This window comes from Gorilla gorilla, chromosome 20 (genome assembly GCF_029281585.2).
Source record: "Gorilla gorilla gorilla isolate KB3781 chromosome 20, NHGRI_mGorGor1-v2.1_pri, whole genome shotgun sequence".
Taxonomy (NCBI): domain Eukaryota; kingdom Metazoa; phylum Chordata; class Mammalia; order Primates; family Hominidae; genus Gorilla; species Gorilla gorilla.
The window spans coordinates 56,597,461-56,876,065 of record NC_073244.2 but is presented as its reverse complement, the minus strand read 5'-3'; the positions used below and the strand labels follow the sequence as shown (position 1 = coordinate 56,876,065).

Here is a 278,605-nt window from a genome sequence, read left to right as displayed (position 1 = left end):
GCTTTCCTTTTGGTGTAGGAAAAGGATTTGTTCTTCAGAAAGAGCCTTAGGCTGTGATGGTGCCTTAGAGGGTACAGAGCAGGTCAGGGGTAAGGGGAGTCCCAGACTGTGTGGAACCTCGTTTGATTCTTAGGTCCTGCCAGGGTTCCATGTGTTTTGGCATTTCCGAGGATGAAGTAGTTATCTTCAACCTATATGCTAAAGATTTTTCAGGCTTATTGTTTTAAAATATTAGTTTTGGGCCGGGCGCGGTGGCTCACGCCTGTAATCCCAGCACTTTGGGAGGCCGAGGCGGGTGGATCACCTGAGATCAGGAGTTCGAGACCAGCTTGATCAACATGGAGAAACCCTGTCTCTACTAAAAAGACAAAATTAGCCGAGTGTGATGGCACATGTCTGTAATCCCAGCTACTTGGGAGGCTGAGACAGGAGAATCGCTTGAACCTGGGAGGCGGAGGTTGTGGTGAGCCAAGATCGTGCCATTGCACTCCAGCCTGGGCAACAGAGCAAGACTCCGTCTCAAAAAATAAAATAAAATAAAATATTAGTTTTGGCTGGCTGGGCGCAGTGGCTCAGCCTGTAATCCCAGCACTTTGGGAGGCTGAGGTGGGAGGATTGCTTGAGACCAGGAGTTTGAGACCAGCCTGGGCAACATAGCAAGACCTCATCTCGACTAAGAAGACAAAAATTAGCCGGGCATGGTGGTGCACACCTGTGGCCGCAGCTGCTCGGGAGGCTGAGGGGGGAAAGAATCACTTGAGCCTGGGAGGTCAAGGATATAGTGAGCCGTGATTGGGCCACTGCATTCCAGCCTGAGTAGCAGAGGGACTTGTCTCCAAAAACATGTATGTATAACTTGTAGTTGTAAGAATGTAACAATTTTACTACTCTCTTTTTTTTTTGAGAGGGAGTCTGGCTCCGTGGCCCAGGGTGGAGTACAGTGGCATGATCTCAGCTCACTGCAACCTCTGCCTCCTGGGTTCAAGGGATTCTCCTTCCTCAGCCTCCTGAGTAGCTGGGATTCCAGGTGTGCACCACCACACCTGGCTCATTTTTGTATTTTTATTTTTACTTATTTTTTTGAGATGGTGTCTCACTGTCGCCCAGGCTGGAGTGCTATGGCGCGATCTCTGCTCACTGCAACCTCCGCCTCCCGGATGCAAGCGATTCTCCTGCCTCAGCCTCCCGAGTAACTGGGATTACAGGCATGTGCCACCACGCCTGGCTAATGTATTTTTAGTGGAGACAGGGTTTCACCATGTTGGCCAGGCTGGTCTTGAACTCCTGACCTCGTGATCTTGTGATCTCCCCACCTCAGCCTCACAAAGTGCTGGGATTACAGGCATGAGCCACCACGCCCAGCCCAATTTTACTACTCTTGTATCCCTGCATTAAGTTCCCACGCGTCTTAACTAATAATGCAGCAGACTGAGGTTCAAGTTGTCCAAAACCCCAGCCAGCTGGGAGGTGTGGAGACCTGGGTTTGAAGAGTGGTTGGGTTTCCACCCTGTCTGGGTGCTAAGACGCCCCACACCCCCAGGTGACACCCCTGCGCTTTGGGAAGGACGTCGATGGGAAATGCCACAGCCTCACAGCCTCCTATGTGCGGGCGCAGTACCAGCATGACACCAGCCTGCCCCACTGCCGCTTCTATGAGGTTCCTGGAGGGCAGGGCTGAGGGAGGGAGGCAGGACAGGTAGCCTGGGGCAGGCAGCCTCCCTGACCCCTGGCACTCTTGTCCCAGGAATTTGACGCCCATGGGCGTGAGGTGCCCCTCCCCGCTGGCATCTACAACCTGGATGACCTGAAGGCCCTGGGGCGGCGCCAGGGCTGGTGTCCATACTTCCTTGCTCGATACTCAGTGAGGAGGCTGGTGGGGTGGGCAGAGGGGCGAGTGTGAGGGTGTGGGCTGCCCGCCCGTCTCCTGTCTGCCCATGTCTGTCTGTTGCTTGCTGTGAGTCTGCCTGTCTGCATCTCCCTGTTGGTGGGTGCCCGTATCTGTTGGTCTGTCTCTATCCATCTGCTCATACTTCTGCCTGGCCTGTGTCTGCCTCTGCAGGTCTGTGTGGGAGTGATGGGCCAGTGTGGCCAGGAGTAGGGGTAGGGGTTGGGGTGGCAGGGCCCTGGTAACCCTGCTCCCCGGCCCCCCAGATCCTGCATGCCAATGTGGTGGTTTATAGCTACCACTACCTCCTGGACCCCAAGATTGCAGACCTGGTGTCCAAGGAACTGGCCCGCAAGGCCGTCGTGGTCTTCGACGAGGCCCACAACATTGGTGAGGGGGGCGCCAGGGGCCAAAGGGACGCCAGCCCCTCTGAGTGAGGCCCCTGCAGGCCTGCCTGAGCCGGCTCTCTCCCCCTTCTCCAGACAACGTCTGCATCGACTCCATGAGCGTCAACCTCACCCGCCGGACCCTTGACCGGTGCCAGGGCAACCTGGAGACCCTGCAGAAGACGGTGCTCAGGTGGGGCCGGGGACGTCTGGCGGTGGTGCCCGCCCTGCCCCTGGGACCCTGGCCCCTGTCTGACTTGTCCCCAGGGTTGCCAGCCCCCTCCCAGCCCCAGCTCATCTCCCCGCAGGATCAAAGAGACAGACGAGCAGCGCCTGCGGGACGAGTACCGGCGTCTGGTGGAGGGGCTGCGGGAGGCCAGCGCCGCCCGGGAGACGGACGCCCACCTGGCCAACCCCGTGCTGCCCGACGAAGTGCTGCAGGGTGAGCCCCGACCCCCCGCTGCCCCCCAGTCCCTTTCCCGCCTCCCCGTGGCCGCTGATAGCGTCTCCTCGCAGAGGCAGTGCCTGGCTCCATCCGCACGGCCGAGCATTTCCTGGGCTTCCTGAGGCGGCTGCTGGAGTACGTGAAGTGGCGGCTGCGTGTGCAGCATGTGGTGCAGGAGAGCCCGCCCGCCTTCCTGAGCGGCCTGGCCCAGCGCGTGTGCATCCAGCGCAAGCCCCTCAGGTGCGGCCCCAGACAGCGCGCGGGGTGGGGGCCCGGCAGGTCCTGGTTATGCAGAGCCGCGTCCTCCACGCCGGTAGCCCCGCGTCACCATTTCAACGTCAGGAGTGAGTGAGCTGGGCGAGGCACGTGGGACCTTGTCTGGTGTAACCTGGCAGGTCCGGGAGCAAGGTTGGAGCTGATCCTGGGTCCATGCGTCGGGCAGGGGCCTGGCAGGCAACACCTGGCTGGATTGGAGAATCTACCCCACCCAAGAGAGAGTGGGAGCACCATTTACAGAGGGGCGGGCTGGGGGAGGAGCCAAGGAGGGTGGGAGGTGAGAGCTGGGAGCTAAGCCAGGCCACAGCGGCAGGGAGGGAGTGTGTTGAGAACCAACTGGTGGGGGCCTGGACAGGGGCTTCTGCTGGGAGCAGAAACCAGTACCAGGGCCTCGCAGGCTGGGAGCTGGAGGAGGAGGCCCCGGCCCATGTCTCTTCCCACCGATGCCTCTAATCTTCCAAACCTGAGGGCAGGGGCGTCCCCATGGAGTAGTCTGGGCGCATTTTGGGGGAGTCAGTCTCTTGAGGCACAGGGCAGGCAGAGAATGACCAAGGGATACGAGGGGGCTTTTCCTTTGGGTAAGTCATGGGTCTTCTTTGAACTGCAGTTTCCTCCTTTGTAAAATGGCCAAGGAGTCGGGTCTTTACTTCACAGGGTTCTTTGGTGGGTTAATGAGAGAGCAGCGAAGCCAATCACCTACCCTGCCCTGAGCACTAAGGAGGAGCTAAGCCCTTTATGTTCCTTACCTCAGTTGCACCCCCAGTACAGCATCCCCACCCTGCAAATGAGGACACTGGGACTCCCAGAGGGGAAGCCTTTGCCCAGAGCCACACAACACTGTGCCCGGTAGTTGGGGCTTGAAGCCAGGCCTGTGGGCTCCAAAGGCCCTGGCTGCCCTGCCTCTGTGGGTGAGGCCACCTTCCATGTGGGTTTGCCCATCTTCCCCAGGATTGGAGACTTGTGAGGGCAAAGAGGGGATCTCAGTCACTCAACACACATTCCCCAAGTGCCTGCTTCATGCTGGGGACACAGCCGTAGAGGCTCCATGGCCCAGTGGAGGGGACAGACTCATCCCCAGCTAGCGACCAGCCGGGGTAGGCGCCTGGGGTTAGAGGAGACAGGCTGGGAGGGCTGACGTGTGGGAGGCAGGTTTGCAAGTGTGACTGCCCGCCTGGCTTCAAAGCCAGCTGCTCCGTGACCCTGCCTCGGCCCTGCCTGTGTGCGGTTGTGGCCGAGTGGCCCTGCACATGCGTGAGTGTGTGGACGCAGTATCCATGGGACTCTGTGGGATGTGGGTGTTGACTGCATTCCTCTGTGAGCCCATGGGGTTCCGACACCGTGTGTGTCCCCATAGGTGCATGAGAGGCAGTGGGAGAGGCTCTGGGTGTGAATGCGTGACCATGTGGCCATGCAGGATTAATGGCATGACTGGGGGTTTCTGGGTGTGATTGTGCATCTCTTGTTTTGATCAGAACCCACTTAGGGCCAGGTGCAGTGGCTCACACCTGTCATCCCAGCACTTTGGGAGGCTGAGGCAGGTGGATCACGAGGTCAGAAGTTCAAGACCAGCCTGGCCAACATAGTGAAAGTCCGTCTCTACTAAAAGTACAAAAATTAGCTGAGTGTGGTGGCAGACACCTGTAATCCCAGCTACTTGGGAGGCTGAGGCAGGAGAATCATTTGAACCCAGGAGGCGGAGTCGAGATGGTACCGGTGCTCTCCAGCCTGGATGACAGGGCAAGACTCCGTCTGAACAAAGAAAAAAAAAGAAAAAGAAAAAAAAGAACCCACTTAGGAGGTCGTGCTAGCAGGTGTGACAAGTGACCACATGACTCTGGAGTGTCTGATTATTGCTCTGTCTGTGCCATTATGTGGCAGTGGCTATTTGTGACATGCAGGTGTACAGCGTGGGGGTGCAAGTTTCTAAAACAGGCCCGGTGCCCGCCCTCACTGAGTGCTCATTGTCTGGGGAGACAGGCACGTGACCGTCGTGATGGCGGAGGCAGGGCTGCTGGTCCTGCTCATGCTTCCTTCTGCCCCCCTGACCCCGTCTCTCCTCCCCACCAGATTCTGTGCTGAACGCCTCCGGTCCCTGCTGCATACTCTGGAGATCACCGACCTTGCTGACTTCTCCCCGCTTACCCTCCTTGCTAACTTTGCCACCCTTGTCAGCACCTATGCCAAAGGTAAGCTCACCTTTTTCTGTCCCTGCTGGGCCTCCTAGCAGCTGGAATCAGGGTCCCAGCAGGGTCTAGAGGGTTGTTGGCAGGAACTTGGACACACAGGGCTTTGTGGGGCTTGGCTTGGAAGTGTGGGCCCTATGTTGAAGGCAGTGGGGAGCCATACATAGTTCTTGAGTAAGCCTTGTGCTCAGATTTATATTTTCACAGACTTCCTCGGACTGCAGAGTGGAGAAGGATGGCATGGGCAGTGGTAAGGGAGGAGGCCAGAGAAATTCTATGGGGTCAGCTCACACTAGAGGGCACGGTAATGAGTTGATCTTTGTGCTCCTGAGGGCACTGGGGAGCCATGGCAGGTTCTAGCAAGCAAGGTGCCAGGTCAGATTTGTGCTTTTTTTTTTTTTTTGAGACGGAGTCTTGCTCTGTTGCCAGGCTGGAGTGCAGTGGTGTGATGTTGGCTCACTGCAGCCTCTGCCTCCTGGGTTCAAGCAATTCTCCTGCCTCAGTCTCCCGAGTATCTGGGACTACAGGCGCATGCCACTATACCCAGCTAATTTTTGTATTTTTAGTAGAGGTGGGGTTTCACCATGTTGGCCAGGATGGTCTCGATCTCCTGACCTCATGATCCACCGGCCTCGGCCTCCCAAAGTGCTGGGATTACAGGCGTGAGCCACTGCGCCCGGCCCAGAGTTGTGCTTTGGAAAGATTTCTTCTGGGTGCTGGACGCAGTGGTTCGTGCCTGTAATCCCAGCACTTTGGGACGGTGAGGCAGGCAGATGACCTGAGGTCAGGAGTTCGAGACCGGCCTGGTGAACATGGCGAAACCCCATCTTTACTAAAAATACAAAAATTAGCCGGGGCCAGACATGGTGGCTCACGCCCATAATCCCAGCAGTTTGGGGGGCTGAGGTGGGCAGATCACTTGAGGTCAGGAGTTTGAGACCAGCCTGACCAACATGGTGAAACCCTGTCTCTACTAAAAATACAACAATTTGCCAGGCATGGTGGCGGGCTCCTGTAATCCCAGCTACTTGAGAGGCTGAGGCAGGAGAATTGCTTGAGCCCAGGAGGCAGAGGTTACAGTGAGCCAAGATTGTGGCACTGCACTCCAGCCTGGGCAACAGAGCAAGACTTCGTCTCAAAAAAAAAAAAAAAAAAAAAAAAATAGGCCGGGCGTGGTGGTTTATGCCTGTAATCCCAGTACTTTGGGAGGCCGAGGCGGGCGGATCTCGAGGTCAGGAGATCAAGACCATCCTGGCTAACATGGTGAAACCCCGTCTCTACTAAAAATACAAAAAAAGTTAGCTGGGCGTGGTGGCGGGCGCCTGTAGTCCCAGCTACTCAGGAGGCTGAGGCAGGAGAATGGCGTGAACCCAGGAGGCAGAGCTTGCAGTGAGCCGAGATCGTGCGCACTCCTGCCTGGGCGACAGAGCGAAGACTCCGTCTCAAAAAAAAAAAAAAAAAAAAACAGGCCTGGCATAGTGGCTTATGTCTGTAATCCCAGCACTTTGGGAGGCTGAGGTGGGTGGATCACCTGAGGTCAGGAGTTCGAGACCAGCCTGACCAATATGGTGAAACCCCGTCTCTACTAAAAATACAAAAATTAGCTGGATGTGGTGGCGCGCACCTATAGTTCCAACTACTCAGGAGCCTGAGACAGGAGAATTGCTTGAACCCGGGAGGCAGAGGTTGCAGTGAGCCGAGATCACACCAGCTGCACTCCAGCCTAGGTGAAAACGAGAGTCTGTCTCAAAAAAAAAAAAGAGTTCTTCTGGTAGGGACTAGAGGCAGGAGACTGGGTGGCAGGCAGGGACCTGAGCAGGAGGGGAGGGGCCTTGGCCAGGATGTGGCCATGGGGAGAGAGAAAGGTATGGTTTGGAGAGATGTGTGGGAGGTAGAGAGGCTGGAATGTGGGGAGCGTGGTGCCTGGGTTTTGGGACCAGGGACAAGAGGAGTAGAGGCTGATGTTCAGATTTTCAGGTTACAAGAGAGGGACATCATTCTGGAGGCTTTATGGGCTTGTGTTCCCTCCCCATCCTCAGCGTGAAACTGACCAGGGGCTCAGTCTGCCTCCTGGGGGTTTCTCCTGTACCCAGGAAACCAGATCGGGCCTTATGTCCTGTGGCAGGGCCTGACAGGAGGATGGAGATCTGGGCCCTTGCCCTGGGGCTGGATAGCGAGGCCGGCTGGCTGCTGCTTTTGCCTCTGTCTCTCTGTCCTGCCCCATCTTCCATCCCTACCTTTGTCATTCTCTACCCACTATTTCCCATCTGCCAACACCTCATGTTCTTTCACCTGGATCATCCTTCCTCATCTTCCTCATCCCCCAACCACCTCCCCCTCATCCTTAGGTTCTCAGCTTAGTAGAGATGTCTTGTCCTCCAGGAAGCCCTCCCTGACCCCTAGGCTGAGTCAGGCCCCTCCTCTGGGCACCTCTGTCCCAGCACTGCCCACTCTCAGTCATCACTGTCTGAGGACAAGTCTGTCTCCTACTGGACTGCGAACCCATGCGAGCAGGGGCAAGGCTGGCTTGGTCACCACTGTGTCCCCAGCACAGAGGACTTGATTTTTTTTTCACTGTGTGAAACTGAATATGTAAATTCATTCATTCATTTATTTCTTCAACAAACAGGCCAGGCTCAGCACTGTGGAAGCAGCAGGAACCAAAAAAGATCTCATCCCTAACCCCCCAGAACTTATATTCCAGATGGGAAAACCAGTAGCAAAGATGCAGCCAAATAAACAAGGAAATAATTCCAGAAAGTGACAGTTAACATGAAAAAAAATACATTGTTGTGTTGGAATATGTCTGCGTAGAAAAGGTGGCTGGGGAGGGCCTCTCGGAGGGGCTGACTTTTGAGCAGTCTCAGATGACCAAATGGAGCCGCCTTGGGAGGTTTTCCAGGCCACATGGGACCAGCAAGTATAAAGGCCCTGGGGGGACTGAGCCTGCTGATTTTTGAAGGTCAGGCACCAGGCCACTGGAGGCATGTGGGGGCCATGGGAGGCTTCTTGGGGCGGGGAGGTGACATGGCTGGACTCAGGGACTCAGGTTTCCCTAGGGTCCCTCTGGCTGCCGTGAAGCGAGCAGGGGATGCTGGGTCCAGGCAGGAGGTGATGGTGGCTGGCCCCGCATGGGGTCGGAGGCAGTGGGCGAATTGCAGGTAGGTTTTGGAGGCAGAGCTGCCTGGCTTTGCTGATGGCTTAGGTAGAAAGGTCGTGGGAGGCCAGGCACAGTGGCTCATACTTGTAATCCTGGCACTTTGGGAGCCTGAGGCAGGTGGACCACTGGAGGTCCCCCATTTCTACTAAAAATACAGAAATTAGCTGGGTGTGTTGTAGGGGGGTGTCCCTATAATCCCAGCTACTCAAGAGGCTGAGGCAGGAGAATCAATCACTTGAACCCAGGAGGCAGAGCTTGCAGTGAGCCGAGATCATGCCACTGCACTCTAGCCTGGGCGACAGCGTGAGGCTCCATCTCAAAAAACAAAAACAAGAAAAGGTCATGGGAGAAAGCTTGAGGGTCTGGCTCCTGGCTTTAGCGTGGGTGCTGGGCGGCCCATGCGGTGCTGGGAGAGTGAGCAGTGGGCGGGGCTGTGGCGCTCTCTACTTGGGATCCTTCGTGAAAGTTTGCACAGGTGTGGGCCCGAAGTGGACAGGTTGGGGTGTATTTTGGACTCAGATGCCTGGTTTGGGGCTTAAGCAGCTCATGTTTGGTCGCATTCACTCCCAGGCAGTACGGGGTGGAGATTGGGGTGAAGCGAGGGAGCAGGAGAGGGAATGACTGAGTGGGTGCAGCTGTGGCTGTAGTGGGGTAATCTCACCCCTCCTTGCCTGCCCTCTGCAGGCTTCACCATCATCATCGAGCCCTTTGACGACAGAACCCCGACCATTGCCAACCCCATCCTGCACTTCAGGTGGGACCCTGCCCTGTGAGGGTGTGAATGCTCTGTGGGTCGGGGGCCCAGCCCCCTAGGCCCTCACTGCCCTCATCTTTCTCCAGCTGCATGGACGCCTCGCTGGCCATCAAACCCGTATTCGAGCGTTTCCAGTCTGTCATCATCACATCTGGGGTGAGGACCCTTCCCCTGTCCCCTCCTAGTCCCTGACCTCCCTCCATGGGCCTCCTGGTCCCTGCCCAGTCCTGCTGAGATCCCTCCCACTGTCCCCCCACAGACACTGTCCCCGCTGGACATCTACCCCAAGATCCTGGACTTCCACCCCGTCACCATGGCAACCTTCACCATGACGCTGGCACGGGTCTGCCTCTGCCCTATGGTGAGTGGGAGAGGCTAGGGCTGGGGCCGGGAGGGGAGATGGGGCAAAGGGCTGCCCTCCTTCCTTGGCTTCCCCCACTGCTCAGGCAGGAGAGCTTTACAGCGAAGAGGCTGGGTTCGGGATTCAGACAGACTTAGGCTTGATTCTGCTTCTCTGTGGGCTCGACTCTCAAGCCTCAGTTTTCTCATCTGTGAAATGGGAATGTATCCTCCCCGATCTCCCAGGGTGGTTGAGAGGATTGAGAGAGAGAGAACTGGGGTAAACCACTTAGGTCGCCCAGGGCCTGACACAGGTAGGCGCTTAGTCAGCATCTTAGCATCTTGCCGAGTATGTGGTCTGGCTGTGACCCAGGTAAGTGAGCCTTTCTCTCCATCTCCGTCTCTGTAACACGTGCATGTCAACATGAGCGCTCAGTCCCTTATCTGAAGTCCCCAGGCTGGATGTGGTTTTTTGTTTTTGTTTTTGTTTTGCGATGGAGTCTTGCTCTGTTGCCCAGGCTGGAGTGCAGTGGCGCGGATCTCAGCTCACTGCAACCTCCGCCTCCTGGATTCAGGTGATTCTCATGCTTCAGCCTCCTGAGTAGCTGGTACAGGCATGTGCCACGATGCCCAGCTAATTTTTGTAATTTTAGTAGAGACGGGGTTTCACCATGTTGGCCAGGCTGGTCTGAAACTCCTGACCTCAAGTGATCCGCCCGCCTGGTCCTCCCAAAGTGCTGGGATTACAGGTGTGAGCCACTGCGCGCAGCCATTTGTTTTGGAATTCAGAATTTTCCAGCCTTTAGAGACAAGGCATATGCTGTGTGGTGTGTGATGCCCACAGTGGGGTCTGGGCGACTCCCCTGAGTCAAACTCCCATTTCGGCAGTAAAAGATTGGGAAGCATCACACTAAGGAGTAAGTCAGGCCTCTGGAGAGACTCGGGGCAGGGCAGGTTTTGCTACTTAATGAGTTTGTGCCAAACTTGAAAAAGAAATGTGTTCAGAGCTTTTGGCTTTTGGAGTTGCCTGTCAGAGGTTGTGGACCGGTAATGACCCCCACTGCATGGTGGTTGTGTGAGGTTGCCGGCTGGTGGGATGCCCACCGGCATGGCGAGGGGTGTTCTTTGGGATCCGGCTGGCCCAGGGCCTGGGGCTGGCTAGAGTGTAGCTGCTGGTGGAGAGTGTGGACAGACTTGGGTCCGGTTCCATCTTTGCCACCTGTTTGCTGTGTGACCTTGGGCAGGCAACTCACCTTCTCTGAGCCCAGGTCATTTGTGCAATGCAGATAACAGGGTTGCTGAGGGTTCATTCAATGACATTGTGTTTATAAAAAGTTTAGAGCAGACTGGGTGTGGTGGCTCATGCTTGTAATCCCAGCACTCTGGGAGGCCAAGGCGGGATGGTCGCTTGAGGCCAGGTGTTCAAGATCAGCCTGGGCAACATGGTGACACCCTGTCTCTCTTTAAAAAAAAAAAAGCTTAGAACAGCACCAGCAGGTGGTCAGCACTCACGCTGGAGCAGTTGCTGCTGCCTCGCTTATCGTGACCTCTGTTGCTCTCTTCAGATCATCGGCCGTGGCAATGACCAGGTGGCCATCAGCTCCAAATTTGAGACCCGGGAGGATATTGGTATGCTGCCAGTGGGGCTGGTTTCTGTGGGTTCCAAGAGGGGAGGTGTATCAGTCAGATGGGCTGAGTCATGCTGCTGTAACAAATATCCCTGGCCTTAGTTGCTCAGCCCAGAGCTTCCTTCTTGCCCGTGGTACACGTCCACTGTGAGCTGGTAGGGGCCTGCCCTGTGTCTCCTCACCTGGGAACCTCCACCGCTGGGTGTGTCAGAGGCAGCATGATGTGACAGGTGGGATCACAGTGGTCACAGTGAATTGTGCACTAGTTCCTAAGGGTGCTCCCCTGGAAGTGACACATGGCCTTTTTTTGAGACAGAGTCTTGCTCTGTTGCCTAGGCTGGAGTGCAGTGGCATGATCTCGGCTCACTGCAGTCTCTGCCTTGCGGGTTCAAGTGATTCTCGTGCCTCAGCCTCCCGAGTAGCTGGGATTACAGGCCTTTGCCACCATGCTGGGCTAATTTTTGTATTTTTAGTAGAGATGGGGTTTCGCCATGTTGGCCAGGCTAATCTCAAACTCCTGACTTCAGATGATCCACCCGCCTTGGCCTCCCAAAGTGCTGGGATTACAGGCGTGAGCCACAGCACCCGGCCCCTTCTGCACTCATTTCATTGGCCATGGCAAATCACATAGCCAGGTGTGACTTCAGGAAGTGGCAGGGAGGGTCCTCAAACACACCCGGGAGGAGGAGGAGGGGGATATGTGTGAAAAGCCTGACAGCCAGCCTCAGTGGGGTTTCCAGAAACTCCTAGTTCTAAGAGAAGGAAGGAGGACCTGGGCCAGGAGAGGGCCCAACCTCTGACCCCTCGCAGCTGTGATCCGGAACTATGGGAACCTCCTGCTGGAGATGTCCGCTGTGGTCCCTGATGGCATCGTGGCCTTCTTCACCAGCTACCAGTACATGGAGAGCACCGTGGCCTCCTGGTATGAGCAGGTACGCCTGGCCACCCCCTCCCTGCACCTGCTCTCCTCAGCCCCTGGCACTGCACCGCTATGTCAGCTTCATTCCTCTTATACTCTGATGGTGACAGGTTTCCTGTGTGACAGGAGAGTGCGTGTGGCATGTAGGAATGGGGTGTAAGCAGCACACACCCCCATGCCCCGCCCCCAGTACATCAGGCTGAGAACGCAGATATAAGCCCCAATGTGGGCCCCTCCCTCAGAGGAATACCCTGTGGCAGAGTCACCCCCACGTTCTAGGTTCCTTGCTTCTCTGCTGCTGTTTGGGGTTATCCATCCCTGTTATCCTCCAGCACAGATGGCCTGGTGGGGAGGCCCAGGTAGCAGGCGTGGCTCTAGCTGGGTTAGAGGAATTCTAGAGAATTAACGCTGGACCGAGACTCGGGGCGAGCCTCTCAAGGGTCTGCAGGAGCCCCTTCAGGGAAGCAGGTAGAGGAGGTCGTGGGGCATTCTGGAAACAGGGCTCACCACAGCCAGGCCCTGGGTGACCAGCAGGACATGGGTGGGAGGGGAGGCCACTCTGCACTTTGTGCCTCTGAGCACACCATGGCCGGGCTCTCAGGAGTGGGTGAAAGCACCTTGGGGTGAGGTGAGTGAACTTGGCTAATCCAGGTATTGGAAAGGCATGCATGGGAGGCGGGAACGTCATCCTCACAGCCAGGACATTGGCCTTGTGCCTCAATAGGCGGCTTCCACGTGGCGGGAAAGGTGACCCAGTCCCCACAGCCCAGGTGCCTTTTGTGTCCTACTTAAGACACCTTTGCCTACCGCAAGGTCATAAAGAGAGGCTCCTTTGTTTCCTTCTAGGAGCTTGTGGTGTTAGCTTTCACATCCAGGTCTATGAGGTACCTCAAATTCATCTTTGTATGTGGTGTGAAGTAGGGGGTCAAGGTTCATTTTTTGGTTCCATTTGGAAATCCACTTGCTCCAGTAAAAGCTCTCCCCCCTGAACTGCACAGGTGGCTATGTGTTTCTGGACCCTCCATTCTGTCCCACTGGTCTGTCCTTGCATTGGCTCCACACTGTCTCTATTGTAGTGTCACATGGGAAGTCTCAGGGCAGCCTGATTGGCTCTGCCTGCCTCACAGTCAGCCCCTTCACCAATCGCTGGCAGGGGTTGGGGTGCCCTGATTGGCCACCCGCTTGGGCCACATGCCTGCCCCACTTATCCAGCAATGATTGGTTCCCCACCCAGATCACTGTTTCCCCAAAGAACTGAGGTTGGACAATTCCACCCTCCCTCACATCTCAGATGAGCCAGCTGAGGCCCAGAGAAATGGTGATGTGGGAGTCCCCAGAAGAGTTGGATGTAACCAGGATGGCTGTGCCCTGACCCCACCCTCTGCCACCCCCACCCTGACCTCCCTGGGTCCTTCCCCAGGGGATCCTTGAGAACATCCAGAGGAACAAGCTGCTCTTTATTGAGACCCAGGATGGTGCCGAAACCAGTGTCGCCCTGGAGAAGTACCAGGAGGTGGGTGTGCGAGGCCAGCATGGAGAGGGTGGGGGAGGTGGCTCCGAGGAGTGACCTAGCTTGCGTCTCGGCCTCCCCACCTCAGGCCTGCGAGAACGGCCGCGGGGCCATCCTGCTGTCAGTGGCCCGGGGCAAAGTGTCCGAGGGAATCGACTTTGGTGAGTGGACTGGGCTCTTCCTCCCCATGTGTCTTCCCAGAGCTCTCTAGAACACCTGCCCGCTCTGCTGTCTGCTCCCACGGGGAAGCACCCACCCACAGCCTAGGTGCACAGAGGGGCCCTCCCCTCTGTCCCTAGGCACCCAGCGGGAACACACCCTCTCCCCCCCACTCAGACACAGCATCCTGGGTCGCGTGAGGCTGTGCCTGTCCCACCAGCCACACTTGTAACCCCCCTCGCCCCCTCTCCTCTGCCCACCAGTGCACCACTATGGGCGGGCCGTCATCATGTTTGGCGTCCCCTACGTCTACACACAGAGCCGCATTCTCAAGGTGAGTAGCTCTGTCTCCCAGGGAGTCCCACAGTGTTAGGACCAAGGGAGGGGTGGCTCCCCCACCTCCCCAGCTTCTCATCCTCCGTATCTGCAGGCGCGGCTGGAATACCTGCGGGACCAGTTCCAGATTCGTGAGAATGACTTTCTTACCTTTGATGCCATGCGCCACGCGGCCCAGTGTGTGGGTCGGGCCATCAGGGGCAAGACGGACTACGGCCTCATGGTCTTTGCCGACAAGGTACAGCTTCAGGGGTGCCCCTGTGCTCCCGTCCCAGGCTCCAAGAACCAGGCTGTTTGTTTCCCGTTCATTTCCCGGGTGGGTCGCAGGGTGGAGAGCGGCCCAGGCTCCCCGAAACTCGGGTCCTGACCTTCTGTCCGTGGCCTGCGCTTCTGCCCATAGCGGTTTGCCCGTGGGGACAAGCGGGGGAAGCTGCCCCGCTGGATCCAGGAGCACCTCACAGATGCCAACCTCAACCTGACTGTGGACGAGGGTGTCCAGGTGGCCAAGTACTTCCTGCGGCAGATGGCACAGCCCTTCCACCGGGTGAGGCCTGCGTCCCCCTCCCGGCACCCTCCCAGGCTGAGCTCCTCCTCCAGAAAGTCCCCGTGGATTCTCCCCACCCTCAGCCTGCCTGTCCTCCTGCCCTCAGCAAAGAGAAGTTTATCGTGCATCTACGTGCCAGGCTCTGGGGGGTAGGGGGAGATTCGAGGGGCCACAAATGCCAGCAGGTGGCCCAGGCAAGGCAGGGTGAGAGCAGTTGGGGTGAGGAGGCATTGGGCGTTTTCAGGAGAGACAGTGCTGGCCTGGAGAAAGCCGGTCCTTTTCCTACTCCCTGGCTGGCTCCTCCCTCAGCCCCATCTTATGTTGACAGGGATGGCCCACTCTGGATTATACAGACATCTCCAAATTCAAACATCCTGTCCCTACTGGCCATGCGGTGGGGGTGGTTGGGGAAGTGCAGCAGCTGCCTGGGCCCCTGCCCAACAGTGCCCCCCTCTCCTCTGTTCTCTGCAGGAGGATCAGCTGGGCCTGTCCCTGCTCAGCCTGGAGCAGCTAGAATCAGAGGAGACGCTGCAGAGAATAGAGCAGATTGCTCAGCAGCTCTGAGTGGGGCGGGTGGGGCCCATAAACGGTTCCTGGTGACTCCTGAGTCTTGCCTGGCCCTGGTTCCCAGCGGCGGTGGTGCTAGGTCTTATGAAGTCAGGTGACATTTCTCACTGTCACGTCCACAGCCTTTAATCGCAGGAGAAGGCAGCTATCCACCAGGTACCCAGAGGCAAGGGGGGGCCAGGAGATGATAGACCCCCCTCTCACCCCACCAGCCCATGCCTCCTGCACTGTTCCCAAGAAGCTGCGGCCAGCGCAGTTCACGTTAGTGGGGGCTCAGGTCCTGGGTGCTGGCGCTGAGGGTCCGAGGGGCCTTGTCCAGGTGCCAGCTGGGAAACTGGAGACAGGCACAGGGGATGGTTGGAGGGGAGGGGCAAGTGTTACGTCCACCCTCCAGCTCCAGGTCCAGCCTAGCAGCCAACTATCCACCCCCCTCGCCTCTACCCCAAGTAAAACCCATCTTTGCTCCTGTCCTGGGTCTCTTCTGACACCAACCCACCACCTGCTGACTCCAACAATGGCCCGACCGCCCTGCCTTTGCCTCATCTCTGCACCTACCCACACGGCCCCCTCTATTTTTGACCCAGATGTCCCCCTCACCTGAGTCCCAGGAGCCCTTGGAGCATCCATGTTCAGTGTGTTGAGTGACATGGCTCTCTTCATTCTGCAAAGAGGGCAGCAGGGAGGAAATGAGTGAATCCAGGAGTGGCCCCCCCTCCCCGAGGGACCTTTCCAGCACAGGGTTTGATCTGTGTGTATCACAGGGGAGATGGGAGCCATGGAAGGTTCTTGAGCAGGACGGGGGAGGTGGGGTGGGCTGTGGATTCTGCTGATGTCAGGGCTCTTTGCCGACCTGATCAACACTAACACTCACCCGGCTGCTCCTGCCGCCGCCTCGCCTCGGAGCCGGGAGACCAGCTTCTCACTTCCTCGCCTGATAGACTCACGGATCTTAGAGAGTGAGCTGCTGCGGCGAAGGGCCTGGGGAGGGGCCAGGGATGCTGCTCAGTCCCCCAGGCCCATGCAGTCCCCACGCCCACCCCAGGAGCCGAAGCACAGCCCATCCTCACCTGTTCTGCGTCACCAGCTGTGCCTGTGTTGGGGGCACCTGGGGGAAAGATGGGGGACACTGAGATGGGGACATAGAGAAGCCACCAGGAGGGAAGACAGGGGCTAGGGGCTCACCGAGAGGGGCGGGTAGATCCTCTTTGTGGAGGATTTCTTTGTACAGCTCTTCCGCTTGTTGATACTTGTTCTGTTTCAGGTAAGCTGAGGCCTGCGGAGAAGGGAGTGTCTGGGGTGATCTTGGCTCTAGTCTGGGAACTTTTCAGACCCCAGTTCCCAACACTGCATCCAGTCCCGCTTTTTTTTTTTTTTTTTTTTTTTTGTAGAGACAGGGTCTTGGTATGTTGCCCAGGCTGGTCTTGAACTCCTAGCCTCAAGTGATCCTCCTGCCTTGGCCTCCCAAAGTGTTGGGGTTACAAGCGTGAGCCACCACGTCTGGCCCCACTTTCTAATGTGCTGACCTGGCCGTATCCTTCCCCTGCCTAAACCCTTGCCCTGGGGCAGAGTGGGTTTGGAGCTCGGCCTTACTTCCTGCCCTGGGAATGGAGGACAGGCAGCCTCCTGTTTCTGAGCCTGTCTGCTGTACTTTGGGCTGGTGGCATGGCCTCTGTGCCTCAGTCTTCCCACACGCAAAGTGGAGCGACAGCTCCCACCTCCTAGGGACGCTATAAGAACTAGCAATGTGGGGACCGGGCTAAGAGGGGAGCCGGCCACAGTGAGCTCAATAAATGTCTGCTGCTGCCATCTGTGCCTGCCAGCTTCCCCTTCACTGGCTGTCCTCTGGCTGCCGTGGACTTACGCGTTTCCTGATTCCGTGTTCCGTGCTGAGCCAGCTCCTGTATCTGACACTTGCTCCAAGGGCCCGGCCTGGGGGGACCCCCCCCACCCTCACGTTGCTCACCCTGTATCCTACCAATGGGTGCCTCCCCAGGGCAGGACCCTCCACTCTTGGCCCACTCTGAGCCCCAGGGGCCTCACCAGGTTGTTCTTGGTCTTGGCCACGTTGGGGTCATGGGGCCCGCCCAGTGCCTCATAGATGCTCAGGGCCCGGGCATAGTGCCGCTCCACGTCCTCAAACTTGCCCTGGTTCTGGCACAGCAGGGCCAGGTTGTTGAGCTGCTTGGCCACATCTGGGTGGTCAGCACCCAGGACCTGGGGGCCAGGGGTCACAAGTCAGAGGGATCATACAGGATTGGTGGGACACGTGACATCACTGCTGTATGGTGGTCATGAGTTGGGGATTACAGGGTCAAAGCAGAGAGTGACCTGTAGAGGTTGGGGGCTGGGGACACAAGTTATACCATCTAACGGGATTACCAAGGTCAGAGGTCATGGTGGTCCAGAAACATGGGGCACAGGGTGAGATGGGTAGGTCAGGGTTGGGCTTGTGCTGGTGGCCATGAGGGGTTGGAAAGGCTATGGGGGGACCCAGTTGGAGGGTGATGTGTGAGGTAAGGCGAGAGGTCAGTCAGGGTCAAGACCAAACTGAGATCTCAGAAGGTCAAGGGTGATGGGTTGGGTGATCTAGGCTCCAACTGGGGTCTCCCAATACCAAACGCAAGGGGCCCGAGGGTCAGGGTCACGATGTAAGTGCTCAGGATCCATGGGGAGGGCTACATGGGACAAGGGGTTCCTCGGGGTTGGGTGAGGGGGATGGGACCTTCTCTCGGATCTCCAAAGCGCGCTGGCACAGGGGCTCTGCCTCCCGGTAACGCCCACGCTTCCCATAGAGGACGGCCAAGTTGTTGAGCGTAGCGGCCACCTGCGGGGTTGGGGGAGGCACAGGTCAGGGATGGGCAGGTATGGCCCCGCTTTGACCCCACTTCATCTCCCTGGGGCCCCACTCACCGCGGGGTGCTCAGGGCCCAGCGTCTGCTCCCGGATCTGCAGGGCATCATGGAGAAGGTCTGTGGCTTCTTTGTACTTGTTCTGGTCCCTGTGGGGGGCCCCAGGAATGGAGGGGGTTAGCCAAGGGTTGGGGCAGCTGCAGCCACAGGGGCTGGGCCAATCGTGACAGGCCCAGGGAACCTGGCTGAACCAAGCATGGGTGGCACCCTTTGGGGGCCTTTTATGGGCCCCTCCATACTTCCCAATTCTCTAACACTGGGCCCTGTACCCCCAGACCTCTGCCAAGCTTCTAGCCACCCCAGGTCTCCTGCCTGCTCTGTTGGGGTCCCTGGGGTCCGTGCTCTCTGACTCCTCTCTGCCTGGCTCAGTGGCCCCCCCAGATCCCTGTCCCACTCCCTCTTTGCCGTTCTCACAGCAGGAGCCTTCCCTTCCTTTCCCATTCTTGCTGTCCCCTCCCCTGACCTCCCTAGGTGCTCCATGGTGGCAGAGGGGGCACCAGGATCCTTCCACTTGCACCCAATGGGTCCCTGCCGTTCCTGCCCCCAGCCATGGCTGGCCGCAGTGCTCACCGGTACACCAGCGCCAGGATGTTGAGCATGGTGGCCACGTCAGGGTGGCAGTGGCCCGAGCTGCGCTCCAGGTCCTCCAAGGCCTGGCGGCACAGAGGCACCGCCACCTCATAGCGGCCCTGCCCCGCGTACTGGATCACGAGGTTATGCAGGGTCCGAAGGCGGGCAGGGATCTCATAGCCACCCTGCTGAGCCGCTGCTGCTCCTGCAGCCTCAGGACCTAGGTGGGGCGGGGTGGGCTCTGGGTCACTGCAAGCCTCCTAAGCCTCCTGCCCCTCCAGCCTCGCACGAGGGGACACGTGCCTCAGAACTGCTGGACTGCCTAACTGGCCCCTGGGACTATGGGCCCCCGGGACTATGGGCCCCCACACTAACTTCTGAGATAGGAGTCACTAGCATCTAACCAGCTGGTGGGATGCATCCTGGCCTCGGGACAGGAACACGGCAGCCTACCTGCCCTGTGGGATGTGAATACGGGGCCTGCCAGGCTCATGGCGGCTACCCTGTCTTTGTGGCTCCCAGCCTCACCTGCACTGTCACATTCAGGGTCCTCCTCACCCTGCCCTCACCTCCCCATCCCCTGCTCAGAGACTTTGGGGTCCTGCAGCTCAGAGCCCCCTCCCCACCCTGGCCTGCCATCCTCTGTGGCATGTACTCCCAACACCCACCTTTCTTCTCCTCCTCCTCGCTGGGGAACAGGGAGGCCAGGCTGTCTCGGCGAGGCGGGGACTCAGACTGCTGCAGAGACAGGAAAGTGGGGGGCCGGGGTGGTGGGGGCTTGTTTCAGAGACTGGGGCCCTGGATCTATCTCAGGTTTTTTTTTGTTTTTTGTTTTTTGTTTTTTTTTTGAGACGGAGTTTCGCTCGTTGCACAGGCTGGAGTGCAATGGTGCGATCTTGGCTCACAGCAACCTCCACCTCCTGGGTTCAAGCCATTCTCCTGCCTCAGCTTCCGGAGTAGCTGGGATTACAGGCATGTGCCGCCACACCCGGCTAATTTTGTATTTTTAGTAGAGACGGGGTTTCTCCATGTTGGTCATGCTGGTCTCGAAATCCGGACCTCAGGTGATCTGCTTGCCTTGGCCTCCCAAAGTGTTGGGATTACAGGCGTGAGCCACCGCACCCAGCCTATCTAAAGGTTTGAGGGAGGTGGTGGTCACGAGCGTCAGAGGCCCCCTGGGGGTCTGGCGAGGCTCGGGGGCTTCGTGGAGTAGCTAGTGGGGGCGTCTGTGGAAGTTCTGGTGGGTCTGGGGGCTCTGTGGAGGGTTGGGGGACTGTGGCATTCTAAGGAGGGTCTTGGGGACTGCGGGATTCTAAGGAGGGTCTGGGGGACTGTGGGGCTCTATGAAGGGCCCAGCACCCCCCGCCTCGCCCTGCCCGTGGCACCTGGCTCTCCGCCGGTGGGTCGTACTGTCGCAGCTGCCCCAGGAACTCCAGGTGGCGCTTCTCCTCCTCCAGCTGGGCCACGGACTCCTCGCTGGCCCGAAGCCGCTGCTGCGTCTCCTCCAGTTCCTCCCGCAGCCACACGTTCTCCTGGGCCAGCCGCCGGGCCTGCGAGCGCAGCCGCTGCTTCTCTGCCTCCAGTGCACCCACATGTGCCGACAGGGCCAGCAGCACCTGCCCGGGGTGGGGGTCCCAAGTCGAGGTTGGTTCCTACCCTGCCAGACAGCCCCTGACCCAGCCCAGGCCTCGAATCAGGCCATAGCACCCCACTACTACGCACGACACCCCCAGATTCTGCAGAGACTCTGCCAACATGGCCCCAGTGCCCTCAGAGGCTCCCAGGGGCCCCTCTGATTTCACCCCCAAACTTGCCCTAGGACCCACAGTTTACTGAAGAATGCCATCTGGTTCAGGGGTCCCTGTCACACACAAGGACCCCCTAAAGCTGCCAAGGGACTCCATCTCTGACCTGGAGCCTCCCCTTCCCAGGCCTGGTTCCCCTAGGCCTCCCCCTGCTCCGGATGTGCCTCTCTGCCATACTTTTTTCTGTTTTTTGGGACAGTCTCTCTCTGTCGCCCAGACTGGAGTGGAATGGCACGATCTCCACTCACTGCAACCTCCGCCTCCCAGGTTCAAGCGATTCTCATGCCTCAGCCTCCTAAGTAGCCGGGATTACAGGAGCCCTCATGCCCAGCTACTTTTTGTATTTTTAGTAGAGATGGGGTTTTCCCATGTTGGCCAGGCTGGTCTTGAACTCCTGACCTCAAGTGATCCGCCCACCTCGGCCTCCCAAAGTGTGCCCCTCTGCAATAGTGAACCCCTCTCCCAGTCCCCTACATACCTGTCCCCCTCATACCTAGCCCTCCCTCCGCCCTCAGCTGACCTTCCCCCAGCTCCCCACCTGGCCCCCTCATACCTGGGCCTCGCCCAGCCCCAGCTCGATGGCCTCCAGCGAGTGGCTCACCACCTGCTGCTTTTCCTCCAGCATCTCCAAGCTGGCTGCCGGGCCCTGTCCCGCCAGGGCCTCCGCCAGGTGCCCAGCCAGGCCATGGTGCTCTGCCCGCAGCGCCTCCAGCCCCTGGACCACTTGCCGCGTCTGCCGCACCAGCTCCTCAGGGCTCAGGCGCTCTGGGCCCAGCCCTGCACTTCCAGGAGCCGCTACCTGCACAGACATTGCTGCTCCTGGGGAGCAATAGTGAGGGGTTTGGGGAATCACTGCCCGGGCCAGTCAGTTGGCCCCCAGCCTCTATTCCCATAATGGCCATCAGGACCCCTAACTTCTCCCCATCCTGGCTCTTCCCTGCTCCACGCATCCTGGCCAGCCCTCTGCCTCCACACCCTCTCCATCCCAGTCTCCACACCCATCCCAGCCAGCTCTCATCTGGAACAGTCTTGTCTACCTTCGTCTGTCCTCCCAACCCAGGGTTCTGCCCTGAGGACAGTTCCCAAATCCTATGTGTAATTAACCAAGAGAAAGCAAACAGCTAGCCTGGGGTCCCCCATCTGCCCTCAGCTCACCTGGCCAGCCTTCCCCACCCCAAGGCCCTTGGATCCCCTGGCCCAGAGCTCCCGGTTGGCCGTGTGACCTGGGACCAGAGGCACCCTCCTCTGCCGGCAGAGTGAGGCGGGGCGTGTGGAGGCGGCAGCCTCTGCGTGAGCTCATTCTTAGGGTGTTTTTGTTGGGAACCAGTCAGACCACTGGGGGTGGGTGGGTGGGGTGGGAGGAGAGGGCCGAAGGGCCAGGGCCCCCGGAAGCCCAGGAGGCCTCTAGGTTGGGGGGAATGAGGATGGGGCCATGTGTTGGCTCCCAGGCAGCAGATGGACCCTGGGGGAACAGGGGCTCCGCCCTCCTCCATCGGACAAGCTTAGCCAGCCCAGGGCCTGTCGGGACACACGTGTGATAGGTGTGGTCCAGGGATGTCACACTGGCCATGTGACAGCTGAGAGTCTGAAGCCCAGCTCACAGTGGGTGGGGGCCCCCCTCTATGGGACTTCATGTGGTTGTATGTAGGTGACAAGGTCACAGAAACTTAGCTGGTGGTGCCTCTGGGGTCCTCATAGACACACAAACACACTCCTCAGAAACACCTCACACACCCGCACCCTCCCTTCTTAAAGACACAATGCAACATACACATTTTCCTCTCCGAAATACAATTTGACACACACACGCACTCTCCCTTCTCTCCAGTACAACATGGGGCCAGGTGTAGTGGCTCACGCCTGTAATGCCAGCACTTTGGGAGGCCGAGGTGGGCAAATCACTTGAGGCCAAGAGTTCAAGACCAGCCTGGCCAACAGGGTGAAACCCTGTCTCTACTAAAAAAAAAAAAAAAAAAAAAAAATTAGCAGAGCGTGGTGGCGCATGCCTGTAGTCCTAGCTACTTGGGAGGCTGAGGCAGGAGAATTGCTTGAACCCGGGAGGCGGAGGTTGCAGTGAGCCAAGGTCGCACCACTGCAATCCAGCCTAGGCAACAGAGTGAGACTTCATTAAAAAAAAAAAAAAAAACCACGGTACACACACACACTCTCCCAGAAATACAGCTACACACACACATACACACACACTCCCTCATTAGAAACACAATGTAGGCCGGGTGCGGTGGCTCACACCTGTACTCCCAGCACTTTGGGATTTTGGCTGAGGCAGGAGGATCACTTGAGCCCAGGAGTTCAAGACCAGCCTGGGAAACATAGTGAGACCCCATCCCTACAAAAATAAAAATAAAAAAATTAGCCGGGTGTGGTGATGGTGTACCTGGAGGCTGAGGTAGAAGGATTGCTTGAACCCAGGAGGTTGAAGCTGCAGTGAGCCATGATAGTGCCACTGCACTCAGCCTGGGTGAAAGAGTAAGACCCAGTCAAAAAAGAAAGAAGGACAGCATAATATAATTCTCCTCTTAGAACACGCACTCACTTTCTCCTATTAAATATACAACTCAGTAAAAACATTTATATTTTCCTTTTAGAAATACAACCTAAGACAACACACTGACTCAGGCACACACATATACTATTCTTTCAAAAACAATCTGTATACACTCCCAACACAGGTATATTCTCTTAGAAATAAAAACCAAGCCTGGGCGTGGTGGCTCACGCCTGTAATCCCAGCACTTTGGGAGGCCGAGGTGGGTGGATCAGTTGAGGTCAGGAGTTTGAGACTAGCCTGGCCAACATGGTGAAATCCCGGCTCTACTAAAAATACAAGATTAGCCAGGCATGGTGGTATGCGCCTGTAGTCCCCAGCTACTCATGAGGCTGAGGCATGAGAATTGCTTGAACCTGAGAGGCGGAGGTTGCAGTGAGCCAAGATCACACCACCGCACTCCAGCCTGGGTGACAAGAGCAAAACTCCGTGTCAAAACGTGATAATATTATTTAAAAAAAAGAAAGAAAAGCCAACCCACGCAGAAACTAACTCTGTCTCTCCCACTCCCCAAATCACTCACATTCAGACCATCTCCTTGCACTTAAGCGTGACACTCGCTGTCCCCCGAACTCACACGGCTCCCAAGCAGCCAACTCCCCACGATGTGCCCAACGCACCTCCAGATGCACACACTCCCAAGATTCACTGTGGATCCCTCGCCAGTTTCCCTACTTCCTCTCCCTCCCACTCCAGGCCTGGCCAGCAGGGACTCCCACACCTACATGCCATGCACACACAAGTACTCAGATTCAGCTCCACTGTCGGAACAGAGAGCTGTGAATACGCGTGGAGGGATGCCATGTTCTCGCACACTTCACTCAAGCCACTGCATCCACCATAAGCAGCCCAGCGGTTTTTGCACGTGTTGTACACGCACGATCACATACAGTAAGGGTCCTGTACGTTTTGTGCACCACAGACTTGATCATCATTGATCTCTCCCTCTCTCTAGATATATGTATGTGTATATATGTGATGTATATATCAACCTTTTAAAAATTTAATTTTATTTTTTTGAGACTGAGTCTCGCTCTGTTGCCCAGACTGGAGTGCAATGGCATGATCTTGGCTCACTGCAATCTCCACCTCCCCAGGTTCAAGCGATTCTCCTCCCTCACCCTCCCAAGTAGCTGGAATTACAGGTGCCCGCCACCACACCTGGCTAATTTTTGTATTTTTAGTAGAGATGGGGTTTCACCATGTTGGCCGGGCTGGTCTCAAACTCCTGACCTCAAATGATCCACCCGCTCCCCCCTTGGCCTCCCAAAGTGCTGGGATTACAGGCGTGAGCTACCGTGCCCAGCCAACCTTTTTTTAATTTTTAAAAAACTAAACTATGCCCAGCTAATTTTTGTTTTTTGTAGAGACGGGGTATCACCATATTGCCCAGGCTAGTCTAGGATTCCTGGGTTCAAGCAATCCCCGCCGCCTCAGCCTCCCAAAGTGTTGAGATTACAGGTATGAGCCACTGCACCCGGCCAATCTGTGTGCTTGTGTATATCACACCATACCTAGTCTCACACCTCACACACAAACATCATAAATGGTTGAACTCACAACCACACAGGTTCAAGAGTCATCCTGACAACCACAACCATTCTTCACACAATTTTGCCGATGTAAAACCTCCCTCTATGACCTCAGACACAGCCTTACACACACCACTCCACAGCCAGATTGACAACCACAGCAACAAACACGGCTCAACCATAGCCATCCAGCACTCGGGCTGTGTCCCAGACACACAGCAGCTCCCACACTCACACAGAACCCCGGGTGCACAACCGCACAGCTGATAATCATAGGCACAGTCCCACACACTGATCCCTGACGCGGACCCCCTTTTCCATCCTGTCACCCGCTTGGAGGAGCATCCCACTTAAATGTCCATGTCTCCACTCCCATCTCCCACAAACTCTCCATTGCACACCACTGCCAGCCACGGTATCAATGCAGATCACACACCCTCTAGTTCCTCTCTACACACACACACACACACACACACGCACACGGCTTCACACACCTCCACACCTCACTCATCCAACCCCGAGGTTCCACGCGCACCGTCCCATGAAACAGCTCCACTTCTGGACACAGTTCCGCCCAGCCCCATGCACCATCACAGTGACACACAATCAAGTCAATCATAGTCACCTATCACTGATCCAGTGCCACACTGTCCACCACACGCGCACACACACACACACACCAACAGGCAGAAAGACAACCACAGCCGCACAACCTCTTGGTCAACAATCACACCTAATCCTACAACCAGTTCCACTCCCTGCCATGAAGACAGCCACACACACAGCCACACACATGCACATCAGGCCAAGCAGAAAGTTGACTACAGTCGCACTAGCTCTTGGTCATAAAGTGCTACCAGCAATCCAATTCTACACACACACCATTCCAGTCAGAGGTCGCCCACGTTTTCACATTGCTAAAAGTGTCACATCATACACACAGTCCCATCATAGGGTTACACGGAGGACAGTCGCTTTCACCCTCATACCCACAGCCTGACACACTCTCTTACACACACGCAAAGCCTCACACACACACACAGGCAGGCAGGAGACTCCCATCGTGGCCCAGCCCCGCAAGCCGCACCAACTTACCCTGGCCTGCCCAGCCCCGCGCACCAGGCTCCCCCTCCCAGGCCCCGCCCCGTCCTCGCTGTTTACCTGCGCTGGGGTGGGGGGCATGCGACCCCAGCCAGGCCTCCAGATCCCGGAGAGCCCCAGGACGGGGCAGGGGGCATCCGGGAGCCCCAAGGCCCTTCCCCGTCTCAGGGCGAGCGGGCCCAGGGTTGCCCCAGGCCCCATCCTCACCCTTTGCCCCCGCCCCCCATCATCGCGGCTCTCCGAGAGTCCCGCGCCCCACTCCCGGCACCCACCTGACCGCGGGCGGCTCCGGCCCCGATTCGCCCCACTGCGATCGGTCGCGTCCCGCAGGCCAGGCACGCCCCGCCGCTCCCGCTGCGCCGGGCGTCTGGGACCTCGGGAGGCTCCTCCGAGGGGCGGGGCGGCCGGTAGCCACGCCCCCGCAGGTGAGCCGGCCACGCCCACCGTCCGTGGGAAGTTCAGCCTCGGGGCTCCAGCCCCGCGGGAATGGCAGAACTTCGCACGCGGAGCTGGTAACCTCCAGGACACCTCGAATCAGGGTGATTGTAGCGCAGGGGCCTTGGCCAAGCTAAAACCTTGGAAACTTTAGATCCCAGACCGGTGGCTTTCTTGCAGTGCCTGCCCCAGAGCCTTTTCCTTGGTTGTGTGGCCTGCTTCGATCTCTCTTCCCACAGATCTCATCGTCTTTAGGTCTCTTCTCAAAGGCCACCACCTCCGGCAGGCCTTCCCTGATTGCCCCCTTCTAAATGGCACCCTTCCACCAAAACATTACATACTCCTCTTGATTTTGTTCACAAAACTTTCCAGGGCCTAAAATTATTTTATTTATTTATTTATTGAGAGGGAGTCTCGCTCTGTCACCCAGGCTGGAGTGCAGTAGCGTGATCTCGGCTCACTGCAACCTCCACCTCCCAAGTTCAAGCGATTCTCCCATCTCAGTCTCCCGAGTAGCTGCAACTACAGGTGTCTGCCACCACGCCCGGCTACTTTTTATATTTCTAGTAGAGACGGGGTTTCGCCAGGTCGGCCAGGCTGGCCTCAAACTCCTGACCTCAAGTGATCCTCCCGCCTCGGCCTCCCAAAGTTCTGGGATTACAGGAGTGAGCCACCGCCCCCGGCCCCTAAAGTTATTTTATATAACATATATCACATCATTATGTTATGTTATATAATATATATTATGTTATTGGCAAGGGAATGTGATATCTAAGAATTGGGCTCAGGGTTCAAATTTGATTCCGGCACTTACTTGCTGTGCAGGCCTTGGGCAAGTAACTTAACCTCTCTGTGCCTCAGTTTCCCTAGTCAATAAAATAGAAATAGTCTAAGGCTTTGAGAATTGAATGTTAACTAATACAGGGACAGTACATTTTTTTTTTTTTTTTTTTTTTGAGACACAGTCTCGCTCTGTTACCCAGGCTGGAGTACAATGGCGCTATCTTATCTTGGCTCACTGCAACTCCTGGGTTCAAGTCATTCTCCTGTCTCAGCCTCCCAAGTAGCTGGGATTACAGGCGCCCGCCACCATGCCCAGCTAATTTTTCCATTTTTAGTAGAGACGGGGTTTCGCCATGTTAGCCAGGCTGATCTCGAACTCCTGACCTTAGGTGTTCTGCCCACCTCGGCCTCCCAAAGTGCTGGGATTACAGGCGTGAGCCACCGCGCCTGGCCAGGACAGTACTTTTATCAGGGCCTCGCACATAGAAAGTACTTAGTAAATACTCGCTACTGACTGTATATTATGGGTTCCTTTTTCTCCTCTACTATGTCAGCTCTGAGGGCAGGACTGTATATTGTCAGCACTGTTATCTTCAGCAAGAGCCTGATGCAAAGTTGGTGCTCAATAAATTGTGACTGAATGAAGGAATCAAGTCCTAGAATAGTAAGCTGGCCAAAGCTGGGAGGACACGATTCTAATATAACTTGAAGACGGCGCAGTGGCTCACACCTGTAATCCCAGCACTTTGGGAGGCCGAGGGGGCTGGATCACTTGAGGTCAGGAGTTCGAGACCAGCCTGGCCAACATGGTGAAACCCTATCTCTACTAAAAATACAAAATTAACCGGGTGTGGTAGCGCACGCCTGTAATCCCAGCTACTTGGGAGGCTGAGGCAGGCGAATCGCTTGAACCCCAGAGGCAGAGGTTGCAGTGAGCCGAGATCACACCATTACACTCCTGCCTGGGCAACAAGAGCGAAACTCCATCTCAAAAATAAATAAATGCATACTACATACATGGCTCAATGCGCGCTGTACCCCGGTCACTGCACTATGAAATGCTTCCAGCAGAGGGCGCTGCTGGTCCGTGGACCAAACCCCAGACTTGGCACAGCTCCGCACTCCCTCCGAATTGCAGTCAACGTGCCCTCTACTTCCCTGTTGTCTGAGCCCCAGTGCTCATGCTTCCTCCTCCAGGAAGCCCTTTCTTATTTCCCAGGTTTCCAGCCTCTTGGGCTCCCACATCCAGCCCTGCCAACTCTGGGTCATCAGTGTGGGGAGACAGGTCAGTCCCATATTAGACTATGAGCCCCAAGAAGGGAGGAGGGGGCCAGGGGCCATGTCAGTCTCCACTGTGTCCCCAGTGCCACCTAGCACAGGCCCAACGTAGAGAAGGCATTTGGGAGAATAGGTGCTGATTGAATCATGGAAATAAAAATTCAAACTCATATCCTAACTACTCTAGCATTTTTTTTTTGTAAGACAGTTTTGCTCTGTTGCCCAGGCTGGAGTGCAGTGGCACGATCTTGGCTCACTGTGTAACCTCCGCTTCCCAGGTTCAAGCGATTCTCCCGCCCCAGCCTCACAAGCAGCTGGGATTACAGGCACCCGCCATCATGCCTGGCTAATTTTTATATTTTTGTAGAAATGGGATTTCCCATGTTGGCCAGGCTGGTCTTGAACTCTTGACCTCAGGTGATCAACCCGCTTTGGCCTCCCAGAGTGCTGGGATTATAGGCATCAGCCACCATGCCCGGCCTACTCCAGCTTTTTTAAAAGACAGGTGTCACTCTGTCACCCAGGCTGGAGTGCAGTGGCAGCCATAGCTCACTGCAGCCTTGATTTCCCGGGTTTAAGCAATGCTCCCTCCTCAGCCTCCCAAGTCCCAGGTAGCTGGGACTACAAATGCACCACCATACCCAGCTACTTTTTGTTGTTTTTTGTAAAGATGGGGGTCTCCCTATGTTGCCCAGGCTGGTCTTGAACTCCTGACCTCAAGCGATCCTCCTGCCTTGGCCTCCCAAAGTCCTGGGATTACAGGCATGAGCCACTGCGCCAAGCTCCAGCTATTTCTTTCTTTCTTTTTTTAATTAAGACAGCGTCTCACTGGCAGTGGTGGCTCATGCCTATAATCCCAGTACTTTGGGAGGCCAAGGAGGGCGGATCACCTGAGATCAGGAGGGCGAGACCAGCCTGACCAATATGATGAAACCCTGTCTCTACTAAAATTACAAAAATTAGCCGGGCTTGGTGGCATGCGCCTGTAATTCCACCTTGTCAGGAGGCTAAGACAGGAGAATCACTTGAACCAGGGAGGCGGAGGTTGCAGTGAGCCAAGATCGCGTCATTGCACTCCAGCCTGGGCAACAAGAGCAAAACTCTGTCCCCCCCGCCAAAAAAAAAAAAAAAAAGACTGTCTCTGTTGCCCAGGCTGGAGTGCAATGGCGTGATCTCGGCTCACTGAAACCTCCATCTCCCAGGTTCAAGTGATTCTCCTGCCTCAGCCTCCCGAGTAGCTGGGATTACAGGTGTGCACCATCACGCCCAGCTAATTTTTATATTTTTAGTATAGACAGGGTTTCGCCATGTTGGCCAGGCTGGTCTCTAACTCCTGACCTCAGGTGATCTACCCACCTCGGCCTTCCAAAGTGCTAGCTCCAGCTATTTCAACAGCACAGGATCGAGGGGCAGCAGAGCCTTCCCCCTGCCCCCCATTTTTTTAGCCTCAGGACGCTGGACATTGGATCTGGATCTGCCACACGCTTACCACAGGCAGTGCAGGGACTGGAGCCAGGCAGCAGGGACAAATCTCAGCTGGGTCATTTGCTAGCTGTGTGACCCTCTGAGCCAAGAAGTAACCTCTCTGGACCTCAGATTCCTAGTCTGTCAAACGAGACTCACAGGGTACCCTACTTTAAGGCTGTGGTGAGGATTAGTGTATAATCCCCCAGAAAAGGCTTAGAACAGGGTAGCACCCGGTAAATACTATGTGTGTTGGGGGAGGGCAGGGGATGGAGCCGGGCAGGGAGCCAGGCAGATCTAGGTTTAAATCCTGGCCCTGCCATTTCTGTTCCATGTAAACCGGGGGAACAATGATCTCTGGCTGAGCCTCTGTCTCCTCATCTGTAAAATGGGGATGATCACACTCATCACACAGCATTGAGGTGAGACTTAAATGAGATAAAGATTGAAAGAAGAAGAAAGTGTTAACTAAGGAAAACCTTTCTTGCTTTTGTTGCTGCTGTTGTTTTTGTTTTTTTGAGACGGAGTCATGCTCTTTCTCCCCCGCTGGAGTGCAGTGGCACAATCTCGGCTCACTGCGACTTCCGCCTCCCAGGTTCATACAATTCTCCTGCCTCAGCCTCCAGAGTAGCCGGGACTATAGGCGCGTGCCGCCATGCCCAGCTAATTTTTGTATTTTTAGTAGAGACGGGGTTTCACCGTGTTAGCCAGAATGGTCTTGATCTCCTGACCTCGTGATCTGCCTGCCTCGGCCTCCCAAAGTGCTGGGATTACAGGCGTGAGCCACCACACCTGGCCAGGAAAACCTTCCTTTAGGCCAGCCCTGTTCCAAGTACTTTTGCACAACGCCAACAATGGCTGATGTTTGAGTTCTTACCCCAGACTGGCCCTGTGCCAACTCCTATATACAAATTGTTAATCTTCACACCAGCTGCGATGATTCGCTCCATTCCACAGGTGAAAAAGAAGAGGCACACAGAGGCTGAGTAACTTGTCTTAGGTCACACAGCCAAGGAGCAGCAGAGCCCCAGAATCTTTGTAGCTGATCCCCCAAGGTAGGCACTATTACCAGCCCCACCTAAAAATGAGGAAACTGGCCGGATATGGTGACTCATACCTGTAATCCCAGGGCTTCAGGAGGCCGAGGCAGGAGGATTGCTGGAGCCTAGGAGTTTGAGACCAACTTGGGGAACATAGGGTGAACCTGTCTCTACAAAAAAATATATATATATATTTATTTATTTATTTTGAGATAGAGTCTTACTCTGTCGCCCAGGCTGGAGTGCAGTGGCGTGATCTTGGCTCACTGTAACCTCCATGTTCTGGGCTAAAGCAATTCTCCCACCTCAGCCACCTGAGTAGCTAGGATTACAGGAACCACACCTGGCTAATTTTTTTTGTATTTTTAGTAGACATGGGGTTTCACCATGTTGGCCAGGCTGGTCTCAAACTCCTGACCTCAAGTGATCTGCCCACCTCAGCCCCCCAAACTGCTGGGATTATGGGCATGAGCCACCGGGCCCAGCCTGTTTATTTTTTTGAGATGGAGTCTTGCTCTGTCGCCCAGGCTGGAATGCAGTGGCACGATATCAGCTCACTGCAACCTCCGCCTCCCGGGTTTAAGCAATTCTCCTGCCGCAGCCTCCTGAGTAGCTGGGACTACAGACATGCGCCACCACCCCTGGCTAATTTTTGTGTATTTTTAGTATAGACAGGGTTTCACCATGTTGGTTAGGCTGGTCTCCAACTCCTGACCTTAAATGATCTGCCTGCCTTGGCCTCCCAAAGTGCTGGAATTACAGGCGTCACCCACCTGCCAAAAAAATATTTTAAAAAAAATTAGCCATGTGTGATGTGTCACACGTGGTCTCAGCAACTCAGGAGGCTGAAGCAGGGGGATTGCTTAAGCCCAGGAGTCTGAGCCTGCAGTGAGCTATTATCATACCACTGCACTCCAGCCTGGGTGACAGAGTGACAGCCTGTCTCAAAAAATAAATAAAAAAGGAAACTGAGGCTCAGAGAGGAGAAATTGCTTGCATATCCAACAAATACTCCACCCTATCCCTTAAGGCCTTAGTTTGCCACATCAGGAAAATGGGTACATAGGGTGGGAGCTTTTCTATTTTCACCTTCTGGCCATTAGTTTTTAATTTAAAAAATAATGGCCAGGAGTGGTGGCTCACGCCTGTCATCCCAGCACTTTGGGAGGCCAAGGCAGGTGGATCACTTGAGGTCAGGAGTTTGAGACCAGCCCGGCCAACATGGTGAAACCCCGTCTCTACTAAAAATGCACACAAAGGCCAGGCACGGTGGCTCATGCCTGTGATCCCAGCACTTTGGGAGGCCGAGGAGGGCGGATCGAGAGGTCAGGAGATTGAGACCACGGTGAAACCTCGTCTCTACTAAAAATACAAAAAATTAGCTGGGTGCAGTGGCAGGCGCCTGTAGCCCCAGCTACTCGGGAGGCTGAGGCAGGAAAATGGCATGAACCCGGAAGGCGGAGATTGCAGTGAGCCGAGATCGCGCCACTGCACTCCAGCCTGGGGGACAGAGCAAGACTCCGTCTCAAAAACAAAAAAAGGCACACAAAAAATTAGCCGGGCATGGTGGCACGTGCTAGTAGTCCCAGCTACTCGGGAGGCTGAGGCAGGAGAATAGCTTGAACCCGGGAGGCAGAGGTTCCAGTGAGCCAAGATCACACCACTGCCCTCCAGCCTGGTCGAAAGAGTGAGACTCCATCTCAAAAAAAAAAAAGAATGCAGTCAGAAAAAACGTTCATAGACATAGAGAATAAAAGACTACAGAGTGAAAGTAAGCGTTCTCTCTCCCTGATCCCCGGACACCCTTCGCGCAAGCAAACCTGATGACTGTTTCCAATATACTTCCAGAGATATTCCATAAATATGATCGTGTGTGGATGTACGAGTGTGTGGACCCATTTAAGAAAAGCACACCTGATATAATCCTTACCTGTGGAGGACGACAAAATGATGGGCCTTGAACTTTGGGTGTGGCCATGTGACTTGCTTTGGCCAATAGCAGAGGGGCACAAGTGACAGTCATGTCAGTTCTGAGCTTAGGTCTCAAGAGACCTTGAACATTTCTTTTTGCATCTCAGCATCGCCATGAGACGGGCTTCCCCTGAGAGCTTCCTCTCCCTTCAGCCTGCACTCCACAAGGTTCCCATATGAAGCAGAACTTCCCATCTGAGCCCGGCCTGGATTGGCCAACTCTCAGCCAACCCCACATCCATTTTAGAGCTATTGACCAGGCATGGTGGCTCACACCTGTAATCCCAGCACTTTGAGAGGCCAAGGCAGGAGGATTGCTTGAGACCAGGAGTTTGAGACCAGCCTGGGCAATATAGCAAGATCCCCATCTCCACAAAAAAAAAAAAAAGTTAAAATGAGCCAAGTGTGGTGGTGCACACCTGTAGTTCCAGCTGCTCGGGAGACTGAGGTGGGAGCCCCAGAGGTCAAGGTTGCAGGTCAAGGTGAGCTATGATGGCACCACTGTATTCCAGCTTGGGTGAAAAAGAGTGGGGCAAGAGGTGAGAACCTGTCTCCAAAATAAAAATGTACCAAAATAAAATGTAAAAAACCATGAACCAAAAATAAAATGTAAACAAATAAAAATAAAAATAAAATGGCCAGGCGCAGTGGCTCATGCCTGTAATCCTGGCACTTTGGGAGACCGAGGTGGGTGGATCACCTGAGGTCAGGAGTTTGAGACCAGCCTGGCCAATATGGTGAAACCCCGTCTTTACTAAAAATACAAAAATTAGCTGGGTGTGGTGGCAGATGCCTGTAATCCCAGCTACTCAGGAGGCTGAGGCTGGAGAATCACTTGAACCGGGGAGGCGGAGGTTGCAGTGAGCCGAGATCACGCCATTGCACTCCTGCCTGGGCAACAAGGGCGAAACTCCCTCTCAAAAAAAAACAAAAAAACAAAACAACAACTAGCTTTTTTTTTTCTGATTGCAGCGCCACGTGGTGAGGGTCTCTAGTTCACGCTCACAGCCATGCGGTCCGAGGGCCAGCTGCAATCTGTGCAGGTCTTCGGTGGCAAGAAAACAGCCACAGCTGTGGTGGACTGCAAATGCGGCGATGGCCTCATCAAGGTGAATGGGCGGCTCCTGGAGATGATCAAGCTGCGCACACTACAATACAAGCTGCTGGAGCCAGTTCTCTTTCTCGGTCTCGGCAAGGAGCGATTTGCTGGTGTGGACATCCATGTCCATGTGAAGGGTAGTGGTCACGAGGCCTAGATTTATGCTGTCAGTCCATCTCCAGAGCCCTGGTGGCCTATTACCAGAAATATGTGGATGAGTCTTCCAAGAAGGAGATCAAAGACATCCTCACCCAGTATGACCAGACCCTGCTGGTAGCTGATCCCCGTCGCTCTGAGTCCAAAAAGTTTGGAGGCCCTGGTGCCCGTGCTTGTTACCAGAAATCCTACCAATAAGCCCATCATGACGATCAAAATTCACCTGTGTAATAAAGTTTTTGAGAGATTTTAAAATTTCAAGAAAAAAAATTAGCTGGGTGTGGTGGTACACACCTGTAACCCAGCTACTCCGGAGGCTGAGGCAGGAGAAACGCTTGAACCTGGGAGGTGGAAATTGCAGTGCGCCAAGACCGCACCACTGCACTCCAGCCTGGGCCTCAGAGTGAGTCAAAAAAAGAAAACAAAAAAAGTTATTAGGCCGGGCGCGGTGGCTCACGCCTGTAATCCCAGCACTTTGGGAAGCCGAGGCGGGCGGATCACGAGGTCAGGGGATGGAGACCATCCTGGTTAATGCAGTGAAACCTCGTCTCTACTAAAAATACAAAAAATTAGCCGGGCGTGGTGGCGGGCGCCTGTAGTCCCAGCTACTCGGGAGGTTGAGGCAGGAGAATGGCGTGAACCCGCGAGGCGGAGCTTGCAGTGAGCCGAGATTGCGCCACTGCACTCCAGCCTGGGCGACAGAGCGAGACTCCGTCTCAGAAACAAACAAACAAACAAAAAGTTATTGCATTTTGGGGTAGTCTGTTTCAATAAAAAGAAAAAGGAAAAAAAGAACGAAGCCACAGAAGACAAAGCAGAGATTTATCCAAGACAATTCACAGAGTGGGAGCGGGCTGGAGCACCTCCCCAATTAGGGTTGTCTTTTTTTTTTGAGACGTAGTCTCGCTCTGTTGACCAGGCTGGAGTGCAATGACATGATCTCAGCTCACTGCAACCTCTACCTCCCGCGTTCAAGCGATTCTCCTACCTCAGCCTCCTGAGTAGCTGGGACTCCTAGCACGAGCCACCACGGATGCGCCACCACACCCGGCTAATTATTGTACTTTTAGTAGAGACGGGATTTCACCATGTTGGCCAGGCTGGTCTGAAACTCCTGATCTTGAATGATTTGGCCGCCTTGGCCTCCCAAAGTGCTGGGATTACAGGCAAGCCATCGCGCCAGGTCTGCCAGTTAGGGTTTTTATTAAGCTAAAAAGGACCCGGCAACACCCCTAGGTGCCCTTCAGAGGCCTCCAATTGGTTACACTCTATGAAGGATTGGCTCATGACCAATCAGAGCCCAAGTGGAGACCTGGCTCGCAGTCAATCAGAGGCTGGAGTGGCTTATTATCATGGGAGGGAGAATATAGCCTGTATGCACCTGTGGCTCTCCTGCCTCTATGAACTGACTGCACCTGCTATTCTGTTGCTTATGCAAACTGGCTGTACCTGATGAACCCCCAGTTACCCTAATTCCCTATTCTCCTGCCACACCAGCGCTTTGGGAGGCTAAGCCTGGAGCCCTGGAATTGGAGGCTGCAGGCTCACTTGAGGCTGGGAGTTCAAGACCAGCCTGGGCAACATAGCAAGACCCACCCCATCTGTACAAAAAGAAAAAAAGGAATCCAAAGAGAAAAAAAGTTGAGCAAAAGAAATTAGACAAATGGGCCGGGCGCGGTCACTCCTGCCTATAATCCCAGCACTTTTCAGGCTGAGGTGGGCAGATCACAAGGTCAGCAGTTCAAGACCAGCCTGACCAACATGGTGAAACCCCCGTCTCTACTAAAAATACAAAAATTAGCCAGGCGTGGTGGCACGTGTCTGTAATCCCAGCTACTCAGGCGGCTGAGGCAGGAGAATCGCTTGAACCCAGGAGGCAGAGGGTGGCCCGGCCTTCTTCTTTTCTTTCTTTGAGATGGAATTTCACTGTTGTTGCCCAGACTGGAGTACAGTGGCACTATATCGGCTCACTGCAACCTCTATCTCCTAGGTTCAAGAGATTCTCCTGCCTCAGCCTCCCAAGTAGCTGGGATTACTGGCATGCATCACCACGCCTGGCTAATTTTTTGTATTTTTAGTAGAGACAGGGTTTCACCGTGTTGGTCAAGCTGGTCTCGAACTCCTGACCTCAAGTGATCCACCCACCTAGGCCTCCCACTCCGCTCAGCGAGAACATTTTCTTGGAGGAGAGAGAGACATTCACTGGGAGGAGACATGAGAGAGTTTCTTTGGGAGCTGGTAGTAGTCTCTATTTAGATCCTGGTGATGCTTATTCACATGTACACGAATATAAAAGCTCATTGATTTTAAGATTAGGGCACTTCACCGAATAGAAATTATGCCTCAATAGGCCGGGCACGGTGGCTCACACCTGTAATCCCAGCACTTTGGGAGGCCTGGGTGGGTGGATCACGAGGTCAGGAGTTTGAGACCAGCCTGGCCAACATGGTGAAACCCCGTTTCTACTAAAGATACAAAAAATGAGCCAGGTGTGGTGGCACGCACCTGTAGTCCCAGCTACTCTGAAGGCTGAAGCAGGAGAATCGCTTGAACCTGGGAGGCAGAGGTTGCAGTGAGCTGAGATCGCGCCATTGCACTCTAGCCTGGGTGACAGGGTGAGACTCCGTCTCAAAAAAAAAAAAGGAGGGAGGGAGGGAGGGAGGAAGGAAGGAAGGAAGGAAGGAAAGAAAATAAATTATACCTCAATAAAAAGAGTAAATTTGGCTGGGCACAGTGGCTCACACCTGTAATCCCAGTACTTTGGGAGGCCGAGGCAGGAGGATCAAGAAGTCAGGAGTTTGAGACCAGTCTGGCCAACGTGGTGAAACCCCGTCTCTACTAATAATACAAAAATTAGCCAGGCATGGTGGCACATGCCTGTAATTCCAGCTACTCGGGAGGCTGAGGCAGGAGAATCGCTTGAACCTGGGAGGCAGAGGTTGCAGTGAGCCGAGATCCGCCATTGCACTCCAACCTGGGCAACAAGAGCGAAACTCGATCTCAAAAAAAAAAAAAAAAAAAGAGTAAATTTGAGAAAATAAAATATGAATAAGTGTGAACATCCATACACTCCAAATATAACAGTTCCAATAATTTTGAGAAAATAAAATATGAATAAGTGTGAACATCCATACACTCCAAATATAACAGTTCCAATAAAAATACATTTGAAACGATAATAGAATATAAAAACAGGCCAGGTATGGGCCGGGCGCGGTGGCTCACGCCTGTAATCCAAGCACTTTGCGAGGCAGATGCAGGTGGATCACGAGGTCAGGAGATCGAGACCATCCAGGCTAACACAGTGAAACCCTGTCTCTACTAAAAACACACAAAAAATTTAGCTGGGTGTGGTGGCAGGCACCTGCAGTCCCAGCTACTCGGGAGGCTGAGGCGGGAGAATGGCATGAACCCGGGAGGCAGAGCTTGCAGTGAGCCGAGATCGCGCCACTGCACTCCAGCCTGGGCAACAGAGCGAGACTCCGTCTCAAAAAAACAAAAACAAACAAAAACAAAAAACACGCCAGGTATGGTGGCTTACACCTGCAATCCCAGCACTTTGTGAGGCTGAGGCAGGAGGATTGCTTGAGGTCAGGAGTTCAAGACCAGGCTGGGCAACATAGCAAGACTGTGTCTTTACAAAAGATACAAAAATTAGCTGGGCATGGTGGCACGCATCTGTGATCCCAGCTACTGAGGAGGCTGAGGTGGGAGGATCGCTGAGCTCAGGAGATGGAGGCTGCAATGAGCCAAGATCATACCACTGCATTCCAGCCTGGGAGACAGTGAGATCCTGTCTCTAAACAAGCAAACAACATCAAGAAAAAAACAAAACAAAACAAAAAACAACCTGGGATAAAGCTAAAGCAGCACCTAGAGGGAAATGTATAGCTAATTTGATAAAATTGATTGATCTGGGGCTGGGTGCAGTGGCTCATGCCTGTAATCCCAGCACTTTGGGAGGCTGAGACGGGCGGATCACTTGAGGTCAGGAGTTGAAGACTAGCCTGGCCAACATGGTGAAACCCCATCTCTATTAAAAATACAAAAATTAGGCCAGGCGCAGTGGCTCCCGCCTGTAATCCTAGCACTTTGGGAGGCCAAGGAGGGCGGATCATTTGAGGTCAGGAGTTGGAAACCAGCCTGGCCAACATGGTGAAACCCTGTCTCTACTAAAAATACAAAAATTAGCCAAGCCTGGTGGTTGGCAGCTGGAATCCCAGCCACTCAGGAGGCTGAGGCAGGATAACGGCTTGAACCCGGAAAGCAGAGGTTGCAGTGAGCCGAGATCGAATCAGTGCACTCCAGCCTGGGTGACAGAGCGAGACTCCATCTCAAAGAAAAAAAAAAAAAGATTGATTGATTTGGAGAGACTGGGGCAGGACAAGTTGGGAGCCATGAAAGATGTTATTTTATTCACCACCCACTACCCTATGGACCAGACCCTGGTCAGCTGATTATGGGGCTGCAGGCTGGCCTGGCTCTCCAGGAAGAGAAAGGAGGAATGGGCAGGGTCTCAGCTCCCCAGCCCTGGGTCTGGCCTTGATTTACAACTTGTCTTCTACGAATCAAATGGCATCGTAAATGGCCCGGTTTGGGAAAGGGATTTGAGGAGTGCATGGGGGAGGGCATTACAGGGTGGTGGGACATGGGGGTGGAGTGCTGCCCTCCCAGAGTCTCTCCTGGAGGTGGCAGCCTCTTCCTGAGGGTAGGGACAGAGACAGATGAGATGCTTAAGAGTAAGACAGGGTTTGAGGGCAGGGCTGCCTTGGGAATGGAGGGAGAAGAGTGTAGACTGTAATTCCAGTTATACTGGCTGTGACCTTAGGTAACTCCCTTGCCCTTTCTCGGCCCCAGCGTTCGTCCTCTGTGAAAAGGGGGTTCGACATGAAGAAGTGGGGATCAGGAAGAGATTAGGAAGACAAGCTCCAGGACTGACAGCCTAGTCCAGTCTTGTTCTGCTACTTCCCTGCTGTGTGACTTTCGATAAGTGTTGCAACCTCTCTGGGCCAGCCTTACTTTCCTGATTTGTAAAAACGGCAGTACCTTCTAGACTCCCAGAAGAAAAGTAAATTAAAAAAAAATTGGCAGTACTCACTTCATAGGACTGTTGGAAAATTAAACTAGCGAATACCCATTAAAGTGCTTGGACCCTGAAGTCAGATGGCTGGGGTGATGGGAGATGGGTTGGGGAAGTGGGTACACTAGAGCCTGATGACCTAGAAAGAGGCTGACAATACAGTCTGACGTCGGGGAGAAGCCTGGAAGTTATTTCCACCAAAGCCTGAATCCATTCTTGGCAGCCTTGTACCTATTTGATTCCCAGTTCTGCCCCCTTCCAGCTGTGTGACTTTGGGCAAGTCACTTAACCTCTCTGAGCCTTATTGTTGGGGACGTTAAATAAGTCAACATATGTAAAGCACTTAGCACAGTACTTGACATATAGGTGTATTCAATAAAAGTTAACTGTCAGGGCCTGGAGTGGTGGTGCGCGCCTGTAGTCCCAGCTACTCGGGAGGCTGAAGCGGGAGGATTGCTTGAGGCTTGGAATTGGAGGCTGCAGTGCACTCTGATTGTGCCTGTGAATAACTACTGTACTCCAGCCTGAGCAACATAGCGAGACCCCATCAAGAAGCCATGTCTAAACAAACAAACAAACAAAAGCTTCTTTGTGGACTGGCTGTTTAATGTCCATGATAACCTCCTTCTAGCACATTCTCCTGTCAATGAAGAGGCTGGAAAGCTAAAGACTAGATTTTCCAGAGGGAAAGTAGGAAAGTAGTTCTGGGGCCCGAGCAGTGTTCCTTCAGCCCTTCCAACGATTTTGTCAGTGCCTAATACATGATAGTACAGTCCTTTTTTTTCTTTTTTTGAGATGGAGTCTCGCTCTGTCGCCCAGGCTGAAGTGCAGTGGTGCGATCTCGGCTTACTGCAACTCCGCCTCCCGGGTTCACACCATTCTCCTGCCTCAGGCCCCGGAGTAGCTGGGACGACATGCGCCTGCCACCACGCACGGCTAATTTTTTTTTTTTTTTTTTTTTGTATATTTTTGTAGTAGAGACAGGGTTTCACCGTGTTAGCCAGGATAGTCTCGATCTCCTGACCTCGTGATCCGCCCGCCTCGGCCTCTCAAAGTGCTGGGATTACAGGCGTGAGCCACCGCGCCCAGCCAATAGCAGAGTCCTTTCTATTTAAGCTGGGTAGTGGTTACTCTCGCCTACATCTGCCAGATACAGTTACTATTATTTATTTAGTCAACAAATACTCATTTACCTTGAGGGCACTGGGGAGCCATGGCAAGCTCTGAGGAGGGGAGGTCAGCAGGTAGGGTTTGGGTGGGAGTGGCAAAGACTGGGACACGAGTTCAGGGAGGAAGTTGGGTCAGGAGGGACAGTGGAGGGGGTCTTGAGCTAGAGTGGGCAGTGGAGGGGCAGAGGTCGGATTGACAGTCGGGGCTCTGGGGGGTGGGATGAAGATACGTGATGAGGGTTGTAAAGCTCCCCAAGGCCAATTGTTTCTTTAAGACTCAAAGCAGAGGGAGCTCACGGCACAAGGTCCTGCTGGAGCGTTTGATTGGCTCAGCCCAGGTCACTGGCCTGGACCATTGCTGCAAGGGATTCTGGGAAATTGAGTTTCTGGCATCTTTGGCTTCTCCAAAGGAGGAGGGCTTACAGTGGGGAATCCCCGAACATAGAAAAGGCTTCTGGCACTGTGTGGCTAAAAAGAATGTGCAATGGGCCCGGCAGGGTGCCTTACGCCTGTAATCCCAGCACTTTGGGAGGCCGAGGCGGGTGGATCACCTGAGGTAGGAGTTTGAGACTAGCCTGGCCAACATGGCGAAACCCCTTCTCTACTAAAAATATAAAAGTTAGCAGAGCGTGGTGGCCCATGCCTGTAGTCCCAGCTACTCGGGAGGCTGAGGCAGGAGAATTGCTTGAACCTGGGAGGCAGAGGTTGCAGTGAGCTGACATCGCACCATTGCACTCCTGCCTGGGTGATAGAGCAAGACTCCGTCTCAAAAAAAAAAAAAAAAAACAATCAAACCCTCCCACAAGGTGTGGCTGGGCCGTGCCACCCAAAATGTGTGTGGCATGGATCCAGCCTCTTCCCTGCTTATGACCCTCAGTGCCTCCTGTCAATCTCACAGTGGGATGATGATGATGATTTTTTCCATTTAATATTTTAAAAAATTATTCTAAAAATTTTTTGTAGGTATTTAGTAGGTGTGTATATTTATGGGGTATATGAAACGTTTTGTTCTTTTTTTTTTTTTTTTTTTTTTGAGATGGAGTTTCACTCTTTTTGCCCAGGCTAGAGTGCAATGGTGCGATTTCGGCCCGCAGCAACCTCTGCCTCCCGAGTTCAAGTGATTCTCCTGCCTCAGCCTACCGAGTAGCTGGGATTACAGGCATGTGCCACCACCCCGGCTAATTTTGTATTTTTAGTAGAGACGGGGTTTCTCCACGTTGATCAGGCTGGTTTTGAACTCCCGACCTCAGTTGATCTGCCCACCTCGGCCTCCCAAAGTGCTGGGATTACAGGCGTGAGCCACTGCACCCGGCCATGAAATGTTTTGATACAGGCATGCAACTTGTAATAATCACATCGTGGAGAATGGGGTATCCATCTTCTCAAGCATTTATCCTTTACATTACAAACAATCCAATTATACTCCTTTAGTTATTTTAATTAATTTTTGTGTGTGTGAGACAGGGTCTCACTCTCTTGCCCAGGATGAAGTGCAGCAGTGGCTCGATCACAGCTCACTGCAGCCTCGACTGCCTGGGTTCAAGCAATCCTCCTGCCTCAGCCTCCTGAGTAGCTGGGACCACAGGTGCACTCCACTACGTCCAGATAATTTTTGTAGTTTTTTTTATTTTTTGTGGAGACGGGGTGGGTTTAGCTATGTTGCCGAGGCTGGTCTCTAACTCCTGGGCTCAAGGAATCCTTCTTCCTTGGCCTCCCAAAGTGCTGGGATTACAGGTGTGAGCCACTGCACCTGGCCTATTACCCTTCTCAGGCTCTGGAGTCCATCCTTCTGCTCTGTCTCCCTGAGTTAAATTGTTTTTTTTTGTTTTTTTTTTTTTTTTAGACACAGTCTCGCTCTGTCACCAAGGCTGGAGTGCAGCAGTGCAATCACAGCTCACTGCAGCCTCACCTCCCCAGGCTCAAGTGATCCTCCCATCTCGGCCTCCTGAGTAGCTGAGACTATAGGTGTGTCCCACCATGTCCGACTAATTTTTGTATTTTTAGTAGAGACAGGATTTCACCGTGTTGGCCAGGGTGGTCTCGAACTCTTGAGCTCAAGCAATCCTCCTGCCTCAGCCTCCTTGTTTTGATTTTTAGATCCCACAAATAACTTGTGATGCTTGTCTTTCTATACCTGGTTCATTTAATATTTTCTTTTTCTTTTCTTTTCTTTTTTTTTTTTTTTTGAGACTGAGTCTTGCTCTGTCACTCAGGCTGGAGGGCAATGGTGCCATCTCAGCTCACTGCAACCTCCACCTCCTAGGTTCAAGCAATTCTTATGCCTCAGCCTCCTGACTAGCTGGGATTACAGGCGTGTGTCACCATGCCAGGCTAATTTTTGTACTTTTAGTAGAGATGGAGTTTCACCATGTTGGCCAGGCTGGTCTTGAACTCCTGGCCTCAAGTGATCCACCCGCCTCCGCCTCTGCCTCCCAAAGTGCTGGGATTACGGGCCTGAGCCACTGTGCCCGGCCCATCTAACATTTTCACTGTCAATCACAATGGGATTAAAACTCCTCCCACAGCCCCTAGGGCACCATGGGTCTGCTCCTGTCTCCCCTCCAACCTCATCTTCTTCCTCCCACTCTCTCCTTGGCCCCATCTGCTCCAGCCCCCTGGCCTCCTTCCTGTCTGTCCTCAGATGTGCCCAGCCATTCTCACCTCAGCGCCTTTGCACCTGCTGTTCCCCCCAGAGCCGCACATGGCTGGCTCCCTGTTCTCCTTCAGGTCTCTGCTCAGATGTCATCTTCCCAAAGAGGCCTGCCTCGACCTCCCCTGCTGCTGTGCCGTCCCCTCATCTGTGACCCTCTTGCACTATCACCTCCAGGACGGCGGGGGTTTTGTGTTTCGTTGTAGCCTCAGGAAGTGCCTGATAGATCCCTGTTTCGAGACCAGTTCCATTTGGTTTTCTGGGCCTCAGTTTCCGTAACCGTGAAGGAGACCCTCGGCAATCTGAGCTTGCTGGGAAAGGGCTGGGCCCCATGTAAATATTTCTAAAGCACCCCTCTCCCCTCCCCCCTCAGATCAGGAGTCTGAGGGAGAGGCACAGAGGCTCCCTTTCTCTAAGCCAGTCCTCACCTGCCTAAGAAGATGTGAAGGAGACCCAGGAGACCCTGGGATAGGGAGGAACCCAGAGGGAAGGGACATTCTTTTCTTCATCGCAATCCTGGGAGCTCCCTGGAGGAGGAGACCCGATCAGCCTGCAATCCTGGCGCGTCCCAGGAGGAGAAAGCGGCTTCCTCTATACTGTACTCTCCTCCACAGAACCCCCTTCTCAGCCCTGGAAGTCCTTGCTCACAGCCGAGGCGCCGAGAGCGCTTGCTCTGCCCAGATCTGCACGAGTCTGGCGCCCGCGCTCTGAACGGCGTCGCTGCCCAGCCCCCTTCCCCGGGAGGTGGGAGCGGCCACCCAGGGCCCCGTGGCTGCCCTTGTAAGGAGGCGAGGCCCGAGGACACCCGAGACGCCCGGTTATAATTAACCAGGACACGTGGCGAACCCCCCTCCAACACCTGCCCCCGAACCCCCCCATACCCAGCGCCTCGGGTCTCGGCCTTTGCGGCAGAGGAGACAGCAAAGCGCTGTCTAAAAATAACTCCTTTCCGGCGACCGAGACCCTCCCTGTCCCCCGCACAGCAGAAATCTCCCAGTGGCACCGAGGGGGCGAGGGTTAAGTGGGGGGGAGGGTGACCACCGCCTCCCACCCTTGTCCTGAGTTTGAATCTCTCCAACTCAGCCAGCCTCAGTTTCCCCTCCACTCAGTCCCTAGGAGGAAGGGGCGCCCAAGCGCGGGTTTCTGGGGTTGACTGCCCTCCATTGCAATTGGTCCTTCTCCCGGCCTCTGCTTCCTCCAGCTCACAGGGTATCTGCTCCTCCTGGAGCCACACCTTGGTTCCCCGAGGTGCCGCTGGGACTCGGGTAGGGATGAGAGCCCAGGGAGCACAGGGGGAGCCGAGGGCCACAGGAAGGGCTGGTGGCTGAAGGAGACTCAGGGGCCAGGGGACAGTGGCTTCTACGTGCTTGGGACGTTCCCAGCCACCGTCCCATGTTCCCGGCGGGGGGCCAGCTGTCCCCACCGCCAGCCCAACTCAGCACTTGGTCAGGGTATCAGCTTGGTCGGGGGGGCGTGAGCCCAGCCCCTGGGGCGGCTCAGCCCATACAAGGCCATGGGGCTGGGCGCAAAGCATGCCTGGGTTCATGGTGGGCATGGTGCCCGAGCAGGGAGGTGAGAGGCTCAGCTGCCCTCCAGAACTCCTCCCTGGGGACAGCCCCTCCCAGCCAATAGCACAGCCTAGGCCCCCCTATATAAGGCCACGGCTGCGGGCCCTTCCTTTGGGTCAGTGTCACCTCCAGGATACAGACAGCCCCCCTTCAGCCCAGCCCAGCCAGGTACTACACGGGGCGGGATCTGGGTGGGGACCAGAGTAGGGGATTTCTGTGGGTGCTAGAGGCTTGGCTTGGGAAAGGGCCTGTGTGGCACCCCTTGCCCCACCAACATCCTCCTATACAAAGGCAGGTCGGTGCGTGGGAAGGTTGACCCTTGTGTGTCTGGGAGGCCCCTCCATCTGTGAGGCTGCCTGAACCCCCCACTGGGACCTGTGATTTCTGCGGCACAAGTCTTGGGTTATGGGGAGGGATCCGAGATGAAAGGGGTCCTGACAGCTGCCAACTGTCACCCCCTGCAAGGGGCTGTTGAGCCAGGCCTGTGTTCATTACAGTTTGTCGCCAACACTGGCGCCACAAGCCGTGGGAGGTGTGTCTGTCGCCTAGCAGAGTCTGCAAGAGCAGGTGTCGCAGGCTTTCTTTGCATTTGCTACTGTGTGGGTCCCTGTGACCTTGTATCTGACTTAGTAGTGGACACATGAGTGTCCTGGGCATGTCCTTGAGTTTGGAAGTGTGACTGTGTGACTCAGTTTACAGTGTGATCTGGGGAGTCTGCGGTGGTGGGGGTGTGTGGCTCTGGGGCTTTCTGCTTATGTCTCTTGTTGGGGGGGGGTCACCCACCTTGCCTCAGTGCCCTCTCCTGGGGTGTCCCTGGCAGGGATTAGGGGGGCATCCTCTGAAGGGAGGGGGTCTGGGCTGCCATCCCAGGATGTCCTTGAGCCCAGAGGCCTGGACCCGTGTCCTCCCAGCCACCCTGGCCCACCTGTCTTGGGCCTGCTGACTTGGTGCAAGCCGAGCCCCGGAATGTGGGGGTGGGGCGGGGCAGCAGCTTGGGGTGGGATGGCAGGCAGTTGCCAGATTCTAAAAATAACCACCCTGGACAGCAGCACCCAAGGTCTTTAGCGGGTCCCTGTTCCTCTTCCCTGGCTTCAGCTCACCGTGGTCCCAATCTCCCTCCCACAATCCCACCTGCTTCCCATCCCCGTCTCCCACCGCTGCTGGAGGCCCCTTCTCCTTTCTGGGTCCCTTCTTCTTTCTGGGTCCAGTGAATAAAATAATAATAACAATAGGACCTGGCGCAGTGGCTCACACGCATAATCCCAGCACCTTGGGAGGCCGATGCTGGAGAATCACTTGAGGCCAGGAGTCCCAGACCAGCCTGGGCAACATAGTGAGACCCCATCTCTGCAAAAAAGTAGTAATAACAAATAACAATAATAGCAGCCACCAGGGTTCCAGGCTCCAACTCCATGCCAGGGCCTGTGCTCAGCCAACCTCATGGCCAAGCTCAGAGGATCCTGGCAATCCTATGGGGCAGGCTCAGTTCACAGGAGACAGAGGTCCAGAGAGGCCTAGTGACTGGCCTGGGGTCACACAGCAGGGAAATGGCATAGGTGGGATTTGAACCTGCCTCTGACGACCCAGAGGCTGAGCTTTTCTTCCCTTCTGAGCCCTGTGGGAGAACTCTCAGCAGGCAGAGGTGGGGGCAGCCACCCAGCCCTCCCCCGACCCAGCCCTTTGTCTTTGGATTGATAATCCAAGAACCTGCTCACATACTCCCAGCAGCACCCTCACCTCCACCTTCTCACCAGCTCCTCGCACGAACCTTTAAAATAACAACAACAGGCCAGGTGCTGTGACTCATGCCTGTAATCTCAGCACTTTGGGAGGCAGAGGTGGGCGGATCACTTGAGGTCAGGAGTTCAAGACCAGCCTGGCCAATATGGCGAAACCCCATCTCTACTAAAAATACCAAAAAAAAAAAAAAAAAAAAAATAGCCAGGTGTGGCACACGCCTGTAGTTGCAGCTACTCAGGAGGCTGAAGCAGGATAATTGCTTGAACCTGGGAAGTGGAGGGTGCAGTGAACTGAGATTACGCCACTGCACTCTAGCCTGGGCGACAGAGCGAGACTCTGTCTCAAACATAATAATAATAATAATAATAATAATAATAGCAGCTAAGTGAAATAATGCTTATTGTGTACCAGGCACTGTTCCGAGAGCTACAGCTGTATTCACACATTTAATCCTTTCAACACTCCCATGCGGCAAGTGCTGTTAGGATCCTCATTTTCTAGATGAGTAAATTGAGGCACAGAGAGGTTAAGCAACTTGCCCCCGGCCACACAGCTGGTTGTAGGTAGCAGAGCTGGGAATCAAACCCTGGGCCGATTCCAGAACCTACACTCTTACCCACACATAATATTTTTCCAGCCTTCGGGTGGGGCCCGTTTTCCACCTGGGGAAATTGAGTTTCCAGCAAGAATGACTAGTCCAGGCTCACCCAACTGGGATATGGCAGAGCCAGGCCCTTGATCTAAGACTCCGGATGCCTTCCTGCTGAGACACAGGGGCTCAGAGAGAGGATTTCTCTTGCTCCAAGTCACACAGCCTGCCTGACCCCAACGCCTTGCCCAGTTCTCTTGCTGCTGTCTGCAAGACGCGAGCTAGGCGGGGCACAGTGGCTCACGCCTGTAATCCCAGCACTTTGGGAGGCCAAGGCGGGTGGATCACTTGAGGCCAGGAGTTCGAGACCAGCCTGCCCAACCAGTAGAGATGGTGAAACCCCATCTCTACTAAAAATACAAAAAAATTAGCCGGGCATGGTGGTGTGCGCCTGTAATCCCAGCTACTCAGGAGGCCGAGACAGGAGAATCGCTTGAACCTGGGAGGTGGAGGCTGCAGTGAGCCGAGGTCTCGCCACTGCACTCCAACCTGGGTAACAGAGTGAGACTCCATCTCAAAAAAAAGAAGAAAAAGCCGGGTGCAGTGGCTCACGCCTGTAATCCCAGCACTTTGGGAGGCCGAGGCGGGCGGACCACAAGGTCAGGAGATCAAGACCAGCCTGGCTAACATGGTGAAACCCCGTCTCTACTAAAAATACAAAAAATGACCCGGCGTGGTGGCGGGCGCCTGTAGTCCCAGCTACTTGGGAGGCTGAGGTGGGAGAATGGTGTGAACCCAGGAGGTGGAGCTTGCAGTTAGCCGAGATCGTGCCACTGCACTCCAGCCTGGGTGACAGAGCGAGACTCCGTCTCAAAAAAAAAAAAAAAAGAAGAAGAAGAAAAAAGATGCCAGCTAATCTTCAATCTTCCCCTCCTGCCCTGCCCATCAGGTCTCCTACACCGCCACCATGCCATTCGGTAACACCCACAACAAGTTCAAGCTGAATTACAAACCTGAGGAGGAGTACCCCGACCTCAGCAAACATAACAACCACATGGCCAAGGTACTGACCCTTGAACTCTACAAGAAACTGCGGGACAAGGAGACTCCATCTGGCTTCACTGTAGACGATGTCATCCAGACAGGAGTGGACAACCCAGGTGAGCCTCCCCAGTGGAGCACTGAAGGGGCTACATGGGGGCTCTGGAGGCTGCCGGCCATGCCCCAATCCCACCTCCCTTGAAGGGGGGGCCTCAGTTTTCTCATCTGTAAAATGGGGCTGTTGTGGGAATCAATGCATTAATATACGTAAAGGCTTGGGACAGTGCGAGGTACCCAGCAAACCACGCAATAAACATGCACGAGAATAATGTGAGATCCCCAAGGAGGTCGGTTCACCTCCTGAACCTCAGTCTCCTCATCTGAAAAATGGGCGCCCATGTTGTGAAAACACAAGTCAATGGCTGTGCAGTGCTTAGAGTGGTGCCTGGCACCAAGTGAGTGCTCAAGCTCTGACAGGGGGGCCAGGTGCAGTGGCTCATGCCTGTAATCCCAGCACTTTGGGAGGCCCAGGTGGGAGGATCACTTGAGGCCAGGAGTTTGAGACCAGCCTGAGCAACATAGCAAGACCCTGTCTCTACAAAAAATACAGAAAAATTAGCCAAGTGTGGTGATGAGGGCTTGTGGTCCAAGCTACTCAAGAGGCTGCGGTGGGAGGATCGCTTGAGCCTGGGAGGTGCAGGTTGCAGTAAGCCGAGATCGCGCCACTGTACTCCAGCCACAGAGTGAGACCCTGTCTCAAAAAAAAAAAAGAATCTGACAGGGGATGTTATTAATGTTATGGTTGTTTCTCAAAGGACATTGCAAGGCAAAGAGAGCTGGGAGTGGAGGGGAGGCTCTAGTGCCCCTCACGTCCAGCTCACTGTGTGATGCCGGGGAGAGGCCCCTCTCTCCTGGCCCCTGTTTTTCCACTGGGAAATAAGAGGGTCTTTCAAGTCTCTTACCCTCCTGACCCTCTGTGGTACGGTGGTAGCCTGAGATCCTAACATTTCAGGCTAAGATGTCATGACTTTGGGTGCTAATGTTTCCGAGGTGCTGATGCTTTTAGCACCATGTACCCTCTGAAGCTCCCCCTTCTCCTTTGACCCTGCCCCCAGCATTCTTTCTTCTCTCCCACCTTGACCCCTCCCAGCCACCTTGACCTCTCCCAGCCTTCCTCCCAGTTCCCACCAGTCCTCAGTCTTCTCTCTTTCTTTTTTTTTTTTTTCCCTTTGGAGACAGAGTCTTGCTCTGTCACCCAGGCTGGAGTGCAGTGGTGTGATCTTGGCTCACTGCAACCTCCACTCCCTTGGTTCAAGCAATTCTCATGCCTCAGCCTCCTGAGTAGCTGGGATTACAGGTGTGTGCCCCACACCCAGCTAATTTTTGTATTTTTAGCAGAGATGGGGTTTCACCCTGTTGGCCAGGCTGGTCTCAAACTCCTGACCTCAAGAGATTCACCCGCCTCACCCTCCCAAAGCGCTGGGATTGCAGGCGTGAGCCACTGCGCCCAACCCTTATTATTCTCAATTCCCACCCAGAGGTATTGAACGTACCCGCCCCCATCCCGACACACACATGTCCACAGCGTCTCCACTGAGCCCATGAGCCCAGGCCCTGTTTGCTGGGGACAAGCAGCTCTGACCTCACCCCCACCCCTCCAGGTCACCCCTTCATCATGACCGTGGGCTGCGTGGCTGGTGATGAGGAGTCCTATGAAGTTTTCAAGGAACTCTTTGACCCCATCATCTCGGATCGCCACGGGGGCTACAAACCCACTGACAAGCACAAGACTGACCTCAACCATGAAAACCTCAAGGTCGGTGTCTGCGCAGGAGGGGAGGGCCGAGGGGTGAGGAGGAGAGAGATCACAGAAGAAATGGGGGAAGACAGAGAAATACAGAGACAGAGAGAGACACAGAGGTGTGGAGAAGCAGAGAGATGGAAAGAGAGAGGGACACTGGGAGGCTGAGGCGAGCGTATCACTTGAGGTCAGGGGTTCAAGACCAGCCTGGCCAACATGGCAAAACTCTGTCTTTAAAAAAAAAAAAAAAAAGGGCTGGGCATGGCGGTGGCTCACGCCTGTAATCCCAGCACTTTGGGAGGCCAAGGCGGGCAGATCACCTTAGACTGAGAGTTTGAGACCAGCCTGACCAACATGGAGAAATCCCGTCTCTACTAAAAATACAGAATTAGCTGGGTGTGGTGGCGCATGCCTGTAATCCCAGCTACGTGGGAGGCTGAGGCAGGAGAATCGCTTGAACCTGGGAGGCAGAGGTTGTGGTGAGCAGAGATCGTGCCATTGCACTCCAGCCTGGGCAACAAGGGCGAAACTCGTCTCAAAAAAAAAAAAATAATAAAATAATAAAATAAATTAGCTGGGCATGGTGGCGCGTGCCTGTAATCCCAGCTACTCAGGAGGTGGAGGCAGGAAAATCTCTTGAACCCAGGAGACAGAGGCTGCAGTGAGCTAAGATCGTGCCACTGCACTCCAGCCTGGGTGACAGAGCAAGATTCTATCTCAGAAAAAAAAAAAAGGAGAGAGGGACAGAGAGACACAGAGACAGCCAAGGAGACACAGACAGCCAAGGAGACAGAGAGACAAAGGAGAGGGAGAGGGAGAAGAAAGGCACAAAAGCATGTAGAAAACGAAGAGGCATAGCCAGGCACAGTGGCTCACGCTTGTAATCCCAACACTTTGGGAGGCTGAGGTGGGCGGATCATAAGGTCAGGAGTTCTAGACCAGCCTGACCAACACGGTGAAACCCAGTCTCTACTAAAAATACAAAAATTAGCTAGGCATGCTAGTGTTCACCTATAATCCTAGCTACTCAGCCTGGGCGACAGAGCAAGACTCTGCCTAAAAAAAAAAAAGGCGGGGGGGAGAGGCAGAGACACAGAGGGAGACAGAAGGGAGCATCGGAGAAGGCAGGAGAGACACGGAGAGAGAGACACACTTAGTTGCAGTCAGACACAGACAAGGAGAGTGGGAGAAAGGGAGACAGAAAGAGAAACAGAAATGGGCAGAAAGGCTGGGTGCAGTGGCTATACCTGTAATCTCAGCACTTATGGAGGCTGAGGTGTGAGGATCACTTGAGGCCAGGAGAGTTCACGACCAGCTTGGGCAACATAGCAAGAACCCGTCTCTGCCAAAAAAAAAAAAAGAAAAAAAAAAAGCCTAAAAATTTAGCTAGGCATGGTGGCTCATGCTTGTAATCCCACCGCGTTGGGAGGCTGAGGCAGGAGGACTGCTTGAGCCCAGGAGTTTGAGACCAGCCTGGGCAACATAGTGACACCCTGTCTCTATTTTTTTTTTTTTTTTTTTTGAGACAGAATCTCACTCTGTCACCCAGGTTGGAGTGCAGTGGCTTGATCTCAGCTCACTGAAACCCCTGATCCCCAGGTTCAAGTGATTCTCGTGCCTCAGCCTCCTGAGTAGCTGGGATTACAGGCGCGCACCACCACGGCCAGCTAATTTTTGTATTTTTAGTAGAAATGGGGTTTCACCATGTTGGCCAAGCTGGTTTCGAACTCCTGACCTCAGGTGATTGGCTCACCTCGGCTTCCCAAAGTGTTGGGATTACAGGTGTGAGCCACCGCACCCAGCCCCTGTCTCTATTTATAAAAAATTTATTTTAAGTTAGCCGAACATGGTGGCACATACCTGTTAGTCCCAGCTACTTGGGAGGCTGAGGCAGGGGAATTGCTTGAGCCCAGGAGTTTGAGGTTGCAGTGAGCTATGATGGCACCACTGCACTCCAGCCTGGGCGACAGAGAGAGACCCTGTCTCGAAAAAAAAAAAAAAAAGGGAAAAGAAATATACGAAGATGGGGAGAGAGAGGTATAAAGAAAAACAGAGATAGGAGAGGGGAGAGAGACAGAGAAGGGAGAGACAGAGCCCAGGTATGGGTGGCGGGGAGAGGCCCCGCACACCCAATCAGTGAGGGCGCAGAGGGCAAAGGAAGCAACAGGGAGACTGAGGGGAGCATCTGGGGGAGACCTGGGCTTGCTGGAGAGGGCGGAGGATCTGCCTGATCCTGATCTCCCACCCGCTCTCCAGGGTGGAGACGACCTGGACCCCAACTACGTGCTCAGCAGCCGCGTCCGCACTGGCCGCAGCATCAAGGGCTACACGTTGCCCCCACACTGCTCCCGTGGCGAGCGCCGGGCGGTGGAGAAGCTCTCTGTGGAAGGTGAGCGCCCCTACCCCGTCCACTGCTGGGGTCACCCAGCCCCGGCTCTGTTCCTCCATGGGCAGGTCCTCGGGTCTCTTTGGGCCCCTGCTTTCCAAAGTAGGGGAAGAGCTTGGTAAATCGTGGGGGCTTGGGGAATGGTGCTGGCTGTCAGCATTACCTGCTGTGTTGGAGATTCAGGGATGCTGTTCAGACTCAACGGCCCCTGAGAAGACCTACGCAGACACCTGGCTGCCCCCAGCGTCCTGCCATCCGTTCATCCAGTACACATTTCCAGGGGTTCTTGCCCTGTGTGGGGAGATAGGGGTCCCTCACTGTTCTCACAGAGTGTTGAGCTGGTGGGGAGACAAGAGGAAATACAGAAACCCACAGATGAACAAGATAATTCAAAAATGCCATGAAGCCAAGACATGGGTGTGGTGGAGAATGACTGAGGGGAGCCGTCTCAGAAAGGAGGAGTTGAGGCCGGGCACAGTGGCTCCCACAGCAGTGTGGGAGGCCTAGGAGGGAGGGTCGCTTGAGCCCAGGAGTTCAAGACCAGACTGGGCAATATAGCAAGACCCCGTCTCTACAAAAAATACAAAAATGAGCCAGGAGTCATCCCAGCTACTCAGGAGACTGAGGTGGGAGGATCACTTGAGCCCGGGAGGTTGAGGCTGCAGTGAATCGTGATTGTGCCACTGTACTCCAGCCAGGCTGACAGAGTGAGAACCTGCCTCAAAAACAAATAAAAAGAGGCCAGGCACAGTGGCTCACACCTGTAATCCCAGCACTTTGGGAGGCCGAGGCAGGTAGATCACCTGAGGTCAGGAGTTCGAGACCAGCCTGGCCAACATGGTGAAACCCCATCTCTACTAAAAATACAAAATTTAGCCAGGTATGGTAGCAGGTGCCTATAATCCCAGCTACTTGGGAGGCTGAGGCAGGAGAATCACCTGAACCCAGGAGGCAGAGGTTGCAGTGAGCTGAGGTCATGCCACTGCACTCCAGCCTGGGCGACAGAGTGAAACTCCGTCTCAAAAAAAAAAAAAAAAAAAAGAAAAGAAAAAAAGAAAGAACTTACTTCAAGACAAGAAGTCAATAATAAATGTTGTAAAATAATAGGAAGTGCTGGTTTTGAGTACTTATTACCTTTGTTTTAAATATAATGTATTTAGGCTGGGCACAGGGTGGCTCACGCCTATAATTCCAGCACTTCGGGAGTCTCAGGTGCAAGGATTGCTTGAGTCCAGGAGTTTGAGACCAGACTGGGCAACATGATGAAACCTCATCTCCAAAAAATACAAAAATGAGCCAGGTGTGGTGGTGTGCACCTGTGGTCCCAGCTACTTGGGAGGCTGAGGTGGGAGGATTGCTTGAGCCTGGAAGGTCAAGGCTGCAGTGAGCTGAGATCACACCACTGTACTCTAGCTTGGGTGACAGAAGGAGACTTGTCTCAAAAATAAATAAATAAAAATAAAAAATTTTAAAAATGATTTATTTAAATATAAAGTTTGCATATTTAATCTTAACTATGTATAATATGGTATGTGATATGCAGCATAGTATATAGTATATTACAGGCATACCTCAGAGATATTGCGGGTTTGGCTCCAGACCACCGCAATGAAGCAATGAGCACAATAAAGTGAGCCATGCAAATTGGTTTCACAGTGCATATAAAAGTTACATTTGGCCAGGCGAGGTGGCTCACACCTGTAATCCCAGCATTTTGGGAAGCTGAGGCAGGTGGATCATTTGAGGTCAGGAGTTTGAGACCAGCCTGGCCAACATGGTAAAACCCCATCTCTACTAAAAATACAAAAATCAGCTGGGTCTGGTGGCACACACCTGTAATCCCAGCTACTTGGGAGACTGAGGCAGGAGAATTGCTTGAACCTGGGAAGCAGAGGTTGCAGTGAGCTGAGATCACGCCACTGCACTCCAGCCTGGGGGACAGAGTGCGACTCCATCTCAAAAAAAAAAGTTATGTTTATCCTATACTGTAGTCTGTTAAGTGCACAATAGCATTATGTCTAGAAAAAAAAAGTACATACCTTAATTTTAAAATCCTGCTAAAAATGTTGTGATCATTTGAGGACTCAGCAAGGTGGAATATTTTTGTTGTGTAGGGCCTTGCCTTGATGTTGATGGGCTGCTGACTGATCAGGGCGGTTGTCGTTCAAGGTTGAGATGGCTGCGGCAATTCCTTCCTTCCTTCCTTTCCTTTCTTTTCTTCCTCCCTTCCTTCCCTTCCTTCCCTCCCTCCCTTCCCTTCCCTTCCCTTTTCTTCTCTGTCCTTCCTTCCTTCCTTCTTTCCTCCCTCCCTTCCTTCCTTCCTTCTTTCCTCCCTCCCTTCCTTCCTTCCTTCTCTTTCTCTCTTTTCAAGACAGGGTCTTGTTCTGTTGCCCAGCTGGAATGCAGTGGTGCAATCATGACTTACCATAACCTCCAACTCCTGGGCTTAAGTGATCCTCCCATGTTGGTCTCCCAAAGTGCTGGCATTACAGGTGTGAGCCACAGTGCCTGGCCAGCAGTAATAGTTTGAAAAGAATCTCTTTTTTGAGATGGAGCCACACTCTTGTCGCCCAGGCTGGAGTGCAGTGGTGCAATCTTGGCTTACTGTCACCTCCACCTCCTGGTTCAAGCAATTCTCGTGTCTCAGCCACCCAAGTAGCTGAGATCACCGGCATGCGCCACCACGCCTGGCTAATTTTTGTATTTTTAGTAGAGTCGGGGTTTCGCCATCTTGACCAGGCTGGTCTCAAACTCCTGATCTCAGGTGATCTGCCTGCCTCAGCCTCCCAAACCACTAGGATTACAGGCGTGAGCCACCACACCTGGCCTATGAAGCTTTTGATTTAAAGTGAAAAATGTTGACTCTTCCTTTCACTTGAACACCTCGAGGCCATTGTAGGGTTATTAACTGAATTGGCCTGATTTCAAAATCATGTGTCTCAGGGAATACGGAGGCTCAAGGAGATGGGGAGAGATGAGGGAATGGCTGGTCAGTGGGGCAGTCGGAGCACACACATTTATCCATTAAGTTCACCCTTTTATATGGGCAAGGTCGGTGGCACCCCCCAAAACTAAAACAGTAACATCAGAGATCACTGATCACATATCGCCATGACAGATATAGTAATAATGAGAAAGTCTGCAGTACTGTGAGAATTACCCACATGTGACACAGAGACACGAAGTGGCACATGCTGTAGGAAAAACGGCTCCAATAGACCTGCTGGACAAAGGGTTGCCACAAACCTCCAATTTGTAAAAAACACAGTATCTGCAAAATGCAATAAAACGAGGTATGTCTGTATATTATATGAATATGTATAAGATATATAAATATTATAGATTTATTATACATATGCACAAACACAAATTCATTATACACATATTTTATATATGAATATACAAATAAACACACAATTTTTTTTTTCTTTTAAGACAGAATCTCACTCTGTCACCCAGGCTGGAGTGCAGTGGCAAAATCTCAGCTCACTGCAACCTCCACCTCTTGGGTTCAAGTGATTCTCGTGCCTCAGCCTCCTGAGTAGCTGGGATTACAGGCGTGTGCCACCATGGCCGACTAATTTTTGTATTTTTAGTGGAGACGGGGTTTCACCATGTTGGCCAGGCTGATCTCAAAATCCTGACCTCAAGTGATCTGCCTGCCTTGGCCTCCGAAAGTGCTGGGATTATAGGCATGAGCCACTGCGCCCGGCCTACAATTTTTTTTTTTTTTTTTAAAGATGGGGGCCTTGGGCTGGGCGCCCAAGTGGAGAAACCCCATCTCTACTAAAAATACAAAATTAGCCAGGCATGGTGGCGCATGCCTGTAATCCCAGGTACTTGAGAGGCTGAGGCAAGAGATTCGCTTGAACCCGGGAGACGGAGGTGGCAGTGAGCCAAGATCGCGCCATTGCGCTCCAGCCTGGGCAACAAGAGCAAAACTCCGTCTCATAAAAAAAAAAAAGATGGGGGTCTTGCTATGTTACCCAGGCTGGACTCGAACTCCTGGGCTTAAGTGATCCTCCTGCCTCAGCCTCCCCAGTATCTGGACTACAGGCTCGTGCCAGTGCACCTGGCTACCATTCTACTTTATAATAACTTTTACTAATGGCCTCTCAAAGTCCTGAGACTTCAGCCATCTGTCTTGCCAGCCATTAGGAGCAGGCACCAGCACACTGTGGCCTGTAGGTGGATTGGATGTGAGGGTCCCTCGGGGGAAGGGGTGGGTCTGTTTTCTAGATTGAGCACATGGGGTGGCCATTCCTGGGGGCCTGGACAGATGGCAGGAACAGATTTTGGGGAGCCGTCACAAGTGTGGGTTTAGACACAGGGTTCAGGTGCCTTTAGGACATCCAGGGGGCCAAGGCCCAGGCCCGTTAGGAGCAGCAGCAGGGGGAACCCTGGGCCTCCACGCCCTGGTTGAAGTGGGACAGGCTGCTGACCACTCCCTCGTGTGTCCCCATAGCTCTCAACAGCCTGACGGGCGAGTTCAAAGGGAAGTACTACCCTCTGAAGAGCATGACGGAGAAGGAGCAGCAGCAGCTCATTGATGACCACTTCCTGTTCGACAAGCCCGTGTCCCCGCTGCTGCTGGCCTCAGGCATGGCCCGCGACTGGCCCGACGCCCGTGGCATCTGGTGAGGCCCCTCCCCGCCCCCTGGCTTCCTCTTCCCCTAGCCTCCTCCAGTCCTGCAACGGCCCTCCTCACTCCTCCACCAAAACCAAGGCCATATACATAATTATGATCTTCTAAATGCCACGGAAAATGATCTTGCCCTCTGCCCCTGCCCAGCCTGTGGTCTGTGTGTCAGATTTTGGGAAATCTGGACCGGAGAAGTGGTAGTTAAAAACTTAGACTTGGCCGGGCACGGTGGCTCACGCCTGTAATCCCTGCACTTTGCGAGGCCAAGGCGGGCGGATCACTTGAGGTCAGGAGTTTGAGACCAGCCTGGCCAACACGGTGTCTACTAAAAATGACAAAAATTTAGCTAGGCGTAGTGGCAGGCGCCTGTAGTCCCAGCTACTTGGGAAGATGATGCAGGAGAATCGCTTGAACCCAGGTGGCGGAGGTTGCAGTGAGCCGAGATCGTGCCACTGCACTCCAGCCTGGGCGACAGAGCCAGACTGTCTCAAAAAAAAAACAAAAAAGAAATAACTTAGACTTGGCCAGGCACAGTGGCTCACACCTGTAATCCCAGCACTTTGGGAGGCTGCAGCAGGAGGGTCGCTTGTGCCCAGGAGTTCTAGACCAGCCTGGGCAACACAGGGAGACCACGTCGCTACAAAAATTAAAAAAAAAAGCCAGGCGCGGTGGCTCACGCCTGTAATCCCAGCACTTTGGGAGGCCAAGGTGGGCGGATCACGAGGTCAGGAGATTGACACCATCCTGGCTAACACGGTGAAACCCCGTCTCTACTAAAACTACAAAAAAGAATAATAATAATAATAATTAGCCCGGCGTCGTGGCAGACGCCTGTAGTCCCAGCTACTTGGGAGGCTGAGGCAGGAGAATGGCCTGAACCCAAGAGGCGGAGCTTGCAGTGAGCTGAGATCGTGCCACTGCACTCCAGCCTGGGCGACAGGAGACTCCGTCTCAAAAAAAAAAAAGCCAGGCGTGATGGCGTATACCTGTGGTCCCAGCTACTCGAGAGGCTGAGGATCAGTTGGGCCCAGAGGATTGAGGTTACTGTGAATCATGACCGAGGTACTGCACTCCAGCTACCCGTCTCGAAAATAAGAACTCAGACTTGAACCATACTCCCTAGGTTCAAATCCCAGCTCTACCATTTACTAGCTTTACTAGCTTTGTGACCTTGGGCAACTTATTTTATTTTTCTCTACCCCAGTTTCCTAGCTATAGGATAGGGATCACAATAATTTGTAGTTTCTGGTGTTCTTGTGAGGATTAAATGAGTTAATTTATGTAAAGTATTAAAAGCAGTGCCTGGGCCGGGCGCGGTGGCTCACGCCTGTAATCCCAGCACTCTGGGAGGCCAAGGCGGGCGGATCACGAGGTCAGGAGATCGAGACCATCCTGGCTAACATGGTGAAACCCCGTCTCTACTAAAAATACAAAAAATTAGCCGGGCTTGGTGGTAGGCGCCTGTAGTCCCACTTACGCGTGAGGCTGAGGCAGGAGAATGGCGTGAACCCGGGAGGCAGAGCTTGCAGTGAGCCGAGATCGCATCACTGCACTCCAGCCTGGGCGACAGAGAGAGACTCCGTCTCAAAAAAAAAAAAAAAAAAAAAAAAAGCAGTGCCTGGTATACACTAAGTGTTCAGTACATCTTGGTTATTCGTCTTATCTTTATTATAAACTATTATTGCTAGGCTTATTTTGACTCTTTGAATCCCTGATTCAGATAGTCAAAGATTTAGAGAACCTAGGTTTCAATCAATGAAGGGAGCCTGGGTGCTAAGTTATACAGATGGGATGATTCTAAGATTTCAAGATTTTAAATATTTTTAGGTTTTAAGATTCCACTCATTTATTTATTTTGAGATGGACTCTCACTCTGAGGCCCAGGCTGGAGTGCAGTGGGTCGATCTCGACTCATTGAAACCTCCATCTCCCGGGTTCAAACGATCCTCTCACCCTCCGCCTCCTTAGTAGCTAGGACTACAGGCATGTGCCACTGTGCCCAGCTAGTTTTCGTATTTTTGGTAGAGACAAGGTTCTGCCATGTTGCTCAGGCTGGTCTCGAACTCTTCACCTTAAGTGATCCGCCCACCTCAGCCTCCCAAAGTGCTAGGATTACAAGCGTCAGCCACCATGCCTGCCCTCAGGTTTTTTTTTTTTTTTTTTTTTTTGAGACAGGGTCTTGCTCTGTTGCCCAGGCTGGAGCGCAGTGGTGGGATCATAGTTCGCTGCAGCCTGGACCTTCCAAGGTCAAGTGATCCTTCCGCCTCAGCCTCCCCAGTGGCTTGGACTACAGGCATGTGTCCCACCATGCCTGCTAATTTTTTAAATTTTGTAGATATGTGGGTCTTGCCATGTTGCCCAGGGTGGTCTTGAACTCCTGGGCTCAAGCAATCCTCCGGCCTCGGCCTCCCAAAGTGCTGGGATTACAGGTGTGAGCCACCACACCCGGCCATTTCCAGATCTTAATATTTTATGTTCTTTTTTTTTTTTTTTTGAGATGGAGTCTTGCTCTGTTGCCCAGGCTGGAGTGCAGTGGCGCGATCTCAACTCACTGCAAGCTCCACCTCCCGGGTTCTCGCCATTCTCTTGCCTCAGCCTCCTGAGTAGCTGGGACTACAGACGCCCGCCACCATGCCCAGCTATTTTTTTTTTTGTATTTTTTAGTAGAGACAGGGTTTCGACGTGTTAGCCAGGATGGTGTCGATCTCCTGACCTTGTGATCCGCCCGCCTCGGCCTCCCAAAGTGCTGGGATTACAGGCGTGAGCCACCGCACGCAGCCTTAATATTTTATGTTCTAAGATCCTGCTTCTGAGATGCTAGGATTGGGAGCTAACACACTACGATGGGAAGATTTTCTGGTCCTGAGACCAGATGTAGGATTTCCAAGTGTTATCAATTCTGATCCCAAGCTTCTGTTTGTCAAACATCCTGAGATCCCAAGGATCTATAATAATACTGTTCAAAGACTTAAGTCCCTAAAAGTCCTTGATCCCAGGATTCAACGTTTTGCAGATCCTGTGACATTAGAGTCTACAGGTTTAAGCTTCTGCGTTTTGAGGAGGCAGATGCCACCCACCTCCCACCCCTCAGGCCCTCTTCCCCCATCGGTGGGCAGATGTTTTGGGGGAGGGCTGGGAATGGGGTTCCCACGGGGCTGACACCTTGGCCTCTTGCTGCGGCACCTTACTCTAGGCACAATGACAACAAGAGCTTCCTGGTGTGGGTGAACGAGGAGGATCACCTCCGGGTCATCTCCATGGAGAAGGGGGGCAACATGAAGGAGGTTTTCCGCCGCTTCTGCGTAGGGCTGCAGAAGGTGGGTGTCTGCCCTTAGCTGCTGACTTCTGACTCCACCTTGAACGCCCCACCTGCTTTCCGAGGCCCCGCCCCTTCCCCTATACTAAGCCCTGCCCCACCCATTTTCCAGTTCCCTGCCCCCCGGACCTGGTTCCACCCCATGCCAAACCCCGCCCCTCAAAACCAGCCCCACCCGCTTTTCAGGGCCCCGCCCCTGGACCCAGCTCCACCCTATGCCCAAGCCCCGCCCTTAAGGATCCGCCTTCAGGCCGGGAGCGGTGGCTCACGCCTGTAATCCCAGCACTTTGGGAGGCTGAGGAGGGTCAGGAGTTCAAGACCAGCCTGGCCAACATGGTGAAACCCCGTCTCTACACTAAAAAAAAAAAAAAAAAAAAAAAAAAAAATTAGCCAGGCGTAGTGGCGCGTGCCTGTAGTCCCAGCTACTCGGCAGGCTGAGGCAGGAGAATCGCTTGAACCTGGGAGGCAGAGGTTGCAGTGAGACAAGATCACGCCATTGCACTCCAGCCTGGGTGACACAGTGAGACTCTGGAAAAAAAAAAAAAAAAAAAAACCCGCCTTCAAAGCGTTCTTAGTCCCCGCCCCTCAAAATCCTGCCTTGGTCACCATTGTCTAGCCAGCACCCTCGGAATCTCCTACCTCCCTGTTCCCCTCAGAATCCCACCTCCACCACGTTCCCACGCCCTGTCCCTCCGGACCCTGTCCATGTTGCGGGTGCATTTGGGGGTGCCTGCCGGCGCTGACCCCTGGTCCTCTCTCTGAACCTCAGATTGAGGAGATCTTTAAGAAAGCTGGCCACCCCTTCATGTGGAACCAGCACCTGGGCTACGTGCTCACCTGCCCATCCAACCTGGGCACTGGGCTGCGTGGAGGCGTGCATGTGAAGCTGGCGCACCTGAGCAAGCACCCCAAGTTCGAGGAGATCCTCACCCGCCTGCGTCTGCAGAAGAGGGGTACAGGTACGGCTCCCACATCCTTTGCTCCACGACGGAGGGGGAGGGCCCTTTGCAGTGATGGAAGGAGAGGTGCGACATCCCTGCGAGTTCTGAGGATCCGGCAAGGGCTGACCCTCTGTGAGCTTGCATTTCTTCCTCTGTAAAATGGGTGTCAATATGCCTATGTGATAGGAGTCAATGTGGGATTTTCATGATCATATAATATGCATTGCGCATGCCCTTGGACCTCCCTCGGGGCCTGTTTCCCCATTTATAAAGCGAGGAGTGGTCAGGATTCGACCCTAGGCCGCCTGGCTCCAGAACCCACTCTCTTACCCACTATACTATGTTTGATAACTGAGTGGCGTGGTACCCCATCTGAAGCCAGAGACTCGTGAGCTCACGAATGAACAGGCATTACCTGTGTGCAGGTAACCTGTTACACAGTAGGCACTCACTACATGCGGCTGTTGCATTTGGCACGGGGGCCACGTCCCAGCCCCTCTGCACCTTCGCTGCCTCTTCACGCCCCTGTCCCTTGCTCCCACAGGTGGCGTGGACACAGCTGCCGTGGGCTCAGTATTTGACGTGTCCAACGCTGATCGGCTGGGCTCGTCCGAAGTAGAACAGGTGCAGCTGGTGGTGGATGGTGTGAAGCTCATGGTGGAAATGGAGAAGAAGTTGGAGAAAGGCCAGTCCATCGACGACATGATCCCCGCCCAGAAGTAGGCGCATGCCCACCCGCCACCGACTGCCAGAACCCAGCCAGTGGGAGGGCCTGGCCCACCAGAGTCCTGCTCCCTCACTCCTTGCCCCACCCCCTGTCCCAGAGTCCCACCTGGGGGCTCTCTCCACCCTTCTCAGAGTTCCAGTTTCAACCAGAGTTCCAACCAATGGGCTCCATCCTCTGGATTCTGGCCAATGAAATATCTCCCTGGCAGGGTCCTCTTCTTTTCCTAGAGCTCCACCCCAACCAGGAGCTCTAGTTAATGGAGAGCTCCCAGCACACTCGGAGCTTGTGCTTTGTCTCCACGCAAAGCGATAAATAAAAGCAATGGTGGCCTTAGCTTTGTGCGATAGTTATTGAGGGAGGACGTGCAATTGGCCACTGTGTGGTCTCAGAGTGGTTTGTCCTGTCTAGGCATGTACTAAACATGTCTTATCCCGGGTCTAAAATGAGGCAAAGTTAGGTCACAGAATCTAGTCCAAAAATTAGAAGGCTCTATGGGGAATCTGAGACCCAGAGAGACACTAAGCCCAGTGTCACTCACCCAAAGCATGGGCCCTTTCCAACTATGGCTTTGAATTAGTCATGCTCAGATCTCAAACACGAGGTCCACGCTGGGGAGGAATGCAGCCAAACGAAATGTCTGAAAGTTGAATTTAGCCCAACGGTCTCCAGTTTTGAGATCTCCCGTGCAGCTCATCACATCTACCTATATTCTGCTTCTCACTGGCCTCCTTCTGTCCAGTCTGACTTCATCCCTCTGTAGCTGCTGCCAGTCCCATACTTTCTCAAGAACCTGCCATGGCTCCCCATTTCTCCTAGAAAGCTTTTCTGTTATTTGCAACTCAAGGCCACACTGAAATGCATACCATTTGCTGGAGGCTCACCTTTCCAGTTCTTTCCCCATTACTCCTCTGATTCTTTCACACCTGACACCCTCCAATTCCCACCTCAATGTCTTTGACCAAGCTGTTTCCCTCTCCAATCTGTGAGTCTGAGCATCCCCATGAAGTCTTCAGGGATAGGCCTTTTGGAGAACTCAGTCCCAGGAAGGAACAGGAAAGAGGCGTGGTAGAGCAATTGGTGGAGGGAGAAGAGTTAATAGAAGTCAAGCAGTATCTGAACATGCATTGGGTGTTGGACACGTCAATCACCTCCACCCAGTCAAACAGGCCAATGTCTACGTTAACAAGGACACAGTCGGTGGGCCCCAAAAGACAAACGTTTTAGGGGAAAAAAAAAAAAAAGTGAGGTGGGAGTAAATGGAAGAACCGACAAAGCCCTCAGGAACCTAAGGTGCTTTTTCAAACCTCAAGAGTCACAGAGATTAAGGGCCCTTGTAGTTCAATCTGCCCTCTGTTTTACAGAGGGGAAATTGAGGCCTAGGGATGTCCCCAAAAGTTCCCAGGGAGATTACTAGAAGGAAGGTTAGGAGAGATTCTAAACATTAAGGTATGCAGAACCTGTGAGATGCTGTGATGTTCTTTACTGTACTGTCCCCAGTTGAAGATCCCAGCTCCACACCCAGAGGCTACATAGACCACACATGCCAGTGGGGACCTTCTGAGCCAGCCAAAGCCACAGTCCAGACACCTGTTACCAGGTCCTGCCCACTTTGCCTCACAGGACTCTCTTAAATCTATCTGTGCTCTCCCCATCTGTCCAGCCCCGACCTCTTTCCTGATCTTCTGACCTGTCAACTTCCCTCCCTTCCACCCTGCACATAGCACAAACCCGCCCATCTCTACCCTGCCTATAACCTTGCCATGGCTCCCCCAGTGCCCTTGGAAGAAAGCCCAGGCCCCTGTCCATCACCTTCAAGGCCCTACTGACGCCCCTAGCCCCATACCTCACAGCAATTCTACACTTACCAAGTCACATGCCATTTGTTGAGGACCTGTCCTCTCTCTTGCTCCCTGGCCCTTGTACGTGCCATTTGCTGTGCCTAAAACGCACTCCTATCCATGTCTAGCTGGCTCCTTCTCCTCCAGGAAGCCCTCCCTGGCTGAGGCAGGCATCACCTCTGGACTCCCCTATACCAGCCCTGCCCAGTCGCTGCCTGAGGACACATCTGCCTCCTCCATTGGACTGTGAGCTCTATTAGGGCAGTGTTGGGGCTGTCTTGATTACCACTGTCTCCCCAGCACAGAGGATGCTCTCAGGAATTGACCAAGCCTCTTACCTGAAGTTCCCTGAACTTCCATGGCTCCCCAGTGCCATGGGGAGAAAGTCCAGCTTATTCATTTTGGCCCCAAAGGTGCTGTGTTGAATAAGCTCCGCCCTTCTGTACTGCACAGACTTCAACCACTATAATCTGTCCAGCTCCCATGCCTTTTCTCCTGCTCATGACACTTGACCTTCCTTTGACGAACCCCTACTAACTGCAGCTCTGAGTCTGGCCACTCTAGAGTCACAGTGATTGGTTTAGAGAAAATCACATGGCCCATTTGGGCCAATGAGAGTCTGCCCTGGGACTTTTGCTGGGAAACTGACAATGAGGGTCTTTCTGCTGCAGAAAGCTGGAGGGATAGAAACTTCTAACTGCTGAAGTCATCTGTGCCATCAGGAAAGGAGCACTTACTTGATAAAAATTACTAGAATTCAACTTACACTGAAAAAATAGATGCAATGGCCTGATGCCTGGATCAAACCTACCTGAAGCCAGGTGCCCCTGGACTATTAAGTAACATAAACCAACAAATACCTTTTTGCTTAAGCAGCGTAGATGGATTATTAGTCCTAATACAGCATTTCTCTTGCTGATTCTCCATCCATGCCCAACACAGCAGCCACACTGAAATTACCCAGTTCTCTGAAGATATACCACATACTCCCACTTCTGGGCTTTTGCCCAGGGCAAACTCAATGCCTAACTAACTCTTACTCATCCTTCAACACCCCATTCCAGCATTAATTCCTCTAGAGCATCTTCCCCAATGACCCCACCCTGCCCACTTTCTCTTCTGGGCTCCCCAAGACAATGGTTTGTCCAGTGTCTGTGTCAGAATCCCTGTCTCCCACAGACAGAGCTTCATGTCTCTGTGTCCAGCACTGGGCCTGGCATGGAGTAGGCATGGGTCAATGATTGTTTATTGAATAAATTTACTACTGGAGCAAGAAGTGGCTTAGAGTCCAGTGTAACATGGTGGCTGGGAGTGTGAGTGGATGAATGGGGGGCCCGATATAGGAACTGGGGCCTCGGGGATGAGGCCGAGTTCCATCCTGCCTTCTTCCACGACCATCCTTACCTTCCCACCCCCACCGCTCCCATTCTGCAGATGAGAAAACCGAGGCTCCGAAAGGAAAAACCACTGCCTGGATTCCCACGCCTCTTCTTTAACTCATTTGCAGGTGAGGGCAGGGAAGGAAAATTCTAGGGTCAGCATTGGGGAGGGGGGACTCTCCTAAATTTATTGGGCAACAGGCTGCAGGTGAGGGGGCTGACAGGAGGAGGGTCGGGGTGTAATAACTTAAAAACCGTAGGTGACAGCGGCAGCTCCTCAAGAGACCTTTGCAGAGGGGAGGGTGTGGGGTATTTACAAGGATTTGTACAAAGTGCCCCGCGCCAGCCTGGGGCAGGAAGGGGGGGTTTGAGTGTGAGGGGAGGGGAGGGGAAGGAATCTGCCTCTCTGACCCCCACTCCCAGTCCCCCAGATTCTCCAGTCTTTAGGCTCAGCAGCTCTCCCTAACCCCTGCCCAAGGCCTAATTTTGAGCTGTTGGGAGGAATGGAAGATTTCCTCAGTTTCCCTCCCTGCCCCTGCCCTGTCCCCAAAGTCTCCTCAGGTGCCCTCTTGGTAGGGCGAGGGAGGACAGGACTGGCTGGAGGCTCCAGGAAGGTGCCAGCTCCCCCCGCTGAGCCCCCTCATCCTTCTTCTGTGCTGAGCGGCCCCAGAGAACAGCAGAGGGGACAATCTTTGCCCCCAAATATAATTCAGGGAAACTGAGGTGATGATAAAGGGAGAATCCCCTCCCTGGCCCCTTCCCCTCCTGTAGAAGTGAAGGGGACAAGGGAGAGGAAGAGTAAGGGCCCTGGGACCGTGGTGGCTCAGAGCTCGAGGTCGTTGGAGATGCGGGTGACGAGGGTGCGGAAGGCCAGGGCGGTGCCCGCCACACGGCGGAAGAGAACTCCCCGCAAGCCTGGCCGGGGCAGCTGGCAGACCTCCACTTCGAAGTGGGACAGGGGCTCGGGCCCGCCCGCACCCCCGTGCAGGCAGGCCAGCAGGAACGGCTGTGGCTGGCGGCAGCGGCAGCGGGCGGCTGCTGTGGCCTGGCGCAGAGCTGCCATCAGAGCCTCAGGAGGGCGCGAGCTGGTCAGCTTCACACTCCAGGGGAATCGGAGCAGCCGGGGGGCGGTTTCCGTTTGATCCCAAGGTAGATGGCAACTGAGGCGAGAAGATGTCAGGGGTCAGAGATGGGAGCGAAGAGGAATGTGGTGGAGGGCTAAAGGGACAACTCTTCCCAATTCGGGACAGATTCCTAGCCATCCCCTCAAAAAACATCTTCCCCTGTTACCCCAGCGACAGTTTCAACTGGATACAGAGCTGCCCAGCTAGAGACCACACTTTCCAGCCTCCCTTGCAACCAGGTGTGACCTTGTCTGTAAATTCTGGGACATGAGCAGAAGTGAGGTGTGCCATCCACATCAGTTCCTTCAAAGAACCTGCATGTGCCAGGCTCTCCTGTCCCACATCTCCCAGGAGCTGGACTTAGCAGTAGCACAGGCCAGCCTCAACTGTGAAGATGACAAGGGCTCCAGGGAATCGGGATGCAAGAACCTGGGGACCTGAATGACTGCATAGATCAGAGTGGCCTTACCAGCCTGGCTTGGCCACATGGTTTGAATGTTTGGATGAGAAATTTCTTTTTTCTTTTCCTTTTTTTTTTTTTTTGAGACGGCGTTTTGCTCTTGTTACCCAGGCTGGAGTGCAATGGAACGATCTCGGCTCACCACAACCTCCGCCTCCTGGGTTGAAGCGATTCTCCTGCCATAGCCTCCTGAGTAGTTGGGATTACAGGCACGCGCCACCACGCCTGGCCCCAGCTAATTTTTGTATTTTTAGTAGAAACGGTTTCACCGTGTCAGCCAGGATGGTCTCGATCTCCTGACCTCGTGATCTGCCCGCCTCGGCCTCCCAAAGTGCTGGAATTACAGGTGTGAGCCACTGCGCCCAGCCTTTTTTTTTTTTTTTTTTTTTTGAGACAGAGTTTCGCTCTTGTCGCCCAGGCTGGAGGGCAATGACACAATCTTGGCCCACTGCAACCTCTGCTTCCCGGGTTCAAGCAATTCTCCTGCCTCAGCTTCCCAAGTAGCTAGGAGAACAGGCACCAAGGCCAGCTAAATTTTGTATTTTTAGTAGAGACGGAGTCTCACCATGTTGGGCAGGCAGGTCTTAAACTCCCGGCCTCAGGTGATCCACCTGCCTTGGCCTCCCAAAGTGCCGGGATTACAGGCGCGAGCCACAGTGCCCGGCCACTTTTTAGTTTTCCTGAGACAGGGTCTTGCAATGCAGTGGTGCAATCACAGCTCACTGCAGCCTCGACCTCCTGGGCTCAAGTGATCCTCCTGCCTTGGCCTCCTGAGTTGTTGGAATTACAGGCATAAACCACTGTGCTCGGCCTCTGGGGGCTTTTTGATTGTCACATGTCTTAGGATGGGAGCACTGCTGGCACTGACTAGGTTGGGGATGGGGTAGGTCAGGGATGATAAACATTCTCCAATGTGCAAGAGGGCCCTGCACAACAAAGAAACGTCCCGCCTGAAGTACGAGAGTGCTGCTCTAGATGAGCATCCCAGGGCTAGCCTCCCTTGTTCCGGTGGGGCCGCCCCTCAGCTTGGGTGAGCAGGACTCAGCTCTGCCAATGAGAGCATTCTACTTCCCGGCCACTGTGCTTGGGTCAAGGGTGACCACATGACCAGGTCTGACCAACCAGAGTACTTCTCCTCTCTGGCTGCAGGCATTGGTTTAGGAATGAGCATGTGACCAAGTCCCAACCAATGAGAGTCAGCCCTGGCAGTTTGTTGCAGCTGCTGGGAAGGCTCCGGTTTCCACTTGGGTCTCTAAACCGGGAACTCAGACAAAACCAGGGCTTGGCAAACTCCAGTGCTGTCTGCTTTTGTAAATAAAGTTTCATTGGAACACTGCCATACCCATTTGTTTTGTGTTGAATATGACTGCTTTTGCACTACAATGGCACAACTGAACAGGCGTGACACAGGATGCCTGGCCCTCAAAGCCTAAAATCTTTATGATCTGGGTCTGTACAGATGTTTGCCTCCTGCTGGCCCTGAGCTGCCAGCAAACATTGTGCCATGATTGGATGAGAGGCAAAAGGAGGTGGGGGCATTGACCAGAAGGGGAGTTGAGTTGTGGATGGGATGAGGCTTTTTTTTTTTTTTTTTTTTTTTTTCAGACGGAGTTTCACTTTTGCTACCAAGGCTGGAGTGCGATGGCACAATCCCAGCTCACCGCAACCTCTGCCTCCCGGGTTCAAGCGATTCTCCTGCCTCAGCCTCCCGAGTAGTTGGGATTACAGGCATGCGCCACTACGCCCGGCTAATTTTTGTATTTTTAGTAAAGACGGGGTTTCTCCATCTTAGGCTGGTCTCGAACTCCCGACCTCAGGTGATCCGCCTCCCTTGGACTCCCAAAGTGCTGGGATTACAGGCGTGAGCCATGGCACCCAGCCGGAGGCTGAAGTTTAAGATGGTCAAGGGAAGGTGCTTGGGGTGGGGTGGGAATGAGAGGAGCTGGCAGAGAAGGCAGGGGCCACAGGGCATTTCAGGAAGTTGGCCTTGCAGGATGAGACTGGGGCCCCATCTAATGCTCTGGGGTAAGTGTCGGGAGGTGCTGAGGCAGAAGAGGGGAAGTGGCAGTCAGGGGTAGGCCCAAGCACTCACCTTGTGACCTCAGGTCCCCCGATTCTCTCAGGTTCGTCTGCGACCCTAGGGGAGGGGAGGGGGAGAGTGTCTAATCTGGACATAGGGAACCCACCTCCCCCAACCCACTGCCTCTGGGACTCCAAGCAGCCCCTGCCTCAACCCCAGTCCCTCCGGGCTGGCGAAGGCCTGGAGTCAGGATTTGATCTCCTTGTCCATCCCCATAACGGGGCTCATTCTGAAATGGTTAGTGCAGGTCACAGGAAAGATACTGAAGAATGTGGAAGATGAAAGGGAGGGGAGTGGGCAGAGACACACCCTTACATAGAGAAGTGGCCACAGAGAGAAAGAGAGAGACACACGCACGTGTGCACACACACACTCCCTCGCTCACATATACATTCATGCTTTGCTCAAACAACACCTCCTTCGTGAGGCCTGCCCTTTTTTCTTTCTTTTTTTGAGACAGAGTCTCACTCTGTCATGCAGGAGTGGCATGATCTCAGCTCGCTGCAGCCTCAACCTCCCAGGCTCAAGCAATCTTCCTGCCTTGGCCCCTGAAGTAGCTGGGACTACAGGCGCGTGCCACATCTGCTTTTTGTTTTTTGTTTTGTTTTGTAGAGATGGGGCTTTGCCACATTGCCCAGGCTGGTCTCAAACTCCTGGACTCAAGCGATCTGTCCAAAGTGCTGGGATTACTGGCCTGAGCCACCCCATCCAGAGGCCTGCCCATTTAATGCTGCACCCCATCCCTTCCCCACACCCCTTATTCCCCTCCCTGTTCAATTTTTTTTTTTTTTCTTAGAGACAGGGTCTCCCTCTGTTGCCAAGACTGATGATCATAGTTCACAGCAGCCTTGACCTCCTGGGTTCAAGTGATCCTCCTGCCTCAGCCTCCCAAGTCCATGGGAATACAGGTGCAGTCACCACGCCTGGCCAATTTATTTACTTTTTTGTAGAGATAGGATCTTGCTGCATTGTCCAGGCTGGTCTTGAACTTCTAGGCTCAAGTGATCCCCTCGCCTCAGCCTCCCAAAGTGCTGTGATTACAAGCATAAGCCACCAAATTTGGCTCCTACTGTATTTTTCTTCTTAGTTACTTCGCACTACCTAGCAGTTTATATAAGTATATTTTACTTTGTTTTTTGTCTAGATCCCTTAGTAGAATGTTGGGTCTGCCAGGGCAGGAGTTTTGTACATTTTGCTCACCCTCTACTACAGGGCCTAGGACAGTGCCAGGCACACAGTAGGGGCTCAATGAATAATAGCCATTAATAACTAATACACATGTAAAGCACTTTCCAAGGCAATGTTCTACGCTCAGTCCATACATCACTTCATTTAGTCCTCACAATAACCCTAGGAGACAGGTATTGTTATTACTATACCCATTTTACAGAAGAGGAAAACGAGGCCCAGAGACCTTGAGTGACTTGCTCAAGGTCACTTGGCAGAGCTGCCATTTGAACCCCCGAGTCTGGTTCCATAGGCTGTGCTTCTGTGAGTAAATGAACAACCAGACCCCACGTACAGACCCTCACATCCACAGAGCCCCCTCCCAATGCCCGCACACACAGGTCAGACATGCAGACAGGGAGGCAGAGCCAGCGAGAACAGGGCATGGACAGGACTTACTGATCTTGGATCCCTGGGGCAGAGAGGCGCCCGAAACACAGCGGTTAGAGTTCTGCCGTTTAGAGGGATCGAGGGTAACCCTGCAGTGTGAGGAGGGAGGTGCGGGGTGACAGGGGAGGAGGAAAGGAGGAGGAGGAGGAAAGGAGGAGGAGGAGGAAAGGAGGAGGAGGAGGAAAGGAGGAGGAGGAGGAGGAGGAGGAGGAGGAAATGTTGGGGTACAGGAGACAGAGCAGAGTAGAAGACAGGTTAGGTCCCATCGGCCCCCCGCCCCGCCCTGCCCCTGCCATCCCCGCGGAGCTCACCTTCGGGTCAGTTTGGAGGTCAGCTTGGTGAAGAGGTTGGTGGTGGGGCGGGGCCGCCCGGCGGGCAGGGGTGCGGCCTCATGGGCCAGTGTGGGAGAGGCAGGGGGCCCATTCTGCACACCCCCACCACCCCCACCCACTGCCCGCCGGTCCCGGACCTGGCCACCATGGAAGGTGCTGCGGATGGTGGAACCGCGTGCCAGGCGGCTCCGCTCCCCTGATGGGGGTGCCAGGCTGTGACTGGAGGGGGAGGCAGGGGGCACCCGTGGGGTGCCTGAGCTGTGGGCAGAGACAGACAAGTCAGGGTGGGGGACTGAGGCAGGCCAGGGCCCCAATCCCTTTGATTCTTCACATTCCTGTCCTGAGACCAGGGACTGCAACCAGCCTGGAACTCAGAGACAGGGCTGCAACGTACAGTTGTGCAGGCTGTGCACTATACAATCCTAGCATTATTTTACTGACTCTCTCCTCTCCTATTACCCCTCCTTCAAACTGTCCCTTCTTCAAACTCTACCCCCTCCAAATCATCTCCTATCACAACTCTCCTCTCTCTAAACGCAGCAACTGAATAGATGCACAGACATTTTTGGGTGACTTCCTTGCTATTTGCCGAAACCTCAGGAACCAAATCAACTTGGCAAACACTTTGCTATCTGAACTCTCATCATCTAAAATCAGGAAAGGGATAGATGTAAAGGTCAAGGATACCTGCATTCACTATGGTAATCTGGGCAGTGGGGGTTCCACGGTCCCAGGACCCTCCTCCAGCCCCTCGGACCCTCCTAGTTGACAACAGGGGCCAGACCTCCATCTCCTGAGTTCAATTCTCCTGCCTCACCCTCCTGAGTAGCTGGGATTACAAGCGTGTGCCAACATGCCTGGCTAATTTTTTTTTTTTTTTTTTTGAGACAGAGTCTCACTCTGTCACCTAGGCTGAAGGGCCATGGGGCGATCTTGGCTACTGCAACCTCTGCCTCCTGGGTTCAAGTGATTCTCCTGCCTCAGCCTCCTGAGTAGCTGGGACTATAGGCATGCAGCACCACGCCTGGGTAATTTATGTATTTTCAGGAGAGATGGGGTTTCACCATGTTGGCCAGGCTGGTCTCAAACTCCTCACCTCAGGTGATCCACTGGCCTTGGCCTCCCAAAGTGCTGGGATTCCAGGTGTGAGCCACTGCACCCAGCCCAGACCTCCAATTTCTATCCTCCCAGGGACTCCAGGCCCAGCCTGGATCTCAGAGAAGAATCGTGATTGCGGCAGAGGCTGTTACTTCTCCCTTAGAATCCATCCTCCCTGTTTCGCTCTTGGTAACCAAACCCCTAAGAGTATGAGCACTGCACATGGCCACCCAGCCAGAGACTACATTTCCCAGACTCTCTTGCAGCTAGGGATGGTCATGTGACCATGCTCCGGCCAATGGGATATAAGCAGAAGTGCTCTGTACCATCTCTGGGTGACGCCTTTACAAAGAGTTGCTGCTTGTCCCCTACTCTTTCCCCACTTCTTGCTGATTGGGAAATGATGGCTGCTGGTGCAGCGGCCTCACTCCCAGAGCTGGAAACTCATGTTGGGCCTGGAAGAACTTACCTGGGTCCTTGGAGGACCCTCCGGACTAAACCTCCCTTTTATTTAAATTACTCTACCCTGGGATCTCTTTGTTTTTATTACAGCAGCTGAGTCTATACTTTTTATTTTTTGTTGTTTTTAAATTTTTTTTTTAATTTTTGATTTTTTTTGTCTGAGTCTGTAATTTAACTGTTCCACTGTCTCTTGAGCAGAACTGGAAGGCCATGTATTACGGTGATTACAAATAAGATTCTGGAGTCAGTCTGGAATCTGCTTCTTGACTTACCAGCTCTGTGGCCTCGGACAAGTTACTTAACCTCTCTGTGCCTTATGTCCTCAGCTGTAAAATGGAGATATTAGGATCTACCTCACAGAGTTGTTAGGGGCACTGAGCCAGGCAATAGACATAGAAGCCTGGCATGTAGCTGCTGCTTCATGAATGTTCACTATTGTTATTTGATAACCACCAAAAAAAAGCACTCTCAGTCACTGAATGAAGGCCTCCTAAGCATCAGACCCAGTGCCAGGTACAGGACACACCTGATCTCTACTGCATCTCTATAATGGGGCCTGGAAGTGGACAGCATCAGCCCTATTTTTTTTTTTTTTTTTTTTTTTTGAGACGGATTCTCGCTGTGTGGCCCAGGCTGGAGTACAGTGGTGCAATCCCAGCTCACTGCAACCTCTGCCTCCCAGGTTCAAGCGATTCTGCTGCCTCATTCGGCCTTCTGAGTAGATGGGATTACATGCACATGACACCATTCCTGGCTAATTTTTGTATTTTTAGTAGAGACAGGGTTTCACCATGTTGGCCAGGCTTGTCTCGAACTCCTGACCTCAGGTGATCTGCCCACCTCGGCCTCGCAAAGTGCTAGGATTACAGGTGTGAGCCACCACGCCCAGCCAGCATCAAGCCCATTTTACCAAGGAGGAAACAGAGGCACAGAGATTTACCCAGTCATTCTGCTAGCAGTGTGAGCACAGAGGTAAGATTCGAACTCAGAACTGAGTATTCAGAGAATCGTGACTCTTTTTTTTTGAGATGGAGTCTCACTCTGTTGCCCAGGCTGGAGTGCAGTGGCGTGATCTCGGCTCACTGCAAACTCCGCCTTCCGGGTTCACGCCATTGTCCTGCCTCTGCCTCCCGAGTAGCTGGGACTACAGGTGCCCGCCACTGCACCCAGCTAATTTTTTTTTTTTTTTGGTATTTTTAGTAGAGACAGGGTTTCACCATGTTAGCCAGGATGGTCTCGATCTCCTGACTTCTTGATCCACCCGCCTCAGCCTCCCAAAGTGCTGGTATTACAGGCGTAAGCCACCGCGCCTGGACAGATTTGTGACTGTTAACTACTCCATTCCTCTGCCCACACCCAGTGGGAACACCTGCACCCACTAATCAGGTGCATCCCAGAGTGTGCCCTGGTGTTGGCCATCAACCTGCCCTACAGCCCTGATGGGCGGCAGTGTCCTCATCCTGGAGCTGGCCCCATTCTAGCTGGCCTTGACCTGTGATGTGAACCAATCCCTTCCTTCTCTCTGCTCCAGCCAGTCTGAACTGGTTTCTCTCCCTTGCCAGCTGGAAGAGACCTCACAGACTCAGGCCAACAAGCTGGAAAACCAGCCAACCAGATGATGCTGAAGCTGTGACATTCTGGGGCTTCTCTCGAGTTCTAAAAATGGATCATTCAAAAAATCAATTCAGGTTCCCAAGGCTTGTAGGCGGAGAACAGGGCCAACTGCTTTCCTGGTGCTTAAGACTAATTAATTAAGTGGGGAGGATTTTCAGGGGGGTACATGGGTCGATTCTGCCAAGGGCAGGGCAGATACACTCACTCTCTGGTCCCCATGGCACCAGCCTCCAATGCCTATCATCTCAGATCAAGGGAGGTCCTGTTCACCTACCCCCTACTTCCCACCCCTCACCCTGTTGCTGCCCTCTCCGTACCTGTTTTCTTTCCCATTTGGCAACAGTGACGGGCGCTCAGCCCCCGGGCGTTCTGTGCAAACGTAGGTGTTTCTGCGGGTCATCATGCTGGGAGGGAGGTTGTTCTGCAGGAGACACGGCCAGGAAGGGAGTGAGGGGGTGAAGACATGCCCCTGAGCTTCTCCCTCTTCCATTCTCTGCCCTCCCCATCGATGAATAAGTCAGGGGCTCGTGTGGGAACCCAGGGTGAGTAGGAGATGGTGAAAGGTCCCAAAGATGTGAAAGGTTCATGAGTAATCCCAGCCACCGAGGCTGAGTCAAGGGAGACCCCTGGAGACCGGAGAAGAGGGAGACACTGAGAGAAAACGAGGCAGGGAAGGTTTCCAGGGGACATCCTTGTCCACCACTCTTCTCCCAGCAATGCCCACCTTCTTGAGGTCCAGCCCAGCCACACCAAACGTTTGCTAATGTACTTATTCATGACACATTCTGTCACTGTGCCTAGCCTGTGCACTGGCTGTCTCACCTGTTAGAACACTACTCCTACCTTTTCCCCTGACTCACTCCTACATATCTTTCAGGTGTCAGTTCATAATCTACCACCACCCCCGGCCCCAGGCTGAGTCACGTGCCTCCTCCGTTGGGCTCCCACAGGCCCCTGGGCTCCCCACTGCAGCTTCAATCACTGTGCTGTCAATGTCTGTTCTCATATATGTCCCCATCCCATACTGGGCCGTGAGCGCTGGGAACACAGGGAATATCAGGATTATGCTGCCTCATAAACATGTTAGGAAGAGAGCCCTCTTTTTCTATTCTCTGGAAGTTTGTCTAAGGTTAGTGTTATTTCTTCTTTAAGTGTTTGGAAGAATTCCACTGGTGGGAGTCATCCAAGCCAGAAATTTTCTTTATAGGGAAGGTTTTCAGTTACGAATTCAATTTCTTTAACAAGAATATAAGACTGTTCAGGTTTTCTATTTCTTCTTGTGTCAGTTTTGATACAGTGTGTTTTTAAAGTAATGTGTCCATTTCATCTAAGCTGTTAAATTTATTGGCATAAAGTAGTTCCTAATATCATCTTACTATCTTTTAATGTTAGAACAAAGTTCCCCTTTTCATTTTGGATACTGGTGACTCATGTTTGCTGTCTTTTTTCCTTAATTGATTTTTACCAGGGGTCCATTGGATTTTAGTTATTTATTTATTTTTTTGGACAGAGTTTCACTCTTTTTGCCCAGGCTGGAGTGCAATGGCATGATCTCGGCTCACTGCAACCTCCACCTCCCAGGTTCAAGTGAACCTGCCTTAGTCTCCCGAGTAGCTGGGATTACAGGCGTGGACCACCACATCCAGCTAATTTTTTGTATTTTTGGTAGAGATGGGGTTTCACCATGCTGGCCAGGCTGGTCTCAAACTCCTGACCTCAAGTGATCCACCCGCCTCAGCCTCCCAAAGTGCTGGGATTACAGGCATAAGCCACCACGCCCAGACTGATTTTATTAATCTTTTCAAAAAACCAACTTTAGGTTTTGTTGCTTTATTGTACCTCTTCCTTCTCCTTCACTGATTTATTCTCTTTAATGCCTCCTCCCTTCTACTTTTTTTGAGATGGGGTCTTGTTCTGATGCCTAGGCTGGAGTGCAGTGGTGTGATCATGGCTCACTGCAGCCTCGACCCCCTGGCCTCAAGTGGATCCTTTCACCTCAGCCTCCCAAGTAGCTAGAACCTCAGGCATGTGCCACAACACTTAGCTAATTTTTATTTTTGGCAGAGACAGGGTCTATGTTGTCCAGGCTGGTCTTGAACTCCTGGGCTCAAGCAATCCTCCTGCCTCAGCCTCCCGAACTGCTGGGATTACAGGCATGAGTCACCACTTCCAGTCCCTTCTACTTTCTTTGAGGTTTATTTGCTTTTCCTTTTTTACCTTCTTAAGGTGTGGGTTTCGTTTAGCAATAACAATAGCTCTCATTCATTGAGTGCTTACTGTGCCAGTATGTGAAGTACTTCACGTATGAGATCTTACAAGATCCTCACAATGACCCAGGTTCTTTAATGAGCCCATTTCATAGTGAGATATTGAAGATCAGAGAGGTGAAGTTACTTGCCCAAGGACACACGGCTCATTAATGTAATTCAAACTCTACGTGGCTTCAGAGTCCCGGCCACTTTCTCAAACTGCCTCCATCCTTTTTCTCTTTTTTAAGAGACAGGATCTCACCATGTTGCCCAGGCTGGTCTCGAACTCCTGGCCTCAAGCAATCCTCCCACCTCAGCCTCCCAAGTAGCTGGGACTACATGTGTGTGCCACCATGTCCAGCTCTGCCTCCACTCTCCTGTTCCTATGTTGAGGATATTTTCGTACTTTGCTGTTCTTGGGAACTCAGATGCAGAAAAGCCAAGTCCTACATTTCCCAGAATCCTTTGCAGCTCAGGTTCTGCATATAAGTTGGGTTCTGCCAATCTTTGCATTCATGAAGATTTGGAAGGTGGAAATGGGGCAGCAGCTGCTCTCCTGCCTGCTTTGACTTCAGCTCACACAGGCAAGGCTATGAGATGAAGGTCTTTGCTTCAGCAGGGCCCCAGTGCCTATTGTCCAGCCCTCTGGGCATCAAGAAGCTCTTCTGATGGAGGATGAAGTTTTTGAGTCTTGGGTTACAGCCATGACAATGTGGTTTTTTGTTTTTTGTTTTTTTTTTTTTTTGAGACAGAGTCCCACCCTGTCACCCAGGCTGGAGTGCAGTAGGGCAATCTCAGCTCACTGCAACCTCCGCCTCCTAGGTTCACGCCATTCTCCTGCCTCAGCCTCCCGAGTAGCTGGGACTACAGGTGCCCGCCACCAAGCCCGGCTAATTTTTTGTATTTTTAGTAGAGACGGGGTTTCACCGTGTTAGCCAGGATGGTCTCGATCTCCTGACCTCGTGATCCGCCCGCCTCAGCCTCCCAAAGTGCTAGGATTACAGGCATAAGCCACCGCGCCTGGCCCTAATTTTTGTATTTTTAGTACAGATGGGATTTTGCCATGTTGGCCAGGTTGGTCTTGAACTCCTGACCTCAAGTGATTCACCGCCTCGGCCTCCCAAACTGTTGGGCTTACAGGCATGAGCCACCATGCCCGGCCTAACAATGCACTCTTGAATTCACCAGTGCTGGGGCAGCCTCAGAAGGAGCAGCTCCCTTGGTGGGTCAGTTCTGTGGTGTGGTTGTGACTGTTGTTCCTACAAATCCCACCCATTGCCCGCTCCTCCAGTCCTTCCTACAATTTTGTTTTCTTTTTTCTTTAACCACCTCATCCTCTCCTCCTTTGGCCCTGCCGCTCCCATCCATTCTCTGGGCTGTGGATCATTCTCTGACACATGGGCCTCAGAGGCTGCCATGTGAGGCTCCAGGTCTCGGGGCTGGGGAAGAGCCAAGGGGCATGAATTTGTACTTATCCGGAATACTCAGGGCACACAGGCATCCCGGCCTCCCTCCTGTGCCACCTGCCTGAAGTTGGAGCTGATGCCTTCAAGATCTGTTTCCCCAAGGCCCTTCTGGTGTAAGGTAGCCAGTGAGCTGTCCTCAGGTGCACCCTCTCCTGGCCCATCCCCACGGGGTTCCCTCACAACATTCCACTCCCCTCCCTGTACTGACCCCGGGCTCTGCACAGCCCTGGAGTCCAGGGCCCTGAACCTGGGCTAGCAGTCCTCACAGGTGGTGGCAGGGTCACAGCTGGCCAAACCAAACACAGCCAGTCATTGCCAGTTGCTGCTGGCTACTGCTGGTCATGGCCAGACACTGCTGGTCAAAGCCTGTCACAGCCAGTTAAGGCTGGTCATGGCCAGTCACCAACAGTCAGGGACAGTTAAAGCTGGTCATAAGTGGTAATAGCCAGACACCACTGGTCACAGCCAGATACCGTTGGCCAAGGGTAGTCACGGCCAGTCAAGGCTGGTCAAAGCCGGTCACAGTCAGTTGCTGCTGGTTAATACAGGTCATGGCTGGACACTGCCAGTAAAGGCTGGTTAATGCTGGCCACAGCTGGCTGCCACTGGTAACAGGTGGACACTTGTGGTCAAAGCTTCAGTGGGGCCCTTTCAGGCACTGCCAGTGAAGGCCAGTCACAATCAGTCAAAGCCGGTCAAGGCTGGTGAAATGCTGGTAACAGCCAGACACCACCAGCCACCACAGCTGGGTGCCTCCTGATGGTCAGGACCTCTGGAGAAACACCCCTACCTCGCAAACAGCCATGCAGTGAGACCTTAGTTTGCCTTGGGTGTTTAGAACCAAAATAAACTGGAAGTACCCAGGGGCACCAAGAGCACTAAGAAGAAGTTAAAAAGATGAATGTTCTCAAGAACGTATGAGAAAAATTAGTATTTAAACACTTTTTTTTTGTTTGTTTGAGACAAGGTCTCCCTCTGGAGACTCCCAGGCTGGAGTGCAGTGGCACGATCTTGGCTCACTGCAACCTCCGCCTCCTGGACTCAAGTGATCCTCCTCCCTCAGCCTCCCAAGTAGCTGGGACTACCAGCACGTGCCACCACCACACCGGACTAATTTTTCTATTTTTTGCAGGGAAGGGGTCTCACCATTTTGCACAGGTTGGTCTCGAACTCCTGAGCTCAAGCAATCCACCCACCTCAGCCTCTCAAAGTGCTGGAATTACAGGTGTGAGCCACCATGTCCGACTAAAAACTTAATTTTTATGACTTTTTGTTTTGTTTTGTTTTGTTTTGAGACGGAGTCTTGCTCTGTCGCCCAGGCTGGAGTGCAGTGGCGTGATCTCGGCTCACTGCAACTTCTGCCTCCTGGGTTCAAGCAATTCTCCTGCCTCAGCCTCCTGAGTAGCTGGGATTACAGGCGTGCACCACCACACCTGGCTAAGTTTTGTATTTTTAGTAGAAATGGGGTTTCACCATGGTGCCCAGGCTGGTCTCGAACTCCCGACCTCATGATCCGCCCACCTTGGGCCTCCCAAAGTGCTGAGATTACAGGCATGAGCCACTGCGCCCAGCCAACTTATTTGTTAAAGAGCAAAATCTTATGGTAAAGGATAACTACAAGTATTTTGTGTCTGTGTGGGTGGTGACCCATGTTTTCGTTTTTTTTTTTTTTTTTTGAAACAGAGTCTTGCTCTGTCGCCAGGCTGGAGTGCAGTGGCACGATCTTGGCTCACTGCAACCTCTGCCTCCGGGTTGAAGTGATTCTCCTGCCTCAGCCTCCCAAGTAGCTGGGACTACAGGCATGCGCCACCACAGCCAGCTAATTTTTGTATTTTTAGTATAGATGGGGTTTCACCATGTTGGCCAGGTGGTCTCGATCTCTTGACCTCATGATCCACCCTCCTCGGCCTCCCAAAGTGCTGGGATTATAGGTGTGAGCCACCGCGCCTGGCAGGTGACCCATACTTTTAAAAGTTTACGCCCACAATTGGCTCAGACTCACACCTATGTGCACCCTGGTCAAGGCTGGGACTTGACTGGTAGTAACCTGCCGTGACCAGCCTCGAAAGGCCAAGGGCACAGCCACGTGGGGCGGCTACTGAACATGTGCAGAGCAGAAGAGCAGGGAGTGGGACCGAATGTAGATGCCAGAAGAGCTGAGGAGCTGGGGAAGCTGCTGCTGCTTCCCACGACTTTTTTTTTTTTTTTTTTTTTTTTTGAGACAGAGTCTTGCTCTGTCACCCAGACTGGAGTGCAGTGGTATGATCTTGGCTCACTGCAACTTCTGCCTTCCGGGTTCAAGCAATTCCCCTGCCTCAGCCTCCACAGTAGCTAGGACTACAGGTGCATGCCACCATGCCCAGCTAATTTTTTGTATTTTTAGTAGAGATGAGGTTTCACTGTGTTAGCCATGACGGTCTCGATCTCCTGACCTCATGATCTGCCCACCTTGGCCTCCCAAAGTGCTGGGATTACAGGCATGAGCCATTGAGCCTGGCTTTTTTTTTTTTTTTTTTTTGAAATGGAGTCTCACTCTGTCACCTATCCTGGAGTGCAGTAGTGCAATCTTAGCTCACTGTAGCCTCCGCCTCCTGGGTTCAAGCGATTCTCCTGCCTCAGCCTCCCAAGTAGTTGGGATTATAGGTGCCCGCCACCACGCCCAGCTGATTTTTATATTTTTAGTAGAGACGGGGTTTCACCATATTGGCCAGGCAGGTCTCAAATTCCTGACCTCAAGTGATCCGCCCACCTCTGCCTCCCAAAGTGCTGGGATTACAAGCATAAGCCACTGCGCCTGGCCTGATTTTTTAAATTACTATTAATATTTTATTTATTGATTTATTGAGACAGGGTTTTGCTCTGTCACCCAGAATGGAGTGCAGTGGCGGGAACACAGCTCCCTGTAGCCTCAACCTCCCGGGCTCAAGTGATTCTCCCACCTCGGTCTTTCGAGTAGCTGGGACCACAGGTAAATAACATGATGCCTGGCTAATTTTTTTGATTTTTAGTTGAGATGGCGTCTGCTATGCTTCTTGAACTCCTGGCCTCAAGTGATCCTCCCGCCTCGGCCTCCCAAAATGCCAGGATTACAAGCATGAGCCACTGTGCCTGGCCCTTCCCACATTTTTAAAAGCACTTAATTTCCTGTATTAAATCCTTTCTGCCAAGAGTACGTTCTGCACTTCTTTGACACAGAACACTAATTTATACACTAACATCAAGTGTTAGTGTATAAACTGAGCTCAGGCAAACAGAGGCACTCGATAAATGTCTGCTGAATGAATGAATGGGTATAAGAAGGAGTTGGTAAGAAGGAGTTCCGTCTGGGGAATGAGATGAAGGCAGGGCCTGAGGAATGTGGCCCAGGTGGCACCCCCAGCCCTGCCCCCCAGCCCTGGTCACTCACGGGGGTGCTCGTGCTGTCCTTCCGCCGCTCTGGGATCTCTGCCTTGTTGGGGTTGTGGGCGCTGCTGACCATGGGGCTGGAGGGGGGCAGCCCTCGACTCCCACTCCCTGCGGCGCTGCAGCTCGCCTTCCGGCCTGGCAGCCGCTCCTCCTTCAGCTCCGCCTCCCCCGTGCTCGTCGGGCTGCGTTTGGGGTGCAGGGGTGCAGGGGATGGGCCACCTGGGGGAGGGGGTACCGTTTAGAGCTGGCATCACCACGGAAACCCAGAACTGACTCTGGGGGATCGTTGGAACCTGAGAATTCCTCACGTGGGCTGCAATCTCTGTGTGGGCCATTCTGACAATATCTGTCAAAATTACCTCAAGATTACCAACGCACATATACTGACCTAGAAACTCCAAATCAATGACATCATGCACATACAGGCCATTCATTGCACCTTCTTTTTTTTTTTTTTTGAGACAAAGTCCGGCTCTGTTGCCAGGCTGGAGCACAGTGGCATGATCTCCGCTCACTGCAACCTCCACCTCCCGGGTTCAAGCAATTCTCCTGCCTCAGCCTCCTGAGTAGCTGGAATTACAGGTGTGTGCCACCCCACCTGGCCTGCACCATTAGACTGGGAACAGCCTAAATGCCCCTTAGTAGAGGAATGACTAGATAAGTCAAGGTATTTCCACAGTGGAAAATTATGCAGCTATAAAAAAGAATAAGGAAGCACTTTATGCACCAGTACAGAATGATCTTCATGACGGACTGGAAAGTAGAAAAGGCAAGACAAGAAATGGGTCAACAATGTGTTATCATTTGTCTACAAAAGCAAAAAAGTGTGTATCTATATCTACTTGCTTATATATGAATATCTCCAAAGGACTATAACTTGTTTCAAAAGGGGAGAATTTACTTATTGTTTTTATATATCTTTAGTTTCCTTCTCTTTTTTATTTTTTTATTGAGACAGGATCTTACTCTGTTGCCCAAGCTGAAGTAAAATGGTGTGACCTCAGCTTGCTGCAACCTTGGCCTCCTAGGCTCAAGCCATCCTCCCACTTCAGCCTCCCAAGTAGCTGGGACTACAGGCACACACTACAATGCCCACCTAATTTTTGTATTTTTTTTTTGTAGAGACAGGATTTCGCCATGTTGTCTAGGCTGGTCTCAAACTCCTGGACTCCAGCGACCCTCCCACCTTATCCTCCCAAAGTGCTGGGATTACAGGCATGAGGCACCGCGCCCGGCCCCATATTTATCTCTTTACATGTTTGTTTATGAATAAAATCTCTCCAAAGGAATTCATATTAAAACCCATAACAGGGCCAGGCGCAGTGGCTCACGCCTGTAATCCCAGCACTTTGGGAGGCTAAGGCAGGTGGATCACAAGGTCAGGAGATTGAGACCAGCCTGGCTAACATGGCGAAACCCTGTCTCTACTAAAAATACAAAAATTAGCTGGGCTTGGTGGCTTGCGCCTGTAATCCCAGCTACTTGGGAGGCTGAGGCAGGAGAATCGCTTGAACCTGGGAGGCGGAGGTTGCAGTGAGCAGAGATCACACCATTGCACTCCAGCCTGGCAACAGTGCGAGACTCCGTCAAAAAACAAAACAAAAACAAAAACAAAAACAAAAAACCGTAACAGTTGCAGTATTTGAGAAACTGGGAGCTGGGGATATGTGTTGGATGAAGACTTTTTCACTGTCTATCCTTTCCAAACTAACACATTTTCAAGGATGTGATTGTATGAACAATTTCAAAAGCAACACAAAATAATTCTGGTCTCTTGGAACATCTTAGGAATCTACTGTTTTAGAACCCAGGGGTGAAAAGTGATCTCAAACTTGAGAGGGTCAGAAGGTCTGCTTGTTATATCCTCAGGAGCGATACATGCTCAAAAGTCCCAGAACCACAAGCTGAGAGCTCTACAATGACAATGACAGATACCTGGCACCTGCCAGCAATCCCTCTCTGAGAATCCCTGGAACTCAGGTCTCAGTGTGGGGAGTTCTGAAGGTTACCATGTTCTAACCATATGATACCAAAGTTACAAGCTCCTTAGGAACTTTCTGGGCACACTCTGTCATTTTACAGGTGGGAAAGACAAGACGCAGGGGCAGGGAATGGTTTGACCTCCAGCAATGGTGGGGGTAGGGCAGAAGCACCACTTCCCGTGTGGGGCTCATGCTGGGTCTCAGATTCCCTGACACCTCTCTCCTCCCTCACTTCAGTGTGGAGGGGAGGCCAGAGCGCAGGCTTTCAGCAGCCACTTTGTGCAATGTGTCCTCCTGTGCCCCCATTACAGCGGATTAATCCCAACTGGACTCGATATCAGAGCTCCATCCTGATCCTGATGAGTGGACCAAGGAGATTCTAGCTAACACTTGGGCTGGATTCTTTTTTTTTTTTGAGACACGGCAGTCTGGCTCTATCGCCCAGGCGGGAGTGCAGTGGCACGATCTGGACTCATTGCAACCTCGGCCTCCCAGGCTCAAACCATCCTCCCACCTCAGCCTCTCAAGTAGCTGGGATTACAGGTGCACACCACCATGCCCAGCTAATTGTTTTGTTTTGTTTTTGAGACAGAGTCTTGCTGTTGTCGCCCAGGCTGAAGTGCAATGGCACAATCTCGGCTCACTGCAACCTCTGCCTCCCGGGTTCCAGCAATTCTCCTGCCTCAGCCTCCCAAGTAGCTGAGATTACAGGTGCTCACCACCACACCCAGCTAATTTTGATATTTTCAGTAGAGACAGGGTTTCACCATGTTGGCCAGGCTGGTCTCAAACTGCTGACCTCAGGTGATCCACCCAGCTCGGCCTCCCAAAGTGCTGGGATTACAAGGCAAGAGCCACTGCGCCCAGCCTAATTTTTGTATTTTTCTATAGAGATGAGGTTTCATCATGTTGCCCAGGCTGGTGTCGAACTTGAGAGCTCAAGTGATCCACCCAATTCAGCCTCCCAAAGTGCTGGGATTACAGGCGTAAGCCACTGCACTCAGCCCTGGGCTGGATTCTAAAACTGAGATGTGAGAAATCTAGGAGCGGGCCAGGCACGGTGGCTCATGCCTGTAATCCCAGCACTTTGGGAAGCCAAAGCCAAAGCAGGTGGATCATGAGGTCAGGCGATCAAGACCATCCTGGCTAACACAGTGAAACCCCATCTCTACTAAAAATACAAAAAATTAGCTGGGCGTGGTGGTGGACACCTATAGTCCCAGCTACTTGGGAGGCTGAGGCAGGAGAATGGCATGAACCCGGGAGGTGGAGCTTGCAGTGAGCCAAGATTGCGCCACTGCACTCCAGCTTGGGCAACAGAGCGAGACTTTGTCTCCAAAAAAAAAAAAAAAAGAAATCTAGGAGCGGCTGAGCACAGTGGCTCACGCCTGCAATCCCAGCACTTTGGGAGGCCGAGGCGGGTGGATCACCTCAGGTCAGGAATTCAAGACCAGCCAGGCCAACATGGTGAAACCCTGTCTCTACTAAAAATACAAAATTAGCTGGGCAAGGTGGCTTGTAATCCCAGCTCGGGGGCCTGAGGCAGGAGAATCAGTTGAACCTGGGAGACTGAGGTTTCAGTGAGCCAACATCGCACCACTGCACTTCAGCCTGGGCGACAGAGCGAGACTCTGTCTCAAAAAAAGAAAAAAAAAAAAGAAATCTAGGAGCTGAGAGATCTAGAAAAAGATAAGGTGAGATATGTAAGACAGAGAAAAAAAAGATTAGACAAGCAGACAGCCTAGTACCTGTCCCAGAGTAAGAACTTACCCCTGCAGACAAGCAGGGCTGTAAAACGAACAGAGAGTTGGAAAACACTCTGAAAGTTCCTCAAACTATTATTAAACACACGGTTACCAGATGACTCAGCAATTCCACTCCCAGATATGTACCCAAGAGAAATGACGGCAAAACACAGCCACACAAAAACACGGATACAAATGTTCACAGCAGCATCATTCACAACAGCCAAAAAGTGGAGGCAATCCACGTGTTCATGAATGGATAAACAAAATGTGGTCTATCTATGCAATGGAATATTACTTGCCAATGAAAAGGAATGAAGTGCTGATACCCATATCATGGATGAACCTTGAAAACTTTCTGCTAAATGAAAGAAGCCAGTCACTGAAGGCCACACATCGTGTAATTCCATTTACCTGAAATGTCTAGAATAGCCAAATTCATCGACACAGAAAGTAGATTAGTAGCTGAGGGTCGAAGTGGGATTGGAAGTTGATTTTTTTTTTTTTTTTTTTTTGAGAAGAAGTCTCACTCTTATCGCCCAGGCTAGAGTGTAGTGGCGCGATCTCAGCTTACTGCAACCTCCACCTCCTGGGTTCAAGCAATTCTCCTGCCTCAGCCTCCTGAGTAGCTAGGATTACAGATGCCTGCCACTACGCCCGGCTAATTTTTATATTTTATAGTGGAGATGGGGTTTCGCCATGTTGCCCAGTGGTCTCGAACTCCTGCGCTCAGGTGATCTGCCTGCCTCAGTCTCCCAAAGTGCTAGGATTACGGGCATGAGCCACCATGCCCTGCCTGGAAGTTGATTGCTAAAGGTTGTGAATTTTCTTTTTGGGGTAATGAAAATGTTCTGAAATCGGTCATCATGATAGATGTACAACTCTATAAATATATTAAAGCCACTGAATTGTGCACTTTTTAATTTATTTTTTGAGATGAGGTCTCGCTCTGTCACCCAGGCTGGAGTGCAGTGGCACAATCACGGCTCACCACGACCTCGATCTCCTGGGTTCAAGTGGTCTTCCTACCTCAGCCTCCCAAGTAGCTGGGACCACAGGCGTGTACTACCACACCTAATTTTTAATTTTGGCGGGGGCGGGGGGCGGCGGCGGAGTCTTGCTCTGTGGCCCAGGCTGGAGTGCAGTGGTGTGATCTCGGCTCACTGCAACTTCCACCTCCCAGGTTCAAGCAATTCTCTGCCTCAGCCTCCCAAGTAGCTGGGATTACAGGCGCCCACCACCATGCCTGGCTTTTTTTGTATTTTTAGTAGAGACAGGGTTTCACCATCTTGGCCAGGCTGGTCTTGAACTCCTGACCTCGTGATCCTCCCACCTCAGCCTCCTAAAGTGCTGGGATTACAGGCGTGAGCCACTGTGCCTGGCCAATTTTTAATTTTTTTGTAGAGACGGGGTCTTGCTATGTTGCCTAGGCTGGTCTAGAACTCCTGGGCTCAAGCAATCCTCCTGCCCTCAGCCTCCCAAAGTGCTGGGATTACAGGCGTGAGCCACCATGCCCGGCCTGAATTGTGCATTTTAAATGGGTACGTTGTTTGGTATATGAATTTTAACCTTAATAAAGCCGTTAAAAAGCAGAGAGGGTTAAAATTTGATGAGTGTGTGGGTGAAGGGACCTCTTAGAAGTCTCCATGCCTAATGGGTGCTGATGGTGGTGTGTATCCATTTTTTTTTTCTTTTTTTAATTTTTTTGAGATGAGGTCTCTCTGTTGCCCAGGCTGGAGTGCAATGGCATGATCTCGGCTCACTGCAAACTCCGCCTCCCAGTTTCAAGCAATTCTCCTGCTTCAGCCTCCCTAGTAGCTGGGATTATAGGCACGCACCAACACGCCCAGCTAATTTTGTATTTTTAGTAGAGACAGGGTTTCACCATGTTGGCCAGGCCGGTCTCAAACTCCCAACCTCAGGTGATCCACTCACCTCGGCCTCCCAAAGGGATTACAGACATGAGCCACCGTGCCTGGCCCAGATTTAAACTCAGACTCTGTATTCATTTTCTGCAGCAGATGAGATGTCTGTCAGTTGCAGAATGTGGGGTATAATCAGCTGTCTGCCCAGCTCTCTTACAGAGCCTCCTTTACTTCAGTGTGGAGGCAAAGCCAGAGGGCAAACTCTCAGCAGCCACTTTGTACAACGTGTCCTCCTGTGCCCCAGTTACAATGGATTAATTCAAACTTGACTCTGATATCACAGCTTCATCCTGGACCAGAGATTCCAGCTGCCATTTGGACTGGTCTCTAAGGTAAGAAATTGGGGGCCGGGTGCAGTGGCTCACACCTGTAATCCCAGTACCTTCGGAGGCTGAGGTGGGTGGATCATGAGGTCAGGAGTATAAGAGCTGCCTGGCCAACATGGTGAAACCCTGTCTCTACTAAAAATACAAAAATTAGCCAGGTGTGGTGGCAGGTGCCTGTAATCCCAGCTACTCAGGAGGCTGAGGCACAAGAATCGCTTGAACCCAGGAGGTGGAGGTTGCAGTGAGCCAAGATCACGACACTGCACTCCAGCCTGGGATACAGAGTGAGACTGTCCCAAAAAAAAAAAAAAAAGAAAGAAAAGAAAAGAAAAGGCTGGGCACAGTGGCTCACACCTGTAATGCCAGCACTTTGGGAGGCCGAGGGTGGATCACGAGGTCAGGAGTTCAAGACCAGCTTGGCCAACATGGCGAAACCCCGTCTCTACTGAAAATACAAAAATTAGCCGGGGGGTTATGGCAGGCGCCTGTAATCCCAGCTACTCGGGAGCCTAAGGCAGAAGAATCGCTTGAACCTGTGCAGCAGAGGTTGCCATGAGCCCAGATCACACACTGCACTACAGCCTGAGGCACAGAGTGAGACTCCATCTCAAAAAAAAAAAAAAATCAGGGAGCTGGGACATCAGGAAAAAAGATAGGATGAGATAAGTGAGAGACAAAGGAAAAACCACACAAGCAGAGAGGAAGCAAGACAGAGAGTGTCTGCTCTGGGTCTGGCTGCTTTTCCGGTTTTAATCCCTTCCTGAGCCTGGCTGTGCATTCCTGCCTCCAAGTTCCATGCAATGCCCTGTGTCTTTATAAGACATTCCTCCCTCTCTGAGGTTAGCTCCAGTGGGTTTCTGTTGCTTGCCAATCAGAGAACCCTGACGTAACTGTAAGTCTGGGCCTTGGGGAGAAGGAGGGTACGTGAGGGCGTGGGGTTGATACTCACAGAAATCGCTATGCCTGCGCTGGCGGTGGTAGGTGGAAGAGGAACTCCGCTGCCCTTTGCTGTGGCTGGTGCCTTTGCTGGAACTTGTTCCGTTGGTGGTGTCGCTGGGCGCCCGCACCCGTGCCAGGGCCAGCCCTGGGGCGCCCCGGTCCCCACCCTCCTGCGAGAGGATGACAGATGAGGCTCTTCTGCACCCCAAGTCCCTCCACCCAGGCATCACGCGTCCCCAAGGGCCCCTGGCGCCCCCTGACCTCAGTCTTCCTGCCCAGCAGGAGGTAGGTGGCGGTCACTTCGTTGTACTTCTGGCTGGTCAAGGACTCTTTGATTTCTTCCCGTGTGTAGCCCATACCCACCATCACCTCTGGGAGGGGGGGATGGAGAGAAGTTTCAGACTCCCAGAAACTTTAACTTCCATCCATTTCTCTTTTTTGAGACAGGGTGTCACTCTGTCACCCAGGCTGGAGTGCAGTGGCACGGTCACAGCTCACTGCAGCCTCGGCCTCCCCAGGCTCTGCTGATCCTCCCACCTCAGTTTTTGTATTTTCAGTAGAGACAGGGTTTTGCTATGTTGTCCAGGCTGATCTGAAACTCCTGGGCACAAGCAATCCACCCATCTGGGCCTCCCAAAGTGCTGGGATTACAGGCATGAGCCACTGCACCTGGCCCACTTCCACTCATTTCTGTGTCATTCACCGGTGTCTGCTCTTTGACCTGTCCAGAACCCATCCTCCCTTCCCAACAGCACATTGATTTCCTTTGAAAGAACATTCTTTCCGCTCAGATCACGTGGATGGCTCCCCTGCTCCAACCCTAAGGCAGGCGGATAATCCAGGTCTGGCTAATTAGTGTGTTCTACACCCAAAGCCACACTGACTGCTTCATTGAAGGCATGTGACCCAGATCTGCTTGCCTCCCGGAGAGCAGCCTGGGAAAAAGCTACCACAGAAAACATTCCCAACAACTGTCTTTGAGCACCTGGATACAACTGTGCCTGAAGGCTGTATACTCTATTCATTTTAGTTATGTGGCAGAATAAATCATCACTATTAGGTTAAACCATACAAAATTGGTGGTACTGACAATTTTAAACCAAAAAAAATGGCAATTTCATATGGTTCAACTTTTTGTTGTGTTCAACCTACTAATATAATTAGGTTGATGCAAAAGTAATTCCAGTTTTTGCCATTTAATGGTAAAAACCGTAATTATTATTATTTTGGATGGAATTTTGCTCGTCGCCCAGGGTGGAGTACAGTGGTGCAATCTCAGCTCACTGCAACCTCTGCCTCCCGGATTCAAGCAATTCTCGTGCCTCAGCCTCCAGAGGAGCTGGGATTACGGGTGCCTGCCAGCACACTCGTCTAATTTTTGTATTCTTAGTAGAGACGAGGTTTCATCATGTTGGCCAGGCTGGTCTCGAACTCCTGACCTCAGGTGATCTGTCAGCCTCAGCCTCCCAAAGTGCTGAGATTATAGGCGTGAGCCACTGTGCCTGACCTTTTTTCTTTTTTTGAGACACGGTCTCACCCTGTCGCCTGGAGTGCAGTGGCATGATCATAGCTCACTGTAGCCTCAAACTGTTGGGCTCAAGGGATCCTCCTACCTCAGCTTGCTGAGTAGCTGAGACTACAGGTGCACACAACCACAACTGGCTAATTTTTTATTTTTATTTTTTTGTACAGACAGGGTCTCCCTATGTTGGCCAGGCTGGTCTCCAACTCCTGGGCTCAAGTGATTCTTCTACCTCGACCTCCCAAAGTGCTGGGATTACCAGCATGAACCACCTCGCCTGGTCTCTCTTTATGTCTTAATATCAAAGCGAACATGGGCCGGGTACAGTGGCTCACACCTGTGATCCTGGCAATTTGGGAAGCTGAGGCAGGCAGATCACCTGAGGTCAGGAGTTTGAGACCAGCATGGCCAACATGGCAAAACCCTGTCTCTATTAAAAATAACAAAAATTAGCCGGGCATGGCGGCAGGCGCCTGTGGTCCCAGCTACTTGGGAGGCTGAGGCACAAGAATCTCTTGATTCTGGGAGGCGGAGATTGCAGTGAGCCGAGATTGCACCACTGCACTCCATCCTGGGTGACAGGATGGCTCTCCCTGACCCTCACCAATTCTCTTGGTGTCCCCGAAGTCCTCCTCGGGCTCTGTGTATGGCTTCAACTCCTCACCCTCATAGCCGATGTTGATCCATTTGTCTTTCATGATTTGCTGCAGGCATCAGGAGCAGGGAAGGGGGAAGACAGGTGTCAGAAGGAACCAGAAATCATACAGCTTCTGCCCTGCCCCAAACCTCCGAGGCCTAACACCCAGAATTGCGGGCTTCCTCAAAGATAGCGCCTCCTGGGCCTCTCTCTCCCCCACGTCCCCTGCCAGAGCCTCCTGATGCCACCCTCCCTCCTCCGCATCATCTGGGTCCCTGGCACCCTGTAATCATCCTAGGAGCTCATTAGCTAATTACTGGCAAGGCAGGGAGTGGGTGAGCCTGTCGGGGGGGTGGCGTCAGGACAGGCCTGGGAGCTTTTCCCTGGACGGCCTGTCTACCCCCACTCACCAGCAGCAGATCTTCGGTGGGCACGGGAGAGGAAAAGTGTGTCAAGAAGGCTTTCGTGGGTGGGGGCAGGCAGAGTTTGGGGGAGTCAGGAGATGAGAAGGGCCCCCGCTGGCTGTGAGGCTGGGCTCACCTCGAGAGTACAGCGTTTAGCTGGGTTCAGCACCAAAAATCTCCGCAGGATGCTCTCACAGTCTGTTGACATGTAGAAAGGGACCCGGTACTTCCCTCTGAGGACTCGCTCCCGCAGCTCCTGCAGGGATGGGGTTACTGGAGGAGGGGGTCTGCCCCGCCCCCCACCTATTACACACACACACACACACACACACACACACAAACCTTTGTCCCAACCCCTTTGATAGAAGTGACAGAAGCTCTGAGTCCCAGCCCTTGACGAGGTAAGCAAAACCCCATTCCTTTCTCCTGACCTCAGTTCCCTGCCCATAAAATAGGAACATCATACGGACGCTGCAATTAAAAAAAAAATTCTTGGCCAGGCGTGGAGGCCAAGACCGGAGGATCACTTGAGCCCAGGAGTTCAAGAACAGCCTGGGCAACATAGGGAGACCTCATCTCTACAAAAAATAAAAAATGACCTGAGCATGGTGGTGCACACCTGTAATCCAAACACTTTGGGAGGCCGAGGGAGGAGGATAGCTTGAACCCAGGAGTTCAAGACCAGCCTGAACAACCAGCCTGTCTCTACAAAAAAAAAAAAAAAAAAATTTAAGCTACATAACTTTTCATTCAGAGGAAAACTTGCAGAGAAAGTTTATTATCTGGCCAGGCACAGTGGCTCACACCTGTAATCCCAGCACTTTGGGAGGCCGAGACAGGCAGATCGCCTGAGGTCAGGAGTTAGAGACCAGCCTGGCTAACATGGTGAAACCCCATCTCCACTAAAAATACAAAAATTAGCTGGGTGTGGTGGTGGCTGCCTGTAGTCCTAGCTACTTGGGAGGCTGAGGCACGAGAATCACTTAAACTCTCAGGAGGTGGAGGTTGCAGTGAGTTGAGATCACGCCACTGCACTCCAGCCTGGGTGACAGGGCGAGATTCTGTCTCAGAAAAAAAAGGAAGTTTATTCTCTAAGTCAGGTAAGACGGAGGTAGGTAAGTGAGTCAGCCACTGGGGCCTCGGTCTCCTTATCTGTGAAAGGGATTACAGGACCCACTTCACATGCTTGCTACCAGGGTACAAGTGAGTTAATATCCGTAAAAATGTGGCCAGGCGCGGTGGCTCATGCCTGTAATTCCAGCACTTTGGGAGGCTGAGGCAGGCAGATCGCCTGAGGTCAGGAGATCGAAACCAGCCTGGCCAACATGGCGAAACCCCATCTCTACTAAAAAAATAAAATAAAAAATAAAAAAATTAGCTGGGTGTGGTAGCAGACCCCTGTAATCCCAGCTACTCGGGAGGCTGAGGCAGGAGAATCACTTGAACCCAGGAGGCGGAGGTTGCAGTGAGCCGAGATTGCGCCACTGCACTCCAGCCTGGGCGGCAGAGCAAGACTCCATCTCAAAAAAAAAAAAAAAAAAAATCTGTAAAATGCTTACCACATGCCTGGCCCAGAGCCAGAGAGCGGTATGTAAATATGAGATTCACTCAAGGGGAAGGAGACCCTACTGCCTCTCCTGCCTTCTCGTCTCTCCCCTCCCCCAGCCATGCCTGCTGTCCAAAGAGACACACTCCTCAAGGCCATTCATGGATTTATCTGCTGGCTTTCTCTTTAAGGGCCTTTTATGAGAGGCCCTACCAAAGCTGTGAAAAATAAGATAAATCCATGGCTTGGCAGACCAGGGGGAGCTCTTTCCATCTGAATAAAAAACCGCAATAGGCCAGGCGTGATGGCTTATGTCTATAATCCCAGCACTTCGGGAGGCCAAGGTGGGAAGACCGCTTGAGCCCGTGAGTTTGAGACCAGCCTGGGCAACACAGCGAGACTCTGTCTCTACAAAAAATACAAAAATTAGCCAGGTGTGGTGGCACATGCCTGTGGTCCCAGCTACTCGGGAGGCTGAAGCAGGAGGATTGCTTGAGCCCGGGAGGTTGAGGCTGCAGTGAGCTGTGACTGCACCACTGCCCTCCAGCCTAGGTGACTGAGACCTTGTCTCAAAAAACAAACAGACAACAAAAAAAACGAAGGGAGGCAGAAAACAGGTAGGAATGAATTGAGCGTGGGGGGTGAACAGGACTCCTTTAGGACAGAGTCCTCTGCTGCGGCATTCTCCTAAAAGGGCTGAAAGATGCCCATGCCTGGGGAGCCTCTGCAGATCATAAAGGGCTATTAATATTTAATTTGGATCACTTTCAGGACACTTACCCCTTAGCAGGCAGTGTTCTAAGTGCTTTATGCATATTACATCCATTTTCACAACGCCGCGAAGCCCGGTTATAACGCCCACTTTCCAGACGAGGAGGTTGAGGCCTGGAGGGGTTTGGTCACTTGCCCCAGGATTGCACAGCCAGAAAGTGGCAGGGCCTTGGGTCTGGAGCCTGTGCTGTGTGACCACCATGCCACACTGCCTGTCACGTGATGGGGGAGAAGAAGCCATCAGGCCACCACTGCCACCTCCAGCGCAGCTCCCAAGCATGATGCTGTGGCCAGATGCCAAGCTCCAGCGAAGGGCTTAACATATGCAGACGGGCTGCAAGCAGATGCTTTTTTTTTTTTTTTTTTTTTTTTAAAGAGACAGGCTCTTGTTCTGTCACCGAAGCTGGAGTGCAGCGGTGTGATCATAGTTCGCCGTAGCCTGGAACTCCTGGGCTCAAGCAATTCTCCCACCTCAGCATCCCAAGTAGCTGGGACTACAGGCATGCACCACAATGCCAGGCTAATTTAAAAAATATTTTTTGTAGAGATGTGGTCTTGAAATGTTGCCCAGGCTGGTGTCAAACTCTTTTTATTTTTTTGAGATGAAGTCTTGCTCTGTCGTCCAGGCTGGAGTGCAGGGGCGCAATCTCGGCTCATTGGAGCCTCTGCCTCCCAGGTTCAAGTGATTCTCCTGGATCAGTCTCCCGAGTAGCTGGGACTACAGGCACGCGCCACCACGCCTGGCTACTTTTTGTATTTTTAGTAGAGACGGGGTTTCACCATGTTGGCCAGGCTGGTCTCAAACTCTTGACCTCCAGTGATCTGCCCGCCTCGGCCACCCAAGGTGCTGGGATTACAGGCATGAGCCACCACACCTGTCCTGAATACTCTTACTGTCTTCATCTTACAGGTGGGGAAACTGAGGTTCAGAAAAGGACATGTCCAAGGTCACTCAGAAAGGAAATGACAGAGCTAGAACCTGCCTCTTCTCAGCTGTGTGCCTCCTTTGAGCACCAAGGCCTGGGGTGCCTGGTGGGGACACCAGGATGGCAGAAAGTGACAAGGACCTGGGGCAGGTAAGACACTGGCCTGGCCCTTCAAAAAGGTCTCTTAGCTTCATGCTTGAGGCTCAGAAAAATTATTCTGTGACAACACCTCCCCACCCCAGACTTCAGCTATGGCCGGAGTGTCAGAGGCTGTTTTGTTTGTTTGTTTGTTTTGTTTTGTTTTTTTGCGACAGAGTCTTGCACTGTCATCCAGGCTGGAGTGCAGTGTTGTGATCTCGGCTCACTACAACCTCTGCCTCCCTGGTTCAAGCAATTCTCCTGCCTCAGCCTCCCGAGTAGCAGGGGTTACAGGCGCATGCCACCAGGCACAGCTAATTTTTGTGTTTCTAGTAGAGACGCGGTTTTACCATGTTGGCCAGGCTGGTCTTGAACTCCTGACCTCAGGTGAACTGCCCACCTCAGCCTCCCAAAGTGCTGAGATTACAGGCCTGAGCCACCGTGCCCGGCCAGAAGGCTGTCTTGAATGAGCACTTTGCATCCCTGATCTCAGCCAGTCCTTAAAAATCACTGCCACAAGGTTGGTATCATCTTTTTTGTTTGTTTGTTTTGAGACGGAGTCTCGCTCTGTTGCCCAGGCTGGAGTACAGTGGCGAGATCTCCGCTCACTCCAAGCTCCACCGCCCGGGTTCATGCCATTCTCCTGCCTCAGCCTCCCGAGTGGCTGGGACTACAGGCGCCTGCCACCACGCCCGGCTAATTTTTTGTATTTTTAGAAGAGACGGGGTTTCAGTGTGTTAGCGAGGACGGTCTCGATCTCCTGACCTCGTGATCCGCCCGCCTCGGCCTCCCAAAGTGCTGGGATTACAGGCGTGAGCCACCACGCCCGGCCCACAGGGTTGGTATCTTTATGATCTTCATTGAACAGCAGGTGAGACTGAGGCTTAGAGGGGTTGGCTATTTGGCCAAGGCCACTGTGAAGAAAGGACTCCCTCCTCTTCATCACTCAGGGTTCTGCTTTGATGGTCTGTCCTCTGCAAGTATTTCCCTGACTTTACAATTTCAGATCACAGTACGTGCTCCTCACGGGCAACGCAGAGCAGGACAGAGCGTCCCAGCTGCAGAATTCCTGCCCCAATGCACCCCCGATTCCAATCGAGAGGAAATACCAGGCAACCCAAATTGAGGGACGTTCTGCAAAATTAACTGGCCTGAACTAATCGATAATGTCAATGTCATGAAAGACAAAAGAGAGGCTGAGAACTGTTCCGGATGAAAGGAGACACAAGAGATGGCGCAGCTAAATGCAACGCAGGGACCCGAGTGGATCCCCGACTGGGGAAAAAAAAATAGCTGCCAAAGATATTCCTGGGATGATGGATGAAATCTGAGTATGGGCCATGGCGTAGAGGCCAGGATTATACCACTGCTGTATTTCCTGTATGTCACCATCAACAGGAAAACGCCCCTGGTCTCAGGAGATAACCCGCTGTCGCCTTTAGGGATAAAAGGACACAGCGTCTGCAACTAACTGTCAAATGCCCCATCAATGCGGATGAGGGCAGCAAAGATCACGTGCAAATACAGACAGATAGAGCAAATGTGGACACAAGCCAGCGATTGTGAAGCTCCTGAAACATACCATGTGTTATTTGCTCTATTGTTGCAACTTTTCCGTAAATTGGCAATCATTCAAAATAAAAAGTTCAAAGGGGGAAAAAAAAAAGCAAGCAACAACTCAGCCCACACCTCCCATCCCCTTACAGTATTCCCCCCGGCACAGCACAGGCCAGCATCTGATATCATATCTAGTTTGCTTATTTGTTTTGTTAGCTGCCTGGCCCCAGTAGGAATGTTAGTCTGGGAAGACAGGAATTGTTTTGTTTGAAGCGAAGTGCACAATTCGATGGTTTTTAGTATATGCACGGAGTTGCACAATCATTACTACATTCAATTTTATTTGTTTATTTTTTTCTTGAGACAGAGTCTCGCTCTGTCGCCCAGGCTGGAGTGCAGTGGCACAATCTTGACTCACTGCAACCTCTGCCTCCCAGGTTGAAGCGAGTCTCCTGCCTCAGCCTCTCCAGTAGCTGGGATTACAGGTGCCTGCCACCACACCCGGTTAATTTTTGTATTTTTAGTAAAGACAGGGTTTCACCATGTTGGCCAGGCTGGTCTCGAACTCCTGACCTCAGGTGATCTGCCTGCCTCGGCCTCCCAAAGTGCTGGGAATATAGGTGTGAGCCATCAGGCCGGCCACTACATTCAATTTTAGAACATTTTTCATCACCTCAAAAGAAATTCAGTACCCTTTAGCAATCAACCTCCAACTTACTCCTCCCCCCCAGCCTCAGGCAACCAGTAATCCACTTTCTGTCTCTATGGATTTGCCTATTCTGGACATTTCACATTAATGGAATCATACACTCTGTGGCCTTATGTGACTGGCTTCTGTCACTTAGCACAATGTTTTCAAGGTTCACCCACAGCGTAGCATATACGAGGGCAGGGTTTGTTTGTTTTTTAATTTCTTTTTGGAGACAGGGTCTCCCTCTGTCACCCAGGTTGGAGTGCAGTGGCACGATCTCAGCTCACTGCAGTCTTGATCTCCCGGGTTCAAGTGATCCTCCCGCGTCAGCCTCCCAAGTAGCTGGGACTACAGGCGTGCGCCATTATGCCCGGTTAATTTTTGTATTTTTTGTAGAGACAGCGTCTCCCTATGTTACCCAGGCTGGTCTTGAACTCCCAGGCTCAAGTGAGCCTCCCGCCTCTGCCTCCCAAAGTGCTGGGATTATAGGCATGAGCCACCACACCCGGCCAAGCAGGAGTTTTTGCCTCTCTTGTTCTCGCCTTACATGCAAAGCCCCAAACAGAGCCTGACACAGAGAAGTGGGCCATAAATATTAGCTCAGTGAACGGATGAGTCAGGATTTGAACTCAAGCCTATCGGCTGCAAAGATCATGCCCTTACCCCAGCATGGCACGGTCCATTCGGCTGGCCTCACTGCAGAGGGGACTTGAATCCTGCCCATCCCCCGTCTTCCCATGAGAACTCAGGCCAGTCCCACCACTGAGGCCCTCTGCAGGGTAGGTGTGGGGGGGATAGGGGCCTGACTGTGGGGAGGGGCTGATGCCCCTGCACCCAGCCCCTCCCGGTACCTTGAGGTTGTGCCCGTCGAAGGGCAGGGAGCCGCTGACGAGGGTGTACAGGATGACTCCCAGGCTCCAGATGTCCACCTCCGGCCCGTCGTACTTCTTGCCCTGAAACAGCTCCGGGGCGGCATATGGGGGGCTCCCGCAGAACGTGTCCAGCTTCGATCCCAGCGTGAACTCGTTGCTGAAGCCAAAGTCAGCAATCTTGATGTTGGCCTCAGCATCCAGCAAGAGGTTCTCAGCCTGCGGGGAGACAAGGAGAGGGCGGAAAGTGGGACTCAAGGCCAAAGCCCTTCATGGACGTGGGAGGCAGACAGGAGCACAGGCTCTAGGGCGGGCCCACAGGGATCAATTCTTGGGCCTGTCCTTTACTCTCTACCTGACCTTAGGTAGTAACTTTACCTCGCTGAGCCTCAGTTTCCTCATCCATAGAATGGGGATAATCTTAGTTCCTATTTCATAGAGTAGTTTGAGAATTGTGAGTGAATCCACATAGAAAACCTAGCACAGGCCGGACATAGTGGCTCACACCTATAATCCCAGCACTTTGGGAGGCCAAAGCAGGTGGATCGCCTGAGGTCAGGAGTTCAAGATCGGCCTGGCTAACATGGTGAATCCCCATCTCTACTAAAAATACAAAAATTGGGCTGGGCACCGTGGCTCACGCCTGTAATCCCAGGACTTTGGGAAGCCGAGGTGGGCGGATCACCTGAGGTCGGGAGTTTGAGACCAGCCTGACCAACATGGAGAAACCCCGTCTCTACTAAAAATACAAAATTAGCTGGGCGTGGTGGCACATGCCTATAATCCCAGCTACTTGGGAGGCTGAGGCAGGAGAATTGCTTGAACCCAGGAGGTGGAGGTTGCGGTGAGCCAAGATCACGCCACCGCACTCCAGCCTGGGCAACAAGAGCGAAACTCCGTCTCAAAAAAACATAAAGATAAAAATTAGCCGGGCATGGTGGTGTGCGCCAGTAGTCCCAGGTACTCAGGAGGCTGAGGCACAAAAATTGCTTGAACCTGGGAGGCAGAGGTTGCACTGAGCTGAGACTGTGCCACTGCACTCCACCCTGGGCGACAGAGCGAGACTCTGTCTCAAAAAAAAAAAAAAAAAAAGAAAAGCTAGAACAGTATCTCATACCCAGTGAGTACTATGTAATATCACTATTACCCCATGTGGTCTGCAGATCTAGGGGTCTTCAGGTAATCTCCTGCCCCTCTTGGAGCCTCAAGTTACCCAGCAGAAACAAAATAAGGCCTGATTGCTCAAGACCCAGGAAAACGAAAGCAATAATTTAATCCTGGTTGCATATCTACCATGCACTGGACTCTGTGGACTATCAATTATAACAGTGTCCGTCTGCATAATGTGAAGGTGAAACGACAGATTCTTGGAGAATTCCAGCTGCAAATCCCAGCTCCACCACTCACTCGCTGTGTGAACTTCAGGTGGGTTACCAGACCTCTCTGTGCCTGTTTCCTTGTATGTAAGCTGAGGGTGATCTCGACACCTGCCTCAAGCGCGGTTGTGGGTTTAAGCGTAAAGTGCTCACAGTGGCCCCTAGAACGCAGTCAGTGGTCAGTAAACATTTCATGGCCGGGCGCGGTAGCTCACGCCTGTAATCTCAGCACTTTGGGAGGCCAAGGCAGGCAGATCTCCTGAGGTCAGGAGTTCGAGACTAGCTTGGGCAACATGGTAAAACCCTGTCTCTACTGAAAATACAAAAATTAGCCAGGCGTGGTGGCGGGCGCCTGTAATCCCAGCAACTTGGGAGGCTGAGGCAAGGAATCGCATGAGCTGAGACTGCATCACTGTACTCCAGCCTGGGCAACACAGCGAGACTCCATCTCAAAAATAAGTGAATAAATAAATAAATAAACGTTTTGTATTGTTATAAAGTTTTGTCTATTTTTTTGCGGCATGCGGTCTTGCAATTGCCACTTCACAGGGGAGGAAACAGAAGCCGTGGGAGGCCACAACTCATGCCCATTGCAAGAAAGCAGCAGAACTAGAATCTAAACAAGGCCACCCATTTCCACAGTGCGCGGAGGAAGAAGCCTCCTGCCTTCTGACTACAAACAGAGGCACAGCTCCACCTTTCAAAATGTCACCCGCATCTGGCCCATCCCAACTGCGGTCCTTCCCTCGCCCAGGTCACCAGCATCCCTGGCTTCCTCCCAGGTCTCCCTATGTCTCCTGGTTTATTTCTGGACCACTCTTCCCCAGCTCCTGCCCCAATAAAGGCCCAAACCCTACAAAGACACACCACAGAGCTCCTCCCTAAACCTGAATCTAATAGCATCTGCCTTGCTCAGGGCTTACCTTTTCTTATTTTTTATTTTTGAGATGGAATCTCACTCTGTCACCCAGGTTGGAGTGCAGTGGCACGATCTCGGCTCACTGTAACCTCTTCCTCCTGGGTTCAAGCGATTCTCCAGCCTCAGCCTCCGAAGTACCTGGGACTACAGGCACCCACAACCACACCCGGCTATTTTTTTTATTTTTAGTAGAGACGAGGTCTCGCCATGTTGGCCAGGCTGGTCTCGAACTCCTGACCTCAGGTGATCCGCCCACCTCGGCCTCCCAAAAAGTGCTGAGATTACAGGTGTGAGCCGCCACACCAGGCCAGGGATTACATTTCTTTTCCCGCCATTTGAGGCTCCGCAATCCAGCCCCAAAGTCACATGGGTTGGTCCCCTTGGTTGGTACCCCTGGTGTACTAATACGACCCCAAAACTCGTGTTAGCTGCTTTGGGGACCCTCCATCAGGGGACGTACGACCTCCAGGTGAATCATGGAAGCCTCTAAGGTGCTGCCTCCAGGGCCATGTGGAGGGACACCCTAGCCCAGCGGAAGGAAGTGAAGAGAGGGTTAGCACTTGAACCTCTACAGCAATTTGTTTTTTGTTTTCATTTTGTATTATTTTTCTTTTTTTCAGATGCACTTTCTGCTTTTGTATTTTTTGTTGTTGTTTTTAGAGACAGGGTTTTGCTCTGTTACCCAGGTTGGAATGCAGTGGCGTGATCATGGCTCACTGCAGCTTCAACCTCCTGGGCTCAAGGGATCCTCCTGCCTCAGCCTCCTGAGTAGCTGAGACCACAGGCATACAAGCTAATTTTTTTTCTTTTTTTTTTTTTTTTGAGATGGAGTCTTGCTCTGTTGTCCAGGCTGGAGTGCACTGGCGCGATCTTGGCACACTGCAACCTCCACCTCCCAGGTTCAAGCAATTCTCATGCCTCAGCCTCTCAAGCAGCTGGAATTACAGGCACGCGCCACAACGACCACCTAATTTTTGTGTTTTTAGTAGAGATGGAGTTTCACCGTGTTGCCCAGGTTGGTCTTGAACTCCTGGCCTCCAGTGATCTGCCTGCCTAGGCCTCCCAAAGTGCTGGGACAGGTGAGAGCCACCGTGCCCAGCCAAGCTAATTTTTTACAATTATTTTTTGTAGAGATCAGGTCTTGGGTGTGTTGCCCAGGCTGTTCTCGAACTTCTGGGCTCAAGCAATCCTCCCACCGCAGCCTCCCAAAGTGCTGGGATTACAGGTGTGAGACTGCGCCTGGTCCTCCACAGGAATTTGACTGTGGAATTTCTTTAGAATCTAATAATAGCTTTTAAAATGGGGTTTGTGGCTGGGCACAGTGGCTCACACCTGTAATCCCAGCACTTTGGGAGGCCAAGGCGGGCAGATCACCTGAGGTCAGGAGATTGAGACCAGCCTGGCCAACGTGGTGAAACCCCGTCTCTACTAAAAATACAAAAATTAGCCGGGCATGGTGGTGCCCACCTGTAATCCCAGCAACTCAGAAGGCTGAGGCAGGAGAATCTCTTGAGCCCAGGAGTTCGAGACCAGCCTGGACAACAGAGTGAGATCCCTTGTCTACAAAAAAATCAAAAATTAGCCAGGCTTCGTGGCTCACACCTGTGGTTCCAGCTACCCAGGAGACTGAGGTGAGAGAACTATTTGAGCCCAAGAGGTTGAGGCTACAATGAGCTGTGATGGAACCATCACACTTCAGTATGGGCAACAAAAAAACAAAACAAACAACAAAACCAACCCAGTCCTTCCTCACAGATAGTTCCAGAAGCACTTCCTTAAAGCACTTAGGATGCCGCCTAGCACACAGGTGCTCACAAAACAACAGTCAAGACAACCGGATTTGAGCCAACCAAACGGTCAGCCACCTGGTCTTGGAGCGCGAGGCCTGAGACATGCAGCGGAAGGTGTGGAATGCGGACCCTGGGCCCACAGGTACTCGAGGAGGCTGCCTGGCTCAGCTCCTACAGGTAGCTGGGCTGGAGCCCTGTTGAGTCCCTTCCTGCCTGGTACTGGCCAAGGTGGCTTTTCTCTCAAAGCCCCTTCTCAGACTGGACACGGTGGCTCACATCTGTAATCCCAGCACTCTAGGAGACCGAGGCAGGTGGATCACCTGAGGTCAGGAGTTCAAGACCAAGCCTGGCCAACATGGTGAAACCCCGTCTCTACTAAAAATACAAAAATAGCTGGGCATGGTGACAGGCACCTGTGACCTCAGCTACTCGGGAGGCTGAGGCAGGAGAATCGCCTGAACCCGGGAGGCAGAGGTTGCAGCGAGCTGAGATGGGGCCACTACACTCCAGCCTGGGCAACAGTGTGAGACTCCATGTCAAAAATAAAAATAAAAACGAAGCCTTCTCAAGTTCTCAGATTCCCGGCCAGGTGCCGTGGCTCATGCCTGTAATCCCAGCACTTTGGGAGGCTGAGGCGGGCGGATCACAAGGTCAGGAGATCGACACCATCCTGGCTAACACGGTGAAACCCCGTCTCTACTAAAAATATAAAAAATTAGCCGGGCTTGGTGGCGGGTGCCTGTAGTCCCAGCTACTTGGGAGGCTGAGGCAGGAGAATGGTGTGAACCCGGGAGGCGGAGCTTGCAGTGAGCGGAGATCGCGCCACTTCACTCCAGCCAGGGCGACAGAGCGAGACTCCGTCTCAAAAAAAAAAAAAAAAAAGTTCTCAGATTCCTGTGACTCTGGGATCCTGTGGGCAGAGTGACTCTGGGACCTGGGACCCTGTGGGCAGAGTGACTCTGGGGCTCTGCAACCTAAATCCTCAAGGAGTCCTGAATGTCCTAAGGTCGGAGAATGCCAAGGTCCCAAAGGCTCTGAGAGCGACAAACCCCTTATCATGTCCCAGTGTCCTTATCCAACAGCCCTGTAGCATCCAGGGCCGTTTTGGGACACTTTGTTTCTCCCTGCTTTGTTCACTCCTCCTGTCCCCTCCTCCCCATCCGCTCCCCCATCTGCTGGCCTTGTTTCTGCCACAAAAGCTTGGGAAAGGGTCAAGGGGGTGCTGGGTGTGGAGGGAGGAGCAGGAGGAGAAAAGGGCTGGAGGAATTTGCTGGAGGCCACGGGAACCATGGAGGGGTGGAGGCAGGGAGAAGTCTGTGGGCTGAGCTGGGGTCCCTGAGATCACAGCGGGTCGGGGGCTTACCTTCAGGTCCCTGTGTACAATATTTTTCTGGTGACAATAGTGCACAGCCGAAACAATCTGGGAGGGAGGGGGAAGGTTGGTTATTTGTGGCTCCCGAAACCCTCAGCCTCCCTCAGTGGACTGTGAAACCACTCACAACTGGGCCCCAGGCCTCCCCAAGGCACAGCCCGAGATCTGGGGCCTCACACCCTGATTCAGTCACAGCAAGAGGTGCCCGTGGAACCTGGGCAGACACACACCTCCCCCAGGACACCCCCATGCCCAGGGATGTCGGAACCAAGGCATGGGGACCAGCCTCTCTTGACCTTCACATCTGGAAACTCCCATGGGGATATCCCATACCTGTAGATAGACAGGCCGCCCCAACTCACCAGGGCTTATGGCCCTTGAGTTCAGGACAGCAGCGTCAAGGCAGAGACACCCTCACACCTGCACATCTTCCTAGCCGACATGCCCGGCACCCTCACACCTGCACATCTGCTTACCCCACACGCCCCGGCACCCTCACACCTGCATCTCCTCTTACCCCACACACCTGGCACCCTCACACACACACATCTTCTTACCCCTCACGCCCCAGCACCCTCACACCCACAACTCCTCTTACCCCACACCTGGGCACATTCATACCTGCATCTCCTCTTACCCTACACCTGGGCACCCTCACACCTGCACATATTCTTACCCCACACCTGGGCACCCTTATACCTGCACGTCTTCTTATCCCACATACCTGGGCACCCTCACACCTGCATGTCCTCTTACTCCACACCTGGCCCCCCCCCACACTCTTACACACCTGGGTGTCCTCACTACCACACACCTGGAAACCCATACATTTGGGCACTCGCACACCCAGGCACCCACATACCGGCATGCCCTAGTACCTACAAGCTTACACAACCACCCCTCAGCCCTCTCTTGCCCATCTACCTGGGGTGCCCTACACCCTCTTCCCCACACACCTACATACCTACATACCTGGGCACCCACATAGCTACTGCCCACACATCTTTTGAATCACACTCTGGCACAGTCACACCTGGCACCCTGGCACCTTCGTGCCCCCATCACCCACACACCTACGCACTGGGCACACCCACATGCCCTACACATGCAACACCTGCCCACCGGGGTGCCTTCATGACCAAACATCCTCTCACCCACCCAACGGGGCACCTGCAAATCTACATCCGGATGCCCTCACATCTGGGCAACTGTATGCCCAGCACACCCAGCTCTGCACCTTCACCCCTGCCCAGACTTAAGCCCCGCCCCCAGGTCGCTGGACAGCCCAGACCATGCCCAGCTCTCAGACGCCCTCCCAGGAACCCAGGCACCCAGTCAGCCCCACCCTCAGCCCTGCCCCAACCTGTCGGAACTTGGCTCGAGCTTCCTTCTCCTTCATGCGGCCATGCGACACGAGGTAGTCAAACACTTCTCCTGCAGGGCAGAGGCCGAGCGGGGTCAGGGTCAGGTGCAGCGGCGGGGGGAGGTGGCACAGGGGCAGGGCGGAGAGGATGGGCGGCTCACCAGCACTTGCGTACTCCATCACCAGGTACAGCGTCTTCTCAGTCTCAATCACCTCAAAGAGCTTCACTATAATGGTTGGGAACAGTGTAGGGCATTAGGGAGAAAGGGCCCCTCCTAACCTGTCCTCTAACTATGCAAATGTGCCAACCATAACACGTCCCCCCCAACTCAACACTCAATGGCTCCCTACCGACAGCAAGATTTTCCAAACTCCTCAGCCCCCTCTACCACCCTTTCCACTTTCGTTTTTTTTTTTTTGAGACGGAGTTTTGCTCTTGTTGCCCAGGCTGGAGTGCAATGGCGCGATCTCTGCTCACCCTCCCAGGTTCAAGCGATTCTCCTGCCTCAGCCTCCTGAGTAGCTGGGATTACAAGCATGCGCCACCATATCCGGCTAATTTTGTATTTTTAATAGATACAGGGTTTCTCCATGTTGGTCATGCTGATCTCAAACTCCCAACCTCAGGTGATCTACCCGCCTCGGCCTCCCAAAGTGCTGGGATTACAGACGTGAGCTACGGCGCCCAGCCACCCTTTCCACTTTCTCTCTCACAAGAATGTCAGCTCCATGAGGCCAGAGATTTGTGTCTTGTTGTCTTCCCTGTTGTGTCCCCAGGGTCTGGCACATAGTGGCCACTCAATCAATAATTACTGAGTAAATGAATGAATGAATGAACAAATGCTGCAGCCACATCCAGGCGGAGCTAAACTCCGCTTCTCTCACTAAAGACCCCTCACTCCCGCCTCTGCCCAATGATAATGACAGTGAGGATGTTGATGCTGGTGGAAATAATTGGACCAAGTCCCATAGCTCAGCCCAAACTAAGCATTTTGGATGCATCATCTTTGTCAATCCTCACAATGACCTGGTAATAGGCCCTCTTATCACCCCTACTCCAGAAGAGAAAATAGAGGCTCAAAGAGGTTAAGTGACTTGCCCAAGGTCACACAGCAGTGATGCAACTATGAGAAACCAGGTCTCTAACTCTTTTTCTTTTTTTTTTTTGAGACGAAGTCTCGCTTTATTGCCCAGGCTGGGGTGCAGTGGTGCGATCTCAGCTTACTGCAACCTCTGGCTCCTGGGCTCAAGCAATTCTCCTGCCTCAGCCTCCTGAGTAGCTGGGATTACAGGTGCCCGCCACCATGCCCTGCTAATTTTTGTATTTTCAGTAGAGACAGGGTTTCACCATGTTGGTCAGACTGGTGTCGAACTCCTGACCTCAAGTGATCCACCCGCCTCGGCCTCCCTAAGTGCTGGGATTACAGGAGTGAGCCACTGCGCCTGGTGGGTCTCCAACTATTCTAACCACTGCCACCACCCCCAACTCCTTTGCAAGTGTTCCAGTTGGTGGCCTGCCCTGCTCCCGTTCCCTCCTCACCGATGTTGGGGTGGTTTAGGCCCTTCATGATGCGGACTTCTCGGAACAGCTGGGCGTGGCCAGAAAGGAAGACAGAGGAGAGTGAGGGTGGGTGGCTTGGGGGATCCTTTCCCCAGCCGGGCCCCCGCAGGAGGGGTCAGGTGGGTCACCCGGCTGTCCCGGAAGCCTGGCTCCTGCTCTCCCCCGTCTCCCCAGCCTCACCTTCTGCAGGCTGCTGGGATTCAGCTGGGTTTTGTCAATGATCTTGATGGCAACCTAGAGGGGGAGGAAAGGAGGAGGGACGGTCAAGGTGCCACAAGCCCCACTGGGCATGGTGGCTCAGGCCTGTAATCCGAGCATTTTGGGAAGACCAAGGCGGGAGGATCACTTGAGGCCAGGAGTTCGAGACCAGCCTGGTCAACACGACGAAACCCTGTCTTTACTAAAAATACAAAAATTAGCCAGGTGTGGTAGCAGGCACCTGTAATCCCAGCTACTCTGGAGGCTGAGTTGGAAGAATCGCTTGAGCCTGGGAGGCAGAGGTTGCAGTGAGCCAAGATGATGCCACTGCACTCCAGCTGGCCCAGCTCAGATCACCCCGGGATATCCTTCCTTTGCCCCCTCTCCCAGAAGAGCCCTCACTCTGGGCCATAACCTGTGGATGGGGAACTCAGGGCCTCAGGGCCTTTGCACAAGCTGTCCTCGCTGTCTCCACTGCCACCCTCACTTCTGCAGAGAAATATCCTTATTCCACAGCAGGGCCTGGCTGACGCTGCTCCAGAGCTGCCTGAGTGGATGTGGGCATGGACGAGACCTTGAGGGGATCCCTTTGTGAGGGCAACGAAGATCACTGGCCCATCACATCTTTGTTTTGAACAAATGAACAGTGGAATAAATAACAACTGGTTAACATGCACTAAGCCCTCACTACAAGGACTATGCGCTTTACAAATGAGAACTCTTAATCCTCACAACAACCTGTGAGATAAGTGCTAGGATTATCCCTCCCATTCTCCGCACCCACCCCACCCCCCCGCCCCCTTTTTTTTTGGAGGCAGAGTCTCGCTCTGTCTCCCAGGCTAGAGTACAGTGGTGTCACAGTGGTGTGATCATAGCTCACTGCAACCTTGACCTCCTGGGCTCAAGTGATCCTCCCACCTCAGCCTCCCAAGTAGCTGGGACCACAGGCACATGCCACCAACATTTGGCTAACAGGATTATCATCATTTTACCAACAGGGAAACTGAGGCACAGAGCTGTTTAGTCATTTGGCCAAAGTTACATGGCTAGTAAATTGTAGTAAGTTGTGGGCCAGATTTGAACTTATGCAGCCTGATGGAATCTACCTCTTAAACACAACTTTTAAAACAGCTTTGAGATACATCATGGGGAGGAAATCAGAATGTCATTGAACTCTCCTTATACTTCTTTTGCAGTGAAACTTTTTTTTTTTTTTGAGACAGAGTTTCCCTCTTGTTGCTCAGGCTGGAGTGCAATGGTGCGATCTTGGCTCACCGCGACCTCCACCTCTCAGGTTCAAGGGATTCTCCTGCCTCAGCCTCCCAAATATCTGGGATTACAGGCATGCATCACCACGCCTGGCTAATTTTGTATTTTTAGTAGAGACGGGGTTTCTCCATGTTGGCCAAGCTGGTCTTGAACGCCCAACATCAGGTGATCCACCTGCCTGAGCCTCCCAAGGTGCTGGGATTACAGGCATGAGCCACCGCACCCAGTCTGCAGTAAAACTTTTATTTTTAAAACAGAGATGGGGCCAGGTGCCTCTCAGAAACCCCTGGAACCAGATCCACATATAGGGAACCATGTGTTCTTCATGGAAGAGAGAGCCCCTTAGCTTTTCTCATATTCTCACAAATGTGTTTTTAAAAATTTTATCAAACACTTTTTATGCCAGTATTGAGACGATCATATGGTTTCTCTTCTTTAATCTGAGAATGTGGTGAAGTACATGAATAAATTGTCAAAGGGAAAAGAACTTTGCATTCCTGAGATAAAGCCAGTTTTGTCATCACACAGCTTTCTTTAATTGATTTGCCAGGTTCTGTTTGTTAATATTTTGTATAAGATTTTTGTACCTATGTTCACCAGATTGGCCTGTAATTTTGTTTCTTGTCTGGTTTTGCTCTTAAGGACAAACTAGCGCATAAAAACCAGTCAGGCAGTGGCAGTTCTTTCTTTAGTCTCTGGAAGAACTGGCATAAAATGTGAACATCTGGTAGGATTTGCCTGTAAGACCATCGGGGCCTGGTGTCTTTTGCATGTATGGTGTAGACAGCGTGAGGGCAGGGGAGAGCCCATCCAAGGCAGGATAATTCATTCCAATCATTTCTCTGAAGTTGAAGGAGGGGTGGGGAAATCATGAAATCACCCACCATTCATTTTCCTCTAAGTGAGTTAGAGACCTCATATCTAGGCTGCAAAGCCTGTGTGGGCCCTTTTTGCAATAATGTCACCATACTCAGCACAGTTGCCTGCTCTGGAAGAGGAGGTGGGGAGAGTGAGGCTGTGTGTAACTGAGAATACAACATAAATAAACCTGCTGTGTTCTCCAGATCACAGGAAGATTTCAAGGAACCAAAGTCCACCCTTAAAACAGAGAGGCAGCTCAGGTTTATTTATTTTTTATTTTTAATTTATTTACTTTTTTTTTATTTATTTATTTTTTGAGATGGTCTTGCTCTGTCACCCAGGCTGGAGTGCAGTGGCACAATCTCAGCTCACTGCGGCCTTTGCCTCCTGGGTTCCAGTGATTCTCCTGCCTCAGCCTTCCAGGTAGCTGGGCTTACAGGCACGCACCACCACACCCAGCTAATTTTTGTATTTTTTTTTTCACTAAAGATGGGGTTTTGCCATGTTGGCCAGGCTGGTCTCGAACTCCTGACCTCAGGTGATCCACCTGCCTCAGCCTCCCAAAGCGCTGTGTTTGTAGGTATGAGCCACTGCACTCGGCCAATTTTTTTTTTTTTTTTTTTTTTTTGAGACAAAGTCTCGCTCTTGTTGCCCAGGCAGAATACAGTGGCGCGATCTTGGCTCATTGCAACCTCCGCCTCCTGGGCTCAAGCAATTCTCCTGCCTCAGCCTCCCAAGTAGCTGAAATTACAGGTGCCTGCTATCACACCAAGCTAATCTTTATATTTTTAGTAGAGACGGGGTTTTACCATGTTGGCCAGGCTGGTCTTGAACTCCTGACCTCAGGTGATCCACTTGCCTTGGCCTCCCAAAGTGCTGGGACTATAGGAGTGAGCCACCGCGCCTGGCCTATTTTTTTTTTTTTTTTTTTTGAGACAGAGTCTCGCCCTGTCACCCAGGCTGGAGTGCGGCGGCATGATCTCGGCTCACTGAAACCTCCGCCTCCTGGGTTCAAGCGATTCTCCTGGCTCAGCCTCCTGAGCAGCTGGGATTATAGGCATGTGCCACCACGCCCAGCTAATTTTTGTATTTTTAGTAGAGACAGGGTTTCATCATGTTGGTCAGGCTGGTCTCAAACTCCTGACCTCAAGCAATCCACCTGCCTCAGCTTCCCAAAGTACTGGGATTACAGGCGTAAGCCACCGTGCCCAGCCCTCTTTTATTTTATTTTATTTTTATTTTTTGAGATAGGGTCTCACTCTGTTACCCAGGCTGGAGTGCAGTGGTGAGGTCACACCTCACTGCAGCCTCAAACTCCTGAGCTCAAGCGATCCTCCCGCCTCAGCCTCCCAAGTAGCTGGGACCACAGGCACACACCACCGCACCCAGCTAATTTTTAAAAAATTTTATTTATTTTTTAGTGGAGACAAAGTGTTGCTATGTTGCCCAGGCTGGTCTCAAACTCCTGAGCTCAAGGAATCCTCCTACCTTGGCCTTTCAAAGTGCTGGGATTACACGTGTAAGCCAACGCATCCGGCCACAGCTCAGGTTTATCTACAAAAGCCACATGCATCCTTAGCAACGCACACATTGGACTGCCTGTGATCTGAGATTTCCCGGCAATTTCAGGGATACATGAAATTAGTTCTCTTTTCCCATGGGGGTGGTTCTGGGAACATCGGAGATATTGTGACCTGTCCCATAGAGAGTCGGGAACTTACCTGAGGCCACAAAGCAAACCCAGGGCCAATCCTGACCTCTATCGACATACACCGAAGACCTGGTCCCACAGGGACCTGCCCCGAGCCCCACCCTGTGCCCATACTCACCTCCCGACCAGTGAGGATGTGCCGAGCCAGCTTGACTTTGGCAAAGTTGCCCTTCCCAATGGTCCTCAGCAGGCGGTAGTTGCCCACGTGGGGCTGCTCCTCGGGACAGGAGGCGATGGAGTTCCGGCAACGGGCACCCAGTGAGCGGCTGGACCAGGACGGGCCTTTGTCCGAGGAGCGGCCACTGCCCAAGGTGCCATGCTGGGCGGGGGAGATGGAGCATGAGCTATCCAATCCTACCTTCCGTGGAACCCGTGGGCTAGTGCACTTAACTTGAGGCCTGGCTACCGGCCCCTCCGTGGCCCTTTTCAAACTCAGGCCCCAGAGAGCCAAGCACCCTTCATCTTTCTCTACAAAAAGACGCCTCCAGGAACAAAAGCCCCCATGTCCCTCAAATCTGCAACATCCAGGGCCCCAGGCATCACACCCCTTCTTCAACCTTCACTGCAGTCTGACTACCCCCAACCTCCTTGTCTTTTTTTTTTCCTTGGGATGGAGTCTTGCTCTGTCACCCAGGCTGGAGTGCAGTGGCATGATCTCAGCTCACTGCAACCTCTGCCTCCTGGGTTCAAGCCATTTTCCTGCCTCAGCCTCCCGAGCAGCTGGGATTACAAGCGTGCACCATCATGCCTGGCTAATTTCTGTATTTTTAGTAGAGATGGGGTTTCACCATGTTGACTAAGCTGGTCTCAAACTCCTGACTCAGGTGACCCACCTGCCTCGGCTGTACGGATTACAGATGTGAGCCACCGCATCCAGCCCCAACCTCCTTTTCTAATTACAGACATACCTCAGAGATATCGCAAGTTTGGTTCCAGACCACCACAATAAAGCAAATACTGCAAAAAAGCAATGCACATGAATCTTGTGGATTCCCAGTGCATATAAAAATTATGAGCCAGGTGGCCAGGTGCAGTGGCTCAGGCCTGTAATCCCAGCACTTTGGGAGGCTGAGGTGGGTGGATCATGAGGTCAGGAGTTCGAGACCAGCCTGGCCAATATGGTGAAACCCTATCTCTACTAAAAAAATACAAAAATTAGCCAGGCATTGGCACACGCCTGTAATCCCAGCTACTCTGGAGGCTGAGGCAGGAGAATCACTTGAACCTGGGAGGCGGAGGTTGTAGGGAGCCGAGATCGCTCTACTGCACTCTAGCCAGAGTGACAGAGTGAGACTTGGTCTAAAAAAAAAAAAAGGCCGGGCGCGGTGGCTCACACCTGTAATCCCAGCACTTTGGGAGGCCGAGGCGGGCAGATCATGAGGTCGGGAGATTGAGACCATCCTGGCTAACACGGTGAAACCCCATCTCTACTAAAAATACAAAAAATTAGCCAGGCGTGGCAGTATGCGCCTGTAGTCCCAGCTACTCGGGAGGCTGAGGCAGGAGAATGGCGTGAACCCAGGAGGCGGAGCTTGCAGTGAGCCGAGATCGCGCCACTGCACTCCAGCCTGGGTGACAGAGCGAGACTCTGCCTCAAAAAAAAAAAGAAAAAAAAAATATTATGGGCCAGGCGAGGTGGCTCACGCCTGTAATCCCAGCACTTTGGGAGGCCAAGGCAGGTGGATCACCTGAGGTCAGGAGTGTGAAACTTGCCTGGCCAACACGGGGAAACCCCGTCTCTACTAAAAATACAAAAATTAGCCGGACATGGTGACGCACACCTGTAATCCCAGCTACTCAGGAGGCTGAGGCAGGAGAATTGCTTGAACCAGGGAGGCAGAGGTTGCAGTGAGCTGAGATCGCGCCACTGCACTCCAGTCTGGGTGACAGAGTGGGACTCCATCTCAAAAAAAAAAAAAAAGAGAGAAAGAAAAATTGTGTTTACATCATACTGTAGTCTACTAAGTGTGCAATAATAGCATTACAGCTATAAAAACAATGTACATACTTTAATTTTATAATACTTTCTTGTTAAAAGATGCTAACAATCATCTGAACCTTCAGTGAATCACAATAAAACAAAATCATTGACAAGGCGGGAGGATGGCTTGAAGCCAGGGAGTTTGAGACCAGCCTGGGCAATGAAGCGAGACACCCGTCTCTAGAAAAACTTAAAAAAAAAAAAATTAGCTAGGCATGGTGGCATATGCCTATAGTCCCAGCTACTCAGGGGGCTGAGATGGGAGGATGGCTTGAGCCCCAGGAGGTTGAGGCTGCAGTGAGCTATGATCATGCCACTGCACTCCAGCCTGGGCAACAGAGCAAGACCCTGTCTCTAAAAAAAAAAAAGGAAAAACATCACTGATATCAGATCACCATAACAGCTATTATAATAATGATGAAAAAGTTTGAAATACTGTGTGAATTACCAAAATGTGACAGAGACACAAATTGTGCACAGGCTGTTGGAAAAATGGAGCCTACCGGCTTGCTCAACACAGGGTCGTCAGAAACCTTCAATTTGTAGAAAACACAGTATCTGTGAAGCTCAATAAGGCAAAGTGTGAAAAAGCAGGATATGCCTGTCCTGGAGCCTGGATCAACTCTACAATATTTTGCTCTAAATGAGGCTGCCCTCAACCCCAATCAACGCTGACCTCAATCTGGACTCGAGGCTCCTCCTCCACCACCACTGGTCCTGACATGCTATTTTACCCATCAACCGTCCCCTCTCCAGCCCCCAAATTCTACTTCAAACCCAAATGTCAACATTTGATTCCCAGTGGAATGCCCCTAACATTTGATTCCAATCACTGTTACCCCAGATTGGACTCCAAACATTGTAACCAAGTCTTATTTTTTTTCTTTTTGACACAGAGTTTCACTCTTGTTGCCCAAGCTGGAGTGCAGTGACCCAATCTGGCTCACTGCAACCTCTACCTCCTGGGTTCAAGCGATTCTCCTGCCTCAGCCTTCCCGAGTAGCTGGGATTACAGGCATGTGCCACCACACCTCGCTAATTTTGTATTTTTAGTAGAGACGAGGTTTCATCATGTTGGCCAGGTTGGTCTTGAACTCCTGACCTCAGGTGATCCACCCACCTCGGCCTCCCAAAGTGCTGGGATTACAGGCCTGAGCCACCACCCCCTGCACGGTAACCAAGTCTTTCACTGGCCCTGAGACCTGGCTGAATCCCTGTTATCCTCCTTCCATGGGAAACATTGTTGCTTCTGCCACCCCCTGAAACACCCAGGGCTTGAGAAGCGCCCTGACTTGCTGTCTCCCACACCATGGCTTCTCTCCTCCTGATATTCTGTTCCTACTGTCCTGTCCCTCCCTGGTCTCTCTCCCCCGCAGGTCACCTGCCTGCTCTGAGCTGCCCTGGCCTGATTGGAAGCCCCAGGGACTGTGTCTCCCTTTCAGGGCTGGGGCTCAGGATGCCTGAGGCCTCCCGCCAAGGCAGTTCTGCCTGTGCCCTTCCAGCTGGGAGTGGGAAGCAGGAGGACAACAGGAGGGGAGGAAGAAAGGCCAAGAGGCTGATGGGCTGGGGGCCCAAGTCTCTGAGAAAGACACTGCCGGGCCACTTGATAGCAACAACAACTAACATTTAATTAATGCTGGTCATTGATGCAATATGAGGCCATTACCACACTATCATCTCCATTTTGCAGGTGGGGAAACTGAGGCCTGGACCCACGATCTGAACCCAGTTTCCACCGGCATTTTTTTTTTTTTTTTTTTTTTGGCAGAGTTTCACTCTTGTTGCCCAGGCTGGAGTGCAATGGCACGATCTCAACTCACTGCAACCTCCACCTCCTGGGTTCAAGCAATTCTCCTGCCTCAGCCTCCCGAGTGGCTGGGATTACAGACGCCCACCACCACGAGGGAGTTTCACCATGTTGGCCAGGCTGGTCTTGAACTCCTGACCTCAGGTGATCCACCCACCTCGGCCTCCCAAAGTGCTGGGATTACAGGCACGAGCCACCATGCCCGACAGTTTCCACCAGACTTGATGCTCTTCTCTGTCACAATACCACACTGCCTCTCACACCTGTACCTTTTTTTTTTTTTTTTTTGAGACAGGGTCTTGCTCTGTTACCCAGGCTGAAGTGCAGTGGTGTAATCAAGGCTCACTGGAGCCTCAACTGCCTGGGTTCAAGCAAATCCTCCCACCTCAGGCTCCCGAGTAGCTGGGACCACAGGAGTGCACCACCACACACAGCTGATTTTTAAATTTTTTTGTAGAGATGGAGTCTTGCTATGTTGTCCGGGCTAGTCTTCAGCTCCCAGGCTCAAGCCATCCTCCTGCCTGGGTCTCCCAAAGTTCTGGGATTATAGGTGTGAGCTACCACGCTGGGTCATGAACCATTTCTACAAAGCAGCTCATGCTATGGACCAAGTCCTGTGTAAACAGGTAACTCGCCTACACTTAATTCCTGCAGTAGCCCAGGGAACGACTCCATGTTCTAGCAGAGAAACTGAGCCTTGGAGAGGGAAGGTGCCATGTGAAGGTCACACAGTCCATTCACAGGGGCAGAAAGACAACCTCCCCACGGCTGGGCAGTTCCAACCACCACGGCCAGGGCTCTAACCACGCGTCCACCACTGCCTGCCGTGCCCTCACCCTGGCCTCCAATGTGGGTCCAATTATGATCTGCAGTCTTCAGACGGGGACACCCAGGCTCAGGCAGGGGGAGTCCCTCCCCCAAGGTCACAGGGCAGATGGAGCAGAGTGCTGGGATGCGAACCCCGGCCTGCTGATTCCTCCTGAGTGCTGAGCCAGGCTTCCCCACAGGCCCAGGCTTCTTCCCAGGAGAGACCAGGGAGGCAGGTGGAGATCCTGGAGATAAGGCCTCCGATCCCCACCGAGATAAGGACCTGGAGAAGAACCCCTGTCAGGTGGCGCCAGGGCAGCCAGCTGGAGGTGGGATGGCACCACGCTGAAGGCAGCATGGCTGAGGGACCCCTGCGAGGGGCAGCTGGGGCAGTGGGTGACAAAGCCCCTGGGGGCCGGGGGTGGGAGCTAAAATTGGCCTGCACCACCAGCTGGCCTGGCTCCCTCCCGCCCGGCTGGCGCCCCAACACCCGGGCCTGTTGCTAGGGAACCTGGGGAGGCTGGCCCCCTGGTGGGGGGCCCTGGAACTTGGGGTGGGGGAGCATGACCCCACGTGGCTGTAGCCATGGTAACCAGGTAACAGGAGAGGGGGCTGCAACCTCCCATTCCAGAGGCAGGCAAGTGACTCCCCACCAGGACTGACAGGCAGGTCTTAGTGACAAGAGTTGGAGGAGAGAAAAGGGGATTAGCCATCCTCAAATCCGCACCATGCACGCATCTTAACAACCCAGGGAACAGCAAGTCGTCATTAGGCGTTTCACTTAACAGACAAGGAAACCAAGGCTCAGAGAGGTGAGGTTACTTGCCCGAGGTCACACAGCTAGGGAGGGACAGAAACAGGATGTGAACCCAAGTTTATCTGAACAATTAAAGTAGTACTAATAACCACAACAGCCACGACACATGCCAGGCCCTGTGCACCTTAGTCACATCATGTCGCTGGCTCCTGCAAACATCCCTAACAGTGGGGGGCCATCATCAACCCGATTTAGAGATAAGGAAACTGAGGCTGCAAGCTGGGAGTGAATCTGCAGGCTCACTCAACAACTAATAACAGCCCTGAGCTGAGAATCCACGGGCTGTCTGACTCATACCCACAGCCACAATAGCAGCTGGCATTTGTGGAGTGCTTCCTAGGTGCCAGCCTTCGCCTGAATCGAGTAAGCCTTGGAGGCACTCAAGCGGTCACCCCTATTTTCCAGGGCAGGAAACTGAGGCTCAGAAAGGGAGAACTGGTTGTCTGAGGACACAAGGCAAACCAGCTGGCCATGTCAGCATTGGAACCCAGGACTGTGGAGCCCCTGGCACCTCACTGTAGATTGTAGTGACCAAGGAACAGAGGTGGTAGGCATTTCATTAGACTCCAAATTGGAGTTCTGGCCCATAGTGATGATGCGGGGTGGTCTCTGTGAGGGAGGGATCTGCAAGATGAGGAAGGACAGATATAAATCTCTCTGATGGTGTGTGTGGGGGGGGGGGTCTGTCGGAGGTGAGGGAAACAGGGGGAAGGGGAACAGGGACCTGGCAGAAGGATTTGGAGAAAGGCACAAAGATCCCAGGTGGGGAGAAGTCTAGGATTGGGTGGTGGGCAGGTCTTTGGAAGTGATCAGTGATCAGAGACACAGGAGATGGGGAGGGGCCTCTCTGGGAAGCAGTGTAGGGGCAGGGGGCGCCTGGGAATGGTGGAAAGTGACAAAGCCATGGGGGCAGTGGAAGTCAGAGGCCAGGAATCCCTGGGTCTTGGGGAAGCTCCTAGGAATCAGAGAAGGGGGTTTCTAGGAGAAGTCCTTGAAACCAGAGAAGGGTCTGGGGGGCCTGGAAGTATGGGGTAGGAACTTCTTGGGCAAGGAACAGCCCAGATGAATAAAGGCTGAGCCCTGGGGAAGGTCAAGGGGTCTAGAAATTTGGGGAGAAAGCTTCCAGCAGATTGACCCAAAGGAAAACGGCTTGAAGCCAGGGCAAGATGAGAGGCTTCAGGTCCAGGAGTTTTCTGGAAGAAGGATCTGGGGCCAGGCCCTGTAGCTGAGGAAGGCCTCTGAAGCTGAGGAGGGGGCTTCCTTGGAAGGCCAGACTCCCAGCAAGGAAGGGGGAGGCCCTGGGGCAGGAGAAAGGACGGTGGTTTGTGGGGAAGGGGTCTGAGTTTGGCCTAGCAGGGGGTCCAGAGGTTGGGGGTTGGGGAAGGGGCTGCCTGAAGCTCAGAAGTTGATAGAGGGCGGATGAGGCCTGGAGTCAGACTGGTCCAGGGCCTAGAAATACCAGCCTGGGTGAGGTGAGGGCCTGGAAGTTGGAGGCCAAGGCTTCCTGGGAGAGGAAGAGACCAGAAAGGGTCCAGGTGGCATCTGGGGGCCCCAGGGTGCTGGGATCTAGGGACAGGGCTGCTTGGAAGATGGGGACCAGGCCTGGGACGGGAGAGACCTTGAAGAAGCCAGAAAAGGGCCAGGGCCCAGGAGAGGTGGAAACCAGCTTCCTGCCAGGGGCTGCCCACAGGCGCCCTGGGTGCGTGCTGGTGGGGCAGAGGGCTGGGAATAGGAAGAGGGGGGCTCCTGAGGAGCCGGCACCCAGCCCCAGACAGGGAAGGCCGGAGCCAGAGGCAGGACTGGGCCAGGCCCTGCTGAGAGTGCCAGGGCCGGGCCTTGGGGGGTCAGGGGCCCTGCAAATCCGGGAGGGGGCGAGGTGTCGGACGCGGACGGCCTGGAGGGGAAAGGGCTTAGCACAGGCGAGAGAAGGGAGGGGCTCCTGGAAGCAGGGGAGGGGGCTTCCTGGAGGGAACAGACCCGAGCGGAAGCGGTCTGCACGGGGACAAGAGAGGGGTCCCGAGAGAGGGGCGCCCCCAGGGGTCGGGCTGGGCTGGAAAAGGTGGGGAGGGTGGAGAGGCCTGTAAGTCCGGGAGGAGTCGAGAGGTGACGAGCCGGGTCGGGCCCAGGAAACGAGGGTAGGGGCTCGCGGGGCGAGGGGTACAACGGGGAGAAGGGTTTGGCGGCTGGACCCAGCCAGGGCTCCCCAAGGGGCCGGGCCCCACTCACCGTGTCCGAGTTCCGATCGTTGCCCGGGGCCAGCACCGTCCGCGAAGACATCTTCTCCGGGTCCCGGGGGGCAGGGGCGGCCGGGTGGGGGGGGCGGGGGTCCCAGGGTCCCCTCTCTTCCCCTCCCCCCCCCGCCGGCCTGGGGACGCGAGCTCAAAAGCTGGGCGCCGAGAACGCCCGGGTCCGCGCGGCGGGAGAGGGGGCAGGGCGGGGGAGGGGAAGGGACGCCGAGGGTCCTAGTGGCCCCGTGCAGCGGGGACCCCGGGCGCCATGGGGGCGGCGGGCAGGCGGGCGGGCGGGGGCCGCGGAGGGGGCGCGGAGCCGGCCCAGGCGGCGGCGGAGGGAGGCGGTGGAGGGGCTGGGGAGGGAGGAAGGGACGTCAGGGGGAGGGGCGGGCAGGGCGGGGCGCCGGGACCCCGCCCCCCGCCGCCGGCCCTTAAAGGCGCAGGCCCGGGCTGGTCCGGGGCGCCGGGGGCTCCGGGGGCGGAGGCGGGTCTGGGCGCGCCGGCGGGGAGCGTGTTCTCGCCCGAGACGAGAGGCGCACTGGAGAGGAGAGAAGGGGAGAGAGAGGCCGGGGCAGAGCGCCAGAGACGCAGAGAGAGAGATCGAGAGACGTAGAGATAGAGAGACACAAAGATAGAGAGACACAAAGAGAGAGAGACGAGTTACAAAAGGGTGGAGAGAGAGGCGCAAGGAGATGAACGGAGGGCCAGATGACAGAGAGAGAGAGACGCAGGGAGACAGAGACAGAGAGACCCAGAGACGCAGAGGGACAAAGACTGAGAGAGACCCCCCCCACACACACAGGGAGAGACAAAGAGATACAGAGACGCAGAGATCTGTGAAGAGATGGAGATAAAGGGACTGAGCCAGAGAAGACCCTAGAGGCGCTGCCCACATTGTCCCTCCCCCCGGCCCATTCTCTCCCCAGTTGGCGGGGGGGGGGGGGGGGAGGGCGGGGGAAGCTCTCCCCTCGGAGGCCTAAGGGTGGGGTGGGTGAAGGGGATGGTGTTCGGGGCTTGGCCACTGCTGAGGGCTCAGTGACCTCCCTAGTCAGGCTGCCTCCACTCACCCACATAGCTCCAGACCCCCAGGTTAGGGCTGCAGCATCCACTCCTTTGCACCCCAGCTGGGGTGTGGGGACCCTCTCTGTCCACCTGTATGACCTGGGGCAAGCACTTGCCCTTTCTGGGCTTCACTTTCCCAGTTTGTAAAGTGAGAGGAAGAATCCGTGTGTTGCTCACTGGCAGGTGCGAAGGAACCCTGTGCAGGTATTCGCCTGCAGGGCACAGCCACTCCCCATGCGGGCAGGCTGAGACCAGAGAGGACAAGAGCCTCTCGGAGGCCACACAACGCTGTGGGGACCATCCATGCTCTGTGGACCAGGGTGGGATGAAAGAAAGACAGGCATTACATAGTCTTGGCCTGGGAGTCACATGGTTTTGGGAAGGGGTCTGTGCCCTGCCTTCGTCTATCTGAGGCTTATTTCCCTGAGCCTCAGTTTCCCCTTCTAAAACAGCAGTGTGCTGGATCTGGCTGGAGCGAGCTGATTGTTACGTCTCAGGAATTTTGGAACTGGTTGTTAAACACAGCCATTATTAAAAATTAAATTATGCAAACATACAATTAAATTACATTAAAGTTACAAGTAATACATACTCATCACGTCCTAATTATCTTACTACATTTGCCATTATCTGTGATCTTGAAGTTACTTACGTCTATTGTAGCTGCACAGTAAAATTACTATATAATGGGGGCAAAAATGCCATGTGATATCACCTTGGTAGCTTGAAATTAGCCATGGTGGGAATATTTACACCATGGAAATTGGCAAATGCTACAGATTAAGGCTCCACACCCCCACCTGCAGAGAGCTGGGGGTGTTTTGTTTTGCTTTGCTTTGTTTTGTTTTTGAGACAGGGTCTCACTGCATTACCCAGGCTAGAGTGCAGTGGCACGATTATGGCTCACTGCAGCCTGGACATCCCCGGCTCAAGCAATCCTCCCAGCTCAGCCCCACCAAGTCACTGGGACTACAGGTGTGCATCACCACGCCCAGCTAATTTTTTGTAGCCATATTGCCCAGGCTGATCTCCAACTCTCAGGCTCAGGCGATCCTCCCACTTCGGCCTCCTAAAGTGCTGGGACTACCCTGCACTCAGCCAAAAGCTGGTTGTGAAAGCACAGCACTGCTTGATACTATGAGCAACTCATGGCAATTGCCCTTGTGCCAGGCTCTGAGCAGTTTCTCCTTTCTGCCACCTCAGGAGGTAGGGAGCATCTTTATCAATCCCATTTACAGATGAGGAAACAGAGGCCCAAGGAAGGGAGAAACGTCACACGCTGAAGGTCACACGGCAAATTAGTGGCAGGGCTACAATTTGAATCCAAGTGCTCCCAAGTTCCAGAACTTGGACCCTCTCTCAACCACTGTGGTTTCCTGTCTCCGAATAATAATAGCAGCAACCTCAGGCTGCTACTATTTTTGTCAATTTGTTTATATTTATTTGTTATTTTAATTTGTTACTGCTAACAAATAAATGAGAATCTTTGAGTAAAGTGCTTCACAGGGGACCAGATTCAAAATTCGTATGTGGGGACATTATTGTTACTATTTGGCAAATATGGCCCGAGGAGCCTCAGGGACAGTGGCAGAGAGGGAGGAGTTCCGGGGTAGTGTTCTAGACGTACTGTGATCCCAGGGACGCCGCAGGGTGAAAGTGGGGGTCTTGGGGGTAGGCTAGAGGGGCTGAGCGCCCCCAACCCGTTCCTTGCATTGGCGCTGAGAGCTGCAGTTCTACCACACACCACACGGGGGCAGCCGATCACCTCCCTACACGCGCCCCACACACTCCAGGGTCCACCCCTGCCCTCCCTTCCCCAACAGCGTCCCCACCCCATTTCCCAGATGTGGGGGGACTGAGGCTTACAGAGAGGGAGGCTGCAAAGTGGATGAACCTTGAAAACAGCATGTGGCCGGGCGCGGTGGCTCACGCCTGTAATCCCAGCACTTTGGGAGGCCGAGGCGGGCGGATCACGAGGTCAGGAGATCGAGACCACGGTGAAACCCCGTCTCTACTAAAAATACAAAAAATTAGCCGGGCGCGGTGGCAGGCGCCTGTAGTCCCAGCTACTCAGGAGGCTGAGGCAGGAGAATGGCGTGAACCTGGGAAGCGGAGCTGGCAGTGAGCTGAGATCGCGCCACTGCACTCCAGCCTGGGCGGCAGAGTGAGAATCCGTCTCAAAAAAGAAAAAAAGAAAACAGCATGTTTAGCGAAAGAAGTCAGACGCAAAAGACCACTTACTGTATGCTTCCATTCATATGAAATATTCAGAATTGGCAAATCCATAGACAGAAAGTAGATTAATGGTTGCCAGGGGTTGGAGGCTGGGGAATGAGAAATGACTGCTGATGGGTACCAGGTTTCTTTTTGGGGTGATGAGAATGTTCTGGAATTAAATAGTGGTGACGCTTGCTGCAACCTTGTGAATATACTAAAACCTACCGGTCTCTGTTTGAAAAGGGTGAATCTTATGTATGTGAATTGTATTTCAATAAAAAATAATAATAAATTTTAAAAAGGGGGCTGGACGCAGTGACTCACACCTGTAATCCCAGTACTTTGGGAGGCCAGAACGGGAGGATCACTTGAGCCCAGGAGTTCGAGATCAGCCTGGGCAACATAGTGAGACCCTGTCTCTAAATTAAAATAAAAAAAATAATTTTTAAAAAGGAGGGGGGCGGGCACGGTGGCTCACGCCTGTAATCCCAGCCCTTTGGGAGGCCGAGGTGGGCAGATCACGAGGTCAGGAGATCGAGATCATCCTGGCTAACACAGTGAAACCCTGTCTCTACTAAAAAAAATACAAAAAATTAGCCGGGCGCTTGCAGGTGACAAGCGCCTGCAGTCCCAGCTACTCGGGAGGCTGAGGCAGAAGAATTGCTTGAACCCAGGAGGCGGAGGTTGCAGTGAGCAGAGATCACACCACTGCACTCCAGCCTGGCGACAGAGCAAGACTCCGTCTCTAAATAAATAAATAAATAAATAAGGCGGGGTGGAAATCCTGCACGATCCCAGTACATGATGGGCCACTGCTGACCATGGGTCCGCGGTGCAGAGGCCAAGCTGGGGGGCAAGGCCTGTTCCTCCGCCTCCCAACCTGGTCATCCAGCTAGCCCTTCCTCCACAACCTATGTCTGGTGAATTCATTCCTTCAACTGGGGCATTCAGACCTTTGAATCTTAACCCTTGGATCCAGGAGGGAGCTGTGATCCCTAAGCCCAGCCCCCGATCCTAATGTTGACCCCAACCCTGATCCCAGCCTGGACTTTGCCTAGGCCAGTGATCACGCATCCCCCTCAGGCTGTGCCTGAGCACTTGAACACAATTTATCTTATTTATTTATTTGTTTGTTTATTTGAGATGGAGTCTCACTCTGTCTCACAGGCCGGAGTGCAGTGGCACAATCTCGGCTCACCGCAACCTCTGCCTCCTGGGTTCAATCGATTTCTTCCGTCTCAGCCTCCCGAGTAGCTGGGATTACAGGTATGCACCACCACACCTGGCTAATTTTTGTGTTTTTAGTGGAGGCAGGGTTTCATCAGCTTGGCCGGGCTGGTCTCAAACTTCTGACCTCAAGCGGTCCACCCACCTTGGCCTCCCAAAGTGCTGGGATTACAGGCATAAGCCACTGCAACCAGCCCAGTTTTATTTATTTAAAAAAAATTTTTTTTTCTTAATTTTTGAGACAGGGTCTCTCTCTGTCACCCAGGCTGGAGCGCAGTGGCGAGATCATGGCTCACTGCAGCCTCCACCTCCCAGGATCAAGTGATCCTCCCACTTCTGCTCCTTTAGTAGCTAGGACTACAGCGTGCCACCACACTTAGCTAATCAAAAAAAATTATTTTTTGTAGAGACGGGGTCTTGCTATATTATCAGGCTGGTCTTGATCTCCTGGGCTCAAGCAATCCCCCTGCCTTGGCTCCCAAAGTGCTGGAATTACAGGCATGAGCCACCACACATGGCCCTAGCCTTTTAAAGTAACCCTGACTCTCATACCCAACCCCACCCAGCACCAGCTCCAGCCCCAGCCCTCACTTCACTTGGCATCCCAACTCTAGCAGGAAGTCCATCTCCAAACCCACCTCCAATCCTCAGCTTCATTTAAATTCATTTAAATCTTGACTACTGAGGGCCAGGCACGCAGCTAGGCTTATAAAGATGAACAGGATCAACAAAGTGAGCTTTGCTGAGTTTACCTGCAAGGAATCCAGTTGCATCTGATAATTTCAGATTGTAGAAGGTGCAATAAAGAAACTGACAGGCTGGGCACGGTGGCTCACGCCTGTAATCCCAGCACTTTGGGAAGCCGAGGCAGGAGGATGGCTTGAGGCCAGGAGTTTGAGACCAGCCTGGAGAACCTAATGACACCCATGTCTCTACAAAAAATACAAAAATTAGCTGGGCATGGTGGCGCATGCCTGTAGTCCCAGCTACTCAGGAGGCTGAGGTGGGAGGATCTGTTGAGTCTGGGAGATCCAGGCTGCAGTAAGCTATTGTTACGCCACTGCACTCCAGCCTGGGCAACAGAACGAGACTCTGTCTCAGGAAAAAAAGAAAAAGAAAAATAAATTGACAAAGCAGAGTGACGACTCTGTGAGACGGGACAGTGGAGAACAGAGGAAGAGACAGTGGGGCTGGAACTGGGATGATGAAAAGGAGGGCCTCAGAGACCTGGGTACAGGGGCTTCTAGACAAAAAGAACCACAATTCCAAAGCCATGTCCAGTGCCCTCCTCCGTAGGTCCCACTCCCCAGCCCCTGGGCCCAGCAAAACTTCCCTCCTGGTCTTCAGCCCGTGGCAGGGAACTCCAGAGAGATGCGTGCCTGCCCCCCGGTTCTCATTCTAAGGCCTCGGGGCTTGCCCATGCTGGAGAGCAGCTCTGGGCTGGCGTCCAGCTTGGGGTGTCTCCCCGGGGCGCCCAGGATGGTGTTGTCACCTTGGGAGGCGTGAAGAGCATGCAGGCGTGGGCGCATTCCGGCCTGGAGCGGGGGTGAGGGTGGGGGCCCGGCTGTGGGCCTCGGCCTTCCCAGCCCAACCGCAGCCTGGCCTAAAAGGGCAGACAGATAATGAGTCCTTCCCGCCCCTGGCCCCAGAGAGGGAGGGGTTTCCTGACAGGAAATTGTCCTCCTCCGAGCACCCCCCCAACTCAGATCCAAGCTCTCAGCAGTCCTGGCTGAAGTAGCCTGGGGACAGGACAGCAGCGGGAACAGAAGGACGGGCAGGAGGACAGAGGTGAGTGTGCTGGGGACAGGGGGAAGGAGTCCCCCTTCCCCGGGGCAACTGGGAAAACAGTTGCCCTTAGTTACACTGGACCAGAGCTGATGAGAACCTGTACCTTGAACCCAGCAGAGGCTGGGGGCAAAGAGAGAATCTGGGGCCTGACTCCAGGGGGGTGCTGGCGAGAAGGCAGAAAGGAGATGAAAATGAGAGGAGGGTGCAGGGGAGAATTTGAGGACTCGCGGGCTCCAGAAAGGGTGCAAGGGAGCACTGGAAACCTTGGTGCCACCAAAGGAGAAGAGAGATGAGATGACATTGGGTCGAATGTCCTGCGAGTCTGGGTGGGAAGACTGAGGCCAGGAAGGATCAAGTATTTGTTCTATCCCAAGAGATGGGGTCTCGGAGATGGGAGACAGGGACCAGGTGGGGATTGAGATCAAGCAGGAGAGACCGAGATCAGGTTGGGATTGGAGATGTGGATGAGCTTGCAGTGGTCTGGGCTGATGACTGGATTGTGTTTGGGGTCAAGGACTAGATTGGGGTTGCACTGGTTGGGGTTGGGCTTGGGGACATGCCATATAGAAAGACCGTTCTCTAATACAGACGCTGAGCGTTGGAGGTGATGGATTCCGCAAACCGAGGTCAGGGCCGCTGCAGAAGGTTAGGGACTCCAGGGAAAAGGCTGGCAGTGAGGAAGAGGAGGAGGGGCTCAAAGAGGGAAGCTCTGGTGGCCAAGACATCCTGCGGGCCTGAGAGGCTGGGGGCTTGAGGGATGCCTCGGAAGTGAGTCAGGGGCTGGGCACTGGGAGGCAGACAGAGGGTTGGAGGGGGCAGGATGTCAGCACCAGTTTGCAGAGGCGGGTGTTGGAGCCAGGAAGGGGAAAGACGTCGGAGACAGTTTTGGGAAAATGTTGCAGCCAGGTTTGGGGATGTTGGATCCAGTTTGGAGGCGATATTGAAGCCAGGTGGGGGAAAGTCAGATGTAGTCTGGGCAAGGTTGACTTCAATCGGAGGGAAATTCGAGCCTGAAATTTTGAAAGGAAGATGGAGACAGTTATGGGGTGGAGGGGGGATGATGGAGCCATTTTGGGATGAGGCATATGGATGCCAGTTCAGAGGATGAAAGAGAAATCAAGGCTGGGTATGGTGGCTCATGACTGTAATCCCAGCACTTTGGGAGGCTGGGGCAGGTGGATCGCTTGAACTCAGGAGTTGACCAGCCTGGGCAACAGGGCGAAACCTCATCTCTACTAAAAGTACAAAAATTAGCCAGGTGTGGTGACTTGCACTTGTACTCCCAGCTACTCGGGAGGTTGAGGTGGGAGGATTGCTTGAGCCTGGGAAGCAGAGGTTGCAGTGAGCCGAGACCATGCCACTGCACTCCAACCTGGGTGACAGAGTGAGACTGTCTAAAAAATAAAAGAGAAGGACAGAGCGCGGTGGCTCACACCTGTAATCCCAGCACTTTGGGAGGCCGAAACAGGCGGATCACAAGGTCAGGAGTTTGAGACCAGCCTGGCCAATACGGTGAAACCCCATCTGTACTAAAAATACAAAAATTAGCCAGGCGTGGTGGTGGGCACCTGTAGTCCCAGCTAGTTGGGAGGCTGAGGCAGGAGAAATCGCTTGAACCCTAGAGGTGGAGGTGCAGTGAGCTGAAATCGCGCCATTGCACTCCAGCCTGGGTGACAGAGTGAGACTCCATCTGAAAAAATAAAATAAAAGAGAAATGAGTGTGCAAATAATGTGTGTGCATGGGGGAGTATCTATTGCACACAGCCATGGGGGCTCCAGGCAAGGGGTCGTCATGGTGACTGCCTCCTGTGGGGGCGGGGGCCCATGGAGACTGGAAGGAGGTCCGAGAGCGTTTCTAGGAACTGGAGGGTTGAGAAGCAGCAGCTCAGGGGTTGAAACAGGGAAAGAAAGAAGGGGCCTCCCCATCATGGAAAGGGGTGCTCTTACTTATAGCCTAGGCAACCCAGGCCTTTTGCACACCACCCTCTTCCCAGGCCTCCTGTCCACCCCCGCACGTCTGCATAATCCTGACCCTGTCCTGACCTGCTCAGAACCCTGTCGTGGTGACAAACAAGCTACAGGTCCAGCAATAGAAGAACAAGTGAACATCTGACCCTTTACACAATTCATACAGTGGAATATTACATAGCACTTAAATGAACTGGAGCTGTATGGCTAGACATGGATAAATTCTCACAAGTTCATAACGTGAGCAAAAAAATAAATTTTAAAGCAAGTTGCAAGATACAAATAGTATGATACCATTTATAGAGAGTTTGAAACCATGTAGAACAGTATATTATTTCTGGATACAAGTCTATGGAGCATGGGATAAAAATCTACTTGGACGGGTAAACAGCACATTCATTCTGGACGCTGGATTCCTTAAGAGAAGGCCAGAGCGAGTGGGACCAGGAGAGGTGGCAGGAGGAGGCTGCACGCATTTGTAATTCTTTTTTTTTTTTTTTTTTTTTTGAGATGGAGTTTCGCTCTGTTGCCTAGGCTGGAGTGCAGTGGCACAGTCTGGGCTCACTGCAGCATCCGCCTCCTGGGTTCAAGTGATTCTCCTGCCTCAGCCTCCCAAGTAGCTAGGACTACAGGCACCCGCCACCACACCCAGCTAATTTTTGTGTTTTTAGTAGAGGCAGGGTTTCACCATGTTTGCCAGGCTTGTCTCGAACTCCTGACCTCAGGTGATCCTCCCTCCTCGGCCTCCCAAAGTGCTGGGATTATAGGCGTGAGCCACTGCGCCTGGCTTGTTCTTTAAAACAAAAATCAGGGCAGTGGACGGTGGCTCACGCCTATAATACTAGCACTTTGGGAGGCCGAGGAGGGAGGATTGCTTGAGGCCAGGAGCAGGAGTTCCAGACCAGCATGGGCAATATAGCGAGACCCCATCTATAACAAAAAATTAAAAAATAAAATTAGCAGGATGTTCCCGTTGCTTGGGAGGCTGAGGTGGGAGGATTGCTTGAGCCCAGGAGTTCCAGGCTGCAGCCAGCCATGATCACGCCTCTGCACTCCAGCCTGGGCAACAGAGTGAGATCCTGTCTCTAAAGACAAAAGCAACAACAAAAACCTGAACTAAGAGAGCAAATGATTGTGTGAGCTGTGGCTAGGATTGTAGGCACAGAAGTGTTTATTGAGCTTGTCTTCTGTACTTTTCCGAATGTTTGAACTATTTCATTGTTTTAAAAAGCACCTATCTGTGGCTCTGCAGGGCTCTTGGAAGAAAGCCTGTCCCTTATCAAGGAACTTAAAGCCCTGCGTGGCCTGCTCCTTAGTGACCTCTTCCAGCTCGACTCACCCTCCTCCTCCCCACACAAGGAATGAACTGTCTTGCCTCTTTCCTTCCTTCATTTCCTGTTTAGCACCCATTCCCTGAGTGTCTGCCCTGTGCTGGGAGCTGGGGACACAGTGGTGACTGAGACAGCCCCAGCCCTGTCCTGCTGAGGTTTGCAGTCCAGTAAGGGACACAGATCTGTCCCCAGACAGGGATGACCCAGAGCAGGCAGAGATGAGGTGTGGGAACCCAGGGACTGTGGGAGCCTGAGGGTCACGGAGGGCTTCCTGGAGGAGGGGGCATGGGGCTGAGTCCTGAAGTGTGAGTCCTGAAGTCCTGACTGGAGCATGGAGAACAGGCGTCTATGTAGAAGCACCAGCAGATGCTGAAACCTGGAGGTTCCTGGGGTAAGGAGGAGGCTACGGGACAGCACTAGTGACGTGTGCAGCTGCCAGAGCATGAAGGCTGTGGCGAGAGGCCTCAGCTTTGTCCTGAAGATACTAGGGATCCATGGAAGGCTTAGGAGATGGAGAAGAGCAGGTTTGTGCTTTTTCTTTTCTTTTCTTTTCTTTTCTTTTTTTTTTGAGATGGAGTCTTGCTCTGTCGCCCAGGCTGGAGTGCAGTGGCGCGATCTCGGCTCACTGCAATCTCCGCCTTCTGGGTTCATGCCATTCTCCTGCCTCAGCCTCCCGAGTATCTGGGGCTACAGGCGCCTGCCACTGCACCCAGCTAATTTTTTGTATTTTTAGTAGAGACGAGGTTTCACCGTGATCTCGATTTCCTGACCTCGATCCGCCCGCCTCGGCCTCCCAAAGTGCTGGGATTATAGGCGTGAGCCACTGCACCCGGCCTGGTTTGCGCTTTTTCAAGGTCCTCAAAGGCGGACTGGAGGTGCCAAGACTAGAGGCTGGGGACCAGGGAGGAGGCCAGGGCAGGGAAGTGGGCAAGGGTTCCGCTTGGGGTAGGGGCTATGGGAAGGGAGTGAAAGGAGGGAGCGCAGACTGAAGAGAGGCTTAGGAGATGGAATGGGCAGGACTCAGGAAGCTGTAATGGCAGGGACGGGGGCTGCCCTGGCCACTGCTGTGTCCCTAACGCCTGCACAGGGCTGGGCCCATGGCAAATACCTAGTAAGTTGTTTTGTTTTGTTTTGTTTTGTTTTTTGAGACTGAGTCTTGCTCTATGGCCCAGGCCAGAATGCAGTGGTGTGATCTCAGCTCACCGCAACTTCTGCCTCCTGGGTTCAAACAATTCTCCTGCCTCAGCCTCCCGAGTAGCTGGGATTACAGGTGTGTGCCACCATGCCCGGCTAATTTTTTAATTTTTTTATTTTTAGTAGAGACGGGGTTTCACCATGTTGGCCAAGCTGGTCTCGAACTCCTGACCTCAGGTGATCTGCCTGCCTCCACCTCCCAAAGTGCTGGGATTACAAGCATGAGCGACCACGCCTGGCCTTAAGCCATTTTAAAAGCATACAATTAAGTGGCACTTAATGCATTCACAATGTTGTACAACCATCACCTTTATCTAGTTCCAGAGTGTCTTCCTTTCCCCAAAAGGAAACCCTGCATCCATTAGCAGCCACTCGCCATTCCCCGTTCTCTCCAGTCCTATTGTCAGTCTCCTTTCTGTCTCTAAGGATTTGCCTAGAGACCTGCGAGGTGATTTGCACGTGTAATCCCAGCACTTTGGGAGGCAGAAGTGGGTAGATCCCTTGAGGCCAGGAGTTTGAGACCAGCCTGGGCAACACAGGAAGACCCTGTCTCAATAAATAAATAAATAAATAAATAAGTGGGCATGGTGGTGCACACCTGTAGTCCCAGCTGCTGAGGAGGCTGAGGTACGAGGATCATTTGAGCCCAGGAGTTTCAGGCTGCAGTGAACTATGATGGGGCCATTGCACTCCAGCCTGGGTGACAGGGTGAGTCCCAGTCTCAAAAAAAAAAAAAAAATTAGGCTTTGCCTATTCTAGACATTTCCCAATAAGTTTTTGCTGAAGAGATGAATGAGGGAGAGATGACAAGGGTACAAATCAAACGGGAGAAATGAAGGGGATGAGGGGGTGTAGGCAGGTGCTCAGGAGTCTGCCCTGGACGTCTGGGTGGATGGTAGGGCCTGAGTCCCCATATCATCTCTGCCCTTGACTGACTGTGTCACCTTGGGAGGGAGCCTTCCCCTCTCTCAGCCTGTTTCTCCACGGAGTAGGAGGATCAACTTAAGATAGAGAATATTCCAGGCCAGCAGAGGTGGCTCACGCTTGTAATCCCAGCACTTTGGGAGGCTGAAGTAGGTGGATCGCCTGAGTCAGGAGTTCAAGACCAGCCTGGCCAACATGGTGAAACCACGTATCTACTAAAAATATAAAACTTAGCCTTGTGTGGTGGCGCGCGCCTGTAGTCCCAGCTACTCCGGAGGCTGAGGCAGAAGACTTGCTTGAACCTGGGAGGCGGAGGTTGCAGTGAGCCGAGATCGTGCCACTGCACTCCAGCCTGGGTGACAGAGTGAGCGAGACTCCATCTCAAAAAAAAAAAAAGAGGCAAGGCGCGGTGGCTCACGCCTGTAATCCCAGCACTTTGGGAGGCCGAGGCAGGTGGATCACAAAGTCAGGAGATCGAGACCATCTTGGTTAACACAGTGAAACCCCGTCTCTACTAAAAATACAAAAGTTAGCCGGGCGTGGTGGTGGGCGCCTGTAGTCCCAGCTACTCAGGAGGCTGAGGCAGGAGAATGGCGTGAACCCGGGAGGCGGAGCTTGCAGTGAGCTGAGATCGTGCCTGCACTCCAGCCTGGGCGAAGAGCGAGACCCCGTCTCAAAAAAAAAAAAAAAAAAAAAAGGCCCCATCTTATAAGCTTGTGCAGATCAAGGGCTTATCAAGTGCTCAGGCAAGTGTCTGGTACGCTCACCCCAAAGTGCTCGGTACACAGAGGCACCGTCATCCACACCACCATTGTCATCAGCATCGCCCATGGTCATTATTTTTTCCCCAGGTCCCCACCTGTCAAAATGCCTATCCTGAAGAATCTGGGAGTGTCAGACCCTAAGGTGCCCCGGGCGGGGACCCTGCCCCTGAGGTCCTCTCGGAACCCCTTTGAAGAAGTTTCAGGGCTGGAGGAAGAAGAGGCCGGGGAGCTGGGGTCCCTCCCCAATGGAACATCTTGTCGCCGCCGCGCCACCCTGGAGAAGCTTGCGGGCCTGGCCCCCTTCCGGCTGGGCTGGGCCCCGGGCCGGCGGGCAGGCAGCCCTGGGGATGGGCAGCCCCGCTCTTTCTTGGGCCGTGTGCTGGTACCAGGGATACGCAGGAGCTCAGCAGATTTTGGCCTCCTGGCCCGGCTGCATGGGACCCGAGCCCACGGCGACGAGGAGGCAGCGGGGGAGGCCGCCCGGAGACTGGCCTTCCTGAGACTGGGGCGTGGATCGAAGCCCCAGCGTGCGTCCCTGGCTGAGAGAGTGGTGCCTGCAGGCGAGGCAGCTCCAGAGCCCCCACCCAAGGTCCCAGAGCCCCCAAAGATGAAGGAGCCGTTGTCAGGTGAGTCCGGAGCCCTGACCCTGTCCTGGGAGAATCCCAGTGCCCATGTCCATCCCCAGCCCTGGTGGTCCCAGGCTTCATACTTAAGCCCATCCCAGCTACCACCTGTGACCCCGACCTGCAATTCACATGTCTAACTCACATCTCCCACCTCCATGCCAGCTCCACCCGTTACCACTGCAGTCCTAATCCCTGTCGTCAACCTTTCTCTTCAGTGCCACCCGTTAATATATGCCCGCCCTCAATCTTTGCCTCCTCCACCTGCCGTCTTCAGCCCTACTCCCATGTCTAAAGCCAAGGGAATACCTGATTTTGGTCCCATCTCTCCCCCTTCTCTTTCTATCCCCAATTTCTCCAATTTCTTTATTTTATTTATTTTATTATTATTATTTTTTTGCCTCTGTCGCCCAGGCTGGAGTGCAGTGGCGCAATCTTGGCTCACTGCAACCTCTGCCTCTGGGGTTCAAACAATTCTCCTGCCTCAGCCTCCCGAGTTGCTGATATTACAGGCATGTGCCACCTGGATAATTTTTGTATTTTAGTAGAGATGAGGTTTCACCATGTCGGCCAGGCTGGTCTCAAACTCCTGACCTCAAGTGATCTGCCTGCCTCGTCCTCCCAAAATGTTGGGATTACAGGCTTGAGCCACGGCGCGTGGCCAATTTCTCCTTTTTATGAGGACACCACTCACATGGGATTCGGGTCTGCCCTATGATCTCACTTTAATTTGATTGCCTCTGTAAAGACCCTATTTCCAAATCAGGTGACATTCTGATGTACTGGGGTGAAGACTTCACATATCTTTTTTTTTCTGGGGTGACATAATTCAATCCCTAACACCACCCTGTCTTCATCCTCAGTCCCCATTCCTACTCCAAGCCCCAGTGTCTTCCTCAGTGCCTTTTCTGTTCTCACCCCACACTTATTCCAAGCCCACCATCAGTCTCTATCTGAGACACATCCGTATGCTTCTCGTACAGCTCATCCTTTCCTCCAAATGCCATCTAATTTTGGAGACAGGGTCTCGCTCTATCACCCAGGCTGGAGGCTAGAGTGCAGTGGTGCAATCATGGCTCTCTGCAGCCCTGACCTCCTGGGCTCAAGCAATCCTCCCACCTTAGCCGCCAGAGTACCTGGGACTACAGGCACACACGATCACACCTGGCTAATTTTTACATTTTTTGTAGAGATGGGGGTGTCGCTATGTTGCTCAAGTTGGTCTTGAACTCCTGGCTTCAAGTGATCCTCCTGCTCAGCTTCTCAAAGTGCTGGAATGACAGGCATGAGCCACTGCGCCTGGCCTAAACGCCATCTTTAATGTCATTGTCTACGTCCAACACCATGGCAACCCCCAACTGGTCCAGCCCCGTTTCATATCCCATTCTTCCCCATGTTCACCTTCCACCCTTTTAAACTCTTTTGGTCTCACTCTTAACCCCCAACCCCAGGCTCCTCTCAGCACCCACCTTCCACCCATTTCCCTCTGGCGACCTCCTTTTTTTTTTTTTTTTCCTTTGAGACAGGGTCTCACTCTGTTGCCCAGGCTAGAGTGCGATGGTACAATCTCGGCTCACTGCAACCTCCGCTTCCTGGGTTCAAGCGATTCTCCTGTCTCAACCTCCCGAGTAGCTGGGATTACAGGCATGCATCACCATCCATGCCTGGCTAAATTTTTTTTGTATTTTTCGTAGAGATGGGGTTTTGCCATGTTGGCCAGGCTGGTCTCGAACTCCTGATCTCAGGTGATCCACCCGCCTCAGCCTCCCAAAGTGCTGGGATTACAAGCATGAGTCACCGCACCTGGCCATCAACCTCCTTATTCAGTCCTATTTGAGTTCCTAGTTCTTCCTCAGCCCCCAGTTTCAATTCCAACTCCAAACGCAACCTCCTCTTCATCCCTAATCTATCTTCACCCCTATCCTGAGTCCCAGTCCTAAACCCCCATCCCCAACCTCCATCTTCAATTCCATCCATGTTCCTATTCCCAAGCCCAACTCACTTCCACAATTCATCTTCAAACTCACATCAATCTTTTTTTTTTTTTTTTTTTGAGATGGAGTCTAGCTCTGTCATCCAGGCCGGAGTGCAATGGCAAGATCTCAGCTCATTGCAGCCTTCGCCGCCTGGGTTCAAGCAATTCTCCTGTCTCAGTCCTGAGTAGCTGGGACTACAGGAACGCACCACCATGCCTGGCTAATTTTTGTATTTTTAGTAGAGACCAGGTTTCACCATATTGGTCAGTCTAGTCTTGAACTCCTGACCTCAGGTGATCCGCCCACCTCCCAAAGTGCTAGGAGTACAGGCGTGAGCCACCGCGCCCAGCCTTCACATCAATCTTTATGTCCTTTCCATCCTCAGCTTTCACCTACATTCCCCTCCCCCACCTCTCCAACCTCATCCCTACCCAGACCCCAATGTCATTCTTGCCTCTTTCCCATTTCTGTCCAGACTCCCACCTGACCTCATCCTAACCCTAAACTCCCTCATCCCAACCCCCACCTTCACCCCATCCTCACCTCTGGCCCTATCCCCATCCCTGTCCCAATCCCCATCTTAATTCACCGCCACCCCCAACCCTGCCTTTATCTCTGCCCCCGTGCCTGAGCCCTGCTTTTAGCCCCGAGGCCCGAACTGCTCCAGGGCTGGGGACCTCAGGAGAGCCTTTTCTGTCCTCTGATGCCCTCCACGTTCTGGCCAGAAGCTATTTCAGCCCCGGCTCCCTGGGGACTGGGAGGGCACTGGAGGGAGGTGAGGAGGGGGTGACTAGAGCCCCGCCTTCTGGAAACGGATGGGCAGAAATAGCGCTGGCCAGGAAATAGTTTCTCTGCCAGGGAGGAAGTGGAGGGGGTGGAGGTGTCGAGGGTAACCCTGGGCTGCCAGGACCCTCCTTCAGCCTCAGAGGCCTTCCAGCCCCATGACTCCCCTTTCTCGAGGCAGTCTGAACTCATCAGAGGGCCAGATCAGCCCACAGCCATCCCCACCCCAAAAAGACCCCATCAGTGGTCCCATATCCTCTCCCCATCTCCAAGCCACCACCCTGCCCCTCCTACTCCCACCGGCTGCCTCCATCCCTCTCCCCCTTACGTGGCTCCTCTCTCAACCCTCTCGCCTCCTCTGACCCCTCCTCCATTTTTCCGCCCTGCAACCTCCCCAGATCCCTTCCTCAGTCACAGGCATTTTTCTTTTCCCTCTCTCTCTTTTTTAAGTTTTTATTTATTTATTTTTGAGATAGTCTTGCTCAACATGTTGCCCAGGCTGGGGTGCAGTGGCGCGATCTCGGCTCACTGCAACCTCTGCCTTCCGGGTTCAAGCGATTCTCCTGCCTCTCGAGTAGCTGGGATTATAGGTGTACGCCACTACGCCTGGCTAATTTTTGTATTTTTAGTAGAGACGAGGTTTTGCCATGTTGGCCAGGCTGGTCTTGAACTCCTGACCTCAAGTGATCCGCCAGCCTCGGCCTCCCAAATTGCTAGGATTACAAGCATGAGCCCCTCACCCTGACCCCTCCCCTACATCCTTCACTCAACATCCTTCTTTCTTGCTCTTCCCCGGGCTCTTCTCTGCTCCCACACTTTCCCGCCTCCTGTAACCCTCTTCCCCTCATCTCTCTCCCCTTCCTAAGCACCCCCCAACCCCGCGTCCGGCATCGCCCTCCTCCCCCCGCGCACTGCTGACCTCCCGCCTTGCTCCCGCAGTGCTGGAGATCCTGAGCCTGATCCAGCAGCGCGAACTAGCACGTGCGGACGAGCACATCCTGGAGCTGGAGGCCGAGGAGCTGGCGCCGTCGAGGGGCGGCGCGCCTGGGCCTCCCAAGGCCGAGGGCGCTGGCGGGGGCCGCCGGGCGCGGGACGTGGCGCTGCTGTACGAGGCCCTGCAGCGCGAGCTGTGGGCGCTGGTGCGCGAGACGCTGGCGGGCCCCGGGCCGGGAGCGTGCGCCGGGGCGGGCGCGGTGGCGCAGCTGGGCCAGGTGCTGGTACAGGAGGAGGCGGCCGACGGGCGTCGGGGGCCCGGGGCGGCCCGCAAACTGCGCGCACGCTGGGCCGAAGCCGTGGCGCGCGCGGCCCGGGAGCGCCTAGAGGCAGCGGCTCCCGGGGCGCCCGGGGGCCTGGCCGGGCAGCTGGAGGCGCTGCGGGCACGGCTGCTGGAGGATATGGCCGTGGTGCGGGGCCGCCTGGCGCCCGCATACCCCGCCGGCCTGGGCGCCTTCGGCGTCTACCTGCGCGGCTACCACGGGGCCCTGGCCGAGTGGCTGGGGGCCTCCGCCCGTCGCAGGCTGCCGCTGGCCGACCGCTACGCGCTGCTGCACTGGCACAATCAGGTCTACCCCAGGTGAGCTGGACTCAGTTGCCCAAGGTCACGTGAAACCCTCAGCCCTACCCCCTAGCACTGGCTTCTTCAGACCTTAAGGACCTTGGGACAGCTGACCCTACAGTCCTAGCACTTTAACATCATTAACCCATCCAGTCGTCAGCACCGCTGACAGTTACAATCCTAGACTCTCACTGCTACCGAGGCTTCCGGTTCCAGCACCTTAGTACCATAGACGCTTGCAGTCCTAGAAGAAGAGCTCCGGCACCATTGTGGTCCAAGAACCTCAGTGCTCTGTCAACACACTCTAGATCGCCTCGCTGTCCACCCTTCCAGTCCCCGAATCTTAGCACCATTGATTCCTCTAGTCCTAGAACCTTCGCGTTGCTACTTTTCCGTTCCTAAAATCTCAACACCATTCTTCTAGACCTACATACAACCTTAGCATCATCGACAGTTACACTCCTAGCATGTAAGTAACACTGATGCTTCCAGTCTTAGAATCCTAGCATTCCCACCCTTTCAGACCTAGAACCTATTGGCACCATTGACTCTTCCAGTTCTACAATTTTAGCACTATCGACAGTTTCAATCCTAGTAGCTCAGCACGGTGGGCCCACCAGTCCAAGAACCTGGGCTTCATGACACTTACGCTACTAGAATCTTAGCTGTTCACCCTTCCAGTCTTAGAGTTTTAGCACTGTTGACCATTCCTTCCTAGAACCATAGCCCCACTGACCCTTCACCTTAATACAATGACACTTAGAATTCTAGAATCCTACACTGCTTTCTCTTTAGAGCCTAGGGCATTAGTACTGTTGACGTTTCCAGTCTTAGAACTTAGAATGTATGGCGCAACCATAGAAGCTTAGTACCAATGAAGCTTTGAATCCTAAACCTTAGCCTCATTCCCTCTTTTGGTCTTAGAACCTCAACACTGTTGATCCTTCTAGTTTTAGGACCTTATTTATTTATTTATTTATTTATTTATTTATTTATTTATTTATTTATTTATTTTGAGACGGAGTCTTGCTCTGTCGCCCAAGCTGGAGTGCAGTGCTGCAATCTCTGCCAACTGCAACCTCCGCCTCCCGGATTCAAGTGATTCTCCTGCCTCAGCCTCCCGAGTAGCTGGGATTACAGGCGCCCACCATCATGCACAGCTAATTTCTGTATTTTTAGTAGAGACGGGGTTTCACCATGTTGGCCAGGCTGGTCTTGAACTCCTAACCTCAGGTGATCCACTTGCCTCGAACTCCCAAAGTGTTGGGATTACATGCATGAGCCACTGTGCCCGGCCTAATTTTTTTGTATTTTTAGTAGAGGCGGGGTTTTACCATGTTGGCCAGGCTGGTCTCCAACTCCTGACCTCAAGTGATCCACCCACCTTGGCCTCCCAAAGTGCTTCGATTACAGGTGTGAGCCACCATGCCCGGCCCAGTTTTAGGACTTGAGTGCTGTTCGCCCCTTGAATTCTATAAGGGTAGCGCCCAGAACCTCAGTACCATGGTCCCTCTCAGTCCTAGAATCTTATTACTGTTGAGCCTTTGTGTCCTAAAACATACCCATTCTTGTGGCCGGGGGATGGACTATGGTCATTAGCCACGTCCAGGTCACCTGTCTACCCCAGAGAAAAGGGAGTTAGCCACATCCAAGCCACACGTTGGACAGTGAAGGGGGTGGGTGGTTCTTCCAACAAAATCAGGATGCTGTCACCGGAAGACTGGGAAGGCAACAGAGATACCCACATTGACCACATAGATCTCATTTGGGAATGTATGTCGATAATGCTCTCATGTTATCTGTAAGGGATGGAGGCAGGATAGGGAGTCTGGAAAGCTTCCTAAAGTGGTGGGAACTGGGTTTGGTCCAATTTGTAGGGCGATGGTGTTTATAATTGAGAGGATGCCATAAGCCCAAGTCTGCGGTGTTTGGGGGTGGATATTGATGATATCACATAGCTCCAGGCATGTAAGCTTGTAGAAGGTGGGGAGAGAGGGCTGGACTGGGGAAGCCTCCAAGGCCAGGTAAGGCAGCAGGGCCTCAGAGCATAGGTGCAAAGGGAACTTCTGTCTGGTGAAATGGATCATGGGTGAAGCCTTGCATGTCAGATCTTCAAGCCTGGACTTGACCCCTAAATATCATGCCGGGACACCATCCATCAGGGAGCTGACTCAGAGAGCTAGAGCCGAGGAAGCAACAATTCCAAAGACTTCCTCTGAGGGATGAGCAGAGATGACTTAGAGAGAGGAAGGGAGTGGCCCAGGGTCACAGAAACAGTGGGTAGGAGGGTGTGGGGAAGGTTCCAACTGCCCAGCCCCACTTTTCACAGACCTCCTTTTCTCTCACGCCCATCCCCAGAGAGGTCCTAGGGCTGGTGGACATGGCCGCCCTGGAGAATGGGGAGCTGGGGCCCCTTCTCTCCCCGGGCACCCTGCGGGGTTTGGAGGATGAATGCGTCACAGATGTCAAGGTACCTGGAACTTTGCATTTTGGAAGCGGGAGCTGCTGTGGAGGGAGGGGGTCACAGTGGGCTTGGGAAGCCTGTCCCCTCCACCTTTCACCCTTTCCAACTCCCTTTTCCCTTTACGAACTTCTGAGTTCTGTCCATGTGCCATAGACACAAAGGCCGCTGTACAGAGACACTTGGTAAAGGTTCAGTATATCTGGACACTTCAAACCTTAGAGTACAAGAAAGTTAGTCACAGAACTACAGCTCACAGGCCCAAAGACTCACAGAAGTATGGCATCAAAGATTTTTTTTTTTTTTTTGAGGCAGGGTCTCGCTCTGTTGCCAGGCTGGAGCATTGACCTCCTGGACTCAAGCGATCCTCCTGCCTCAGCCTCTCCAGTAGCTGGGACCATAGGCACGTGCCATCAGCCCTGGCTGACAAAGATCTTCACATATAAGCAGGGCTGGTAATAAACATGGTTAATTACTGAACCTGCACAGACACCGCTGAGCAGAATGGCCCAGCCATGCACGCCCTCCCCGGCTACAGTGATGTTTGCTGTCTCAATTCCAGTCCTACTTCCAGCCACAGAAATCAGTCAATGCTTCTTAAGAGCCTAGAACCATAGAAAAGAGATCTGGATCCTTAAACTCATCAAATTGAGGATTATACCTTTTTATTTTTTTAATTACAGATGTCTCCCTCTTTTGCCCAGGCTGGAGTGCAGTGGCATGATTACAGCTCACTACAGCCTAGAACTCCTGGGTTCAAGGGATCTTCCCACCTCAGCCTCCTGAGTAGCTGGGATTACAGGCACACACCACCATGCTTGGATAATTAAAAAAAAAAAAATTTGCAGAGACAGGGTCTTGCCATTTTGCCCAGGCTAGTCTCAAAATCCTGGCCTCAAGTGATCCTCCAGCCTCAGCCTTCCAAAGCTCTAGGAGTATAAGCATGAGTCACCCCAGCCGAGACGACACATTTGATCAGAGAATCAGAGATGTGAGAACCTTTGCATCCCAGCCTTTGGAGTTCTTGAAACACAGAATCTGAGAATCTTAAACTGTTTGGCAGAACCTGAGAGCAGACTCTTGGGACCAAAAGACAATAAAACATAGACCCTTGGCCGGGCACGGTGGCTCACACCTGTAATCCCAGCACTTTGGGAGGCTGAGGTGGGAGGATTTCTTGAGGCCAGGAGTTCAAGACCAGCCTGGACAACATAGCAAGACTGTCTCTGTTTTAAAAGTTTTGTGGCCGGGCACAGTGGCTCACGCCTGTAATCCCAGCACTTTGGGAGGCCGAGGCGGGTGGATCACGAGGTCAGGAGATTGAGACCATCCTGGCTAACACGGTGAAACCCCGTCTCTACTAAAAATACAAAAAATTAGCCGGGCATGGTGGCGGGTGCCTATAGTCCCAGCTACTCTGGAGGCTGAGGCAGGAGAATGGCGTGAACCCGGGAGACGGAGCTTGCAGTGAGCCGAGATCGCACCACTGCACTCCAGCCTGGGCGACAGAGCAAGACTCCATCTCAAAAACAAAACAAAACAAAACAAAACAAAACAAAACAAAAATGTTTTGTAAAACATTTTAAAAGTTAGCTGGGTGTGGTGGCACATGCCTGTAGTCTCAGCTACTCAAGAATCTGAGGCGGGAGGATTGAGTCCAGGAGTGTGAGGCTGCAGTGAGCCATGATGGTACCACTGCACACCAGCCTGGGGGACAGGCAAGACGCGGCCTCTAAAGAAAAACAATATTTAATATAAATAATACTTCATACATATCATAATATGTAATAATAGGATTTATATTTAATATAAATATTAAATATACATTATTTATGTATACATATTAACATATAAATGTGTATATTATAAATAATATACAATAATATATTATATTATAGCTTTATAATGTACACATGTGTACATTACTGTACATATATATATTTTTTGAGACGGAGTTTCACTCTTGTTGCCTAGGCTGGAGTGCAGTGGCACAAACTCGGCTCACCGCAACCTCCTCCTCCCGGGTTCAAGTGATTCTCCTGCCTCAGCCTCCCAAGTAGCTGGGATTACAGGCATGCGCCACCACGCCCGGCTAATTTTGTATTTTTAGTAGAAACGGGGTTTCTACATGTTGTTCAGGCTGGTCTTGAACTCCCAACCTCAGGTGATCTGCCCATCTTGGCCTCCCAAAGTGCTGGGATTACAGGCATGAGCCACCGCACCTGGTCACATGTATCTATATTATTTATAATATATTATTTATAATATGTATTATTGATTTATATTTAATATTTATATGTTAATATAGATTACATATTTCATGTACTATAGTATATAATACATACTAATTATTAATATATAAATAATGTATTATGAATTATTAATATATACATTATATAGCCTTTACTAATATTTAATATATAAATATATTACATATTATATAACATATAATATTTAATACATAAATATATGTATATATTTAATTATACACACACATACGTGCACACACACACAATTAAGCCCTTGCTTATTAGATGGAGGAAGCTTAAAACCATGGACTATTTTATTTTATCTATTTATTTATTATTTTTTAATTTATTTTTTTGAGATGGAGTCTCACACTGTTGCCCAGGCTGGAGTGCAGTGGCACGATCTCGGCTCACTGCAAGCTCCGCCTCCCGGGTTCATGCCATTCTCCTGCCTCAGCCTCCTGAGTAGCTGGGACTACAGGCGCCCACCACCATGCCCGGCTAATTTTTTGTATTTTTAGTGGAGACGGGGTTTCACCGCGTTAGCCAGGATGGTCTCCATCTCCTGACCTCGTGATCCACCCGCCTCGACTTCCCAAAGTGCTGGGATTACAGGCGTGAGCCACCGCGCCCGGCCTATTTTATTTTTATTTTTGAGTTGGAGTCTCACCCTGTTGCCCAGGCTGGAGTGCAATGGCATGATCTCCACTCACTGCAACCTCTGTCTCCCAGGTTGAAGCAATTCTCCTGCCTCTGCCTCCTGAGTAGCTGGGATTACAGACACGCACCACCACGCCCGGCTAATTTTTGTATTTTTAGTAGAGACGGGGTTTCTCCATGTTGGCCAGGCTAGTCTCGAACTGTTGACCTTAGGTGATCCGCCCACCTCGGCCTCCCAAAGAGATTACATGCGTGAGCCATCGCGCTTGGCCAAACCACAGACTTTTAATATGAATTTCCAAACCACAGAGTTAGGAGTGGGAAGGGCTGCAGAAGTTTTCTGGCTCAGCCTCCCTCCCCAGCATCACCTGGACAAGCTCATAGGTAGAATCCAGAACTGCCTGGGGTTAAGGGCTAGGGGATTGTGGTGGGAGAAGGAGATAAAAAAAGACCTCCAGGCAGCCCCCAACTCCTGCCTGTCTCCCCTCTCCTTACTCTAGGCTCAGACCCGGGCCGCCCTTCTCCGTGTGCTGCAAGAGGACGAAGAGCACTGGGGGAGCCTGGAGGACCAGCCCAGCAGCCTGGCCCAGGATGTGTGTGAGGTAGGAGGTGGAGGGAGGCTGGGGGATGGGCTGGATGGAAAGTGGGACCTTGCCCCTCCTCACCTCTTCTTGTCGCCCTGGACCTCGCAGCTGCTGGAAGAGCACACAGAGCGAGCACCCCGCATCAGCCAGGAGTTTGGGGAGCGGATGGCCCACTGCTGCCTAGGCGGGCTGGCAGAGTTCCTGCAGAGGTAGGGGAACCTGGGAGCACGGGTTAGCTCTGCTGGGGGTTGGGCATCAGGGCCTGGGATCCAATAGAGAGAGGAGAGATGAGAGGGAGTCACCTGAGGACAGGTAAAGTGCCACTGCAGGGATGGTGGCTTTGGCAGGCTGGGTGCCCACGAGGGACCCTGACCCAGTGGCACCCTATCTGTCCCCTTTCCTCCCACCAGCTTCCAGCAGCGCGTGGAGCGATTCCATGAGAACCCAGCAGTCCGGGAGATGCTACCTGACACCTATATCAGCAAGACCATCGCCCTGGTCAACTGCGGCCCCCCACTGAGGTGAGGGCATCCATGGTGTGATGGAGGGAGGACCAATCCAAGGTGGAAGCTGACCTGGGATGCCCGGATCCTGGGTGGGGATTGCAGAACTGACTCAGAGGAGTCTGAGCATGGGACCTTAGACGCATAAAATCTGGGAGTCCTTGAAACAGCCATAGCACCACAGAGCATCTGAAGATTGGAGTGTTCAAATTACAGAAACCTAGACACCGGACTCAAGACTCTAAGAATGACAGATTTTGGCTGGGCGCAGTGGCTCATGCCTGTAATCCCAGCACTTTGGGAGGCCGAGGCGGGCGGGTCACGAGGTCAGGAGATCAAGACCATCCTGGCTAACACGGTGAAACCCCGTCTCTACTAAAAAATACAAAAAAAATTAGCTGGGCATGGTGGCGGGCGCCTGTAGTCCCAGCTACTCGGGAGGCTGAGGCAGGAGAATGGCGAGAACCCAGGAGGCGGAGCTTGCAGTGAGCTGAGATCGCGCCACTACACTCCAGCCTGGGCGTCAGAGCAAGACTCCGTCTCAAAAAAAAAAAAAAAAAAAAGAAGAGAGAGAGATGGGAGTCAGCTGGGCACGGTGGCTCACACCTGTAATCCCAGCACTTTGGGAGGCCGAGGCGGGCAGTTCATCTCAGGTCAGGAGTTCAAGACCAGCCTGGTCAACATGGTGAAACCCCATCTCTAAAAAAATACAAAAATTAGCTGGGCATGATGGCAGGTGCCTATAATCCCAGCTACTCAGGAGGCTGAGGCAGGAGAATCGCTTGAACCTGGGAGGTGGAGGTTGCAGTGAGCCGAGATCCCGTCACTGCACTGCAGCCTGGGTGACAGAGCGAGACTCCATCTCAAAAAAAAAGAAAATAAAAGAGATGGAGGTCTCTCTATGTTGCCCAGGCTGGTCTCGGACTCCCAGGCTCAAGTGATGCTCCTGCCTCAGCTTCCCAAAATGCTGGCATTACAAGCATGAGCCACCGCGCCTGGCCATTCCCATTTCCTATCATTGTAGCAGTCTGTGCTCTTCCATTGCTGAATGGAGAACAGTCTGGACCAAGCACTTTCTGCCCAAATCACAAACACTGGGCGCTTGACCCAGCAGATCCTCTAGGAATGCACCCTTCAGAGGCCAAAAGCTCATGGGATATGACATATGTGCAGGGTTCCTCCCTGGAAAAAATGGAACCAACTGTCCATCTATCGAGGGCCAGTTAAATAAATGATAGGACAGCTAAGCAGTGGAATCCAGTTCAGATGTTAAAAAGGAGCGTGAGAACTCTTCATGCCCTAACGGAAAAGTCTCCAAGCTGTTGAAGGAAAGGGCAGAAGTGGGTATACTATTCTACCATTTGTATTACAAATAATAATAAATGGCCGGGGCAGGATGCAGTGGCCCATGCCTATAATCCCACACTTTCGGAGGCCAAGGTGGGCGGATCTCTTGAGGCCAGGAGTTCAAGACCAGCCTGACCAACATGGTGAAAACCTGTCTCTACTAAAAATACAAAAATTAGCCAGGTGTGGTGGCGGGTGCCTGTAGTCTCAGCTACTTGGGAGACTGAGGCAGGAGAATCACTTGAACCTGGGAGGTGGAGGTTGCAATGAGCCAAGATCGCGCCACTGCACTCCAGCCTGGGCAACAAGAGCAAAACTGTGTCTCAAAAAAAAAAAAAAAAGAGAAGAGTAAGGGTGCAGTTTCAGAGCTGTAGACCATTAGAACCCCAGACTTGGCCGGGTGCGGCGGCTCACGCCTGTAATCCCAGCACTTTAGGAGGCCAAGTCAGGTGGATCACAAGGTCAGGAGATCGAGACCATCCTGGCTAACACGGTGAAACCCCATCTCTACTAAAAATACAAAAAAGTAGCTGGGTGTGGTGGTGGGCGCCTGTAGTCCCAGCTACTCAGAAGGCCGAGGCAGGAGAATGACATGAACCTGGGAGGCGGAGCTTACAGTGAGCCGAGATGGCGCCACTGCACTCCAGCCTGGGTGACAGAGCGAGACTCCGTCTCAAAAAAAAAAAAAAAAGAACCACAGACTTTTAGAATGGAGGCCTCCACACTCTCACCCAGAAAGCACCAAGAGAAACTGAGACCCGAAGACACAGAGAGACCCCCTTCCCTCCCCCAATATACCCTAGACCTCCTAGCCATCCATCCCTCAGCCCCCCAACATCCATGAGTCCCCTGACATCCCCAGACACCCCCCATCCCCAGACACCCCCAACCTGTCAAGCATCCCCTGACCCCTCTCCAGAGTCCCTGACCTTTCTCAGCCTCCCATCTGACCTGTCACCCCTGTGCCCCTCTGATCTCCCTAAGGGAAGACAGGTCTAGGCAGTTGGGCTGAGATGTTGGGGTCCCTCAGTTTTGGCTCTGTTGATCCCCACAGAGCTCTGGCCGAGCGCCTGGCCCGGGTGGGGCCCCCAGAAAGCGAGCCGGCCCGGGAAGCATCTGCTAGTGCTCTGGACCATGTGACCCGGCTCTGCCACCGTGTCGTGGCGGACCTGCTGTTCCAGGAGCTGCAGGTGAGTGAGGTGGGAGGCCAGGGTTGGGGCCCATGCCAGGACAGGGAAGCGCTGCCCCCCACCATCCTCCAGTTCCTTTTAGCCCGTGGCTCAGTGTTTGGGAAGCAGACAGGGGCGGGGGGCAGGGGCAGTTAAGGCCATGCCTGGGCTGTTGGCGGAGTGGAGAGGGTGCACCCACCGGGATAACAGAGGGCCATCAGCAGAAGGGGGCTTGAGGTTTGGATGGAGCCCCTCCCCACTGAGGTCCCCCAGATCCCTGCTCAGGCTCTCCTAGACCCCAGAGCCCCATACACCCATCTCCTGGTCCTCGTGCCCGCCCTATAGGGGTTCCGTGCAAAGGTGGGTGAGTGAATGTGGTAGGGGGGTGGGAGCACTGAGGAGAGAGACTGCAGGGGGAGTGTGTTCCTGGCCGTAACACAAGCTCAACCCATGTTATACAGTGGAACACTCCCCTTCTCTCTGCTCAGAATCCTCCCACAACTCCCAGCTCACGCAGAGCAAATGCCAAAATCCCACTGTAGCCCCCACAACCCGGCACAATCAGCCCCTTCCTTCACTACTCTCCTTCTCAGACCTCATCTCCTGCCCCTGCCAGCCACCCTCCCCCGACTCCTGGCTCTCCCACTAATCCCACTCCAGCCACGCCAGTCCCCTTGCTGTCTCTTAACCCAGCAGGTACATTCCTGCCTCAGGGCCTTTGCACTTGCCCTTCCCTCTGCCTGGAATGCTCTCCCTCTCACAGCCACATAGCTGCCTCTCACGCCTGTTTCAAGTCTTGTTTTGTTTTGAGACAGTCTCCCTGTGTCGCCCAGGCTGGAGTGGAATGGCACAATCTCAGCTCACTGCAACCTCTGCCTCCCAGGTTCAAGCGATTTTCCTGCCTCAGCCTCCCTAGTAGCTGGGATTACAGGCATGCACCACCACGCCCAGCTAATTTTTTTGTATTTTTAGTAGAGATGGTGTTTTACCATGTTGGCCAGGCTAGTCTCAAACTCCTGGCCTCATGTGATCTGCCCACCTCGGCCTCCCAAAGTGCTGGGATTACAGGTGTGAGCCACCACGCCCTGCCTCAAGTCTTGACTCAAATGTCACCTCAGTGCAACCTTCGCTGATTGCCCCATTTAAAACAGAAGCTCTGACTGGGTGTGGTGGCTCATGCCTGTAATCCCAGCACTTGGGAGGCCAAGGTGGGCGGATCACTTGAGGCCAGGAGTTCAAGACCAGCCTGGCCAATATGGCAAAACCCCGTCTCTACTAAAATTACAAAAATTAGCCAGGCGTGGCAGCACACGCCTGTACTCCCAGCTACTCTGGAGGCTGAGGCAGGAGAATTGCCTGTACCCAGGGGGCTGAGGTTGCAGTGAGCCAAGATCGCACCATTGCACTCCAGCCTGGGTGACAGAGTGAGACTCCCTCTCAAAAAACAAAAAAACAGAAGCCCCTAGGCCAAACCCCCCTCCCGACTCCCTGCTGTTTTTCTCCAAAGCACTTACTGCCACCTGCCATGCTATAGCGGTTGCCACCACACCACCACGCTAATTTTTGTATTTTTAGTAGAGACGGGGTTTCACCATGTCAGCCAGGATGGTCTCGATCTCTTTACCTCGTGATCTGCCCACCTTGGCCTCCCAAAGTGCTGGGATTATAGGTGTGAGCTACCTCGCCCTGCCTATTTATTTGTATTTCTGGTAGAGACAGGGTCTCACTATGTTGCCCAGGCTGGTCTTGAACTCCTGGGCTCAAGCGATCCTCCTGACTTGGCCTCCCAAAGTGTTGGGATTACAGATGTAAGCCACCACACCCAGCTTGCTATCTTAAATATACAGACTTTGTAGCAACAGCAGACACATTCTCAGGACTCACTGTGCCAGGTGCTTGAGAGTATCGGCTTGTTTAATTCTCACTGCAGTCCTATGAGATGGGTTGTAGGTTCATTTTACAGGTGAGGAAGATGAGACCAGCAAGTGGCAAAGCCCATTGCGAATCTACGGTCTTAGTCTATAAACCGCTATGTATGTTTGCTTTTTTGTTTTTGTTAAATTGTTTTTGAGACAGAGTCTCGCTCTGTCACCCAGGCTGGGATTACAGGCATGAGCCACTGTGCCTGGCCTTATAAACCACTATGTATGTTTTGAGGGAGAGAGAGACACAGACAGAGAGCGGAAGCAAAAGAAACAGGGAGAGACTGAGACAACAAGATAGGTGAGGGAGGAAGGAAAGGAGAGAGACTGGGACAGAGGGACAGAGGGAGAGACATCAGAACCAGCTAGAGATAGACTGTGCATGGTGGCTCACGCTTGTAATCTTAGCACTTTGGAAAGCCAAGGCGGGCAGATCACCTGAGGTCAAGAGTTTGAGACCAGCCTGGCCAACATGGTGAAACCCCGTCTCTACTAAAAATACAAAAAATTAGCCAGGCATGGTGGCAAGCGCCTGTAATCCCAGCTACTCGGGAGGCTGAGACAGGAGAATCGCTTGAACATGGGAGGCAGAGGTTGCAGTGAAATGAGATCGTGCCACTGTACTTCAGCCTGGGCGACAGAGTGAGACTCCATCTCAAAAAAAAAAAAAAAAAAAAAGGAAAGAAAAAGAACCAGCTAGAGACATGAAGAGACAGGACACAGTGCTGTGCTCACATGCCTGTGTGAGTGTGTGAACGGCTGTAGGCTTTTGAGGGAGTGTTTGTGTGTGTGTGTGTGCCGTGTGCATGAGTGTGCATGTGTATGTGAGCATCAGCCAGGGTGGGGACCCTGGGAGAATCACCAGGGCCCAGGCATTATGTGGGTTCACTCATTCCTTGCTCCATTTTTGGAGGTTCAGAAAACAGAGCTGGCCGGGCGCGGTGGCTCACACCTGTAATCCCAGCACTTTTGAAGGCTGAGGCAGGAGGATCGATTGAGCCCAGGAGTTGGAGACCAGCCTGGGCAACATAATGAGGCCTCCTCTCTACAAAAAATAAAAAACAATAAGCTGGGTGTGGTGGTGGGTACCTGTAGTCCCAGGTACTTGGGAGGCTGAAGTGGGAGGATCGCTTGATCCCAGGAAGTCGAGGATGTAGTGAGCTGTGTTCGTACCATCGCACTCCAGCCTGGGAGACAGTGCAAGACCCTGTCTCAAAAAAAAAAAAGCCCTGCAGGGCACAGTGGCTCACACCTATAATCCCAGCACTTTGGGAGGCCAAGGCAGGCAGATCACAAGGTCAAGAGACCATCCTGGCCAACACGGTGAAACCCCATCTCTACTAAAAATGCAAAAATTAGCCGGGCATGGTGGCACGTGCCTGTAGTCCCAGCTACTCAGGAGAGTAGGCAGGAGAATCACTTGACTGGGAGGCAGAGGTTGCAGTGAGCCGAGATCGCGCCACTGCACCCCAGCCTGGCGACAGGCGAGATTCCGTCTCAAAACAAACAAACAAAACCCAGCAACACACTAGACATGGTGGCTCTCACCTGTAATCCCAGCACTTTGGGAGGCTGTGAGGTGGGAGGATTGCTTGAGTTCAGCAGTTCAACACCAGCCTGGGCAATATAGTGAGACCCTATCTTTCAAAAAAAAAACACACAAAAACAAAAAAGAAAACTGGGCTGCTGTCAGGGTGAGAGAGCAGCTGCTGAGGCTGAGCTGAAGAGGGAATTAGACACCCCCCCATGGATACCATCTTGAGGGTATCTCCGAACTTCACATGCCCTGTGTCCACCCAGACTGCAGCCTCTCCCCTGACCCTCCCCCCGCCCCTGTCTGAGGGAGAGACCCACGGCCTGCCCATCTCCAGGGTCTCTGGTGTCCTCCAGATACCTCCCTTCCCTCCCCACAGGTGGTGGTCACTCACTTCATCCTATGAATTCTACCACTTGGATTCTCCTCTTCCCCCTCCTCACCCCCTTTCATCCCCTCCCTATCTCCACTTTCCCCTTTTTTCCAGCCTCCTCCATCATTTCTACCTCAGTCTCGCCTCCTCCCATCTTGGTAAAGCACAAATCTGACCCTCTCCCTCCCCAGCTCAAACTGGCCATGGCTGCCTAGTGCCCTCAGGAGAAAGCTGGGGCTTCTCCCCAAGCCCAGGAGGCCCTGTGCACTCCAGCCCTGCCCCAGCCTCACCTCTCCCCTCCCTGTCTTATGCCTGGAATAAACCCCAATGCCAGCTTCAGGGTCGCACAGCTTCCCTCACCCCCAAAACACACACTTCGAAAGGCCCAAGCTTGGTTTAATGCTCTTCTGTCACTGTCTTAAAGTTATTATTTTTTTTTGTTTTGGGCAGGGGGAAAAAGAGTTTTGTTTTTGTTTCTGTTTGTTTTTTTGAGATAGAATCTTGCTCTGTCGCCCAGGCTGGAGTGCAATGGCATGATCATAGCTCATTGCAGCCTCAACCACCTGGGCTTACATGATCCTCTCACATCAGCCTCCTAAGTAGCTAGGACCACAGTGTGGGCCACCATGCCCAGCTAATTAAACAAAAAAAAAAATTATAGAGAGGGAGTCTTACTATGTTGCCCTTGGCTCAAGCAATTCTCGAGCCTCAGCCTCTCAAAGTGCTGAGATTACAGGCATGAGCCACTGTGCCCAGCCCTTAATTTATTTATTTATTTATTTTTGAGACGGAGTTTTGCTCTTGTTGCTGAGGCTGGAGTGCAATGGCTTGATCTCGGCTCACTGCAACCTCCGCCTCCCAGGTTCAAGAGATTCTACTGCCTCAGCCTCCCGAGTAGCTGGGATTACAGGCGCCCGCCATCACGCCCAGCTAATGTTTTGTATTTTTCGTAGAGATGGGGTTTCACCATGCTGGCCAGGCTGGTCTCAAACTCCTGACCTCAAGTGATCCACCCGCCTCCGCCTTCCAAAGTGCTGGAATTACAGGTGTAAGCCACCATGCCTGGCCCCTTGATAATTTTCCAATGAGATCCGCCTGGCCAAAAGACGGTTTTTAAAATGGTGAACTCAATTCATTTGGTGCATTTGCAAGGTGCAATACTTTCCTTCATTTACCAGTGGAAGAAGTTAGAAATTAACTTCCCCCCAAAATCAGCAAATGGCAAACACATTTCCTTGAAAGTCACAGTTGCATATACAGTGCATTCTGGAAAAGAAGGGGCAAGACAGGTTCCACCCACTTTCACAAGTTTCGTCAAATACCGGATCTACTCAAGGGTGGAGAGAAAAGGCAACTTTCAAAAAGAAGGATGTTATTAACTGAGGCATTTACTGTACTCCTTCCTAAGAGCTCCAGATGGGGAACATGTTTTCTCAACCAGATCTAGGAAGTGGAATGTGGAAGCAATCCGTCCTCCTTCCCTTAAGGGCTGTGCATAGTTAATGAATTTTAAAAATATGTCTTAAAGTTCTTACTTTTTTTCTTTTTTCTTTTTTCTTTTCTTTTTTTTTTTTTTTTTGAGACAGGGCCTCCCTCTGTTACCCAGGCTGGAGTGCAGTATCATGATCATATCTTACTGCAGCCTTGAACTCCTGGGCTCAAGCGATCCTCCCACCTCAGCCTTCTGAGTAGCTGGGACTACAGGCACATGACACCATACCCAGCTAATTTTTATTTTTTTAAATTGATTTACTTATTTTTGAGACGGAGTCTTACTCTGTCGCCCAGGCTGGAGTGCAGTGGTGTGATCTCGGCTCACTGCAACCTCCACCTCCTAGGTTCAAGCAATTCTGCTGTCTCAGCATCCAGAGTAGCTGGAACTACAGTTGCACGCCACCGCGCCCGGCTAATTTTTGTATTTTAGTAGAGACGGGGTTGAACTCCTGACCTTAGGTGATCCACCAGCCGCAGCCTCCCAAAGTGCTAGGATTACAGGCGTGAGCCACTGCGCGCAGTCCCAGCTAACTTTTAAATGTTTTGTAGAGATGGGGTCTCGCAATGTTGCCCAGGCTGGTCTCAAACTCTTGGGCTCAAGCTACCCTCCTGCCTCGGCCTACCAAAGTGCTGGGATTACAGGTGTGAACCACTGTGCCTGGCCCTTAATAATTTTTAAATGAAGTCCCCTGTTTTCATCAACCACACTGACCTTTTCGCTGGTCCTCTCCCTGGCATGCCCATCTGAAATCTGAACTTTCTTAATACTCACTATTTTCTCCCATTGAGCCACTCCCCCTCCCCCATCCCTCACTTGGCTAAGGAAGATCATCACCAGGGCCTCAGTTCCGGTGTCCCCTCCTCCAGGAAGCCCTCCATGGCTCTATGCTGAGTCAGGCATCCCCTCTGGGCTTCCTAAACCCCTGGGTTCCCGAGTCCCAGCCTTGCCAGCTTTGGGTCATCACTACCTGGGGACCAGTCTCTCTCCCCTTCTGGACTGTGAGTCCCAGGATGCCAGGGCTGGGACTATCTCTTCGCCTTGTGTTCCCAGCACCACACAGCCCTGGTTCAACACGGAGCAGGGTTGCAGGAACTTATTCCTAAGTGAAGAGGGAGGGTGGGAGGGAGGAGAGCGTGACCCCCTACTCTGTCCCTGCCAGCCACACTTCAACAAGCTGATGCGCCGGAAGTGGCTGAGCAGCCCGGAGGCCCTGGATGGCATCGTGGGCACGCTGGGCGCCCAGGCCCTGGCCCTGCGCAGAATGCAGGACGAGCCTTACCAGGTGCACCTGCCTGAGGGGAGGGGAGGGGAGGGGAGGTGGGGGTGGGGGAAAAGAGGGGAGGAGGAAAGGGGAAAGGGACGGGAAGAGGGGAGATTGGGAGGTTGGGAGAGCCAAGAACGCTCCTGCTGGAGGAAACCCCTCTAAGGTGGGGAGCGGCTCCCTGTGGTTGGGAGAGGTGGCCCCTGCCCGGGGTCTGCGGGGAGGCATGTGCGTGGAACTGGGGTGTAAGGCGGGGTGCAGACTGAGTCAGGGCCCCTGAGAGTGGAGCTTGGGGAATGGGGAGAGGCTGGGATGGAGCACCCTTTCGGGACCGGCAGAGGCTGTCCGCGGGCTAATTAGGGGGCCAGGGAAGGCATCCTAGGATAGTTCAGGGGCTGGGGACTGGGGCGTGGGCACGGGAAGGGTGCCCATGGGTGCCCGGAGTGGATGTGGGCGAGTGGGGCGGGGGTGGCCTTCAGACTGGCGGGATGGGAGTCCGTGGGGCATGGCTCACACCCCTCGGGTTTCCCTCCTCCGCCTCCAGGCGCTGGTAGCCGAGCTGCACCGGCGGGCGCTGGTCGAGTACGTGCGGCCCCTGCTCCGTGGGCGCCTGCGCTGCAGCTCGGCGCGGACCCGCAGCCGCGTGGCCGGCAGGCTCCGGGAGGACGCGGCCCAACTGCAGAGGCTGTTCCGGCGGCTGGTCAGTGTCGGGACGCGGTTGGGGGTGTTTCAGAAACCAGGACAAGGCTTGGCTTCCGAGAATCTCAGGTCCCAAAAGCCAGGGGGAGAGGGGCAGAGCTCAGGACAGAAACTCTCACCCAACTTCGGGTCAATAGCAACCAGTAACTTTGATCCACACCCTTTGCGCTTAAAACCTGGCTTTCTTGCTCTGAGAACTCGCCTCTGGGCGCTTTCCTCGGCTGTTAAATAAGGCGAATAATGGTCCCTATCCATTGTTTTGAGGATCAGATTGGTTAATTCCTGTTAAGTGCTTTGGACAGTGCCTGGCTCAGAGTTAAAACTCCTTGCATTACCAGAATTATCCGGGTGTGGTGGCTCACGCCTGTAATCCCAGCTACTTGGGAGGTTGAGGCAGGAGAATCGCTTGAACGAAGAGGCGGAGGTTGCAGTGAGCCGAGATCCTGCCACCGCACTCCAGCCTGGAGGACAGAGTGAGACTCTGTCTCAAAAAAAAAAAAAAAAAGAAAAAAAAGACTCCATGAACGTACAGAGAAACTACATGCAACAGAAACACAGAAATCCTAACATTTCTAAACCCTGGAATTAAAAACCGCCAGATCTTATTTGTACCCAGTTGTATTCAGCTGGGCTGGAAGGGCCTCATTCAGTCGCTCTTCTCGGAGTTCCAAGCCCGGAGTCCTTGGAATGTTTTCTTTGGAAAATTTTTTAGATAATTGTAGATTCACATGCAGATGTAAGAAAGAATGCAGGGAGCTTCCTTGTACACTTTATCCAGTCTGCACCCCCGCAAAGGCAAGATTTTGCAGACGTGGAAGAGGTTTGGAGATGTGTCCCAGAGTTCCAAATTACCTGCAAAACTGGGAGGAGATTATATTATGGATTTTTCTCAAATGTGGCCATAGTATGTCTTCTGCTACATTTTATTTTTAATTTTTATTTTTATTCTTTATTTTTGAGACAGAGCCTCGCTCCATCACCCAGGCTGGAGTGCAGTGGTGCAATCTCCGCTCACTGTAACCTCTGCCTCTCGATTTCAAGTGATTCTCCTGCTTCAGCCTCCTGAGTAGTTGGGATTACAGGTGTGCACCACCACGCCTGGCTAATTTTTGTATTTTTAGTAGAGATGGGATTTCACCATACTGGCCAGGTTGGTCTTGATGTCCTGACCTCTAGTGATCCACCCGCCTCGGCCTCCTCCCAAAGTGCTGGGATTACAGGCTTGAGCCACCGCCCCTGGTTTCTGCTACATTTTAGAGATGGTATAACAAGCCAGGAGGGGCAGGAATTGGCAGGGTCAATCTTGGGAGGGTGTGAGCCCCGCGCCCTCCCTCCCCTGCAGGAGTCCCAGGCCTCGTGGCTGGACGCCGTGGTGCCCCATTTGGCTGAAGTCATGCAGCTGGAAGACACACCCAGCATCCAGGTGGAGGTGGGAGTGTTGGTGCGCGACTACCCAGACATCAGGTGAGACACCCCGCCTGGGCCAGGGCTCGCCGTGCCTGGCCGAGGTCTCCTGGCGGCCTTGGCATCCGTCCCTGTGTTTCCTGCCTCCTCGGCGAGGGAGGGAGCCGGCAAGCGTGTCTGACGGCCGTTTCCTGCTGGAACCAGGGCATTATTAATAAGATTTCCCTCCTTCTCCTGCAGCCGCTGCTGCCTCCGCCGCCACCGCCACCAGGGCTCACAAACAAACAGGCGGTCACAGGAAGCCCAGGGCAGGGGGGCGCAGGGCTGCCCGGAGGCAGGAAGGGCCGGCCCGCAGGGGAGCCGCGGGGGACTCAGGGACACGCAGGGCACACGGGCGCACACGCACTGGGACAGCGGCAGGCGCAGGCGGCATTCAACTCCTGCCAGGTCACTTCCTTTGTAGGTGACCTTCTCGGAGCCTCAGTTTTCTCATCCGTTCCATGGGGATAATAGTATTCTCGTCATAGGGTTATTAGGGAAATTTATCATCATCATCATCATCATCCTCCATGACTATAGTAACAATTCCAGTTCTCAATGAGTTATTTCAGACCTAAATAAGCATCTTACATGCCAACTTTTTTTCTTTTTTTTTTTTGAGACAGGGTCTCACTCTGTTTCCCTGGCTGGAGTGCAGTGGCACAATCATGGTTCACTGCAGCCTTGACCTCCTGGGCTCAAGCAGCCCTCCCACCTCAGCCTCCTGAGTAGCTGGGACCACAGGCATGCACCACAATGCCCAGCTAATTTTTTGTATTTTTTTTGCAGAGATGGGTTTCACCATGTTGCCCAGGCTGGTCTCGAACTTCTGGGCTCAAGTGATCTGCCTGCCTCAGCTTCCCACGAATGGGGAAGTGTGAGCCACCATTGCCCAGCCCATGCCAACTTTATAAGGGGTATTTTGTTGTTGTTTGTTTTGTTTTGTTTTTTGAGACAGAGTCTCACTTTGTCGCCCAGGCTGAAGTGCAGTGATCTCAGCTCACTGCAACCTCTGCCTCCCGGGTTCAAGAGATTATTCTGCCTCAGCCTCCCAAGTATAGGCATGTGCCACCACGCCCGGCTAATTTTTATATTTTTAGTAGAGACGGGATTTCACCAAGTTGACCACACTGGTCTTGAGCTCCTGACTTCAGGAGATCCGCCTGCCTCTGCCTCCCAAAGTGCTGAGATTACAGGCGTGAGCCACTGCGCTTGGCCTATAAGTAAGGGGTATAATTAAAGCTATTGAAATATCATGCCTAGCAAGTGGCAAAGGTGGAACTTGAACCCAGGCAGTAGACTGGCTCTAAAACTAGTACACCAGATCGGCCGGGCATGGTGGCTCACGCTTGTAATCCCAGCACTTTGGGAGGCCGAGGTAGGTGGATCACCTGAGGTCAGGAGTTCGAGACCAGCCTGGCCAACATGGTGAAACACCGTCTCTACTAAAAATACAAAAATTAGCCAGGTGTGATGGCACATGCCTGTAATCCCAGCTACTCGGGAGGCTGAGGCAGGAGAATTGCTTGAGCCCAGGAGGCAGAGGTTGCAGTGAGCTGAGATCGCGCCACTGCACTCCAGCCTGGCCAACAGAGCAAGATTCTCTCTCAAAAACAAACAAATAAACAAACAAACAAAAAAACTAGTGTACCAGATCAGCACACCACACCACCATGTGACAGTGCTGGATGGTGGTGGCAGTGGTGGTGGCTGCCGGAGCAACGCCAGTCCCTGCAGTGTTATTTGGGCAGACACATTCTCAGACATACTCAGAGAAACAGAACCCCAGAAAAACAAGGAGTGAGGCATGAGCGGGTTTCAGTTTCAGCAATGAGGGTGGGGGTCCTGGAATTGATTCAGGGTGGTCAGTTCTGATTCTGGGGGATAAGGTCATGTCCTTGGGAAGGCACATATTCCTGGAGTCCCATGGGGTCCCAAGAAGTCCCAGTATTCTTGCTGATGTGGAGTTTCTGAACTTGAATATTGGATCATGAGTCAGAACTTGAATCTGTAGCTAAGTTTGAGAGTTTGCTAGCTGGGTTGGGTTTAGGGGGTTGAGCTTGAGATTAGGAGGTACCTAGGGCTGAGGATTTAGGGGGAGTGGGGTACAAGGTTTCTTTCTTTTTTTTACTTTTGAAATGGAGTCTCACTGTGTCGCCCAGGCTGGACTGCAGTGGCGCGATCTCAGCTCACTGCAACCTCTGCCTCCCAGGTTCAAGGGATTCTCTTGCCTCAGACTCCTGAGTAGCTAGGATTACAAGCGCCTGCCACCACACCCAGCTTTTTTTTTTTTTTTTTAATGTATTTTTAGTAGAGAGAGGGTTTCGCCATGTTGGCCAAGCTGGTCTCGAACTCCTGACCTCAGGTGATCCGCCTGCCTTGGCCTCCCAAAGTGCTGGGATTACAGGCATGAGCCACGGCACCCAGCTGAGAAGGTGAATTTTAATCACAAGCTGAGGCTTGGGGTGAAAAGGAAGATCCCAGGGCTGGTTCTGGGGTTGGTTGTAAGGGGGATTTGGAGATGGTTGGAAGTGAAGTTCTGGAGGGAGCTGGTATGAGGTGAGGGCCTGGGCAAGGGAGCTGATGGGAGGGAAGGCTCTGGAGGGGACACAGAGGCCCCAGAACTCAAGCAGTTTCTGGGATAGGTGAGGGGGTCAGGTGGGGTCCACGGGTGGGTTGGGTGTGTGTCTAGAGCTGGGGATCTGCATGCACCTGTCTGTTCCTCTCCCCACAGGCAGAAGCACGTGGCAGCCCTCCTCGACATCCGTGGCCTGCGCAACACAGCCGCCCGCCAGGAGATCCTGGCCGTGGCCCGGGACCTGGAACTCTCTGAGGAGGGAGCCCTGTCACCCCCTCGGGACCGTGCCTTCTTTGCAGACATCCCCGTGCCCCGCCCATCTTTCTGTCTCAGCCTCCCTCTCTTCCTGGGCCGCCTCCCCCTCTCCCGGCTGGCCAGGCCCAGTTTGGCCTGTCTGCCTCGGCCCCGGCCTCCATCTCTAGTGCGACCTCAGGCCCAGCGCTGAGGGTCACCCAGCCACCTGCCTTAGTGACCCCATCTATGCTGCTGACAAGCCAACCTCCTGTACGGCGCCCCTCCTGACTCCCTGCCTGGGACCACACACCCCTGGGATAGAAAGACCCTTAGATGTCTTCTCACCCAACCCCAAACTCCCTGTACAGAAGGGAAACAAAGGCCAGGCACGGTGGCTCATGCCTGTAATCCCAACACTTTGGGAGGCTGAGGCCAGAGGATTGCTTGAGCCCAGGAGTTCAAGACCAGCCTGGGCAACATAGTGAGACCTGCCCCCTATCTCTACAAAAAATAAAAAATTAGCTGGGCATGGTGGTGTGTGCCTGTAGTCCCAGCTACTGGGGAGGCTGAGGCTGGAGGACTGCTGGAGTTCGAGGCTGCAGTGAGCTATGACTGTGCCACTGCCCTCCAGCCTGGGCAACAAAGCAAGACCCTTTCTCAAAAAAAAAAAAAAAAAAAAAAAGGTAGGGGGAAACAGAGGCCAAAGAGACAAAGGATTTTCCCAAGGCCATGAAGCCTGTTCCCAGCACCTCCCCTCCTGCCATAGCCCAGAGTGGTGAGTGTCGTTCTGGAAGTCTCTACAGAAATATCCCAGCTCCCCCGCCCCTTTCCCTCACCTCAAGGTCTGGCCCCAATCCAATGTATTAAGGAACGTTCGATACTTAGAATAAAGAGGTTTCTATTTAACACAAGGAAGGGCTGAGTCCTGAGTGTGTTGTGGGGAGGAAGGACCGGGGAAGCAGGGCCCCGGGCCAGTGGCTTCTCACACACCCAAGGCCGGGCTGGGCTCCAGCTCCTGGGCAGGGCAGTGGAGGTAGAGGGAGGCTGCGTGTGCCGGGAGTGACGCCAACCCATGTACACCTCCTGGCTGTGTGGCTCTGAGGCCAGGCCTTCGCCACTCTGAGCCAGGGTCCCTCGTCTGGTCAATCTCAAAGTGCCTGTCCATTCCTGGTCCTGGTGGCTCCATCTTGGCGCACCCTCCCCATCCATCCTTAGCCGGGAAGCTGCCCTGTCAGGAGAGGAAGGAGGTTGGGGGCAGGGCTGGCGGCATCCAGGGCGCCCTCCTGGGTTGACGCAGGAAAGTCTCGGGGTGGGAAAATTTCCAGCCTCTCACCCCCAGCCCCGCCGGATCCTGGTCCCCACGGAGACCTTGAGGTCACCTCCCTGCTGACTCCTGCCCCTCCGGCCTGGGCTGGACAGCCCGTGATGGATGTTTCCTGACTTGTGGGATTTTTTGTGTGTATGTGGTTGTTTTTTTTTTCCCTGAGAAGTCAGAAAGAGGAGGCAGCCAGGGGTTAGCACTGGGGCTGGGTTTGGAACCTCACGCATGCACATTTGAACTTGGGGAGGTAGAGACAAGGGACTCTCAGAGCCCAAGGCTGTGCGACCCGAGGCAGGAAGCTGCCCCTCTCTGGGCTGAGGTTCCTGTGCCTTTCTGGGGAATTGCTTAAACTCTCTTTCCCCGGGCTGAGGCAAGAATGACCTGAGGGTGCACCTTCCTCACTTTGCCCTCTGAAAATGACATTTTCTTTTTCTTTTTTTTTTTTTCAGTCAGAGTCTTGCTCTGTCGCCCAGGCTAGAGTGCAATGGCGCGATCTCAGCTCACTGCAACCTCCACCTCCCAGGTTCAAGCAATTTATTCTCCTGCCTCAGGCTCCTGAGTAGCTGGGATTACAGGTGCCCCCCCTCCACCACCACCATACCCAGCTAATTTTTGTATTTTTAGTAGAGACGGGGTTTCACCATGTTGGCCAGGCTGGTCTCCAACTCCTGACCTCAAGTGATCTACCCGCCTCAGCCTCCCAAAGTGCTGGGATTACAGGAGTGAGCCACTGTGCCCAGCCCGAAAACGACACTTTTTATGTTGCCAATATGCAAAAGAGCATGAGAGGAGTTGAGGAATCAACAATATTGTGCAGTCCATAGACATTTATTATTTATTTATTAGAGACAGGGTCTTGCTCTGTTGCCCAGGCTGGAGTGCAATGACACGATCATAGCTCACTGCAGCCTCTACCTCCTAGCCCAAGTGATCCTCCCGCCTCAGCCTTCTGAGTAGCTGGGACTACAGGCTCGTGCCACCACACCCAGCTAATATTTTGTTTTGTAAAGACAGAGTCTCACTATGTTGACCAGGTTGGCCTCAAGCCATCCTCCTGCCTCATCCTCCCAAAGTGCTGGGATTACAGGCGTGAGCCACTGCCACTGCACTGTAGGTGTTGAATTAAACATATAAGAGCCTCAGTTTGTCAATGTCCTTTTCAGATGTTGGTCCCCCATTGAAAAACAGCTTTTGGCTGGGCACAGTGGCTCTCACAGCAGTTTGGGACACAGAGGTGGGAGGATCGCCTGAAGCCAGGTGTTCAAGGTTGCAATTGGCTGTGATTGTGCCTCTGCCTTGTAGCCTAGATGATAGGTGAGACCTTGTCTCATTAAAAAAAAAAAAAAGAAAGAAAAAGTGGCCAGGTGAGGTGGCTCACACCTGTAATCCCAGCGCTTAGGGAGGCCGAGGTGGGCGGATCATGTGAGGTCAGGAGTTCGAGACCAGCCTGGCCAACGTGGAGAAACCACATCTCTACTAAAAATACAAAACTTAGCCAGGCGTGGTGGAGCATCTATAATCCCAGCTACTCCAGGAGGCTCAGGCAAGAGAATCACTTGAGCCCAGGAGGCAGAGGTTGAAGTGAGCCGAGATCGTGCCCCTGCACTCCAGCCTAAGAGACAGAGCAAGACTCCATCTCAAAAAAAAAAAAAAGTTAAAATAGTAAATTTTATGTATATTTCAGCACAATAAAAAAATTTTAAATAAAGAAACCTCATACTCATTTGTAGTTAATATCCAATCTCCCTAGTAACTTTCCAGCCCTAAGCAGACACTAATCTCTCTGTCTCTACTAATCTACCTATTTTGGACTTTTCACATTTGGAAATACATAACCTAGTCTTTTGTGACTGATGTTTTTCATGTGCATAATTTTTTTTTTGTTTTGTTTTGTTTTGTTTTGTTTTTGAGATGGAGTTCTGGCCAGGCACAATGGCTCACGCCTGTAATCCCAGCACTTTGGGAGGTGGCCGAGGTGGGCGGATCACGAGGTCAGGAGATGGAGACCATCCTGGCTAACACAGTGAAACCCCATCTCTACTAAAAATACAAAAATTAGCCGGGTGTGGTGGCGCATGCCTATAATCACAGCTACTTGGAAGGCTGAGTCAGGAGAATCGCTTGAACCCGGGAGGCAGAGGTTGCGGTGAGCCAAGATGGTGCCACTGCACTCCAGCCTGGGCAACAAGGGCGAAACTCCGCCTCAGAAAAAAATAAAATAGGCTGGGCATGGTGGCTCACGCCTGTAATCCCAGCACTTTGGGAGGCCGAGGCGGGCGGATCACGAGGTCAGGAGATCGAGACCATCCTGGCTAACACGGTGAAACCCGGTCTCTACTAAAAATACAAAAAATTAGCCGGGCGTGGTGGCGGGCGCCTGTAGTCCCAGCTACTCGGGAGGCTGAGGCAGGAGAATGGAGTGAAACCGGGAGGCGGAGCTTGCAGTGAGCCGAGATTGCATTACTGCACTCCAACCTGGGCGACAGAGCAAGACACTGTCTCAGAAAAAAATAATAATAATAATAAAATAAAATAAATTAATAGAACTACTCTCTTTGAAATTTTCAAGTATACAATACATTGTTATTAACTGTAGTTGGTCAGGCGCAGTGGTTTATGCGTGTAATCCCAGCACTTTGGGAGGCCAAGGTGGGCGGATCACTTGAGGTCAGGAGTTCAAGACTAGCCTGGCCAACATGGTGAAACCCCATCTCTACTAAAAATATAAAAATTAGCCGGGCATGGTGGTGCTCGCCTGTAATCCCAGTTACTCAGGAGGTTGAGGCAGGAGAATGGTTTGAACCCGGGAGGCAGAGGTTGCAGTGAGCCGAGGTAGCACCATTGCACTCCAGCCTGGGCGACAGAGAGAGACTCCATCTCAAACAAACAACAACAACAAAAAACAAAACTGTAGTCACCATGTTGTGCAATAGATCTCCTGAACTTACTCCTCCTAACTGAAATTTGTATCCTTTGAGCACCGTCTCCCCAGTCCTCCTTTTCCTCTTTTCTAATTAAGCATTTAAAAATCTATCAATGTCTTTCTAAGCATTACTTTATCTCATGTCATGTATTTTGATATGTTTTTTTTTTATTGAGTTTTATGTAGTTTATACTTTCTCTTTTGATTTCTTCTTCGACTTCTGGGTTATTTACTTTCCAAATACTTGTGGGCTTTTTTTTTTTTCTTTCTGAGATAGTTTCACTCTTGTTGCCCAGGCTGGAGTGCAATGGCACAGCCTCAGCTCACTGCAACCTCAGCCTCCTGGATTCAAGTGATTCTCCTGCCTCAGCCTCCCAAGTAGCTGGGATTACAGGCACCCGCCACCACACCCAGCTAATTTTTGTATTTTTAGTAGAGATGGTGTTTCACCCTGTTGGTCAGGCTGGTCTCGAACTCCTGACCTCATCAGGTGATCTGCCCACCTGGGCCTCAAAGTGCTGGGATTACAGGCGTGAGCCACCACGCCTGGCCAAGGGTTTTTATTTTTTTGGAGATATCTTTATATTACTGATTTCTGTTATGGTCACAAAACATATTTCGTAATATTTTAACCTTCTAGCTAGATCTTGCCTTTTTTTTTATTTATTTATTTATTTATTTATTTATTTATTTATTTATTGAGACAGAGTCTCTTCTGTGGCCCATCCTGGAGTGTAGTGGCGCAATCTCAGCTCACTGCGACCTCTGTCTCCTGGGTTCAACCAGTTCTCATGCCTCAGCCTCCTGAGTAGCTGGGATTACAGGCACCTGCCACCACGACAGGCTAATTTTTGTATTTTCAGTAGAGACGGGGTTTTACCATGTTGGCCAGGCTGGTCTTGAACTCCTGACCTCCAGTGATCTGCCCACCTCGGCCTCCCAAAGTGCTGGGATTACAGGCATGAGCCACCACACCCGGCCTAGATCTTGCCTTTTTATCCAATCCCTACCTTTTAATGGGAGTGTTGAATTTCTTTACATTTATTTGTAATTATGGAAATAATTGGGCATAAGTTTACCATCTGGCATTTCATTTGTCCCTTCTGGTTTTTTTTGTTGTTGTTGTTTTTCTCCAGTTACCTTTTTCCTGCCTTCTTTTAACTTAATTCAATAAAATTTTAATATTCCATCTATCTCCTTTATTCTTTTGTAATTTGTATGATTACTAAACTGATCATTTTGTATTTGTATTATTTTTATGATTACAACTTTGTAATCATAAAAAGAATACAAATATAAAATTATTATTTTTATTTTATTTATTATTTGTTTTTAATTGAGACAGAGTCTCACTCTGTTACCCAGGCTGGAGTGCAGTGGCAGGATCTTGGCTCACTGCAACCTCCGTCTCCCAGGTTCCAGCCAGTCTCCTGCCTCAGCCTCCTGAGTAGCTGGGATTGCAGACGCCCGACACCACACCCAGCTAATTTTTGTATTTTTAGCAGAGACAGCGTTTTGCCATGTTGGCTAGGCTGGTCTCAAAGTCTTGACTTCAAATGATCCACCCGCCTCGGCCTCCCAAAGTACTGAGATTACAGGTAAGAGCGATGGCACCCGACTGATTATTTTTATTTCTAAGAGATTATAGATTCATAAGAAGTTACAAAAAGAGAGGCTGGGTGTGGTGGCTCACGCCTGTAATCCCAGCACTTTGGGAGGTCAAGGCGGGCAGATCACGAGGTCAGGAGTTTGAGACCAGCTTGGCCAACATGGCAAAACCCTGTCTCTACTAAAAATACAAAACTTAGCTGGGCGTGGTGGCAGGCGCCTATAATCCCAGCTACTTGGAAGGCTGAGGCAGAAGAAGCGCTTGAACCCAGGAGGTAGAGGTTGCGATGAGCCAAGATCTCGCCACTGCACTCCAGCCTGGGTGACACAGCAAGACTCCATCTCAAAAAAAAATAAATAAATAAAGAGTACATGGTGGTCTTGTTTGCCCTTCGTCCGCTTACCTCTGATGCTAACATCTTATATAACTGTAATACAACATCAAAACAGGACATTGACATTAGTTCAATTCTAAGACCTTAATCTTCCAATTTCACTGGTTTTACTCACTCCTATGTGTACCTGTGCACATGTGTGTGTATGCAGGTGTATGCGTGTGCACCTGCACATTCCTATGTGTAGCACTAGGCAAAAAATTTTTTAAATTTTTTGAAATGGAGTCTCGCTCTGTCTCCCAGGCTGGGGTGCAGTGGTGTGATCTCAGCTCTCTGCAACCTCCACCTCCTGGGTTCAAGCAATTCTCGTGACTCAGCCTCCCAAGTAGGTGAGACTATAGGTGTGCGCTATCACGCCCAGCTAGTTTTTTTTTTTTTTTTTTTTTTCTGAGACAGAGTCTCGCTCTGTCACCCACACTGGAGTGTGGAGTGCAGTAGCACTTGAATGTAGACTGCGAGAAGTTAAAGATGTGGACTATAAACTCTACAGTGACCATTAAAAAAACAAGGCAGGCGAGGTGCGGTGGCTCACGCCTGTAATCCCAGCACTTTGGGAGGCCGAGGCAGGTGGATCACCTTAGGTCAGGAGTTCGAGACCAGCCTGGCCAACATGGCGAAACACCATCTCTGCTAAAAATACAAAAATTAGTCAGGCTTGGTGTCGGGCACCTGTAGTCCCAGCTACTCAGGAGGCTGAGGCAGGAAAATCACTTGAACCCGGGAGGCAGAGATTGCACTGAGCCGATATCGTGCCACTGCATTCCAGCCTGGGCGACAGAGTGAGACTCTGTCTCAAAAAAAAATAAAATAGCTGGGCGCGGTGGCTTACACCTGTCATCCCAGCACTTTGGAAGGCTGAGGCGGGTGGATCACTTGAGGTCAGGAGTTCAAGACCAGCCTGGCCAACATGGTGAAACCCTATCTCTACTAAAACAAATTAGCTGGGCATGGTGGCAGGCGCCTATAATCCCAGCTACTCTGGAGGCTGAGTGAGGCAGGGGAATCACTTGAACCCGGGAGGCAGAGGTTGTAGTGATCCTAGGTCGTGCCACTGCTCTCCAGCTTGGGTGACAAGAGTGAAACTCTCAAATAAATAAATAAATAAAATAATAAAACAAAGAGCTATAGCTAATAAGCCTACAAAAGAGATAAAATGGAATCATAAAAAAATTACTTGATTAATCCAGCCAGGCATAGTGGCTCACGCCTATAATCCCAGCCCCTTGGGAGGCCAAGGCGGGAGGAATCACTTGAGCCCAGGAGTTCGAGTCCAGCCTGGGCAGCACATGAGACACCATCTCTACTAAAAAAAAAAAAAAAAAAATTAACTAGGTGTGGGGGCACACGCCTATAGTCTCAGCTACTGGAGAGGCTGTGGTAGGAGGATCACTTTGTCCAGGAGTTTGAGGCAGAAGTGAGCCATGATCACACCACTGCACTCCAGCCTGGGCAAGAGTGAGATCCTTGCTCAAAAAAAAAAAAAAAAAAAAACAAAACAAAACAAAAAAAAACTTGATTAATCCAAAAGAAGGTGGAAAAAGAGAACAATCACCAGATGAATCAGCAAAAACCATGAAAATAATAGATTTTTTTTTTCTTTTTTTTTTTTGAGAGTTTCACTCTTGTCATCCAGGCTGGAGTGCAATGATGGGATTTCAACTCACTGCAACCTCCACCTCCGGGGTTCAAGCAATTCTCCTGCCTCAGCCTCCCAAATAGCTGGAATTACAGGCATACGCCACCATGCCCGGCTAATTTTTGGTATATATATTTTTTTACTAGATACGGGGTTTAACCATGTTGGCCAGGCTGGTCTCGAACTCCTGACCTCAGGTGATCCGCCCGCCTCGACCTCCCAAAGTGCTGGAATTACAGGCGTGAGTCACTGTGCCCGGCCCCTAATTTTTATGTTTGTAGAGACGGTATCTCTGTATGTTGCCCAAGCTGGTCTCAAACTCCTGGCCTCAAGCAATCACTCTGCCTCTTTTCTCCATGATAACCACTCTAATAGGTGGAGAGTGATGTTGTGGTTTTCATTTGCATTTCCCTAACGACTGAGGATGTCGAGCAGCTTTTTGTGTACTTGTTTGTCATCTGCATATCTTCGTTAGTGAAGTGTTTATTCAAATCATTTGCCCTTTTTAAATAATTGGGTTGTTTGTTTTCTAGCTATTGACTTTTAAGAGTTCTTAAAATATTTGGATACTAGTTGTTTATCAAGTATGTAATTTGCAAATATTTTCTCCCACTGTTTGGCTTATCTTTTCATTCTCTTAATAATGTTTGTTGAAGAGCAGAAGTTTTTAATTTTGATGGAATCTAATCTATCAAGGTTTTCTCTTATGATCATGCTTGTACATAATGAACTTTCGCATCATCTAGGGTCACAAAGATTTTCTCCTATGTTTCCTTCTAGAAATGTTAAGTTTTGCATTTAGTGATGTGGTCCATTTTGAGTTAACTTTTGTACAGAACGTCTTTCTATTTAAAGTGTATTTTGGCCAGGTGCAGGGCTCATGCCTGTAATCCCTGCACTTTGGGAGGCTGAAGCAGGTAGATCACAAGGTCAGGTGTTTGAGACCAGCCTGGCCAACATAGTGAAACCTCATCTCTACTAAAAATACAAAAAATTAGCCGGGTGTGGTGGTGGGCGCCTGTAATCCCAGCTACTTGGGAGGCTGAGGCAGGAGAATTGCTTGAACCCGGGAAGTGGAGGTTCCAGTGAGCTGAGATCATGCCACTGTACTCCAGCCTGGGCGACAGTGCAAGACTCCGTCTCACACACACACACAAAATTTCCTGTGGGCAGCATAGCGTTGGGTCATGCTTTTTCATTTAGTCTGAAATCTCTGTCTTATAATTGGATGTTTACATAATTTAGAGTCAATGCAATTAGTATGGTTAGGTATAAATCTATTATTTTCGGCCAGGCATGGCAGCTCACACATGTAATCCTAGCACTTTGGGAGGCCAAGGCGGGGGGATTACGTGAGGTCAGGAGTTTGAGACCAGCCTAGCAAACATGGAGAAACCCTGTCTCTACTAAAAATACAAAAAAATTAACCGGGCATGGTGGTGCATGCCTGTAATCCCAGCTACTCAGGAGGCTGAGGCACGAGAATCGCTTGAACCCTGGAGGTGGAGGCTGCAGTGAGCCAAGATCATGCCACTGCACTCTGGCCTTGGTGGCAGAGTGAGATTCCATCTGGGAAAAAAAAAAAATTCTGAATATCCTGAGACTGCCATGCTATGCAGAAGCTGAAGCTGGGCATGGCAAGAGGCTGCATGGAGAGAGAGATAGATAACTGGTCAGCCGCAGCTGATCTAGCCATCCCAACTGAGATGTCAGACATGTAAGACGCCATCTTGGATTTCCAGCCCAGCTGAGCCTTTGGATGACTCCAGCCCCAGCTGCCATCTGAATGCAACTAGTTGAGAAACTCCACCCAATCATTGGCTCATTTGGCAGGGTGCAGTGGCTCACACCTGTAATCCCAGCCTTTTGGGAGGCTGAGGCACATGGATCACCTGAGGTCAGGGGTTCAAGACCAGCCTGGCCAACATGGTGAAACCCTGTCTCTACTGAAAATACAAAAAAATTAGCTGGGGCGTGGTGGTGGGTGCCTGTCATCCCAGCTACTCGGGAGGCTGAGGCAGGAGAATCGCTTGAACCCAGGAGGCAGAGGTTTGCAGTAAACCGAGATCACACCACTGCACTCCAGCCTGGACAACAAGAGCAAAACTCCATCTCAGAAAAAAAAAAAAAAAAAAAAGGCAAAACAAAAATCAGCCGGGTGTGGTAGCCAGCACCTGTAATCCCAGCTACTCAGGAGGCTGAGGCAGGAGAATTGCTTGAACCAGGGAGGCAGAGATTGCAGTGAGCCGAGATCGCGCCACTGCACTCCAACCTGGGCGACATAGTGAGACTCCATCTCAAAAAAAAAAAAAGAAAAAAAGAATTGACTGGTTAAACCCACTTAACCCACTGAACCATGAGATGTAATATTTGACTGCTATTTTAAGCCAATGAGCTTTTGGGGTGGTCTGAGATTTTGGGATGGGACGGCTATTTTAAGCCAATGGGCTTTTGGGGTGAGGTGCCACCCCAAAATGCCACCCCTCCCACATCTCCTGGCAGCAGTCAGATGGCAAGCAGAGAGAATCTGTGCATTTGGGGTAGGGAGAGCTCAGTGACTGATTGAGGCTTTGCATTGGAACTCAGCGCTGTTCTATTACAGCGGAAAGCAACATGGGGCAGAAATCAGACACCACCCACGGAGGGAGCATTTAAATGATCATTAGACAGAGGGAAATCATCCATTCTAGTGGTGAGAACCTGAGTTCTGGCATGCCTAGCCACTGCGGGCCAAAGTGCTCTGGGACCCTAAATCAACTTGAGGCTGGGCGCGGTGGCTCATGCCTGTAATCCCAGCACTTTGGGAAGCTTAGGCAGGCAGATCACGAGGTCAGGAGTTCGAGACCAGCCTCACCAACACGGTGAAACCCCGTCTCTACTAAAAATACAAAAATTAGCCGGGAATGGTGGCGCACGCCTGTAATCCCAGCTACTCAGGAGGCTGAGGCAGGAGAATCGCTTGAACCCAGGAGGCAGAGATTGCAGTGAGCCAAGAGCACGTCATTGCACTCCAGCCCGGACAACAGCAAGACTCCATCTCGAATAAATAAATAAATAAATAAATAAACTTGAAAGGCAGTCAGGCCACAAGGACTGCAATTCCTGGGCAAGTCCTGGTGCCTTGCTGGGCTCAGAACAAGTGGACCTGGAGGGCATGAGGCCCACTGAGACATTGGCTGAGGCAGCCAAGGGAGTGCTTGAGCCCCCGAGCCCCAAACCCCAGGCAGTATAGCTTGCAGTTCCGGGAGAGACTCCTTCCTTCTGCTTGAGAAGAGGAGACGAAAAGTCAAGAGGTCTTTGTTTTGCAACTTGGATACCAGCTCAGCCATAGGAGGATAGGGCACCAGGCAGAGTCCTGAGGCCCCCATTCCAGGCCCTAACTCCTGGATGACATTTTTGGACACACCCTGGACCAGAAGGGAAGCCGCTGCCTTGAAACGAAGGACCCAGTCCTGGCAGGATTCATTACTTGCTGACTAAAGATCTCTTGGGCCTTGAATAAACATCAGTGGTTGCCAGAGAGTGCTCGCCGCAGGCCTTGGGTGAGACCCAGGGCCGTGCTGATTTCAGGTGTGACCCAGCGCATTCCCAGCTGTGGTGGCCCTGGGGAAAGACTCCTGCTTGAGGAAAAGAGAGGAAAGAGTAAAGGAGACTTTGTCTTGCATCTTGGATGCCAGCTTGGCCACAGTGGGGTAGAGCACCCAGCGGCTGCTGGCATCCCCAATTGAGGTCTTGGCTCTTGCACAGCATTTCTGGACCTGCCCTGGGCCAGAGGGGAGCCATCTTCCCTGAAGGAAAAGACCCAGGCCTGGCAGCACTCACCACAAGCTGACTGAAGAGGGCCTGGGCCTTGAGTGAACATCAGCAGTAGCCAGGCAGTACCCGCCATGGGCCTGGAGCAGTGGTGGCCACAGAGAGAGACTCCTGTGTGAGGAAAAGTGAGGGAAGAGTGGTGTATTAGTCTGTTTTCATGCTGCTGATAAAGACATACCTGACACTGGGTAATTTATAAAGAAAAAGAGGCTTAATGAACTCCCAGTTCCACGTGGCTGGGGAGGCCTCACAATCATGGCAGAAGTTGAAAGGCATGTCTTTTTTTTTTTTTTTTTTTTTTTAGATGGAGTCTCACTCGGTCGCCCAGGCTGGAGTGCAGTGGCACAGTCTGGGCTAACTGCAAGCTCCGCCTCCCGGGTTCACGCCATTCTCCTGCCTCAGCCTCCAGAGTAGCTGGGATTACAGGCGCCCGCCACCATGCCCAGCTAATTTTTAGTATTTTTTAGTAGAGACAGGGTTTCACCATGTTAGCCAGAATGGTCTCGATCTCCTGACCTTGTGATCCGCCCGCCTCGGCCTCCCAAAGTGCTGGGATTACAGGCGTGAGCTACCATGCCTGGCCAAAAGGCATGTCTTACATGGTGGCAGGCAAGACAGAATGAGAACCAAGCCAAAGGGGTTTCCCCTTATAAAGCCATCAGATCTCATGAGACTTATTCAATACCACAAGAACAGTATGGGGGAAACTGCCCCCATGATTCACTTATCTCCCACTGGGTCCCCCCCATAACATAGGGGAATTATGGGAGCTACAAATCAAGATGAGATTTGGGTGGGGACACAGCCAAACCATATCAAGTAGGAAAGACCTTTTCTTGTGGCTTGGGTGCCAGCTCAGCCACAGTAGAATAGAGCACCAGGTAGATTCCTAAGGTTTCTGTCTCCAGGCCCTGCCTCTCAGATGGCATTTCTGGACCTGCCCTGGGCCAGGAGGGAACTCACCATCCTGAAGGGAAGGACACAAGCCCAGCAGGCTTCACCACCTGCTGGCCGAAGAGCCCTTGGGCCTTGTGTGAACATTGGTGGAAGCCAGGTAGTGGTTGCCACAGGCCCTGGGTGAGACCTAGTGATGTGTTGGCTTTGGGTCTGACCCAGTGCAGTCCCAGTGGTGGTGGCCACAAGGGTACTTGTGTCACCCCTCCAGCAGCCCCAGGCAGCTCCGTGCAGAGATAGAGAGACTGCGTTTGTTTGGAGAAAGTAAGGGAAGAGAAGAAGAGTTTCTGCCTGGTAATTTAGGGAATTCTCCTGAATCTTAACCAAGACCACTGAGGCAGTGCCTCTAAGATTCCTTTCTTTTTTTTTTTTTTTTTTTTTTTTTGAGACAGGGTCTTACTCTGTCACCCAGGCTGGAATGCAGTGCTGCAATCTCCACTCACTGCAACCTCCACCTCCCATGCGCAAGTGATTCTCCCGCCTCAGCCTCCCAAGTAGCTGGGACTACAGGCGCCCACCCCTATGCCTGGCAAATTTTTGTATTTTTTGGTAGAGACAGGGTTTCACCATGTTGGCCAGGCTGGTCTCAAACTCCCGACCTCAGATGATCCGCCTGCCTAGGCTGCCCAATGTGCTGGGATTACAGGCGTGAGCCACTGCGCCTGGCCAGCACCTCTAAGATGCTGCAAGAATCACAGCATTACTGAGCCTGGGGTGCCCCCTAATGCAGATACAGCTGCAGTGACCAAAAGTTTAGTTCACAACACTCAATTTCCTGGCAAGCCTTCCGAAGAAGGATGGATTCAAATAAGCTCAGACTACAAAGACCACAATAAACACTGAACTCGCCAATGCCCAGCCATTGACGAACATCCACAAGCATTGACACCATCCAGGAAAACATGACCTCACCAAGTGAACTAAACAAGGCTCCAGTGACCAACCCCATTGTGACAGAGCTATGTGACCTTTCAGACGGAGAATTCAAAACAGCTGTTTTGAGGAAGCTCAGTGAAATTCAAGATAACACAGAGAAGGGATTCAGAATCCTATCGGATAAATTAACCAAAGAGATTGAAATAATTTTTAAAAATTAAGCAGAAAGGGGCCGGGCATGGTGTCTCACATGTGTAATCCCAGCATTTCAGGAGGCCGAGGCAGGTGGATCACGAGGTCATGAGATCAAGACCATCCTGGCTAACATGGTGAAACCTCATCTCTACTAAAAATACAAAAAAATTAGCCGGGCATGGTGGTAGGCACCTGTAGTCCCAGCTACTCGGAAGGCTGAGGCAGGAGGATGGCATGAACTCGAGAGGCGGAGCTTGCAGTGAGCGGAGATCATGTCACTGCACCCCAGCCTGGGCGAGAGAGCGAGACTCCGTCTCAAAAAAAAAAAAAAAAAATTAAGTAGAAAAAATTCAACTGACACACTGAAGAATGCATCAGTCTCTGAACAGTAGAATTGATCAACCTGTAGAATTGGTGAGCTCAAAGACAGGCTATTTGAAAATATGCAGTCAGGCCGGGCACAGTGGCTCATACCTGTAATCCCAGCACTTTGAAAGGCTGAAGTGGTTGGATCACCTGAGGTCAGGAGTTTGAGACTAGTTTGGCCAACATAGTGAAATCCTGTCTCTACTAAAAATAGAAAAATTAGCTGGGCATGGTGGTGCATGCCTGTAATCCCAGCTACTCAGGAGGCTGAGGCTCCAGAATTGATTGAACGCAGGAAGTGGAGGTTGTAGTGAGCCAAGATTGCACCACTGCACTCCAGCCTGGTCGACAAAGTGAGACTCTGTCTCAAAAAGAGAAGAGAAGAGAGGAGAGGAGAGGAGAGGAGGAGAAGAGAAGAGAAGAGAGAAGAGAAGAGAACAGAACAGAAGAGAAAAGAGATGAGACAGGACAAGACACAGCCAGAGGAGACAAAAGAAAAAATAAAAAAGAATAAAGGCCAGGTACAGTGGCTCACACCTGTAATCCCAGCACTTTGGGAGGCCGAGGCAAGCGGATCACGAGGTCAGGAGTTTGAGACCATCCTGGCCAACATGGTGAAACCCCATCTCTACCAAAATACAAAAAATTAGCCAGGTGTAGTGGCAGGCACCTGTAATCCCAGCTACTCGGGAGGCCGAGGCAGGGAATTGCTTGAACCTGGGAGGCAGAGGTTGCCGTGAGCCAAGATCGTGCCACTGTGCTCCAGCCTGGCGACAGAGCAAGACTCCATCTCAAAAAAAAAAAAAAGAGAATAAGGCACACCTACAAGATCTAGAAAATAGCCACAAAAAGGAAAAATCTGAGTTTTATTGGCCGTAAAGAGAAAGTAGAGAGATTGGAATAGAAAGTTTATTAAGTGGGATAATAACAGAGAACTTTCCAAACCTAGAAAAAGATATCAATATTCAAATACGAGAAGGTTATAGAACATTAGGCAGATTTAACCCAAAGACTACCTTCAAGGCATTTAATAATCAAACTCCCAAAGATCAGGGATAAAGAAAGGGTCCTAAAAGCAGCAAGAGAAAAGTAACAAATAACTTACAATGGAGGCCGTGTGCAGTGGTTCACGTCTGTAATCCCCAGCATTTAGGGAGGCTGAGGCGGGTGAATCACTTGAGGCCAGGAGTTACAGACCAGTCTGGGCAACATGGTGAAATCCCGTCTCGACTAAAAATACAAAAAAAATTAACCAGGCATGAGGCCAGGCGCAGTGGCTCATGCCTGTAATCCCAGCTACTCGGGAGGCTGAGGCACGAGAATCGCTTGAACCTGGGAGGTGCACGTTGCAGTGAGCCGAGATTTTGTCACTGTACTCCAGCCTGGGTGACTGAGTGAGACTCTGTCTCAAAAACAAAAACAAAAACAAACATACAACGGAGCTCCAATACGTCTGGCAGCAGACTTCAGTGGAAACCTCACAGGCTAGGATAGAGTGGCACGACATATTGAAAGTGATGAAGTTGGCTGGGTGCAGCGGCTCACGCCTGTAATCCCAGCACTTTGGGAGGCTGAGACAGGTGGATCACCTGAGGTCAGGAGTTCAAGACCAGCCTGGTCAACATGGCGAAACCCTGTCTCTATTAAAAATACAAAAAAGTTAGCTGAGCGTGGTGGCGGGTGCCTGTAATCCCAGCTACTTGGGAGGCTGAGGCAGGAGAATTGCTTGAACCTGGGAGGCGGAGGTTGCAGTGAGCCGAGCTCGCACCACTGCACTCCAGAGCCTGGGCAACAAAGCAAGACTCTGAAAACAAAACAAAACAAACAAACAAACAAAAAAACCCCTTCTCCATATGGTTCTAAGTTAGAGTTGGCCAAAGGAGAAAATTGCATGAAAACTGGAAGAAAGAAGTTTAGCACAGTATTTTTCTTGGACGGTTGCTCTATTTAGATGTGGGAAGAGACAGATGCAGATGCATTAGGGTGTTCCCATTTGCTCTCGCTCTGCCCTGCAGGGTGAGACAGATGCAAATGTTTGGGACCTTGTTTCCCCCACACTCCTGTTTATCTCTTCTCAATTTTCTGCCCTGCTAACCACCAGTGACCTCGGGCTCAACACCAGATGCAGAGGCAACAGCCTTCCATGACTCTGATAGTTGGACATGCCTGACTTCCCAGATTTTCCTGCAAACTCTGACTTGTTCCCCTGTCTAGTGCTTCAGGAGGGCTGGCTAGAGATTTTTCATGGACTCCCTAACTCTCCTTTCTAGATCTTTTTTTTTTTTGAGACGGAGTCTCGCTCAGCCACCCAGGCTGGAGTGCAGTGGTGAAATCTTGGGTCACTGCAACCACCGTCTCCCAGGTTCAAGCAATTCTCCTGTTTCAGCCTCCTGAGTAGCTGGGATTACAGGCACCCACCATCATGCCTGGCTAATTTTTTTATTTTAGTAGAGATGGGGTTTCACCATGTTGGCCAGGCTGGTCTTGAACTCCTGACCTCAGGTGATCCACCCGCCTCGGCCTCCCAAAGTGCTAGGATTACAGGGGGAGCCACCACACCCAGCCTCTAAATCTTTTTTATTCTTTTTCTTCTTCTTCTTCTTCTTTTTTTTTTTTTTTGGTGGTGGTTGTTGTTGAGACAGAGTCTCACTCCATTGCCCAGGCTGGAGTGCAGTGGCACAATCTCAGCTCACTGCAACCTCCACCTCCCGGGTTCAAGTGATTCTCATGCCTCAGCCTCCCAGGTAGCTGGAATTACAGGCACCTGCCACCACACCCAGCTAATTTTTGTTTACTTTGTAGAGACAGGGTTTCGCCATGTTGCCCAGGCTGGTCTTGAACTCCTGAGCTCTAGCAAATCTTCCCACCTTGGTCTCCCAAAGTGCTAGGATTACAAGTGTGAGCCACCGCACCTGGACTTCTTTTTCTTTTTTTGAGATAAGGTCTCACTGTGTCACCCAGGCTGGAGTGCAGTGGCACGATCATAGCTCACTGCAGCCATAAGGGAGTAAAGGAAAGAACACCCCTCAGCCCCCTCCAATCCCAGCATCCCACCCACCTGCTGAGGTCCCACTTGGGTCCCTGTGCCCAGGAAACCCCGTGGGCCCCTGTGGGACCATGCCCCCTGCAAGAAGCCATGGCTTCTGAGCAGTTCCCCACTCAAACTCTTCTGAGTCACTGATCTCTCTCAGACACTTTCCTAAAATTGATTTTTTTTTTTTTTTTTGAGACAGTCTTGCTCTGTCGCCCAGGCTGGAGTGCAGTGGCCCCATCTCGGCTCACTGCAAGCTCTGCCTCCCAGGTTCACGCCATTCTCCTGCCTCAGCCTCCCAAGTAGCTGGGACTACAGGCGCCCGCCACCATGCCTGGCTAATTTTTTGTATTTTTAGTAGAGACAGGGTTTCACCGTGTTAGCCAGGATGGTCTCGATCTCCTGACCTTGTGATCCACCCGCCTCGGCCTCCCAAAGTGCTGGGATTACAGGCGTGAGCCACCGCGCCCAGCTAAGAGTTTTTTCCTTTTCAATTCTCTCACTTACCCAAAGACCCCTGCCTCCTGCTCATCAAATTCACTCCCATTTCCCTAAATTCCCTCAGGAATATTCCCCTAGCACCTCCTCCATGGCAGGCTCAGTGCTGTGGGACACTGAGGACGACCCAGAGGGGTCAGACCTACCCTGACCTCAGACCTCCTAGCTCAGCCTCACCTGGACCATGTTGCATTATATTTGAGACAGAGTCTCGCTATGTCACCCAGGCTAGACTGCACTGGTGCGATCTCAGCTCACTGCAGCCTCCATCTCCTGGGCTCAAGCAATTCTTGAGCTTCAGCCACCCAAGTAGCTGGGATCATAGGCATGTGCCACCATGCCTGGGCAACAGAATGAGATCCTGTCTCAAAAAAAATTAAAAATTAAAAAATAAAGTAGCACCTAACAGAATTTAAAATGTACTCACCCTTTGACCCAACAACTCCACATCTGGAAATGTGTTTCTTTCCAAGATACCCATACATGTGGGAAATGAATATATTCAAAGATATTCTTTGCCACACCACATGTAGTCACAAACAATAGGGAACACCCTGAATGATCATCAATAGGGGAATGACTAGCAGATGGCTGGGTCACCGTATAAGTAAACAGAATGGCTCAGCTGTTTTTCATTCTGATTAGAATGCTCTCCAAGACATATGACTACTTGAAAAAGGCAAGCTGGGCACGGTGGCTCACGCCCGTAATCCCACCACTTTGGGAGGCCAAGGAGGGTGGATCACCCGAAGTTGGGAGGTCGAGACCAGCCTGGCCAACATGGTGAAACCTCGTCTCTACTAAAAACACAAAAATTAGCCAAGCGTGGTGGTGCACACCTGTAATCCCAGCTACTCAGGAGGCTGAGGCAGGAGAATCACTTGAAGCCAGGAGGCGGAGGTTGCAGTGCACTGAGGTCATGCCATTGCACTCCAGCCTGGCCAACAAGAGAGAAACTCTGAGGAAGGAAGGAAGGAGGAAGGAAGGAGGGAGGAAGGGAGAGAGGGAGGGAGGAAGGGAGAGAGGGAGGGAGGGAGGGAGGGAGGGAGGGAGGGAAGGAGGGAGGGAGGGAGGAGAACAGTAGGCTTCCATGTAAATTAAATATACATTTGTGGCTGGGCCCTGTGGCTCATGCCTATAATCCCAACACTTTGGGAGGCCGAAGTGGGCAGATCACTTGAGTGCAGGAGTTCAAGACCAGCCTGGGCAACATTCCAAAACCCCGTCTCTAGTAAAATTACAAAAAGTAACTGGGCATGGTGGTGTGAACCTGTAGTCCCAGCTACTCGGGTGGCTGAGGTGGGAGGACTGCCTGAGCCCAGGAGGTCTAGGCTACAGTTAGCCATGACCGTGCCACTGCACCTTAGGAAGGTGGCAGAGTGAGACCCTGCCTCAAAAAGAATAAAAAATCGGCCAGGCGCGGTGGCTCACACCTGTAATCCCAGCACTTTGGGAGGCAGAGGTGGGTGGATCACCTGAGGTCAGGAGTTCAAGCCCAGCCTGACCAACATGGAGAAACCCCATCTCTACTACGTGCTGGCGCATGCCTGTAATCCCATCTACCGGGAGGCTGGGGCAGGAGACTCGCTTGAACTGGGAGGCGGAGATTGCGGTGAGCTGAGATCATGCCATTGCACTCCAGCCTGGGCAACAAGAGCAAAACTCCATCTCAAAAAAAAAAAAAAAAGTATAACACACACACCAGAGTGCACAAATTTTTAGTGTGAACACAAATCTTTAATTTCCACCCCTATGAAGAAATACAATATTGACAGTGGCTCAGATGCAACCCCTCATGCAGTCATTACCCCTTGCCTCCTCCCCAGTTAACTGCTGTCCTGACCTTCAACACCCCTAGCATGGTTTTGCCCGGTTCTGACTGGAGATAAGTGGAATCATACAGTATGTGCTCTGGCTTTGTTGGTGGAACATTATGCTTGTGAGATACATTCATGTTGTGTACAGCAGAAGGTCATTCGTGTTCATTGCTATAATGTCTGTTGTATGAAGGCAGCATGCTTTACTTACCCAGTCACCAATGGATTGACATTTAGATTGTGTCTAGTTTGAAGGTACAAACAATTTATCTAAGCACACTGTCTTTTGGAACACATATGTGCTCATAATAAACAAGAGGGAAATAAATGGAAGGATCGCGGGTGTATTAGTCTGTTTTTATACTGCTATAAATAAATACCTGAGAAATTGGCTGGGCAGGTGGCTCATGCCTGTAATCCCAGCACTTTGGGAGGCTGAGGCAGGTGGATCACCTGAGGTTAGGAGTTCGAGACCAGCCTGACCAATATGGTGAAACCCCATCTCTACTAAAAATACAAAAATTAGGCAGACGTGGTGGCACAGGCCTAAAATCCCAGCTACTTGGGAGGCTGAGGCAGGAGAATTGCTTGAACCTGGGAGGCAGAGGTTGCAGTGAGCTGAGATCGTGCCACTGCACTCTAGCCTGGGCGACAAAGTGAGACTCCATCTCATTAAATAAAAAAAAAAAAAAAAAAAATGCCGGGCGCAGTGGCTCACACCTGTAATCCTAGCACTTTGGGAGGCCAAGGAGGGCGGATCACGAGGTCAGGAGATCGAGACCATCCTGGCTAACACGGTGAAACCCCTTCTCTACTAAAAATACAAAAAAATTAGCTGGGCTTGGTGGCGGGTGCCTGTAGTCCCGGCTACTCGGGAGGCTGAGGCAGGAGAATGGCGTGAACCTGGGAGGATGAGCTTGCAGTGAGCCGAGATCGCGCCACTGCACTCCAGCCTGGGCAACAGAGCAAGACTCCATCTCAAAAAAAAAAAAAAAAAAAAAAACCCCATCAGCTCTCGTGAGAACTCACTCACCATCACGAGAACAGCATAGGGGAAACCACCCCTATAATCCAGTCACCTCTGACCAGGTCCCTCCCTTGACATGTGAGGATCACAATTCCAGGTGAGATTTGGGTGGGGACACACAACCAAACCATATCAACGGGGTATGCATATTTCTAATCTTAGGAAGTACTGCTAAACAGTGTCCCCAAATTGTCCAAATTTTATGTCCTCCTGATGGAGAGCAGGATGCTATCCCCATACCCACAATGGGGCTGAGGAATGGGGGTGCTAGCTGATACTGTCCATACCACTTGTATGTGTATATATATATATAGTTTGCTTGCGTGTTGTTTCGTTTCTGTTTTTTTTTTTTTCTTTTGAGATGGAGTCCTGCTCTGTTGCCCAGGCTGGAGTGCAGTGGCGCGATCTCTCCTCACTGCAACCTTTGCCTTCTGGGTTCAAGCGATTCTCCTGCCTCAGCCTCCGGAGTAGCTGGACTACAGGCGTGCGCCACCACGCCTGGCTAATTTTTGTATTTTTAGTAGAGACGGGGTTTCACTATGCTGGCCAGGCTGGTCTCAAACTCCTGACCTCAAATGATCCACCCACCTTGGCTGCCCAATCAACATATATATTTAAATAACTATGATTAATATAGTCAACATATTAAAAAATCCCAAATGACAATTTACTCAGTAAATGGAGATTTTAAAAATTCAAATTCTAGGGACTTTGGAGTGCCTAGCTAGTACCAGGGAGGGCAGTGGTAAGCTTGCCTTCCAAAACTTTGGAGCTGTGCATTTGGATTGGTCTGGTGGTGCCCAAGCGATGGGTGAAGACACTTACCTTAGTTTTAGCCATCTCAGCAGAAGTGGCTTCCCCTGGTAGTATATATCAGAAGATTTAAAAAGGCAAGAAAGACACTCCCCGTTCCCCTTTTTGGAGCCAGACATTAAAAAAAAAATCTTTTCCAGGTCACTGGCTGATCACAGAAAAAATGGAATAGGCCAGGCACAGTGGCTCACGCATGTAATCCCAACACTTTGGGAGGTCAAGATGGGCGGATCGCTTGAGGTCGGGAGTTCAAGACCAGCCTGGCCAACACAGTGAAACCCTGTCTCTACTAAAAATATAAAAATTGTCTGGGGGTGGTGGTAGGTGCCTGTAATCCCAGCTACAAGGGAGGCTGAGGCAGAAGAATTGCTTGAACCCAGGAGGCAGAGGTTGCAGTGAGCTGAGATCACACCACTGCACTCCAGCCTGGGCGACAGGGCAAGACTCCATCTCAAAAAACAACAACAACAACAACAACAAAAAAAAAAAACAGAAAAAATGGAATAGAAACTTCAGTGACTACACAGCAAAAGGAATACACATTTTGCAAAAACCGTTTTAAAAAGTCAAACAGATGGCTCTAGCCCTTGACAAGCAAAACCCAGCAATCTCCAAGGAAAGGGTGAATCCAATTTCAATAATTAACATATTATAATACTCCAAAAGTCCAATTTTCAACAAAAATATTACAAAACATACAAAGAAACGGGCAAGTATGGCTTATTTATAGTAAAAAAAAGTTCTTTTGACAGAGACCATCTCTGAGGAAGCACAGATATTGGAATTACTAGTCACAGACATCATCGACTGTCTTAAATATGCTTTATGAGCTAAAGGAAACCATAGACAAAGAATAAATGGAAATCAGGAAAATGATATACAACCAATATACAAACAACATGAGAAAATCAATAAAGAGATAGCAATTATGAGGAGGCAGGGGAAGATGGCTGAATAGAAGTCTCCAGTAACCATCTCCTTCAGAAGAACAACCAGCTGAACAACTATCCACACAAAAAAGCACTTCATAAGAACCAAAATCAGGTGAGCGAACATAGTACCTGGTTTTAACTTCATATCACTGAAAGAGCCACTGAACGGGGTAGCAAAGATAGTCTCTTTTTTTTTTTTTTTTTTTTGAGACGGAGTTTTGCTCTTGTTGCCCAGGCTGGAGTGCAATGGAGTGATCTCGGCTCACAGCAACCTCTGCCTCCTGGGTTCAAGTATTCTCCTGCCTCAGCCTCCTGAGTAGCTGGGATTACAGGCGTGCGCCACAACACCCGGCTAATTTTGTATGTTTAGTAGGCACGGGGTTTCACCATGTTGGTCAGGCTGGTCTCGAACTCCTGACCTCAGGTGATCTGCCTGCCTCAGCCTCCCAGAGTGCTGGGATTACAGGTGTGAGCCACCGAGCCTGGCTTGAAATGTCTTCCTCACACTGGAGGAGATAAGCGGGAAGAATAAAGAGGTCTTTGTTTTGCACCTTGGATATCAGCTCAGCCACCGTAGGATAGCGCACCAAGCAGGGTCCTGAGGGCCCCATTCCGGGCTCTAGCTTCAAGGCGATTTCTAGAAACATCTGGGCCAGAAAGGAAACTGCTGCCTTGAAGGAAATAGCCCAGTCCAGGCAGGATTCATTACCTGCTGACTAAAGGACCCTTGAATAATCAGCAGCAGTACCCAGGCAGTACCCCGTGTGGGCCTTGAGTGAGACTCAGAGACACGCTGACTTCAGATATGACCCAGCATATTCCCTGACGTGGTGACTACGGGGAGAGGCTCCTACTGCTTGAGGAAGCGGGAGGGAAGAGTAAAGGGGCCTTTGTCTGGCAGCTTAGTCACCAGCTCGGCCACAGTGGAGTAGAGCACCAAGTTGGCTCTTGGGGGTCCCTGATTCCAGGCCTTGGCTCTTGGATGGCATTTCTGGACCTACCTTTGGCCAGAGGGGAGCCCACTGCCCTGAAGGGAGAGACCCAGGCCTGGCAGCCTTCACACAAGCTGACTGAAGAGACCTTGATCCTTAAATGAACACCGGCAGTAGCCAAGCAGTAGCTGCCATGGTCCTGGAGCAGTGGTGGCCACAGGGAGAGGCTCCCCTGTTTGCAGAAAAAAGAGTGGGGAAGATTTTGTCTTGTGGCTTGTGTGCCAGCTCAGCCACAGTAGAACAGAGTACCAGGTAGATTCCCTAAGGTTTCCAACTCCAGGCCCTGGCTCCCAGATGGCATCTCTGGGCACACCTGTGATGGGGGGCTCACACCACACTGAAAGGATGAACATAAGCCTGGCTGGATTTGCTGTCTGCTCCTTATAGAGCCCTAGGGCCTTCAGTGGACATAGGTGGTACCCAGGCAGTGCTGACCACGGGCCTTGGGGGAGACCCCGTGTTGGGCTGGCTACACGTCTGACCCAGCACAGTCCCAGCACTGGTGGCCACAGCAGTGCTTGTATCACCCTTCCCCCAGCTCCAGGCAGCTCAACACAGAGAGACTCCATTTGTTTGGGAGAAAAGGAAGAAGACAAGAATCTCTGCCTGATAATCCAGAGAATTCTTCCAAATCTTATCCAAGACCACCAAGGCAGTGTCTCTACAAGTCTCCAAGGGCCACGGCATTCCTGGGCTTGGGGTGCCCCCTGAGGCAGATACAGCTGCAGTGACTAAAGACTTAGATCGCAACACACAAGTCTTTTCAATACCTGGAAAGCGTTCCCAAGAAGGATGAGCACAGACAAGCCCAGACTGTGAAGACTATAATAAATACCTAAGTCTTCAGTGCCCAGAAATGTATGAACATCCTCAGGTAACAAAACCAGGAAAACATGACCTCACCACAGAAACTAAATAAAGCCGGCCGGGCACAGTGGCTCATGCCTGTAATACCAGCACTTTGGGAGGCCGAGGTGGGCGGAACACCTGAGGTCGGGAGTTCGAGACCGGCCTGACCAATATGGAGAAACCCCATCTCACTAAAAATACAAAATTAGCTGGGCATGGTGGTGCATGCCTGTAATCCCAGCTACTTGGGAGGCTGAGGCATGAGAATCGCTTCAACCAGGGAGGTGGAGGTTGTGGTGAGCCGAGATCGTGCCATTGCACTCCAGCCTGGGCAACAAGAGCGAAACTCTGTCTCAAAAAAAATAAAAAAATAAAATAAAAAATAAACTAGGCTGGGCACGGTGGCTCACGCCTGTAATCCCAGCACTTTGGGAGGCCGAGGCGGGCGGATCGCGAGATCAGGAGATCGAGACCATCCTGGCTAACATGGTGAAACCCCGTCTCTACTAAAAATACAAAAAATTAGCCGGGCATGGTGGCGGGTGCCTGTGGTCCCAGCTACTCAGGAGGCTGAGGCAGGCGAATGGCGTGAACCTGGGAGGCGGAGCTTGCAGTGAGCCGAGACTGCACCACTGCACTCCAGCCTGGGTGACAGAGCAAGACTCTGTCTCAAAAAATAAAATAAAATAAAATATAAAATAAAATAAAATAAAGGCATCAGTGACCAATCATAGAGAGACAGAGATACGTGACCTTTCAGACAGACAATTGATTAGCTGTTCTGGGGTTGGGTGCAGTGGCTGGCGCCTGTAATCCCAGCATTTTGGGAGGCTGAGGTGGGCAGATCACTTGAGCTCAAGAGTTCGAGACCAGCCTGGGCAACATGGCAAAACCCCGTTTCTACAAAAAAATACAAAAATTGGCCAGGCATGGTAGTGTGCACCTGTAGTCCCAGCTACTCAGGAGGCTAAGGTGAGAGGATGGTTAGAGCCCAGGAGGTGGAGGTTGCAGTAAGCCAAGACTGTGGCACTGCACTCCAGCCTGGGTGATAGAGCCAGACCTTGTCTCAACAAGAAACAAACAAACAAAAACTATATATGTGGGTGGGGGAGACAGAGACAGAGAGAGAGAGAGAGAGAGAGAGAGAGAGAGAGAGAAGGAGGGGTCTGTTTTGAGGAAACTCAACAAAATTCAAGATAACACAGAGAAGAAATTCAGAATTCTATCAGATAAATTAAACAAAGAGATTGAAATAATTAAAAGAATCAGGCAGAAGTTCTGGAGTTGAAAAACTCAATTGACAAACTGAAGAATGCATCAGAGTCTCTCACCAGCAGAATTAATCAAGCAGAAGAAAAAATTAGTGGCTGGGCATGGTGACTGATGCCTGTAATCCCAGCACTTTGGGAGGCCAAGGCAGGAGGGTCACTGGAGCCTAGGAGTTTGAGATGAGGCCAGGTTACATAGCAAGACCCCCTTCTCTATCTTAGAAAAAGAAAAAAAAAAGAAATAGTGAACTTGAAGAAAGGCTATTTGAAAATACACAGAGGAGACAAAAGATAAAAGAATAAAGCATACCTACAAAATCTAGAAAATAGCCTCAAAAGGACAAATCTAAGAATTACTGGACTTAAAGAGGAGGTAGAGAGAGACAGAGGTAGAAGGTTTATCTAAAGGAATAATAACACAGAACTTCCCAAATCTAGAGAAGGATATCGGTATTCAAATGTAAGAAGGTTATAGAACACCAAGCAGATTTAACCCAAAGAAGACTACCTGCCGGGCGCGGTGGCTCATGCCTGTAATCCCAACACTTTGGGAGGCCCAGGCGGGCAGATCACCTGAGATCGGGAGTTTGAGACCAGCCTGGCCAACATGGAGAAACCCCATCTCTACTAAAAAAATACCAAAAAAAAAAAAAAAAAAAAAAAAAAGCCAGGCATGGTGGCACATGCCTATAATCTCAGCTACTCGGGAGGCTTAGGCAGGAGAATCACTTGAACCCGGGAGGTGGAGGTTGTGGTGAGCTGAGATCGCACCATTACACTCCAGCCTGGACAACAAGAGCGAAACTCCATCTCAAAAAAAAAAAAGAAAAAAAAGAAGAAGACTACCTCAAGCCCTTTAATAATCAAACTCCCAAAGGTCAAGGATAAAGAAAGAATCCTAAAAGCAGCAAGAGAGAAGTAACAAATAACATTCAATGGTGCTCTGGCTGGGTGCAGTGGCACATACTTGTAATCCCAGCACTTTGGGAGGCCAAGGTGGGTGGATCACTTGAGGTCAGGAGTTTGAGACCAGGCTAGCCAGCATGGTGAAACCTTATCTCTATTAAAAATATAAAAATTAGCCAGTGGGGTTGGGGAGGTGGCAGAGGAGGGGATGGATGGTTAATGGGTACAAAAATAATAATTAGAAAGAACAGCCGGGCACAGTGACTCATGCCTGTAATCCCAGCACTTTGGGAGCCCAAGGCGGGAGGATCACCTGAGGTCAGGAGTTTGAGACTAGCCAGGCCAACATGGTGAAACCCCATCTCTACTACAAATACAAAAATTAGCTGGGCAGAGGCAGAGGTTGCGGTGAGCAGAGATCACGCCACTGCACCCCAGCCTGGGCAACAGAGCAAGACTCTGCCTCAAAATAATAATAATAATAATAGGCTGGGAGTGTTGGCTCATGCCTGTAATCCCAGCACCTTGGGAGGCCAAGGTGGGTGGATCACCTGAGGTCAGGAGTTCGAGACCAGTCTGACCAACGTGGTGAAACCCCGTCTCTACTAAATACAAAAAATTAGCCAGGCATGGTGGCGCGTGCCTGTAATCCCAGCTACTTGGGAGGCTGAGGCAGGAGAATTGCTTGAACAAGGGAGTCACAGGTTGCGATGAGCCAAGAATGCACCATTGCACTCCAGCCTGGGCAACAAGAATGAAACTCTGTCTCAAAAAATAATAATAATTAGAAAGAATGAATAAGATCTACTATTTGAGAGCACATCAGGGTGACTAGTTGTACATTTTAAAGTAACTAAAAGAAGCCGGGCGCCGTGGCTCACAACTGTAATCCCAGCACTTTGGGAGGCTGAGATGGGGGACTGCTTGAGGCCAAGAGTTCTATACAAGCCTGGTCAACATGGCAGAGACTATCTCTATCAAAAAGAAAAAAAATAATGAAAAGGGTATAATTGACCGGTTGCGGTGGCTCATGCCTATAATCCCAGCACTCTGGGAGGCTGAGGCAGGCAGATCACCTGAGGTTGGGAGTTCGAGACCAGCCTGGCCAACATGGTGAAACCTTGACTCTACTAAAAATAAAAAAATAGTCGGACATAGTGGCACACACTTGTAATCCCAGCTACTCGGAAGGCCGAGGCAGGAGAATTGCTTGAACCCAGGAGGCAGAGGTTGCAGTGAGCTGAGATCGTGCTGCTGCACTCCAGCCTGGGCGACAGAGTGAGGCTCTGTCTCAAAAAAAAAAAAAAAAAAAGTGTAATTGGATTGTAACATAGAGTAAATGCTTGAGGGAGTGGATACCCCATTTTCTATGTTGTAATCATTACATATTGCATGCCTGTATCAAAACATCTCATAATATACCCCATAAATATATATATCTACTATGTACCCACAAAAAATTAAAAAATTAAAATAAAGTGCACGGGAGGGTATGCATAGGTTATGTGCAAATACTAGGCCATTTTGTATTAGGGTCTGGGGCATCAGTGGGGGTCCTGGAAGGAATACCCCACAGGTACCAAGTGAGGACTTTACCTTTGTATATTATGTGGGTTTTCCAACAGATGGCAGTAAAGAGTTGGAGGAAGAGGTGCCAGGTGGGCTAGGACTCGGTTTCACTCTGGCGACATTCTCACAGTCGAGCGGCTTCCTCAAGCGTCCCTGCGCATACAGCATGCCACATTGTTCACTGGGCGAGAGGGAACAGGCTGTGTCACCCCAACAGTCCCAAGGAGACCAGTTGGGCCAGATGAAGGGCGATCACAAAGGGCCCTGGGTCAGTGTGCCATGCCTGCAGCTTGGCGGGGCTCCCCAAGCAGGTGTGGGGACATACCCAGCATCTCAATCTCTAGGCCCTGCAGCTCTGCCTTAATGGCCCCAAAGATCTCCAAGCCTCCAGCGAAGTTGGCCACAATGACTCCTGTGGTCCTGCTGTGAAGCCGCTCTGGAAAGAGAGGTGTTGGGGAGTCAGGCCCTTAACCGAGGTCACCCCCAATCATGTCCCCTCCCTAGCCCCTGGCCCTGTCCCTCCCATGGCCCCAGCCCCCATCCCTGTCCCAGTTCCATCCTAGATTCTGCTCTTGGCTGGACATCAGCTCCAGCCCCTGACCCTGACCCTGACCCCTGCCCCAGTCCCTATCCTGGAATTCTCCCAGCCTGGTCCTCCTGGCCTCCACCCATCTCCTTTGCCTCCTGCTCCAACTAGCTCAGGTTTCTACTGATGAGGATGATGTTCAGACCTCTCCAGTGGAGCTGCAGGGGATTCATTCATTACGTCAACAAATAGTGACTGCCTGCTGACTGCCTGTTATACAATGTTGCTATAGGCACTGCCCATACAGAGCTGAGTGCGAGAGAAAAACAAAATTGCAAAGGCTCTGTCTGGCAGCTTAGAGGACAGCCCAGAGTCCAGTATTACTCAGTGAAGTGGCCAGTTGTCTATGAGCTCAGCGAGATGGACCCAGGACCAGATCATAGGGCCTCCAATGTCCCAGTAAAGACTGTGGTGTTGAGGCTGGGTGTGGTGGCTCATGCCTGTAACCCTAGCACTTTGTTGTTGTTGTTGTTGTTGAGACGGAGTCTCACTCTGTCGCCCAGGCCAGAGTGCAGTTACATGATCTCTGCTCACTGCAACCTCCACATCCCAGGTTCAAGTGATCCTTCTGCCTCAGCCTCCTGAGTAGCTAGGATTACAGGTACGTGCCACCATACTGAACTAATTTTTGTATTTTTAGTAGAGACAGGGTTTCAACGTGTTGGCCAGGCTGGTTTCGAACTACTGACCTCAGGTGATCTGCCCGCCTCAGCCTCCCAAAGTACTGGGATTACAGGCTGGGCATGGTGGCTCACTTTAGGAGGCCGAGGTAGGAGGACTGCTTGAGCCCAGGAGTTCAAGACCAGCCTGAGCAACATAGTGAGATCCCATCTCTAAAATAATAATAATAATAATATACGATTTGGCTTTTATTCTCAGTGACAACAAAAGTCCAATAATTCAAGTGTTTGCCACTTCCTTCATTCATATCTTCATTCAAAATGTGTTTACTGTGCACCTGCTCTTTGCTAGTGGTGCTGGGGACACAGAGTGACCAGGACAGACCCAGTCTCACCCCCTCCCACGCACCCTCCACTCAGTAGCCAGAGGTTTCTTTTTTTTTATTTTGAGACAGAGTCTTGCTGTGTTGCCCAGGGTGGAGTGCAGTGGCGCAATCTCGGCTCACTGCAATGTCTGCCTCCCAGGTTTAAGTGATTCTCCTGCCTCAGCCTCCTGATTAGCTAGAATTACAGGTGCACACCACCACGCCCAGAATGATTTTTTATTTTCAGTAGAGACGGGGGTTTCACCATGTTGGCCAGGCTGGTCTCGAACTTCTGACCTCAGGTGATCCATCTGCCTTGGCCTCCAAAGGGCTGGGATTACAGGCATGAGCCACCGCACCTGACCCATCTAGGTATCTCTTGCTAAAGCACAAACTCGTCCCTGCCTCTCTCCTGCTTGGAACTTGCCTTGGCTCCCCAGGGCCCTTGGGACAAAGCCCTGCTCCTCATTCTGGCCCTGTGTGGCCTGGCTCTTGACTGAGTCTTCAGCTCTACCTCCTGCCAAAGGTCCCTCTATAGTAGTCCATGCACAAGAGACAATTCATCTCGCCCAAACAAGCTCCCCCAGGATTTTCCTGCCTCTGGGTCTTTGCACATGCTATTCTTTCTGCCTTGAATGCCTTTCCCCTTGAAATGTGGTTAGCAAATATTTGTGGAGTGGGTGTTATTAGCATTTCGGTGCATGTCTGACCCTCTCATCCTGCATATCTGAGGGTGATGTGCTATGTGGGACCGAGTGCCCATCACCTTCGGAGGGAGGCTGTGCCTGAAAGTCTCAACAGTTCCGTGCATCTGAGAGGCTGATGCCGTCTGATGGTGTGAAGGCCATTCATTCATTCAACAAACAATTTGCCCAGTATCTACTCTGTGGTTTCCCTGGGTTAGCTGGCACTGGCCAAGACAGCCTCAGCCCTGTCCTCATGGGGCCAACAGTCCAGTGGGGGTGACAGACCAGTTCCCAGGCAGTGATGACCAGAGTGGTCGTCACTACCCAGTGACTTGCAACTAGCCACAAATAGTCTCTCTTACCCCAACGTTGCCCTTCCCCTTGGGGGCTATCTCCTCCTCCCTTCTTACCTACTGCAGGACAACGGTCTGGCTTTTCTCCCACCTTTCCCCTGTATCACGACTTCTCCCTCTTCTGAAATACTCCCAGCAGCATACAAACATGCCATGACCCCTCCCATCTTCCCTATCTAGGTACTTCCCCAGTCGGTCCCTCCTTCCCTCCCTCCATCCCTTCCTTTTTTTTTTTTTTTTTTTTTGAGACGGAGTCTCGCTCTTTCACCCAGGCCAGACTGCAGTGGTGCTATCTTGGCTCACTGCATGCTCCACCTCCCGGGTTCATGCCATTCTCCTGCCTCAGCCTCCCGAGTAGCTTGGACCACAAGCGCCCGCCACCGTGCCCAGCTAATTTTTTGTATTTTTAGTACAGATGGGGTTTCACCGTGTTAGCCAGGATGGTCTTGATCTCCTGACCTCGTGATCCACCCACCTCGGCCTCCCAAAGTGCTGGGATTACAGGCGTGAGCCACCGCACCTGGCCCTCTTTCTTTTTTTATTTTGAGACAAGGTCTCACTCTGTTGCCCAGGCTCGAGTGCAATGGCACAATCATGGCTCACTGCAGCCTCGACCTCCTGGGCTCAAGCGATTCTTCCATCTCAGCCTCATGAGTAGCTGGGAACACAGGCACACACCACCATGCTCAGCTAGTTTTTGTATTTTTTGTAGAGATGGGGTCTTGCTATATTGCCCAGGCTGGTCTCGAACTCCTGGGCTCAATCAGTGCTTTCACCTTGGCTTCCCAAATTGCTGGGATTACAGGTGTAAGCCACCATGCACTGCCACTTCCCCATTTCTTACCATCCCACCCCTTCACTCAACATTGCAAAGAGGATGGTCTCTGGCTCTCCTTCCACAACCTCTTGTACCCTCTCCAATCAGATTCTCATCCCTGCCATGCCGAGGTGGGAAGATCCATTGAGGCCAGGAGTTCAAGACCAGCCTGTGCAAAATAGTGAGACCCCACCGAAAGAAAGGAAGGAAGGAAGAAGGGAGGGAAAAAGAAAGAAAGCGGCTGAAAGCCAGGCCTGGCTAGTGAGCTGGAGTTTAAGGAGTGAGGGAAGCTCTGTGCTCCAGGGCTGGAAGTCCACCATGAGACCACTAAGCTGCCACTCTCCCAGGCAGCTCAGCTCCTCAGGGACTCTCGCTAAACTCATTGAAAAGGGAAGTCCTGACCAGGCGTGGTGGCTCACGCCTGTAATCCCAGCACTTTGGGAGGCAGAGGCAGGCAGATCACAAGGTCAGGAGTTTGAGACCAGCCTGGCCAATATGGTGAAACCTCATCTCTATTAAAAAGAAAAAAAAAATAGAAAAACTAGCTGGGCATAGTAGCACGTGCCTATAATCCCAGCTACTCAGGAGGCTGAGGCGTGAGAATCGCTTAAACCTGGGAGGTGGAGGTTGCAGTGAGCTGAGATCTCGCCACTGCACTCCAGCCTGGACGACAGAGTGAGACTCCATATCAAAAAAAAAAAAAAAAAGAAAGAAAAGAAAAAGAAAAGGGAAGTTCTGGGAGATCATCCTCTTTGAATTGTGATCCACTCGCCCTAGGTGTGGAAGGGGAGCTGGAGGGAGTGCTCAGGAGAGAGGAGATGCTGGTTGATCCGCACCTACTTTTTTTTTTTTTTTTTGAGACAGAGTCTTGCTCTGTACCCTGGGCTGGAGTGCAGTGGTGCAATCTTGGCTCACTGCAACTGCTGCCTCCCGGGTTCAAGCGATTCTCCTGCCTCAGCCTCCTCAGTAGCTGGGATTACAGGCATGTGCCACCATGCCTAATTTTTATATTTTCAGTAGAGACAAGGTTTCACCACGTTGGCCAGGCTGGTCTCGAACTCCTGACTTCAGGTGATCTGCCCGCTTCAACCTCCCAAAGTGCTGGAATTACAGGCGTGAGCCACTGCGCACAGCCAATAATACAATTTTTTTAAAGCTCACCTTTATCTGGCCCCTTCTGGTACTGCACTCAGCACCCCCCTGCCCCACAACCACCCCACACTTCTCCACTCTAGGTGGAGAGCAGAAATCATCTTCTTCTGTTAAACAGGTTATGGTCCCTTTCCCTTCTGCCTCACGGCCCTCGCATATGCTGTTCTCCCTGTCTGCAACTCTTCACCCTACTCCCATTTCACCTACTTCCGCCTTCCGGGCTCAGCTCCTACACCACTCATCACTTCCTCTCTCCCGCCCAGATTAGGTCAGGTGGATCCCGCTCCACCTTCGTAAAGCTCCTTTACTTCTTCATGGCTCTAATCATGGTGCCAAGAAAACTGTATCTAAATTATAAATGATGGCTGGGTGCAGTGGCTCATGCCTGTAATCCTAGCCCTTTGGGAGGTCAATACAGGAGAATCCCTTGAGCTCAGAAGTTCAAGACCAACCTGGGCAACACTGTGAGAGCTCGTCTCTATTTTATTTTTTAAAATTAATTATTTTTTATTTTTATTTATTTTTGAGATGGAGTCTCACTCTCACCCAGGATGGAGTGCAGTGGCATGATCTCGGCTCACTGTAACCTCCACCTCCTGGGCTCAAGCAATTCTCCTGCCTCAGCCTCCCGAGTAGCTGGGATTACAGGCATGTGCCACCACGCCTGGCTAATGTATTTTTAGTGGAGATAGAGTTTCACCATGTTGGCCAGGCTGGTCTAGAACTCCTGACCTCAGGTGATCTGCCTACCTCGATCTCCCAAAGTGCTGGGATTAAAGACATGCATAACCGCGCCTGGCCTATTTATTTTTGAGACAGAGTCCTGCTCTGTCGCTCGGGCTGGAGTGCAGTGGCGCGATCTTGGGTCACTTCAACCTCTGCCTCCAGGGTTCAAGCGATTCTCATGCCCCAGCTCCCTGAGTAGCTGGGATTACTAGCACGTGCCTCGGCCTCCCAAAGTGCTAGGATTACAGGCGTGAGCCATCGCCCAAAATTTTTGTATTTTTAATAACTACAGGGTTTCACCATGTTGTCCAGGCTATCATCTCTATTTTTAAAAATTAAACTATAAATTATGATTACTAGAACTATCTGTGAGAACATCTTATTACTGTTTCTCCCACTGGACTGCGACCTCTGTGAGGGCAGCGACTGGGTGCTATACCCCTAGCCCCAGCACAGGTCAGGTACCCAAAATGTGTGTGTTGAATTAATAAAATACAAGTAAATACAGAACCAGGGCAAAAATCTAGGGCCCCTGATTTCAAAACTACAGTTTCACCTTCCATAAGCCAGGCATGGAGGTCTCGGGACCCCCATTCTCAGAGAAATCAACCAACTCACCCTTAGCTTAGGTAGGGAAACAAAAGGAACTAACCATAAGGGTAAATGCTTAAGAGTTTTAATCAGTCCGCCATAAAAAGCTCCTCCCCATTCTCCATCTTGGGGGCTCAGATCTTGGCTTCGGGTTGAGATAAGGGACAGGGATATCAGGCTGGGAGAGGAGAGTAAATATGAATGTGGCTGAGGGACCAGAGCTGGGATCGGAAGAAAACACAGGTGAGAAGGAGCAGAAAGAGACTGCTAACCCTAGTCCCTGAGCCAAGTCAGAAATCCAAGTCCTTTTATAGCATCCAGGAGCCAAGTGTAGTGAAATCCACACATCATATCATTCTTATCTGCAAAGTGCTGTCATCTGGCGCCCAAAGCACCAGGGCAGGGCTGAATTGGGCCCGAAGTGCCTGAAGGGTGTCACTTTAGGTCTGGAGAGTCAAGAGGAGACGACACCTTGGCCTACAGAGTTGAGAGCGAGCATCATCTTGGCCTGGAGGGGTGTGCAGGAAATGCCACCTTGGTCCAGGGAGATGGGAGGAAGATCCCCTGCCTTGGGTTAAGAGGGGCCATCATTTTGGGCCTGCAGAAGGAAGGAAACCATGGGGAGTCCCCAGACCCCAGATCAGGGAGGTGTAAGTAGGATGGAGACAGTAAAAGAAAGCAAAACCTATCCCACGACACTGCTGGACTTGGGAAACAGAAACCAGGCTGAGAGGGCGGGGCTAAGCTCAAAGGGGAGGAGGCAGGGGGCAGATGGGAGAACAAAAAGTAGAACCAGCCCACGGAACCAGGGCCAAGCTTGGGCAGCAGAACAAGGACCCAGCTGGCTAGGCGCAGTGGCCCACGCCTGTAATCCCAGCATTTTAGGAGGTGAGGCGGGTGGATCACCTGAGGACAGGAGTTCGAGACCAGCCTGGCCAACAAGGTGAAACCTCATCTCTACTAAAAATATAAAAATTAGCCAGGCGTGGTGGTGCATGCCTGTAATCCTAGCTACTTGGGAGGCTGAGGCAGGAGAATCGCTTGAACTCGGGAGGTGGAGGTGGCAGTGAGCAGAGATCACGCCACTGTACTCTAGCCTGGGAGACAGAGTGAGACCCTGTCTCTAAAAACAAAACAAGGACCCAGCCTAGGGTGAAGGCAGTTCTGGAAGTGGAGCTAGGATGGGAGGCGTAGCCAACTGAGTGAACGAAGACGGCAGGGAAGCTCTGCCACATCCTGGGTTCTTGTGGGAAGAACGGGAACAAGCTCCCCACCATAAGCAGAAACCAAACTCAGAAAGGCAGAGCAGAGCCCAGTGTGTGGTGGCTCACACCTGTAATCCCAGCACTTTGGGACGCCACAGTGGGAGGACTGCTTGAGCCCGGGAGTTTGAGACAAGCCTGGGCAACATAGTGAGACCTTCTCCCCTCTTCAAACCGACAGAAAAAAATTAACCGGGCAACTGGACGTGGTGTTGCAGGTCTGCAGTCCCAGCTACTCTTGAAGGCTGAGCTGGGAGGATCATTTGAGCCCAGGAGGTCGAGGTTGCAGTGAGCAGTAATCCTGCCACTGCACTCTAGCCTGGGTGACAGATAAACACCCTGCCTCAAAAAAAAAAAAAAAAAAAAAAAAAAAAAAAAAAAAAAGGTGAGCCCCCAGGGTGGAAACAGATTAAGGAGCAACTATGTATCAAAGGTTGGAGCCAAGCCCCAGGGGAAGGCTCAGAACCAGGCGGCAGGGTAAGGATCGGGGGAGGAACCAGATCTAAGGGTAGTGGGGCCCCTGGTCTCCACAGTAGGGGTTGAACTATATCCAGTATAAAGCATTATCCAAGGGGACCGGATTAGCCCCCATGGGTGACACCAAGATGGGAGCGGGGGTTGGGGGTGATAAGAGACACAGGAGACAGAGTCAGGTCCCAGAGGCAGCAAGGCCTACCCCCAAATTGCAGTCAGGTTGGGAAGTAGAATCATGACTAGGCCCGCGGCCCCGGGTCTTGCTCAGGCTCGGTCCCTGGCACGCCGCGGATGTCCGGCAGCAAGCGGCAGCCAGCCACGATGTCCAGACGCTCGGCCAGCGCACAAAGGTCCCCGCGCGCCAGGCGCACGCTGTGGGCCGCGGCCAGCCCCGCCGCCTGGGCTGCCGCCAGCCTACTAGCCAGGGCGGCCACGTCGCGGCCTGCACGGCGGTAGACACCGCTCACGGCGGCCGCCACGTCGTGGTCCAGCCGCGCCTGGCTCTCCGCCAGCCGAAGTTGCAGGAGCGAGCGCGCGGGGGCGGGCTCCGGGGCCTCCTCCGTGCCCCAGGCCTCCTCCGCCGATTCCCGCTGCACCACGAGTGGAGGCAGGTCCCTCGGCGCGGCCGTCGGCTCCGGCTCCGGCTCCGAGTCGGTCTCCGCGGCTTCCCCAGCCACCCGCAGCCCCGTGGGGCGGCCGCGCGTCGGGCCCGAAGGACCCAGGTACAGCTCCTCCTCCTCCGACGAGGACGCAGAGCGCTCAGAATCCGTCTCGGTCGCCTCCCCCGGCACCACCGTCTCCGGCCTCCGCAGGGGCCTCCGCCGACGACCCTGGGACGCCATGGCAGGGGAGAAGAGCTAGGGGAGAAGAGCGAAGGGACTGCACGTGAGACCGGCGCCGCGGTGGGTAAAAGGCGCAGGTCCTGGATTCCCAGCCCCTTTGCTGATTCTCTTAACGACTTGGTGTCAGCTGCTCCCCGTCTGGGCCTCAGTTTCCTCTTCTGTAAACTGGGTGATGATGGGGGTTACTGGACCCCAGGCTCTTCAGCGTACAGATGGGGAAACTGAAGACCAGCTCGAACAAGGATCTGGGGCCCGAGTTCCCGGAGTCCCAAGCCGAGCTCTTTACGAATTTGCCTCCTAGTAGAGGCCACACCCTCCACCTGGTCCACCATGCCAATCTCAAACCCGGAAGCACACGGGCCCCGTGAGCTGCTTGGGACCAGCGCCAGAGTCGCAGAAAGGATGACAGTCCGACTGGACTCTGCTGGGGGCACTCACGGGATGGGAGAAGCGCTAACGCCAAAGACCGTACCCCGCAGCTGACGCTCGGAGCTTGCGAGATCCGCTTCCTAGCCCGAGTGCTGCGTTCTCACCGTGGCAGCTGAAGGGCTGCGATTTCAACCAATAGGAGAGCGGGTTGGGCGGGCATTAGCGGCCAAGTCACGTGGATTCGCCCGGCTACCAATCAGGAAGCAAGTTCTCAGCATCAGTCTTGAGTGAGCGTGCAGAAGAGTCACATGAATGGAGGAACCGCCAATAGAGAAGCAGCTGGGCCGGCTCTTCCAGGTTGTGCGACGAGGAAAGTCTAGAGTGGACAAATAGGGATTTTAAAAGCCGAGTATGTCACGTGTAACCAGTAATTTGGCCAATAGGAATGCTCGAGAACCCGGAAATAGGGAAGGGACGGCAGTAAGTGCAGAAGATGTTGCCACATGTGGCCAGAGAAGGCGTAGGCCCACCCCCTAGTGTCCCAGGCTCACGCGCACACCACCTGAGTCCGGGGCGGGGAGGCGGGGCTAGTCTAAAACACCAATGGAAGCGGGAGTAGGAGGGCTCGCGCCGTGACGCAAGAGGCGTGGCTTACCAAGCCTGGCCAATGAGAGCTGGAAGCGCTGGGCGCATCTTTAGGCGCGCGAGGAGGGGGCATGGCGGATACTGTGTTGTTTGAGTTTCTTCACACGGAGATGGTGGCTGAGCTGTGGGCTCACGACCCCGACCCCGACCCCGGCCCAGGGGTGAGCGCCGGGCTCCGTGGGGAGGAAGCGGGGGCCACCAAGGTAACGCCTCTGGGAGAGCGGAGGGCGCGTCAGGCGTCCGGGTTCGAACCCGGCCCAGCCCCGGCCTTGCAGGGCAACGTCTGGCCCTGGCTTCCTCCTTTGGAAAGTGGCGTTCGCGACGGTGCCGGCTTGGGGTTATTGCTAAATTGAGCGCGATGATTCAGGGTAAAGCACTTAGCTCAAGGCCTGAGTAAGCGGCTAGTAATCATAATAATGCTGTTATTGGGCGTGTGCTGAGGACTCGCCTCCCCCACTTACTAGGTGTGCGACCCAATGACTTAATCTTTGTGTGTCCTAGTTTTCTCTTTTGTAAAATGAGTATCATAACGTACCTAAGCCTCAGCGTGGGACATTTATTTATTCGACACCCACTTATTGAGCGTCTGTTGTATTCCAGGCACCGTTCTAAGACAGAATCCCTTCCTTGTGAAGCTTACATTTCACTAGGGGAGTCAAATAATAAAATGAAATATACCGGCTGGGCGCTGTAGCTCCCAGCACTTTGGGAGGCCGAGGCCGTCGGATCACCTAAGGTCAGGAGTTCAAGACCAGCCTGGCCATGGTGAAACCCCGTGTCTACAAAAATTAGCCGAGCATGATGGCGGGTACCTGTAATCCCAGCTACTCGGGAGGCTGAGACAGGAGAATGGCTTGAACCTGGGAGGCGGAGGTTGCAGTGAGCCAAGATTGTGCCATTGCACTCCAGCCTAGGCTACAGAGCGAGACTTGTCTCAGGAAAAAAAAAAAAAAGAGATAATGGGGTTTTGCCATGTTGCCTAGGCTGGTCTTGAACCCCTAGGCTCAAGTGATTCTCCTGCCTGGGCCTCCCAAAGTGCTAGGATTACAGGCGTGAACTACCGTGACTGGCCCGGGACTGTGTGTGTGTGTGTGTGTGTGTGTGTGTGTGTGTGTGTGTACAGGCGTGAACTACCGTGACTGGCCCGGGACTCTGTGTGTGTGTGTGTGTGTGTGTGTGTGTGTGTGTGTGTGTGCGCGCGCGCGCATCCTGCTCAGTCGCCCAGGCTGGCTGCAGTGCAGTGATGCAGTCATGGCTCACTGCTGCCTCGACCTCCTGGGCTCAAGCGATCATCCCACTTCTCAGCCTCCCAAGTAGCTGGGACCACAAGCGCTGCTGGCGCCACCACGCCTGGCTAATTTTTTGTATTATTATTACTTTTTTTAGTAGAGACGGGTTTTCACTGTGTTAGCCAGGATGGTCTCCATCTTCTGACCTCGTGATCTGCCCATCTTGGCCTCCCAAAGTGCTAGGATTACAGGCGTGAGCCACTGCACCCGGCCAATGTTTTTTTTTTTATTTTTAGTAGATACGGGGTTTCACCATTTTGGCCAGGCTGGTGTCGAACTCCTGACCTCGTGATCCACCTGCCTCGGCCTCCCAAAGTGCTGGGATTACAGGCGTGAGCCACCGCGCCTGGCCATGTAAGACATTTTTATTGGCTCTGGTTTCCTTCCAGGGTTAGAAGCCCCAGGGAGGATGTTGCTTGTTACCATCTCGATATACAGATATAAACCTGTCATAAGTTGGAAACATCATAAATCAAAAATGCATTTAGCCAGATGTGGCGACTTGCACCTGTAATCCCAGGTACTCAGGAAGCAGAGGTGGGAGGATCACTTGAGGCCCAGCGTTCAAGACTAGCCTGGGCAACATAGCAAGACCCCACCTCTAAAAGAAATTTTTATTTTTATTTATTTATTTATTTTTGAGACAGAGTCTTGCTCTGTCACCCAGGCTGGAGTGCAGTGGCGCAATCTTGACTCACTGCAAGCTCCGCCTCCTGGGTTCACGCCATTCTCCCGCTGCAGCCTCCTGAGTAGTTGGGACTACAGGTGCCTGCCACCACACCCGGCTAATTTTGTTTTTTTTTTTTTTTTGTATTTTTAGTAGAGATGGGGTTTCACCATGTTAGCCAGGATGGTTTTGATCTGACCTCGTGATCTGCCCGCCTCGGGCTCCCAAAGTGCTGGGATTACAGGTGTGAGCTACTGTGCCTGGCCAAGAAATTTTTAAAATTAGCTGGGCGTGATGACACGTGCCTATACTACCAAGAACTCGGGAGGCTGAGGTGGGAGGATTGCCTGGGCCCAGGAGTTCAAGGCTGCAGTGAGCTATGATCATGCCACTGCACTCCAGCCTGGGTGATAGAGTGAGACCCTGTCTCTAAAAAAACATGGGGATTACTCAGTGAACCATCAAAAATTTTTGCCCTCTTGGAGCTTTGTCATCATTGGAGGAGACAGACAAGTAAATGAGTAAAGTATCTGGTACATTGTGTAACTGCTATGAGGAAGATACAGCATGGCCCAGGGAGTATGCATCAGCCTGGGGGTGGGTAATAATGTCCCAACACTCCATATCGTTTCTGGCTTTCAAACGAGAAACCCTGGAGTCCCGACACCTGCCTTGTCTCCCTCACCTGCAGCCCTCCCCCAGGCTCTGCCCAGTCGGTCTAAATACCTTTCTCACGTGGCCCCTCCTCTGCCCTGGTCCAGTGCTTTCCGCTCTCCTGTGAAATGAGCCTGCTCCCTTTTCCCAGCCCATTCCACCTGTCACATCTTCACCATGCTAACAACTATTAATCCTTCAGATCTTAGCGTAACAATCCCTTCCTCAGGGATGCCTTCCCTGAGCCCCCAGTCAAATTTGGATCTCCTTTATACATTCTCCTGGTCTCCCTCTCCCACTTTTTTCTTGGTAGGCTTCATCATACTCAATAAGGATGTATTTGATTTTTTTTTTTTTTTTTTTTGAGACGGAGTCTCGCTCTGTCGCCCAGGCTGGAGTGCAGTGGCGCGATCTTGGCTCACTGCAAGCTCTGCCTGTCGGGTTCATGCCATTCTCCTGCCTCAGCCTCCCGAGTAGCTGGGACCACAGGCGCCTGACACCACACCCGGCTAATTTTTTTTTTTTTTTTTTTTTTGAGACAGAGTCTCGGTCTGTCCCCCAGGCTGGAGTGCAGTGGCGCAATCTGGGCTCACTGCAAGCTCTGCCTCCTGGGTTCACACCATTCTTCTGCCTCAGCCTCCTGAGTAGCTGGGACTACAGGTGACTGCCACCACGCCCGGCTAATTTTTTGTATTTTTAGTAGAGACAGAGTTTCACTGTGTTAGCCATGATGGTCTTGATCTCCTGACCTTGTGATCTGCCTGCCTCGGCCTCCCAAAGTGCTGGGATTACAGGTGTGAGCCACCGCGCCTGGCAATTTTTTTTTTTTTTTGTATTTTTAGTAGAGACGGGGTTTCAATGTGTTAGGCAGGATGGTCTCGATCTCCTGACCTGGTGATCTGCCCGCCTCGGCCTCCCAAAGTGCTGGGATTACAGGCGTGAGCCACCGTGCCCGGCTGATTTTTTTTTTAAAGAGAGTCTTGCTCTGTCACCCAAGCTGGAGTGCAGTAGCATGATCATAGTTCACTGTAGCCTCACACTCCTGGGCTCAAGTGATCCTCCCACCTCAGCCTCCTGAGTAGCTAGGAGTACAGGTGCACCCAACATACCCTGCTAATTTTTGTTAAATCAACTTAACAATAACCCACAACACTCGGACCAACTACCCTGCTAATTTTTAAATTTTTTGTAGAGATAGGTTTTCACAATGTTGCCCAGGCTGACCTTGAACTCCTGGGCCCAAGCGATCCTCTGGCCTCAGCCTCCCAAAAACTCACACCTGGGATTACAGGTGTGAGCCAGCACGCCCTGCCAGGATGCGTCTGAATTGTGTATCTGTATGATCCTTTGATTCACATGCGTCTCCCCCAGCCGGAGTGTGCTTTGTGCGGGATGGGCCTGGGTGTGTATTGATGACCACTGGATGTCCTGGCTCGTAGTGGGTCCTCAGCGTGAACGTGTTGAGGAGGTGAATGCAGAGCCTGTGCCGTGGCAGGTGGGGATGGGTGGGGACTGGGATTCATTTGGCTTATGAGCAGTACTAGCTCTTCCCTCCCTCCCCTCATATGAGTGCTTCCTGTGTGCACTCATGGCTTCTCACTCTTGATTTCATTTGATCTTCTGATGACCCAGAGAGGTTGGCATGGTCCTCCCCGATTTACAGATGAGGCGGCGGAGGCTTTGATGGACGGAGTTCCTTGCTCTCAAGTGGCAGAGTCAGGAGCGCGACCAGGCCTCCCACTTCCAAAGCCTGTGCTGTAAACTCTCACTTGCATTTCCCAGCATTTGCTCTGGGAGGGATTTTAATGGGTTTCTGTGGTCAAGTGAGTGTGGGAAACTGGCTTCCTCAGCTCTGCTCACCACCAGCCTTTCAGAGCACACGAATGTGCCTGGGACCTTGGGCAGGGGTTCCCTACCCAGCTGCCACTGCATTCCGATGCTGGAGTCCCACACCAGACACTCTGATGAACCCGGTTGGGGTGAGGCCTGAGTGTCAGGCCTCAGAAAGCTCCCAGGTGGCTTTCGGTGCAGCTAGGGGTGAGAACTGCATCGTTTCCCCTCACTCCTTCCTCCTGGGGAGCCCCGTTTTTCAGGGGGCCTGTCATGAGAAACGGCTTCCTCAGTCCTTTCTCTTTATTGGCCCCACCTCCTCTCTCCATTCCTTCTCTTTGGCCCAAAAGGGTTCCTCTGAACCAGACAGGCCTCCCGTTTCCTGAGGGCGTCTGTGCAGTACTTGCACAGTGTTGACTGCATTTAGTCCTCAGGACAGCCCTCCCGATTCACAGAGGAGGGACCCTGTGCTTGGGAGAGGAAGGGATTTCGAGGTGGTTCAGCAAGACTCAAAGGCAAAATTAGAACTCAGGCTTCTGGCCCCAGGGCTTCTGGGTAGCGCAGGCCGCCTTTCCCACCAGCTTCAGAGCTCCTTGAGGACAGGGATGGTGGCTCCTTCATCTCTGTCCCCACAGCACAGGTGCCCAGGAGCCACAGCCAGTGTGTAGGGCTTTTGTGACCTCCTATCCTGCCTGGTACGGTGGTTATTTGTGGCCGTTCTCCTGGGCTGTCACAGGTTGTCAACTGGAGGACCGGCCAGAGGGGCCAGGAAGGCCTTTGTTTTGTAAGCAGGAGAAGCCCTTGGAGGAAGCAGCCGTGGCTTTTCTACCTCAGAGGCTTTGAAGACAAGGGAAGCCTTTGGGCAAAGAGAGGATTCCCCTGAGTGCATGTAGTAAAGAGCTAAGGCGCTGTCACCCACTGTCTGGGACCAGGCCCGAGGCGCCCCGAGAACAGCCCTGCTGCGCCAGGCCTCCATCCACCACACCCCGAGAGTGCACTTGGGCAGCCCCTTGTCTGAGGAGGGTGTGGGGCGGGCGGAGCAGCTGTCAGATAGGTCCCTGCCCGGAACGCTGTCCTGAGCATCTGAGGCTGGGAGCTCCAGCGAGGCCCTCCTGGGAACTGGGGCTCCATCCCGAAGGCAGTGGGAGCCATAGCCGGGTTTAAACTGAGGTGCGCCTGGCTCAGATTTACATTCTAGAAATGCCTCCCTGGCCACAGGAATGGACTGGATGGAGATTGGCCTGGGAAGGGCCCCGCTGTTGCAGGAGCTTAAGGCAGAGGCTGTGGTGGGCTCAACCTTCCGGGCTGGGCCAGGGGACAGGATGGGGAGTTCTGAGTGGGCAGAGGCAGGATCTGGACTTGCTCAGGACGCCTTGCTGGACCAGGGAGGAGAGTTGAGGGCGACAGTGGGGAAGTCCTGCAGGCTTCTCGCACCCACCCCTCACTCACCCGTCTGTGTGCCAGCACTTCTCTCTGTGTGCTTTTCTTAACCAGGGCTGCTCATTCCCTGGGTTCCCCAGCACACCCCTGGGCCTGGCACAGAGTGGCTCAGCAGGTGGGCGTTGAACAGGGTCAGCCTCTGCCCAGGAGCTAGCAGGTGCCTAGAAAACAATCGAGGGGTAGGGCAGACACAAGAGACAGGAAGGGGTGGAGCACACGGCCCCCACCCGCCTCCCTCCCAGTTCAGGGCAGAATGTTCTCTTAAACGTTCCCAAGTGTCTAAAGGGGCTTTGGTTTGCGTTTTCCATTCATCCTCCTTGGAGCTCACCCCTTGGCTTCAGTCTGGACGTGTGGATCTTCCTTTAGCTCAGGACATTTTTCTCCTGTGATCTCTCTGATGATTTCTTCTCCTGCATCGTTCCCTGTATGTCCTGTAGGCACCGCAGGGAATATTAGACTTTCCTGCATCTCTTCCAAGCATCCTGTAGCTTTTCTCTCATTTTTTCCTCCCTCCTGTTTTTCTTCTGGGAGGTGTTATCTGTCTTACAGGTTTCTCTGTTATTCAGTTCCCTTGTTAAAAAGTGTTGATTTTGGCCACCATATTTGTTCATTTCCAGGAACTCTGCTTTGTGTCTGATTGATCCTTCCTGTGTGGTGGATGTCATTAGCACCGACACTGATAAGACTTCCCTTCCACCTTTCCTTTCATCCGGTCTGTGTGTAAACTCAGCAGAGGCAGGCGTGGGGAGCCCCAGAAATGCACCGGCTCTGGGCTGGGCTCTGGCAGATTCATATGAATGGGAGAGTCTCTGTCTGGCCAGCCCTTCTGTTTTGTTTTGTTTTGTTTTTTTTGAGACTGAGTCTTGCTCTGTCACCCAGGCTGGAATGCGGTGGTGTGATCTCAGCTCACTGAAACCTCTGCCTCCCGGGTTCAAGCGATCCTGGTGGCTCAGCCTCCTGAATAGCTGGGATTATAGGCGTGCGCCACCACACCCGGCTAATTTTTGTATTTTCAGTAGAGACAGGGTTTTGCCATGTTGGCCAGGCTGGTCTCAGACTCCTAACCTCAAGTGATCCTCCTGCCTTGGCTTCCCAAAGTGCTGGGATTACAGGCAAGAGCCCCCGCGCCCAGCCCCTTCTGTTTTTAAGAAAGATAAACCCCTAACCTCTGAAGAGCTTTTGCAGTGACATGGGCATGGACACCACCAGGTCTCGCTGTGATGAGGTGGGTGGAGGCTTCTCCCTTCCTCCTCCGCCCTTTCTTCCCTGTCTCCTGCTCCTCCTCGGCCCCTCCCTTTTGCTGTGATTCCCCACAGCCCTTTTCAATTCAGCAGGGATCTGAATGGCCCTTGTCCAGGGCTGGGTACAGTGGGGCCAGCAGTCACACAGCCGTGTATCCAGCTGTTGCCACTTGCCAGTCACACCACCACTGTGAGCAGGTACTGCCATTAGCCCCATGGCACATGTGGGGAAACTGAGGCATGGGATGGTTGGCTAATCTGCCCAAGGTCACAGAGCCAGTGAGTGGCGGGGCCGAGATTCAAACCCAGGCAGTGTGAAGTTCATGAAGGGAAAAGCTGAACTTGCTGGAACCCCTTCAGACTCCACGCTCCTGGCCTGGCTGAAGGACCCTGCTGACTCTCTCCCCCAGCTCACCCCTCCGGGGGCTGCCGTCCTGGCTGTAACCTGGGCCTGGTGTGCCTTCACAGCCCACTCCTGCTGTTGAACTCCTCCTCTTCCCTCAGGCTCAGCACAGTCGGGGTGCTTCCTAGGGGTGGGAGTGCACCCTCGCAGCACACCTGCCTCCCTCTTGGCAGTCGCTGTGAGCATAGTGAAGCCGGCCATTGCACCTTTGCCCATTCCCCGGGTGAAACGCCAGCTCCAGCAGGGCAGGGACTGAGTCTGTGGCCCACTGTGGCTGGCATTCAGGCAGCGTGGCCTGCGTTGACCCTCAGGTTGGCTGCACTTGCCTGCAGGCGAAAATGCCCCCTCTGCAGCCCACTCTGAGGGCCCCTTCCCTTCCCCGCCTCTCACCCCTGCCTTGGCACATGCCCTTTGCTTGGAATACCTGCCACCTCCGGCCCCCTCCTGGAGGGCAGGCTCTGCACTGCACTATCCGGGCCCCTTGCACTCAGTCTCCCAGCCCTTCCCAGATTGTCAGTTGGCATCATTTGGGCACCTGTCAACCCTGCCAGGCAAGGTAGGTGAGCTCCTGGAGGACACTAGGAAATGTCTGTGGCATGAACGAGGGAGGGACATAAAGGAGCCCTTAGCGAGCGGGGACACAGACGTGTTCCACCAGAATGCAGCCTGGCCCTGCCTCTGGGAGCTTTGCTGTGGACACAGACGTGTTCCCTCAGAGTGCAGCCTTGGCCCTGCCTCCAGGAGCTTCGCTGTGGGAGGAGGTGACACAGGAGCCGCAGCCACCAGGCAGCGAGCTGTCGCCCGGGCTGTTCTAGGTGCTGGCTACAGGAGCCCCCAGAACAGACCCCCTTCCTTGCTGGGGTTCTCCTCCAGCCAAGGGCTTCATCCCTCATTGGCCGGGGCTGTCTCCTTGTTTGACAGACGTGGAGGCTGTGAATGCAATAAGTAAGGCTCCCAGAACTGCCTTGAAGTACTCAGGTTGCCTTTACCAACCCTTACTCCTTGTGAGGATCCCGGAGGTAGCTGCCATTAATATTCCCCTCCTTTGGGCTGGACACAGTGGCTCACACCTGTAGTCCCAGCTACTTGGGAGGCGGAGGTAGGAGGATCACCTGAACCCAGGAGGTAGAGGCTGCAGTGAGCCAAGATCGTGCCATTGCACTCCAGCCTGGGTGACAGAATGAGACCCTATCTCAAAAACAAACAAAATGACCCTCTTTTTTACATGAGGAAACTGAGGCACAGATATTCAGCCATTGGCCCAGGTCCCACACCTGGTAAGTGCTGGGGCGGATCTGGACCCAGGCGGTGGCTCTGCACCTGCGCCACTGGTAGTGCTGCCATGAAGTACCCACGGGCAGGGGTCTCTTCCCACTCTGTCTCTCACATACACCTGCCCGTCTCCTGCAGTCATCGGCCCCTTCCCTGAGCCTCTGCTGTGTGGCCGGCCCTGCTGTGCCTGAGGACACCGGAGGAAAGCAGATGGTGACACCAGAGGGAGACAGTGCAACAGGAAGCCGTGTCGTTGTCACCCACGAGGGCAAGGCCTGGTAAGGGGCCAGGCAGAGGAAGGGCCACCTTGGCTTCAGATATGGGCGACCTCAGCTCAGGCCCCCCCGCCATTCCCAGCGCTCCTCACCTCCATGAGGCCCTCAACAGCCATGGCTGTCACCCCACCCACCCTCCTATCTGGACCTGCTGGGGTGTGAAAGACAGTCCCGTGCTGAGGGTGTCTTGGATGGGTTCTTCTTAACTTCAGAGCCCCAGTTTCCACCTGGAATTACAGCCTCCTGTGAGGCTGGAAAGGTAAAACAAGAAGGCTGTAGAAAATGCCTGCCACACAGTATGCCGGTCCTGGAATAATATTTTGTTGTGACATTGATGAGGAAAAAATATTGATTCCCGGGACCACTGTCTGGGTGGTGGTTGTGGGTTCTCCCTGTGCTGGTGCAAGTTCCTCTGGGCTCTCCTTTCCTTGTGCATCCTTGGGATGTGTCCGCTGGGTGAGCTCCCGGGTCTCCGTGGGCCCAGTGTGAGTGAGTGTGGGCCCGTGTGTGCCCTGTGATGGGATGGCGTCCTGTCCAGGGTCCATTCCTGCTTTTGGCCCTGCCAGGATGGGCTCTGGCCACCCAGGACCCTGAGCTGGAGGAAGCGAGTAAATGTCTTACTGGTTTTTTGTTTTCTATTTATTTTTTAAGACAGGGTCAGGGCCGGGCGCGGCGGCTCACGCCTATAATCCCAGCACTTTGGGAGGCCGAGGTCAGGAGATTAAGACCATCCTGGCTAACATGGTGAAACCCCGTCCCTACTAAAAATACAAAAAAATTAGCTGGGCGTGGTGGCGGGTGCCTATAGTGCCAGCTACTCAGGAGGCTGAGGCAGGAGAATGGCGTGAACCCGGAAGGCGGAGCTTGCAGTGAGCCGAGATCGCGCCACTGCACTCCAGCCCGGGCGACAGAGCAAGATTCCGTCTCAAAAAAAAAAAAAAAAAAAAAAAAAAGACAGGGTCTTGCTCTGTTGCCTGGGCTGCAGTACAGTGGCATGATCATGGCTCACTGCAGTAGCGACCTCCTGGGCTCAGACGATCCTCCTGCCTCAGCTTCCCAAGTAACTGGGACACGGGTGCATGCCACCACACCCGGCTAACTTTTGTATTTTTTGTAGAGAAGGGGTTTCGCCATGTCGACCAGGCTGGACTCGAACTCCTGGACTCAGCTGGGCACGGTGGCCCACGCCTGTAATCCCAGCACTTTGGGAGGCCGAGGTGGGCAGATCACCTGAGGTTGGGAGTTCTAGACCAGCCTGGCCAAAAGAGAAGAAACCCTGTCTCTACTAAAAATACAGAATTAGCCGGGCATGGTGGCTCATGCCTGTAATCCCAGCTACTGGGGAGGCTGAGGCAGGAGATTTGCTTGAACCCGGGAGGCAGAGGTTGCGGTGAGCTGAGATTGCGCCGTTGCACTCCAGCCTGGGCAACAAGAGCGAAACTCCGACCTCCCAAAGTGCTGGAATTACAGGAGTGAGCCACTGCGCCCGGCCTAATCTTTCTTAAACGTATGTATAGCTCACATTTATTTCAATGTTTAATATTTCAAGTGTTTTCATCCTTATTTAGAAGTTTGGTGATGTGTTTGTACCAGAAATATGGCATTGGAACTTCACTCTTGTTTATGTTAATTAACCTGCATGAAATTGGTTTCATCATATGTCATTTTGCTTAAAGCCGTAGTTTCCAAGAGCCTGTTGACAGCATTAGGTAAGGACTTACGGTGTCCTTTTTTGATGCACGTTGTCTCATCAGCCAGTCTGTTAAGCACCACCCACATGCCAAGCCCTGTGTTGGCTGCTGAAGGCCGGATGTGAATTGGTCAGCCTGGGTCCCCACCTTCACAGAGCTGTGTCCTCATCCAGTGACAGTGCGCAGTAGGCAGGGCTGGGGACGCAAGCTGGGAGGGAGGAAGGGAAGGAAGTCAGTACAAAGGCCCAGAAGTCTGAGCGAATGTCCTGAGGGGGCAGAGGAGAGGGTGAGGGAGGGATGGAGGCAGCTGGGCCCTCAGGCTGCAAGAAGCCTTCCTCGGACACCCTCTCCAGGCTGGGAGACCCTCTCCAGGGCTGGAGCCAAGCAGAGAATTCGCATCCCCATTCGGATGGCTGCACTGATGGTGCAGCCCTGGAGGGAGGAGGTGGTAGCTGCCATTCCCAAGGGAAGGTGGGGGTCAAGGGCAGGAGAGGGAGGGCTGCAGGGCTCAGGCCTGGTGACTGCAGGCTCCTGAGAGCAGCCAGCAGGAGGGTGAGCTTCCTTCAGCTCAGGGCTGCACACCTGTCGCCTCTGTTCCCCCACTTCTGCTGTGCCAGGCTTTCTCTGAAAAACCTGGCGCCTCACGCCCCAGCCGTCCTGGGATTTCTGGTGACCCCCAGTCTGGGCCTCCTCCCTTCCTCTGCTTGCAGCAAAACACCCGAGTGAAAAAAAAAAAAAAAAAAGATCCATGGCCAGGTGCAGTGGCTTTTGCCTGTAATCCCAGCACTTTGGGAGGCCAAGGCGGGCAGATCACTTGAGGCTAGGAGTTTGAGACCAGCCTGGCCAACATGGTGAAACCCCATCTCTACCAAAAATACAAAAATTAGCCGGGTGTGGTGGCACACAGGCCTGTAATTCCAGCTACTCGGGAGGCTGAGGCAGGAGAATTGTATGAACCCGGGAGGCGGAGGTTGCAGTGAGCCAGCATCGCACCACTGCACTCTAACCTGGGCAACAGAGTGAGACTCTGTCTCCAAAAAAGAAAACTCGCCAGGCGCGGTGGCTCACGCCTGTAATCCCAGCACTTTGGAAGGCCGAGGCGGGCAGATTGCCTGAGTTCAGGAGTTCGAGACCAGCCTGGGCAACACAGTGAAACCCTGTCTCTAATGAAATACAAAAAATTAGTCGGGTGTGGTGGCGTATCCCTGTAGTCCCAGCTACTCTGGAGGCTGAGGCAGGAGAATTGCTAGAACCCGGGAGGCGGAGGTTGCAGTGAGTCAGAGATCGGGCCACTGCATTCCAGCCTGGGCAATGAAGCGAGACTCCATCTCTTAAAAAAAAAAAAAAAATCCATGAGCATCTCCTCTCCTCCAGCCATGCCCTCCACACACACAGGCACGTGGACAGACACCAAGTGCAGCCCTCCTGCCTGGGGCCTGCCTCTGCCAGCACAGTCCCCTCCTGTATGGACCCTGGCCTACCCTCCAGACACTACATGGCAGCCACTGTCCTTTGCGAGCACCCAAACGAAGATCTGCCTGTCCCGAGCTTCCACGTGTTCCCCAGGGATCTTGGCCAATATTATAAGGCATGATGATCATGGTTGACTTCCACAGCCCCCTTTCCTGTGGCCCAGCCTCCAGCCCTTGGGCAGGTCACCTGGAGCATCTTGGTGGAGTCGCAGCGCCCACTTCCCAGGGCATTGTGAGGGTTTGCGCTGAAAGCACGTGCAGCCTGTGACGGGGGTTATCAGGAAAAGTCATGGAGAAGGAAGGGAGCCTGGGGAAGACCCCCATTGTTCCTGAGGGAAGGGGGAGCTGGTTCTTGGGGGCTGATGATCTGGGGATCCAGAGAGCCTGCAAGGTCTGCAGAGGTGGGTGAGGGAGCCCCAGCACCCTAGAGGCCTGCCCCTGCCCTGGCCGGGCTGTGCCAGAGCCCCTCCCTGCTCACCCCTGAACTGACGAGCACCAGCAAGTTGGTCTTCGGGTCTCCTGGCAGGTCCCCCCCTGGGTGGCCCCGGGTTCGAGGTGGCTAAGGGCCCCTGAGCATCTCTCCCCTGGCCTTCTAGGGACAGAAGATGAGCCTGTCGGTCCTGGAGGGTATGGGGTTCCGTGTGGGCCAGGCTCTAGGCGAGAGGTGAGTGCGGCCCCTCCTGCTCTCCCCCAGCCTGGCTGGCAGGGCTGGGCAGGCCCCGGGCGGGGAGGGTTGCATTGCTCCATGCGGGAGTCGGGCCTGTCTTCCTCCCTCTTCCTGGCCTGGCCCCACGGCCTCAGCTTGGCACTGCCCCACCAGGCTGCCCCGGGAGACGCTGGCCTTCAGGGAGGAGCTGGATGTCCTCAAGTTCTTGTGCAAAGACCTGTGGGTGGCCGTGTTCCAGAAGCAGATGGACAGCCTGCGCACCAATCACCAGGTGGGAGCACCCCGGCCTGCCCGTCCAGCTCCCTCCTGAGGGCAAGACCAAGAGAGTGGGAGGGGAATCCCCGGCGCCAGAGCAGCGGCTGCCGGGACCCGCCCAGAGCTTTCCCAAAGGCGGCCGCAGCTCTTGCTCTGTCTGATCCTCTAAGGGAAGCCAGGAGGCTGCGCTGGGGCATAGGGGGTGTTTCCGGAACTTCTCCAGCCTACCAGGAGTGTACCATGCATGGGCAGAAAGCCCCTGGTGGCTGCCTGCCCTCCCCCCAGTGTGATGCTGCTTGTCCCACGCTGGTCTAGTCCCCCAGTGACACCCAGGCTGTACCCGCCCTTCTGCATCTTCATGGGCCGGGTCCCCAGCTTTTCTGCACAACCCTGGGAGGCGAGGGCAGGACCCACACTCCCCAGGGCACAGGCACCCACTCCAAGTTTGGAAGCCCTGGGCCCTACCAGAGCACTGGAGGCCAAGGCTGTGACTCCAGTGGTTCTCAGGAAGGGGGCCTTCCCAACCTCAGCCCAACCTAAGACCTGGGTTCCTGCTTACCCTCCCTGCGCTTCAAATGTACAGGCCCCGCCCCCACCCACCAGCCTCTCCTCTCCCCCAGGGGACCTACGTCCTGCAAGACAACAGCTTCCCCCTCCTCCTCCCGATGGCCTCTGGCCTGCAGTATCTGGAGGAAGCGCCCAAGGTATGGGGGGAGCTGGGGCCTTGTCCACACCTCCCTTCCTCCTGTTTACCCAGCCCCATCCCACATCAGGCCTTTCCCCAGGCCTAAGGGGTGCCCCAGACCTCGGGTGCCGGCCTCCCCTCTCTTCCCATGCTGGTCTGTGTTCCCTCCCCAGTTCCTGGCCTTCACCTGCGGCCTCCTGCGCGGCGCCCTCTATACCCTGGGCATTGAGAGCGTGGTCACCGCCTCCGTGGCAGCCCTGCCCGTCTGTGAGTCATGGGGGGTGGGGGGATTCTTCTCATCCCTTGAGTTGCTGGGGGCTTCAGAGTTCCAGCCCCACTCCTCTGTGTGTCCCTGGGAGGCAGGCCCAGGTTTAAGTCACCTGCTCAGCCACACGGCAGGCCCATCTGTGCCCCTGGCTCCGTGACGTCACCAGCCCTGCAGAGAGAACTGTCTGGCAGTTTTGAACATCGTTTCCCAGCACGGGAGCCGAGGTGGACGCAATAGAAGTTATCCTCACTGATCCTTCGATGGGGGGGACGGCAGGCTCCAGGGAACTTGCAGCCTGCCTGACTGGTTGTCCTCTGTCAGACAAGCTGGAGCCCCATTCCTGCCTGGGGACAGCCTGCCCCACCACCTCCCCCACCTTCAGTTATTTTGCCTCTGCCGGTTCCCCAGGCCCACTCGTGGGGGCCCCCGGGGCCCCCGTGGGGTAGGACCGAGCAATGTATACCACAGAAGCCCGTGCCGGGCGCTTCCCTGGGGCCACATGCGTGGCCCTCACGCCCCTGGTTACTCACACAGCCCAGGGATGCGGCCCCGTGGGCGGGAGGAAACAGCCCAACCTAGCCACTGGGGTGTCAGTGCAGGACGGGGGTGAGTGCCTAAGAGCCGTCCAGGTGCCCTCTGCCTCCCCCATCCCATACTCAAGCCTAAGCCAGGCCTTCTCTTCCAGGTAAGTTCCAGGTGGTGATTCCGAAATCCTAAGCCCGCCTCGCACCTGCCGAGCCGCACTGCTGCCCCTGGCCTCACCGGCCTCAGGAGATGGTGGGGCCACTGCATTTCGGGGTGGTCTTGGGAATCCCAGGCCCTAGGGGTCACATATGCTCAGGAAGTGGGTATCAAATTGAGGTGGGGGTGTCAGAGGAGGCAAAGGGGTCCCAGCTGCGGTCAGGACTGTGGTGGGATTCCCGCCTCGGCAGCATCACTGCCCAGCAGCTGCTCAATAAAGGCTGTGTGTGTGGAATCTGACTCAGAGCAGTGGGGGAGGATCTGTGGACCGACTGTCACAGGTCCTGCAGGGGAGTGGGTACCCTCTCTGGCTCCCATGCCCCTCAGACCCTCCCTCCCCTGCCACGTCCCCCTCCGCTCCCTCCCTCCCCATGCTCCTGGCAGAGGGATGCTGGCCTCCGGCACGGGCGGCCTTACTGGCACCTCTGCCAAGTCAACAAGTCTGGGGCTGCCCTCTGCCCGGCGATGTGCACGGAATGGAGCGTCTTCCTGGGGAGCAGGGCTGGGAGTGCCCGGAGTGTAGGCCAGGGTGGGCTGGGGCTGCCAGGGCTGGGGATGCATGCGGTAGGGGGAGGCCAGACACCCCCATGGACACACGCGGCCCCTATGCACTCCTGCTGCCCGTCCCTGGGCAGAGTGGCCCTTATGCTGCCCCCTCCCACCCCGCTTGCATCTGTAGCATCTGGGGACTCCTGGGCTTCGCCGCCCGCTGCCTGACATGGGTAAGTGCCCCAGGCTCAGAGCTGCCCACCAAGGCTGGGGGTGAACCCCAAATGGGATGAGAAAGGGGCCCCTTGCTAAAGAACCTCCCCTGTAGAGTGGGGTCCAGTCACCCCGTCAGGCCCTGCCTGGGTCACCCCTTCCTAGTCCACCTGGCTGAGTGTAGCCGTGTCCTGTGTCTGCCTCTGCAGTGCTGCCCCTGCCTGGCCCACTCCCCAAACGCCTGCTCCCCCTAGTGTCCAGCAGCCTCCTGGCCACTATGCTCCCAGCCCGGGGCAACCTCGTCCTGCGGAGACGGCTCGTTTACATTGGGCCACGCTTCATGATCGGGCCTGGGGTGTGGGGGGTTGGCACGGAGGCCTACTGCAGATGCCCACGCTCAGATGCCAGCCCCGCCTCCCTGGTGGGCCAGGGAGGAACCTCCCCAGAGCAACCGGCTTGAAGGGTGGGGGAGGAGACGGGGTCCCAGGTCGCAGGAAGGGCCCTGGCTCTGGCCGTAGGGAGCAGTGTTTGGTCACCTAGGCAGAACCCAGGGCTGGGTGGGTTCCCTTTATCTTGTCCTGGGCACTGTTCTGGGGCTGCCTCCCCCATCCCCATCGGAGCACCCCGTCTGTCAGGGAAGCAACTGTTGACCCCGTTACGCCAGCAGCCACAGGGAGCCAGGGCCCCAGAGAGCTGAGGGGCCTTCAGGGCATCTCCTGCCCAGCCTTTCCCCAGCCCTCACCCCTCAGAGGGCATCTGTGGGGAGGCAGTCACTGAGTGCTGGCCCCGAGGGCAGGAGACAAAACCTTGGCGAGCCTGGGAGTAGCAACCACTGTCTGCTTCCAAATCCCCGCTCTGCCTCTGTGTGCCCTGGGGCCAAGGACTTCACTTCTCTGGGCCTCAGTGTCCTCATCTGTGAAGCGAGCATCACACCTGGCCCCCTGGGTGGTGGAGAGGAAGATGGGGCTAGGATGTAGCAAGCCTTGATGTGTGTGCTGTTGCCCTTGTCCTGTGGACATCCATTTAGAACAGCGCCAGGTAAATGGGTCAGCACAGCCCCGGGTCAGGCGTGCCAGGCCCTGAGCTGAGGGGACTCCCACCCAGTGCCTCCCTCGCGACAGCCATGAGAGGCAGGTGCCCACTCAGCAATGAGGAAGCCAAGGCTCGGAGAGTGAAGTCACCTGCCCAAAGTCACATACCTGGGCCACGGAGGAGCTGGCATCCCAGCTCCCTGTCCCCCCCACACCAGCAGAAGTGCCTGGGCCTGTGGCTGCCTTAAGGAGATTGAGGCAGTGCTGCAGGATGCATCTCCGTTCCTTACCAGGGATGGGGACACAAGACTGAGTCCAGTCAGAGTCCCAGTCCTCGAGAGCAGAGAGCACTGGGACAGGCAGGCGCTGGGGAAGGGGCGGGGACAGGCAGGCAAACCGGTCAGGCGGGCACTGGGCTGAGGCCTCCATCTGGATGGGCCTGCGCTGACAGTCCGGGCTGGTGTGGCAGCTGCTCGCGGGGCAGGCAGCTGGGGCCGTGAGGCCACCGTCAGGTACGAGTGGGACTGGGACGGGGGGTGGGGAGTGGTGGGCAGGCTACCAACCCTCAGCACCCCAGTTTCCTCTGCCCCTCAGCCTTTCCCTATCCCTGTCCCCCACACAGCATCCTTCCCTGTCCTGCTTTCGGCTCTTCACATTTGAAACGCGGTACACCCATCTTGCCCGAGTTTGCTGAGCCTCTCCCTAAATTGGACCACCGCGATTTCATTGCTCCCTCACAATTCCCCCTCCACCGTATCATTCAATGCCCACAGGTACCCAGCTCTGATTTTCACTCAGCCTGCTTCTCATCTGCTCTCCAGCTCACCTCACTAGCTCCATGTCCTTCCAAAGCGTGCCAGCCTCCCACAGCGCCCACACCTTAACGACCCCTTGGTCACTCAGCCACCACACCGGACCCCCTATTTCCCCAGCCCATGTCTGCTCAGCACTCCCCAGTGTCCTAGCCTCTTGGAAACTCCCAGGAGCTTCCCAACACCCAGCCTCAAATTAACCCCTAGCCACCCCCAGCAGTTCTCCGTTCCCTCCTCTGGCCATCCCTCCTTATCCTGCCCCTCACTGTACCCTGAAGGCCACTTCTACCCCCTTCTCCCAAGTGACCTAGGAACCCAGCATCTGGGACTTGGCCTTTCCCCTGTCCAAGCTGTCGGGCAGGGCAGGGACCCTGACCTCAGCTCTCTGCTGTTCGTGCCCCAGAGGCTACGCCAAGCCTGTGTGCTCCCTCCTGCCTCAGGAGCAGGCCCCCAGCACCCAGCTGCCCAGCTGCCATGCACAAACATTACAAAGTCCACTTCGCCAAGGATGCCCAGAGCCCCAACGGGCACTACTTCTGGGACCCAGAGTTGGGGCACCGAAAAGGTACGGGTTCAGTTTGGGGGCGGGTGATGGCCGACAGAGGCCTGTGAGGAAGCCAGAGTGAATGGAAGAACAGAAGGGGAGCTGCCATCCCCAGGAAAGAAAAGCCACTTGCACTCCACCCAGAGGCATCTGTGTAGCAGCAGGGCCGGGACCCAGGACCCGGACCACAGGGCCTGCGGGCCCAAAGATAGGAGCCTGGGCTGGAGTTGGAAGCAGGGGCCGCCTGGCCTGCCCTTCCCCCTCTCCAAACCCTGAGGCCTGTGTGGATGGCCCCCAGCCTGGAGGGGAGCAGTGTGCTGGGAGTGAGGGGTAGGAGAGGGAGCCCCCCCACTGAACATGTCTGGATGAGGCTGGGCCCAGCTTCTGGTGGTGACCACAGGTGATCTTGTTCAGGGTGGGGAGGGGGCAGCGCCCTCCCACTGGGGCTGATTCAGCCTCCTCAGGGCTAGGGCGAGGGCCGGAGCTTCCCAGGTCACCACCCTTCCTGCCACCCTGGCCTGAGCTGGGGACAAGGTCCACCCCCCACCCAAATCCCTGGCCTACCCCTCTCCACGCCACCACCCATCACTCTGGCCTCCCTGGGCCATCCAGGGCCAGCCCCCAATGGATCTTCTCAGTTTCCCTGACCCCTGCACTGGCGGCACCCCCCAGGGATCCAGGAGTCTGCTGTGGCAGGCACCAGCCTCCATTGAAGCCCCAGCCTCAGGCGTCCTCTCTCTGCCCCCAGCTGAAGTCCAAGCCTGCACCTTCCCTTCTCCCCTGCCATGGGATAGCACAGACCCTGGGTCCCTCCACTGCCCATACCTCCCCCGCACATAATCTGACTTTTTGAGGGGTTTCTGGGGCTCCCAAGAATACTCTGGCCCCCAGGTTCTACCTGAAGACTTGGTCTGGCTTGTGCCGGTGCCCCCGGGGGTCGGGGACACAGGCCCAGTCACCCCCACTTCCTTCCTTCCAGGATGCTGTCATCAGTGGCGCCAGGACTCAGCGGCCCTCCGAGCCCATGGGCCCTGTCGGCCTTCCCCCCAGTCACACTGGCAGCTGGCCTACCACAGCCACCAAGTGGGTGGCAGTGGCTGGCGCCGGGGCCTCCTGCCCTCCGTCCTGCAGCAGCAGCGGCAGCCCCAGTCCCAGCCCTCACCTCCCAGCCCCCTGCGGCAGCGGCTCTGCCCCATTCACGAAGCCCAGAAGGGGCTGCCTGCAACCTCCACTGTCCCCAAGGAACCTGCCAGCGCCCCTCAGGCGCCCACCTTACCCACCACGGCACCGGCCATGGCCAGGAGTGGCCCAGCTCTACCCTCCGCGGCTGGCGTCCTCCTGAAGCCCAGCAAGCCCACTGATGCCCGGCCCCTGCCCGCCCCAGCGGCCTGTGGCTTCTTCACTGCCTACAGCTCCGGTGCTCACCCTGGCCTTCTTGGGGGCCCTGTCCCCACTCCTGCCGCCTCACTTCCCACCTGCTCTCCTTGCTCCCTGCCTAGCATCTTGCACCTGCCCTCTTCATCCACACCCTGTTCCCTATCTAGGAGGGGTGCGTCCCTGGCCATGGGGCTCAGGCTGGCTGCCTCAGCTTTGCCTGTTGGGGTCCAAGGCTTCCAGGCCAGGCCTGCCCCGTGCCTCCATCCTGCACCAGGCAGTGAAGGCCTCCCTCTCCTTCCCCCTTTCCCTCTGCCGACACCCTGGCTCTGCTCTGGTCTCTTCTCAGCTCCCTCCTCTGGCTCAGCAGGCTACAGGGTACATGGGGCAGGGATGGTGAGCCCTGGGTTGTTGGCTGGCTCTGGTGTTGGGGAAGACAGAGCTAGGGAGTAGCCTGGGGGACGGAGAGCAAAGGTCAGCAATGGGAGGACCCACTTGCTTGCTGTCTCCCTTCCTCATTCACTCCACGACTAGGTATCCAGCACCCTGAGCGTGCCAGACCCTGTTCTAGGGGCACAGTGGGGAGTGGGATCAACAGACATCTCTTGTCTTCATGGGGCTCACATTGCATTGCAGCCGGGGGCAGGTACAGGAAACATGGAAATTTAAAAGTGGCTGGGAGGCCAGGTGCAGTGGCTCATGCCTGTAATCCCAGCACTTTGGGAGGCTGAAGCTGGTGGATCACCTGAGGTCAGGGGTTTGAGACCAGCCTGGCCAACATGGTACAACCCTATCTCTACTAAAAGTACAAACATTAGCCAGGCGTGGTGGCTGGCGCCTGTAATCCCAGTTACTCAGGAGGCTGAGGCACGAGAATCACTTGAAACCGGGAGGTAGAGGTTTCAATGAGCCGAGATGACACCACTGCACTCCAGCCTGGGTGACAGAGCAAGACTCTGTCTCAAAAAAAAAAAAAAAAAAAGTATGGCTGGGTGCACTGGCTCATGCCTGTAATCCCAGTAGTTTGGAAGGCTGAGGCAGGAGGATCGCTTGAGGCCAGGAGTTCCAGACCAGCCTGGGCAGCATGGTTATGCCCTGTATCTACAAAAGATAAAGTAAAAAATTAGCCCAGCATGGTGATGCACGCCTGTGGTCCCAGCCACATGGGAGGCTGAAGGAGGAGGATCCCTTGAGCCCCAGAGTTGGAGGCTGCAGTGACTTATAATTGTGCCACTGCACTCCAGCCTGGGTGACAGAGCAAGACCTTGCCTCTAAAAGTATGCCACTCGGTAACAACCACACTAGGTAAAAATAAAGCAGGGACAGGAGATGGGGGATGTCAGGGTTTGCAGATTTAAATAGGGTTGTCAGGCTGGGCCTCATTAAGCAGCGTTTGAGCAGAGGCCCTGGGGAGGCATGTTCCCGGGCCAGCAAGGAGCCAGTACTTCGGCTTTTGCCCAAAGGAGGCAGGAGCTGAGGATAGATGTGAGCTGACAGGATCTCCAGGAGAATGGGCTATGGGAGGAGGACGGAAGCAGGTGGCCGAGGGAGCAGGAGATTGCAAAAATCCAGGCGAGAGGTGCTGGCAGCCTGGCCGGGGTGGTGGCAGCAGAGGTGGAGATGGCTGGGTTTCCAGGTCTGGATTGAAAGTAGAGCAACAGGGACTTTAGGTTGGGCACAGCCCTGTCACCGGAGCCTCAGGGCTACGATGTCTATTTCACACACAGGGAAGTAGAGGGTGGATGAGGTGGGGCCACCCAGTGATCTGGCAGAGCTGGAATTAGACCCGCCTGGCCCACACCTCAGTAGACCTACTCCTGAGTCTGCTTCCTGGCCTCCTGGCTCTGCCGCCAGGCGTGGCCCGTTTCCTACAGCCCACCAGGCCTCTCTGAAAGTGGCTATGTTACCCCCACTGTGCACCACAAGGCTGGCCCCATGTGTCCCCCCAAGACGGAACCCTACCTTTTTGATACCCCATTTCCAGGTCCAAGAAGCAATCCTCACTGGGGGACAGGGTGCCCTCTGCAGAGTGGATGCTGTAGTGCCAGTGCCTGGTCCCCAGGGCCCTAAATGGCTACTGGAGACCATGACATTGACCAAGGGCCCGGCGCTGGCCAGACCCTTTGGCATTCCTGCTCTCTGGTGTCTCTGCTGCCCCACTCTTCAGAGGGAACTGAGCCTCTCAGAGGTGGCTCTCCCTGGGGTCTGCAGACAAAGGCGGTGGGGCTGGGACTGGAGCTCCAGTCTGGTCATCTCTCTCCCAAACCTGGGCTCAGGTGGGATTAGTGACTTGCCAGCATGATGGACAGGAAGGTGGGAGGAGCCTGCGGTCCAGGGCCTCTCCATGCTCTGGCCGGGCCAGCAGAGCAGGCAGGAGTGGCCTGGAGTCCTGCTAATGGTGGAAAGTGGTGTCTTGGCATCTGAGGGCCTAGTATCCCAAATAAAGGCCTTTGGGATTTTCCCGGGGGAATCACGGGCTAGTGACCAAGCAAGCCTGGTGACCTAGGGCCAGGAAAGCTGACTTCCCGCAGCCTCAGTCTCTGGTGTGTGGCTGGGGGGATTCCAGCCTCCCAGCCTCAGCCTGGTGGGACCCAAAGGGGCACAGCTCGCCCTGGAGGTGAGGGCCACTGATGGCCACAGAAACCTCCACTGCAGGGTTTGACCTGAGTCCCCTTTGCACAGGGTGCCAGGGAGGGGCTAATAGCAGGGGCCATGGAGGGCAGATGGGAGGAGGGTGGTGCCTGGCCAGTGGCCCTGACTCAGTGTCCCCACTGCCAACCACCAGACATCCTGACGGAGGATGACGTCTACTGCAGCTGCCTGGCCAAGACACTCTGCCACGTGCCGGTCCCTGTGACCGTGGGTTTCTATGCCCCTTTCGGCTGCCGCCTGCACATGATGCTGGACAAGATCACGGGTGAGGAGCTGTGTGTGTTTGTTGGGGGGAGGATGAGAAACAGGGCCTCTGGTCCCCGCCCAGCTCCAGGCTTCCCCCAGATCCCCCCACCCCTGTGGCCAGCCTCTCCCAGCCCAGGCCTTCCCCAAGCCCACGCCTCTACCCCGGGCTCTGCTTCTCTGGCCTCCTGGCTGCCCCCAAGTTTTACCCTTCCCTGCTTCTGCCACCAAATCCACTCCAAGGACTCTTTCTGAAGGACAGATCTGACCCTGTCCCTCCTGGTGCCTTCCATGCTCCCCAGCACCTGAGGCAGAAAGCCCAGGCTCTTAATTGAGGCTGCAGCAGGCTCCTGCCAAGCCCCTACTGGCCTCTGTGCTACCCAGACCCACCTCTTAAGGCTTGGTGGTCACAAAGTACCTGATACATAGATGCCAACTGAAGACATGAACTGGAACCCGCCAGGTTCCCCAGCAGCTTTTTTTTTTTTTTTTTTTTTTTGAGACGGAATCTTGCTCTGTCTCCAGGCTGGAGTGCAATGGTGTGATCTTGGCTCACTGCAACCTCCGCCTCCCGGGTTCAAATGACTCTCCTGCCTCAGCCTCCCAAGTAGCTGGGATTACAGGCGCTCGCCACCATGCCCAGCTAATTTTGTGTATTTTTAGTAGACAGGGTTTTACCATGTTGGCCAGATGGTCTCGATCTCTTGACCTCATGTGATCCGCCTCAGCCTCCCAAAGTGCTGGGATTACACATGAGCCACTGCACCTGGCCTTTTTTTTTTTTTTTTAAATGGAGTCTCACTCTGTCGCCCAGGCTGTACTGCAGTGGCGCAGTCTCAACTCAATTCAGCCTCCACCTCCAGGGTTCAAGCGATTCTCCTGCCTGAGCCTCCCAAGTAGCTGGGTCTACAGGTGCCTACCACCAAGCCCGGCTAATTTTTGTATTTTTAGTAGCGATGGGGTTTCACCGTGTTGGCCAGGCTGGTCTTGAACTCCTGACCTCATGTGATCCGCCCACCTCGGCCTCCCAAAAAGTGCTGAGATTACAGGCGTGACTCACCGCGACTGGCCTCCCCAGCAGCTTTGATCTGGATCAAGCCGGGCTGGAGCTCAGACCTCAGCCCCATGTGGGGCCAGAGGGGCTGGGACTGACATTCCTCCTCCGTGTGCCCAGCCCTGGTGCAGGCCCAACAGCCTTTCCTTCCTGTACTGACTGTCCATTGAGCACTCACTGTCCTGTCCTGTGTTGTCACAGGGTCCCGGGAGGAGAAAAGATGAGGATATAAAGAACAGAGAGTCCCTACTCTTCCTGCTGGGTGCTGTAGACACTCCCGCTCATTCACTCTGTGACCTCAGATTTCTCATGATCTATTGTTCAGGCATTCCCTAAGCACCTTCTGGTGCTCAGGGGATACGGTGACCAAGACAAGCAGGACCCTGCCCTTCCGGCTCACAGTCCAGCAGGGGAGAGAGACTTGTCCTCAGACAGTGATGACCCAGAGTAGGAATGGCTGAGGGCCCCCGACCCAGCCTGGGGATCAGGGAGGGCTTCCTGCAGGAGGAGCAGTAAGTCAACAAGATAAGACCAAGGCTGTATCCTGCTGCCTGGCATAGCTCCTCCTCAGCATCTCATTCATTCATCCCTTACACCGACCACTTGTCCCTGCCCCACTCTCAGAACCTTCCCGGTGCCCTCCACACCCTCGCTCCGCCTCCAGCCTCTTGCCCATCCCTGGCTCTTCCTCGTATCTCTTTTTGCCTCCTCCCATCGTCTCTCCTCTGCCGGCTCTACCTCTGCCCATCCCGACCCCACAGCCTGGCCTTCAGACCGCTTCCGGTCCAAGCCCGGCTCCAGGCCTCTCCACGCCCCCGCTTCTGCACCGGCGTCCAGCTCTTTAAGGAGCGGCCGCGGCTCGCTTCCAGCCCCTCGCCTCTGCTGGGCGCCCCTCGCCTCTCCAGGAGCGCTCCGCCCTGCCCGTACTAGGCCCCGCCCACCCCGGCGGGTCTGCGGCTCACGCGGCTCCCGGGCTCCCTTCCCGCAGCGCTGATGCAGCAGGAGGCCGCGCAGCGCGAGAGCGAGGAGCTGCAGCACGTGCAGTGGCGGCCGCGTGCCGTGAGCGGCTGGGGCGTCCCGCAGCTACTGTGGTACCTGGTGTTCCTGCAGCCCATCATCACCGAGGTGCACCTGCGGCGCAGGAACGTGCAGTTCCTTTTCATCCGCTTTAGCGCCTGGCAGTACGCGGGCACCGACAAGCTGTGGGCCGGCCTGGTGACCACGTTGTGCGAGGGCATCCGCCACCACTATGGCGCACTGCCCTTCAGCGTGTACTCGGTGCTGGGCAACAAGCCGGCCACCAGGCAGGACTGCTGCCAGAGCGAGTGGCATTGTCGGCGCCGCGTGTGCCTGGGGCTGCTGGCGCTGCTGGCGGCGCTGGGCCTGGGTGTGGGGCTGCTTTACTTGTCGCTGGGCGGCCACGCGCTGGGCCACGGCAGCCCGAGCGGCAGCCTGCTCAAGGTGTTTGGCGGCGCGGCCACCACACTGTCGGGCTCGGGGCTGCTCATGGCCGTGTACTCGGTGGGCAAGCACCTGTTCGTAAGCCAGCGCAAGAAGATCGAGCGGCTGGTGTCGCGTGAAAAGTTCGGCAGCCAGCTGGGTTTCATGTGCGAGGTGAAGAAGGAGGTGGAGCTGCTCACCGACTTCCTGTGCTTCCTGGAGATCTACCAGCGGCGCAGGCTGCGCGTGGTGCTGGAGGTCACCGGGCTGGACACGTGCTACCCGGAGCGCGTGGTGGGCGTGCTCAACGCCATCAACACGCTGCTGTCCGACAGCCACGCGCCCTTCATCTTCATCCTGGTCGTGGACCCCAGCATCCTGGCCGCGTGCCTAGAGAGCGCGGGCAACATGAAGGGCACGGCCGACAACGGCTACCTCTTCCTCAACCGCACTGTCACGCTGCCCTTCTCTGTGCCCATTATGGGTCGCCGCACCAAGCTGCAGTTCCTGCACGATGCGGTGCAGAGCCGCGACGACCTGTTGTACCGCGAGATGACGCGCAAGCCGTGGCTGCCGGGGAACGCCGGGGGCGAGAGCGCGCAGCTGCTGGCGGTGCAGGCGCAGGCGGGGACGGAGCGCGGGCAGGGCCGCATCGACGCCGAGGCGGCGCGGCGAATCCAGGAGGCGCTCTTCTGCCTTCACGACGAGCGCGACTGCCTCTACGAGTACGTGCCCGACAACGTGGTGTCCATGCGGCGCATCGTCAACACCGTGCCCATCACCGTGCGCCTGCTGCAGCAGCAGCAGCAGCAGGGGGACTTTGGGGGCCCCACGCCGCGCCAGGCGGTGGCGTGGGTGGTGCTCGCCAACCAGTGGCCTTGCCGCCTGAGCTGGGCGCTGCAGTGCCTGGAGGACCGGCAGCAGACCGGGGGCGCGCCCGAGGGCCGCGCGCGCCTCTGGGACGTTTTCCGCGACAACAGCCGCGAGCTGCACACCATGACCAAGGCGTTGCAGAACGTGCTCGACCTGGACGGCGACCCCGAGCTCTTCGAGCGCTTCCTGGGCGCCGACTTCCCCTTCACCGTGGCCGAGGCGCAGAGCCTGCTGCGCTGCACGGTCAACCTGGACCACTCCATCCGCCGGCGCATGGGTCTCATCCGAGCCGTCAGCGCTCTCAAGCCGCCCAGCCCGCCCAAGTCCCCTACCCGCGATACCCCCAACGCTGCCCACCGGGCCAACAGCGCCTCCAGGGCGCCCCCGTTGGGCCGTGCCTCAAGGCAAGCCGGCGAAGGCCACCACGCTGGGGACTTGGCCCACAGGGGCAAGCTATGGCCGGTGGCCTGTGCGCTCTTCCGTCCAGGGCAATCCAGCCCAGGTGGGCCTTAAGTGGAGAACTTGGCGGGCAGCAGGAGGCAAGGGTTCCTCCATCTGCCCAGATGGGAGAATAGGGGGCTGGACTGGGGCCGCAACCCAGGGTCCGAATGAGCCCTGTGAGGCCCACACCCCCAGGTGAACCTGAGCCAGAGCCAGAGCCGTGGACATAGCTTCCAAGGAGTGCGGCCACGAGCCGGTGCCAGCATGAGAGCAGGCACAGAAGGACCAGTGAGGAAGTCAGGGTATACATGCAATAAATGGAGGTGTTGAGAGCCCAGAGTTGCTCTCCGCATCCTGATCTGACCAGGGACCAGGCCTGCCCCGTCCTGCCACAGGGCCTGCCCCATCCTGCTAAGCCCACTTACTCCTCTGCACCATGCTGGCCTCCTCATCTGGCATCTCTGTGGCAGGAGACGCTGCGGGGGTGGTGGGTGAGGCTGCAGAGATGACAGGTGGATGGGCCAGGTTGACTCAGGCAACATGGAGCGCCCAGGCCTCAGGGAATCCCAGTCCTTGTCCCCATGCCCTAGCTTGCCCCTCTGTGAGTAGGGCAGGGGCTGGCATTTCTGAGGATGACCTCGGTGACCTCAGCAAGCTGCTCCACCCCTAGGGTGGCTCCATTCTCAATGTAATGTGTTAATTAGAGCTCGCTGGCACCTCAGCCAGCTGGGGTGGGTGGCACTAACCTCCCCCAGACAAATAACTGTCCACAGGGTACCTGCCTTACGAGTCACTCCAGGGCCACTGGTTAGTCACTGACACTGAAGCCACTGCATCAGCCCTCTGATGAGGACAGGGAAGTTGGGCAGAGATGGGGACATACAGGGCCCAAGCCACAGCCAGCCAGGAGGGGTTACACTAGGGCTCCCCACCTTCCCTCTGGGCAGAGCCCTGGGCTGGGGGTGGGTGTCACTCCTCCGGGCAGTTCCTGATTCCTCACTGGTCAAATGTTCAGCCACACGCTCAGGCCCTGGGGTGCCTGGCCCAGTTCCAAGTGTGTGCCGGCAGGGGCCACAAGGGCCAACACTGAACATACCCTGGGATGAGGCTGAGGGTGTGGCTTCTGAGCCAGGGCCCTGAGGCTGGTAGAGGGGACAGCCCCCGAGGAACCTGAGAGCTCTGCAAAGGCACCCACCCTCAGGCCATGGGACTGGGTCACTGACCTCACAGTTCTTTAGCTCCAAGGCTGGGCATAGCATCCAGGTCTGGCTGCAGCACTGAAGTTCTCTGGCCACAGCAATTGTCACAGGTGCATGCAGATCAGTGGGAGCCCTCCATGATCTTCCCTGGGGCTGCGCAAACAGAGGTGCTGTTTCCCATTCCTGGACTGACTAAGCTGGTAGGATATGCCTGGACCTCCTGGGAGCTGTTTCCCAGCAGTCAGGGAGAGCTGGTCTCAGAGGGAGAAGGATGGGGCCTCGTGACACCATTAAGTCTGTTTCTGTAGATGTGTGGTTGGGGTCAATATATCCCTGTAGCCTCCCTTAAGCCAGTTTCAGTTGGGTTTGTTTCTTACCACCTGGAATCCAAGCTGAAAATAAATTTTCACTCCTGTTACCAGGAGTGGGGTGCTGTGAGAGATGCTAACGTGTAGACTTGGCTGGAGGTGGGGGCAGGACTGAAGCCCCCCATGCCTCAGTAAGAAGCTGCATCAGCCTGGCCAACGTGGTGAAGCCCTGTCTCTAATAAAAATACAAAAAGATTAGCTGGGCATGGTGGTGCATGCCTGTAATTCCAGCTACTCTGGAGGCTGAGGTGGGAGGATCACTTGAACCTGGGAGGTGGTGGCTGGAGTGAGCCAAGATGGTGCCACTGCACTCCAGCCTGGGTGACAGAGCAAGACTCCGACTGATTAAAAAAAAAGCCACAGCCTCTGTTACGTGGTACAAGCTGTGGCCAAACTGTTGGTCACTGTATCTTCACGTGGAGCTGCTATGAGAACTTGCACCTGTGTAAAGCCACGGGACCGTTGTCATGAACAAAAAGGGAGCACGGCTGACCTATGCGCCTTTCCCAGCAATGAGTTAGGGAGCAGGTTTCCCTTCTCCACTCCCTTCCCCCATCTGCCCACTTGATCCGGGATCCTTGAGGCCCTGGGGAGCAACAGAGCCCTAAGAGCTTCAAAGGGGCCTGGGTCCAGGAATAACTTGGTGAAGAGCTGCCTGCCACTCTGAACATCCACAGGTGACAATAAACATCTCCTGTGTTAGGACATTGAGCTCTTGCATGAAACAGACCCCCTATGTCTTCAGCAAAGGCTACCAAAACGTGACAAGCTCGGGTGACACTTGGGTGGCTGAAGGGAAGGGGAAGACAAGATGGCAAGGGGGATCCTCTCAGCCTCCAGCCCTCGATCTGGGACCCTTCAGAAAATCAGGAGCGCGGCAGGCTGGGGTGTTGTGATAACGGCTGTGGTTTCTAGAGCTGCTCTAATACAGTCTAACAGACCACGTGCCTTTGAAGGACAAATGTATCGTCTCTCGCTTCTGGAGGCTAAAAGTTCCAGATGAAGGAGGGGCTCTCTGTGCCTGCTCCCCACTCCTGGTGCATTGCTGGCCATCTCCGCACTCCCTGGCTTGCAAAGGCATCACCCCATCCTCTGTCTTCACGTGGCAGTCTCCCTGTGCCCAAATGCCCCTTTTAATAAGGACACCAATCAGACTGCAGCAGGGCCCACCCGAGTGACCTCATTAAAATGAGTTAAAACTTGATTACCTTTGTAAAAACCCTATTTCTAAGTGAGCTCACATTCTGGGGTACTGGAGGTAAGGACTTTAAACATCTTTTTTTGGCCAGGCGCGGTGGCTTACGCCTGTAATCCCAGCACTTCGGGAGGCCGAGGTGGGCAGATCACGAGGTCAAGAGATTGAGACCATTCTGGCCAACATGTTGAAACCCCGTCTCTACTAAAGTAAAGTACAAAAATTAGCTGGGTGTGGTGGTGCACGCCTGTACTCCCAGCTACTCGGGAGGCTGAGGCAGCAGAATTGCTTGAACCCGGGAGGCGGAGGTTGCAGTGAGCCGAGATTGCGCCACTGCACTCCAGCCTGGCAACAGAGCGAGACTCCAGCTCAATAAATAAATGAATAAATAAATAAACATCTTTTTTTTGTGGGAGACACAATTCAACCCCCAACAGTAGGAAAGGCCCAGTTCCTCACTCCAAGCTCAATTTAGTGAAAGCAAATCAAGGGACAGGCTGGGAAGAGGATCCCTGTCCCTCCCCTAGCATACCCCACATGGGGTGGGGAGGCAGACGGCCAGCGGGCTGGGTGAGACTCCAACACAGCTGCCTCCACAGAGGCTGAGACCATGAGCAACAGCTAATATCGAGCAAGGGTCTCTGAAGATCTTTGGGGCACTGTGCTGACCCAAACCAGGAGAAGGACAGAGGTCTCTCAGTACCTTGATGCAAACACCTCACATGCCCCGGCCCCTCACCAAGATGGGCTGGATCCACAGTGGCCAGGAGGGGGCCCCTTCTTCCCTTCACCCATGGCCACATCACACATTAGCAGAGCTGGGGACAAGCTGGCTGTGCAGGGATGGGAAGAGTGCTGCGGGCTGCTGGCGGCTGTTCTGTGTAGCTTCCCTAAGTCCCTCGCCCAAATAAGAGTCCTAGCCGTGGCTGACCTGGGGAGCAGTTAGGACACTTACAGCTGCAAGAGACCAAACAGCAAACCAGCAGTGGGTTCCTAAGGTGTTCCTCCCAGAGGCCAGGGTGGCTGGGGGCAGGGGACTCCCTGGTGTGTGCAGGAGCTGAATGACACCAGGGCTCCAGCCTGCGACTGTGGTTCTCGTGATGTCACCACAATGCCTCCATCCATGTCAGCCTCCCACACGGGAAACAAGGGGATGGGTGGCCCAGAAATGCTCGTTTAGTAATTTTTTTTTTTTTTTGAGACAAGATCTCACTCTGTTGCCCAGGCTGAAGTGCAGTGGTGCAATCACACCTCACTGCAGCCTCAACCTCCTGGGTTCAAGCGATCCTCCCAACTCAGCTTCCTGAGTAGCTGGGACTACAGGCACATGCCACCACACCCAGCTAATTTTTGTATTTTCTATGGAGATGGGGTTTCACCATGTTGCCCAGGCTGGTGTCAAATTCCTGGGTTCAAGCAATCCTCCCACCTCAGCCTCCCAAAGTGCTGGGATTACAGGTGTGGGCCACCACGCCCGGCCTGCTCCCCCCTTTCCTAAAGGGAAAAACAGACCTCTCAGAAATCCGCAACAGCCCCTCCATGGCCCCCCAGGCCCCTGCTGGCAAAGGGGAACAAGCCGCCCAACAGGCTCCTGCAGTGCTGGCTGGGCCCGGGGCATACTCCCACCTGCACAACACCCGGGGCTGCCAGGGACAGGCTGAGATCTGTTCCTGTTGAGCGATGGGCGACTGGGCAGAGCCACTCCATATCCAGCATCCTGAGACCCTAGACCTGAAGCCAGGAGGTATCTGGGGCCTGTCTCTCCCTGCAGAAAGGATGGGCGTAAACTGGCCTGGCTGGGAGGTGGCCGTACGAGACACCAGAGCATGGACGCAGAATAGACGGGACTCTGGGGGAAGACGCAGTAATGCCTGACCAGCGCCCTGGCAGATGCTCTGTAACCAGGAGCTGTGATGGCCTCCACCCAGCCCACCCCCAGCAATCACCTCCAGGATCCGCACGAAGCAGACGTTGGGCAAAGTGAACCCAGCCCCAGTTTATTAGAAAAGGTGTGAACAGAGTTGCACCGACAGGAGTAGCCCCAGCCCTCTGCCCACCCTCACCCACACCCGTGCCACTCGCCCCCAAAGGGCTGTAGTGCCTCTCAGGGCGCAGCCTCCAGTGGCCTGGACAGCAGGGTCCCGGAGTGCCGGCTGCTCCTGCCCCAGCTCCCTGATAGATTTATTGCACTTGAGAAAAAGAAAGCTCTGATCCTCTGCTCCCATCCCCCCACCCTGCCCGGCCTGCGCTGTCTGGGGCTGCTCTGCGCATCTCAACCACCACCAGCACGCACCGCCCCTCCGGCACCAGGCTGCCTGCCCGGCCCTGTGCCCAGGGCCACAGGGGACCATCCCACCACCACCCAGGACGCCTGCCCTCCGCAGGACAAGCCTGGCCCCTCCAGAACAGGCGCCTGATGTCCTCGGAGACCTCCTCCTCCTCCTGCTCCCCCTCCTCCCATTCACCCCCGGAGTCTTCCAGTGGTGGGCTCATAAATAGAAGTGCTTGAGTCACGCGTGGAGGGCCACTCCCTGTAGCTCCTGCACCCCTTGTAGTGTTGCTGTGGGGGGAGGGGGGCCCCAGAATGGCCCGCACCCCTGGCATCCTGGGCCTCAGGAAGGCTGGGGGGAAGGTGAGCAGATTCTCATGGCTCTGGCCTCAGCTCATCGCAGACCGACCGGAAAAAGGGAACTTGGGGAGGAGAGATTGGGGGAGAGACTGTCAGAGCCAGAGGCTCTCTCAGCTCCTCCCGAGTGCTGTGCGCCCCAGGCCTGGCCTCACCTAAAGTGTCACAGTGTCTCCTGCCCGGATTCCTGACTGGCTTCCAGAAGCAGCTCCTCGAGCTCCTTCTCGTTCTTGGAGCAGCTCAGTTCTGTGTGGGAGGACGGGCCAGCACCCCTGTCAGGCGGGTGGGGCAAATACAACCTGTCCCCAGCCCGGCCCCAGCCAGACCCTCAGGGCCTGCAGAGTGCCCAGAGACCGCTGAGATGGTCAGGCTCAAGGCAGCACACCTTACACGCCCCACCCCAGGAAGAGCTCCCAGGACCCAAGGGAAGCAGGGTGGAGATGAGAACTAAGCCCCACTTTGCTGGCCCCTGCGAGAACCATTTTAAAGAGGGGGAAACTGAGGCCCACAACAGGTAGGGGCTTGCCTGGGGTCACATACAGCACCCGGGGCCCCTCATCACCTGCCCTAGGGCCCCTCTCACCGTGCTCCAGGCCGCAGCTGCCCCCCTTGACCTCAGGCCCCGGGGGCGGCTCAGGGGGCAGTGCCAGGGCGAACTCGGGCTTCAGGCCGTTGGGCAGTGGTGGCCCTGACCGAGGCGGCTCCAGTGGTGGCTGAGGCTCAGAGGACCCTGTGTCCCGGGTATCAATGGCCCCGGCTGGTGGTAGGGAAGGTGAGGCGGGTGGGGAGGGAGGGGGTGGGGGAGAGGGAGGGGTGGGGGACGCACGGGGCTCTGCCCTCTCGGGTGGGCTCTCTACCCGGGTCACCACAAACACCTTGTGGCCCCGGCCCGGGCTGGACACGGAAATCCGCTGCTCAGTGGGTGTGGAGGGGCTGCCTGGGGGACTCCTGTCCCCAGGGCCCAGGGAGTCCGTGGGGGGCACCAGGGCAGGACAGGGGGTCTCGTCCCTCTCCCCTTCCTCTTCCTCCTCTTCCTCCCCATCTGAGTCCGAGTCTGAGTCTGAGTCCGGGCTGGGTGCGGGGCTGGGGGCCCCGTTCTGCACCCCAGCGGCGGGCTCGTCGTCGGGCTGGGGCTCGGTGGCGGTGGTCTCAGGCATGGAGGCCGACAGCTGCGGTGGCTGCTCCTTCTCCTCCCTCTCCCGCGCCAGCACCAAGTTGCGCTTGCAGCCGTTCTGGATCTCGGCCAGCAGCGCCTTCTGCGTCTCGATGAAACTCTTCACCTGTGGCGGGAGCGCCTGGCTAGGGCTCTCAGGCCGGCCCCACCACCCGGCCTTCCGCCTGCCCTCCCGCCCGCCCCAGGGCTGCAGGACCGTCCCCTGCTCACCGCCTCCTTCTTGGGTTCACGGTCGAGGTCCAGGCGCAGCAGTGAGTGGTTCACCTTGAGGGCCAACGACAGTGCCATGAGCCCGCCTGTCTTGATCTCGTTCTCCCGAAGGTCCAGTCTCAGGAGGCGGGGGCTCTCAGCGATGAACTCCGCCACCGCCACCGCGCCTGGGGGGGCACCGCAGGGGCTGGCCACGGGCCCCACACCCGACTGGCCGTCCCACTGAGCCCACCAGCCCGCACCCTGGCCCGGCCCCGTACCCTACCCTCGCACGTGAGCTTGGTGGAGGCCAGCCCAAGGCGCAGCACGCTGCGGTTGCTGATGAGCCCGTTCTTGAGGTGCCGCACACCCTCGTTCCCGATGGGGTTGTGGCCCAGGTTCAGCGTCTCCAGGCTCTGAGTGTGCGGCTGGAGGGAGGGGGTGTGAGGGTGAGGAGGAGGCCGTGATGGCGGAGGAGACCCAGGAGGCCAAGTCAGGAAAGAAGCCGGGAAGAGAGCCAGGAAGAGAGCCGGGCCCGGGCGCTCCTTTTCCTTCGTGCGCCTGCGTGAACACCGGCGCCGTCCTACCCTGCCGCAGGCCTGGCCTGAAGTCCCTCCTGTGCCTGAAGTCTCCCCAAATGCCAGGTCCCCCGTCCACTCCCAGCTCCCCAGGCACCCAGTCAGTCCCTACCCCCCACAGCCTGAGCCCCTGGCCAGGGCCTGGACCTTGAGCGCCCTGAAGCCCCCAAGGAGGGCGACTCTTACCCAGGGTTTGAGCACACAAGTGCTCGCCCTGAGAGTCTCTGTACCTGAGTGGCTTGCTTTAAGCACCACGTAAAAACTGAAAACCAGGCACGGTGACTCACTCATAATCCCAATACTTTCGGAGGCCGAGGTGGGGGGATCACTTGAGGTCAGGGGTTCAAGACCGGCCTGGCCAACATTGTGAAACCCCGTCTGTACTAAAAATACAAAAATTAGGCCGGGCGCGGTGGCTCATGCGTGTAATCCCAGCACTTTGGGAGGCCGAGGAGGGTGGATCACAAGGTCAGATTGCGACCATCCTGGCTAACATGGTGAAACCCCCTCTCTACTAAAAAAATACAAAAAAATTAGCTGGGTGTGGTGGTGGGTGCCTGTAGTCCCAGCTACTCGGGAGGCTGAGGCAGGAGAATGGTGTGAACCCAGGAGGTGGGGCTTGCAGTGAGCAGAGATCGAGCCACTGCACTCCAGCCTGGGCGACTGAGACTCCGTCTCAAAAAAAATAAAAATAAAAAATAAAAAAATTGGCTAGGCGGGGCGGCGGGCACCTGTAGTCCCAGCTACTTGGGAGGCTGAGGCAGAAGAATGGCTTGAACCCAGGAGGCGGGGGCTGAAGTGGCTGCAGTGAGCCTAGATGGCGCCACTGCACTCCAGCCTGCGTGACAGGATGAGACTCGGTCTCAAAAAAAAAAAAGGAGATAATGAAAGAAGGGCTCCTCCTCAGGGAAAACAGGCACAGAAGCTGAATGAGGAAGCAGGTGGAGCTGAGTTTAAATCGTCTTGAACCTGCAGGATGGGCAGGACAGGAGCCGTCAGCTAGAGGCAACTGTGCTGAGAGCTGGAGTGGGAGGTGGCAGCGGGGACCGAGGTGCCTCCCTTCCCTGCCAGCCTGACTCACCAGTGTCATGCCCAGGAAGGCCATGCCTGTGTGCGTGAGCTGGTTGTTCCACAGCACCAGGGTCACCAGCCCCTTCCTCTGCTCCTTGAGGCCCTCGCAGATGTAGGCCAGACCTGGAGGAGGCCAGCAGTCAGAGCCCCGTCTGGGGTCCGGGTGCTTCCTGGGGAGGGGACTGCAGGGTAGGAGCAACCCCCTCTGCTTAGGACCTCCATGGAGGCCCCACAGGCCCAGGCCTTGCCCTGCAGCCCTGCCTCGGCCTGGCACCCCTGGGCACACATCTGTGACCCCTGGGCCTGGGTGCCTGGATGACAGCCTCCCCCAGATGCTTCTGATCTTTGCTCAAATGTGACCACCTCTGGCCCACCTCACCTCACAGCCAGCTCACTCCCACCCACAGTCACTGCTGTCTCCCTCCAATGCAGATCCCACCATCTGACAGGCTGGAGATTTCACTCATCTTATCTTTGTCTCTCTAGACTGGAATACAAACTCCCAAGGGCAGAGCCCTGTGTCTCCCTCCGAGCTGAGCCTGGGGGCCGACAGCCATGGCCCTTGGCAGGTGCTCAGTAGAGTGGGGTCTGAGCCTGCCACCTGGGGACACAGTGACCCACCCCACCCCTCCAGGATGCAACAGGAACGCCTCCTTTGACGGCTCCCCATTCTCTGCTCAACCCCCCAGCATCAAACACCAGAGCTCCTCCCACTGCACTCACTGCTCCCGCGGTCTGGACCCTTTCCCAGGCTTCTCACAAGGCTGGTTCTGCTCCCAGCCTCCGGATGGAAGCCCAGAGGCCCCCGCCCCACGGTGGTCTTCCCTCCTCTCCCATCTGAAAGCAGCCTCTAGCTGACCCTGTTATGGCAGCAACACTGCTTTCTTTTCAGATTGTAATTATTCACTTCGCCTCATCCTGCGGCTGTCAGCTGAGCTGTCTCCTCCTCCTGGAAGCCCTCCCTGGCCCCCAGACTGATTGGAGCCCGCCTCTGGGCTCCATCAGCCCAGTCCTGCCCACTCTAGGTTGTCACTGTCTAGGGCGGGTCTGTCTTCCTCCTGGGAGTCCCAGCAGGACAGTGTTGGGGTGGTCTTGGCCATGTCTGTGTCCCCAGCACCACCTAGCGCAGGGCCGGGCAGAGTGGGTGCTGGGTGACGGGTGTGGGTGGGGTGGGCCACTGCACCCACCCGAGTCCAGCACGTGGTTGTTCCGAAGGTCCAGGATCTGCAGGGAGCAGTTGAACTTGAGCAGGTTACCCAGCTGGGCCGAGTCCTGCAGGCCGTTGAGCTTGTTGTCTGCCAGGTACAGCTCCCGCAGGTTCATGTTCATCTTCAGGGCTGTGGCTGGGGACGGGAAGGGGGCACGGTGACTGGGCAGGCCCCTGCCCCCCCACAGGCTGCACATCCTGCTCACCCTCCCGGGCTTGGGGCTCACCGAGCAGCATGAGGGGCCGCCCCGACAGGCTGGCGTTCTCCAAGTGCAGCACTGCCAGGCTGCTGCGGATGCGCAGGGCACGGGCCACGAAGGGCGCCGAGTGGTCCAGCAGGGGCGTGTTGCGGGCGTCCAGGTACTGCAGGCAGCTCGTCTGCAGGGGCAAGAGGACAGGGGTGAGGCACTGGCTCAGGCCTGCCCCAGCACTCCCTGGCCCCAGGACCTGTGCCCCCATGTCTCAATGAGCAACGAAGCCACAGTTGTCGTCTGGCTATGTCGCCTTGGTTTACAATGGGGGTAACTGTGGCTGGGGAGGGAAGGCTTAGCCTGGGGTCCTGTGGGTGAGCGAGGCAGGGCTGGTGGCAGCCAGGATCTCCAACTCCTGTGTGGCTGGGAGGTTCCCAGATAGCCCTGTCCCCTCCCTCCACCCAGCCTTCACACAGGAGTGACGTGGGGATGGCGACCATGGCCACCTCCAAGGGGATGACATTACAGAAGGATGACATTACGGAAGGGAGAAGTTGGAGGTCATGAAATGCCTGGCAAGGAGAGAAGGGGCCAGGGGGCCTGGGGGCCAGGACACCTCTCGGCCCTGTTCTCCTGGCCTGAGGGCCAAGCCCAGCATCCCCACAACAGCCCACACTCAAGAGCTCATGCAGTCAGAGCCTACGGGCCGCGCCCTGAGAAAGTGCCTCCCCGTGCTGGGAGCCTGAGCTGCCTCTTCCTGGAAGCCGAGAGGCGCCCACCTTGCGCATCATGTGGGCGGCCGCCTGCCAGCCCCGGGTGCCGATGTGCTTGTTGAAGGAGATGTTGAGGTGGGTGGCCGACTCGTAGTACTCGATCATGTCGAAGAGGGCCGAGGCACCCTGCACATAGAGATTCGGGGGCTCAGCCTCAGCTCTGGGCTGCCCTGGAGGAGAGGCGTGGGCCCTGACACCGGGCCCCACCGAGAGACGATGGGTCCAGGGTCTGGAGAGAGCCACACGGGAGAGGAGGACAAGCACAGACAGGGCCCTGTGAGCCACGGGGACAAACCCTTTCCTTCTCTGCTGTAGTCAGTTTTGTTTTCTGTCACTTGCCCTCCAAAGTCCTTGACTGACGTGCTGAGTGACCAGGACAGGCCTTGGTGTTCCTGAGCCTGGGCCTCAGTTCTCCAGGTCCCCTGCCCCTGGATCCCGACACCTGGGGTGCCTGGGGACTCCCAAGGCTGAGGAGGTGAGGGCCCTTGGGCCTTGATGGGAGGCTGCTCTCAGAATGCTTCCCAAGCCCACCCCGTAGGAGCTGGACCCTCCAGCGTGGTTCCTGAAAGGGCTCCTGGGGGCCACACGCCTGCCCCTCAGCCCAGCTCCCTAAGGCTCTCCTTGCTTATGAGAGTGGGCCATAGGTGCCCCAACGCGCCCTCCACATCCACTCTGGTCATATTGGATGTCTCCCTCTTGCCCTGCAAGAGGCCCTGCCCTTGCGCCACCCCTCAGCCTTTGTCTAGGGGACCCCCTCCTCCTGCAGTGTCCTCTCCCCACCCAAACCTCGAAGGGGCCCGGGAGCTCAGGGAGCCGAGTGAGCGGTGGCAGGGCTGCTCACATCTTCATCCAGGTTTGTCTGCTCCAGGTCCACGACCTTGAACTGCAGCCTCTTGAAGACCTCTTCCAGGGCCTCACAGGTCTTGTAGTCAAGCTTCTCACCTGCGGGGAGACAGCAGCCGTGCGCATGTCTAAGACAGTGCACCTCTGCATGGCTGGAAGGGCCCTCTGCCCCCAACCTCCCACCCCCCACCAGGCCCAGCCCCTGCCCTGGCTGAGCTCAGCTCCAGAAGCCGCTAACCCCAGGCAGGTCCTCAGACCCAGCTCTAGGGAGCCCCCGACCTGCCCATGACCCAAGGGCTCTCAACCCCTAGCCAGACACACACCTTTCAGGTCCAGACAGTCGAGGCGGTGCCCGAGGTCTGTGAATTCCTGAGAAAGTAGAGTGGGGTTAAGGCAGGAAGACACTTGAACAGGTGGGCAGCTGAGGCCCCGAATGGCTGCTATGCCTGAGGTCAGGCAGGGTTCTGGGGTGGGGTTTGGGCGAAGGCACTGAACAGAGGCTCAGAGGCCGCCCACCAGCTGGAACCTGGGGTACAGGGCCTTAGACAGCGAGAGAACTCTGCACCCACACAACTGAGGACCAGCCAGCACTGCAGCCAGGCAGGCCTGGGTGAAGCCCCCTGCCCCAGCGGGACAGGGAGTGAGGGAGTGGGCCCAGCATCTCTGGGTATGTCCCAGCAGAGGAGGCAGTCTGTGCAAAGGCTGTGAGGCAGGAAATGAGCCTGGGAAGATGGCAAGGCTGGGCACAGGAGGCTTCTTGGTGAAGGCAGGGCCTGGGGCCCAGCACCCAGTCAGAGCCCACCGCCCCGCAGATGCCAGCACCTGCGCTCTGAGCTTACACACATCACCTGCAGGGTGGGTGCTGCAGGGCTGGTCTGAACCAGGCCGATGGGGTCCAAGGACCCACCCTCTCAGCCGCCACACTGAGCAGCCACCCTTCCTGGGACCTGGCAAGCCCCTCTTCTGGAATGTTCCAGAGAACCTACCCTAACCCCAGTGAACACTGATGGACAAGGAGCGTGGTTGCTTCCAGCACAGCTGAGGGTACAACAGCCCGAGGACAGGCAACCCTGGAACCCTCGGAACGAGCGGTGCTTCACTGACTAGGTGCCAGGCCGGGGCCCACAGGAAAGGTGCCGAGGGAGGGGGCTGGGGGACCGGCAGGGTGGGAGAGCGACCAAATGGAAAACCAGCAGGTACCCCTCAATAGCCACCTTGCCAATGCACAGAAAAGGCCAGGAAATGCCGAGTGGCCAACAACGGGGGTTCCTGAGGAGGGGGCCTTGGGGCAGGAGATAAGAGGTGGATTTGGCTTTTCAGATCTGTAGTATTTTTATTTTTTTAAATCTGAGGATATGTGTTATTTCTGTAATTCTGACTTTTATGAATATGCTGGGCATGGTGGCTCATGCCTGTAATCTCAGCATTTTAGGAGGCTGAGGTGGGCAGATCACCTGAGGTCAGGAGTTTTGAGACCAGTCTGGCCAACATGGCGAAACCCCGTCTCTACTAAAAATACAAAAAAAATTAGCTGGGCATGGTGGCGTGCACATGTAATCCCAGCTACTCGGGAGGCTGAGGCAGGAGAATCACTTGAACCCAGGAGGCAGAGGTTGCAGTGAGCCGAAATGGCTCCACTATACTCCAGCCTGGGAGACAAAAGCGAGACTCCATCTCAAAAAAAAAAAAAAAAAAAAAAAAAAAGAATACATAAATTTTGTAATTCAGACTCACAAGAATCGTAGATATGCCTCTTCCCCAGGGAACAGCGTTTCTTTTGGGGCTGACAGATACCTGAATGTCTTATAGAATTCTGTGCTCTTCAAATTTATGAAGAAACTGATTCATTCTCTAGCTGAGCAGCAGGCTTTCAAAGATGTATTCACGAACACCTGGGGCTTCGGAGTGGGAGGCCCTCTCCTGCTGGGGTGGTTCCACCCTAGGGCCCCCCTTGACACCCACACCGGACGCACCCACCCTGTCCCGCCCATACCTGCAGCTGCCTGAGGAGCTTGGGGATCTGCCTGCAGTTCAGCTTCTGGCAGGCCTGCTTGTAGGCGCCGATGACCTCGTCCACGGTCACATTCTGGGCTGCAGGCACAGGGGACCCAGGCCTGTGACTGTCCACACCCCGAGTCCTTCATGGGGCTCCACCCACTCCCGCCCTAAGGCCTCTGCCCATACTGCCCTCTTCAGCCCTCCCCCAACAACAGGCTGCCTGAGCTCTGTCCTCCCTTTCAGGCCCTCCGCTGGCCACTGCCCGAGGTAAGGTGCCCTTGGGCACCCCCACCCCAAGTCAGCACTGCCCTCCACGCCTCACCTCCGCTCCAAGCACCTTCACACAAATACACAATGAACAGCACACAATCTTTCTACACATCAGCCACCTCCCCTACTAGCCCGGGAGCCCAGGAGGACAGGACTGGGGCTGTCTTGGTCACCACCATGTCTCCAACACTGTCTCGGTGTTTTGTTTGTTTTTGAGACAGGGTCTCACTCTGTCGCTCAGGCTGGAGTAAAGTGGTGAGAACACGGCTCACTGCAGCCTTGACCTCCCAGGCTCAAGCATCCTCCCGAGCAGCAGAGACCAAACGCTTGCACTGTCGCGTCCAGGTCATTTTTATTTCTGGTGGAGATGGGGTGTCACTATCTTGCCCAGGCTGGTCTCGAACTCCTGGGCTTCAGCAATCCTTCTGCCTCAGCCTCCCAAAGTGCTAGGATTACAGGTATGAGCCACTGTACTTGGTCCTTGGTTTGTTGTTGTTTTTTTTTTTTTTTTTTTGTATTTTTGTATTTTTGGGTGAAAGAATGAATCCTCACTTCAACCCTATGAGGAAACCAAGCTCAGAGAAACAACCTTGCCCAGGATCACACAGCTGGTATATATGCGAGCCGGGCTTTGAACTCAGCTCTCAACTACAATGCCACGTGCCTCTCAGGATCCCCACTCCCCAAAACACTCTCAACAGCTAAACATCGCCGTACGCTATTCAGGGCCCGGCCCCTTGACGCAGGACACAGAAGCAGTTGGAAGAGACAGGCCTGGTCCCGGGTGTTCCCAGGCTAACAGGCAGTGGCTCCCAGCATGAATGAAGGGACGTAGCCCAAACCCAACAGCTGCAGCCCCGGTCCCTGGAGGGCCACAGCCGCCACCACGCGGAAGGGAGGGCTGGGCTTTCTATCTACACAGATTTGCCTTTTCTGGACATTTCATTAAAATGGAATTGGAACTGTGTGGCCTTCTGCGGTTGGCTTCTCTTACTGAGCATAATGAGCATGAGTTTCAGTCCCTTTATACCGCTGAAGAGTAATTATAGGATGTGCTGCGTTGTGTTTGCCCATTCACCAGCTGACAGGAATTTGTACTGTTTCCAGTTTTTGGCTATTAGAGCTTGGATTTTACCTCAGGGTGACCAGCGGAGCAGGAAGGAAAGGCTAGGAGCAGAAGAGGGAGAGGGCAGGCCTGGCCGTTAGAAAGATCTTCGGGCCAGCAGATATTGGGCATGGAGATGCCACAACGGGCAGGGAAGGGGGCCAGGAAGAGGGCTTGCTGGCAGCTTCTTGGGGGGCCCCCCTCGCCCTGCTGCCATTCCGCTGCTGCTGGACGCACTGGGAGTCCCCGAGAGAGCTCCCAGTCCAGTAATATCTCCGTGTGGACTCCTCCTCCTGCCACCCTACTAGGCCAGGGGCTCTGGACCCCTGGTCTCATCAAGCACTGCCCCATTTTCTAGGGGAAGAAACTGAGGTCCAGGTAAAGTATGGTGTCTCCCTGCGACCAGGTGGCTGGTCCAGGGCAGAGTCTAACATCAGACCCTGGGACTCCTCTCTGGCCACTGTGCTGGGTGGCAGTGGGTTGCTGAACTGCGGTGCTGGAGGAAAGAAGCCGACAGAGGCCAGCCGCCAGCCTCCCCAGAGGTGAGGCCTGGTCCCTGCCTGGGCACTTCCTCCTCCTTGGGGGTGGGCACTTCCTCCTCCTTGGGGGTGGAGGCCTGGGAGGAGCTGCAGGGGATCAGCTGATGGCAGGTGCCCCTCTTGCAGACAGAAAGGGAGCTGTCTGACAAAGGCCCATGTGCTTGGTGACCCTGGAGCTCTAGTGGGGACTGGAGCTTGCCCTGCCTGGGAAGGCAGCCCCCAGGACTGCAGCAGCTACCCCAAGCCATGGACAAGCCCATGCATGCCCCGGTCTTAACCATTTGACCCCCAAAGGGCCCACGAACTTGAGGGGAGACACTTATCTCTTTATTTTCATGAATGGAACTGAAATTTAGCATTTCCTTCTTATTAACAGAGGCCAAAAGAGAGAGAGGAAAGAAACAGTGTTTAGCAGACCTTGAGACTGACATGAAAAGCAACGACAGATATTTTCCCATTGCATCAAGTTACTGCAGATTCTGAATGCCCATCACTACTCTGAGACTGAAGGCCTTATTACAGCTGCTGCTACATCCTATCGCTTCGCATGTCAATTCAGAGAGGAAGAGCATTTAGCTAATGATATTCCAACTGGCATCCTTTGCAATCCTATTTAATGTTTCACCTTAAAAATCATCATTCCAGGCCAGGCATGGTGGCTCATGCCTGTAATCCCAGCACTTTGGAAGGCTGAGGTGGACGGATCACTTGAGGTCAGGATTTCAAGACCAGCTGGGGCAACATGGCGAAACTCAGCCTCTACTAAAAATACAAAAATTAGCTGGGTGTGGTGGCATGCTCCTGTAGTCTCAGTTACTCAGGAGGCTGAGGCAGGAGAATCCCTTGAACCTGGGAGGCAGAGGTTACAGTGAGCCAAGATCGCGCCATTGCACTCCAGCCTGGGTGACAACAGCCAAACTCCATCTCCAAAAAAAAAAAAAAAAAGGAAATGCAAAATTGGAGGAACTATCAGAAGCATAAGAAGAATTCACAAGACACACAGAGCAGCGCTGCCCACGGACTTCGTGCCAGGCGCTTCATCCAGGAGCGCATCGACTCTGTGAAGCAGGGAGCCAGGCCAGGCCCACCCTAAGCTGTCCTGTGTGGCAGCTGAAGCCAGGGTTCAAGTCCTAGCCCCTGGCTCAGGAGCTCTGGAGCCACTCTCAACTCTCCACATTTCAGCTTCCTCAAGCTTTAAACGGGGAAGAGAAGCATAGCTGTTTTACAGGGCGGGTGAACTAACGGAACTAAATCGTTTGTGGAGAAAGTCCGGCCCGGGCCTAGCACTGTAAACGCTTAGCAGCAGCTTATGTCACAGCATCGCCAGCGTCCAGGATCAAGCTGGGGGTGGGCACCGCTGGGGCGAGGAGGCTGGCCCAGAGCTGGCTGTGGCATCAGGGTGGATACCACCATAACCCCTGACACAATGGCAGCTGGTCTCATGCACAAAAGTGCTTGGGATGGCACCTCTTCTTTTTTTTTGAGACAGAGTTTCACTCTGTCGCCCAGGCTGGAGTTCAGTGGCATGATTTCAGCCCACTGCAACCTCTACCTCCCGGGTTCAAGCGATTCTCCTGCCTCAGCCTCCCGAGTAGCTGGAATTACAGGCACACGCCACCACACCTGGCTAATTTTTGCATTTTTAGTAGAGATGGGGTTTCACCATGTTGGTCAGGCTGGTCTCGAACTCCTGACCTCATGATCCGCCCACCTCGGCCTCCCAAAGTGCTGGGATTACAGGCGTGAGCCACCGCGCCCAGCCAAGATGGTGCCTCTTCTTTGTTCCAAGAGCCTCTGGGTGAGCTTGAGGCCCAATTTCTAGGCTGGCAACCTTCACTCCCCACACAGCAATCAGACCACACCTTCAGCTGGGCACCTACAGGGTCTGGAACCAGGTCCGGACTTGCAGGAGTCACCACCACAGCCAGAGACCGAGGAGGTCACATCCGCCCAAGTGCTTACAGAAGCGCGGTAGAAATGCACTTCTACTAAAAATACAAAAATTAGCTGGGCATGGTGGTGGGTTCCTGTAGTTCCACGTACTCAGGAGGCTGAGGCACTCTCAAGTAGAACCGCTTGAGCCTGGGAAGTGAAGGATGCAGTGAGCCGAGATCGTGCCACTATACTCCAGCCTGGGCGACAGAGTGACTCTGTCTCAAGAAAAAAAAAAAAAAAAAGGAATGAGCACACCAAAACTAAGATTTTACAAATACTATTGCTTAGAAAAGAGGCTAAATGTATTCAAATAAAAAAGAAACCAATCTATTAATAAGAAAAAAGAAAGAGCAGCATGTGCAGATCAGAGAGGAAGTTCGCGCTGACAGCACTCACACCCGCCAGGCCCATCCCCAGCACTTCCAATGCAAATAAACACAGCTTCAATTCCCTGATCACTTCCATCACGGGAGTATTAGTATCCTCCCACTTTAGAGAGGAGACTGGGCGCATGGCTCACGCCTGCAATCCCAGCACTATGTGAGGCCAAGACAGGAGGATTGCTTTAGGCCAAGAGTTTGAGACCAGCCTTGCCAACAAAGCCAGTCTCTACAAAAAAATTTCAGAAAAAAAAAAAAAAAAAAGAGAGAGGAGAAAACTGCGGCATGGGGCAGAGGTGCGATAACTTGCCCAAAGTTGCAGGGAGAGCAGCTGGCTGGCCCAGGACGGGCCCCTACACATACCTGTCCATTTAAAATGGTGTGAGGAGGTGGCTAAGTAAGAAGAAAATGGCAGCGTGAAACAGCTCATGAGCAGGCGTGGGTCAAAATAACTGACTCTGGTGTACTGAGCACTAACCACATGAGAGATGCTACCCGAGGCATTTCACACCCAGTTCCTCAGTATCTGCACTCAATGCGGACTCACGAGGGGAGGTGATGGGTCCACCACGTCTGACCACAGGGCCAGCTTGGACCCATCTGACTCTGCCATGTCACAGCCCACATGACCCCATGATGGACATGGAAAAGGTCATGTGATGCCCAGTGTCTCCTTTAAGGCGGCAGGAAGCAGGTGATCTTTGTCAGTCACGGCTTCCAGGCAGAGTGACTGAAGTCTCATAAAGGGGTGGGTCCCCAGGATCCAGGGGAGCATAGCCACAGGACCCCTATTCCACAGGCAGGGCCAAACAGCCATGGCAGGACTGTAGTTCATTCAAAGGCTTTGGTGTAGGGCCTGGGCTGGAGCTCAGAGCCAGGTTCCAAAGGGAAGGGCTGTGCAGTGGTTAGGGCACAGCTGTGGCCCTCAGGGATGGGGCTGGGATCTTTGCTGTCTCTCTCACACACTCAGTGACCTTAGGTGGGCTTCACAGCATCTCACAGGTCCCACCTGAGATATAGAGTCTTGCAATATGGTTAAGAACGTGAATTCTGGGACGGGCGCGGTGGCTCACGCCTGTAATCCCAGCACTTTGGGAGGCTGAGGAGGGCAGATCATCTGAGGCCAGGAGTTCGAGACAAGCCTGGCCAACATGGTGAAACCCCGTCTCTACTAAAAATACAAAAATTAGCCAGGTGTCGTGGCGCATGCCTGTAACCCCAGCTACTCAGGAGGCTGAGGCAGGAGAATCACTTGAACCCGGGAGGTGGAGGTGGAGGTTGTGGTGAGCTGAGATCGCACCACTGCACTCCAGCCTGGGCAACAAGAGTGAAACTCCTTCTCACAGACACACAAAAAGAACATGAGTTCTGGGGCGAGACTGCCTGGAGTCAAATCCTAGCGCCCAACTCAAACTCTTGAGCGAAGCAATGTGACCCGTGCCTCAACTGTCTTATCCCTAAAATGGGGATGAGTGTAACTAACTCCCAGGGTCGTGTGGCGAGTGAGTGAGTTAGTAGGGTCCCTCCCTGGAACCAGTGCTTAGCACACACATATACATGCTCACTTGGTCCAGGGGTAGTGGCTCATGCCTGCAATCCCAGCACTTTGGGAAGCCAAGGCAGGAAGTTCCTTTGAGCCCAGGAATTTGAGACCAGCCTGGGCAACATAGGGAGACCTTGTCTCTACAAAAAACTAAAAAATCAGTTGGGCATGGTGGTGCGTGCCTGTAGTCCCAGCTACCTGGGAGGCTGAGGCAAGAGAATCACTTGAGGCCAGGAGTTCGAGACCAGCCTAGGCAACATGGTGATACCATCTCTGCCAAAAATTTAAAAATTAGCCAGGCGTGGTAGTGTGTGCCTGTAATCCCAGCTACTCGGGAGGCTGAGGCGAGAGGATCACTTGAAACCAGGAGTTCAAGACCAGCCGAGCAACAAAGTGAGACCCTGTCTCTACAAAACAAACAAAAAATACAAAAATTAGCACATGCCTGTGGTCACAGTGACTTGGGAGGCTGAGATGGGAGGATAGCTTGAGCCTGGGAGTTTGAGGCTGCAGTGAGCTGTGATTGTGTCGCTGTACTCCAGCCTGGGCAATAGAGTGAGACTCTCTTAAAAAAAAAAAAAAAGAAGAAATACATAACTGCTCCTTAGCTTTTACATTCCTGTTGTTTTTCCAGCATGCAGTAAATCCACCATGTGCACACAAGTATGTGGGGGTGGGCACGTGTGTGAGTGTGGGTCTCAAGGTCAGGGCTCAGATGCATTTGCTCAAGTCCAAGGCTCTGAAGGCCCATTAAGCAGGGACCAGAATTCAAGTGGCTGTCAGAGAGGAGGACAGGTGTGTTCAAAACACATGTGTTTGGGTGTGTGTGTATTTTCTACAAAGCAGGCATGTGTTGGGGATGGATCTGCAGAGGTAACGGCTTGGAATAAGAAGACCTGAGTTCCATCCCTGGCCTGCTGAGGCTGTGTTAAATGACCACAGCAACCTCTTTCCCTCCCTGAAAGGGACACCTGTGGGGTTGCAGGCAACAAGGGACGTGAGAGCACCCATGAAGTAGCTGGCACCAGTGTCACAGTGTGGCTTAGTCAGCAGGAGACACAAATGGAGAAAAAGATGATGATGGTGGTGGTGATGGTGGCAGCCACTTCCCGGTATCAGAAACTTACTCTGTGTAATGCATAGTGCTAAGCACTTTCTAAAAAACAAAGGGGTCAGGGTCTTCCTATATTGCCCAGGCTGGTCTTGAACTCCCAGGCTCCAGCAATTCTCCTGCCTCAGCCTCCCAAAGTGCTGGAATTACAGGCGTGAGCCGCCTCACCCAGCTCCTAAGTACTTTCCATGCACAATTTCACTTGGCCAGCTCAGCACCCCTATGATGCTGGCATAACTAGACCTCCACCTTATCAGGGAAGCAATCTGGGAGAAGAAAAGACACCTGCCCAAGGGATGGAGCCTGGAAGTGGCAAGACTGGAACACACCCCAGGACTGTCTTGACCTGAAACCAGAGCACAGCTTAACTCTCGGCTCCCTTGTCTGGCCTGAGGAGGGGGAAGGGCCGGGGCGGAGGCAGGGTGTGGGGAGCCCTGGGTGGGATGGTGAAAGGCATGAGCTCCAGGGAGAGATGCTGCTGTGCAGCAGCTGGCGGGCAGGGCCTTGCTGCTGCAGGGATGGGGCTCTGCCGCTCGCCCAGCAGGTGGCAGCCAGCTCCCCAGGGAGAGGATGAAGGGCAAACAGAGCTTGCCTCCCACTCCCGCCGGCTGTGGCCCTCACAAAGGGACAGAGAGAAACCTGACGCCGGGCATCAGGTGACAGGCAGAGAGATGTCTGTCTGGCATTTGCACACAGGTGCAATGGTACCCACGAGATGCAAGGACAGGTTGGGCATCAGGGGGCGGTGATGACTCACACCATCCGTGCCAGCCTGGAGCAGGGCGGGGGAAACAGACACAGTCATCCAAGTGGGAGTCAAAACACCAGGAAGCAACACTGTGCGGGCTGGGGGACACAGTGGGAGGGTGTCAACTCTCAGAGGAGGGATGGGGAGGGAGGAAGTCCAGACAAGCCTGGAGCAGGAATATTTAGGGCTGCTCCGTAACTACCATGCTACCTCTGGCTGGAAATGACCTTCCCATGCCCCAGTGTCCACCACATGAAATCGGAACGTCTGCAAGCCAGGTTCACAGAGCACCAGAGTCAGGAGGTCCTAGCTAGGGCCCAGGGGCCCAGATTTTAACAGGCCCCCATATGACTGTGATGGCAACCAGGCTCAGAATAACCACGCTTTGCAATGCAGGTGTTATTTTGTTATTTTGGAATTAACAGAAAGGAGCCAGGGTGAGCTGGCCTTGAAAGGAGTGTTCCCAGAGGCCCCACCGGGCTCAGGTCTGGGTCTTCATTCAGGAGGCCCACTGCGCAGTCCCTGTGCAAACCCCGTGGCAGGCAGCAACCACTGGGGCAGGCTTAAGTGTGACGGTGGGGGCAGGCTTAAGTGTGACAGTGGGAGCAGGCTCGGCGCCAAAGCACACCGGGAGGGGAGCACTGGGGATGATGTGGGACGGTGACCCAGTGGACCCTGGTGAGGACTTCGCTCTCATTCTGCAGGAGACCGGAGCCACTGGGGGCGAGGGGCAGAGCAGCGACAGGATGGATTCAGGCTCATGGGAGGATTGTATTCTGCAGGAGTGGGGTCCCCTGTAGTACTCACGGGGAGGGGACCTGATCGTGCAGGTTGGCAGTCAGGAATGGCACACCAGATTGCCTGTAAGTGCTCTTCCATCTTGGATGGTGACAGCCTCACCTGTCCCTGGGTTTTGGCAGCTGAGCCCCCGCTAGTGCTCCAGCTCCAAGAGGGGTTGTGGGACACAGGTGAGTCAGTGCCTGCAGCCCAGGCATCCCCCTGCTTGGCACCCTGCTGGTTAGGTCCTGTGCTGCCTGGACCCCACAGAAGCCCCCCAGCCACCCCAAGAGACATCCTTTTACTATCCCCTTTTCAGAGTCAAGGCTCACAGAGGCAAGAGTACAGACTAAAAGGCCCAGGTCTGCCTCGACTATTATTGTTTTTTTCCATATTAAACTTGTAGTTTTATTCAGGTTTGATTTTAACAAATGTATTGGGGAGAGAGACCGCAGGGAAGGGTAAAGCCCATGGGGGCAGGACCCCTCCCCCCTCCTCCTTTTCCCTCCCCATCTAAAGGGGTTTGGGGAGAGGCACAGGTAGGGCAGGGGGCTGGCCTTAGTCTGTGGGGGTGGTGCTTAGGGTATAGGACCATGGGGAACAGGAGACCAGACCAGGGGTGAGTGGGGAGGGCACAAGGACCATGTGCCAGAATCCACCGCTTTCTGATTCCAGATTGAATTAAAATAAATAAATAAGGCCGGGCTCAGTGGCTCACACCTGTAATCCCAGCACTTTGGGAGGCCGAGACGGGCGGATCACGAGGTCAGGAGTTCAAGACCAGCCTGGCCAACATAGTGAAACCCTGTCTCTACTAAAAATACAAAAATTAAGCCTGGCATGGTGGCACGTGCCTGTAATCCCAGCTACTCGGGAGGCTGAGGCAGGAGAACTGCTTAACCCAAGAGGTGGAGGTTGCAGTAAGCCGAGATGGTGCCCCGTGCACTCCAGCTTGGGCAACAGAGTGAGACTCTGTCTCAAATAAACCACAAGCATCGCCCACCCTCTCCCCCCAACCAGGGCTGTAGTGCGAGCAGGGAAAAGGATGGCAGCTTCACCAAGGCCATGGCTTTGCTTGTTCCTGGCCAAGGGAGCTAGGCGAAGGGCAGGGGCTCCCCGACATATTGAGGGGGTGGGAAAAAACAAAATAAAACATCAAATACATTGTGTAGGAAGAGTCCAGCCTACAGAAGGCCAGAGGAGGGGGCCTCTGCAGGCTCAGAGGATCACTGCTGCCACCACCGCCACCCTGGGAGCCAGTTCTTTTGCCATGGCCTTGACTGCAACAGCTGCCTCCTCTGTCATGGCAGACAGCACGGTGATCAGGGTCCCTTCTCCACAGCGGTACTTCTGCTCATCTCCTTGCCAAGGTCTCCTCTGGCAGACGAAGAAGGTCCTCTCGCACCTCCCTGCTGTCCTGGAGCAGTGAGGGGTACCTTCCTGGATGCCAATCAGCTGGGAGTCATTCCTTTTGATGTTGGGGACACCCACATTATAAGGTGACAGGCAGTTATTTTTATATTTCTTCCCAGTAAAGATGTCAATACCAACCAGGTGGACCTTGGCGCGGCCGTGCTTGCCAGTCTTCCAAGCAGACATCTCAAAGACCTTACAGGGCCAGCCTTTGAGCACCACAAAGCCAGTGTTACATAATGCTGAGCACTGCATTGGGAAGGAGGCCGAGGCCCCTGCATCTCTTGTCTCGAAGTCCAAATCATCTGCCATTTTAAGAGGCTTCGATTCCAATTCTCGCAAACACACTGACTCAACCTTGTCTTCTCGCTGCAAACCCAACCGCTGCCTCTGGGCCTGCTGCTGCCGCTGCCTCTACCACCCTGCCTTGACTTTAAACACACACAGCTGCAGGCATCCCAATATTTTGCTTAAATGATCACACTAGGCTCTGCAGCAACTACTCAACTCTGCCTTGTAGCATGAAAAGAGTAATAGATAGTATATAAACAAATGAGCCTGGACATGTGCAAATAAAACTTTATTTACAAACTCTGTCGGCTGGCCTGGGCTGTGGCTGCTGTGGATTGTCATTAGCTAAGCTCCATCAGAGATCCTTCCAGAAGGACATACAATAAACTAGGTGACTGTTTTTAGGAAGGTGAGCTGGCAAAGCCAAAGGAGGACAGGGAGAGAAACTTACTTCTCTCTATACACATTTTTAAAAATGTTTAATTTTATTGTTACATAATTATTATACATATTTATGGGGTACATGTGGTATTTCGATAAATGCATACAAGGATTGAGTCAGGGTAATTAGCATATCACCTCAAACATTTATCTTTTTTTTTTTTTTTTTGAGATGGAGTCTCGCTCTGTTGCCCAGGCTGGAGTGTAGTGGCACAATCTCGGCTCACTGCAACCTCTGCCTCCCGGGTTCAAGGGATTCTCCTGCCTCAGCCTCCCTAGTAGATGGAACTACAGGCATGTGCCACCACACCTGGCTAATTTTTGTATTTTTAGTAGAGACAGGGTTTCACTGTGTTAGTCAGGATGGTCTCTATCTCCTGACCTCATGATCCGCCCACCTCGGCCTCCCACAGTGCTGGGATTACAAGCGTGAGCCACCGCGCCCGGCCCAAACATTTATCACTTCTTTATGTTGAATCTCTGTCCACTTTTTTACATCTTTTGAATACTGAGGCACATACAGGTCTAGTCATAAGCCGCATAAAGCCATTTCAGTCAATGATGGACTGCATATGCAGCCGGTGGTCCCATAAGATTTCCCACTATATTTTTACTGTCCCTTGTCTATGTTCATATACACAAATACCTACCACTGTGTTACACTTGCCGAGGGTACTCAGCACAGCCACATGCTGTGCAGGTGTGGAGCCCAGGAGCACTAGACTATTCCAGGTAGCCCGGTGTGCAGTAGGCATGCCACCTAGGGTTTTTGTTTTTTTTTTTTTTGAGATGGAGTTTCGCTCTTCTTGCCCAGGCTGGAGTGTAATAGCATGATCTCAGCTTACTGCAACCTCTGCCTCCCAGGTTCAAACGATTCTCCTCCTGCCTCAGCCTTCCGAGTAGCTGAGATTACAGGCGCATGCCACCATGCCAGGCTAATTTTGTATTTTTAAAAGAGACGGGGTTTCACCAGGTTGGTCAGGCTGGTCTCAACGTCCTGACCTCAGGTGATCCGCCCATCTAGAACTCCCAAAGTGCTGGGATTACAGGTGTGAGCCACCAGGCCTGACCAGGCCTAGGTTTGTGTAAGTCCACTAGGATGTTCACATGACCATGAAATCACCTAACGACGCAGTTCTCAGAATGTGTCATCATTAAGTGATATAGGACCGTATTACTACACAACTCACACATTAAGGTGAAAGAAACCAACATCACCAGCCCCTGAGCAGCCTGGCCACAGGCCGTGCTCCTGGTGACTGTGCTGACTCAGAAGGCTCCCATTCCTGAGGCTTCCGGCAGATAATCAGATAATCGATAGGACCTGGTCACTGCTACATGCACAGGGATGGGCAGGGTGGAGAGAGAAGCTGGGAAGAACCTGGCTTCAAGCCTGGGTGACTGGATAGCTGGTGGGGTCCCAAACCAGGAAACACCACAACACATGGAAATAGAGATGTCATTTTCTTTTAAGAGCATGGAGGCAAGTATTATTTACATAATCTCAAAAGAGAAAAGAAACACTTATTGTGGTATTTTCCAGAATTCTCAAGCCGGGGAGGTAGGGCGAGGGTGCAATAAAGTCACACCTGGAAACCAGGCCTGAGCTCTTGTTCACGACAATAAATAACCACCAACATGGCAGGGCCCCATTCCCCCACAGCATGGGGGCCTCGAAGCCAGGTGCCTGGGTTCCAATCCCTGCTCCATCGCCAACAGCACAGAGCAGTGACTGCCCTGGGCCTCCCTGCTGCATCAACAGCACCTTCCCAGGGAGGGCTTGGTGAGCTCACCCAGCCTGGCACTCAGCACCACAGGGCACACAGGAAGGGCCCCTGTCCCTGCCCTCCAGAACCGTATGTTACAGTTGCTGCCACCACTCTGTGCCTGCCACATGCACCTACCCCACAAGGGGGCACCATCACCATCGTTCCACCTCACAGGCTCCGCAGGGAAGGTCCCAGTTGGGAGTCTCATGGCAGGTGGGTGACCGGCCCATGTGGGACAGCGTCTCAAGGAGCAGCCTGGGAATCCGGTGCTGGGCCTCTCTGCAGGACTCTCCATGCTTGTCAGCCCCCACGACTTGGGCACCATCCACCCCTATCTGGATGGTGGGCTGCACACCCTCGGGAAGGAGCCTGGGGCACAGGGGGTGTGGTCCACCTTTCCTGAAGCCTGTGCACTTGCAGCAGCCCCACAAGTAGAGATTTCAGGTCAAGTGAGAAACTCATCCCACAGGGAGCTCTGCCTTGGCGTGGGGTCTGGGAAAGTACGAAGAGGTCTGAGGCGAGAATGGCCCACTTCTCTTCCTGTCTTCCCCTGGGTGGACCAGCCTTGGTCACCCAATCTCTCTCACCCCAGGACCCTGGATAGGCCTCTTCACGTTACCTTGACTCCCCGCTGTCCTCCCCAAAGTTTCCAGGAGTGGATAGGTGCCCCGTCCCACAACCTCTGTTACAGTGATCGGTCAGGGACAGGAAGGTTACAGAGCCAGCCACAGCCGGTCCTACGCCCTGAGATGGAACTCTCAGGAAAGAGGAGCTCTCTTCCCACTAGGGTGGTTAAGACTGCATCCCATTTCTAGAGCTACTGGCAGCCATCCCTGCACCCATCAGGAGGGAACAGCCTTCCGCGAATGAAGCCAGCTCAGAGGAAAGCCAAGCTCAGATATTTTATTTTTTAGATGGAGTCTCGCTGTCGCCAGGCTGGAGTGCAGTGGTGTGATCTTGGCTCACTGCAACCTCTGCCTCCCAGGTTCAAGCAATTCTCCTGCCTCAGCCTCCTGAGTAGCTGGGACTACAGGCACGCGCCACCACACCCGACTAATTTTTATATTTTTAGTAGAGACGCGGTTTCACCATGTTGGCCAGGATGGTCTCCATCTCTTGACCTCATGATCCGCCTGCCTCGGCCTCCCAAAGTGCTGGGATTACAGACGTGAGCCACTGTGCCCGGCCAAGCTCAGAGATTAAAGAGATATTGTTTGATAAAGAGATATTGTGCCTGACACCACACTATTCAGGACCCTTCAGATCCATAAGACAACAAATCTCCTCTTTTTGCTTCAACCATTCTGCCTCAGGCTTTGAATTTAGGAGAATTCCGTCTTGCCTCTCATCTGGTAAACATTTCCCAAAACCTATTTTTTGGGGGGTCCCCATCTGTCGCCCAGGCTGGAGTTCAGCGGCTCAATCATAGCTCACTGCAGCCTTGCACTCCTGGGCTCAAGTGACCCTCCCACCTCAACCTCCCAAGTAGCTGAGACTACAGGCACGCCCTACCATGCTTAGCTAGTTTTTTTTTTTCTCTTTTTATGTAGAGACCGGGTCTCAGTATGTTGTACAGGTTGGTCTTGAACTCCTGGGCTCAGGTGATCCTCCTGCCCCAGCCTCCCAAAATGTTGGGATTACAGGTGTGAGCCACCAGGCCCAGTCCCCAAAACCTACTCAGGCCAAGCTCTTTGCTGGCACTGGGGAGACAGGGATGGCTCTGAACTGGTCCCTGCCCTCCAGGGGTTCTTGTCTGGCAGGGAAGGAGCACACAGATGATGTGTGAGAGCGAGGAGGGGGCCGTGCACGCACTGGACTGAGGAAAGGCCAGGCAGACAGGTAGAGTCAGGTCTCAGGGGCCGCCTTTTAGCCTTGTCAAAAAATCTGGACCTCTCTTGGGAGGATTTCTAGGATCACTGGGGGAAAAAAAAGAAAACAAAAATAGACAATCTGGACCTCTCCACTCATGGGGCACTGTGCTCTGGCCACACCCCAAATTCTTCCCGTCCCCCGAAGGGCCCGGTGCTTCCCAGCACCTCACATTCTCCCTCCCCTTTACACATTACACGGTACATGCTCTCATTGCTTACTACTTCTTCAATTCTCAGCTTAGGGATGCCTTCTCCAGGAAGCCCTCCCTGATCCCCACGGTAGGTCAGGCCCCACCCTCTGGGCTCCCTGTCTCGGCCCTGTCCCCTCTGAGTTGTCACCATCTGGAGACCTGTGTGTCTCCCCCACTGGACTATGAGTCCTAGGAAGACAGCATGGGGTGGTCTGTGGTCCACACTGTTACCCCAACATTGCTCCACATGGGGCCAGGCACAGAGAAGGGGCCAAGACACGCACGGAGAAGGTGAGTGAGCAGACAGAGGAGAAGCTCACATCTGGCCACTGCAGTAGACCCTGAAGGTAGATGGGGATGTTCTGGCCAGGAAGGGCCCGGTCTACTCCATGCTTAGGAAGATTACTGTGGGGACTTGGCCCAGTGAACAAGGAAGCCTACAGGCAGGGGAGAGGGATGCCAGGGCCTCAAAGCTGCAAGAAGCTACTCATGTAGTGAAACACGCTCTAAAATTCTAAAACATGCCCTAAAGCATTCCCTGCACAGAATGGTGCAAGCAGCTCTTTACTGAACCCCTTCCCTACCAGGCACTCTGCCAAACACTCGATTACTGCATTTAATCCGCATCATAATCCTGCAGAGTAGAATTTCCAGCCTCTACCACGCTACAGAGGGAATGGTCTTCTGAGGCCACACCTGTGGGAGCGGACAGAGGGAGGTTTGAACCAGAGCTGTCTGTCCTGCATCAGTACCCTGAAGCCCTCAGGCCCCGGCTTCAAACCGGACAGACAGGTTGTGGGAGCCTAGAAATGCAGCCTTCTCGAACTTCAAGACAGGGAGGCTGCCAGAGAGACTGTCTTTCTCTGCTGGGTTTCCAGGATGTGGAGAGCGGGTCCTGCCCTCAGCAAGGATGCGCTCGTAGGTTTCTTCCTGGTGCCTGCAGGAAGACCCAGCCTCCAGAGGCCCTTCACAGGTGCCAGTGCTGGGCGGGAGAGGTGTGGGCACCTGGTCCAGCCTGGGGTGCACTCACCCCTGGGACAGCCCCCAAATGCCTCCAATAGGCAGTGGCCCAATCCCCCACAAGCCAGCTCTGTCCCAGAGCCTTCTGCACAATCAGTGAGACAAATCCAGGGGCAGTGGCAGAACAGCATCAAGGCTATGATGGAGGGAGGGAGGGAGGGAGGGGACATGGAGGCGGGGAGGATGGCCAGGCTGGGATCAGCTGCAGCGGGAGGCATCTGGAAAAGTCTCAGAGATGACAAAGATGCAAAAGGCGTCTCTGGCAGAGGGAACTTTGTGAAGAAAGTGCAGGTGCAGGAGGCTGCCTGATGCATCTGGCAGTGAGCTGCACAGATCGGGACCTGGAGTGTGAGACGAGAGGGGTCAGCAAGGAGGCTGGAGGGATCAAGGTCCTGCTTATGGAGCATGGGAGGCAAAGCATGCACATGGGAGAGCTGCATGGCCAGACCTCACTTGGGGGTGCTGGGGAGGGGCTGCTACAGTCATTGAGGTCCTGATCCTCGCCAGTGGCAGAGCCATCTGGACACAGTGCCTCAGGGTCTTTGCACCTGTTACCCCCTGCCCAGAGCACCCCTCTTCCTCACACCCCAACGGCTCCTTCCCTCCCTGCCTGCAGGTCTTCACTCCCAAGTCACCTCCTCAAAGGCCTTCCCTGGCCACCCTCCAAAAAGTCAGCCCCTTTATCACTATGAATCCCTGCTTCCTTCTCTAGGTGGCACTTCTCATGACCCAGCAGGAAGCGTACTGATCTGTGCATTTATGCTATAATGAGGGGAGAACTCTTACCCCTTTCGTTAACTGAAATATCCCCAGAAGGGTCTTTACTGGGCACACAGTAAGTGCTCAATAAATATGTGTTGACTGAAGGAACAGGAAGGTGGGGCTGGGGTGGGTCTCTGGAGTCAGCACAGGTGTGAGTCCCCAGCTCAGACAGGGCCAGCTGGGTGAACTCAGGGAAGGTCTCTTCTTGTCTATGGCAGGCTTTTGGGTGCCCTGCACTCAGGCAGCGAAGGTGTGCACGTGATGAGGTCACCAATGGGTGTGCTCAGCCCAGAGCCAGCCTGGGGCAAATGCCTTCTACGCACCTTCACTAGGTGTCCAGTTCCGTCCTCTGCTCCCACAATGCCACGGCCTCAGTTGGGGGGCAGGGGAGGGACAGAACCACACAAGGCCTCCTGGGGCCTGAAATAGGGAGGAGGAGGCAGAAGAGCACCCACAGAGCTTTCCGTGGGAACCCCACACCCCCAAGGCCTCGCTACCTCTGCGGATGCGCTGCTGCACGTCTCTATCCCTGCAAAACCACACGTCTACACTGCCCACGTGGAGACCATCCTCACTCCCGCCTCCAAGCCCTTCCCCAGGCTGCTCCACACAGAATCAGAGTCTGATCAGTCATGTAAGCCCAATGCAGTGGGCTTCCCAAGGGCAGGTATTTCTCAGGGGAGTATCTTTACTGAAGGGGGCCCCAGGGCAGCCTGATATGTAGTCAAACCCAGATCTCTAAGTCCAATCCTGGAGCAACCACAGAATGACGCCCGTGGAGGCCCCAGCACCCCACCGCGGGCATCCAGAGGCCCCTCAAGAGCAGGGCTCACACCAGCCCCTGGACTCCCTGTATACACTGCACATAGCTGCCTACACACCTCTCAGGTCCTTGCGTGAGGACCCTGTATATTCACTGCGTGGCACTGGTCAGGTTTCCTGGGTAGAAAAGGCTCTTCCTGCCTCTAACCTTCTTCGTGTATTTGGGGAGCTCCCTACCTAGGGAATCCAGTGGCCTCAATCCCGCCCATGCGAGGGCCCAGCTGTCCTCCTGCCTGGTGACATCCTCCCCACACATTCCCTTGCTACAAATCCTGCAGGGGTCTGTTTCTGGGCTTACAGCCGAGGGCCATGGCTGACACACGCACTGCCTCCCATGGCAGGGAGACAGATGCCCTGAGGAGGAAAGTCCCTCATTCCAGAGTGTGAGTGTGAATGCAGGTCTGTGCTTCTGACCCCCTCTTCCAGCCACTGCCATGCATTTCCCAACAGTAATCATCCCCACGCTCTCCCACCACTCCTACAATCCCCAGTTGCACTCAGCAGAGAGGCATGGGGGAAGAGAACAAACACTGCTTGGGGCCCTTCTACCGCGCTTTACCAGTGGAGCCGTAACTTTGCGCCCACTCCCAAAACTAAGCGATTGACAAACTCGATCTTGTTTCCACTTCCTAACGGCCCTGAGAAATAGAAATTATCTCCCCAACTTTCCAGAGGAGGCTTAGAGATGAGAAAGGACCTGACCAAGGACATGGTTCCCTCTCAAAGGCAATTTGGCAAGACCAGTCAAAAGTACAAATGTGCGGGGCACAGTGGGTCATGCCTGTAATCCCAACACTTTGAGAGGCCAAGGCTGAGGCAGGTGGATCACCTGAGGTCAGGAGTTGGAGACCAGCCTGGCCAACATGGTGAAACCCCCGTCTCTACTAAAAATACAAAAATTAGCCAGGTGTGGTAGCGGGTGCCTATAATCCCAGCTACTTGGGAGGAGAATCGCTTGAACCTGGGAGGCGGATGTTGCAATGAGACAGCGCCACTGCACTCCAGCCTGGGCAACAGAGCGAGACTCCATCTCAAAAAAAAGTACACATGCATATACCCTTTGATTAGCAATTACACACCTGGAGATTAATCCTACAGACATACTTGCAAAGATGAAAAATCATACATGTAAGGACAGTCACTGCAGCAGCTTGCGAATGCAGAACCGGAACCAACCACAATATCCACCAGCAGGGACCGGCTAGCTCCCCAGAGTTCATCCACGCAGTGGAGCCCTGCCGCCACAGAGAATGAGTGTGCGCTCTCTTAGCCAGCAGGGAACAGGTTTCAAGACACAAATGAAAAAAGCAAGGTGCAGAACGGTATGCTCATGAATGCTACCCTTTATGCAAGAAGCGGGGAAAGCCGGGTGCAGTGGCTCACGCCTCCAATCCCAGCACTTTGGGAGGCTGAGGTGGGCGGATCACAAGGTCAGGAGATCGAGACCATCCTGGCTAACACAGTGAAACCTTGTCTCTACTAAAAATACAAAACATTAGTCGGGCGTGGTGGCGGGCGCCTGTAGTCCCAGCTACTTGGGAGGCTGAGGCAGGAGAATGGCGTGAACCTGGGAGGAGGAGCTTGCAGTAAGCAGAGATTGCGCCACTGCACTCCAGCCTGGGCGACAGAGTGAGACTCCGTCTCAAAAAAAAAAAAAAGAAGGGGGGAAAATAAAAAATCTGTGCTCATCATTTAAAAGCAAATGAACACAGAGATGGAGTAGCCAGTGAAGCAGCCGGGAACCAGGAACAAAGAGGGACCCCAGGCCCTTCTCTGGGCTTCCTGGCAGCCCCTAAAGCCCCTCCTGGGGCGGCGGCCTCCTTCAAACAGGAAGGTTGTGCGGGGTGCTGGGGGGTGGAGCTGGCTCTTCTCTGAGCACCACACCCAGCCACCTCTCATGTGTGCAGAGCCACAAGAGAGCACAGCCCTACCTGGCCACTTTCCCAGTGGTCTGATCCTGGGCCTGGGGCAGATGACAGTGGAGAACAGAGGGTGCCGGCTTGGGGCTGAGTATTCCCACTGTTTCACAAGCAATGTATAGGTAAAATGATAGCTATCTTAGAGCTGCTGCAAAATAATGCAGGTGAGAGTGGCATGGAGATAGGCGGGAACAGATTGGCCATGTAGTCATCAATTCTGAAGCCAGAAAGTGGGTCGGTCCATCAAACTCATTATACTCCTACTTTCTTGTGTCTGAAAATGTCCATCAAAACACAGTTAAACGGGCCAGGCACCGTGGCTCATGCCTGTGATCCCAGCACTTTGGGAGGCCAAGGTGGGCAGATCACCTGAGGTCAGGAGTTCGACACCAGCCGGGCCAACAGGGCAAAACCCCGTCTCTACAAAATACAAAAATTAGCCAGGTATGGTGACACATGCCTGTAATCCCAGCTACTCAGGAGGCTGAGGCAGGAGAATCACTTGAACCTGGGAAGCAGAGGCTGCAGTGAGCTGAGATCGTGTCACTGCACTCCAGCCTGGGTGACAGAGAACAAGACTCTGTCTCAAAAAAAAAAAAAATTAGACGGGTGTTGTGGCACATGCCTGTAATCCCAGCTACTCGGGAGGCTGGGGCAGGAGAATCGCTTGAACCCAGGAGGTGGAGGCTGCAGTGAGTGAGATCACACCACTGCACTCCAGCATGAGTGACAGAGAATGAGACTCCGTCTCAAAAACCAAAAAACAAAACAAAAAGTTAAATGAGAAAAAAAAAAAGCAGCAGCTGCTCAGAGGCGGTGGCTCCCAAGGAGCCCACAGGCGGCAGGTGGGCCGGGAGGCAGGTCTGGCACCAAGGCCAGTCTCTCACGACAGAATTAGTTATAAAGCCCAGCCCAGCTGTGGAGGCAGCCACCTGGGTGGCTCCCTGGGGCCCGGCCAGCAGGTGCTCAGTGAACGCGGGCTAAAGGAAGGAAGGAACTTGGGCCTCATGCCCACCCCCGAGGGACAGGACAGCCAGATGGAGGGCTGTCAAAGGAGAACTCTGAGGCACACGGTGAGGGGTGGCAGGAAGCTGGGCTCCTGGCACAAGTCCGTAACTGTGGTGTCCCAACGTTCGGCAGGGAGTCCACCGACAGCTGTCATTTACTACGCAGTTATCTCAGGCAAGCCCCTTTATGTACCCAAGCTCCCTGAAACCTTAGCACATCCCTGGGAAGGGGATATGGCCAGGACCCCCAACCCAAGACAAAGAAGAGGAGGGTCAGAGAGGTCACATCCCTGAGTGACCACACAGGCCACACACTGTGGGGATCCTCCTCTTTCACTGCTGAGCCACTGTGACCTTCAGAGTCAGCCTCCTAAATGAGAGCCCAAAGTCAGCTCCGTGGCCACACACTTGCCTTCCAGGAACAACATCCTCAGATGCCCTGTGACACAGGTCACAGGCCCCGGGCTTCCCACCCACTCTGCACTGGGGGACCCTCTCCCCCTGCTAAACTGGGAGCTCCCCTGGGCACTCATGGGGACAGCGGCTGGGTGCCGGGAGGTCTGGACATAGAATAGGGCAGTGACACAGGCCAGCCTGAGGGGAGGGCTGCAGCTACCTCTGTAGGCAGTTGGAAGCCCAGGCGGGGACTTCTGGCTGCTGAGCCTGTTCGGAAAAACCTCTGCCTGTGACTCCTTGGGAAAAATGAAGGGACGCTGGTGGTGAGTTCTTCTTCTCAGTGAACAACCGCCGGGCACCTCCACCCCCAACAGCCTCTCAGTAACCCAGAGGCCTGAGAAACGCAGATCACACGGGGGATGGAGCTGTAAGGCTGAGGAGGACACCTTCCCCAGCAGCCTCGGGCTCATCAGCTGAGCCACTGAGTCAACAATACCAAGGACGAGCACTGGCTTACGGAGCCAGCCTCCTGCCAGGTGCTGCTCTAAGACTAACTCCACGGCCTCATTCTTGCAGCCCGGTCTACCAGCTGCCCTAAGCCTTTGCTCGGGTAGCCCCACTGGCCTGTCCCTGCCTTGGGTGGGACGGCTGGGACAATCTCCAGGCTAGGTTTCCCACCACCAGTCAGCGCTTCAGAACTGCATGCCCATGGTAGGCACACAGAAGACCTGGTGGGGACCTGCAGGGAGACTCCCTGAGATCACCTCCCACCGTAGAAGGAAAACCCACGTCCTGTGCAGTCCCCACCATTCAGACCCAAAGCAGGCGCATAATTAGCTTAGGAGACCGTGCCGAGGAGCGGGCTGGTTGCTGCCACAGGCTTTCACTCGGCACCGCCTGTCCCTGCACTGAGAGTAAAACCTCAACTCCTCAGCTCAGGACAAGGCCCCCTGATGCCAGCCCTCCGCCGGGGCTCACCCTTGGCTCGCCCACGCCTCCTCAGCCACTCTACAGGCTTTGTGGTTTGTTCCCGCCTCCCGGTCTGCCACTGCTCTTCCCTCCCTCTGACAGCTTCCCTCTCCTCCTGCAGCTTAACCCGCAGCTGACTTGCCATTCAGATCTCAATTCGAAAGTCACCTCCTGGCCAGGCGCGATGGCTCACACCTGTAATCCCAGCACTTTGGGAGGCTGAGGCGGGTACATCACTTGAGGTCAGGAGTTCGAGACCAGCCTGACCAATATGGTGAAACCCCATCTCTACTAAAAATACAAAAATTAGCCGGGTGTGGTGACATGTGCCTGTAGTCCCAGATACTTGGGAGGCTGAGACAGGAGAATCGCTTGAGCTGGGGATGGAGGCTGCAGTGAGCCAAGATCGTGCCACTGCACTCCAGCCTGGGCAAAAAGAGCGAAACTCTGTTTCAAAAAAAAAAAAGTCACCTCCTCTGAGAAGCCTCTCCTGACCCCTTTCTGTAGCAGCACCCCCATCCCCATCCCCCACACCACACCCAGGCAACACTCTGCCTCCTCACTGGACACATCCCAATCTCTAAGGATCTACTTGCTCGTTTTCTGTCCTAGACCAAGGGCTCCCTGAGTCTAGGGACGTCGCTGTGAGTCTATGAATGAACGAATGCACCGACTCACTCTGGGAAATGAAGACAACGTCCACTCTTCCCTTCTCCCCAGAGAACCACGGGCTGGAGGGAAGGGAGCCCGCAATGCGTCCTGGAAAGTTAGCCTGCTCAGGGGAGGCTGGGATGGCCGGTCCTTCCCTCTCAGACCCCCGTGCCCTCCTCAGGCCTGCTGAGAGGCTGTGAGTCCTGCAGTTTCCTGGGTGAGAGGGGCTCTTCTCTGCCCTTCCCGGCAGGGAGGCACCACCATTCAGCCAGCGGGTACCGTGGCCACATGCTGCAGGATGGCCAGCTGCAGGGGGCGGGCTGGGCTTACATAACCAACAGGGAGCCAGGCCTCCAGACCCCAGGCCTCAGGCAGGGATGTGGGCAAGGCCTGCCCACTCCAGTGAAGGGCACAGATGGCAGGTGCCACAGGCCTGCCTTCCCTTCCCCTCGTCCTGACCTTCCCAGCTGCCTGCCACAGCTGAAGATCCTGTTACAGAAACAGATGCGGTCAGAACACACTCATGGCTTTCCAAGTCTCTTGGGACGGAAGGAACAAGGCAGATTGGGTGCACCTTCCCTCATGCCACAGCACCTCACACACAGCAGCTGCATGTAAGGTCAATGGCAGGCTTGGATGAAAGGGGAAGTCAAGGCCTTAATCCCTGGGTCCCCAGTCAAACAGTGTGCTAAGCACCCGAGTCCCCCCATGTGACACACAACTTTTTTTTTTTTTGAGACAGAGTCTCACTCTTGTCACCCAGGCTGGAGTGCAGTGGCACAATCTCAGCTCACTGCAACTTCCGCTTCCTGGGTTCACACAATTCTCCTCCCTCAGCCTCCCGAGTAGCTGGGATTATAGGCACCCGCCACCACACCAGGCTAATTTTGTATTTTTAGCAGAGACGGGGTTTCACCATGTTGGCCAGGCTGGTCTCCAACTCCTGACCTCAGATGATCCACCCGCCTCGGCCTCCCAAAGTGCTGGGATTATAGATGTGAGCCACTGCGCCTGGCCGCAACTTTTAACGATAAATAATTATTACGAGCAATGGCAAGCACTTACATATACTACCTCATTTACTGTCTTCAACAACCCTAAGATAGGTAGGGTTTATTATCCCCATTTCAAATGGGGAAACTGAGGCCACAGAATCAGTAAAAGTCAGAGCTGGGATTCGAGCCTGAGCAGTCTATGGCTCCACAATCCTCACTCTTAGCCAAACCCTTGACCTTTCTGTTCATGCCACAGTTTGGGGTACAGCTGTCCCTCCCCCATCCTTTCCAAAGGAGGAAACTGAGGCGCAGGGAGATGGAGCATGTGCCAAGGACACACGGCACAGGCAGGCCTGACTTCAAAGCCCACTTCATCTGGCTGGTGGACCCCATGCCTCACCCAAGAGTTTAAGGCGTTCAATATCCTGACCCAAGCCAGGTACCTACCCACCAGCCTCGCCACTGTCTCCTCTGTTCCAGCCTTGGTTTATTTCCTTCCAGACCCTTCTCTCAATCTGCAGTGGTGCTGTCTGCTGGTTGGCCAACTTGTTTCCCACACCTCCCTCTCTCTGGACAATAAGCCTGGAAGGCAGGGCCGGGCTTGCCTTGCCACTGCTGTGTCCCCAGTACAGGACTGGGCACTGAGCTCAATACTCACTGAATGCATGCCTGAACCACTAAGAAAACACAACCAATCCTGTGGTGGAGACTAATAACACTCTCAGAACACAAGTGCCCAAGACTGTCCCCTAGCCCAGGGCTTTCTGCTGGGATGTGTAGGGGGAGTTAGGGGGTTCCTTTATGGCCTCCATAAGCCCCCCAGCTGGAAGGAGCTTCCCAAAGGGATGTACACATCTGAGGACACTAGTGACTTTCTGCCTTGTGATGTGAATGCACCTTCTGAAAATTTAATTTTTTATATTTTGTGGAGATGGGGGGGGTCTCACTTGTTGCCCAGGGTTGTCTTGAACTCCTGGCCTCAAGTGATCCTCCTGCCTCGGCCTCCCAAAGTGCTGGAAGTATAGGTGTGAGCCACTATGCCCAGCCTGTGAATGCACCTTCTAAACACATGTAACAGCAGCCTAGTGAGGGCATGGCCTTTGCAGTCAGACCTTGTATTTGGGGGTGCCTATTTGGGGTGTCTGCAGAGCCTCCTTCTCTAAAAACTGCCCTCCACCCCAACAAGTGTGGGCTGGCCCTCTACCGCCCATTTGACAGGGAGGATGTGGGGTCCTAGCTAAGCCTGCATGAGCTGCCCGGGTCAGGGGGCTGGACTGGGTGGTCCTGTTCCAGACACCAGGAGGGCTGGGCTTGTGTGGTCCATGGCCAGCCTAGTGGAAGAAGTTCTGAAGAGAGAAAGAGGAACAAGGAGTGCATGTGTTCCAGAGAGCAGGTGGCAGACCTGGTTCCTGCCAGCTTTCAGGACCCCTGGGAACAGGCAAAGCCTGGCCTCCATCCAATGAACACCCTCATTCACCTCCTGTGGCCCCAGGTGGATTCTGGCCCTGATAACTCAACAGACCCCAGTTGACACAGGCAATGGCTCTCGACCCTTCATGGCTGAGTCTCCTCATCTGCAAAATGGAGCCAATGAGACTGAGACTGACACACAAAGACTTCTAAAAGCAGCCACTGAACTCTCTTGTGTAAAGCGTCTAGTGTGGGGCTGGCGCGTCGCAAACGGAAGCCCCTGTTATTGCAGAGGCCAACGCCTCAGCAGCCCCCGGGAGAGTGGACGCTGGATGAGCAAAGAGCAAGCAGAGCCACCAGCTCCAGCCAGGGGCCCCCAATCACCACCCCACCTGCTGCCTCCACCTGCCCCTGGGCTCCGAAACACTGACCACACCCACTCCTGTCTGCCCTGAGACAAATATTTACCCAGGGCTGGGCCCCTGATGGTGCCAAAGTGAAGACCTGGGGATAAATAATCACCAAGAGTGGTGAGGGGGCGGAGAGAACTCTCTGAGGGAGCTCGCGGGGTGGAGGGGAACGCAGACTCAGGGACAAAGGCAGCGATGGCCCAGGGCTGACCCTGCCTCCTCAAATCAGAGGCAGCACTGGGGCCAAGTAACTCTGTTCCTCAGTCTCCCCATTTCCAGCTTTGCCATGAAGAGTCAAGAGGACAGGAGGCAAAGCTCTCTGAATGCCTGGCGCCTGCAGACAGGCTCTGCTACCATCGTGCAGGGCAGGGGCTGGGCTCTGGCTGCCAGGAGTGAAGTTCAGATTTGCCACTGACTAGCTGTGAGGAGCTGGATCTCTCCTTCATTGGTAAAATGGGGCAGCAATTCCACCTACCTCGTGGGATATGGATGGGATAAAACCAGCTGATGCACGGAGGGCTCAACGCCATGTGGGGCACCCAGTGGGTGTTCCACCAACGCTAGCTATTATGATTCCTGTTACGAATCTACAGGCCCACGGTGGCCCCCACACAGCCCTAACTGCTCTGGCACTGTGTGAGAAGGCTGGCCTTTTCTACTTTTTTTCCAAGGATAATGCACATCTTCCTGCCCTCACCCTCTTCAGAAAAGACACGCCAACACTTGAGCTCCCAGAGGGCCGGGTGGGCCTCACATTTCTCTGTGAGGACCCTGCCGGCCGCACATCCCCAGCCCTGCACACTATGGAAGGGGTGAGTAGTTAGGCACTGACTCTTCTCTAAGCTGTTGAGGGCTGGAGCTGTGACCCTTCCCTCTGCCACAGAGCCCAGCACAGGTAAAGGAATCTTGAACACTCAGGCATTAGGGAAAGCATGAGGCTTTGGGCTCACATGGCCTTGGGGTCCAGGTCCTACTCCAGAAAGTCCTGGATACTAGAATCCATTTCTTCCTCTTGACCCCAACTGCCTCAAGCTCAACAGTACCTGCTTCACCCAGCACCTGCTTCACCCAGCACCTGCTTCACCCAGCACCTGCTCTGTGCCCCGGGCAGGGTCATGCTGGAAACAGCATCCAAGACAACCCTAATCCTGGTCTCTGTCCACACAGGAGTCCTGGTCCAGTTGGGAAGGCAGACCCATCCCTAGACAGTGACAAGCCAGAGCAGGTAGAGCTGGGGCAAAGGAAACCCCTAACCCAGACTTGGGGTTGGGGGCGTCCTGAAAGAGGGACCATCTAACACCACTGGCCACTGGAGGGCAGGGACTGTGAGTCTTGTTCGCATTGCCCCCCAGAACATAACTACACTAGGCACACAGCTGCTGCTCCCCTAAGTAGGTGCTGAAGGAAAGACAGCCAGGAAGGAGACTCGTGGAGAACAAGCAGGAGTCAGTCAGGTAAAAGGTGGCGAGAGCCACTTCAGAAAGATTGGCATTACCTTGAGAAGCCAAATGTACTCATCAACTATGACCAGCCATTCTGCTCCTAGCTCCAGACTCTAGCGAAAGTCTTGCTCACGCCCCAGGTGAAATGTATCAGAAGGTAATCCCACGCCTGTAATCCCAGCACTCCAGGTGAAATGTATCAGAAGGAATCCGTGCCTGTAATCCCAGCACTTTGGGAGGCCGAGGCGGGCAGATCACTTGAGGTCAGGAGTTCGAGACCAGCCTGACCGACATGGTGAAACCCTGTCTCTACTAAAAATACAAAAAAGTTAGCCAGGTGTGGTGGCGGGAGCCTGTAATCCCAGCTATTTGGGAGGCTGAGGCAGGAGAATCGCCTGAATTCAGGATGCAGAGGTTGTAGTGAGCCAAGATTATGCCACTGCCCTCCAGCCTGGACGACAGAGCGAGACTGTCTCAAAAGAAAAAAAAAAAGAAAGAAAAGAAAAACCAAGACCCAGGAATTTCCTCACAATACCATGTTTATGAAACTCAAAAACAGGCAGAACGAAACACCATGCTTTTCAGCATGCAGACATGGTTGATAAAACTTTTAAAAAGGCCACCTGATGACCCTTTCCCTTTTTATTGAACCTGACACACCTGTCCCTCACCCATCCACCCCCTCCCCCCGCAAAAAATAAAAAACACAGAATGACAATGACAACAGTCAGGACAGTGGGCTCCCTCCACCCACCCACAGGCAGAGGTGAGTTAATGGCAATGTTCTCACTCTGAAATTAGGAGGGAGGCTCACAGGTCTTCAACATATTACACTTCAACAACTTACATGTACATTACATACATATTCCATATGCCAAGAAAATAAATGGGCTGGGCAAGGTGGCCCATGCCTGTAATCCCAGTACTTTGGGAGATCGAGGCAGGCGGATCACCTGAGGTCGGGATTCTAGACTAGCCTGGCCAACAAGGCAAAACCTTGTCTCTACTAAAAAAATACAAAAGTTAGCTGGGCGTGGTGGTGCGCACTTGTAATCCCAGCTACTCAGGAGGCTGTGGCTGGAGAATCGCTTGAACCCGGGAGGCAGAAGTTGTGGTGAGCCGAGATTGCACCACTGCACTCCAGCCTGGGAGACAGAGTAAGACTCTGTCTCAATTAAAAATAATAATAATAATAATAATAATAATAATAATTAAAAAGCAGAAGGGAGGGAGAAGAGTGTTGCAACAGACAGAACAGCATGTGCAAAGGCTCAGAGGAGACAGAGCTCTTGGAGCCTCGGGGAACTGAAGATCACTGTCAGGGTCAAATGAAGCATACAGGCAAGACAATCCAGCAGAGGACTCAGCAGAGCTGGGGGCACCGAGGTGCTTGACAAGGGTTTGCTGAGTCATTTAGTGGCTCAATGCTTCCTAGCACTGCCACCCACCCAAGTCCTCAGTAGGTGACAGGGCCAGGCTCGGGAAAGGGGGCCTCTGAGGAAAGCCCAGCGCTCATCGGTAGACATTCAGTCCTGCCAGAACCAGGCAGGCTATTTCGGGCCACCTGCCTCAGGCTTCTGGTCATGGGTACCAGATGGCCATCTGAATTCAGAGGCTTTGGGAGTGCTTTAGATTGGAATTTTAGAAACTGTAAGCTGTTTACTGGTCCAGCAAAGGCTCCAGTGATGGAAACCAGGTGCTTGGAATTTCTTACTGCCCACCCTCACCTTCCTCCTTCATAACAAGAGGGTAATGCCACCAACCCTCAGAGGTCTGTTTGGGAACTAATGAACGTATTTTCATTCATTCATTCTTTATGCAACAACCTGGGCTAGGCAGACAGCCATGAACAAAACACGGCTGGTCCCTGCCCTCAAGGACTGTGAGGAAGGCAAACAAATCACCCAAAAATTTACCAGTTATAAGAAGAAAATGCATATTATAGGGAAAAACACAGGGGATACAAATTCAGATTTGGAGGAATAGTTAGAAAAGACCCATAAGAGAAAAGAACATTTCGACTGAGACCTAAAAGATGAGTAAAAGTAAGAAATGTGGCCAGGTGCAATGACTCATGGCTGTAATCCCAGCACTCTGGGAGGCCAAGGCAGGAGGATCACTTGAGCCCAGGAATTTAAGACTAGCCTGGACAACACAGGGAAACCCCATCTCTACAAAAAATCCAAAAATTAGCCAGGTGTGGTGGTATGTGCCTGTGGTCCCAGCTACTCAGAAGGCTGAGGCGGGAGGATCACCTGGGCCCAGGAGATCTAGACTGCAGTGAGCCATGACCACGCCACAGCACTGCAACCTGGGAGACAGAGCAAGACTCTGTCTCAACCAAAAAAAAAAAGAAAAAGAAAAAGGGAATTCATTAATTCCTTCAAATATTTATTGTTGTCTATTCTATGCCAGGCACTATTCTAGGTGCCAGGCTACACTGGTGAACAAAACAGCCAGACATCCCATCTCAAGAAGCTTACATTGGAGGGGGACAGGAGGCCATAAGCCAACAGGAGCCACACAAAAGTCCAGGCCATCCTTCCAGACAGAGGGAAGAGTCGGTTCTGAGGACCCTCCAACAGAGCAGAGGGGCAGCAGAGCTGAGGCTGCAGATGCAGGTGGGCGACAGATCCTCAGGGCAAAGAACAGTATTCCTGAAGAGTCAGGAAGCTACTGGAAGGAAACAGCACATGACATACAGGACCCTCATACAGAGGGTGCTGACGACGTGGTGGCCATGGCTGTGGGAGACGAGGGAGTCCAGGCTCCTGCTGAAACTTGAGGCTCCTGGGACTTGCTGAGCCTCCATAGCTGTGGTGGGCTGGATGTGTCCAGGGGCCCAGGCAGGGCTGCCCTGGCTTCTGCCATCTTCAGCAAGTGACCAATGACCCCAAGTAGCAGTTTCTTATCTGCAAAAATGTGGGGCACCAGCAGGTTCACCGAGTCACTCAGCCTGGTGCTCAGCAAATGGGGCTGGAGTTGTGGTTACAGTGGACCCTCTGTAACCTGCTAACCCTTTTCCCAGGCCGGGCCTCCACTAAAGCACCCTCTCTCCTACACTGCAGGGCCTCCAAGGCCTGGGCTGCCACTGCCTCCTCTGCCCTCTCTGAGGGCCCCAGCCCTGTGTTTCTCCATCCCAAGCTGTTCACACTGACATGGGGCTTTGCTATGATGACTCAGTGAAATAGCAGAGGAGAAAGTGCTTCTCTTTAGTGTCCTGCACCCCTGTCCCCCACCTATCCTGCAAGGCAAATGATAAATGAGGACAAATATATCTGCACAATAAAATTACATCTATCTTCAATAGAGGAGTCCTTATAAAGGTCCCAAAATAAAAATAGGCAAAGGGCATGAAGAACTAATTCCCAGAACCATGTAACATGTTAACAATAAACAGGTTAGGTCGGGCGCAGTGGCTCATGCCTGTAATCCCAGCACTTTGGGAGGCCAAGACAGGAGGATCACTTGAGGCCAGGAGTTCGAGACCATCCTGGGCAACATAGCGAGACCTCATCTCTACAAAAAACAAAAAAGGCCAGGCACGGTAGTTCACGCCTGTCATCCCAGACTTTGGGAGGCCAAGGCGGGTGGATCACCTGAGGTCGGGAGTTACAGACCAGCCTGACCAACATGGAGAAATCCTGTCTCTACAAAACATACAAAATTAGCCGGGTGTGGTGGTGCATGCCTGTAATCCCAGCTACTCGGGAGGCTGTGGCAGGAGAATCGCTTGAACCTGGGAGGCGGAAGTTATGATGACCTGAGATCGCGCCATTGCACTCCAGCCTGGGCAACAAGAGTGAAACTCCATTAAAAAAAAAAACCCACAAAAATACAAAACAAACAAACAAAACCAAAGTTAACTAGTAATCAAAAGAACGCTTGCTAAAACAAGACACCATCTTAACATCAAGGCACCCACATGCAAATAGTATTCATTCAATCATTAAAAAAAAAATCTGGCCAGGCGCAGTGACTCACGCCTGCAATTCCAGCACTTTGGGATGCTGAGGCAGGCAGATCACCTGAGATCAGGAGTTTGAGACCAGCCTGGCCAACAGTGAAACCCCGTCTCTACTAAAAATACGAAAATTAGCCGGGCGTGGTGGTGCGCGCCTATAATCCCAGCTACTCGGGAGGCTGAGGCAGGAGAATGGCTTGAGCCTAGGAGGTGGAGTTTGCAGTCAGCCAAGATCACGCCACTGCACTCCAGCTTGAGGGACAGATCGAGACCCTGTCTCTGGCCATGGTTTAAACCTCAAAAGCAGAAAAAAAGAGAGAGACCCTCTCTCAGAAAAAAATCTAAAGCTACGGTGGTGACTATGACGACAGAACCCTAGCCCTCAACACTCACTGTCCAATGTGGGCACAGCCAGTATCTGAGACTTCCAATGTTCCTTCCCTTTGACCTGGTAAAATCACCTTCTAAGAATTTTTTCTAAGAAGGCTACCCGTGTGATGAGCATGAAGATTTATGGACAAGGACGAACATCACTGCATTATTTATGCAACTGAAAACTGGAAAGGACCTAAACGCTCAGCAATGCAGAAATGGCTAGAATGAATTACAACAGCCCAGTGATGTACTTTAAATCATGCTTTCTAAAAAAACGGAAAAATGAAGTGCAGAAGCAGGATATTCAACTGTATCTACAGTATCCTCACAGCTTTATTTTTATCTAGCTGTGGCTGTGAATCTAGCCAGAGAGAAGAGACGGGAAGGAAATGCACTGGCATTACACGCTGAGAACAACCCAGGTGGTGCAAATCGCTCAGCTGAGAAGTCCTGCATCCGGGATACACGTATATAGAACTCTCACAACTCAATAATGAAGGGACAAACAATTCATTTACTTATTTTTTATTTATTTATTTATTTTTGAGACAGGGTCTCCCTCTGTCACCTAGGCTGGAGTCCAATGGCAAGACCACAGCTCATTGCAGCCTCGACCTCCTGGGCTCAAGCAATCCTCCCACATTAGCCTCCCAGGTAGCTGGGACTACAGGCATGAGCCACCAGGCTTGGTTAATTTTTTACATTTTTTTATAGAGATGGGGTCTCACCATGTCGTCCAGGCTGGTCTCGAACTCCTGGGCTCAAATGATCTGCCCACCTTGGCTTCCCAAAGTGCCAGGATTACAATTGTGAGCCACTGCGCCTGGCTCCCCTTTTTTTTAATAGAGACTGGGTCTTGCTATGTTGCCCAGCCTGGTCGCGAACTCTTCGGCCTCCCAAAGTGCTGGGATTATAGGCATGAATCACTGTGCCCGGCCGGCTCAATTTAAAAACGGGCAAAAGAACTAAAAAGACATTTCTCCAAAGAAGATACACAAGTGTTCAGCAAGCACATAAAAAGATGCTCAACATCAGCTGGGCGCGGTGGCTCACGCCTGTAATCCCAGCACTTTGGGAGGCCAAGGTGGGCGGATCATGAGTTCAGGAGATCGAGACCATCCTGGCTAACATGGTGAAATCCCGTCTCTACTAAAAACACAAAAAATTAGCTGGGCGTGGTGGCGGGCGCCTGTAGTCTCAGCAACTTGGGAGGCTGAGGCAGGAGAATGGCGTGAATCTGGGAGGCGGAGCATGCAGTGAGCCGAGATCACGCCACTGCACTCCAGCCTGGGTGACAGAGCGAGACTCCATCTCAAAAAAAAAAAAAAAAAAAAGATGCTCAACATCATCAGCCATAAGGAAATGCAAATCAAAAGCACAACAAAGCCTGAGCAACACAGTGCAAACCCATCTCTACAAAACAATTAAAAATAAGAAAATCAGCCAGGCATGGTGGCTTGTGCCTGTGGTTCTAGCTAATCTGGAGGCTGAGGCAAGAGGATCACTTGAGCCTGGGAGGTGGAGGCTGCAGTGAGCTAGGATTGCACTACTGCACTCCAGCCTGGGCGACAGAGGAAGACCTTATCTCAAAACAAACAGGCCAGGAGCCGTGGCTCACGCCTGTAATCCCAGAGCTTTGGGAGGCCGAGGCGGGTGGATCATTTGAGGTCAGGAGTTCGAGATCAGCCCAGCCAACATGGTGAAACGCTGTCTCTACTAAAAATACAAAAAAATTAGTTGGGCATGGTGGCGCATGCCTGTAATCCCAGCTACTTGGGAGGCTGAGGCAGGAGAATCGCTTAAACTTGGGAGGCAAAGGTTTCAGTAAGCCAAGATCCTGCCACTGTACTCCAGCCTGGGCAACAAGAGCAAAACTCCATCTCAAAAAAAAAAAAAAAAAAAACAGCTGGAGGGGTGGCCGAGGAGAGCAGCAGGAGCCTGGACCCAAGTGCCAGGGCATCCTTGGCTAAGTGCCGCCCCTCTCTGGTTACCCCTCTACCCCTGAGATGAGGAAGGGGCTGGTGCCAGCCCTGGATTCTTTTGACTGCGCTGGAAGGCAGTAAGCACAAGCACCTGGACCTAACAGCTGGTGGGAGGACATTCAGTCAGATGGCCCCGCCTGTTGGTGTCTGCTCCACCCCAGGACCAGACAGGATCAGGCCACTGTCAGACTTGGGCACTCTAAGCCGGGCTCCATGAGGGCGCTGTCCCTGGGCTCTGCCAGCACCAGCCCCAACTCCATTTTAATGGAGCAACATTTACTGAACACCTGCTCTGTGCCTGGAGCTGTGCAGGAGACACAGCAGGGACCGAGAAAGCCCCGGCCCTGACCCCCTGGGACTTGTCCAGCGGGGAACACAGGTCCAGGCACAGCAAGGAAGGCAGCCCTCCAGGGAAACGGAACACTGACTGTTCATTGTGATCACAGTAGGCGGAACCGGGCCGGGAAGCAAGGATCCCAAGCCCAAGACAGAAGGGGATTACAGAACACGGAGTGAGAACGGAGTCATGGAAGCTTGGCTGGGTGGCCGGTCGCCCCTGACACCTGTGACACATGGGTCACAGGGAATGGGGAATTAGGTCACCTGCCACAAAGGTACAAGGCAGATCAATTATCAGAACCTTGCCTGCCACCCCGTGACAGGGAGGAGGTCCTGGGATCCAATCACTCCCTAAATGGTGCGATGTCCTACATGGAGAGATGGGAAACACTGACGTGCAGTGGGAAAGGACCCCGGGCACCATCCTGCCCCACAGAGAGAGCAAGCATCCTGGCCTATGACCCCCAGTAAGTCAACAGCAAAGACGGGCCTGTTTGCCAGTCCTGCGCTGCCATTCCCACCAGGCTGGCAGGGGGGATACCAGAGGCAGGCTTAGTACTCCCCTCCCTAAAGCTCCTCCTCCTCTCTGCCCACTTCCTTTTCTGGACCAGGGACTATGCGAGGGTAGGGACTGTCTGAGCTGCTCATGGCAAGGACTAAGACCCAGCATTGCATGCCACTTCCTTCTCCACCTGCCATATTGCGCTCCTGCCCAGAGCCAGGCCCAGTGCCACGTGGTCTGGGGCACTGGGGAATACAGTGGCACCAAACCCAACCCACCACTGCCTAGTGATGCTTCCAGTCCAGGGCGAGAGTATCAGCAGGCCCGCAGATAAGCAGATTGCTGGCCACCTGACGGGGAGCCCATTAGGAGGGCCAGGAAGGAAGGGTTTGCTGGCACCTGAAAGATTAGTGAGAGCCACCTGTGTGGGTGGGTGGGGCCGGTCTTCCAGGACAGGATGTGGGGAGCTGCCTGTGTGTTCTAGGACTGAAAGGAAGCCACAATGGCTTGAACCCAGCAAGAGCATGGCAAGGTGATCTTGGTCGTGGCCAGCGATGGTGGCAGGAGCCAGGTTATACCTGGGCTTCCTAACCTGTTGCAGGGACACTAGATCAGAGGGAAAAGCAGCAGGGAGGTCACAAAGTGTGATGTGAAACAGGAATAGCAAAGTCTGCTTTTTCAAGAATGCTGTGGCTGCTAGGTGGGGAGAGGGTTGGAGAGGGAGCAGGAGAGCCATTGGGAGGCCCCTCCACCTGGCATGGCGGGGACAGCAAAGTGGAGGCAAAATAGATGCTGGTTGGCAAGGAATGAAGGAATGAATGCAGGAAAAAAGGACTCAGTGAACGAAATCTTCCTTCCCCACACCCCATGCTCCCTGACTGTCCTGAGCCCCAGTGCCTCGGTTACAAAGGCTTTGCGGCATCCGGCCTGGGTGCTCATAAGCAACCCCACTTTGCCCGGAGTCCTTAAGGTTCCTGGAGGCGTTCAGTGGTTCCACCCCTCCCAGGAGCCAGATGGACAGGATGCAGCCCTCTGCAGCACTGGTCCAGGGAGGGGAGATGGGCCCAAACAAATAACAACAGAGCGAGGAGGCGCCATGGGAACCCAGACGAGCGGAGCAGAGCTTTGTCCGGGGATTAGAGAAGGCCTTGCCCAGAAGGCAGCACGGGAGGGGTAACGGGAGTTGGTCAGGAAGGGCAGGGGACTATCGAGGGGTGTGCTGGGCAGAGGCGCCTGTGTCTAGGCGTGGGAGGGGTAACGGGAATTGGTCAGGAAGGGCAGGTGACTAGCGAGGGGCGTGCTAGGCAGAGGTGCCTGTGTCTAGGAGGCTGGGCGTTCTGTGGCAAAGGCCTCCCACACCAGGCCCACGGGTGTGGACTTTGTCCTGTAGTTACAGTGGAGCCCTGGGGGCTTTCTGAAACAGGACAGAGGATCAGAACCATTCAAGCTGCCGGGCTATAACCCAGCTCCTCCTCTACTACCTGTGTGGCCTTGGCACCTCTGTGAGCCTGTTTCCTCCTCCAAGATTAACGATGTATGTAAAGAGCTTAGCCCTGTTAAGCGCTCCATAAATGGGAAATTTGAGTACCATCACCTCCATCACCACCACCAGGAGGCATGACCCCCGCAGAGAGTCACTTCCCTGCGGCTCGCTTTCACCTTTTGGCAGCCCTACTCTCCCACCCTCCCTCCCTGTTGTCCTGGGGAACCAAGCGAGTTCAGCTGTGACAGTGCTTTGCTTTGCAAAAGGGAAGACTGCACAGGACGCGAGCAGTTCTCCACTACATCGCTGACAGCAGCTGGTGAGAGCCTCGGAGACCGTGGAGAGAGGGAGGGGTGGGTGTGAAGGTGGCACACGAGTCCGACCCCGGCGGGTCCCAAGCGCCAGCTTGCTAGAGGAGCCCGCCCACCTAACCAGGGAACACATTCCCAGCTGGAACCTAACCAGCCCTGAGGGGAGCATCCGACTGCAGGGCTCCCGACCCAGGCTTCCGCTGCGAAGTGAGATGGGCGCTGGGCAAGTCACATGAGCTGTGCGGATGTCAGCAGACACTTCCAAACCTCCACCCCCACCTTGAGGCAACCGCTCAGTACCAGCTGCCTAGAGGAAGGGAAGGGGTGAGAACAACTTCTGAGTGCCTACTGTGTACCTCCATCCACCACCAATTCATCCAGTGTGAGACCCTGCGGAGGGCCAGGCACCATGGAGGGTGCTGGGGACACAGGTGAGCCAAGACAAAGATGGGTCCTGCCTTCATGGACCTTCCTACTTAATGTACGAAACATAGCCAAGCGTGATGGATCTCTCGAATTCCTTTTGGCACCCAGCCTCTGAACCACCTTCTTGCAATTAGGGAAGCCCCTCCACATCTCCCACCTCCTCTTAGCTGAAACAGCAGACCCCAGCCTCCTGTGTGGCTCCAGCCCAGGAGCCTGACGTGGGCTCAGCCCTGGAGGTGCTGCGGCGGCTATGTAACAGGAGCGGCATCAGCTCCACACTGGATGCAGGGTGTGCTCCTGCTGGCGTGGGCCCCAGGCCTGGCTCTCTGGTCTTCCCAGAGAGTCTAAAAACTTTGAAAGAGAGTCCTCATCTGGCAAAATGGCTTCACAAATGGGGAAAGTGGTCCAGGGAGGTCAAGGGACTTGCCCAAGGCCACACAGCCCAAGTGTGGAGGAGCCGAAATCACACTCAGGCAGATGATCCTACCCGCTGGTCATCTAGCCCCACCTGCCTAACCCTTACAGCCGGGGGAGGCAGGAATCAGTCAAGTTCAAGGCAGTGACCACCTCACTCAACTTTCCCATGTCCTCATGAGCGCCTGCAACAGCCAGCTACTGTTCCAGCTGCTTTCCAAGTAGAGGCTAATTTAATCCTCAATCCCCATACAAATGGGGACACTGAGGCAAAGAAGCTGGGTGATTTGCCCAAGGGCAGAGCTGGGACTGGCACCCAGGGGGCTCCCGTGCTGCCTCTCAGGTTACTGCCATTTCACAAACATGGAACGAGGCCCGCTGCGGGCTCCAGAGTCTCCTCCTGGAACCCTTGGGCCAGACGTGTTTTAGACTCAGAATTTTCTGGATTTTATAAGACTGATTGGACACCGATATTGCGCTAAGCCACCAGAGGGGTTTGGGATGGTCTGTAGAGTTTTCTGGATCTGGGTACTGTGAGACCTGAAGGAACTGTGGAGGTGAAGTCACTGGAGAGGTCACCGGACTTCACAGCCCACACGCCTCCCACAGCCCATGCAGGGGCAGGATGTCCCAAGCAGGCCAAGGACACGCTGGCTGGGGGAGCACAAGGGAAGGGACTCAGATCCAAGGAGAGAAGGGAAGGGGAATAACAGTCACCTCAGAGGTGCTATGGGAAACAGTGGCATCAGCAAACCTGCTGGTGGAGGGAGGGCTCAGAGGAATCTGATGAAGAAGTCAATGAAGTCAAGTGTCAGCTATCAGCCAATATGAGGCTACGTCAAGCCTACAGCCTCCGGGCTCCTGGCTCACGGACCCTCCCTGGCCTCCCTGTCTCAGTCTCACCCTATTCATGTCACCCCCACCCAGGGTTCTGTTAAAAACACCCACCATGCCCCTCCTTTTTTCTTTTGAGACAGGGTCTCACTCTGTCACATAGGCTGGAGGGCAGTGGTGTGATCACAGCTCACTAAAGCCTCGACCTCCTGGGCTCAAGTGATCCTTCCACCTCAGCCTCCTGAGTAGCTGGGGACTATAGGCACATGCCACCATGCCCGGCTGATTTTTGTATTTTTTGTAGAGACAAGGTCTCGTCATGTTGCCAAGGCTGGTCTTAAACTCCTGGGCTTGAGTGATCTTCCCGCCTGGAGCTCCCGAAGTGCTGGGATGACAGGCGTGAGCCCCCCATGCCCAGCCCAGGCCCCTTCTTAAGCCCTCTGGGGCTCCCTGCTAGCACAGCCCATAAGGCCCCACACAGCAGTCTCTCCTGCCTCCTCCAGCCTCACCTCTGACCAGCCTGCCTCTACCTCAACTAAGTCTGGCTTTTTCTGTTCTTCAGACATACCAGGCTGGTTCTCTCTGCCTTCCACCCCGGTGCACTCCTCCCACTGCTCCTCACCTGGCTAACTGCTGGATTTCCTTGTTGACGTCCTTTCTAGGAAGCTGCCTCTGCCCTGCCCTCCTGCACACCCTGTGGACCCTCCCTAATCTGAGTCCTCAGAAGCCTGGTTTGCTGAGAATTCTTTACTGTGTGTCTCCCTCACTTGACTGTGACCCCCACAGAAGCATGGACTGGGCCTGTCTTCTGCCCTGACTCGTAACACGTGGCACGGCCATACCATGCTGAATGCATGACTGGTTACAGGGTCACCAAGTCACTCACGCAGCAAGAATATATTGAGCGCCTATCACATACCAGGCACTGAGTAGCACAGGAAGAACACGTCCCAGAGGCCAAGGGTCAGAACAGCAGGCAATGCTGAGGACAGAGGAGCAGCACAAATCTCCAGAGACTCAAGCTGTCCACGAACCACAGTGACCCCCTCCTGCGTGCCCACCAGGCTGGGCCCTTACCCCACCTGTTTCTGTTTCTCATCCCTGCCACAACACCGCAAAGCCAGCACTGTCGCCTCTATTTTATAAACGATTCTGGGTTATAGATGAAGAGACTGTATGGCACGTTGCACCGAATGCGGCCACCTGCGTCCAAGCACTCAGCCACCACACAGGGGTTATTACTGCACAGGCTTCAGCGCCAGGCTGGCTGCCTGGATTTGAATCCCAGCTGCACCACTTACCCACTGTGTGACCTCAGGAAAATTACTTTACCTCTATGGGCTCCATTTCCTCATCTACAAATTGGGGCAAACGGCACCTACCTCCTGGGGTGGCTGTGATATCTAAATGCGATAATACACAAAAGGCACTGAGACCAGTGCCTGGTACAGGCACATGGAAGGCAATGACTGGTGATGACTAAGGTCAGCCAGAAGGCAAGAATTTAACCCACCCTGCCCCCATGCCCCACTGCAGCAGGCGGCCTGCCCAGCTTGAATTTCTGCAGTTACCTTAAGGCAGGCATTTCAATGCTCACCTGTTAATTTGCTCCAAAAAAGGCTTTGAGGTCAATGCCAGCCACCCCTGATCTGAGGTCTGAAGGCAGGCTTGGGACTGAGTGATGGATGGCGGAGCAAAGCACACAGACAGCCAAGCGAGGTTGTCAGAACCACCTGGGGAGCTTTTGTAAAAACAGGTTTCTGGCCTCCGTGCTCAGTGACTGCTCCAGCTGCAGTCCGTCCAACACAGGGCATTTGGCCCCACGGTTCTTAATCCTCTTGGAGCCGGATGCCTGTGAAGGTTCGCAGAGCCCCAGTACTCGCTCCCAGAAACAAGCGCACACGCACTCCCGCTGACGCACTCAAGGCTGGTTACTGAGTGCCAGCTGGGGGCCAGCTTCGCGTGCTCTTCCGGGAGTCAGAATGGGTGCTAAAGCCTGTCTGTAGGTCCCTGAGGAAGAGCCCTCGTCCTGGCACCAACTGGATTAACTACCACAAAAAAGTTTCCTGTAAATCCCACCATGGGGTGTTTGATCCCAGGAAAACACCCCAGTCCTTCGGACATGTGTCCCGTGCCCGAGCCCTCCTGTGTGCTAGACTAGGGTCACAGAGGTGACTCATACACAGTCTTTGCCCTTGAAGGGGGAAATAGATGCGAGCACAGATAATCACAGGCACAAAGAATCAGGCAGCCCAACTGCATGTACAGGCACAGAGAGCGGCGAGTCACAGTGTGCAAAGGGCCTGGGAGGGCAGAGGACAGGCACCAGCACAATACCACCACTAACCTGATCGTGCTCCAACAGGGCAGGGGGCTGGGGTGGTGGAGCCCCCGCTCCAGAGGAGACTCAGGCTTAGGGAGGAGCTGCAACTTGTCCAAAGTCATCAGCCAGTGTAGGCAGAAGCTGGAACTAACATGGCCAGTGTGGAATCTTGGTACCCCTGCTGCCTCTCCTACTGGTGGGCTGAGACATGCTGATTTAGTTTTAGCTCAGAGAGATTGGACAAATTGTCCACGGTCACACAGCTTGGCAGAGACAGAGTCAGGCCTGGAGGTCAGGGACTGCTGGGGCACCCAGCCTGGAGGAGTGGGCCTCCGAGGGAAAGCAGGCACGCTGACGTGGGACACTATAGGGGAAAGAGGAGTACAAATACACAACACAGGCAGGAAACAGAAACAAAATGTTAGGGCTATAGGTGGGGGCAGAGGAGTGGTGATGACAGGAATAACAAGGGAGGCATTTGCTGGGCATTTACTATAGATCAGGCACTGTATTATCTCACTTAATCCTCCCAATCACCCTATGACGACATACTTCTGTCAGCTGCATTTTAGACACAGAAAAATCGAGGCAGAGAGAACAATCGCCAAAGTCACGTGGCTGCTCAGTGGCAGGGTCTACTTGCCAACTCCAGCAGCAGGAGGTGGGGCTGGGCCCAGACGGAAATCTGAGCAGATGCATCAAAGCACCCGCCTCGACCCTGTTCCCTACTCCCCAGCGGCTCCACCACGAATGCTAAAGCAAGCCGATTCTCTAACCTAGGGCCTCTTTCCACCACTGACAGATGCATGTCTACCTGTCCAGCCTGCTTTTAGGACTGAATCTGCAGCATGGGTTTCAATAGCCAACAGTATGGCATTTCCATGCCCTAGGATCCACATTTAAGAACACCCTGCCCCCACCCCTCCCGCTGCCTTCCAAAGCTCAGGTGGCCAGAGATGGTAGCATGCTTGGGCCCCCTCACCCTGCCCTGCAGACATCTTGACTTCATGCAAGTAGCTTCCTAGTGGGCAAACCCCCAACACACACACACTGGAGGACTGATGGTCAGGGAGCAGGGAGTGAGTCACCGGCAGGACTGGAGGAGGGGAGATGAGTCTCCCGGACTGTGGCTGGTGTCATGTGCTCTCATCACAAGTCCCTCTCACATGCCTATCTTTCCAACCCCACAGAGTTCAGCTGGGACTGAGGAGACCAGCCGAGCCTCAGGTCATTCCTGCAGTTTGGCCTGATGGGTTCCTTGTGTAAGTCTGGCCTTGGCCTTCAGAAGAGCTGAAGGGTCTGCCACAACATGATGGGGTGCAGTGCAGCCGGCTAGCTCGCTCCCCACGGGCACCCACGTGCCCAGCCTGGCAGTGCTGAAGTGGCCTCTTTCACTCACGATTCCCAGCCTGCCTCCTCCCCGAGCTTCCCTGCCCATCTACACACACCTGGCTGTGGCTTGCTGAGGAGACCTGCCCCCAGCAGGTTCACCCTATCCTCTGACATCCTGGTGGTCTGCAGGGCAGGGATCACTGGCCCTGTTTCACAGGTGAGGAAACACAATGCTCTGCAAGAACCCATGCTTGCCAGAGGCCACAGAGCACACTGCTGCCCCACTGGCATCCCCACGCCAGGCTGCTCAGGCCCCTGACATTCAGCTACATGTCACTCTGCTAGGTGGCTCTCAGACACCACCAGGCCTCACAGGCCCACAGGCGCTCATTCAACAACTGAGTGTCCTTGAGGAAAGCAGAGAAGAGGATGGACTCGGCCTCTGCTCTCCCATTCCAGCGCGGGAGAGAGACCACCACCAAGAAAACAAGCACGCAACAGAAGAACATCAGATGGCCATTCACGTAATGAGGAAACAGCAGCCCCAGCAGGCGGAACCCCACTGTGGGAGATGGGAATCCGGATAAGCCTGGGCAGGCTCGAGACCCTCCCTCACAATCCCCCTCCTCCAGATCACCTCATCTCCAGGAATCCCCAAACCCTGGGCCCCTGCAGGGCCTGAGGGAGCGCTCACCCTCAGGTAGACACCCCCCACAGCTCCCACCCGGCTGGGCCACCACTCTAGCCCCAGGGGTGAGGCTCTGCTGAAGGAGACCCCTGCACTGGGGTGCCCCCAGTGCTGCTTCCTCCTCACCCAGGGGCGCTCCTCCACCCCCTGGCCTAGGCAGCGCTCCATCTCTAGCACGGCACAACAGCTTCCAGATAACTGAGTCTCCCCCATTCAGACCTGTCAGCTCTTCTGTCACCCCTTGGCCTTCGGGTCACGCCACCCTTCCACTAGATCCACAGCTCAAATGACACCCCCTGTCCCTCCCCACAGCTTATGAGATTGATGCCAACAAATCTCCTACCTCTGTTCCAAGACCAAGCAACCCCTCCCTGCAGTCCTCCAGCCCCAGACCCTCTGGGCCTCTCACTTGGGCCTCCCCTTAGACCCACTTTCTGTACCACGATTCCTCTTCACCCTGGCGAACCCTCCACCTCCCACAGCCCCATGGCCAGTGAACCACTCCACTGTCCTCCCCAGCACGGAGCCTATCCCCTGCTCCTTGCTGTTCCCAGGCCCTTGGGTTTTCTGTCCTGCAAATCCCTTTGTCCAAATTCACCAACTTCTCCAATGACCCCTCCCCTGCCCAGGCCCAAGATCATCCAACTCCTCACTGCCAAGCCAACTCCTCAAGCCCTCTTCCCAAACAGGATGGACCAATTCTTCCAGTCCAGTCCATGTCATCACCTCTGCAGCTCAGACGCACGGACTCCTCTAGAGTGTGAGTCTCATCCAGGCCTTACTGCCCCCTCTCAACAGCTGGAATGAGAGACTCCCCCAGCCTGGAGAGTGTTACCCACTCTACCCCTTACCCAGGACAGATCAACCAGCACCCCTCCTCTAAACTCCTCCCAGCCAGGCTCCAACTGCCCCTCTTTTCTTGACAGATAGCCTTCTGCCTCTCCAGTTCTTTCACTGCCTCTTCAAGACTGCACGTGAAAACAAACAAACAAACAAAAAACAAATCTGCCTGGATGACAGCTGCTATTTATGTGGCAGAAATTTATGAGGACTATCTTACTTCATCTTCACAACTACCCCATGGTAAAAATTAGCACCTCCATTTGCACAGAAAGAAACAGAGGCTTGGAGAGGAAAAGTGGCTTACGGAATGAAAGCCAAACCTGTTCTGGGAATCTGCAGACCAGAAACTTTACCCCCCAATGCCCAATCTCTGCCAGACTCTCTTTCTGCCCTCATCCCTGACCCTTCAGCCCACAAACTGACCATCTTCCCCCTCGCACCTCACTCCAGGCCCACGCATTGACTGCCATCTCTCTCCTCTCCTGGAAGCCTCTGAAGCAGCCACATCCAGGCCCCACCCCATGCATGAACTCCTCCACACCAGCCCAAGATGACCACCACTGTCTTAATAACAATGACTGCCATCGAGAACACTCACCCTGGCCGATTCCTTTCCATATGTGACTTCATCCAGTCCTCTCCTAAATTCCGTGGCAAGAGTATTGCCACCTACTTCACAGATGGGAAGACTGAGGCTCAGGAGTTAGGTAACCAGCCCGAGGTCTCAAAGGATCTGACCTGGAGCCTCTGCTCTTGAAACACCCTGCTCTGCCTCTCCAGGTCTTTCCCCTTCCTGCTCTGGACTGGATATCACGCAATAGCCAGGGGGCATTCTGACTGTGCCCCAGTCCCAAACTAACCACCTATCCCTGGGGCCTAGAGCCCAAGGACTTGGCTGGCTCCTAGTGCCAAAACTCTTTTTTTTTTTTTTCTTTTTTTTTAAAGACCGGGTCTCTGTCACCCAAGCTGGAGTTCAGTGGCGCAATCACAGTTCACTGCACTATCGACCTCCTGGGCTCAAATGATCCTCCCACTTCAGCCTCCTGAGTTGCTGGGACTACAGGCGTGCACCACCACACCTGGCTAATTTTCGTATATTTTGCAGAGACACGGTTTCACCTTGTTGCCCAAGCTGGTCTTGAACTCCTGGGCTCAGGTGATCTGCCCACCTTGGCCTGACAAAGTGCTGGGGTTACAGGCATGAACCATGGCGTCCGGCCCAAAAGTCTTAATTTAACCACTACCTCTTTAGGAATAACTAGCCAGCCGGGCACGGTGGCTCATGCCGGTAATCCCAGCACTTTGGAAGGCTTAAGTGGGCAGATCACCTGAGGTCAGGAGTTTGAGACCAGCCTGGCCAACATGGTGAAACCCCAACTCTACTAAAAATACAAACATTTTTAGCCAGGTGTGATGACAGGTGCCTGTAGTCCCAGATACTCAGGAGGCTGAGGCAGGAGAATTGGCCTGGGCAACAGAGGGAGACTCCGTCTAAAAAATTATAATAAGTAGCCAAACTGTCATTCATGATGGACTCCCTGTGTGTTCAGTTTCCAGTTACCATGTTTCCCACCCTCACATCAAAGCCACCAATTCCTCCATTGTCCACAGACTGGCAATAGTTTCTCCCCTTGCCCAGGGCCGGCAGATCAGCTTCTACAGAACCACGGCCACCACAGCCAGTCTGATCCCTCACTTCATGGGCTCCACCCCAGGAGGACTGACAGACTTCTCCAGCACAAAATGGACTCAACACTGCCCTGCATGTCCCAAGCGACTTTCCACCTTCCCAGCCCTATGGCTCCAACACACTCCTTTCAGCTCCAACACTGACCTGACCCTCTCCAGTGGGCTGGCCCTCTCTCCCAACACTTCAAGTAGCCAAACTTTTTCATCTCTCTCACCTGCTACTGGCCAGCAACTCCAATTCCTGACTTGATAACATCCCCCAATTCTTTTTTTTTTTTTTCTTTGAGCCGGAGTTTTGCTCTTGTCACCCAGGCTGGAGTACAACGTCGTGATCTTAGCTCACTGCAACCTCCACCTCCCGGGTTCAAACGATTCTCCCTGCCTCAGCCTCTTGAGTAGATGGGATTACAGGTGTGCACCACCATGCCCGGCCAATTTCTGTATTTTTAGTAGAAACGGGGTTTCCCCATGTTGGCCAGGCTGGTTTTAAACTCCTGACCTCAGGTGATCCACCCACCTCGGCCTCCCAAAGTGCTGGGATTACACGCCTGAGCCAATGCACCCGGCCATCCCCCAATTCTTTCTCAGGAAGGAACAAGAGGACCCTTCCGTAGCCATGTCCCAAACATCCTCTGCTCCTGAATGACTGACAGCCTTCCTTCTGCTTCTCTTTTTTTTGGAGGAGGAGGCGGCGGTAGGCGTTGGCTTTTCTTCTTAATACCACATTGCAGCAGGCGGTGGTGGCTCACACCTGTAATCCCAACACTCTGGGAGGCCAAGGAGGGAGGACAGCTTGAACCCAGAAGTCCGAGACCAGCCTGGGCAATGTAGTGAGACCTTGTCTCAATAAAAAAGAAAACATAAAAACCACACTGCCTCTTTCTCCCTCACCCAACCACAAATTGACCACCACCTCTGCTCCTCTTCTGGAACCTTATCTTGACTCCTTTTTAACAAGTTCTCTATAGCCACAGTCCAAGTTTATAGTCTCCCTCCTTCCAGCCAAGAAAGTGGCCAACACGACCACTCCTTGCCCCAAGGCTTGCAGACCAGCAACTTAACCTCTTTTTACCCCCATAGACCCATCAAACTCTTTCAACTGCCCTTTCAGGCCCAGTGTTGACCCGCTCCTCCTCAGAACTGCTCCTTGTCTCCTTCTCTGGTGGAACTACGAACGCAAAGGCTGCCACACTCTACATCTGACAAAACACCAAACTTTAATTGCTCATCGTTTTAAACCCTAAAACGATCACCATCTTTGTCTCGGGTGGGTGGGGTGCGGCAGAAACCAGATACTTTTCACCTTCCCAACTCCATAGCCACCCCCTCTCTAACAGACTCCGTTTCTAAACTGACGACTGTCCCCTTATTCACCATTAGGTGCAATCTATTGAACGCCACCTCGAGCCGGGCCCTGCATCGATCCCTCCCGACTCCCGGGTCCCTCTCCAGCCCGCCCCCGCTTCAACCGCGGTAGCTACCATGTCTCCAGGGGTCTTTCGGCTCCACTGCTCCAGACACGATATCCTCGTCGGACGGGAATGTGACGCGCTTGGCTGCAGCCTTGAGGCGCCCATCGGCGGGGGGCGACGCGGGGCTGGGAGACCCGGCCTCAGCTGGGGCCTCTTCAATGTCGCCGTCCGCGCCCGGCACGGGCGGCGCCTCCTGCGGCGCGATCTCCATAGCCGCCGCCGCCTCCTCACGGGGGCCCCGGGGACATGCCCCGGGCCCCGGATTTGTCTCTCCGGGCCCGCCCGCCGTCCCGGGGCATGGGCTCCGCCGCCGCTTCAGGCGCCGCCTCCGTCCGCTCTCCTAGTGGTCGTAGTCGTCGCCGCCGGGAACCCAAGCGCGCCTCCGCCGAGCCCCGCGCGCGCCTGCCCGTTCGCAGTCACACTTTCGCTCGAGGCTGGCGAGCCCGCCGCTTACTATAAGAAGCAGAAAATCGATTTCAGCGACTTTCAGGTAGAGTTGTCCCGCGGGTGACATGAAGAGAGAAACAAAGGGCAAGAAGGGCCACGGAAAAAAGAAACGTGAGCAGCGAATCTGCAGAGCCGGAACTGCAGACTATGAGGGGCGGGGCGAAGTAGACGCCGTCTCCAAGAGCAGCGCGCAAGCGCGAAGCTGAGCCCACGCCTTCCTGCCGGAGTCCAAATAACGAATATTCAGCTCCCGCACATTCGTCAAGAGCCCAGGGACTGGAGTGCATAGAACTGAAAACACCTGGCGGGGCGCGGCGGCACACGCCTATAATCCCAGCACTTTGGAAGGCTGAGGCGGGAAGATCGCTTGAGTCCAGGAGTTCGAGACCAGCCTGGGCAACATAGCAAGGCCCCGTCTTTACAAAAAATTTAAAAATTAGCAGGGTCTGGTTACAGGAGCCTGTAGTTCCAGCTACTTGGGAGGTGGGAAGATCGCTTGAGCCCGGTAGGTTGAGGCTGCACTGAGCTATGATCGCGCCCCTGCACTCCGACCTGGTAGACAGAGCCAGACCCTGTCTCAACGAAAAGAAAGAAATGGGCCGGGCGCGGTGGCTCACGCCTGTAATCCCAGCACTTTGGGAGGCCGACAAGGGCGGATCACGAGGTTAGGAGATCGAAATCATCCTGGCTAACACGGTGAAACCCCGTCTCTACTAAAAATACAAAAAATTAGCCGGGCGTGGTGGCGGGCGATTGTAGTCCCAGCTACTCGGGAGCCTGAGGCACGAGAATGGTGTGAACCCGGGAGGCGGAGCTTGCAGTGAGCCGAGATCGTGCCACTGCACTCCAGCCTGGGCGACAGAGCAAGACTCTGTCGCCCCCGCCCCCCCGCCAAAAAAAAAACAAAGGAAATAAATGAAAACATTGAGGCTAGACTAACTGATGAAGAGTGGTAACGGCATGAAGAAGTCGAAAAGAAAGGCGGATAGGAGCTGCATTCAATATATGAGTGCAGTTGATGGATGCTGACAGGGATACTCTGGAGACGAAGTCTCGGCCCCTTCGCTAGTCTCTAGTCTTCCATTTGCTCGCTGCAGTTACATCAACAGCTCTCTGTATCGGGGTAGAGTTGCATAAAATACAACTTAAATTACAATGCTAAAATAAATATGAGCCCATGAGCGGTATCATAGCCCTGATTTTAAAAAACAAAACCTATGAGAAGGTAGAAATTCCAAAGGCGAGAGACGAATCTGCCAACCTAAATCCTGGGTGACAAGGCTGGTGGATCACCGAGGCAAGAAAGAACCAGCGTGAGCTCAAGCCACACCCCTAGGCTCAGACCCAACGCTTGACATTCGCCGCCGCGCTTTCGCCACGCTTGCCGAAGAGCACCCGGCAAACTAGAGGAGGCGGGGCTGAAACCATAAAAGGGAACTGGGGCGGAGTGAGCCGCGTCGTCGCCAAGGCAACTCGAGAGCTAGGTCCGGGCCTCCGCGGAGCCGGCGCTGCGAATGGACTGATGGCCGCTGAGGCTGCTCCTGGCGCGTTTCATCATCGGCCGGCGCACTTTCGCGACTGAGACGAAACGACACTCACCTTTACTTAATGGAAGGCTTCGCTTACATCCTGAACTTAAAGGAACTACAGAAAGGGACAGAAACTGCTTTCTTTTTAAACAATGCGCTGAAAGGTTACTAGTGACAGGAGGCTTAGTGAAGCGCGTGATGTGAACGGCCACGCTGCAAGGC

General features: G+C 53.8%; 9 protein-coding genes and 3 pseudogenes across 21 annotated transcripts in view; 6 read left to right on the top strand and 6 right to left on the bottom strand.

The window, feature by feature from the left end:
• The window catches only part of ERCC2 (ERCC excision repair 2, TFIIH core complex helicase subunit), a 19,092-nt gene extending 3,968 nt beyond the window's left edge, over positions 1-15,124 (top strand). For 3 of the 4 annotated variants that reach the window (XM_055369730.1, XM_019016401.3, XM_019016402.4), the window contains 18 exons: positions 1,541-1,657; positions 1,745-1,861; positions 2,152-2,275; positions 2,368-2,464; positions 2,580-2,713; positions 2,788-2,956; positions 5,060-5,178; positions 9,020-9,089; positions 9,176-9,245; positions 9,349-9,450; positions 10,994-11,057; positions 11,867-11,988; positions 13,396-13,488; positions 13,574-13,646; positions 13,908-13,978; positions 14,075-14,218; positions 14,381-14,524; positions 14,996-15,124. In XM_055369730.1, coding sequence (XP_055225705.1) covers positions 1,541-1,657; positions 1,745-1,861; positions 2,152-2,275; positions 2,368-2,464; positions 2,580-2,713; positions 2,788-2,956; positions 5,060-5,178; positions 9,020-9,089; positions 9,176-9,245; positions 9,349-9,450; positions 10,994-11,057; positions 11,867-11,988; positions 13,396-13,488; positions 13,574-13,646; positions 13,908-13,978; positions 14,075-14,218; positions 14,381-14,524; positions 14,996-15,088 — 1,923 coding nt within the window. In that variant the 3' untranslated portion in view covers positions 15,089-15,124. Of the gene's footprint in view, positions 1-1,540; positions 1,658-1,744; positions 1,862-2,151; positions 2,276-2,367; positions 2,465-2,579; positions 2,714-2,787; positions 2,957-5,059; positions 5,179-9,019; positions 9,090-9,175; positions 9,246-9,348; positions 9,451-10,993; positions 11,058-11,866; positions 11,989-12,821; positions 12,860-13,395; positions 13,489-13,573; positions 13,647-13,907; positions 13,979-14,074; positions 14,219-14,380; positions 14,525-14,995 lie in introns of all 4 variants that reach the window. The other variant, XR_010131986.1, reaches the window with a different exon arrangement.
• Positions 15,125-15,181: 57 nt separating this feature from the next.
• Positions 15,182-25,964, bottom strand: KLC3 (kinesin light chain 3). Of its 4 annotated transcripts, none has more exons than XM_055369734.2 (13): positions 25,847-25,964; positions 20,929-21,194; positions 19,956-20,186; positions 19,239-19,308; positions 18,571-18,790; positions 18,002-18,089; positions 17,814-17,915; positions 17,132-17,305; positions 16,274-16,364; positions 16,159-16,196; positions 15,963-16,069; positions 15,689-15,752; positions 15,182-15,425 (listed from the first exon to the last, which is right to left on the bottom strand). In XM_055369734.2, exons 2-13 carry the CDS (start codon positions 21,184-21,186, stop codon positions 15,354-15,356), a joined length of 1,515 nt encoding a protein of 504 aa, XP_055225709.1. In that variant the 5' UTR covers positions 21,187-21,194; positions 25,847-25,964; the 3' UTR covers positions 15,182-15,353. The 4 variants fall into 4 exon arrangements, with proteins under 4 accessions (XP_055225709.1, XP_055225710.1, XP_055225707.1 ...); XM_055369735.2 differs by having other exon boundaries at positions 19,239-19,305; positions 25,847-25,954; XM_055369732.2 differs by having other exon boundaries at positions 15,182-15,752; positions 25,847-25,954.
• Positions 25,965-33,519: 7,555 nt separating this feature from the next.
• LOC129528569 (small ribosomal subunit protein uS9-like) lies at positions 33,520-34,004 on the top strand (annotated as a pseudogene).
• Positions 34,005-43,820: 9,816 nt separating this feature from the next.
• Positions 43,821-61,783, top strand: CKM (creatine kinase, M-type). The gene is made up of 8 exons (XM_055369727.2): positions 43,821-44,435; positions 47,546-47,756; positions 49,299-49,453; positions 51,695-51,827; positions 56,290-56,461; positions 59,660-59,783; positions 60,552-60,741; positions 61,268-61,783. The coding sequence occupies exons 1-8, from the start codon at positions 44,232-44,234 to the stop codon at positions 61,444-61,446; spliced, it is 1,368 nt and encodes a 455-aa protein (XP_055225702.1). The 5' UTR covers positions 43,821-44,231; the 3' UTR covers positions 61,447-61,783.
• A 2,733-nt stretch (positions 61,784-64,516) lies between these two features.
• Positions 64,517-116,980, bottom strand: MARK4 (microtubule affinity regulating kinase 4). 3 transcript variants are annotated; one of them, XM_055369725.2, is made up of 18 exons: positions 116,610-116,980; positions 109,090-109,290; positions 105,113-105,166; positions 104,912-104,960; positions 103,534-103,599; positions 103,373-103,443; positions 102,001-102,057; positions 96,535-96,771; positions 90,191-90,310; positions 89,618-89,717; positions 87,753-87,862; positions 87,502-87,661; positions 80,576-80,793; positions 73,772-73,875; positions 70,260-70,538; positions 69,958-70,037; positions 68,344-68,388; positions 64,517-65,827 (listed from the first exon to the last, which is right to left on the bottom strand). In XM_055369725.2, the coding sequence occupies exons 1-18, from the start codon at positions 116,658-116,660 to the stop codon at positions 65,763-65,765; spliced, it is 2,067 nt and encodes a 688-aa protein (XP_055225700.1). In that variant the 5' UTR covers positions 116,661-116,980; the 3' UTR covers positions 64,517-65,762. The 3 variants fall into 3 exon arrangements, with proteins under 3 accessions (XP_055225700.1, XP_055225699.1, XP_055225701.1); XM_055369724.2 differs by lacking the exon at positions 69,958-70,037; XM_055369726.2 differs by lacking the exons at positions 69,958-70,037; positions 109,090-109,290 and having other exon boundaries at positions 116,610-116,979.
• Positions 116,981-122,841: 5,861 nt separating this feature from the next.
• On the top strand, positions 122,842-155,761 carry EXOC3L2 (exocyst complex component 3 like 2). The gene is made up of 12 exons (XM_055369716.2): positions 122,842-122,908; positions 129,177-129,715; positions 133,411-134,044; positions 136,385-136,496; positions 139,897-139,998; positions 140,089-140,189; positions 140,391-140,501; positions 142,885-143,020; positions 149,483-149,605; positions 150,129-150,284; positions 151,626-151,747; positions 154,461-155,761. The coding sequence occupies exons 2-12, from the start codon at positions 129,193-129,195 to the stop codon at positions 154,747-154,749; spliced, it is 2,409 nt and encodes an 802-aa protein (XP_055225691.1). The 5' UTR covers positions 122,842-122,908; positions 129,177-129,192; the 3' UTR covers positions 154,750-155,761.
• A 6,713-nt stretch (positions 155,762-162,474) lies between these two features.
• On the bottom strand, positions 162,475-216,250 carry BLOC1S3 (biogenesis of lysosomal organelles complex 1 subunit 3). Of its 2 annotated transcripts, XR_010131985.1 has the most exons (4): positions 190,162-190,801; positions 182,653-182,763; positions 182,355-182,508; positions 162,475-166,345 (listed from the first exon to the last, which is right to left on the bottom strand). XR_010131985.1 is itself a non-coding variant. In XM_055369717.2 (2 exons), exon 2 carries the CDS (start codon positions 190,799-190,801, stop codon positions 190,199-190,201), a length of 603 nt encoding a protein of 200 aa, XP_055225692.1. In that variant the 5' UTR covers positions 190,802-191,546; positions 216,173-216,250; the 3' UTR covers positions 188,292-190,198. The 2 variants fall into 2 exon arrangements, 1 of the variants encoding a protein (XP_055225692.1); XM_055369717.2 differs by lacking the exons at positions 162,475-166,345; positions 182,355-182,508; positions 182,653-182,763 and adding an exon at positions 216,173-216,250 and having other exon boundaries at positions 188,292-191,546.
• LOC129528566 (putative uncharacterized protein encoded by LINC00269) lies at positions 188,292-190,049 on the bottom strand (annotated as a pseudogene).
• Positions 191,540-206,900, top strand: TRAPPC6A (trafficking protein particle complex subunit 6A). Of its 2 annotated transcripts, none has more exons than XM_055369722.2 (6): positions 191,540-191,976; positions 204,646-204,713; positions 204,870-204,987; positions 205,592-205,675; positions 205,830-205,923; positions 206,610-206,900. In XM_055369722.2, exons 1-6 carry the CDS (start codon positions 191,887-191,889, stop codon positions 206,639-206,641), a joined length of 486 nt encoding a protein of 161 aa, XP_055225697.1. In that variant the 5' UTR covers positions 191,540-191,886; the 3' UTR covers positions 206,642-206,900. The 2 variants fall into 2 exon arrangements, with proteins under 2 accessions (XP_055225697.1, XP_055225696.1); XM_055369721.2 differs by having other exon boundaries at positions 191,540-192,018.
• On the top strand, positions 208,169-219,669 carry NKPD1 (NTPase KAP family P-loop domain containing 1). Of its 2 annotated transcripts, none has more exons than XM_055369715.2 (4): positions 208,169-208,910; positions 209,614-209,775; positions 213,914-214,045; positions 216,066-219,669. In XM_055369715.2, the coding sequence occupies exons 2-4, from the start codon at positions 209,685-209,687 to the stop codon at positions 217,901-217,903; spliced, it is 2,061 nt and encodes a 686-aa protein (XP_055225690.1). In that variant the 5' UTR covers positions 208,169-208,910; positions 209,614-209,684; the 3' UTR covers positions 217,904-219,669. The 2 variants fall into 2 exon arrangements, with proteins under 2 accessions (XP_055225690.1, XP_063557516.1); XM_063701446.1 differs by lacking the exon at positions 208,169-208,910 and adding an exon at positions 210,734-211,171 and having other exon boundaries at positions 208,966-209,775.
• A 2,900-nt stretch (positions 219,670-222,569) lies between these two features.
• Positions 222,570-277,725, bottom strand: PPP1R37 (protein phosphatase 1 regulatory subunit 37). Of its 2 annotated transcripts, XM_004060948.5 has the most exons (13): positions 276,417-277,725; positions 231,239-231,336; positions 229,569-229,614; positions 229,244-229,344; positions 228,409-228,528; positions 227,666-227,816; positions 227,419-227,574; positions 226,242-226,354; positions 224,869-225,010; positions 224,604-224,770; positions 223,803-224,499; positions 223,375-223,465; positions 222,570-223,284 (listed from the first exon to the last, which is right to left on the bottom strand). In XM_004060948.5, exons 1-12 carry the CDS (start codon positions 276,616-276,618, stop codon positions 223,383-223,385), a joined length of 2,076 nt encoding a protein of 691 aa, XP_004060996.1. In that variant the 5' UTR covers positions 276,619-277,725; the 3' UTR covers positions 222,570-223,284; positions 223,375-223,382. The 2 variants fall into 2 exon arrangements, with proteins under 2 accessions (XP_004060996.1, XP_018870632.1); XM_019015087.4 differs by lacking the exon at positions 231,239-231,336 and having other exon boundaries at positions 276,417-276,811.
• On the bottom strand, positions 234,126-266,263 carry LOC134757688 (eukaryotic translation initiation factor 5A-1-like; annotated as a pseudogene).
• Positions 277,726-278,605: the final 880 nt, after the last annotated feature.

Bases quoted from the DNA above. Each gene is read 5' to 3' on its own strand.
- KLC3 (XM_055369732.2), bottom strand. From the start codon at position 21,186: ATGTCTGTGCAGGTAGCGGCTCCTGGAAGTGCAGGGCTGGGCCCAGAG. The intron at 18,791-19,238 runs GTGGGTGTTGGG...CGCCCCACCTAG, and splicing joins CGAGGAGGAGGAGAAGAAAG to GTCCTGAGGCTGCAGGAGCA. The intron at 17,916-18,001 runs GTGAGTGGGGCC...CCAACCCCGCAG, and splicing joins TGGGCCCTGAGCACCCCGCG to GTGGCCGCTACGCTCAACAA.
- CKM (XM_055369727.2), top strand. From the start codon at position 44,232: ATGCCTGGGTTCATGGTGGGCATGGTGCCCGAGCAGGGAGGTGAGAGG. The intron at 49,454-51,694 runs GTCGGTGTCTGC...CCCGCTCTCCAG, and splicing joins TCAACCATGAAAACCTCAAG to GGTGGAGACGACCTGGACCC. The intron at 51,828-56,289 runs GTGAGCGCCCCT...GTGTCCCCATAG, and splicing joins GGAGAAGCTCTCTGTGGAAG to CTCTCAACAGCCTGACGGGC.
- MARK4 (XM_055369724.2), bottom strand. From the start codon at position 116,660: ATGTCTTCGCGGACGGTGCTGGCCCCGGGCAACGATCGGAACTCGGAC. The intron at 87,662-87,752 runs GTCAGGGGGCGC...ATCCTCTCGCAG, and splicing joins TGCTGGGCAGGAAGACTGAG to GAGGGTGGGGACCGGGGCGC. The intron at 65,828-68,343 runs GTGAGTGCTTGG...TTCTCGCCTCAG, and splicing joins GGGGGACCTGAGGTCACAAG to TTGCCATCTACCTTGGGATC.
- EXOC3L2 (XM_055369716.2), top strand. From the start codon at position 129,193: ATGCCTATCCTGAAGAATCTGGGAGTGTCAGACCCTAAGGTGCCCCGG. The intron at 136,497-139,896 runs GTACCTGGAACT...TCCTTACTCTAG, and splicing joins AATGCGTCACAGATGTCAAG to GCTCAGACCCGGGCCGCCCT. The intron at 149,606-150,128 runs GTGCACCTGCCT...CTCCGCCTCCAG, and splicing joins TGCAGGACGAGCCTTACCAG to GCGCTGGTAGCCGAGCTGCA.
- BLOC1S3 (XM_055369717.2), bottom strand. From the start codon at position 190,801: ATGGCGTCCCAGGGTCGTCGGCGGAGGCCCCTGCGGAGGCCGGAGACG.
- TRAPPC6A (XM_055369721.2), top strand. From the start codon at position 191,887: ATGGCGGATACTGTGTTGTTTGAGTTTCTTCACACGGAGATGGTGGCT. The intron at 192,019-204,645 runs GTAACGCCTCTG...CTGGCCTTCTAG, and splicing joins AGGAAGCGGGGGCCACCAAG to GGACAGAAGATGAGCCTGTC. The intron at 204,988-205,591 runs GTGGGAGCACCC...CCTCTCCCCCAG, and splicing joins GCCTGCGCACCAATCACCAG to GGGACCTACGTCCTGCAAGA.
- NKPD1 (XM_063701446.1), top strand. From the start codon at position 209,685: ATGCACAAACATTACAAAGTCCACTTCGCCAAGGATGCCCAGAGCCCC. The intron at 211,172-213,913 runs GTGCTCACCCTG...GCCAACCACCAG, and splicing joins CTTCACTGCCTACAGCTCCG to ACATCCTGACGGAGGATGAC. The intron at 214,046-216,065 runs GTGAGGAGCTGT...CCCTTCCCGCAG, and splicing joins GATGCTGGACAAGATCACGG to CGCTGATGCAGCAGGAGGCC.
- PPP1R37 (XM_004060948.5), bottom strand. From the start codon at position 276,618: ATGGAGATCGCGCCGCAGGAGGCGCCGCCCGTGCCGGGCGCGGACGGC. The intron at 231,337-276,416 runs GTAGCTACCGCG...CTGTGCCTGCAG, and splicing joins GAAAGACCCCTGGAGACATG to CCCAGAATGTGACCGTGGAC. The intron at 228,529-229,243 runs GTGAGCAGCCCT...CTCTATGTGCAG, and splicing joins AGACAAACCTGGATGAAGAT to GGTGCCTCGGCCCTCTTCGA.